At 41.9% G+C, this 237,517-nt stretch overlaps 19 protein-coding genes across 34 annotated transcripts; 9 read left to right on the forward strand and 10 right to left on the reverse strand.

The window, feature by feature from the left end:
• The first annotated feature begins 5,854 nt into the window (after positions 1 to 5,854).
• On the forward strand, positions 5,855 to 14,216 carry zfand5a (zinc finger, AN1-type domain 5a). Of its 2 annotated transcripts, none has more exons than XM_051422146.1 (6): positions 5,855 to 6,242; positions 9,849 to 10,010; positions 10,672 to 10,774; positions 10,903 to 10,988; positions 11,516 to 11,644; positions 12,102 to 14,216. In XM_051422146.1, the coding sequence occupies exons 1-6, from the start codon at positions 6,212 to 6,214 to the stop codon at positions 12,248 to 12,250; spliced, it is 660 nt and encodes a 219-aa protein (XP_051278106.1). In that variant the 5' UTR covers positions 5,855 to 6,211; the 3' UTR covers positions 12,251 to 14,216. The 2 variants fall into 2 exon arrangements, with proteins under 2 accessions (XP_051278106.1, XP_051278107.1); XM_051422147.1 differs by having other exon boundaries at positions 5,855 to 6,170.
• A 3,906-nt stretch (positions 14,217 to 18,122) lies between these two features.
• snrnp200 (small nuclear ribonucleoprotein 200 (U5)) lies at positions 18,123 to 31,958 on the forward strand. The gene is made up of 44 exons (XM_051421892.1): positions 18,123 to 18,392; positions 18,568 to 18,731; positions 19,584 to 19,755; positions 19,837 to 20,029; positions 20,156 to 20,211; positions 20,321 to 20,419; positions 20,534 to 20,686; positions 20,783 to 20,882; positions 20,968 to 21,104; positions 21,205 to 21,282; positions 21,410 to 21,583; positions 21,701 to 21,838; positions 21,928 to 22,083; positions 22,214 to 22,384; positions 22,484 to 22,677; positions 22,774 to 22,897; positions 23,008 to 23,157; positions 23,262 to 23,504; positions 23,600 to 23,788; positions 23,881 to 24,078; positions 24,303 to 24,455; positions 24,547 to 24,627; positions 24,770 to 24,853; positions 25,152 to 25,258; positions 25,353 to 25,471; positions 25,554 to 25,708; positions 26,073 to 26,262; positions 26,353 to 26,526; positions 26,687 to 26,847; positions 26,933 to 27,160; positions 27,323 to 27,514; positions 27,631 to 27,809; positions 27,908 to 28,059; positions 28,143 to 28,251; positions 28,348 to 28,456; positions 28,575 to 28,764; positions 28,875 to 29,039; positions 29,164 to 29,285; positions 29,543 to 29,686; positions 29,776 to 29,952; positions 30,060 to 30,220; positions 30,874 to 30,955; positions 31,056 to 31,148; positions 31,256 to 31,958. The coding sequence occupies exons 1-44, from the start codon at positions 18,348 to 18,350 to the stop codon at positions 31,403 to 31,405; spliced, it is 6,411 nt and encodes a 2,136-aa protein (XP_051277852.1). The 5' UTR covers positions 18,123 to 18,347; the 3' UTR covers positions 31,406 to 31,958.
• On the reverse strand, positions 31,959 to 35,938 carry ciao1 (cytosolic iron-sulfur assembly component 1). Its single transcript, XM_051421893.1, has 7 exons — positions 35,508 to 35,938; positions 33,863 to 34,011; positions 33,657 to 33,768; positions 33,458 to 33,546; positions 33,170 to 33,371; positions 32,897 to 32,966; positions 31,959 to 32,459 (listed from the first exon to the last, which is right to left on the reverse strand). The coding sequence occupies exons 1-7, from the start codon at positions 35,644 to 35,646 to the stop codon at positions 32,225 to 32,227; spliced, it is 996 nt and encodes a 331-aa protein (XP_051277853.1). The 5' UTR covers positions 35,647 to 35,938; the 3' UTR covers positions 31,959 to 32,224.
• A 1,283-nt stretch (positions 35,939 to 37,221) lies between these two features.
• Positions 37,222 to 42,095, reverse strand: LOC127376280 (uncharacterized). Its single transcript, XM_051423005.1, has 6 exons — positions 42,020 to 42,095; positions 40,893 to 41,170; positions 38,706 to 40,661; positions 38,520 to 38,621; positions 37,798 to 37,860; positions 37,222 to 37,331 (listed from the first exon to the last, which is right to left on the reverse strand). The coding sequence occupies exons 2-6, from the start codon at positions 41,161 to 41,163 to the stop codon at positions 37,303 to 37,305; spliced, it is 2,421 nt and encodes an 806-aa protein (XP_051278965.1). The 5' UTR covers positions 41,164 to 41,170; positions 42,020 to 42,095; the 3' UTR covers positions 37,222 to 37,302.
• A 1,408-nt stretch (positions 42,096 to 43,503) lies between these two features.
• On the forward strand, positions 43,504 to 46,580 carry tmem127 (transmembrane protein 127). The gene is made up of 3 exons (XM_051423007.1): positions 43,504 to 44,262; positions 44,356 to 44,520; positions 45,063 to 46,580. The coding sequence occupies exons 1-3, from the start codon at positions 44,025 to 44,027 to the stop codon at positions 45,371 to 45,373; spliced, it is 714 nt and encodes a 237-aa protein (XP_051278967.1). The 5' UTR covers positions 43,504 to 44,024; the 3' UTR covers positions 45,374 to 46,580.
• A 670-nt stretch (positions 46,581 to 47,250) lies between these two features.
• gatd3l (glutamine amidotransferase class 1 domain containing 3, like) lies at positions 47,251 to 53,652 on the forward strand. Its single transcript, XM_051423370.1, has 7 exons — positions 47,251 to 47,448; positions 47,540 to 47,592; positions 47,698 to 47,811; positions 47,968 to 48,099; positions 48,221 to 48,313; positions 52,614 to 52,779; positions 52,898 to 53,652. The coding sequence occupies exons 1-7, from the start codon at positions 47,332 to 47,334 to the stop codon at positions 53,030 to 53,032; spliced, it is 810 nt and encodes a 269-aa protein (XP_051279330.1). The 5' UTR covers positions 47,251 to 47,331; the 3' UTR covers positions 53,033 to 53,652.
• Positions 53,653 to 53,793: 141 nt separating this feature from the next.
• On the reverse strand, positions 53,794 to 57,318 carry LOC127376454 (E3 ubiquitin-protein ligase NEURL3-like). Of its 3 annotated transcripts, XM_051423369.1 has the most exons (5): positions 57,250 to 57,314; positions 56,333 to 56,792; positions 55,597 to 56,106; positions 55,303 to 55,449; positions 53,794 to 55,151 (listed from the first exon to the last, which is right to left on the reverse strand). In XM_051423369.1, the coding sequence occupies exons 2-5, from the start codon at positions 56,337 to 56,339 to the stop codon at positions 54,958 to 54,960; spliced, it is 858 nt and encodes a 285-aa protein (XP_051279329.1). In that variant the 5' UTR covers positions 56,340 to 56,792; positions 57,250 to 57,314; the 3' UTR covers positions 53,794 to 54,957. The 3 variants fall into 3 exon arrangements, with proteins under 3 accessions (XP_051279329.1, XP_051279327.1, XP_051279328.1); XM_051423367.1 differs by lacking the exon at positions 56,333 to 56,792 and having other exon boundaries at positions 57,250 to 57,318; XM_051423368.1 differs by lacking the exon at positions 57,250 to 57,314 and having other exon boundaries at positions 56,333 to 57,231.
• A 719-nt stretch (positions 57,319 to 58,037) lies between these two features.
• Positions 58,038 to 86,834, reverse strand: igsf9b (immunoglobulin superfamily, member 9b). Of its 4 annotated transcripts, XM_051423055.1 has the most exons (23): positions 86,594 to 86,834; positions 86,247 to 86,364; positions 79,197 to 79,292; positions 76,980 to 77,186; positions 70,075 to 70,221; positions 68,502 to 68,653; positions 68,207 to 68,324; positions 67,655 to 67,796; positions 67,106 to 67,251; positions 66,855 to 66,997; positions 66,616 to 66,756; positions 66,404 to 66,520; positions 66,153 to 66,303; positions 65,950 to 66,061; positions 65,675 to 65,850; positions 65,337 to 65,575; positions 65,036 to 65,120; positions 64,713 to 64,883; positions 64,589 to 64,625; positions 60,928 to 64,311; positions 60,596 to 60,765; positions 60,224 to 60,435; positions 58,038 to 59,600 (listed from the first exon to the last, which is right to left on the reverse strand). In XM_051423055.1, the coding sequence occupies exons 3-22, from the start codon at positions 79,255 to 79,257 to the stop codon at positions 60,236 to 60,238; spliced, it is 6,099 nt and encodes a 2,032-aa protein (XP_051279015.1). In that variant the 5' UTR covers positions 79,258 to 79,292; positions 86,247 to 86,364; positions 86,594 to 86,834; the 3' UTR covers positions 58,038 to 59,600; positions 60,224 to 60,235. The 4 variants fall into 4 exon arrangements, with proteins under 4 accessions (XP_051279015.1, XP_051279016.1, XP_051279014.1 ...); XM_051423056.1 differs by having other exon boundaries at positions 60,596 to 60,762; positions 86,247 to 86,834; XM_051423054.1 differs by having other exon boundaries at positions 86,247 to 86,834.
• Positions 86,835 to 90,325: 3,491 nt separating this feature from the next.
• tmem230b (transmembrane protein 230b) lies at positions 90,326 to 92,541 on the reverse strand. The gene is made up of 3 exons (XM_051423293.1): positions 92,309 to 92,541; positions 90,826 to 90,948; positions 90,326 to 90,736 (listed from the first exon to the last, which is right to left on the reverse strand). Exons 1-3 carry the CDS (start codon positions 92,402 to 92,404, stop codon positions 90,596 to 90,598), a joined length of 360 nt encoding a protein of 119 aa, XP_051279253.1. The 5' UTR covers positions 92,405 to 92,541; the 3' UTR covers positions 90,326 to 90,595.
• Positions 92,542 to 99,160: 6,619 nt separating this feature from the next.
• Positions 99,161 to 113,623, forward strand: adra1aa (adrenoceptor alpha 1Aa). Its single transcript, XM_051423292.1, has 3 exons — positions 99,161 to 99,378; positions 103,442 to 104,908; positions 112,174 to 113,623. Exons 2-3 carry the CDS (start codon positions 104,011 to 104,013, stop codon positions 112,725 to 112,727), a joined length of 1,452 nt encoding a protein of 483 aa, XP_051279252.1. The 5' UTR covers positions 99,161 to 99,378; positions 103,442 to 104,010; the 3' UTR covers positions 112,728 to 113,623.
• Positions 113,624 to 116,962: 3,339 nt separating this feature from the next.
• dpysl2a (dihydropyrimidinase like 2a) lies at positions 116,963 to 128,552 on the reverse strand. The gene is made up of 14 exons (XM_051422011.1): positions 128,200 to 128,552; positions 125,038 to 125,126; positions 124,665 to 124,849; positions 124,328 to 124,492; positions 123,614 to 123,675; positions 123,406 to 123,486; positions 122,653 to 122,721; positions 122,424 to 122,544; positions 122,173 to 122,329; positions 121,793 to 121,934; positions 121,509 to 121,679; positions 119,920 to 120,099; positions 119,619 to 119,811; positions 116,963 to 118,939 (listed from the first exon to the last, which is right to left on the reverse strand). The coding sequence occupies exons 1-14, from the start codon at positions 128,239 to 128,241 to the stop codon at positions 118,848 to 118,850; spliced, it is 1,749 nt and encodes a 582-aa protein (XP_051277971.1). The 5' UTR covers positions 128,242 to 128,552; the 3' UTR covers positions 116,963 to 118,847.
• Positions 128,553 to 129,632: 1,080 nt separating this feature from the next.
• Positions 129,633 to 136,215, reverse strand: bnip3la (BCL2 interacting protein 3 like a). The gene is made up of 6 exons (XM_051422012.1): positions 136,063 to 136,215; positions 134,620 to 134,902; positions 134,452 to 134,533; positions 134,238 to 134,344; positions 133,997 to 134,146; positions 129,633 to 132,219 (listed from the first exon to the last, which is right to left on the reverse strand). Exons 1-6 carry the CDS (start codon positions 136,112 to 136,114, stop codon positions 132,171 to 132,173), a joined length of 723 nt encoding a protein of 240 aa, XP_051277972.1. The 5' UTR covers positions 136,115 to 136,215; the 3' UTR covers positions 129,633 to 132,170.
• Positions 136,216 to 137,685: 1,470 nt separating this feature from the next.
• On the reverse strand, positions 137,686 to 150,373 carry ppp2r2aa (protein phosphatase 2, regulatory subunit B, alpha a). The gene is made up of 10 exons (XM_051421808.1): positions 150,002 to 150,373; positions 149,560 to 149,637; positions 147,394 to 147,491; positions 146,679 to 146,844; positions 146,392 to 146,504; positions 145,223 to 145,400; positions 144,109 to 144,273; positions 143,577 to 143,746; positions 143,302 to 143,393; positions 137,686 to 142,850 (listed from the first exon to the last, which is right to left on the reverse strand). Exons 1-10 carry the CDS (start codon positions 150,006 to 150,008, stop codon positions 142,571 to 142,573), a joined length of 1,347 nt encoding a protein of 448 aa, XP_051277768.1. The 5' UTR covers positions 150,009 to 150,373; the 3' UTR covers positions 137,686 to 142,570.
• Positions 150,374 to 151,945: 1,572 nt separating this feature from the next.
• vps33a (VPS33A core subunit of CORVET and HOPS complexes) lies at positions 151,946 to 162,284 on the reverse strand. Of its 4 annotated transcripts, none has more exons than XM_051421805.1 (15): positions 162,123 to 162,284; positions 161,911 to 161,976; positions 161,321 to 161,448; positions 161,025 to 161,211; positions 160,650 to 160,766; positions 160,357 to 160,531; positions 160,032 to 160,225; positions 158,718 to 158,844; positions 158,320 to 158,387; positions 157,966 to 158,103; positions 157,351 to 157,488; positions 157,090 to 157,258; positions 154,119 to 155,830; positions 153,765 to 153,960; positions 151,946 to 152,563 (listed from the first exon to the last, which is right to left on the reverse strand). In XM_051421805.1, the coding sequence occupies exons 1-13, from the start codon at positions 162,222 to 162,224 to the stop codon at positions 155,637 to 155,639; spliced, it is 1,803 nt and encodes a 600-aa protein (XP_051277765.1). In that variant the 5' UTR covers positions 162,225 to 162,284; the 3' UTR covers positions 151,946 to 152,563; positions 153,765 to 153,960; positions 154,119 to 155,636. The 4 variants fall into 4 exon arrangements, with proteins under 4 accessions (XP_051277765.1, XP_051277767.1, XP_051277764.1 ...); XM_051421807.1 differs by having other exon boundaries at positions 153,765 to 153,963; XM_051421804.1 differs by having other exon boundaries at positions 154,105 to 155,830.
• A 1,173-nt stretch (positions 162,285 to 163,457) lies between these two features.
• LOC127376332 (rabphilin-3A-like) lies at positions 163,458 to 183,540 on the forward strand. Of its 2 annotated transcripts, XM_051423100.1 has the most exons (18): positions 163,458 to 163,740; positions 173,262 to 173,351; positions 173,459 to 173,470; positions 174,157 to 174,282; positions 174,418 to 174,547; positions 174,697 to 174,780; positions 174,876 to 175,044; positions 176,205 to 176,384; positions 176,499 to 176,681; positions 178,645 to 178,724; positions 178,871 to 178,945; positions 179,401 to 179,510; positions 179,655 to 179,781; positions 179,872 to 179,928; positions 180,042 to 180,196; positions 180,279 to 180,360; positions 181,268 to 181,364; positions 181,462 to 183,540. In XM_051423100.1, the coding sequence occupies exons 2-18, from the start codon at positions 173,278 to 173,280 to the stop codon at positions 181,590 to 181,592; spliced, it is 1,872 nt and encodes a 623-aa protein (XP_051279060.1). In that variant the 5' UTR covers positions 163,458 to 163,740; positions 173,262 to 173,277; the 3' UTR covers positions 181,593 to 183,540. The 2 variants fall into 2 exon arrangements, with proteins under 2 accessions (XP_051279060.1, XP_051279061.1); XM_051423101.1 differs by lacking the exon at positions 173,459 to 173,470.
• An 849-nt stretch (positions 183,541 to 184,389) lies between these two features.
• On the forward strand, positions 184,390 to 188,470 carry LOC127376517 (group 3 secretory phospholipase A2-like). Its single transcript, XM_051423467.1, has 4 exons — positions 184,390 to 185,048; positions 185,855 to 185,987; positions 186,665 to 186,799; positions 187,325 to 188,470. Exons 1-4 carry the CDS (start codon positions 184,562 to 184,564, stop codon positions 188,304 to 188,306), a joined length of 1,737 nt encoding a protein of 578 aa, XP_051279427.1. The 5' UTR covers positions 184,390 to 184,561; the 3' UTR covers positions 188,307 to 188,470.
• Positions 188,471 to 188,752: 282 nt separating this feature from the next.
• LOC127375990 (group 3 secretory phospholipase A2-like) lies at positions 188,753 to 191,388 on the forward strand. The gene is made up of 3 exons (XM_051422452.1): positions 188,753 to 188,904; positions 190,681 to 190,800; positions 190,956 to 191,388. Exons 1-3 carry the CDS (start codon positions 188,864 to 188,866, stop codon positions 191,140 to 191,142), a joined length of 348 nt encoding a protein of 115 aa, XP_051278412.1. The 5' UTR covers positions 188,753 to 188,863; the 3' UTR covers positions 191,143 to 191,388.
• Positions 191,389 to 192,863: 1,475 nt separating this feature from the next.
• LOC127375726 (probable E3 ubiquitin-protein ligase HECTD4) lies at positions 192,864 to 231,632 on the forward strand. Of its 6 annotated transcripts, none has more exons than XM_051421906.1 (76): positions 192,864 to 193,559; positions 196,725 to 197,278; positions 199,553 to 199,642; positions 199,725 to 199,852; positions 200,554 to 200,662; positions 201,543 to 201,681; positions 202,117 to 202,287; positions 202,393 to 202,585; positions 202,687 to 202,848; positions 203,225 to 203,338; positions 203,445 to 203,585; positions 203,677 to 203,912; positions 204,005 to 204,147; positions 204,251 to 204,321; positions 204,413 to 204,518; positions 204,664 to 204,784; positions 204,892 to 205,020; positions 205,435 to 205,559; positions 205,950 to 206,127; positions 206,215 to 206,318; positions 206,462 to 206,660; positions 206,764 to 206,883; positions 206,976 to 207,080; positions 207,195 to 207,358; positions 207,530 to 207,775; positions 208,309 to 208,501; positions 208,952 to 209,056; positions 209,159 to 209,251; positions 209,351 to 209,519; positions 209,659 to 209,794; positions 209,885 to 210,029; positions 210,156 to 210,322; positions 210,539 to 210,685; positions 210,799 to 210,983; positions 211,106 to 211,259; positions 211,360 to 211,640; positions 211,767 to 211,953; positions 212,054 to 212,135; positions 212,280 to 212,482; positions 212,629 to 212,764; positions 212,947 to 213,129; positions 213,294 to 213,458; positions 213,565 to 213,734; positions 213,965 to 214,080; positions 214,195 to 214,316; positions 214,904 to 215,065; positions 215,198 to 215,346; positions 215,491 to 215,570; positions 215,828 to 215,991; positions 216,182 to 216,419; positions 216,605 to 216,741; positions 216,832 to 216,958; positions 217,505 to 217,642; positions 217,827 to 217,963; positions 219,242 to 219,402; positions 219,487 to 219,668; positions 219,764 to 219,969; positions 220,067 to 220,197; positions 220,310 to 220,515; positions 220,617 to 220,796; positions 221,239 to 222,632; positions 222,725 to 222,932; positions 223,023 to 223,246; positions 223,401 to 223,546; positions 224,659 to 224,762; positions 225,187 to 225,310; positions 226,120 to 226,310; positions 226,480 to 226,626; positions 226,761 to 226,880; positions 226,988 to 227,143; positions 227,260 to 227,363; positions 227,526 to 227,747; positions 227,834 to 228,000; positions 228,106 to 228,301; positions 228,612 to 228,834; positions 229,339 to 231,632. In XM_051421906.1, the coding sequence occupies exons 1-76, from the start codon at positions 193,413 to 193,415 to the stop codon at positions 229,473 to 229,475; spliced, it is 13,395 nt and encodes a 4,464-aa protein (XP_051277866.1). In that variant the 5' UTR covers positions 192,864 to 193,412; the 3' UTR covers positions 229,476 to 231,632. The 6 variants fall into 6 exon arrangements, with proteins under 6 accessions (XP_051277866.1, XP_051277868.1, XP_051277869.1 ...); XM_051421908.1 differs by having other exon boundaries at positions 214,213 to 214,316; XM_051421909.1 differs by having other exon boundaries at positions 205,950 to 206,103.
• Positions 231,633 to 233,835: 2,203 nt separating this feature from the next.
• On the reverse strand, positions 233,836 to 236,508 carry LOC127376115 (L-serine dehydratase/L-threonine deaminase-like). The gene is made up of 8 exons (XM_051422712.1): positions 236,404 to 236,508; positions 236,144 to 236,300; positions 235,969 to 236,008; positions 235,730 to 235,869; positions 235,370 to 235,461; positions 234,684 to 234,911; positions 234,467 to 234,591; positions 233,836 to 234,368 (listed from the first exon to the last, which is right to left on the reverse strand). The coding sequence occupies exons 2-8, from the start codon at positions 236,294 to 236,296 to the stop codon at positions 234,172 to 234,174; spliced, it is 975 nt and encodes a 324-aa protein (XP_051278672.1). The 5' UTR covers positions 236,297 to 236,300; positions 236,404 to 236,508; the 3' UTR covers positions 233,836 to 234,171.
• Positions 236,509 to 237,517: the final 1,009 nt, after the last annotated feature.

Consider the following 237,517-nt stretch of genomic DNA (forward strand, 5'->3'; position numbering starts at 1 on the left):
AATCTCATCCTAGTTAAATACCATTCAGTTATTAAAACAGCCATAGAAGGAACATTATTTCATCATAAACCCACAAGTCTTTTCTTCGAAACTCAACCCTTGCCAAGCTGGATCTCTCCCTCCCTTGTTTTCCTCGTCACTACATTCCTTCTTCTTGTTTCTGGGTGTTTCTGCGGAGGAGAACTGACTATTGTCCCAGTATGGAAGTAGAGGAAGAAGACTTTTCCGGAAGGAAATTGCAGCCCTCAGCATGTCAAGAGCAAGAGAGAAAATGAGAGAACGAGATGGTTTTTACATAGATAGAAGAGGAGGAAGTGTGTTGCTCAATTTTGTAGACTGTGTTCATGGCACAGCTGCAGATAGACAGAGGAGGTGTGAGTGAGAGAGGAAAAAGGGAGCATGGTAAGTATGCGTGAGTAAAACAGCGTCATCAAGCAAGGAGGCGGACTCTGCCAAACTGTGGGTGTTTTTAGGGGCTGGACTTGGTCGCTGCAATTGACAGATTAAAGCGTCGGAGGCGTGGCTTGTCCTTGCAGACAGAGAAGCACGTGGCCAGGCCCGTCTGCACGAGGGAGCAGCAACAAAGACCAGCCAGTCTGGGGAACAGAACAGAACACAGGACATCTGCTGCACACACGTACACACACACACACTCTCACTTTCACACATGCACTCACATGCAGGGGTTCACATTTGTTCAACGCACACAGGCATGTGGTTGTACAGAGTCTCATATATCAGCTGCAAAGGACAAACCCACATAGAGCAGCATGTAAATGTGAATGGCAGTTGTTTTTTTCTGCAGCAACATGAATACATTGTTATTTGCATAATGCACTACTTCTTCACAACTTTCCACAAGAACCACACTTGCACAGACACACACATTTACACACACACACACACACACACACACACACACCATGTTATTCCAACAATCTTCCAGATACCCATTTACGGTGAGGTTTGTGTGTGCGAAGAAGGGAGGAGAAAGGAAGAACGAGAGAGTTTAGACAGTGTGTGTGCTGGGAAAGTTTTTTTTGGGGGGGGGACTCCTTCCTGGTCAGAAATAACAAGAAACACATTCATGAGAGTTGCAGAGGAGTTGTGTAGCAGAACAAGTGAGGGACTGAATGGTCAGCGTAGTGCTGAATCAGCACATCACATTCATTTGATCTGGTTTTTGTTGTTCTTTTTCTCTCTCTCCCTCTTTGCATCTTTTAAGTTTCTTTCAGAATATCTTTTGTTCATATTTTGACCGCAAAGTATTCGACTTCACCTCAACAATTACAGCAACAACTGAAAGTATGAAGGATTTACAACAAAGCTGTCCCTGATCTCCCCCCAGAATCATACAGACACCCTCTGTTCTTGAACTGCTTCTCTCCCTCGTCATGAGGGGCTGCACATGAAGTTGTATGTGGACAGAGCAGTGTGGGGGATCAAGTTTTGAAGCAATGGGTTTTAGTCAGCCTCAGTGCAGAGCTTATCAAGCCCCGCACACAGCTTATGTAAATGGATAAGCTGCCATTTCCACCACGAGCCCCTTTATCAACAGCGTCTCACCACACCGACGCCAGACACAGGCAAGCTGTGCCTCTGTGTGTGTGTGTGTGTGTGTGTGTGTGTGTGTGTGTGTGTGTGTGTGTGTGTGTGTGTGTCGTGTCGGGTGTGGGCCAATATCTGCCTAGTAACTACAGACAGGCTGTTCCAGATCCACATAAGTAATCCTCACACCCTCTCACACCCACACAGAGACTCAAACACAACAATAAGGCATAGCTGTAAAAAAAAAATTGTGTGCATCTGTTGTCATGGCAACATTGTCACTTCTCAGCTGCTCACGTGTGCACATCATGGCGGCGGAAAAATTATTATTAAGGCCCCCTTTTCAGTACAACCACCAGCACCATTATACCTAACCACCCACGCACACTCAGTGGTACCGAAACCTACAAACACACACATAAATATAGAAGCCCAGCTATGACAGCGAGGGGGATGGGTAATGATACTCGACACCTCCCACTCTCCTCAGCTGCCCCCTCCCCTCGCTGAAACCCATGAACCTTCACATACGGAACAGACATACATTTCACACACACACACACACACTCCTTCTTTTCTGCTTCTCCATACAGGGCTGTGTTAACACTCACACACAAAGACCTCAGTGTAAAACACAGATTTCTTCTTGCCCCCCCACCCCCCAACCTCCCTGTGCTCTCTTTTACTCACGTATGAAAAGCTTATGTCTGTACAATCAGGGGAGCGTACTACTACTACTTTGTCGACTACATGGAGGACGATTAGCATAAAAAAACGCCACATGATGATGAGTTTTCACAAGCACTGTTCACAGTTGACTAACCATTCTGCGAGCGTGACTTTAAAGCTAAACTGCGTTACAGTAGTCGTCAATAATTAACCCGTTTGCCACTATTTGATTACATTATTTGATTACATTGTCACTTTAATCAGCAAATAATGCCTCCTGGTTTTTAAAGAGCCTCCCCTGACACACTGGTTGTAAATTGTATGCAAATGAACCCACTGTCATCAAAGCGGGTCTTTTGTGAAAAGCCTAGAAAACGGGAGCAGAAGACATCATTAACATCATGTGATATTGAATAAATTACTGAAAATTATAAGTGTGAATGAATGTGCTGCTTCAAGCCCTCGTAATAATAATAATGACTCTTCTTTCTTTTCTCTGTTACTCACTCCGCATGGTAACAAAGAACCACAGTAGGGCTTACTCAGATAACCACTGGTCATCCTGCACAGTGACTCAGATAATCACCAGCTGGCTTCTTCTATTTATCAGAGATTAACAATCTGTGGTAATAAATTGCCAGGTCTCCTTTATTTCAACCTTTAGTTTGTTCTTATGAATACATTAAGGGGTGAACCCTCCTTTTAAATGATGCCAAGATTACATCAGGCAGCAAAAACAGAGGTACAATATAAACAAAAAGGATTTTCCTTTGGTATATTGGTGCATAACATATTTATTTACAGATATAAATAAAGATGAAAGCAAGTACAGTAATCAAGAAGTTAAGAAGACAATAAAAGGATACTAAAAAGAGACAATTTGTATAATATAAAAAGACAATATGACTGTTATTTAAATGAAGAGCTGTGCAGTAACACACTGATTCAGGTGAGTATTAATGTGGGAATGCAGGTCACATTGTTGAGTCTTTCTTAACAAAGAATGAAATAAAACATTGTGAGACTCAGTTAATCCAGCACAGTGTGCTAGAGCTAATAGAATAAAAGGTTTGCCAGCATTACCCAAACAAATGAGACGGTAAAACAATATGTGAATAAATATATGAAGTTAGAGTTACAGATACTTAAATAAATATGTTTCATTCAATACACAAATTGTATTGAAGGAGAAAAAAAGACATAAACGATATGTCTGTCAAGTAATTCTGAAACCACTGGTATCTGTTGTGTGTGTGTGTGTGTGTGTGTGTGTGTGTGTGTGTATTCCCGTTAAGAAAGCTAGGGGAAGATCCGCAGCAGCGTCTAGTTTTACTTTCACTTACTTACACCTTTTTCCAGTTTCCACATCAGCTCTGGTTTGAACAGGAGCAAACAGAGAGTACAAAGCCTTCTAGGTTTCCACGAATTCACTCGCTGATATATGACAGCATGTTCCCTTAAAACTCACACAAACACCACACAGCCCTACCCCCTACCCCCCCCCGCTAAGTGTCTGTTTTCTACCCAGTGTGGCCTGTAGCGCCTGGGGATGTGTGTGACGTTACGCTGACAAGGTAGTTGGTGGGGGGATACGTTGGGACTCGTTAGACTGCAGGGCAAACTATACAGCGCACATGACACACTGCAAGGGAGTGGAAAGGAACGTGATTTCATACTACACAAAAAACATTCCCAGTAGATGATATCTGGCGTAAAAAACACAGCAGGCTAAAGTAAAAACTCGACAGAACAAAAAGGAGCCCACATGGTGACTGTATGTCTTCAGAATCATGATCTGGCTTTACCACCGGGGGCCATAGCCAAGATTTTTAAGAAATACTGAGGCCAAGAGTCCAGAGTCCACCCCCAGTTTGATCCAGTTTTGATTTGACTGGCCACCAAAAAACTGTATTAACGTGTTTTTGTCCTAAAATACGGACAAGAATTTGGATTCAGCCTTAAGAGCTCACCCTGTTTTTTTGTGTGTGTATTGTAAAACTGTAACTGTAAACTCCCTCTCAGACTGTTTTAAACCCCCAAAATCCCCTGAATCAATGCCTAAGGGGTCTTCTGGGGGGGGGAGTACAACCCTGTTTATCAACTGAAACTGGAGACGACCTAAACGAATTTCACAAGCATTTTCTAACAGATGTACATCCTGAGAGGATCTCTTGGTGCTGTTCAGGCCCCTTATCTTTTGTAACCTCCCACAGGACATGTTTACACTCTCAATGTCAACACAATGTGTGTGTGTGTGTGTGTGTGTGTGTGTGTGTGTGTGTGTGTGTGTGTGTGTGTGTACATATATCTCTGCGAGGACCACTGTGAGGTTATAGACTTTCAGACTGAGGACATTGTTCCAATGTGAAGATATTTCAGCCGGTTTCACCTGGGCTGGATCTTCAAACAGCTGTTAGAGAGTTAACATTTTGTTTCGGGTTTAAAGGGCTGAACAATGTAAATGAGGGTCCTCACCGAGTGGGAGTGAATTAAAGTATCAATGCTACCAATTTAAGGCCTTTTTTGACTATCAATACTGAGGTCAATGAGAGCGATACTGAAAAAATAATTGGTCTTATAGATCACTTGCAGGACACATAAACATAATTTGAGATGACTTGATTAAATACAGGTTATATATATATACATTTATATAGTATATAGTAATAGTAGTAAAAAAGAAATGCCTCATATTTATGGATGTATGGCAAATCACAAAATAGTATTCAGAAGCAGGGGTGGATCTAGAGATCATGGGGTGGCATAGGGCCTTCAAAGGTCGGCAGAAGCTGATTTTATCACAGCTAGAAATCAATACATTGTTTGACTTCCAAATCTACAGACATTTTTCCAAATGAAATGAACTTAAGCCTATCACTTTGTGTAATTAATGTAAAATAGTGTGTTAAATTTGACAGAATTTGACACCAAACTGGGGTGACAAGGCATTTTTTTATGCCACCCTTGTAGATATGATATTCCTTTAACCACCTTTTATTATAACAAATATTAGTCACTGCGATCCTAGCCCTGGTATAACTTGATCGTGGTATCACCCATCCCTACTGCTTGACTGTTGTTACCTCCCAGAAAACATGTTTACACTCTCAATGTCAACACAAGTGTTTGTTTGTGTGTGTGTGTGTGTGTGTGTGTGTGTGTGTGTGTGTGCTCTCCCATAACAAACAGGCTAGCATGTATTTCAAGTTATAAATCTGCACTTGTTTTTGTTCCTCCTTGACAGATATCATCTGTCTAGTCGGCAGGAGGGGCGAGGTTGTTTTTACCAACAAAATAGTCCCCAGATGAGAAAATCTTGCACAAATAAGAGACTTCCCCACGTGATTAACCTCTTAATCATACATTTATTGATTTAAAAAAAAAAAATAATTGTGTCATGTCATGTCAGCACTACTCATTTGTCCATTCATTTAGGTGGATTACTCAATACAAAGATTCGTGGCCTTGTAGGAGGATGACGAATGGATGTGTAATAACGCCACACCGGCAACGCGCATGCGCCGCCTCGCAGACTGTACACAGCGCCCGACGGGGGCTCCGCGCCGCAGCCAATAGCAGCACGTTGTTCTGCCCGTGACATCACCCGCCACTCCTCTTACTAAAGAAGGAAACAAACATCCATCCAGAAGGAACGGGAGACGGAGAGAGAGAGAGAGAGAGAGAGAGTGAAAGAGAGGTAGGAGGGCGAGGAAGGGAAGAATTTAAACACACCTAAAAGACAAAAAAAAAAAAAAAAAGGCTGTCTGACACCGAAGGGACACAGCAAACTACTAAAAGACACACACAAAAGGACGTTACCGTTGGGGAGGACCTGAAGACACAAACGACCTTTTTTCGTTACACACACACACACACACACACACACACACACACACAGAAACGGCCACTTTTCCTGTCGTCTCTCGCGAGAAAACCTCATCGATTTTCAGCAGGTGATGATCTTGGATTATTGCTCTTTTTTTTCTTAACAAGGATGCCTTTTGAAGTGAGCTCACCTGACCGAGGTAAACAACGAAAAAGAAGGAGGGGGGTGTTTGTTAACTTAAACAGCTGATGGTCGGTCATGGCGACCTTTAACGGTGGATTGAAAGGTCAGGTGCTGTTTGTTTTGTGTGTGTGTGTGTGTTGTGTGTGTGTGTGTGTGTGATGGTATTGTGTGGTAAACAAGAACTCCCCCACCTTCCTCCTCCTCCTCTTCTTCTTCTTCCTCCCTCACCACCATTTTTCTTTAGCCCATTTGCTCGTTTAACTTGTCAACACCACTCTGTCTCCTTCCCTTCACAAGCTCCCCTTTTTTTTAAAAAAAAAAGAAAAACGTGACTCCGTCTGGTTTCAGGAGGAAAAACAAGGGAGGGAGCTAGCTGCTGCCATGGGTGCTGTTTTTCTATTTGCCCCGAGCTGGGGGATGGGGGGGAAGCAAAGCCAGCTAATTCCTGTCTAGAAATAGAAAATTCATAAGCCGAATAGGCAAGTAAGGTTAGAGCGAGAGAAATCAATTCAATTTACTACAAAGCTTTTGTTTTTTTGGTGGTTAAATGTTAAAATAAACTTAAAAATGCATTAAAATTGCTGTAGTTTCTGCATTAGGTAGAAAACAAAGATGTTAGGGAGTCGGTGTTAGGAAGCTATGTGGCACCAAGTCGTTTTCTTAAAGTACTTAAGAGTGATTGTATAATCGAGGTTTGTGTGCACATTGCCAACAAAAAAAAAAAAAAAAATGCGTAGATAAAATGTTAAGTGAAAACGAAGGCGAGGAAGAAGAGCTACAAAACAGGAAGCAGAGAGATTGTAGACAAAGGAAGAAACAAAGGGAGCAGAGACCACACTGTCTAGACTGGGTTACTTCCCTTCCTGCTTACCTCCTGTGATTATGTGCATGCATTGTGTCCCCCCCTTTTTTTTTAATCTCCAAAGAGAGAATAATTTTGCTGCTTGTAACAAAACCAAACACTGGGCTTTTTCCTGTTCTGTCCCTCAGTGTGACTCAGTAGTTTTCAGCCCCAGCAGGGCCCTGAAATATGAGCTAAGCCTGCGACTGATAGAAGAGCTTTCTTCCCCCTCTTGTTTTTTTGTTTTGCTACAGATTTTAACACATATGATCTTCAGATGACCGACTTTAAGTTGTTCCAATCGCTTAGAAACCACCCCAAACAACACAGTTTAGAGGTCAGCCCAGGTTTTTTTTTAATTTGTTGCTGTGAGAGTGTTATTGGGCTTTTTGTGAAAGGAAGTTGGTGGTGAATGACTGACTGGTGATCTGCCCTGTGCTGGAAACCCCCTGACTTGCCCTGTCGGATGTGTAGTGTTTTACAGCACACCGTAAACATATTTTAAGAACATTTCAGCTGCTAATTGGAACAAGACAAGGCACAGGTATTTGTTTTTCCCCTCATACAAGTAGTAATGTAGTTAATTAATTAATTAATCGAGGTGTATGCATGATTATACACCGCCATTAATACTAGTATTTATTGAATAGTTGTGTGCTTTTTCTCTCCGAATGACCTCCTTTTTGATCATTAAACATTTAAAAGTATGAATTTGTGTCCGCTTGAAAGCCGGTGCAGATTTTAAAGAGTACATTCATTCATTTTATTAACCTCCAATCTCACTCCGGTTTCGTGGTAGGTCTCGGTAAAGGTTAGGTTAACATGCCCTGCTGTTTGTCTGACAGCTGGTGCCCAAATGTGACAGCTGAGCCACATTGTCCATTGTTCCTTTGTGTCAGAAAGTCAACAGTCACGGTTAATCTGTAAGCTGCTATGGGCCTCTCTTCAAGGCCTTTTGTTTGTATCTTTATATGTTGTTCTTGTTGGCAGATGTGACGTGGTTTTTTGTTTTAATATTCCTACTGATGAGCTGCTCAAAGACCTTCACCAAGAGCATACGTAGCAGTCTGCGTAAATAAACTGGTGTTTCTGGGTTTAAAGAGAAAGATACTGACTATCACGTGTAAAGAAAAATTCCTCTGGAGCCACATGGGAGTTACCAACCTCTAGCTCAGTCCTCCTGGCTGGTATTTCTCAGCAGTCAGCAGTTGAACACGTGACGCGTGAAGAGGAGAGAAGGTCTTTGTGGGCTTTTCCAAGGAAACCCTTTGTTGACACGACAGTGATAACACGCGGGGTTAGAGAGAGAGGGGGGAGGGGGAGGGAAGGGTTCAGAGGTGGGTGGGTGGCTCTAAATTTAATAGCACTCGTTAGTCTGTTGTTGAGGTCAGGCCACCTCGAGTGAACTGACAGGACGATCTGAAACAACTGCCAGCCTCTCCTGGAACATTAAGCTCGCCCAGGCCTGTTTGTGTCCGTGACCAGAATATGTACGAGCTTCACGCCGACGTGAGCGAGCGAGCAGCTGCCGTGTTACAGCACAAAAGGTCCAAAGGTTGTTTACAGGAGAAATATGGTGCTGTTGCCATGTTGGCTGAGGGGAGAGGTGTGATGATTTTGTGAATCAGTCAGGACAGGAACGAGCAGGCAGGATGCTTCTTACCCAACTAATCTAAGACTTCCTGCGTGTCTTTGTTTGTTCATTCATCAAGGTGTTTTTTTTCCTATCTGTTGCGTCAAAAGGCAGCGCCTCCGTTACGCCAATTCCTGTTGTATTGCATTGCAGCAGAGCGTGGGGGTGACGACGTCATAGGGCTGCACGTTTGGCCAAGTTGCGCACATACATGCTTGTTTATGGGCGTGTGCGTGTAGCGAAATGACTCGGGGAGTTTTGAAATGCCTTGCGAGGCAAGAAGCAATGGGGGAAGGGAGGGGGTGACGCTGTCTGACACCGACGGCCTACTTTGTTCTCCTTCTTTCATTATCTCGTCCTTTTTAGTAAGAACAGGATATTATTTTACCGTCTGTGTTTTTTTGTTCCTCTTTGTGGCCGAGATACGGGCTGGTGAGTCAGAACTTCGTCTTCTCTCTGTTAGGAGGAAGTAAATGGGCTGATGAGGTAGCGTTAGTTGTTCAGAATAGTCATTTTCTAGTCACATGATAATCATGACACACAATAATGGTGCATTAGTTGCCTCGAGGCACAGTTTGTGAAGTTTCTTTGAGGGCGTTTTCTCTCTCTGAAGCAGGTATGAAAATGAGAGATCGTGGGTCAAATGTTCGGGAGAACGAAACCAACTGTTCTCAGAAGCTGTGAAAAGAGGGGGTTTGTAGGGGGGAGGAGGTAGAGGGAGGAAAAAAGGGGGGATAACAACAGTGAATAAAGCTGTGGGGACAGAACAGAGTCCAGCTTCTGCCAAGGTGCTGAACAGAACAGTGAGTTGTTGTTTGTTCTCTGGACTTCCTGTGGAGAAACGGTCATTACTGTAATTCAGGCTAAAGGTCGAGTCTAAACAGACAGGGGCATGTTATTCTCAAAACATTTTCATAATATGACTCCTGTTATCTGTCCGCCCTGATAATTTAATTTGGACAGCGGCATCTTTTTTTTTTTTTTTTTTTACAGGGAAATGTGTCCTGTGATGGGAAAACACTTTTTAAAGCTCTGTATTTCACACTAAGGGGTGTTCATGCAGAAGCTTTCTCTCTCTTTCTCTGGTGCTGTCTGCGAGTCTAATAACCAAACCTCTCTCTCTCTCTCTCTCTCTTTCATTCTGTTAGCAATGGCCCAAGAGACGAACCAGAGCCCGGTGCCCATGCTTTGTGCCACAGGCTGCGGTTTCTATGGCAACCCGAGAACCAATGGGATGTGCTCCGTATGCTATAAGGAACACCTGACACGGCAGCAGAGCAGCGACCGCATGAGCCCCCTCAGCCCTATGGGTAAGTCGGTTCACACACACACACACACACACACACACACACACAAAAGAAATGAACAACAGATTCTGTCTTTTTTTTAGAAAAAGTGGAAACAACATTTCAGTCCAAATTGATTTCAGACGTTCATAATGTAAACATATGGATGTGCCTCACCCTATACATTTACAGCTAGAGATAAGGAGTGACTACAGGAAGTGTAGACATTGTTTTGAAATACAACCAGTTGTAAGCCACTCGGTGTGTTTTCCCAGCTCTCTTTCTTTCCCTCCCTGTCCCCCCCCGTCTCTGTTTTTCCACTCTGTGTAATGAAAGACAGCTGTTTTCTTCATTACAGTCTTCAAGGTTATGTGGGTGTTTTTACTCCTTCAGACATTTCTAAGGTCAAACATTGAAGTTTCTCCCACAATGTGACACCGGTGGCCTTTTTTTTCCTTTCTTGAAGCTGTTTCAAACAAGACCAAACACATTAGAAAAAAGCAAAGAAAGATGTTGTTGAATACAGCTTTGTGAAGGAAAAATAACTTCTATCAAGTCTGAAGAGCTTTTAAATTAATAATTAGTTAGTAATGCAGTGTTTAGAGTGTTTTTCACTGAATTCACCTATGATTGTATTGATAATGTTTGAGTTTTGTCTAATTAAATTCACTCTGCTCTCATCCAGGCTCAGCTGCTAGTCCTACCTCAGAGGCCTCGGCCATCCAGAGACTAGAAGCAAGTCTAGCTAAGGTTGATGCCTCCCCTGCCTCCTCGCCAGACATGTCTAGGTCAGTATTGGTCGTGTTTGACAGTTGACGAGATAGTTGGTGGGCTTTCTTTTTAAAATTGGAGAATGTGTGTGAACTTGCTGGCTGACTGCTCCCTTTTTAATTTTTTTTTTATATTTAACCTTCAGAAATATTCAAGGATCTCTTCCTGTGACTCAACAAATGACAGAGATGAGCATCTCGAGAGAGGACAAACCAGAACCCCTAGAGCCTGGTAAAAAAAAAAAAAAAAACACAGACGCCACATAAACACACTTGTAGTAACAGACATAAGCACAAGCATTGGGAACATGCAGGTGACCGCACATACATGCAGACTTTCTTTTAAGGCAAACATCGCCTTATAGGACCCACCGTAGCCACAGTTTATTTTTGATGCTTCGCTGCGTACCCCTAAACCCAACTGTTGGTTTTACTTACAGCCTCCGAGAAAGAGAGAGGAGGTCTAAAAATAAACCTGTTTTAAAAATACCTCTACACCGGAGGGCATTCTCAGACTCGGTGCTGCCTGCCAGAGGCTTTCTCAGAGTAGAGCGCTATTTTCTGCCAAAAACAACAGGAGCAATTTAGAGATAAGGAACATACTAATTACTATCATTTGGGACAAAAGTACACAATTTCAGTTGTTGTTTGCGTGTTTTATGGAACTATGAACAGAACTCATTAATCCAAATGCTCTTGTAAATCAGATAATGGCTAATTAAACCTAGCATGACTAATGTGTTTCTGTTTTCTTTCCAGTTGTAAACCAGCCTGCTGCTTCTAGCCCTACTCCTGTAGCTTCTTCCAGCAGTGAGGATAGCAAGGGTGACACCCCCAAACCCAAGAAGAATAGGTGCTTCATGTGCCGCAAAAGGGTGGGCCTTACAGGTGAGCAGGGCGGCATCAGTGATTCAGGTTGTGATCCTTCCTAAGTCCTGCCCCCTTTTTGCTCTGCGCTCCGATAACAGTGGAGCAAGCCTCGGTCAGAAACCTTTAAACCTTCGCTGTGCTTAGATATGCTACGTGCTAGGCTATGTTCAAACGACAGTCAGAGCGACATATACACACATCTTAAGTTAGTTGGTTAGCGTTTGGTAACTTAAGATGTGACTATGTGTCGCTTTTATCTTTTTAACCATCTTCAGAATTTGGTTGTCTTTTCAACATAGCACATATAAGTACAGTTGACCGAGGTTTGCTCAACAGTTATCAGAGCACAGAGCACAAAGGGGCGACACTGTGGAAGGGTAAGTTGTTTTACTGGTCCTCCATGGAAAGACAAAGGGTTCTTTCTTTCCACCTCTTGTGTTCTAGCTCTGACCTCTGACCTTTTTTATGCTCCCAGGGTTTGACTGTCGCTGTGGCAACCTGTTCTGTGGCATCCACCGATATTCCGACAAGCACAACTGTCCCTATGATTACAAAGCCGAGGCTGCCGCCAAGATCCGTAAGGAGAACCCCGTGGTGGTGGCCGACAAGATCCAGAGAATATAGATGTGACAAAAATAACAACAACAACAACAACAACAATAGCAGCGGCGGCAACGATGACAACACCTTTTGACAAAGACTGGAGTATGAGTGTGAACCTTTTGAAATGAGCACTGGCATGAGTGGCTAAGTGAGGATTGAAAGGACTTGATTTACAAAATAACAACCTCAAGAAAATGATGGAGGGAAAAAAAAGAAGAAAAAACGAAAAGATCCTGTCTGAGGGAGATGCATGAATGATCACTTTTCTCCTTTTTTTTTTTTGATTAATTCATTAGTTTGTTTTATCCTATTATCTGTGGTGTGACTTTGCCGCTGTTCAGTCCTTTTTTTTTTTTTTTTCTAAGAATATGTATTGTCTTATTAAAAGCAGCCCAGGCTAACTGTCCAGGATACGCTGTGCTCCTCTCACCCTAAAACCAGGCGCCATTTTGTGCCAAACCATAGACAACCATTTTACTCAGACTCTGTCCAGTGTCAGACACCGGCGGGTCTTTTTAAAACATTCAGACTACACAGTGTAACAGTCCACACGAGTTGTGTCCCTTAACCTTTTTGAACTTCTTGTTCTGTGCTCCATTGGTACTGGAGTCAGTCAGCGTTTGGAGAACCGTACAACTGTCCCCCACCGTGCACAAGGGGCTTTGTTACCTTGTCTCTGTCTTTCCTAGCTTTACCTACCTCACAGCTGCTGTGTTAAGCTTTGTTGTCTTCCCTTTTTACTTTTTTTGTTTTCATCAGCTTTGACCCCAGCAGAACAATGGATCATCTTGATAGTCAGCCTCAGTGACCCTCTGATCAGCATGTCTGTGTTGACTTTGATCGGTTTGATTGTGATAAGGCTGTTCCATTATGGCTGGAGGTATCACGCTAGACAGGGACAAACGAATAACTCCGCGTTTCACTGAATCTAAACATTTTCAATGGACATAATGGGTAAAGGAGTCCCCCCCCCCCCCCAACCCCACCCCACCCCCAAACTGGTCTGTGCTCATATTGTAATCACAGACGCCTGGTGTAGGGCTGTGTGTACCGATGTGTGGCCTGAGAGGAAGGACGGCACCCTTTCCCTGGCAGGCCTGGTAGGTGAATCTAAGCAACAATATTGTAGGGGCATGAATGAATGAATGGGATAAATGCACGAGTTACTCTTCATCTGCATTTTTTTTTTTAGTGTTTCAGAAATCTTTGGCATCACTCAACTTAGGGTTTCATTTTATTTTGCTGAGAGACAATTATCTGTTATATTTTATTAGCTTTTTTTTTCTCTCTCTCTCTCTTCCATCGATGTCGTACTGATGTTAGCGCATGTATTCAGTGCATTTGTGGAATTAGGGGTATGTGAACCATGATTTTGTTTTTGTTTTTAAATGCGCTAACAGAACGTTCATGTGAGCAGTGTGAATGTGAATCAGTGTGTTTGTGTGTGTGTGTGTTGTCCCCCCCCCCAACACCTTTTTGTCTGTGGAGCTACCCGGTTTATCAGCACATGTTTACAGAACTACAGGAGCATGCCAGAGCTAGATTTATGAAAAATAATAGATACCAAGATTAGATGTAACTTCTCATCTGTCTAACAGCTATTGGTCTGTGTGTCTGCTTTAGAGCACCGTAGAGAAGTGTGTGTGGGTGAGTGTGTGTGTGGGTGTGTGTGTGTGTATTTGTGCGGGTGCATGTGTGTGTTTTCATGGCTGCCTGACACATTGAAACCATGTATGTTTGTGACTTGTGTTAACCCCCCTCTCCCTATTTTTTCTCCCCCTGTAAGGATGTGTTTTTCATTTAAAAGCCAGCTGTATGTATCCGTTTGAGTTTTTCCTTTCTGATTCTTAGTTATATGCAAATTTGTACAAAAAATGAAAAAACAACAAACTGTGTTGATATTTATGTATTACATATAATCTTGCTATCCAGCATTACGACAGAATAGTATCATGTAAATAAAACTGTACAGAGAGACATTACCAAAGCTTTGTTGTGTGTTGACTTTCACAGCTCGCCATTTTCTCTCACTTCTTCGATATCGTGTGAGTGTTGTTTGCCTATTTCAAAGTGTTATTTCAACTAGTATTACACATTTTTATAGCCTTTCTTGTGCAGTTAATCCTGTCAGACCAGGAGGGGAACATTAAATGGGGTCAGTAGGTTTATTATACCGTAGCACAGTGGTTCTTGTGGTGTCAAGCACCCCTCGACAAACCGATACACATCAGGCTCTGACCTGCATTTGATAAGATGCAGTCTCAGGCATCCGTGTCTGAGAAGATCTAGTTTTTCTATATCTTATAATATATATAGATTAACACAGATGAGTGTATGAACAGAATAGCCATACTTACACATTCTCTCATTGGACTAACTTTTAGCCAATTAAATAATAGTGAAACTAAAACATTCCCCATTTTTAAGGTATATAAAGTAAGTGATGAATCAGCACAAGACAGTTATGAGTGAATTAATTTCAGTCAGGACAGGAATAGTGTATGAGCTACATGCCAGGGTACACATTACCCTCTAACACCTTACCCTGGCTAACCCGGCCTCTTTAGCATCCTCATGTTAATACGGAGCGCTGGCAGCACAGGCTGTAAACCTCGCTCCAGAGAATCTTGTCCAAACCTCGTCTGGGTCACACAGGAAGTATTAATCCCCCGCACCCTGGAAGAAAGCGATCCTGTTCCACTCCTATCTAGGCCAAGGGCGCCCAACCTTTTTCCTTAAAGACCTGTTTTCTATCAATGAGTAAACTGATTAAGTGACATATTTTATGGATATTTACAATGAACCCAAATAGTGAACACAAAAACTGCAGGAAGTTTGTGTAAAATGAGCAGTTTGAATTCATTTTGAGACGATTATTTCCTGTGAATTTTGCACCAGAGATGAGTTTTCCTGATTTTTTTAATGAACTTTTTATACAATTCTCTGTCTGTATAACATATACTTCATTGGCTTTTTTGACATTCAGTTTTTCTTCACATTGTTCTATTAACTTGACAGAGTGAAAGCTCTGTGAATATAGCTTGTGCTCCGTTCTTCACTGTGCTCTCATTCTGTTAATATCTTAAATAATAATCTTTAAAAATAACCATTTCTGATACATAGGCCTTCTGAATATAAAATCAAGTAGTCCTTGCGGCCCCCCGAGAAGGTTGGGAATCGTTGTACATCCAGCACTCACACTGTGTGTGTGTTTCAGAAACAATGTGTTTTCTCACAATCCTGTTGGGGGTTCCTGGGCAGAGTGAGTACACAGATGTCGTCACAGCAACAGCTGCTCAGACAGCTGAGGTGGGCTCATGTGGTGTTCCTCTGACAGAGATCACATTGTCTGGACACAAGTCTGAAGTACAATGGAGGAATTACGCAAAAGGCATACTGGGTGAGAGAAAAACATCGGATCCTTTAAGTGTTCAAACTCAAAGTTTCTACCGAGCCGTCTAAATCCAGCCAGTGAACCAGAGAGGACTTCATAACCAATGCAGTGACAGATGAGAGGAGGATCAACACACTCCAAATATGACCTGGAACAACTGCAGACATCCTGAATCACATGTTTTATGTGTGTGTGTGTGTGTGTGTGTGTGTGTGTGTGTGTGTGTGTGTGTGTGTGTGTGAGAGAGTGTCAGTAATCTGTCGCCCCCCATGCGAACGTCACCCTATAATTTGTTTCACTGATGTGTGCAGCCCATTTATCTGTCACCCTCTCTCTCTCTCTCTCTCTCTCTCTCTCTCTCTCTCTCTCTCTCTCTCTCTCTCTCTCTCTCTTTGTCATTGGGTGTGACTGAGGTTAAAAAAAGCTGGCACAGTAGACGTGAAAAAGAAATTCTGACCGACTGGTGAGAAATGACAGATGTTGTTGCCAGATGTGCAGAAAGGGTTGGAAGTTATATGAGGCTGCAGACAGTAAATACAAACATCTCTCTCAAGAAAACAGTCACACCCACGTTAACGGCCTCTTCCTCCTCTGCTCTTCAGCGCTTACACAGATACACACACAGTGCACACACTTATTTAATCACTTTCACATCCAAGCATAATGAACACTCACATACACAAGAGGCATTTGTACAGTTATGGGGGCGGCTGTGACCCAGGAGACGGAGTGGGTCACCGGCTCCTCCTGTACTAAAGTACCCTTGAGCAGGACACTGGACTCCAAATTGCTCTCTTTGCTGCCATCTGTGTGTGAATGCTATAAGTGCAGTCCAGTTACCATACATGTACAAAGCACCCATGCACATCCAAGCAAAACAACTCTGTTTACATACTGAGACACATACTTACATATACAGTGTGTGTACACACAAATGGAGAATTTGTCCTTCACTTTTGGACAGTGTTGGACTAGTTACAACAACAGTAATTAGTTACACTTATAGTTATATGTTTTTTCAGAATGAATGAATGGGAAGTATATTTAAATTTATATTGGTTCCTTTAAAAACAATTTATGTGTGGGATGACATTGCACACAGAAGGATTTGTGAATCAAACCTTTATAACAACGTCATACCTAAATAGAAAATGAATTTGTCTCACTTTTTCAATAGATTGAATTTGGGATGTGGTATCACAGAGACTGTAACTGTGACAACCAACCATCACATCCACAATGTAGTTGTCCTGAGAGGGTTCATTATTTGGGGTTTGATAAGCCTTATCTTACAGAGGCAGATCTAGGGAGGTGGCTAAAAAAGGCCTGACCACCCCAGTTTGGTGTCGAATGCTGTGAAACTTACCACATTTCAGACTAACTTCAATGAAATAAGACTTGTATTTGGAAAAATGTCTGAAGATAAAACACTGTATTGATAATGCCACCTTTAAATATTTCTATTATATGCTTTATTAATGTGCCACTATATGTTTATACTATTACTACTATTATGTGTTTGTTTGCAATTGAATCAGCATATATTTCTGCCTCCCCCTTAAAGTCTCCATGCACCAATTATATTTCTTTAGATCCGCCCCTGCTAATTATAAAAAGCTGGATTTAGCCAAGAATCAAAAGCCAATTGAGGTTTTTTTTTTTTTATATTTGCACTTAATAGTTGCTTTCATTGTATATATATATATATATTCAAATACAAGAAATGTTCCTTGGTAAGTTGATGTATAACAATTAAACATAGAACACTATAAATAAAGATAGAAAAAGAGACCATAAAAGAGACAATATGTACAATATGGCTGAATACTTGAATAAATGAAGAGTTGTACAGGAATGTGCAAATGTGCAAAGTATAAAATTTAGAGGAAAGTGAATTAATTAATCAATCCTGGTGGAGCCTCCTGCCATGGTCCTGCTAGATTTCCATGCCAATGCTGTTGTTGCTGTGCACCTGTCTGTCTGTCTGTCTGTCTCTCTCTCTCTCTCTGTCTCTCTCTCTCTCACCCCAACTGGTCGAGACAGACGACCACCCACCTAGAGCCGGAGGATCTGTCCTAGGTTTCTGCCTTTTAACAGGCAGTTTTTCCTTGCCCTTGTCTCCAAGTGCTCATGGTGGTACTGTTGGGTCTCTGTAAATAATGTTATAAAGAATTCGGTCTAGCTCTATTTGAAAAGTGTCCTGAGATAACTTCTGTTATGAATTGGCGCTGTACAAATAAAATTGAATTGAATTGAATAAAAAAAAAAAAAAAGACATTTCCTAATACTAAAGTTTAAACATTCAATTTCACAACAAACAATAAAACATAAAATACACAATAATATAAAGATACAATACTTATGGTAAAAGTATAAATTATTAGTAGTATTAAAGTCTGTCTTCCCCTCCTGCAACCCACAGGGGGCGCTGCTTGTTTTCCCGCTCTGTGTACCGGGTGTAACATTTGACCCACCGGAAACGGAAACCAGCGGCTTGTTGTGCGCTCGTCGTGTTAGCGCTGCCTTTGTAACGTACGGCGGACGAGAAACAACCTCATGCTACCGACCTAAACACTCTGCACCGATGTCCCCGCTGTCTCTGTAGATAAAGGACGGAGTGAAGTGAACTCTGCGGATGTTGTGAGTCTGCGGGAGTCGGTTCACGTTGAGTAAAAGTGCGGTAAAAAGCTAAAAAAAACCAAAAAAAGAGACTAAACCCGCACCATGGCGGATGTTACTGCCCGTAGCCTGCAGTACGAGTACAAAGCGGTGAGTATGTGTGTAGAGAAACTTATGAAACACCAACACATTCAAAGTTATACATCTATATCAGCTTTTAATACTTATATTTATATTAAACCAACCAGCTGTGTTTTTCCTTGTTGAGTGTTGCGCACACTGTTTTGTGCTGACTGTGTGTTTTTTTTTTTTTTTTGGTTTGTAGAACTCCAACTTGGTGTTACAAGCTGATCGATCTCTGATCGACCGCACACGGAGAGATGAGCCCACCGGAGAGGTGCTGTCCCTGGTGGGGAAGCTGGAGGGGACCAAGATGGGTGACAAGTCTCAGAGGACCAAACCTCAGAAGCTGGAGGAGAGACGAGACAAGTCAGTGTTGTTTTATCAAGTGGAAGCAACATGTTTGTGTTTAGCTTTATTTCATTTAGACAGGGTTCCCCACGCGTCCTGGAACATCTGGAAATTTAGAGACTAGTTTTCCAGTTGTGGAAAGACCTGGAAGTGGATTAAAATAAGCAGATATTCTGGGAATAATCTTAGTTGTCCTGAAAAAAAAAGCCCCTCTCTCATGTCTCCTACGTAAACCTAGATGCGTGGTTTGTTTTAAAGGGCCCAATGTTTACGGCAGGATGCATTAAAGTTATTGTACAGGGCTTGAAACTAACTTTTTCTCCGCCTTCCCAAAACTCAAAAGAACACTAACATTGTTCCACAGCATTTATCAGCCCTGTGAGCACAGATATTGGCCACTGCAGATAATTTTTAAATGCCAAATAATCCGGTCTATCACTAAACTGGACAGACGGTAGCTGTGTGGTATGACACTTCAAAGTGGATTAACCAGATATAAAGCGGAACGGGGAAATGATCTGGTCTTCTGGATTTCTTAAAATGAGTGGGAACCTTGTTAAACTTTGAAAGGAATGAAATCCATTAGGGGGATTTGCTTTGCACGAAGATCATATGAATGTAAACATCATAAAGACATCATCATAAAAAGCATAATTTACTAAGTACATGTTTATTGGTCTTACGGTATCCACTTTAACAAGTACGCTACCTGCAAGAAGTGCTCATAGCTTTAATATTAATTAATTAACTTGGGAAAATGGCTTAAGCATTTATTATGTGATCCATTTTATACACTTCAGTCATGTTATTTCAGTGTTCTGTAAGTGACCATACAATTAATCCCTTTCATCTCTTGTTCTGTCTATACAGGAGGCGAAAAAGAGACGAGGACAGGCACGATATCAACAAAATGAAGGGTTTTACTCTTCTGTCTGAAGGCATTGATGAAATGGTGGGCATCGTGTACAAGCCTAAAACCAAAGAAACCAGAGAGACCTATGAAGTGTTGCTTAGCTTCATCCACGCGGCTTTGGGAGATCAGGTCAGAAAACTTTAACTGTTTTTCCATCAATAACCAACACGTGAAGCTTTTTATTGACCTGGTTATTACATGTCTTTGCAGCCGCGTGATATTCTGTGTGGAGCAGCAGACGAAGTATTAGCTGTGTTGAAGAATGATAAAATGAGGGATAAGGAAAGGCGGCGTGAAGTAGAGCAGCTTCTTGGACCCGCTGATGACACACGCTACCACGTGTTGGTTAATTTGGGCAAGAAGATCACCGATTACGGAGGAGACAAGGATTTACAGAATATGGGTACGTAATAACTATGTAGTATTGTTTACTATTTGTAATAAATAAGTACAGTCTCACATCAACTGTCAGGTTTAAATGAAGATATTCTTTTGATTGCGGACTACATCTACTATGTTTACTTTACAGATGACAACATCGATGAAACGTATGGTGTGAATGTCCAGTTTGAATCTGATGAGGAGGTGAGGCCCTTTTTGCTGCTTCCTACTCTTAAATTATCCCTGATTTGTAGCTCCATACTTCAATTTTAAGCCGAATTTGTCCCATATTTTCTCTTTCCTTGTTATTTAGGAGGGGGATGAAGACCAGTTTGGAGAGGTACGAGACGAACACTCGGATGAAGACAGCGAAGGAGAGGAGGCGGTCGTGAGCGGCATTCTTTCAGCCAATGTAAGTGCAACATCTGAATTACTATTTGTGCTGAATTAAGCCATTATGTTAATATATTTTGTAATTATTGCAAACAACACTACACTTAAGGTTAATAAATTACTCTTCGTTTAGCTTGGTGCCACTGGGGATGTGATGACAGTGAAGAAAAAGGATCTACACCCCCGAGACATCGACGCCTTCTGGCTCCAGCGTCAGCTCAGCCGTTTCTATGACGATGCCATTGTCTCCCAAAAGAAAGCTGATGAAGTCTTAGAAATTCTCAAGGTATGTTTGACATTTCGTCTGCCGGGAGCTTTTTGTTTTGTGCATATGCTTCTGTGTTTGTCAGACTAGCTCATCCATTGTCTCTCTGTATTTCAGACTGCCAGCGATGACAGAGAATGTGAGAACCAGCTGGTGTTGCTGCTTGGCTTCAACACCTTTGACTTCATCAAAATCCTCCGTCAGCACCGTCGCATGAGTAAGTCAGTGGTGTGGAATCATGAAGTTTCAGATTATTGGATCTTTTTGAAGTTTTTAATCACTTTCTTTCCGTTGATATACAGTTCAGTATTGTACCATGCTGGCAAGCGCTCAGAGTGAGGCAGAAAAGGAACGAATCATAGGAAAGATGGAGTCTGATCAGGAACTGTCGAAGATTCTTTACCAGCTGCAGGAGACTGAGAAGGAGGATATTATTCGGGTAAGCCCTCTTGTTTATAAAAGTTTTTTTAAGAAATTGTTGGAAAAAGATTGATTGGTTTTGTCTGTCACGTGTCATTCACGGGTTGTTGTGTTCTTAGGAGGAGCGATCTCGCAGGGAGAGGGTGAGGAAGTCTCGTGTTGATGACATGGAAGCAATGGACATTGACCATGGAGAGGTAAATAATATAACTGTGTTTATATATCAACTGCACATCATACAAGCATCAGTGACGCTGCCACCTGTACTGTATATACACTGAAGTTGACGTGTGGTTTATATTATCCATTCTTCTTCTGCCACAGTCAATGGCCCCTCGACAGTTGCTAGACCTCGAGGACCTGACCTTCACACAGGGAAGCCATTTCATGGCCAACAAGCGTTGCCAGCTGCCAGACGGCTCATTCCGCAAACAGCGCAAAGGTTATGAAGAAGTCCACGTGCCGGCACTCAAACCCAAAGCCTTCTCTGATGATGAGGTTTGTTGGTTCTCTGTCTCATTTTGAAAAGCTTGTCAACGTATACAAAAGTTTCAGTGATGAGCCGTGTTCGAGGTGTGTTCATGTCCATCATTCGTCATATTACTCTGTCAACAGGTGCTTGTTGCCATTGAGAAGTTGCCCAAGTATGCACAGGCTGGGTTTGAAGGGTTCAAAACACTGAACCGCATCCAGAGCAAGCTGTTCAAGACGGCCATGGACACAGATGAGAACCTGTTAGTGTGTGCACCTACGGTAAGCCAAGTTTAAGGCCAAAAGCATTGGGACAGTTTATCTTGAGTGTATTCCCCCTGTATAACTGTGTTCTTCGTTACGGCACACAGGGAGCTGGTAAGACCAATGTTGCTTTGATGGCCATGCTGAGAGAAATTGGAAAACACATAAACCTGGATGGAACCATCAATGTGGACGACTTTAAAATCATCTACATTGCCCCCATGCGCTCACTAGTACAGGAGATGGTGGGAAGCTTTAGTAAGGTGAGCCTCACCTCTGTCCTGCAGAGATTTGTGTATATACAGCTCTACATATAACAGTTCATTTGAAATAAACCAGTTCATTTCAGTCTGTGTGATTTTAGTGATTTACTTACTTTCTCTCTTTTGCCAGCGCTTGGCAAGTTACGGCATCACAGTGTCCGAGCTGACAGGAGACCACCAGCTCTGTAAAGAGGAGATCAACGCCACTCAGATCATCGTCTGCACCCCTGAGAAATGGGACATCATCACCCGTAAAGGTGGAGAGCGTACCTATACCCAGCTTGTGCGGCTCATTATCATTGTAAGTGCTATTAAACACACAGTACAGTACGTGTCTAATTTCATGTGCAGATAATTTGACATAAAACGGTCATGATAACAAGGTGAATGTGTTTTTCAGGATGAAATCCACCTGCTGCATGACGACCGTGGACCCGTGTTGGAATCTCTGGTGGCAAGGACCATCCGCAACGTGGAGCTGACCCAGGAGGATGTTCGTCTGCTGGGCCTCAGTGCCACACTGCCCAACTACGAGGATGTGGCTACCTGCCTGCGAGTGGATCCTGCAAAGGGGCTCTTCTACTTTGACAACAGGTATGCCGTTTGGAGAAAGAGGGTAACACATAAGCAATCATGTTTGTATCTGTTTGGAGGAGGACACTTTCCATAACTGTTTCTTTATGTCTGTAGTTTCCGCCCTGTGCCCCTGGAGCAGACTTATGTTGGCATCACAGAGAAGAAAGCCATCAAGCGTTTCCAGATCATGAACGAGATTGTCTATGAAAAGATAATGGAGCATGCTGGAAAGAACCAGGTGAGTCCCATCTGACTCAAGTGACCTAATTCAGTTTCCTATAAGGAAGAAACGTTGGTCCGTGTGTAACCAGATTTGAGAGACATCTGACGTTCACTTTTCTCCATCAGGTGCTCGTGTTTGTCCACTCCAGGAAGGAGACGGGAAAAACCGCCAGGGCCATAAGAGACATGTGTTTGGAGAAGGACACACTGGGTCTGTTCCTCAGAGAGGGTTCAGCCTCCACTGAAGTGTTGAGAACTGAGGCAGAGCAGTGCAAGGTGAGCGAAGCACTAGCAACAAAATAAGACATGACAGTATTCAAAGTTCTTTTAGTGCTTGATCGTTATCCTGTTAGACTTACACCTGAACCTTCCTCATCTAGAACCTTGAGCTGAAGGATTTGCTGCCTTACGGCTTCGCAATCCACCACGCCGGTATGACCAGAGTGGACCGTACGCTGGTGGAGGATCTGTTTGCTGATCGACACATCCAGGTTCTGGTGTCCACAGCTACTCTGGCTTGGGGTGTCAATCTGCCGGCACACACTGTCATCATCAAAGGTACCCAGGTGTACAGCCCAGAGAAAGGCAGATGGACTGAACTGGGAGCCCTGGACATTTTACAGGTCAGTCTGTGGTGGCTGGATACTAGAGTGCAGGAAAGAGTGATTCATACCTTTTTACTAACAGTAATAACTCTTTTAATTATGTCTTATTTCAGATGCTTGGTCGAGCTGGCCGTCCTCAGTACGACACCAAGGGAGAGGGAATCCTGATCACGTCCCACGGGGAGCTGCAGTACTATCTGTCCCTGCTCAACCAGCAGCTGCCCATAGAGAGTCAGATGGTGGGCAAGCTGCCTGACATGCTCAATGCTGAGATAGTACTGGGCAATGTGCAGAACGTAAAGGTTAGTGGAAAGACACATCAGATGTTTAAGAAGCTGAGCAAGTATTCTCGTTCTTCTACAGCTTCTGTAATTTCATATACTTGTTGTGTCAGGACGCTGTGAACTGGCTCGGCTACACCTACCTGTATGTGCGCATGCTCCGCAACCCCACCTTGTATGGAGTCTCCCACGATGACCGGAGTTCAGACCCCCTACTAGAGAGACGCAGAACGGACCTGGTGCACACAGCGGCCAACGTCCTGGACAAGAACAGCCTCGTCAAATATGACAAGAGGACTGGCAGCTTCCAGGTATGCATATTTATTAGTGATTTTGACCAACCATTAACCATGAACCAACAATTTCCCCTTTTTTGCCAGTTTGGATGTAAAGTATGTCTTAAGTTTTATTCATCATGGTGTTAAAAAGTCTTATTAAACCTGCAGAGACCCTGGTTATCTCTTGATTGTCTTTCAGTGCTGTTGGTGATGAATTGAACTTTTAACACTTTACTTTTTTGCCTCTTTACCTGAAGGTTACAGACCTGGGACGCATTGCCAGTCACTTCTACATCACTCATGACTCCATTCAAACATACAACCAGCTGCTGAAGCCCACGCTCAGTGAGATTGAGCTCTTCAGAGTCTTTTCACTCTCCTCAGAGTTCAGGAACATCACTGTGAGAGAGGTATGGTTGGTCTTCAGTTGTAACCCTCAACAAAACATTCCCATAACATACTAAATCCAATCAAATACTGACATATGGTTATGTCTTTTAGGAGGAGAAGCTGGAGCTGCAGAAGTTGTTGGAAAGAGTTCCTATTCCAGTGAAGGAAAGCATTGAGGAGCCCAGTGCTAAGGTAGCATTCATACCCAGTGATCAGTTTATAAAGATTAACTAAAAAAAGAAGCATTCCTAGTTTTATTCATGACACACACAGTTTATATAATCAGCATTAAATATGTGTCCTGTATTTTTTTTGTTGCGTCTTATCATTTCAGATCAATGTGCTGCTCCAGGCGTTCATCTCTCAACTCAAACTGGAAGGCTTTGCTCTCATGGCTGACATGGTTTACGTTACACAGGTACATGAGGACCGCCTTTCTTTATTGTTTTGGTCAACTTTTAGGTTTTCATTTTTCTCTTTAGAACTGCAGTTTCACACATTTTCCCAACAGCATTTTTTCCTTCAGTTTAGGAATTTTGTGCACATTATATACCCTGATATGATTGAAAGAAATTTAATATGGGTTTTCTGCCAAACATAACTTTCCATAATTACTGTTTAATTCATATTAATAATGAAATAAACTTTGAGAAAACATCAAGTTTTTGTTCTTAAAATGAAGCTGTCGTGAGATTGATTTTCTTTCTTTCTTTCAGAGTGCTGGAAGATTAATGCGAGCCATATTTGAGATTGTACTCAACAGAGGCTGGGCTCAACTGACAGACAAGACCATGAATCTTTGCAAGATGATTGACAAGAGAATGTAAGGCTGCAATTATTTCCTCTCCAAGCCAGGCTATGCTGTGTTTTGTTGGCCATGACAGGCAGCTGATAATCTGTATTCCGGTTCTCCACAGGTGGCAGTCGATGTCTCCACTGAGACAGTTCAAGAAGCTGCCAGAGGAGGTGATCAAGAAGATCGAGAAGAAAAACTTCCCCTTTGAGCGCCTCTATGACCTCAACCACAATGAGATCGGTGAGTTCTCTTCCTCCACAACATGCTCGCTGAATCCCTCCCTCAGCCTGGAGAGTAATTAAAAGTGTGTTTTATTTGTCAGGTGAGCTCATCCGAATGCCCAAAATGGGGAAGACCATCCACAAATACGTCCACCAGTTCCCCAAGCTGGACCTGGCAGTCCATCTGCAGCCTATCACCCGCTCTACACTGAAAGTGGAGCTCACCATCACGCCCGACTTCCAGTGGGATGATAAGGTCAGTAGTTAGACCCATGATGCTCTGCACCTACACTATCTATAGCTGTTTTCCGTAGTCTGACGGAAAAAGAGTTGTCCATAAGACTTTTCTATGAGTTAATGCACTTAATGGGAGATGAAAACGCATATCAAACATTTAACTCCTCATCACTCCAATGGCTCTAAATACAACCATGATTGTTCCAAACAGATCTGATGTAACCTTCCTCACAATTAATACATGAAACAAATAGAAATGTCATATTTTCATCCTGTTTTCTGCATTATGTTACACAGTTTGAGGTTCTGTTAGAATTAGTGATACATTTGGATTGGCACACAGCTTCTGTTTTTTTCCTGACAAACATAATTTTCACCATTAGATTCACGGATCATCTGAGGCTTTCTGGATCCTGGTTGAGGATGTGGACAGTGAGGTCATCCTCCACCACGAGTACTTCCTGCTCAAAGCCAAGTACGCCCAGGACGAACACCTTGTGACTTTCTTCGTCCCAGTGTTCGAGCCTCTGCCACCACAGTACTTCATCCGTGTCGTCTCAGACCGATGGCTCTGTAAGTAACCTGATTGAATTGTGTATTATAGAAGGTATGTATATGAAGGCATATGGACTAAGTGCTTTACTTTTTCTGTTTCTTTCTCAGCCTGTGAGACTCAGCTCCCAGTATCCTTCCGTCACCTGATCCTACCAGAGAAATACCCCCCACCTACTGAGCTGCTGGACCTGCAGCCGCTGCCTGTCACCGCTCTCAGGAACTCTGCCTTTGAGGCTCTCTACCAGAACAAGTTCCCCTTCTTCAACCCCATTCAGACACAAGGTAAAGAACGAGATAAAGCCGAGTGTGCTACTCTGTACTCCATCATGTATTTCCATCATCATTTAATCAAAAGACTTCGCCCTGCATGTTTCCATTGTCTCAGTTCACCATTCATTTCGTATCATTTCTTGACTGAGTTGCATTGTTTCTGTGCCTCCAGTGTTCAACGCGGTGTACAACAGTGATGATAATGTGTTTGTTGGAGCTCCCACTGGCAGTGGAAAGACCATCTGTGCTGAGTTTGCTATTCTGAGGATGCTGCTGCACAACGCAGAAGGTCGCTGTGTGTACATCACCCCGATGGAAGCACTGGCTGAACAGGTACGAAGCCATTTAGAAGTTGGAAGCGTGATTATATCAACACTTTTCCCATCCAACATAATTAATAATTCTGTTCATCTTTTAGGTGTTTATCGATTGGCATCAGAAGTTCCAGGACATCCTGAACAAAAAGGTGGTGCTGCTGACGGGAGAAACGAGCACAGATCTGAAGCTCTTGGGGAAAGGTGACATCATTGTCAGTACCCCCGACAAATGGGACATCCTGTCTCGTCGCTGGAAACAAAGGAAGAACGTCCAAAACGTCAGCCTTTTCGTCGTGGATGAAACACACCTGATCGGAGGAGAAAATGGAGTAAGTGCTGCTTTATTTCAGTGATTTTATGTCATATACATTAGGTGTGTACTGCAATAGTAATATTTGTTTCTTAATTAACAGTAAGGTTAAGTAACTTCAGTAGGTTTAGTGCCATTAATGGTTCACAGGATAATCATGTCCTTTGTTTCTTTTCATTAGCCCGTGTTAGAGGTCATCTGCTCCAGGATGAGGTACATCTCCTCTCAGATTGAGCGTCCCATCCGCATCGTCGCCCTCAGCTCCTCCTTGTCCAACGCCAAAGACGTGGCCCACTGGCTGGGCTGCAGCACCACAGCCACGTTCAACTTCCACCCCAACGTCAGGCCTGTGCCTCTGGAGCTGCACATCCAGGTCTGTTAACAGTGTGCTAGTCAACAATTTCAAACAAAGCAAATGTGTACACAAACATAGAGACATAAATTCATATCCAGCTTCTGATTTGCTGTTAACTCTTCTGGTCTGTTTAGGGCTTCAATGTGAGTCACACTCAGACTCGCCTGCTGTCCATGGCTAAGCCGGTATATCACGCCATCATGAAGCACTCTCCCTCCAAGCCGGCCGTGGTGTTCGTCCCGTCCCGCAGACAGACTCGCCTCACAGCCATCGACATCCTGACTTTCTGCGCTGCCGATGTGGTTCCTCAGAGGTCAGTCGCTACAGTGATATCATAGGTGGTGATAGTGCTGGTTTTTGCCATTACATATTGATGCTGTGGCTGCAGAATAACAGTTTGTCTCTCTGTAGGTTCTTGCACTGCACTGAGAAAGACCTGGCTCCATTCCTGGACAAAATAAATGACCCAACTCTGAAAGAGACCGTGGCCAACGGCGTGGGCTACCTGCACGAGGGCCTCTCTGCGACTGAGCGCAAAATAGTGGAGCAGCTCTTCAACTCAGGTTTGACTCACTCCTGCTCTGCACTTTCAGCTTGGTCTATGAAAGTTTTTAGGTTTATAATTATCTTCCTCTCCTTTTTACAGGCGCTGTTCAGGTGGTGGTGTCCTCTCGTTCACTCTGCTGGGGCATCAACATCTCTGCACACCTTGTCATTGTCATGGACACTCAGTACTACAACGGCAAAATCCACGCGTAAGTTCTCCCACTAGCTTGCTTCTCTCATTATACCGTAACTAATACGTATTGTGTCGGTGACATTCTCCTCCTGTTTCCGCTCTTTCTCTCAAGATATGTGGACTATCCCATATATGACGTCCTCCAGATGGTGGGCAAGGCGAACAGACCCATGCTGGATGACGAGGGCCGCTGTGTCATTATGTGCCAGGGCTCCAAGAAGGTAAAAAGACCTCTGTTATTTCTGTCTTGTTCCCTTTTGAAGACAGACAGTGACTTGTGCTAAAGCAATGACTGTGTGACAGTAAGAACAAACCAGTTTCTTTTTCTTTTCTTGATAGGACTTCTTCAAGAAGTTCCTCTACGAGCCGCTGCCAGTGGAGTCTCACTTGGACCACTGCCTCCACGACCACTTCAATGCTGAGATTGTCACCAAGACTGTGGAGAACAAGCAGGACGCCGTGGACTACCTGACGTGGACATTCCTCTACCGCCGTATGACCCAGAACCCCAACTACTACAACCTGCAAGGTGAGTCTGAAAGAACAGTTTTAAGGGGGAGAATAAATATGGTTTTACTTGTACCCCATCAGATGTTGGGAACAACCTATAAATATCCTGTTTTGTGTTTACATTGGCAGGCATGTCCCATCGTCACCTGTCAGACCACCTGTCTGAGCTGGTGGAGCACACGTTACATGACCTGGAGCAGTCCAAGTGCATCAGCATAGAGGACGAGATGGATGTAGCACCGCTCAATTTGGGCATGATCGCTGCCTACTACTACATCAACTACACCACCATCGGTTTGTGCCAGAACAACTGTCCTATCGCACTAAAAATAATAAAAAGTCATGGATACTTTTATGTAATGAAAAATGTAATGAACTCCTCACACATAACTGACTTGGTGTCTCTTGTGTTTTGCAGAGTTGTTCAGCATGTCCCTGAATGCCAAGACAAAGATCCGTGGGTTGATTGAGATCATCTCCAATGCTGCCGAGTACAAGAACATTCCCATAAGACATCACGAGGATGCACTTCTCCGACAGGTAAACAAACAACACTGACAGAACTCAAACATGACTGACCTCATAACATAGTAACATTAACACTTTCCTACAAAGTTGGTACGTTGAAACTAGAACTGTAGTTTGATTAAAACATTTGACCAATTCATCACACTTTAACCTTTAGTGAAACTTTCCACATAAAACATCTGTCTCCATCCTTGAGCTAGAAAAACATTTTAAATGAATCGCACCAGTTGAAACTGATTGTGTTGGAACAATTTATTTTTGTGTTTCAGTTGGCACAGAAGGTGCCTCACAAGCTGAACAACCCGAAGTTCAACGATCCCCACGTAAAGACCAACCTGCTGCTGCAAGCCCACCTCTCCAGGATGCAGCTGAGTGCCGAGCTGCAGTCGGACACAGAGGAGATCCTGAGCAAGGTACACATTTATGGTGATTTTGGAGGGTGAATAAACTCGAATTTCTTGTTTCCTGCTGCATATTTAACCCGCGTGTTGTGTGTTTGTAGGCGGTTCGTCTGATCCAGGCCTGCGTCGACGTGCTGTCCAGTAACGGCTGGCTGAGTCCCGCACTTGCCGCTATGGAGCTGGCTCAGATGGTCACCCAGGCCATGTGGTCCAAGGACTCGTACCTCAAACAGCTGCCCTTCTTCACCGGAGAGCACATCAAGCGCTGCACGGACAAGGTACATCAGTGTTTGCTCTTTCTACATAATGTGCTTCATAAAATCTAGATCTCGCTTCAACACTAATGGACACAACCCGTTCTATAAATCCCTGCTCTTTTCACTAGGGTGTGGAGAGTATCTTTGACATCATGGAAATGGAGGATGAAGACAGAACTGCGTTGCTGCAGCTCTCAGACATCCAGATGGCAGATGTGGCTCGCTTCTGTAACCGCTACCCCAACATCGAGCTGTCCTACGAAGTGGCAGAAAAGGACAACATCAAGAGGTATGTGTGGGTTCTGTCAGCAGACTGAATGACTACATACAGTCCAGGGCTGTACCCGGTTCGTTAAATTAAATTGGATTTAGCTGATCAATATAAAGACAGAAACATGAGGCTACATTATTGTCACGTTTTAGCCTAAATTTCTTCATCATGTGAAAAGATTTCCAGTCAGAGAAAGTTAAAGTGTGCATACTGCTCATATTTTAGTTATAAAATCTCAGTAAATGTCTCTTGGCTCTGGCTGCTGACCGTGCTGTCAATCACTTCTGTCACTTAGAAGTTTTACCGCCGTCTGGTTCAAAAGTTTTACTTTACTGACAGTCAGCACCGGAGCAGAGAGCATCCACTGTCCCGCTGCCCTCCAGTCTTCTCTGCTTTCATCGCAGAATGTTTTGTGGTTTGTGGCCATTTTGAACCTCTGTAAAGTTTACAGCCCGCCATGCTGTTGCTCTGCTGATTTTTGCCCCCGGGTCTGACTGATGAATCAAATCAGCGTCTTTTAGGGGGCAGCACTAATTCATAATGTTGCAAAGGAAGAAATACAGAAGTTTAACAGCTGCTTGTCGAGGATAATGGTGTCTATTTTTCATAATTTTCCTCCCACATTGTTACTTTTGCCACATGCTGATGTATATTTCCATGTTTCCTCACAGTGGCAGTCCAGTTCTGGTTCAGGTTCAGCTGGAGAGAGAGGAGGAGGTGACTGGGCCTGTCATCGCACCTCTCTTCCCTCAGGTAAATGCACTGTGTTCTTGCATTTCCAAGAGTCTCTATGATCATTTCTTTCCCCATTTACACATAATGACCGTTCTGTAAATGTTTCCCATTGTTGCAGAAACGCGAGGAGGGCTGGTGGGTGGTGATCGGAGACCCCAAGAGTAACAGCCTTATCTCTATCAAGAGGCTGACTCTCCAGCAGAAAGCAAAGGTCAGTGAGAGCCGCCCACTGCAATGATATCTCACCACCAAAAATAAACACTTTAAACCAACAGAGAATCCTCACGTTGTGTATCGCTCATCTTCCCCCCTCCGCAGGTCAAGTTGGACTTCGTTGCACCAGCGATGGGCGTTCATAACTACACCCTGTACTTCATGAGTGACGCATACATGGGTTGCGACCAGGAGTACAAGTTCAGCGCGGATGTGAAGGAGGCTGACAGCGAGGGAGACAGTGATTCAGACTAATCAGTAACTTGCAGTCTCCTGCGTTTTGTTTTATATTGAAGAGGGATGGGTAGGTGTTTTTTTTTTTTTTACTGTAGATATTCAGCCTGATTCATGTCCCTTCTCTTTGTCATTATCACCTCTACTCTTGTGAAAAACGTCATTTTATTCAATACGTTTGTGTCAGTTTAAATCACCTGAATGATGTACACCAGTCCAGAATTATAGTGTACAGGATCGGTTTACAGTTAATATAATCAGACATGTATTACAGGTACATGGCAAACTGCGCTCACTGTTGTAATGAAGCCCCAATCTGGTTCTGAGTGTATTAAGTACATAAAAATTTGTGCTTACTGATTGCTTACTTTTTAGGTCTGACAGGAATTTTGATGATTTATAAAAAAACAAAAACAAATACAAATCCAGATTGGGTCTTTAAATACTTTAAACTGTCCATGTTGTATTTTTGGACTTTGTTTTTGTTGTGAAATCAAATTCTTGGACTGGTGGAGATGTTTTTAGTATGATGTGCTGTCTGGAATATTTTTTGCAATAAAGAGAAGCCACATAATTGTTTTTTTATATTCTCTTTATTTATATAAACATTAATTGTCAATAAAATCTTAATTAAGCTGTTATAAAGAAATATGTAGACTCACAGAAAGCACAAGATGCACTGAAAGCGTTATTGTCAGTTTAGAATTGTAACATGATGTGTTTATAAACTGTTATTAAGCTGAATCCTTGCGGAGCTATGAGAAGCTGTAAAAGCTGAATGAAGAATATGCGTGGTGACCACAGTTCCCAGTGTAACTCAGTGAGGGGCCAGTTGAGCGCTCAGTCTTCCTCGTGGAACCTCCAGATGGAGATGTCTCCTTCATCGCTGCAGGAGGCCAGGAGTCCCGCCTCCTTTGGGTTCCAGGCGACGCAGTTGACGTCCTGGCTGTGAGCTTTGGTCGCCTGAGCGGCCAGCGAGAACACCGGCTGGTCTGGATCGGACGCCTCGTCCTCCTTAAACACTCGCACTGCGTCATCACCGCAGGCGGTAGCCAGGGCGCCGGTCAGCCGACACCTGAACGAGGGATAAAAGTTCTCAGTTTGAGCTTATAAGAGGACAGATTCAGGCGCATGCAGACATAAATGGGGAGAGGTTTCACTATTCGACTCAACCGCAACAAATTAAAGTATACAATTCAACCTTTCTTAATTGTGGTGAAAACTGGGGACATTGTAGTGTTTTCCAGATATTTGTAGTTGTGTTTTGTGTTTTCTACATTATGTCAATTTACCACCAATAATAAGGAAGGGTGAGTGTCTTTACAATTAAATGCCACATTTTTAAACAGGTTATGCCAATAATATGTAATGGATAACGCCCGACGAGGTGTTCATCATCAGAATTAATGTACAACGTGGAGCGTACAGACAGTTGACACTGATGAGATAACCTTAATGGATGAGCAGACTGATCCACAGAGTATACAGACAATATATAAAGATGAGTCTTACCAGGCGACATCGTACACCGTTCGTTTGTGGTACCCAGACAGAGTGCACACACACTTCCACGACAAGTCTCCTGTTTAACAAGCAGAGCAGGAACAAAAGGTTGAGATAAAATAATCCACCAATATCATCCAGTAGCGCTGAATATCATATCAATAACATTTAAAATTATATCTAGTCCTGTCACTGATTGGATATTATGTTTTGTTAAAGAGTTTTCTGATTATTAGACTTTATTTATCAGAAGAATAATCCTGCCCACCACTAACAACTCACCCTGTCCACTTTCATTTGGATACTCCTTCCAGATCTTCACGGTGCGGTCGTCGCTGCACGAGGCCAACCTCTGTCCACTTCCATCAAAAGCCAAACTCCAGACTGTGGACGTGTGTCCTTGCAAGGTGGCTCGGCACTCCCAGTCGTCATCCTCTTCCTTGTAAATACAAACGTTGTTGTCGTAGCTCGCTGAAGCCAGGAGCTGTACGAACACATGGAGAACAACGTAGTAAGATTACGGTGCGACAAAGCGAGGAATGACTGTGAGCGGAGAAGAGTGGGACCTACCTCCTGGGTCGGGTGCCACACAACATGCTTGACATCTTGTGTGTGGGAGTTTACGACGGTCACACACTCGTACTCGTCTTCTTCGTCCACTGTGGAACACAAAAGGGAGAGACACACACACACACACACATCAGTCGGTTTGTTGATTTCCCTGCCGTGCATCTGAGGCGGTGACACACTGTATAAGTTTAACACAAACCTTCCCAGACCCAGACGCTCTTGTCTCGGCTACACGTTGCCAGCAGGTTCCCTGAAGGGGCCCACGCCACACACTTGACCTCATTTTCATGTCCTTCCAGCACGGTCAAACTCTAGAAGACAAGGAAAAGGAACTGTGGGTAAAATCCACATACGGCGCAGCATATTTCTAAGAGAAGATAAAAAAAAAATAAAATAAAATCTAACCTCAAAATCCTCGTTGTTCTTTTTCCAGATGCACGTGGTTGCGTCAAAGCTGGCAGAGGCCAGATATTTCCCGCAGGGAGACCACGCCACTTTCCTCACGGTGCGCTGGTGTCCGTCCTGAAGCACACTCTTACAGATCCAAGAGTCACCTAAAAGAGGCCATCAGAGATATATGGATGTACCGTTTATACTGGAGCTGCAATGAACAGTCGGTTAATCGATTACTAACTATTTGGATAATCTTTTGAGTACTTTTTTTTTAAAAAGAAAAATGTCAAATTTCTCTGGTTTCAGCTTCTCAAGTGTGATTTTTTTCTGGTTTCTTTACTTCTCTGTGACAGTAAACTGAATATCTTTGAGTTGTGGACAAAACAAGACATTAGAAGACGTCACCTCGGGCTTTGGGAAACAGTGATTATTCATTATTCTGCATTTTATAGACCAAACTACAAATAGATGAATCAATTCAATAATGAAAATACTTGTTAGTTGCAGCTCTAGTTTATACAAGGGTGGCCGTCCCTTTAATTTCTCTTAATAAACATTGAGGGCAATTTTAAATATTAATGTGTTGCTTTATGGCAAAATAGATTTACACGATTGTTGCATTGATGTAACGTGTTGTTTGTTTTTTTAGGTAGTTAATGAATAAAATTTGCCAAAAACAGATATTTCTGTATTATTATTTTATCTAAGCAGTGTTTTCTCTGTTGAATTACCAAAAAATAATAAATTAATATTAAAATGTTGTTATTTTACTGTATTTGTATTATATTTTTAAATTATTATCTCGTTATTTCTCTCTATTATGATCCACACTCGCTCTGTGACGCACTTTGAACTGAACTAACCTATACATAACCAATCTATATAAATAAAGTTTAACTGATTTATATAATTGTATATATTACACCATGATAAAGGATTTTATCCATAGCAGCCACATATAACCTGGAGTACCAATAAATCAAATAATTTAACATTTTAACTCACAGAACCAGAAATTAAGATGAACTTTGGTTATAAACCCTCTAAATATCCACTGTCTAATAACACAATGCCATATACAGTCCAATATATTTATCTTTATTTATCCTCTATACAGTTATCTACATTTATCTTATTTGATTTTACTTTTATTCTTATCTCTACTTTCTATATTTATCTAAGAGTTTATTGTCTATCTTATACTGTACTTTGTTATACCTCTTTTATTCTCTATATAAATGTTTTGTAAGCTGCTGGAAATCCAATTTCCTTGAGGGAGTCATCCCAAAGGGATCAATAAATCGAAGTCTAAGTCTAAATAACAAATAAATCTGCTGTTTTGTTTCACTCATTATCACATTTTAACTACTCCCATACCAGATATTATACATAGAAATGGAAGTGAAGTTCATATACAATGATTTAAAGTGTTTTCACTGTTTTTATTGAGAAAAAAAGGATAAAAAATAATATAAAAACCATCTAAATTTTTTTTAAAACAGTCACACGAGAGAGAACTGAAGCATTAAATACCATTATATTATTAATCTATATTATAAGAGCTGTAATAAGCGATGAGAAGACATCCTAAGAGTCATAATAAAGTTATTTAATCTGGAAGTAAACAGTCTCTCGCTCCATGTTGTTGACGGCTCACCTTCTCGTCCCCATATCCGGATGGCCTTGTCACCGCCGCACGAAGCCAGCAGCGTCCCGGACGGGCTCCAGCTGACGAACCAGCACCGGGAGTCCGGGTGTGCGCTCAGCTTCTGGACCAGGGTCAAAGCCTCCTTCATCTCCGAGCCTGGTGGGGGTTTTGTTTTTCTTTTTTCTGAGCCGCTGTGGCTTCCGTCCGCCAGGCGGTTAACTGACGCGGAGATTAATCCGCCGTCACAAACGAACACGACGCGCTGTAACGGTCCGCGCAAACAAGCAGTGCGTTACTAAACTACGGCGCAGCGTGTCGGCTGCACTTGGACTCGGAAGGGAATTAATATATTTGCGCCCGAGAACAAAGTGCAAAAGTTCACACACACAACCATGTCGGAAATGCCGCCATCTTGGCTCGTTAGGTGCTTTGCTTCTTCTTCGTTGGGCTTTAATGGTGTAGACTAGCTTGTAAGGCGCATTACCGCCACCTACCGGACTGTTGAGGCGCAGTGGTTTACAGTACAGTATATTTATAGCAGTGCACTTTTCCCTCCCTTTTCTATGTTTATATATATATATACTGTTTGTATTATATATTATAATTTAGTAAACTGACTGACATATTTAACAATATATTTCATTTTATATTACAAACTGTACAATGGACCCAAATAGTGAACTCATTCGCATGACCATTGCCAACAACCACCTATTCTTAACCAAAAATAACCTGATGCAACTTGATTTTAAGTAATTGAATCTCAGTTTCAAAAGCTACAGACTGCAGCTTGGGAACAGGGTAGCCCAGGCACGCTCTGCCCAAGTGAGAATGATTTAGTGGTGAAGTATATGCTGTCTGTCCACATGTGGAAGGGAATGTGCTACTCCAGAACAGTACAGCTGTGCCTGGTTTGATGAGATGTGGCCCTGTGGTACAGAAGGCTGCTGCAGATCAAGGACCATATAAACACTGCGTTGGCTGTCCTACGCACAATCTGAAAAATGGCACACCTCCATTTGTTGTTTGGGTTGTGTAGTTAGATACAATCATACAAACCAGAAACTCAAAACCTGCTTCTTTGTCTCCTGCCTGCTCTCCTTTTATTTTGTCTTTAATGTTTCAAATCTTCCCTCCTCATCTACTTTAACAGTAGCCATATACATAATGATAGTGAATGATAGGGACTTTTGATTCAGTAACCAATATGCAAGACAAAATAAACATGTTCACCCATTTTTGGCTTGTGTATTTTTGTATGGATGTGTGTATGTTTTACAGATGGAGGCAGGGCTGGACTTCCAACTTGGCAAAGTGGGTCCCAAAAGCTGCAGGGTCACTGGCAGTCAGATGGCAATTTAAAGCTGCAGTAGGTAACTTAGAAAAATTATTGAAGACACCTCCTCAAAGCATCAGTATTGGACAATACTCTTTAGATAGAGGCAGGGCTTTAGATCACCTTGGGAATAGGTTTTTTGGAAAAGGTCTTCACTGCATCATCTCCTGTGCCTTACAAATCAGACATCAGCAGCTGTCACTCAATAAGTTGTCTGTAGGCTCTACAGGTACAATGATATACCCGAGTGAGTTCATGAGTTCTTGAAAATCAGGCAGGGAGGGAACCTAGAAGCCCAAATGTTTCTTCTGTGCATTAAGTGAAAAGGTTAATACCCACAATGTGTTGTCAAGATCTTCAAAAAAAGTGACAAACATTTATTGAAAATTAAGTTTTAATTTGAAATTCATTTTAATATTAAATAGATTATATAAAACCAAGCGTTGTCCTGTTGAGTGCAGCAAGTGCTCAGAACCGTGGGTTCCTTCCATTTCCACCTGGAAGACGCAAGAAACAGTCTGGTTAAATATTATAATGCAGCTTAGGGTGTACAAACATTTATACAACGGAATGAAATCTAGAGCACTTTCCTTAATAAAAGCCATCTGAAAAAGTGTATAATGTAATCTGTTGCAGACCGCAGTGCACACCTACTACTTTAAAATACATTCAGGTTACTGACTTGTTAAGGCATAATGTGTTCTTTGTGCTGAAAAGTTCTGGTATGTGACCATCAGAAATTATGTGCTTAATAGGTAGAAAAGATTAAGTTTTTAAATATTTAGCAATTTAGTGATCATTTGAAGTATGGGGATTTTTGGTTTGTACCAAAATGTTCCCGCCAACCTGCACAAAATGAACTACAGAGTCTGGTTAGAATGAACCAACATCTCAATTTCATAATCAATCTGCACCACGATTATCCACACCATCCTGAGGAGTGAGGATGAAGCAGATTCTCACCTTTCGGTTTGCTAGGTTTTCCACAGAAGCCGCTGTAGGCTTCTTGCTGGTTGCTCTGCTTTTCTGTGAGAGAGATTCTGTTAAAGTTTCTGAACATGTGTTCTCTCAAGCAGCTAGTTCAGACACTGCATCAGTTTGTAGGGTTTTTTTTAAAGTTTATATACATATAAATACACATTTTTTGGTAAATTACGAGAATAAAGTCATAATATTGCGAGAATAAAGTAGTAATTTTGTGAGAACTGTCAGCCTGTTGGCTCAGCCAGCAAAACTGTTTAACGATGAAATCAATATGTTAGTTTACCTGTTGACTGTACGGTACGACTGAGACAAACAGCGGCTGCTGGGCTCAGGCTGCTGTTTGAGCTGGTCACGTCAGATCTTGATAACTCTATCGAAGCTCCCCCCCCCATTAAAACGACTCTCGTATTACTACATTATTCTGGTATTATTAAGACTTCATTCTCGTAACATGATGATTTTATTCCAGTAATATTACAACTTTATTCTTGTAATTTCCAAAAAATGAAAAAATATTTTCCTACTCTGGCCCTAATGCTTTATTTTAAGCACCGTTATCCAAAATCAAAATCACTGATTTAAAAAAAAAAAATGGTATTTTCAAAGTGTGGTCTTGCAGGTATTTGGTCCTAAACCAGATTGGAGTTGTGACCTGATGGCGTGCTGTGTTGCCTGCATCCATTCCACATTACATGCATTACCTTGACTTCGGTTCCTCCACAGACTGTGTCTCTTTTGGGTATTTTGCCTGTGTCCATTCGTGTACAATCCGTCAGCCTTGCAACCATTTGTTTTCTTGTTATCTAGAAAATATGCAACAGTTAAACCACACATTTTTTTCCTTGAAGGGGCAATTGGCACATCTGTTGAATTAAGAAGCAGATCACCTGAATATTTGTAAGGGTGCCTTCTGCTTGGTCCCATGCTGCTCTTCAATTCCTCACATAAACAATCCTGTAATTCTGAACACTGGATGCCACAGTCCACTAAATGGCCCTTTGGAGACACTTTGGCCATCATTTGGTCAGCCATTGGGACACACAGTTGCCCGTTACTCAGCTGACTGAGTTCTTCGTTCCCACATTTTTCATCCTCCGCCTCCCTGTCAGCTTTTTGGAGAATCGGACGGTCTGTACATGAGACCTCCTCCCCTGCCACATAATTCAATAGGAGTGCCTCTTCCTGTTCAGGGGAGCAGGGGCTTTTCTCTTGTTGCTTATTTACAATGACAGACTCCTGGTTTGGGCTTTGAATAGCCACCGGTTCAGCAGATCCATTTTCGTCCAAGTGCTTGTCAGTGGGGGTAAATAAAATTCTTTTACTCGACAGGTGGGTTGGGGAAGCTAAGGGATCCCTTTCTAAAGGGGCTGTGCTCTGGCATTGCTTTGGTTCCCCACCTTCTGAAGCATCCGTTCCAATCTCCATTTCTCGATTCTTTGAGGGACTTGCCTTCCCAGGTGGGGTACTGTAAATGAGCCAACTGTCTGACATCGGAACAGAGTCAGAAGAGGAAACCCTGCGAGACTGCCTCCTTTCTTTACTAGATTTGACAAATAGGTTGTCACTTTTGGTCAGCAGCCTACCATCTTCAGCTTCCTCCGTCATCTCAATGATTACTTCAGGTTCAAACATGCCTTTCTGCAGACTCGACTCCTTAGTGGGGATAAAGGGGGCTAGAGACTCCACAGACCACACAGACTCATTCATTTTTCCCCTCGTCGAACAGCTACTTAAAAACATTGAACAGGGAATGATCTCTGTAGTGTCTTCATGTGGATTTGTCTCATTGCAATTTTCTTGCTCGTCATCAGGAGGAGTATGGGATTTGTTTAGGGAATGCAACGGTTCATCAGTGTGGGGTAGGCCTCGTCTTACAGGTCCATTTTCTCTTCTAGAGTCTGACAAAAGTTCACGAAGAACAAAAGGCAGTTTGAGGATCTGGCAGCGGGTTTTCCAGTCTTTCACTGAACTTAAGATATTTTCAGCATCATCATTAGCCTCAACACCATCAGCCACTACTGGACCATTCTTGGGCTCAGTTGGACTCTGGTAAACTGACTTTCCATGCTCTACTTCAGTTTCGTAAGACGGCAGCTGGTGTTCATTGTGAGGCAGCACCTTGTCTGTCATTTTCAGGATAATTTCCTCTGGTGAGCAGCCTCCCCAACTCATCAGAATGTCAGGAACAGAGACGCGTCTCTCTTTGACAACCTCATCCTCCTGTTGAGAAGAGCTACACACAGGAACCATATTTTCTGGAGTACTCTCTGACCACATATTACAGTGACCATTTCTCAAAGGGATAACGTTCTCCTGATCAACACTGTCTTTACGGCACTTGTGCGTTTCTACAGTTGCTCTGATATGTGATTGGACAGTCTTTGTCCCTGTAGGATGTGGGGTATTAAACCTGTGTTTGACTGTGCCATTTTTGCAGGTGCTGTGAACCTGCAAGTCTTTTGCATTACTGCTGGGTAAGGTATGGTTCTCAACCTCAGTAGAACCTTGTTTTTGTTTAGGATTTGAGGATGACTGAGAGTTTGAAGAGGTTTCATGTCCAGAATCTGATCTGCTGGGTGGGCTCCCAACACCGTAACCACCCGTGCCTCTCTGTGTTGGTTCAGTTTGAACTGCAGAGTTCACAGTTTCTCTAACAGGGACAGTGTGAGGTGGACGAGTTCTGCAGGTCTGGTGAGGATTCTGGTAGGGTGCATAGGGAGCATAGACCTGGGGGTGGAGCAAGCGTCTGTAATCCACTGGTTGGATGTGCGGGTGGGGCAAAGTATAGGCTGGAGCCTCCATGTATAGGGGAGGAGGGAATGGGGGCATGACCATACCATAGCCTGAGAAAAAAAAGAATTAGATGAACTAAGCTTATGGTTAAAGTTTAACAATGTTATAATGTAATAAAGTCCAATAGGGATTAATGCCAGAGTTTATAGACCAAATTTCACATGTTATACATTTCAATATTATATTGGATGACAAAAGGTTTCTACAAGTTCTTGTTATTGTGGCCACCCCTTGTATCTTACCCTAAGAGCAAACTGAAGAGAAAAACCCACTAGACTCACCCATGCCTGAGAAGCCAGCAAGGGGATTATAGGAGAAGGGCATGGGCCACTGGTACTGGAGGAAAGGGGGTGGAGGCAGAGCAGGTTTGTAGAAGATGGGCCGGGCAGAGACATTGTGTTGGGGATAGGATGAATGTCCTGGGTCCTGGCTGATGCCATGCATTCCTGGATCCTGCTGTCCAGAATTTGGTACATAGCTGTTGGGGCGGGAGTGTAGGTTCCCACCTTCTGGTCCTGGATGACCTGGTGGAGGTTGGTTTACGGCTGCCATAGTCAACCTATGCAGAGGTTGAGGAAGAAGGACTGTTAGTGCATTCAAACTGTGCTGATAAACCTTTAGAACTTTAGTGGTGCAGATATTCAGGGAATGTTTTTTGTTATTAAAGTGAGACTTTAAACACCCAGCTTCCTGTTGTGTTCACACTTTACCACAGTAAGGAATACTGAAGTCACAAAACTTACTGCACAGCGACGTTACTATTCCATATTAAACATACTAAAGGAAACACATTAGACACCATATACATTGTGACTGCAGGTTACAAGCGTTTATTAGAAATCTTGCACCCTCCATGGTCCAACAAATGTGGGAAATTGCATTTTACAAATATGTTTAAGGTCAGTATTAGTTTTAAGAGTTCAGAGGATTAAGAAATAATTTAAAGAAATTCACACTTGAGATTTTCAGAAATACTGAGGTCAAAAGCCCTCAACAGAACTAACCTAACTAATAAAAGACCACCAAGGACAAACCACTGGTCTTTATAAAAATAAAAAATAAAATGTACCTAACTTTACTCAAACAAGAGAAAATGGTAAGTTACTTTGGCAAATTGGCCATTTACAGTGGTGGATGAAGTCACACTTCTGCTCTACTCAGTATTTCTGGTAGTAGGTCAGTGTGAGGGACTGAGCCAAAAGTACCTCTCATTACAGCCTCTACATGCTTTTCACAGCAAACATGTTGTGGCAGGAAAACTACAGATGGACTTAATGCATTTGAATGTGAAAAGATCGAAAAGATCAGAGTCCATGTGATTTTTGCTGTTCATGCAGTCACGAAAAAAAAAAAAAAAACACATCTGAGTAACATATGAGCAAACAAGAAATAATCAGAGTTAGTTTACCTTGTAGAAAACTTGGATATTGCAAACTCAGAGCAACACACACAGTGATAAAACTGAGCAGCAGACACACCTGAGTTTAAGTAGCTGCTGATCAGACAAGCCTGAGTGCCATCAACTAATATGAAGCAACCCTGAGGCCTCCTGCAGGACCGAATGTCAGTGTACAACACTAGATGGAGCCAAACTGCAGTCAGACAGACTGTCAGTTTTTCTAAAATCTTCTTTCAGACATTGTCTGGAGTTTTTCCACCTATTCAGTAATCCCACCTCCAAAACTCTCCAGCCTCTTTCTGTTAAACCATGCACAGAGCTTTTTATTAGAATAGCATGACATTATTATTATTATTATTATTATTATTATTATTACATGAAATTAGATAATATATTTTCTGTTAACTGCAGTCATGATTTAATCAATTATAAAAAATGTCATCAACAAAAAATCTTGCCACGCCAGTCCAACTTTCAAGTCCCTATTTAATGATGTGAAGAGACAATGCGATATCAAGTGGCATTTATTGATAACTGATATCAGATTATAACATTGATTTACTTTGTCTTACTGAGACCTGGTTGTCCCAATCATATTAATACTAACCGAAAATTATAATTCATTTGAAAGCCTTGTTCTTAGTCTTTCTCACCCAAACTGGAAAACACTTACTGAACAAAGAGGGATCTCTCTAGAAATCCTTTGTATTTAAAATACAAAAAAATTAACACCATGCTGTTTGTTTGAGATGTAAAGGAGCAGGCCATGACCAGCGACCAACTACCAGTACGTGCAGAAGTAGTGATTTAGATTAATTTTTAAATTTTCTAGCACACCTTAAAATCAAGAAAGCCTTGTGAGCCCCCCCATGAAGCTTTGGTGACCCTCAGTTCGTGTCCCGACCCCCAGGTTGCGATGCATTTGGGGATTTTGAGATTTTTTATTATTATTATGTAAATATATCATATACAAACTATACACTTTATGGACAAGCACAGCTTACAGAGCCAAAACATTTACAAAATCTATTATTGTTACAATTGTTTTTATTTATAATATTTATACCTGCATAATTACCTATTTTGTCTCAGTATGTAATATATATCTTTCGTAGCTTGTTCTCAGCCCACACATCTGTAAATAATGTGCACACAACAGTGTCATACCTTTAATTATGTGACTTATAACATATAAAATACAGCCATTGTATAATGCTATCAACACTGTGATCTTTTGTACAAACTGTGCAGCTTCCATTCAAAATAGCAGTCATATTGTACATATAGTCTATCACTGGCTTTATATATTTTCATATATTATTGTTTTTCTATTTAGGCTTCCTATAATAACATAAAGTCCTTTTCTATAACAAATAAACTCTCTCTGACACTGCTGCTGTTTAATCTGTGTCTTTGGAGGCGTCGCCAGTCGGTGGCAGCACTGACCGCCACTCGCCTTCAGACTGCAACCAATTGAAGCCACGAAGAAGAATGTTGTGAACAAGGAAGTGTGTATTTACAGGAAGCCAGCGTAAGCTGCCTTTTGTTTTGTTTTGACTTTGTTTTTCTCTACCAACTTAAATGGTCGTTTTTTTCCGCCAGGAAAGGTAGCTGGATTACTTAATAGGCTGTTGTTTATCTAATTTGTTTCTGTTGAGTTTATTTTCTCATGACACTTTAACGTTTAACTGCGAGCTAGCTTTAGACGCTAACAACAGAGCTAACAGGCCCGAAGGCCGTCTGTCCATTGTCTGTCCGACAGTCACACTCCTCTCCTGTGGACATACAGCGGTGAGCTCTGAACTCCGACGTCGTTTGGAAACATTAGAGTCGACATTGAACAAGAGACCAGCACCGCTGTCATCCGCTCTCCGCCCAGGTAACGTCAGCGGTACCGGCTAACAGAACCGGCTAACAGAACCGACCGTACTCCCGGGTCGTTCAGTGTTATTCCCCCGCTGACAGTAACGGGACCAACCGACACCACAGCAGAGGATACGGAGATTGGATCACCATGTATGCCCCGCCGGGTTCTGCTGCCACTGGAGGCCGGAGGAGGAGAGGGGGTACCTCCCTGCCCAAGCAGCCGGAGCGGAGCCTGGTGTCGGCCCTGCCCGGAGCTCTGTCCATCACAGCGCTGTGTACGGCTCTGGCGGAACCGGCCTGGCTCAGGGTTCACGGAGGCACCTGTCCGAGGCAAGAGCTGGGGGTGGCAGATGTCCTGGGCTACATTGACCCCAAGCTTCTGGACGGTGAGGACCAAACACAAGCCCGTTCAAACCTACAGCAGAGATTAATCCCGCAGCTCACTCGTGATGCTTTGTGTTGTCTCTGTGCTCTTCCAGATTACTGTGTGAACCCGCAGACCATCCTGCTGCTGAGGGTGATCGCTGCCTTCTGCTTCCTGGGCATCCTCTGCAGTCTGACTGCTTTCCTCCTGGATGTGTTTGGCCCCAAGCACCCAGCGCTAAAGATCACCCGCAGATATGCGTTTGCACACATTCTCACAGGTATTGATCAGGGAAACGCTGATTATCAGATCTGATGTTCAGTGTTTTTATTATTGTCTGTCGTGTGTCTGATAGCCGATAAAATAAATGATGTTCTGATACCATTTTCTCTTTCCCAATACCTGCACTTTGAGGATATGTTATTATTATTATTTAACATACCACCAACTCTGTACGATTGTGTTGAATGTTCTGGTAAAGGTGGAGGCAAATTTTTGATTACTTTACACTGCTGGGTAGCTTTATCTATAACAATACGTCATCATTTATTAGTTTATTTATACTCTTTATTAATAATATGAATCTGTAAAGTCATTAAAGTCATTAAATACAAGTAGAGGAGTAGAAAAAGTTCAATATTTGCCTCTTAAACGTAGTTTGAGTGGGAGTTTTAAAGTAGCATAGAATGGAAATACTCATATACTTGAGTAAATGTTTACGCCGGCACTCGTTATTCTACATTTCGACACTAAGATAGTAATATCAAACACATGCTGGAGTTCTTTTCAGGAGTACCTAATTGTTTTCTCCTCCTCTTTCAGTGCTGCAGTGTGCCACAGTCATAGGCTTCTGCTACTGGGCCTCGGAGCTCATCCTGTCACTACAGCAGCAACACAAAAAGTACCACGGCTCTCTCATATACGTCACTTTCGCCATCAGCTTCTACCTGGTGGCGGGGGCCGGCGGAGCCTCTATCCTCGCCACAGCTGCGAACCTCCTGCGCCACTACCCCACCGAGGAGGAGGAGCAGGCTTTAGAGCTCCTCTCGGAGATGGAGGACAGCAGTGAAACTTTTCCTGCTGATTATGACATTGCCAATCAGTTTCAGCCGCCGCCTGCCTACACGCCCTAATGCCGCCAGACTGGCCTTGTTAACACACGCTTCTCTCTCAGCACGGCTATTGGCTTGATGAGCAAAAACCCCCCCCCCACTCTTTATCAAACGGATATCTTTGCAAATACTCTCCATAATGAACACGGCGACGTGCACAGTTAGTGCGCAAAACTCCTTTAAGGACAGTGCTTGGGTGCATGAAAAGCTTTCTTTAGTGGTGGCAGAAATTTAGGAGATGGTTCTTACATTCACCACTGAGGTTGTTAGTGATTTGCATGTAAATGGCTTTTAGGATTTGGTTCTTACATGTGAAGCAAACTAAACTGCAAGGAGTGCTCAACATGTCTCATCACAAGTAATTGATGAAAACGGCCGCAGCCTGATGAGTGCCAATTATTGAAGCCGGGCTGTCGGCAGATTGTCGGCGAGTGTATTGGTCTTTGGTTGGACGTGGATCGAGCTTTGTGAAGCATCATTTTGATGTAATTTTTGATAAGCTTGCCATGTGTATGATTTTATTTTACGGAGACATCGGAAATGGCGAAATACACTGAGAAGTTTTAGACATTTCTTTTATATAAAATATCAAATTGACCTTATTATTTATTATTTAGCCGTCTGTGCTGTGTCTTACTTTCTTTCTTTCTTTCTTTTGCTTTGTAGACATCTGTCACTGGTTTAGTCTTATTTAATCACATTTGTACTTGAAAATAACATGAGAACATTTTAAAATGTGAAACCGTTCTTTGTGGTGTTTTTAAAGAGGATCATGGCGGTGTGTTATGTGTGGAGAGCTAGCAGCCACGGAGAAATTGAGAATGTACGTTTCACAATAACTGACTCTTAGTAACGGGAACCTCGTCGCATAAGTTGGTTGTGTCATGTTTCTTGTATTTGATTTAAAAAAAAAAAAGAGAAAGAAACCTTTTTATTTGTATTTTGTGATTACCATATGTGACAGTTTGAGTATGTGTTTTCTATGCATGAGTTCTTTTCGTGTGCAAATTTTAAACCATCAGGCAGAATCTTTAAGAGAGCATCTATTAAGGTTCCGGCTGAGGCTTAAAGTTGTGATTGATGTGGTGACTCTAGTTGATTGTGTATTGTTCTGTTTCCTCCATTTCTGCATTTTGTTTCCTTAAAATTGTCACTATACTTTCATCACCAGTATGTAAATATTGATTGTTTATACATAAAAAGTGGACATAATAAAACAAATGCCATATTTTGCCTCACGTTTTGTCATCTGTAACTTTACAAATGTCTTCCACAAGAAAGCAGCCTATAGGGCAGAGCTGCAAGTTTTAATTTAACAGTGTATTGACATTGACATTTGAGTCTGACCGAGATATTTCTGGGTTTACTGTCTAGACGCAACACGGCATTACATGGGGTAAGAGCCTTACAACCTAATGGACTTTAAAGGGCATACAGTATGCCTCGTACTGTATAAAGGCATTGCATCCACTGCCACCTCACAGAAATACAGGAAGCATTTTCAGAAACTGCACTCGGATGCAGACTGATGTATAAAAGTAAAGTCACCTCCCTTCACATGAAAAGAATACATACGTTAAAAGACATGTTGGGTTATTTCTGCAGGTTTCTCCATCTCGATGCCTTCCTAAAAGTTAACTCATAATGGGGTCGAGATATTTCACGGGTTAAATCGCTACATGTTTAGATTACTCTCCAAAGCTGAAGTTTCACAGGGTGGCCAAATGACTTAAGTTAATCAGATGAATAAACAAGGTATTAATAGGGTACGGTGTTCAGGAGGGGAATAGGTCATACAAGGCAAGGAACCGATTGCTCTTCTCAGAAGAGAAGATGGAGCTTAGGTGGTAACGTCACATGGCCAAACTCCGAGCGGTATATATACAGAAGGCGAGTTCAACGTTACAACCAAAAGTCTTTGCAGTGGCAAACTGTTGAGTCATATTTCCCTCCTTAAACAGTGAGACTAAAGCTAAATCATGCTGGCAACAAGGACTTTGCTGTCTAAACAAACACTGGCTGTGCTTTCTCGCCAGCCTGCCTGCTTTGTTCACCACGGTGACTATGGCAACTGGGGAAACACCAATATTGCAGTGGTAAGTGAAACAATCTGGGGTCAGTGAAAACAAACAGACAAAGTAATTAGTGTGGGTGTTATTGTGATCAGTGAATTACAATGTATTCCAGGTTTTCTCAGGCTGTGGCTGGTGGGATGGGACTGATGTCCATGAGGGTGTATAGTGAGTATCACTCCTGCAGAGCTCAGGACAGGAATCTTCACACCATTGCATGAACATGTGTCACTGTGCAGAGATAGAGGTAGTAACTGACCACTCTGTCTGCAGCACCATGTACCACCTGAGCCGCAACGGCGCTCGCTTCCAGATGTTTGCTCCAAATCAGCAGCAGATGCATGTGATGGACCACATGAGGAAGCAGCCTTCCTCTGGCGAGAACCGGTAGGCTTGTTTGGAAACACTGATGCACTTTTAAGGTGGATCGAGATCAGGGTTTCACTTTGTATGTGTATATATACACACAGTATATATACTATATACCTGACTTGACTAATTCCATAAAGGTAGTATTTATGATTATTTCTGGCCATTACATAGGAACATGATGATGGAGGCGGCTCGCTTCAGTCATGGTCAAGGACAGATGCAAATGCAAGACCTGGCCAAGCTGGATGCTAACAGCTTTGATGCTGTCATCTTTCCTGGAGGCCACGGCGTCACTAAGAACCTGTAAGGGATAATGAAATATGGTGTATACACTTTGAGACTGTGTAGTAAAATGAGGTACAATACAAAGCTGGCATGGCTAAGATGGAGCACTGATGTTGTTATATAACTCTCACCTCTTTAGATCCTCTTTTGTGAAGGATGGCAAAGACTGCAAGCTGCACAGCGATGTGGAGAGGGTGCTTAAGGACTTCCACCGTTCACGCAAGCCTATTGGGTATGTATTCATAACTTCAGATGTTCAAGTATGAGGCAGCAGTGTGTGACATTGTGGCTTTTGTTCAGGTATTTTGTGGGCTGTTCAATCACTTAAATTTAACATTTTAAATCCAAACGTGTTTGCAGGCAAAATTGCAGACTGACACTGATTCGTACCACTTTAAATCAGATTACATTAGATTACATTCCACTAGATAAATATACCAGATTTAAAAGATCCCTGTAATGGAATTGGGACATTGGAGCCGCTTTCGAAAGGAAAATAGTCAGACAATGAAGACTGAGCTGTTTATAGTTAGTAGATAAATAGAAATAAAGTATTTATTGACAGATCTTGCATAGACATGTTGCAGACTTTGTCATGAAGTTTGGAAAAATATATCCTATTACTGACATATGTTAATATTACCTTTAGTAGCAGTAGTAGTAGTAATGGACATTTTATTTATACAGCACATTTAATTACATGTAAACTCAATGTGCTTTACATTAGGAGACAAAATACAAACAAAGGCATAAACATGAGAAACTAGGCAACATAAATTCATATCATCTGAAATTTATTTGCATTTCCTAGAAGATAATTTGTACTTTTACCACATATACTACCACAAAAACATAATATGCTTCAAGTTCAACTGAAAATTAAATGAAAACCTGCTTAGCATAAGTAATGATGAGGGGAAATGTGCTTTTAACATCACTTTCTCATGCAAGTTGATGCACAGTTTAAGCTGATTTATCTAGTCTCAACTTTGGCTGTGACTGACCACAGCAGACGCAGCAGGAGGAGCAGGTGTGGCATAAACAGTCTTTACTCTCTAAAGGGGAAAAGCTTGATGAAGGCAGTCGGACCGGGGCAAATCCTTTAAAGCAGACCGGACAGAATGAAGGCTCAGCTGATCTGGTAGCCAGTGATCCTTTGGCTACTACGATGGCACACGTGGACGAATGCGTTGGCGGTTGGGCAAACTGTGCAGACAGGCGACAGGGTCAGGTGAGGGAGGTAGCGGAACATTACAGGAATTAAAAGAGTGGAGTTGGAGGCAGAGGAGGAAGAGGATGAAGCAGCTGATACCATGAAACCACAGAGTTAAAAGGGTATGTCAAGTTTTCACCTTTAAAAAGGATAAGGTGTAATCCTTCCCCATTGACATTGAGGGCTATAAAGAGTTTGATCCATTAAAGATAATTCCATGACAAAGGCCATAAAAAGATATGCAGAGTGGGTATTGTGGGTCTTGTAGGACTCTGTATCACACGGTGATTCACATGTTGCTGGAGCCTCACTGCTTCCAGATACACCCCCTCTCCATTGTTCTGGTTCATCAGAGTTGTAATTGGTGTCCTGATCTTTCGACAAAACGAGTGTAAATTTAGAATTAGACCATCATTTAGCCCCCCCGGTGGCAAACTTTAAGACTTATCTGCAGCTCCTCCGCAGTATAAACCCTCCAGCTGCAGCTGTGCCCTCAGGGATTTAAGTAGTGTTTCACTCTTGTTTGATTTAATAGTATAAAAGAAATCAATTCCATGTACCCTTACCTCAAAATCAACCTGAAATAGGTTGGATTTTGTTGAGCTATAATTCGCTTTATAAGCAGACAGTGAGACATGTTGACTTACAGGGTTAGAAGAGAGATATCACTCTGTATCTGTGTGGCTTTGGAAAGGTGCAGTTGAGTTGGAGGTGATGTTCAGTGTCTGTGAAGTGCCTCAGGCAGACGATTGCTCTTTATTATCACAGACTGTGCTGAATTCAACCCCCAGTAGACCTTTTGCAAATTTCCATTTGAGAGTCTATCAGAAATTGCTCGTTCTGATTAAAAAAGCAGGATGCATTTCTCATGAGAAATACATGAACTTAGCTGTATGTTGAGGTCATCGACATATATGCATTAGCTTTAATAACGGTGTCAGTGGCCTATTTACTGTAAAGTATCAGTGAGGAATTGAGAGTGTATACTGGGTTAGTGAGTGTCTTTTAATGAGCAGCCTTTATTAACCACATATGTAGTTATATCAGTGATTATTTGAATATGTGGAAGACACAAATGACTAACTGATATTATGTCCAGTTCTGTTGCTGTAACAGGCCAAAAAGTTAATCATTCTTCCTGTGTACTGGTATTGTATCACTTTAGCCGCGTTGTTCCCGCTATACTGCACGAATCATCCAGAGCTTCACTGAAGCAACGCTGCAGATCACGAGTCACAGTTGCACTGTAAGAAGTGGACTGTGGTTTTAGACTGGCTCTTAAACAGTGCCTTTAATGTCGGGGGTTAAATTCCACTAACAAGCATTATGTGAGCCTGATTACTCACTGATGTACTGAGAATCTTGAAACGGGAATTCCAGCTATTCCTTATAATTAGAAAGGGCACACTTACAGCTGTACTGACCCTTTTCAGAGAGGACATTTTGACATGTCACAGCAGAAAAAGCACCAGTGTCAATAATTACATTAATGACGGCTGAATTCCATTTAGCTGCTTCAGTTTCAGGGTCCTGGTATTGTGCATGCTGCCTCACTGTTACAGCAGTCGTTCTTAACCGTTTTCCCTTTCTATTATTTAGTAAACTGACCAAGTGACATATTTTATGGATATTTTATATTATATTCAAAACTCTACAATGAACCCAAATAGTGAAGTCAGTAACTGCAAGAAGTTCTTCCTAGGCTTCTTAACTGACACTTGGCAATTGTTCTATTTGACAATTCACATTTACTTTTCTTCACAGGAGTGAACCAAATGCAGAGATATGAGCCTACTGTGTATATTTTAATTTAGTTTTGTAGCACGGCTTAAAATCAAGAAGGCCTCGCAACCCCTCCATGTAGCTTTGGCGAACCCTAGTGGGGGCCCTGACCCCCAGGTTGGGAACCACTGATTTACAGGGACAGCTGAACAAAACAGAGCCTTCATTAAAGTTAAGTTACAACTGTCAAAATGTTGCTGGGTAGCTCACCTGGTAGAGCACTCGTCCCATGCTTTAAGGCTGAGTCCTTACTGCCGGCTCTCTCTGTCCCCCTTTCCTGTCTGTCTTCAGTTCCACTATCAAATAAAAAAGGCAACAAAAAAATGGCCACAAAACTAGAAAAAAGGCCTGTTGTTGACATGCAAACATGCACAGCAAAATCTACACAATTCCCTCATGTAGACTACAAGTTCTGACCAGACTGTTGTTGGCACGATATCTTCAATAAATAGTAAGAAGTATAAGCAGAAACTAGCGCCTGCATTTCTGTGAAGCCACAGCACTCCCACACAGGTGTTTCCACTTTGGCTGATTGGACCTGTGCTCAGGTTCAAGTTGGTAGGAGCTATGCAGGGAATAATAGCCAACCAAGTACACGTCTTTATAAGGACGACAAATGGGTTTTCTCTCAGCCCTGCTACAACTCTGGAGCCTGTATCTCCTCTCCCTCCATGTTTCCAGCAGCAGAATCAGAGATATCAGTCAGGTCTTAAGATAAGACAATTTCAGCAATTGCATGGCTTATTTCGGTGAACTCTAATATGAGAGAACTTTTCCAAAAGAGCCGCCCTGTTGGTCCAGTTTGAAACCCCCGGAGCAGGAAGTGTTTTCATGGTTGTAAGGAAGGTGTAGCCTTTTGTTGGGTAATATGACCACAAGCGTCCAAAGCTGGAAAACCGTGCAACATCGTACAAACACCCCCCCCTGTGGACACATACCATCATGGTACCACAGTTGCTACCATGCACATGCAGTTGCTGAATCTGTCGTTATTTTTGATTAATAATGGTTAGTTTAAACGTTAAACAGGAGTTTCCAGAGGCAGCGGGTCTCAGTAGCCTAGACTTCTACTTTATGCAAATGAGGATGCATTGCATGGCTGCTGACGTGACAATGAATGGCAAACGTAAAAATGACTGATCCTGTGGGCACATAAGGTTGTGTAGTAGTAGCAGCAGGTACAATTATTGGCATGACTTAAAGTAAAAACTAAGTGTAAGACTGTAGGAAAACTTCATGAAATGCCTTCTACAGGTATGTTACCTGAATTAACCATGGTTTTTATTTATGGGGCCAATGGTGATAATAAACAGCTGACAGTCTGTAATATTGCCTCATACTCATCTTCTGGTCAGTGAAAGTAGTTTTATAAGTACACACTGGGCTTCACACTGCACTCCCAGTGCTGTATGTTGGGAGATTCTTTCTCTATCTTTACATCTCACCTATCTGACACTGGTAAGGCAATTGTTCTCACACCCCGATCAGTCTCTTAATCTTGATTTAATAAAAAAACCTCAGCTGACTCCCGTTTCAGATTGGCCAGCATGGCTCCTGTGCTGGCCTGCCGTGTGCTGCCCAACATCGAGGTGACCATGGGCTACGAGCGGGACGAGAACACTCGCTGGGGCAACTGGCCTCACACGAACATGGTGCAGGCCGTGAAGAGCATGGGCGCCCGCCACAATGGCCGCGAGCCATATATATCCTTTCAGAGGTCTATTTTTTACTATCAGTGTTAGTTAACTTAATCAATAACAGATTTATGCTCATTCATTTATTGTTTTTTGCTCCCGCTTTGACCTTAACCCTCTCTTTCACGAAGCCTATGTTGATGAGAAGAACAAGGTGGTCAGCACTCCTACCTTCATGTGGGAAACCGAGTATCACTATCACTATATATTCGATGGCATTGGAAATATGGTCAAACATGTCATGCGTATGTCGTCCAAGTAATGTGACAAGCCTGGAAAGAGAAATAGAGGAAGTTGGTGTTTCATGTGCAGCATATACTGTACACCTCTCTGTACTGCGATGAATTCTTACCTGAAAAAATATAAATGCTTTAGTTAAAGAGCAAACAGCTTGTCGTGTGTAATTGATGGTATTGGTTTATATAGGCAAACATGTATAGTAGTGCAGATAACGTATACAGAGCTGCACATCTGAGGGGCATATAGGTCACTATGTGTTTGTCTTGACCCATGTTTTAAACTGGAGACATAATTTTTTTGTCATGACAGGCAGGGAGGAAGCCAGTGTCCTCACAGTCAACCAAAACCTCTGTATTCAATCAGAGTTAACACTGACCGTGTAAACTGTAGGGTCAGTGGTTTATAGTTTACAGTTCTGGAGTCATGATAAAAACACAAAAACAGTACACTGCACCACATAATCTACAAACAAGATTCACAAAATGATTGTTTCTTTGGTCTCATTTAGGCTAAACCAATGAGGATCTACACCTTGTATGTTCTCTCCTTATCTTCTCAAATTCACTGACTGAAACAGAAAATCATAAGATTTCCGATCTCTCCCCAGAATCTTTGAAATAAACGGAAATGTATGGACAATTACTGGCGATGTTGTGCAATGTTTGTTGCTGCTGCCTGCCAAGGTGAACCACCTGTGACTCACCCCCCTACAGACGGATGACTCAGTATTTACAGTATGTTGAAATATTGGGAAATTTTCAACTCTGAGAAAGAAGAGGAAAATCTCTTACAGTGTTTTCACACTTTTATTAACACTTTGAGAATGGTACACAAGACAAAGATTGGTTGCAGATGAGAAGCTGTTCTCACCTCTTTTTTTTTTACCTTGGAGTGGTCATATATCACTATTTTTTTCTGTTTGTGCCACCCCCCACATCCTTGTCTGGTTTCATTCTCATCTACCCTCCTCCAAATGTATCTGCTCTAGCCTTTCTGGCTGTTACAGATTAGCAACCCTCTGCTAATTCTCCCACAGGTCCAGTTTGTTGTTTCCATAAAAATCCCCACGGGATGATCCGCTTCTCTCAGAAGCTCCTTTGTTTTCTAGTTTTACTACCAACAAAAATGTTATATTTTCCTGCACTGAACAGACTATTTTTGTGACATAAACTCCATAAACACTTGTTTATATGTTACATTTCTAACACCCTGGGGAGCAATCAAGCTATAGTGTTCACAGAGAGGTCAAAACATTGAAACTAAACACGATTACATGTGCAGAGACTCAGTGGATGGCCCGATTGGTCCGTCAGACAGTTGGTCAACCACTTCGGTCCAGATTGAAAAATCTCAGCAACAATTAGATGGATTGGTTGGATGGATGGATGACAATAAACACTGATGGTCCCCAGAGGATAAAACATACTGACTGGTGATTTTTCCAATAGTACCACCATGACATACTTGCCAAACACTTCCATTTTTCCTGGGTTCATTCCCTATTTCAGGTTCTTTGGGGAATAAGTTGATCTCCTCTTGCATTTTTGAAATCTCTAAAATAAGAAAACTGGCCAACACGCAGAATATGAAGAACATGAAAATCTTTGGGAGTCAGCTGTCCACAACAGGCCTAAAGCACAGACATTTAGGAATCACACATGCACACACACACACGAAAGAAGAATTATAGAAAAGAGAATATCATATCACACACGCTCAATATCTTCACATTAACATCTCAGTACATCGTATTTTACACAAGCTGTACAACATTTACATATTAAGGAAGAGACAGTTTAATAAGTTTCCTGGCTGGGCTTCAATCGGTGACACTGTGACCATACGGTAAACCTCTCCAACCACTGGTCCACCAGGGTTTAGTGTTCTCTTTGTTACAGTCACTCGCTTTTATCTGGTGATTCCTGAATGGATTCTTCTAAACTTAGCTTAGACAACCCCAGAGACAGACATCCCCATCCCCGCTAATGGAGCTATGATCTTGTGTCGGCACAATGGGCAGCTGCCAAACTCAAGGATGACTCTGGAGATGCAGTGGATACACAGACACCGGTGACCACAAGGCAGAGTGTTTCTGGCCTTTCTTCCCATGCACACCACACAGACCTTAACACTGTCTTCATCTATGATCAAAACAGAGGAATCACAATTACAAAACTGAGATCAGAGCGAGCCATACAAACACTACTACACCTGATCTCACTGATTATTACATTGTCATCCTCTCTGGCTCAAAATGAAATCAGATAATAAGTTGGAGGAACTCGTTCTCACCTGCTGGGTCCACGTCAAGACAGGACATGCTGTCGTCACTGTATCCATCAGAAATCCAACTGTAGTGGTTGTCAACGTTGGTTGAGAGGAGGTCATCAGGTGCAGGACAGGACCGTCTAGTTTGAAGCTGTCCTCGTATCTCTGAGCCTGAAGCAAAGAGTAAAGGCATTTAATAATTTCATCTATTTCTAACAGTGATTCCAACAATTACTTGGAATTATCGGTGCATGTGAAATGTCCTGCCCTCAAATTACTGTAAGAACACACATCATTGTTATTTACAAGTGAACTGACCCAGGAGTAAAACGGAGCACGTCTGTCCGTAGATGTCTACCATCGCCCACAGCGGTTTGCTGAGATCCACTCCTGTAAATATCTTGCGCCACCCTAAGCTTTCGTTAGCAATGTATATGTTGCCTCCTTCAGAAACCCAGAACTCCAGCTCTGAACCTGCACGGCAGTAGGATTCAGGCACAGGAGCAGCCCAGTGTCCAGGTGTGTCAGTGAGGTTGGGGATGGCCATGGTGGGCAGAGGCTGAGATCTTTCTGAAGGTGGGATGTTGGTGAAGCCCAAACGCAGAGCTCCGTGCCAGTTAGACAAATCTTTCTGCACCCTCAGACGAATCCTCTCCTGGATCTTCACTGGGCGGCTGCTGAACACCAGACCGTTCTTGAAAGTGGACTCCCTCCTCTCTGCGAGCCGACGCCCATGACTCAGGCAGACCTGAACTCCCACAGCCTGACCGTGGAAGGTCAGAGGGCCGAGGCAGGACAGACCGCACCGGTGTGTCCTCTCTGAATCAACTGCAAAAGAACAAAAACACAGTTAGCCATGTTTGCATACAGTGAACAGGAAAGTATTACCCCTCTAATACCATGCCTTCTAGCTTCGTCATATAAATGATCAACACTTTTTTAAGATCTATAAATACTTCCACTGCAGTCTTTATTGTCAATTGCAGTTAAAAATCCTTTTATTTATGCAGTTTGGTTAGGTTTAGAAAAAGATTATACTCTATTAAGCGCATACCTGACATTGACTTGTGGTTTCACACAGGACTCAAACAGCCATCTCCCAGGTGAAAGTCCTGTGTTTCTTCCACCTCCTCCAAACACGGACTTTGTCACTCTTACACAGTCTTATATTACTGCTGGTACTTCACCTACATACACACGTGTAGGTCTAGGCGAGGCACAACGTGACTTGATACAGTATCTTTTTGTAGATCGGTGGGGAACTTTCACTTTCTTCCAGCTTTAGTCCTGCACAGATTCAGTGTGTGGTTTCTGATTTGCTGACGATCAAGTTGTTTATATGAATATTGTTCCATATTGTCAGTTCGCCGTTCCAGGTCTTTGAGCTTCCTGTCTTTCTCCTTGATTAGGATTTTCAGCTTACGCGCCTTTTCCATTAGATGAAGGTAAATTGTTTGTTGTTTAGCCACTTTGCTGTTAGCACTTTTGATCTCAAATCATATCCTCTTCTTGCACTGCAGATGCCGATTTAGTTGGAAAGGTTGTGAAAATGTGTAAAATTACCTTTAAAGTTTATCTCCTGCTGCTCTGTTCTTTCATAAATCATTATTTCCACCTACATTTCAAGTCTTCATTTGCAATCATTTATTTTACAGCACTTACGAGTGATAAGACCTAATTTCTCCTCAACAAACAAAAATATGGATGTTTTCATGATGTACAAATACATAAAAAACTGAACTATAAAAGCTATTTTCCTACCAAATTAATATACCTTTGGCATGAAATGAAATCATCTGTTTTGTCAACATTAAAAACTAAAAAAGATAATTTGTCAGTCTTTACTTATTCTTAGTATTTAGTTGAGTAATAACATAAAAACTTGTGAAAAATTGTGGTTGTCAGAGGACCTTATTGACATTAAAAGCAGTACTGTAAATAAGCTAAAAAGTCCAAGAATAAATATCTCACCAGAGTTCTCGTTGTCACTCTTCATCTTGAAGAGGCAGACAGTTTTCTTCGTGTCTTGAGGGTTGAGTTGAGTGTTGGCTGCCTTAAATCTTTAAATCTTTAACTTTTTTATCAGTGACCTTTGGAGTAACAAAAAAAACCTGGGGGCCTGGGCTATGTGAAAATATACTACTATATAGCAATTTGAGACAATGATATAAAGGAATCCACTGATGTAATGTAATGTAATTGTAATATAAGTTGTAGTTTCTGTATGCAACCTTTTAAAGTGAATGTCACTTGCTTGTTTACTGTAAAATAGGATGCATCTTTTTCCTCACACAGCTAGCAGACTTTGTTCCTCTAAGCTGAATCTAATATTTGAATGTCTTGACCCTGATATTGCAGATCAGATGTATTTCTGTAACTACTACAGAGTAAGTGCAAAGCTTCTGTTAAGCTCCCCAAGAGGGTTATCTGTCTGTTGCCACTCCCATGTTTCCATGTCCTGAGATATGAGTCTGCAGACGGCTGCTGGATTCCCGCACTCCGACTCCAGAAGCGGCTCTCAGCTTTGCCATCTTATCCAAAATAAATATTAAGCCGGTTGGCTGCGAGATCAGCGACCAAAGGTCACAGATCTCCGTTTCTCTGGAGTCCATCTTCTGGTTGGACCCAGGAGACAACCCACAGTGACACCTGGAGTTCAGTGGAATCACAGTCCAGCTAACTTCATTAAGTTAAAGAGCAACTGTCTTCACCGTTTTCCCTCAGAGGACAAAAAAAGCAAACAACACACTCGCTCAGACTCCATTCAGAATAAAACAATTTATTTATTACAAACATATAAAAATGACAAAAACAACCAGGTGGCAAGATATAAAAATTTCCATTTTGTACAAAACTTTCCAAAACCATCATCAGAAATGCATACTCACTCCATATGAAGCTTGTCATCTGGGTTATTTAAGTAAATATAGTACAAATCTTGAAACTTGTCGTGCAGCTACAAAGATATTCTTTAAATCTGTTTGTCTGGTGATGTAAAAAAAACCCAAAAAACGGCTTTTGTCATTTTTCTGTAAAAAACAAAACAAAACAAAAGTAGGCTAATGGGCACAAAATTCATAACAGACTTCAAATACAGAACCAGAAGTCAGTGAAATATTCACAGTGTTGCCTTCACATCAGTGATGTGAATTGTAAACATCGTTGCATATAATAACTCGCCTTAATAAATATACAGAAATACTCTTTTTTTAAACGTCTGATCAGTTTAGTTTGATTATAGCTCAAACCGTCCGTGGTCAATCAACTAGTGCGAGCTTCTGACATCAACAAAAATAAGGCAAAAATCACTTCCCTGTGTTTCTTATCAAGTTTGAATATATCATTTAATCACAGAGGCGAGGTTAGACCGATTCAGGTGGAGTAAAGTAGCATCTGATGACGTGGAATATACAATAAAACAGCAGGGTTCATTCACATTAAGGTACATATAAACATTTGTACAACTTGGACAAATATGGGGGAGGCTATTTGAAGTCGTTTAATTTATAAAGTCTCAACAGGGGAGCATTACTGTGACACCTAAAATGTATAAAACAGGAAACGAGTTCAGGGAACCAACAGGGGAATCACAGTGGCAAATAACAAATAAATTCTTCTCTTTAATACAGTTAATTATTGTTTAGAGTTTGAGAGTTGCCTAATTATTTGATCTTTAAGTACCATTATTACTATTTTAAGTACTTTGACAGATGTAGGAGATGATGGTGAAAATGCTTTGAGCACTGTTTGATTGGCAACATAGCGGCTACAGACATTTCCACCAACAGATGTTATCTTGGACACAGACCTACATAATTGTCATTAGCATCCCTTAATTATTAAAGGGAAGTCTTTGCAATGGACATGAACTTGAAATACTACCTTCATTGTGTAGCATGCTGCTGCTTTTATAAAGCAACTCTCAACTGTAAACTTCTTCGTCAAGGGGGAGCATTTCATTTCTCGAAGCAGCCCTGTGTGCCTGATTGTCAAGGTTGAAGAAAATAATCCCAAAATACAGTTACACGAGTTTCTTAGAAAAATAAATAATCCCTTCTCAGCTTCACCGTGCAAAGCACAATGTAACAAACACAAGAAAAAGAGTATGTGTCATCTGATAACAACTGAGGTGTTGCAGTCTATCGCATTTGACGGCGTATCTTTAAATTGTTTAACTTTAGTCTGCTGTAATAGAGGATAAAAACCTTAAACAATAGGTTCTTTCATATGAAAAAGCTCCAGTGAGGTTGTGACAGTGTCCGGGACCACAGTGCTGTCGTCTGTTCATTAAAACTGCTATTTGGTGTCGGTCTTAGATATACCTGTGAAAGACAAAGAGTAGTGCAGCGTTGGAAAACAAGTCTTTAAAGGGTAAAAACTGTACACTTAAGGAGCAGAGGTTTTGGCATGCACAACATCACTTCACATGGATGATACAGTGGCAGGCAAGGAAAAACACGCAGGTGGACGAGCAGTGAGAGGCAGAGATGTTCTGATACCACCTTGATACTGATTCCAATACCTGAACTTTACGTATTGGTGATTCTGAGTACTGATCTGATACAAGTGAATTTAAAAGATATATATATAGCCTATATTATTGTTTTTTAACAGCTATATACTACCACCCCTGCATGATTGATATCTCAAAGAATGAAAGCCATAGAACTTGATTTTATTATCTAGTTTGACACTCTAGCTAGCTCTGGCTTACGCTACACTACCAGAAATAAACTCTTCTTCGTCACTCTTAAACAGTAGTTGCCAGTGCCCAGTGAGAATATGGGTATATAGGGTAAACCAGTCAGAGTCAGAGTGGGCCAATCTGCCTAAAATATGCAGTATCAGAGGAATTTCTTATACTATAAGTAAAGGTATCGGAACATCTCTAATGCAAGGTGGAAAAAAAGAGGAGAGAGGTGAGAGGGCAGGCAGAGTAACGGACCGAGTTAAGCTGCTAGAGCAGTGCTGAGTTGGAGTCAGAGTCTGAATCGTGGCCAGGGGTGAGGCAGGGCTCACGGGAACAGATGGATTCCTGAGCCCGCCTGTACTCTTGGTACTCCTGGCGGAGAGCGTTGAAACGCGCCTCGCTTAGGGAGCGGCTGTACTGGCAGCGAGGTTGGTTGGAAACTGGCGGGCTGACTGAGGGAGACGGGCCTGGGGAGGGCATGAGGGAGAGGAAATGCATGGATGGGCACGTCATGGGACAAGCTCACAACAACAGCACAAGGGCATGGGATGAACACATGCAGCATCACATCAAGCATTACACTCACAAAGACATGCAACATCAAAAACAAAGAGAAAAAATGATCACCTTTCCATCGCTGGTCCTGGAGGCCACCAGCTTGATCATATCTGAGCTCCCCCCTGCCTCTCCGAAAACCCGTCTTTGACTGATCAAACCTCATGGCCTCCAGGACCTCCGAGTCCACACAGGCATCAGCAGAGTCCCACTCATAACTCTCATCTACTGATGTGTTCCTTCTAACGAGATACACAGAAATAGTGGTCAGATAACAGTTATCACAGGCAACAAAGAAAAACAACAAACAAAATCAGTTATTTTGGGAACATAAATAAATCCCTCTGCCAAGGAGACACTCCAGTGTGTTGATTGTTACTGGCCAGGTGTGGGTGGCGTTTCACCTTTTCGCTCTCCTCTCAGGCAGCTCCATCTCAGCTCTGTGCCGCTCGCTTTCCTCTGTGGTTTCGGGGGAGCTGAGCAGTGTGGGAGTGATGGACAGGGACTGACGGAAGAGACCGGCGCTACCTCTCCCACTGCTCTGACTGGCATAACTGGTCCTCCCTCCCTCCCTGATGTCTCTGCCCTCCCGCATCTCTGTCTCCCCTCTCCTCGCCATCATCCTTTCTGGCTGTCTGTAACACTCTACCTCCCTGGGTGGGAAAGGGGCGTAGTAAGGCGAGGGCCAACTGGTGCCCCTGGGCAGGTAGGACCTCGGAGGGCCCTTCCTGGGGTCCACGGGTCTCATGCTTTCCCCTTGGGATCCTGGCCAGTGTTGGTACTGGGGGACAGGGATGGAGGAAGGCATGGGGACATATTTACGCTGGGCAGATCTCAGGGTTTCTTGATAAGAAGGAGACCACCTGGAGGACTCTGGGAAAACAGCGGCTTGCCGTCGTGGATCAGAGGGTTCCAGCATCGGGGAGAGTGAGGTTTGTCTGGGTGGGTACATCGAAGGAGTGAGGTAGGAAGGACTAGCTAAAGGTCTTTGTGCATGGTGAGGTCTCTCTAAGCTCCCCATGCTGGGGCGTCTGAATGGGACATACTCCCTCCAGGAGGGGCCGGGCCTGGGAAGGGAAGACGGACTGTGACCCAAACTATAAGACTTCATCCTGACATCTGGGTTTGGGTACTCGTCCCAGTAACATTTCTCAGAGATATACGTCCTCGGGCTCTCGAAGTGCTCCCACCTATGGGAGCCTAAACTGATGGATTTCTTTAGGAAAGGACGAGGCTGTCCCAAACCTGAGAGGGTCCTACAAGGGCCCATGCTTAAGGATTTCTTTAGAAATGGCACAGGGGCTTGACATATACGTGATGCAATGTTATTAGTCCTGCTGCCCTGAGATGTTTGTCTTTGGGATTGCTCTGATAAAGACTCACTACTGTCAACAAAACTGTGTGAGTGCTTTGAAACTATATCTGCCATGCCTTTAGCTGCACTGAACAAGGTGTGAGCAGACCTGGATGCAAGTCTGGATTCAGGTCTGTCTGTGTTTTTATTCCCAAGTCGAATTTGTGTTTTCTCATCGTAAAGTTGCTTGCTAGTTTTTTCTGGACCAGGTGACAATGGTCTCTCATCTGGGAATCTTACTCTGTGTGAAGAATCTCTACCTTCCCCGTGGAGGGAGTGTTTATGGCCTTGTTTGTTGCTAGCATGAAAGCTGGACTCTGCAGCACCTGCTGAATGAGCTTGTTTAAAGCAAACCTTTTGGCTTGAGTCTGTTTCTACGGTTTCCTGAACATGAACCTCCCAGTTTTTAGGAACCACATCAGGCTTAGCCTCTGGGGATTTGTCTGGTTTTAGTTCTGAACTTTGTCCAGCACCATCTGTGGCTTCAGCGTCTTCCACAGGCTCATCCACGCTCATTTCAATGAAACCTGGAAGGCTCAGGTATTCAAGAATTGCACTTGTCTCCAGTGGGGACATTTTGGGAGATGGAGCTGCAGGTTTGGCCTTGAAGGACCCTGACATTCCAGGGACAGAAAACTGGGACTGGTCGCTTTCGACCTCTTCTACAAGAGTCAATGTTGAAATAGGGCTTGGACTATCAGAGAAGAGACATTTGTCACTCCTCCTGGAGCGTGTTCGCACACCCTCTCTCTCTAACTCAGAGTAAAACCCTGAACTCCGTCGGTCATCCCGGGCCTGAGACTCTTTCTCTTTGGCCTTTACCCGTGCTTCAAGATGTTCATAGGGCAAGGTAGAATAACTTGATGGACTGGGATCCCTTGTGGCTGTGCTCTCGGGATGATTATATGGAGCAGAGGGAGAACTTTCAGGCCTCTTACTGCCAACCGAAGGCCCTCTGGCAGCTGAATCCCAGGGCTGAGTGCCTGCATAAGCATATGAGTGTCTGGACCTTGAAGTAACACCTCTGTCTTGTGTCTTTTCCCTTAAACCCTGCTCAGTCATGGACTTCCTGCATATATCTGTCTCTGTCTGAGGACTCAATGACCTGGCTCTTTCTGGTGTTTGTAGACACAGGACAGGGGGGCTTTCGGAGGTGACATCAGGGGACAGCATGGGGAGGGATGTGTTCTGGGTGACTGGAGAGCGTGATGAATCAACACCAAAAGAGTCCTCTGTGGTCTCCCTACATGTGCGAGGAAGCTGTGACCTGGGCGTTGTGGTCCCCCGGGGGGTCTGTACAGGAATGAGGCTGGTGATGGACGTAACAGGGCTAATGTCCCACTGTATGCGAGACGTAGGGAGCCGGTCCATGGGACTGCTGGTGTTCCCAAAGTAGCACGCCTTCCGATAGTCAGAAACTCGACTTGTCTGACCCGAGGGCCTGTGTTTCTGTCTGATGTTAACATCTTGTGGCTTCCACACAGGCTCTTCCTCTGACTTGGGTTTGTCCCTTTGAGGGCTTTCTGTCTTATTAGACTGTCGCTCATCTCTTCCACGACCACGACTTCTCTGATCGGCTGTGTAACTCTCCAGCTCCCTCTCCATTTTTTCCCTCTCTTTTGCCAATTGGACACACTTGTTAATACTATCTCTCTCCAGCTCACTGTCAAGTTGTGAGACCAGGGTGCTGTCATTAGTCAACTGACTCTCCATAGGCTGGTAGCCTGTATGTGGTTGTCTGTCTCCATCCAGAAGCCTAGTTTTCCTGCCCAAAGTGGGGAACAGATCTTCAGTGTTGCGATATCTCCTGAGAGAATCACTGGGTTTTTTCTCACTGTTGTCTGAATAAAAGCTGGCTCTTTCCAGCAGGGCCTCTGAGCCTTGTTCGTCGTCAGAGTAAAAGCAGCCGTGACGGGAGAAGTTTCTGGCCATGGCCCGTACTCTTCCAGGGGAGGAAGGAGGTCTGCTCAGCTCTGGGACGTCCACAGTGAGAGGAGAATTCTTCCTCTCGTCCTTCTCTGAGCTCAAAACGCTCGACTTTGGAGAGTCCCTGAATGATGTCCTGTTGCTCCCTGAGCCACTTGCCCCACCATTAATTTGCAGGATGTCGTCCTTCAGGTTTTTCCTATTGGAGGGACTTGAACCCACTTGCAGAGGTTGGACAATGAAGCGTCCATCTGGGCCCCTGGAGATGGACTCCAGAGCAGTTGGTGAGGGGGCCTGAGACCCCAAGTGACTCTCAAAGAGTGTGTAATGTGGTGGAGGAGACGAGTTGGAGAGGAGTTGTTTCCGCTGGTCGTGGTATTCCCCGCGGCTGCCTTTATCGAAGGACGCCCGATCGGACTGTGAGGAGGAGGAGTTGGGGAAGAAGGGAAGTGCTGGACACAACTTCAGCTTTAGGACGCTGTCTGGGCTGCGAGGAGGCGAGCGAGCGCTGAGGAAGACATGGATAAGAAAAAAACAGCTTAAAACAACTTAATAATGCAGATTTTAACAAAAAAATATTAAAGGTGCAAAGTAGATAACGTATTTAATTTACTAAAGTTATGTAGTATAAAGAAAGATTGGTTTTAGTGTTTAACCACATTCTACCAATGGCTATATTAATGATGAATTGATTACAAAAACATTAAAGCTTTACAAAAGAGCCACAAATAAGTAATAGATACATTACATGGGCTGTTAAAATCTCAGGGGCTGAGGGCACTTACTCTGGAGATGAGTTCTTCTGGAAGGCAGATGGGATATCTAAGGAAAGATGAAAGGAAGGATTAAAATTTCAAACAGCACAGTTGAAATTGTGTTGAAATTGTGTCCTTAAATCTGATGTTTTACCTTGTCTTCTCTTTCTGCGCCGACGCTGTCTCCTCTGACTCATAAAGCACGCTGTCACCAACGAGAGGACGATGGCCACAAACAAGAAGCACACTCCAGCCAACACACCAGCCAACAGGGGCTCAGGGATGACCTCCAAGAAACTTGGACGCAGGGGGTAAATTTCCATCCCTGTAATCAGACCGGAGTCAATAATGGTGGTTGCAATTTCCATTGCCATAAAAAACAATGCTAATTTAGTTAATATCCAGTATTATACCAATGCTGCAACCTTGACTCAATATGCAAGTAATACTTATGGTAATCTATACAAAGCCACTTACCAATGGTGGAGACACTGACAGACTCACTCGGTTCACTGAGTACTTTGTTGCTACGAGACATCAGCCTCAGATCATAACTGGAGTCCTGAGAGAACAACAGATCAAGTGATTAGATATAAACTAGTATGCTTGTGATAAAGGTTTTTTCATTATAAATCATAACATCAGTTAGATTTAATATATTTCTTTGGCAAAATAGCTTTTTAATCTACATGCAGTCAGGTTGTGAAAGCAAGAAACACAGAGGCCACACTGACTGATCCTTGTCCATAAGCTGAATAAGAAATAAACTACTCATTACCCTTAGAAGTCCTTGTACAAGTAGTTCACTCTGATTGGCACTGATGTTGCTGCTGAGAATGACCCACTGGGCCTGATCCCTGCGGGCCTGCAGCACATAGCCCGTCAGTGGCGAGGATGGATCCTCAGGAGGCGACCACTGCAGGAGAACACCTTGCTCGGTGCAGTTGGCTGACAGGAATATGGGAGGATCCAGGATTGGGAGAGTGGTGACGGCTGTAGGTGTTTCTGTTGGCACAGCTGAGAAGAGGAACAAAATATAAGCTGATACAGCTAAACAGAATTAGAGAGAGAGAGTGAGGGAAACTCTAAACAGAACACAAATGTACTTGCACAAACCTTGTGTTCGCACAGAAACAATTTCACTGAAAGGTCCAGAGCCGAGTTTATTCTGAGGTAGGACACTGAACTGATACCAGGTGCCAGCAAGCAGCCCGGTCACTAGCAGGTAGTTTTTGGATGTCGGCACAGGCAAAGACGCCCATTCGTGTTTCCCTCTGGATGCCTGCTTGACCCTGGAAATAAGAAATTAAAAAACAGCCAGAATAAACACAGAGTATAAAGGACTGACAGCTGAGATCTGTGTCATACTGTTTGTATTATATGTTACTGACCATACAGTGAACTTCTGGGTGTATCCACCATCAAAGCCTGGCACCCAGGACACGTTGGCCTGGTTCATCTCCATGGTGACAGATACTGATGACACAACATGAGGACTGGTGCCTGAGAACAGAAAAAACACTTCTGTAAGTTTGAACTATCGACAATACATTCAAATGAAGTTGGTTTGTAGAAATAAGGTGGGCCCACTCACCCAGCACCATGACCACAGTGCCTGCACTGACAGTCGCTACACGATTAGTGGCCAAGCACTCCCAGCCGCCATGGTGATCTTTACTGAGAGGCTGCAGCAGGAGGGAGCCGTTAGCCAACACAGTGTACAGGGAGCGAGGAGTAGGGCCAATCTGTGAGGAAGGACAGCAACAGGTTCAAACAAAGGATTAATAATAACACTTGAGTGTTCGTACAGCACCTCTGTCTATCAAGGTGAAAAATCTCCTGTACCTTGCTCCATGTTATGTTTGGAGTGGGGTCCCCAATGGCTTCACAGGGGATGATCAACTCTCTTCCCACCTCCTGGAGATACTCAGGCCGAGGTGGCACTCGGAAAGATGGCGGGTCCTGGAGGAGGGAGGGGGCATTTTTATGTCTTTATAACTGTGTACACTCATAGGAAAGGGTTTTTCTCTGTAGTCTAGACTCAACACCAGCCTTACCTGCAAAATGACCTGGGTGGGTTCAGACTGGCCCATGGTGCCGTAACTGTTATAGGCCGTACATGTGTACATTCCCACAGCATTGTCATTGGCTGTTGTTATGAAAACTGAGCCCTCAGAGTTCACTATCCAACCTGGTAACTGGACAGGTCAAAGGAGGGAAAAATTAGGGAACTGTAAAATACGAGGCATGTGTGCAGTTTGTGACAATTTCCTCTGTGTGACACATTGCTTTCTACCTTGTCAAGGTTCAAATCGTTCCCGTCTTTGGTCCAGTTTACATACAGCACAGGGGGATCAGCCTGGACAGGGCAGATAATGACCCCCTCCATGCCCGCAGGCAAGTATGTTTCCCGGGACATTCGACCCACACGTGCAGGGTCTGAGGTGGAGGAAGAGGAATTAATCACAAAAAAAGAAACTAAAGATTTCCCTCAGTGTTAGGGTTATAAACACAGAGGCTGCCTCTCGTAAGAGATTAATCCCTTACGTTTCACTTTCAGGTGTGCGGAGGCTGAGGGCGGGGTCAGTATCCCATTAGTTGGGATACAGGTGTAGTTGCCAGCATCTTCCGGGATGAGATTAGGGATAAGAAGTGTTCCATCCACCAAAACCTTCACTCTGGACTTTAAGGACCTAAAGCCAAAACATACAAGACATGGGGGAAATTAAGAAGTGATAAAGGTGACATGAAAACTAACTTTACTGCATTGTGAATTGATTGATTGAGAGGGTTATTTATAATCTCCTTTGTCTACGGTTTATAGCACGCTCATGACCACATGATAAAATAGTCTTGTAAATAATCTAATTAGAACTGATTGTATTAGCGGCATGCTTTGGAAAAACACCTAACAGATCCATTGTGTGTATTTAAAGGCTTCCTTTAAATATTCTTCCCAGTATTCCACTGTACATTCGGATATAGTGGGTGATTATGTCTGGGATCAGGAAGTCATATTAACCTTATTTTATATTTGACAGAAAAAAAACCTACATACTATTAAAATATCTTTGGTTGGTGAAGACCTGTACTCACTCAATATGGTAAACATTCTGCCCTTGTTTCCACCACTCATAGGTGAGGTTAGAGGGGTAGGCGTCAGCCTGACACTGCAGAACTGCATCCTGGGACATGTTGAGAGTGGTGTCCTCTGGGGAGATGATGATGAGCGGAGGTCCTTTTGACAGAAAGAAAACACAACACACTAATATTAATGCTGTGTTTATATAGTCGTGCAGTAAATCAAGACTTTAGAGGATTACAGAGATCAGTGTTGAATGTTGGCAGGCCATGATTTAATGCAACAACAGGGGGCAGACTGTAGGTGGCAGTATAGACTCTGTATTCATGATTGTTAAAGTGCTCACTGGGTTTGTAGTAGCACAGCAAGAACATAAAGCCTTTGAGGAGAACAGAAGACAATTTAATCTAATAGAATAGACCTTTTATCCTAGACAAACAAAAGGTAGATGTTATTTTCCAAAACACACATTCTATGGCTTGTTCACCTGCACACCACACTATTTGCTTATCGTGAGATCAGCAGTGATTCGGTCTCTCCCTGATGATTGACAGTTTAACACTGACCTTTGACCTGCAGCTGCGTATAGTGGGTCAGGTTCCCCTCTGTGTTGGACACGTGACATTTGTACACTCCTGAAATATTTCTTGTGACGGAGGCCAGAGACAAGGTACCATTGAGCACCTAAAAGGAGGCGAAGGTGAAGAGTAAGAGGATCAAAGAGAAAAGTCGGAGGAAGATCGTGAGGCTGTTGTGGAGAGTACAACAAAGGAACATAAAAGCTACAACTCCTACAGAACATGCTAATTATAAAGTATTTAATTAAAATACTGCAAATGCCATCTGTTAATCTCAACTCACTTTTATTTTTTCATGTTTCTCGATTTGGCTCTCATCTTTATGCCAGACAACAGTTGGTCGAGGGTTGCCATGGGCTCCACAGCTGAGAGTCAGCGAGTCACCGAGCAGAACCTCAACGAAAGTTGGTGGTGTCTTGATAAACACAGGTGGAGCTAGAGCAAAGACGGCACAGATGAAATGTTTAGTTTTATTTACATATTCAAATGGGACATAGAAGACAATCAGAGCACTACCTTGACTTGGAGTACTAAATGCAGAAGTCAGTAGTCAACCATAGCATCTTTAAGGTCGAAAATTTCTCAATAAATGCTTAAAAAAGGGATATTTAATCCTCAATAACAACCAAACTTGAGTAGTTTTGGTGTAATGTGCTTAGAGGTACCCCCTGTAGCTCACCCCAGTACAGTAGAGCTCAGTGGCAACTGGTTTGATGCGCTCAATGCTTGGTTTATCTAGATGATCCTAAGACCTTGTGAGCGGTTTTATTTCTCCTGTGAGGAGATGGGCCGTTGCTGGGTATACTTGAAAGTAGCATTCTCATTTTAACTGTTTACAAGAATATTTATGGGTTTTCATGGTTAACTGTGTCAATATATACAGAAAAAGACACTGTTAATGCTTTCAAATGTGGCGGCAGCTGTCTTTGATGTTTACGAAAACGCCTCAACGACCAATAAGGCACTCCTCTGTACAGCCACATTATAAAACCTACTCCATATAAGATTTAAAGTTGTGATTGGCTCGACCAAATCCAGGAGTGGTGGAAATCTGTGTGAGTGGGACGGTGGACAGGACGCATCTGCTAGTTCCCAGGCTAGGGATACCACCAAACCTCAAAAAATGCCTGAACTGAACTGACTTTTATGTTTTGTATTAATTGTTTTGTTTGTGTTATTGAGAGGAGAATAGGGACCTAACACTGCCACATTTGTGTTTTTCTTCCCCTTCAATCCCTCCAGATTTGGATAAAATTTGTCATCATTGTCCCTGTGTACAAGGTTCTGTGTCAAGTTTGGTTGGGATTACTAAACATATTCTTAGGTAACATGTATTCATATGATATTCAATGCATGCACTGATGTAATACTATTATGTACAAGAATAGTGTCCAGGCTTCATTTGCAACCTGATGCACCACATGTAGGTCTTTCATTCAGCGTAGTATAATCATACCAAATCCCTACTTCACACTCTCAATGGAACTCTTAATTCCACTGTGGCATAACCAGTGTGGGAAGTAGGTGGGTTAAAAAGACTCAGATTTAAGCATTTAACCTTAATTCTTTAGCCCACAAAAGCCATCCATACACTGTCTTGCTGCTGATATTCTTAAAATCAAACTCCTATGGTGGCACCACTACCAGGACAGGAATAGACAAAGACAAGATGAGATCACTGTGTACACAGAACGTCACACGCAAACGCCCTGATACGCAGCTATAACACTCAGGAAAATTCAGCATGCCAGGACCTTCAGAGTCCCAGCCAAGATTCATGCTGTGGCTGTTCTAAACAAGGACAGTGCCAGCGAAAGGAGCTGCACCAGAGTCCCAAAAACCCTGCAGTGCTGCACCTGTGATGGAGAGGAAGGTCCATGTGCCGTTCTGAAAGTTGTCTTTTTTGCTGTCCAGGAGCAGGATGCGGCATTCGAACCAGCCCTCATCCTCCAGGGTCAGACGTTCCACCAGCAGAGAGGCACCTCGGGTCAGAGACACACGGCCTGTGGGAGGAGGGGTGAGGGTGGGAGGGCAAAGAGGAAGAGGTGAAAGACAGAGAGAGAGTTAGAGAGAACTAACACACACACACACACACAGCCAGACAGGCAGAGTCAGCACATGCAGGAAGAGGGCTTACCATCCAGAGGACACAGGCATTCAGTGTCACAAAGGGCCACAGTCAAAGTCATGGACTTTATGCTGGCAGACAAATCCACACACAGCAACTGTAGCTCCACATTACAACAACCACATAACTAAAGATTTATGAAAATAGGCAAGGTGGCAGACAGAACAGCAGCACAGACGCTGAGAAGTCAGTGGCCCTAAGTTGCAGTGCAAACACATGAATCACTCGGTTGATGATTGTAATGCTATGTGAGATTACAGATACAGATGGTGTCCTGTCATTAAGGGTTTGGGTGGTGGTGGAGTGGAGAGCGAGGATGAGCATGCCAGGAATACTTGAAGGCAGCTTCATTAAATCACTAAAACCGTATGAGTCTGTTTTCGTCTTTTCATTTTTGTAGTTTTAAAAGATTTCTACAACAGATGCACAATGAAATGAGTCACCTGTTTTTGTTTACCACTTACGGACACTCGGCAGAGACAAACAATGCAGAGCATGGCAGATGCATGCTCTGAACTTGCGTGTGTGTGAACACCCTCAACGACACAGATGGATCCATGCATGGACACACACATACACAACTCCCTATCACACACACACACCCATACCCTGCTCCCTCTCCTCCTCCCTGTACTTCTTACAACTCCTTGTCAGGCTTTGAAACTTGATCTGTTGGTTGCCTGGTGACTGCAGCCTGGTTTTCAGGGTACTGAAGTTACCCTTTCCCACCCACCCCCCTTCCTTTTATTCTGTCTCTCAATGAACTCTTTTTCCCCCTTCAATCTCAGGGCTTTAAACGACAGGAGGATGCATGCAGGGGGGAAACACACACGTTGCTCATACCAGGCCCCAGTCCAAAGAAGTTTGAAAGTAAACGGAAATGTGGAGAAGTTTCCGGAATCACGCTATACTTGTTTGCACCTACTACAAAATATAAACAACATACAGTAGACATACTCTATATAACAGCACCAAATTCTTGAATGTCCTGCAACCCCGAAGCAACAATATCACAAGAAATACAATATCCTCACTATTCATGCAGGTTTCCCTCCAGACGGCAGTGTCGGGAAAGCTATGAAATTCATTAACTCTATACGTGGCCTTAAGACAGGGTGAGACGCACACAGAGAGTAAAGACAGACTACAATGGCTAACAATTAACCCTGCATTCCTGACTGGGGCTGTTGCTGTGCTTAATAGTTAGGTTTAATGTTTGACTGACCTCCTAAAAGACAGACCAGCGTTTGATGGGCGGTGCTCACTTAGTGGCACCATAAAATGAATGCCTCTCATTTCAGTCAGCATCTTTCAAACAACTGGGCAGGGCCAGGAGAGAGGAAATGTGCAGGCAGATGATAACAGGTATGTGGATAACTTTAGGCATTTTCCTTTTATCTCTCCATGAGGGATCCTCCCAGAGCTGGTCATTTCCTATGCAACCTTTTTCCCCAATCAGACATGGAATTAACTGAGGCTAAGAGGAAAAACACTTTCACGTGCAAAATCACACAAACCCTCTTTAACGTACCCCTAATCCTCATGTGGCTGAATATAATGGAATACTTAAAGATCTCCGTGGCTCAAATAGCACCTCTTATTCTGTAAGATGACTAAAACGCAGCCTACGACTGACCATGTGCACTGATCTCGTGGGTTCAGAAAGCACGTGGGTGTGTATACATGTTGATTTTCAAAATTTGGTCAGTGCCCTGCCCCCTGAGTCTCCGCTGGGGAATTCTGGTTTCGCTGTCGAACACTTAACCCTTTCCCGTAGCCTCCCTCTTGTCTATCACTACAAAGAGACGGCAGCCCCCCACTCCTCATTCTCTCCGGTTACCATAGTGATGGGAGCGAGAAAAGCCCGGGCTGTAGGTTTAGATTTGAATTCAGTTGCTGTAGAAACCTGGCGGGGTAAAAACATGGACAGGGGAGGGTCGATCACGCTGAGGGGTGGGTTTCTACTGTCAGAGATTTTGAGAAATTACAAGTGGGAGAAAAACACATTTTGATTTTTTAAGAAACGGCCTTGTGTCACATCCAGCGGCACAAGAGGCGGAAAAGGAAGATTGAGAGAAAATGAATGAGAGGCCGAAAAAGAAAGGAGTGTTTTCTTTTCAGCCTGTGGACAGACAAAAGGCTGACGCTGTGTGACAAATGTTGCTTTATTTAAATTTGAATGTTGCATCTTTGGACTTGAACTGAAATCTCAAATGGGCGCTCAGCAGGTGCTCTGACCCGTGGGTGCTTTTACTTTCTGATGGCGGCAGATACAATGCAAATATCCTGCAATCATTTAACACAAGAGATGAAAAATGATTAACCATATCAGTAAAAAAAAAACACCCTGTTTTTCAATCCAAGAGGGATTGAGCGAGAGGTTATGGAGAGGTTACTCGAATTGTGTGCATCGATAATCCACTGACAACCAATGAGAGGTTGACCTTTCTGACCTCGGTGCTCTGTAACTCCCCAGCAGACACATTCATCACTCCCCCTGGTTCTACATTAGCACAATGTCCACAAGTCCTCCTCAAGAGACAAACATCATTAGCCCCTACGGAGGACAGGAAGAATAGCTGAAACAATAGCTGCTGCTCCTTTCTTGTGTCCACCCTCCTCCTCCTCCTCCTCCTCACTGTTTTTCCTCCAGCAGCTATCACATGACAGCTCCAGTCCACCTTAAAATGAGCCCTTGTTTCCAACAGGTCGAGCAGCAGTGCAGCCAAGGGTAGAAAATGGAAACGCTAATCCACCGATGTTGTGTGAACCTCTAAGACGCACACCCTCTTCATACGAGTGAGAGTCAGGTTCTCGCCCAGTGGGTGGCGGGTTAGGAATAACTCAGATTTCAGAGCAGTGCCGCTGGCCAGGAGCTGGCCTTGTCTCATGGTTTCTGATCTCCTATTTTTTTTTCCTAAGACAAGACTGATGAGTCTTTCTCTGTATGTGAAACCAATGAAATGCAACCGAGCAAGAACAGTTTAAACCACAAACATTTTCTCAGCATAATTCCTCGTTTAAGACACTTTCTTTCCATACAGTGCTGTTACATTGTATGTTTACATAGTTTTCCGTCTACTACAGCTCTAGGATGAGGTTTTTATTGCTCCACAGGAATGGAATCAACATGTGATTTTTGCATTAGGGGTTCCCACTGGTACTCACTGCCATAATAATACTTGGGGTATAGTGAATTAGATGCGATACAATAGCAGGGGGTAACTATGGAGGAAGACAGATTATTCTGTTTGCAGAAGCATCCGCACTGCTTTTCTTTGTCCATCCGTATGTGCATAAGAGAGTCGGGCAGAGGTGCATTGTGGGATGTGTTTTGATTTGAATACAATCATAAGTCTGGGACCGGCCCCCTGCCTCTGACAGCTCACCCCTCCCACTCCCCCAAATTTCTCTCTTCAATCCTCCTGTCTCCCTAATCAGTTTAACCCTCTTATGAATAGCTCTTTGTCGTGAGATAGATTACAGTTAACTCTGTCCCTCTCGCTCTGTCCGGCTCCGTTAACCCCTGAACCAGAAAGCACACACAGCTCACGTGCCAAAATTTCACTACAGCCGCCGGCCACTCAACGTACCGCGGGCATTAGCCCTCATGCATGATCACGGAGCAAAGTATTTTAAAATATGGAATTCAGTCCGGCGAGATTACGAGAGGTGTTTGAACCGTTCAAGTACTGAACTTGAGCTTTGTTTTCTGGTCAGGAAAAGATAACGCCGATGTTAATAATTGCTAGTTGCCTAAAATGTGTTTTAGTTACTCAACTGGAGTGACCATCAGGAAAACGCTTAGTGCCTCAGGGAGTAATCCTCATCATGCTTGTTATACTGTTATTCTGTTCTGTGCTGTTATTATTAAGAAGTCTTGCAGCAGTAGATATATGCATTGAGAGAAGAGACACTTGGACAACATTTCCACAGTAGAACAGGATTTGATATGATTGCCCAGCTCAGCACTGACTCTGATCTAATGCTCTTCTTATGAATCTGGACACCTAAGGCATGAGGTAACAGAGCTTTTGTAAAGGCCTGCTGCTCTAAGCCGGCAAACATGAAATTCCCCAGTTGCAGCCGTGTATTCTACTTCCATTGTGTCATTGTTTGCCACACATACTGGTCTAGTTATGGCAGAAAAACTGGTTGGTGATGGATAAAGGTGATCAGTTTCACCTTTCAGCAGGGCTATTTTTGCCATTGTCAAATAGACAAAGTTTTCCAAAGCTCACTTGTTCAACATTAAAGTCCACTTAAGTCTACAAGGTGACGGGTTATAGAGTTCACGGTTTGTGTAGATTCAAGTGTGTGTGTACGTGACTTGTGCATGTGTGTGACAAATGCAGGCTTTAACCTATCCAGTGTTCAGAGGTCACACTGAGAGCGTGATGAAGGCCTGCTGAGATCTGGGGGTTTGCCCATTGTCGTTCTAACCTCAGGTCGGAGTCCCCTGCTCACAGTCTCTACTGATTTACTTCAGCGCACAGGAGACATTTGATCTTGCCCTGTAACAGTAAACCATCCTGACACTGCAAGACTTGAACATATTGTCTCAACAAATACAACTCAAACAGGCTACAATAGTGTGTCAGTCAGAGTTTATTCGGCTGTTTCCTCTTTGTTGTGAGTTGACTAATGTTCGGCCCCGCAGGGCATGCTGGGTGTGAAACAGAGAGGAAGAGGGACGAGGGGTACTAATACCATCCTGATTCACATTAAGCAGACAAGAGAAGCTCTCTGAGACCTAGACAGCCTGGTGTCTATAAGGGGGTTGACAAAAAGAACGGTGCTTTGTAGCTGTGACACTCCTCAAATACAGAGTGCAATCTCAAATACACCTGATATCGTATCAAAACATTTTGTTTTAATGGATGACTGAAATAGTCATCCAAGATATCGCTTGCTTTGATTCTTTCATCTCAGTTTCTAAAAATGGCCAATAGCATCAGTGAGCTTGAAACTAAACAGCAGACCAAGGACAGACAGCGTTTGGGAATGCTTTTTATGTTTTATTTTAGCCTACTTAAATGTGCATCATTTGCAATTCAATGAGTCCACCAAAGGAAGGACAAGCGCACTTAAATTTAGTAATACATATCGATCCATTATGCTGTAAATCCACCCTCAGCTCTGAACAGTTAGTACAGGTCTCATCCCTGCTCTCTTGTTCCAGATCTCAGACAAGCTAAGACACAGATCAGGAAGTGGTCGCCTACTTGACTGTCTTGTGGGTAAATCTGAAATCCCCCAACATTTTAATTTGAGAGTAGAATACATTAGACCCACAGCGCTGACACGCTTCACATGCCGCCATCTGCTTCCAGTGGGAGGGGAGATATCAGGATCTGAGGCAGACAGGGGTAAAGCCCACAGCAGACAAGTACTCACGAGGGATAGATATGGCAAAATATTGGGACATCCCAAACAGTCTTCTACTCTGAGCTTCATCTCTGCAATGTTGTTTACTTCATTATGGCTGCTTCTGCATCAGATGACTGCCCCGAAACAATGACATAGTTAACGGCCTACAAGAGGGTTTACATGCCAAACACATGTAGCCCAATTGCCCGTTGTAGGTGGGCTGCTTGTGGTTCAGCCCCTGTAGACCTTAAATGTGGTTCTAGAGTTGCTAAAAAACATATTTCTGAATCGCAGGATTCAGGACCTCCTGGTAAAATAAGTTCTAATACGGGAAACGTGAAGGAGTTTTTATCGAGGTTCCCTGTACATTTCAGTGACCTAGTTGGGACAGTATGGGATTTGGGGTGCCCTAGTGATCCTGTTGGCTTTGGCAAAGCAAAGGGGAGGTTGTGATACCCCTCTTTGTCTTTTGTCCTCTGGTAGACAATGACAGGATTATAGGGCTCCAGCAAGAAAACTCCCATTATTCCCAATGCTTCATCCATCCTCCTTCCAGCACAACAATCTCCCCTTACTGGGTCACCCTTCAGCATACTAATAAAACACTGTCATCAGACCACCAAGCCCCCACCTACACTCCTAATCCCCCAATGGACAGCGTTACTGGTACCCCCTTCTTCTTGCTCAGCTACCCCACCCCCTCTAACTGCCTCCATTAAAACATGACCATTCTCGCCCTTCCCCTTCTCTCTGCGCTACAACTGCAGTCTCGAACCACACAGACTGAACACCAGCAGTAATTACAGGGCTTGCGGTTTGGAGGGATTACCTATTTGGGATATTGTTCCATTCAAACTTCCCCTCCCCAAGTCTTCATAAATACCAGTGTAAACTCCTGATGCCTACCTTTGCTCACACAGGATAGAGGCATGTAACTCAAGGTAAAAAAAAGAAACAGTGCCACATGGACACCTCCCCTCCCTTCCCTAAAGTCTACTGAACCGTAATTAGAGAAATCTGTCAATTGGTGGTCAGTCTCTCAAACTGCTATAACAGTAGCTACTGAGAAATGTTTTCAAAGCCCACGTTAAGCTCTGTATGCACTCAAATAGCTAAAGCAAGCAATAGCAAAAAAACATTCAATCAAAGCAAGGTCTTAGAGGTCTACTTCAAGGGAATGGAACTGCAGTAACACATTTTGTTAGAGAGTCTTTCAGGTGTCTGAAAGGAGTGTGTATTTGAACACATCTGAATAACTCTTACCCTTGTAGTTTGGATGTACACGAGGAGCATACACTCCAAATTTGATGAGGATGGGAACGTTGAAACCGAGGCGCACCCACTCCACCACATGCAGAGGAAAAAGGTTTGGGGTGGTGGATTCTTTGGACGTAGGAGTGAGATTGCAGTCCAGCTCTGCAGAGCCGCCCTCTCTGGCATGAACCAATGTTGCCTCACCTTGAGACACACCTGTAAAGACAACAACATATGACCAGGATGAAGCATGGGATTCATTGTGGACATTTGCTGATAGCACAGAATGCAATAAAACAGTCAAATGTGAGTAAACACATAAATCTTGCGCTATAAGGGCCACAGAAATATAGGCCCTTTAAGGAGAGTTATGGGCTGGATTAACCTCTCTGGAATTTTTTTGGTCATTTATTCCTGTGAAAATTGTTTGCCTTGCTGAGAACAGTTCATAAAACATTAGTAGTATATAAGAGAGAGAGAAGAGAGAGAGAGAGAGAGGGAGAGAGAGAGAGAGAGAGAGAGAGAGAGAGAGAGAGAGAGAGAGGACCACACAGGCAAGAAGAGGTCTAGACACAGAAAAGTAGTTGGGAAATAGACTGAAAAACGGATCCATAAATGCTCGTGTTGAATTGGATCAGCCGGTGACTACACTATGACATCCCCAGAGTGTACGCTGTTAATAGCTGGGCCATCAGAGGGCATGTAAAACAATCACGTGCCATTTGGTGACAAGATCGTATAGCCACAAAGCCTGCAAACACACAGCAATCCCATTAGTGACACCTGGAGCAGTCTTTTCTCGCTCTATCTCCCTCGCTGCCATGTGCTCACGTGGGTGTGTGCGCAACTGGGTGCCAGTGTTTGCTGTACTACTCATCTGGCCTGGTGATTACTTTAATCTCAAAAGGGGTGGGGGGTGGTGGTGATACTCTGATGCAGGGCAGCAGGACCCTCTGTCCTCTCTCCAGCCGACCTCCCACCACCCCCTGGGGTACACACATGGTCTGCGGACCAGCAAAATCAATCCCACCACCCCCCCTTACGAACACATGCACGCACACAGAGAAGCGTGCCTGGGTTGGGGGTAGTATAAATCCCAGATTGATCTAAATCCACACCAACAGATATTATTTAAGTTGGATTTTGGCCTCATTCTCTCTTTTCGTCCTCTCATGTCTGTGCTGTAACCCCTCCTCTTTACTTTCTCCAATGTAAGGCAATGGGAGCTGTGCCAATTTCATCATGGTGTCCCTCAAACTGCATGTAGGCAGCTAAAAGGCAACATATGCCAACTGCTTTGCGATGCTTTGTCACAACAAAGGACATACTGTAGGTCTTGTTGACGTTGGTAAACAATGAACTTTTGGTGAAGTCATGCAAACAAATGGCAGAGACAAATGGAGGAAAACAACTGGTTGTCTTAAAAATTAAAAAAGCCCAGAGTCTTATGAAAAAGCCAATATATTGGAATATACAACATGACTGGACACAGCATTTTATGCAGTTAGTACAACAGCCTGCTTTGTGAACCAGCTGTGAACAATTTTCTGTTGATTTTAAAAAGAAATGAGCTAAATGTGCACAAATTCAATCAATTATTTTACTAAATTCAATCTAGATCCATTTTTCACTCATCATCACCCACCACTTAAACTGTCTGCAGCACAATTTACCAAACAAAACCTGATATACTAAGTTTAAAAGTGACAGTGGCTGTATACAGACTGTAATAATGTTACATAACGTGGTGAAAGTGATTCTTCAAAAACAAACCGTGACATAATGTACAGCAGTACCATCGTCATGATCATGTAAATGTGATCCAACAAAGCAGATTTCACCAGTTAATCTGTGCTCTGCATGTGCAAGTCCTATTTACACAAGTTGAGTGAATTTTCTATGTCAGTGTTACATAATTGTTTTTTGTTTTTTTTGTTTTTGTGTGTTTAAACAAGTTAGCACAATAGGATCTACAACCATTTTTTCTTGTCGTCTGTCAGCTCAAAAAATGACAGCTCCAGCTGCTTCGGATGACTAATTCAATTTCGGGAAAAGGTCTTTGATGATATGAATTGAGATTTAACAGTTTGTTAACAAGATAACTCAGGACCGAGGAATGCCAGTAATCATTTGAGAAAAACTCTAAAAGTTCACCAAGAAGACATTAATTATGGAGATGCAGTGCAAATGTATGCAATGAATCCATATTTGCATTAGCATACTTACTTAGCAGACAGATGGCTACAACAGTGGTGACAGCCTGAAGCCACCGTCTCTCCAGTCCCATGGCCGTCCGTCACACTCCTTCACACATCTCCCAACCTGAAAGAGAAGACCACACATCTCGTTTTCTCTTCAACAGAACGCTACTGTACCATTCACAGGTTCACCGCTGCACAAGGACATCCCTCACATCCCCCCTGTTCAGACAAATGTAATCCCTCAAGTTAACATCACCTCCTAATCCAACAACTACACTACATTCCAGATGCTTCTTGGTAAATATATAACTGTATTCTTTGAAAACACTTAATCCTTTTGGAAAATTGCATGTCTGTGCTGTGGCTGGATTAAGGCAAATAAGCTATTCCAACAAGTGCTACAAATAGACAGTATGGCATGAGATTGCTTAGAGTATGCACCCTGTGGAGGTTTCCCTGTAGAGGCCAAAGTGTGTGTGTGTGTGTGTGTGTGTGTGTGTGTGTGTGTGTGTGTGTGTGTGTGTGTGTGTGTATGTGTGTGTGTGTGTGTGTGCGTGTGTGTCAGTGAGTGTGCATATCTATATGTGTGTTTGTGTGTGTCCACAGAGAAGACCTCTACAAGGCTCTAAGTGTACGTACAGATTAACCTGATGCTTGTGATTGGTCCAGCTCATCCAGAAGGTCTCGTCTTATGCTAAATAGGGCAACAGCAATTGACAGGTGACACGAGCAATACTGAAAGGTGTGTCTCCCCGACTCCAGATGTTATCCTATTACCAGTGCTTAAAAAAGGAATGTGACTGGAATAAATAGACTGCCATTTGGCAACGCTCTCTCCTTAAACTGAATTCAAGACTCCATCCGGTGCAGTATATGTTCAAGCAGCCAGTGGCGGTGAGTGCGGTTCACCTCACAGATTTGAATTTCTCATTCATTCAAGCAAGTTGTAAACATTTTGGCACAAGTTTTTTTTTTACAATAACTACTTGCACATGGCTTGCTGATCAAAATTGATGAGTTGATTCTCAGTAAAAATGTCAAACTCTTCATAACCTCTAAAACATTAATTGTTTGAGCCATCACATTCAAAATGCAATCCATTCAATTATCAAAATCTGTCACATATATATGTTTATTCCAGAAATATCTATGACATGAAATCTTTGAGATGTCTGCTAAATGGGCAAATTACCTGCCAGGTGACAGTAATGAACTAGGAATCACAATCAGCATACTGTGAGGAGGTACAATTTGTTGGCCTCTTACTGAGCTACCACAGGTTTCTTTCATTGTGTGGTGTTTTTTTTGGCATGGGTGTCATTTTGTGGCAGATGTTCTGTTCACTGTAGGCTATGTGACTTTACAATAAAGATTTACAGTACATGTAACACATTGCTACACAAATGAATTTACAAATGTGCACATCCTTTTTCTTTGCACTACAGTATTGACTTAAATCTGACCTACTGTTGAAATCTGACTCTAAAAAGCTCAATACACAATAGCATTCAGCTAGACAAACATAGACATTCTTGTATCATACAGTAAGCAAGTATGACTCACACGATGACAAAATAACTCTTCATTTTGGTGGTATTGGCCAATTTACTGACACAATAACTAGGTGAGTTATTACCATGTAGTTGTGATGTCCCATGAAACAGTTGTGACACTTAAAGTTTAGAGAATATCAAGACTGAAAGCCAAAGCGAGTGAGGAAAACTGTAAATGCACATGCAAGACCACCAGTACAACCCACTGAGTCCTAATGAGCCCCACAAACAAGACTCCACTTACACAAATTGTGGGCCTACTTCACAGACTGAACGATGAGAACAGCTGAAGCAACTTGTGAGACCCTCCACCTCAAATTGGATTGGAGGCACAAGTTTAAGTTGTTGCCCTTCAAACATAATGGAAGACCTCTCCCCCTCCTCTTAAGTCACTCCATTCAGTACCCCTAATACCAGCTTATTACTTTAAGTTCATTTAAGTAATACAAGAAGGAGGCTATTCTTAGAAAGCATGTGGGTCTTGGATATTAGCTGTGGATATAGCCACAGATGCACTGCAGTAACGCATGATAACTGAATACATGGCTGACCCGTTTAGTCTTAGCAGTCGTGTTTGCACTTGAGAAGACAAACAGCCCAGAACAGAGCAGCAGAAAGATGCATTTATCTCCTTGCATTTGACCGACACAGGGTTGAGACTGTTGCTGCCGGAGCCGCCCTTGATGTCCTGTGATAACTTTTGTTTAGCACCTTTCCAAAACAAGCAGAAAAGCTAGACCAATGCCACACAAGAACTGCTAGTTTTTTGCATGACAGAATAATTCCAGTGCAGTGTTTGTGATGAGGAAGGGATTGCTCCTACTGTGCAAACATTATTCGCTCAGTAGGGTGTCGGAAACAAACGGGACTCTTACAGTGGATTCAAAAAATAAAAGAGACAAATCTTTTAATCATTTGTGTTTCACATCCAGCTGTCAAAAAATGATGGACGTGAATGATTGCACATCACTGCATCATCCTGGCTGTCATCTTCACATGTCATTTTAATGACACGACAGCAAAAGAAATGAGCGGATCCTATCATATATCTGAAATTCTAGCTCATATCTATACCTCCAGTCACCTTTGACAACCTCGAGACGTAACAAATCTCGCTGTCGCTTCTGCAGGCTCTGCTGTGCTCCCGCACCAGAATATATGACTGGCTTGCGAGAACAGACAGACAGATACACTGAGCCGACATATTACAGAGGAAGCCTGGAGGGGGGCTTTGTCTGCAGGTGCAGGAGTAGACGGGAAGACAACCAGGTTATTTCCTCAGGCAGCAGAGCGGCGCAAGGGGCCATTTAATTGGCATGTAAACAGAGAGGACCTCAAGAAGAGCCCAGCTGTCCGAACACGGACTCTGTGACAAGTTAAAAACAATGAAGCAGCAGTAATTCTTGCAGTTTATCTGACTGCGATCTGACAACAGCACTTACAGACCTGTGAGCAATCCAATAATTTAGCTTCAAACCAAAAAAATAACTGTGGATTGCAGCTCTTATTCAACATTAAGGACCTGCACTTTAAATACCGTGTGTGAGAGGTGAGAGGGGTTTACTCCTACACACTAATCTACTCACAAGGGTATCTGAGGGAAAGTCGACATACTTAACAACTGTCTGCAAGTCACACTCAACCATACTGAGAGACAATGACATAACAGAATATATCATAGTACATCCGTCCTTCAGTTGAATTTAGGGATGCAAGATATGGATTATTTTCCAGCCTTGACAATAAGCGATAATTACCTGCTTCTCATGGCCAAAAACAATAAGATAACTGATCATTTATGTATTCTACAACCAAGAAATAAGTTTTATGCACACCTGAGGGTAAGAAGGGCAAAGATGTAGTGAGAAAAGACGGATGATTTAATTTTCCATAGCTTTAACCAAATCTATACAAATAAATAATACATAATAATATAAATTTCCCATTAGGGGCCGATCATTCACCAGCCCTGATATCTACCGTGCGTTACTGGGATGCGATTTTTAAAGGTAGGAAGTTACATTAGTATAAAAAAAGGTTTACACAAGTTAGAAGAAATAAAAACCAGTAAATCTGTGCGTCAGACATTTAGCTCGACACCGTGTCCTGACACAACTGACTGGTCCGATGTTTCACTGGATTTCAATGACACAAATTGCTTTAGATCTAGTCGTGACTTAGCCTTCTGGACTGTACATTTGTAACACCCGGACTAATCCTTACCTTCTGCTCCAAGTGTTAATAGTCTAATCAAATTAGAGATCAAATTGGTGAGACAAATCACATGCTGTCATCTAGCTGTGCAGTGATCAATCACTGGGAAATCCAGTCACTTCAGATTATATACTATACTGCTATTGTTGCTGGAGGTCCAATCCCCGGACGCCGGTTTATTTGCTGTAAGGCGCGCTTTACAGAAAATTTAGAGACCTACTTGACTCAGTAAAATGCAGCTAGTGTATCAGTGATCCTCTACAACTGATCACCGATACATCTCCGCTGCAATAACTTTACAAACACAGACAACTTTGGTACCAATTTTATCAGAATATAAGAGACTCAAGCCATCATTTGCTGAATGTGGAAATCTGTGCTCCCCTCCAGAGAATTTAATTTGGTTGGCTAATTAGCACAGAGGTTTCCAGAATCAGCAATCAGACGGATGGATGGATGAGTTCTCGTGTTGAATGCAAGCAAGACGCTGATTCCAAGCTGTCAGCTGCAACAGCTGGTGAGCCTGACCTGTCCATATGCATCTCCTCTGAATCGCACCAGAATGAACTGATCGGGAGGCATAACTGAATAATGCAAACTTTAAAAGGTGCATGATGTAATGAGCTAACAAGAGCAGCACTGTAGTCAATTAAACTGTCAGTGTCTCTTTCCAGTCTTCTGACTTCTCACAGAAACAGAAATAATTTACTTTTGACCTAATGTTTGTCAGCAGGGTACAAAAATAGCTCCAGCCAAATGCTTTCGGTGCACTTACAATTTGGCTGGTGGACAAAAAAGTAAAATTTGCACCCTGTGTGTGAGGGTGTGTGTTACCTCTCAGTGCCTAAGCAGAGCCATCAGTGATGTTAGCAACAGATACAGGCTGATAAGAAGTAGCATTACTCTCTTAGTAATCCTTGTTAATCTTGACAGAGGCCACAGCCTCTGTGCAAACCCCGCCTGTAGCTTGAAGTGTTACTTGAGCAAAGTCTTTCACAGGCGATAAACAACAACAATCTCATACAGTTGCAGACATATCCCACACCCTAAGCTCAACAAAAGGCCCCGGATCTGCACACAAAGTACATGTGAACCACAATTATTAACACAAGACTGGGTTGTAAAACCTCGACTGGTTGAACCAGCCTACATAACACAGAAATCAATTCATGGATGTTGTCTCTGGCATCGCAACCCAATTCAGTATCTGTATTGACATTTAGCCTAACTAAAGGAAATGAGCTGGGCACACACTGGGCACGGGAGTCAAGCCCCAGTCTCGTGACTGGAAAAGCCCACTGTATATGGATTAACATAGTGTTGGTTGGTAATCTTACACATGGTGCTACTGAGTGTAACAATATTGACTGATGGTTGAATGTTTTTGAATTTACTCACACAGAGAAACATGGACAGTGCTGCCTTTACTACACAGTGCAAGTTTACAGTAATTAAACAATGCTGCAAATTACATACACACACACACACACACACACGGGTGGACTGATTCATGTATTTCCGCCTCCCCCTAGGATGATTTCATAGAGCTCAGAAGTCTCAGGGGAGTAGAAAATGACATAAGTCTAGTGAAAGCAAAGCAGCTAACATCCTCCTGAGTCTTTGTCCTCCCCTGCCTCCGACTCCCGGGAACATTTCAGTCCCATAGAGCTTCTTTCAAGACCCAACAGTAAGAGGAACTGAGGGGTCAGAAGCCAAAGGTAGCGAACTCAAGGGCTAAAGTCCACAACTGAGGCATGGCACTGGATTTATTTTAAAACTTAAAGATCAATGAGTGATGTTATTCTAACTAGAAACAACACAAACCCTAAATATTTAACCTAAAAATGTTCATTAGTATAGTTCTCATTCCTTCATTTAGGGACCAGCTGTTACTGCCCAGATGTAAAAGGCAGTAAAAGACAAGTCAGTAATGACACGTTAACATACAATAGTGACTTTTTATGGCCCTTAAACTTTATTAGCCCCCTTCTCTAGTCTCCCTTAGCTTTTAGTTTACTACATTTAAATACCTATATGTGGTTTTTCCTGTGAGCTTCAGTACAGTGTCACCGATATGCATTCACTGCGGAGGTGAAGAGACTCTATCTTAACCACTAATAACACAGCAATTTGGAGTAAACCACTTTCTACTCATGAATAATTTGTTTCCCAGTACAATCAATTTCCTCCAGCATGACAATCTGCCTACAGGGCAGAGTTGGCCAAATGGTGCCCCTGAATGGTGCAATATACTAGTGAAATGTCAGGGCCTTGCCAAATGTTGAAATATGCGGGATATAAGTGTGTAAAATGACACCTGCGCTGGTATCTGACACGCACAGACTTTGTTAACCCGGAGGGCCTGGGTGATATATTCAACATTTCCTTCTGATAGAAAAAAATGCAAAACTGCTCCTCGCACATAGCTGTCACCCTGTAAATAATTCAATCCCAAAACTGATTTATAATGTGGTGTTTGCCAAAAGGACCAGACTGGAAGTATATTTCCATTTTGTTATTTTTTTTTTTTTATGTCAAAAGCGAGTAAAACCTTTGACAACCTACACAAGCTGATTAACGAAGGAAGCTTATATTTATGAAAGTAAACAGTGTGCCTATAGAGTCAAATGGCCCAAAAAAACCAAGGGATTACAGGCATCCAGAGTGATGTGTGCCTCTGTGTGCCTCATTTCTCACCAATCAGCACTGAGAAGCACAACAAAAACAAAGGAGAGGAGGCACTAGAGTATATACATCAAGACGACTGCACTCCTCTGTACAAAAAAAAAAAAACCCAGCTCAAATTAGGTTCTGTCCAGCACATTGCACCATGTGGAGCAGCAGGCAAATACACCGTCTGGTCCACATAAAACAGACACCAAAGCCACAACCTCCTTTTATTTCTGCACCCTTACAGTGAATTGTGATGCTCGGTCCTCCGTGTCACCACACAGACCTCCTGTAAAACCCAAACAGGTGCATCTTTTGTCTGAGTCAGTGTGTCTGATACCAGCTGAGAGGAGGGAGGGAGGGAGGACAATAAAATTAATACAGAAAAACACTATTTTTTTTTTTTGACTGACTATTGTTCACCACTATTTTAATCAAGGGGACAGGGTTCAGTTTTGGGTCATTGCAGCATGTTAGACCTATTCAGTGTGGTATGGGGGGGGATTACAAGTGGTGCATGGGATACACTAAACATAAACAAAGGCGCGACACCGCAGTGTATCTCAGTATTACTACAGTGCATTAAGCAGGGAAACTGAATTTAAAGCAGAATACAGGGTCCTTTAGAGGATGCTTACCTTTGCTTGAGGCACTTTTTCACTTGAAGCTGAAAGTATAATCTTTCAATCCATTGGTTCTTCTTTTTAAGACTCGTCTTGCACTCAAATTTGAACTGTTCTTTCCTTCTTTTTTTGTCTACAAGGGGAGATTAAAAGAAAAAAGACTTTTAAAAATTAAAAAAAAAAAAAAAAAAGAAGAGAGTTGAATAAATCGCAGGTGGTCACATTTTTTGTTCTCAGTCCAAAGGATCAAAAGAAAATAACAATTATTCCTCGACATCCATGGTTATCAGACTTCCTTTAAAAAAAAAAATTATAATAAAAATACTTTACTGGTTCAATAAAATCCATTAACCCAAAACCACCTCCATGAGACCGACATCAGCCCATTTAAAGTCCATTTAAACTTCCCACGCCTTTAGCTTTTTAAGTCCCGCAGTCGTCTTTGTCCAAAACTTGCTGAAAAGTACTTTTAATCATGAGTTTTTATAATTAACATTTAAGAAACGTGTATAAAACGACCCTGGATTTATCATCAAACAGGCGCAAGTTTCCCCAGAAAGGGAGCAAACACTGCACGTTGAGTTGTAGCCCTGCTGTTGATACTCCGTGTCTCTCCCCTCCCATTATTATCGATCCCTCCTCCTACTACAGGAGCTGCCAGAGCCGCTGTCAAGTCACACAGGATGCAACCACAACACTTCCCGTTACACCTTTCACCATAAAAGAAAACACGAGGAGGAAAGCTCTATTGTTAAAGGTGTAAATCAGTCATTTATCAAGGATGGAAATGTGAGAATTTGCAGTTTTTTTTCTCTTTTTTTCTCTGTTTTATATTCTTTTAATAGTCACTGAACATATTTACATTTTTGGACTGTTTTGTCGGACAATAATTCAATTCATAGATATCACCTTGGGCTCCCGGATAGGCATTTTCAGACATATTCATAATTTTATACACTACAAAAATCATAAATCAAACGTATCAATAGTGTAAATACTAAAATAAATGATCAGTTCAGGGTCCTGGTATTGTGCATGCTGGCTCACTGTCACACAGACCAATCACTATTAGTAACTATAATATCATTATAATAATTCAAAATGACTGCTGTAAAAAAGGCCAACAGACCTTTCTCACAGCAGCCATATTGACATGAAACAGTAGGATAAACCCTAGTGCTGCGATCTGCGAAACGAAATGGAACAACACCTTCATTCGTATAATTGGTAACACCTGTGTTTACCCTACTATTTCCTGTCAAAAAAGCTGCTGTGAAAAAGGTCTTCGGAGTCAAGCTGTGTCTTTATAATAAACAAAATACTAAATGCTAAATCCACGACATATACAGTTTAAAGATTACTTTAAATGACCGGGATAAATTACTGTCTCTTTTATAGTTACAAACAATATTTTACACCAATTTTATAACTTTTTACTGGATTAAATGTAAAAAAATAATAAAAATAAGCGTGTAAGAGCATGTTTGGTAAAATAAAAAAATAAAAGCTTTTATGTTGAAAGTTAAATACTCGACTTCCGGTAACCTGCCGTCTGTCTCTGTGTAACTTTATTCTGAAGCTTCAGACAAAAGCGCTTTTTCGAGGGAAAGACAGACAAAAAGGGCAAAAACAGACAGTTTAAAGACACATTTCACCCTCTGCCGTTTGGTACAGCGTCCAGCAAATAAGCAACTAAATATTTAAAACATACCGTGAAGATAAAGGTTTGAAAACGGGTGTAAAATATTAAAAATGTTAATGAGTTTTATCACCCACACACACACCACCTTCCCATAAATCCATTATATAACACAAATAGATATTTTTTAATTTTTTTTCTAATAGCACTAGTGAACATAATCAATATAACTTATCTTCCTGTAAGTTAATTATAATTTAATATTAGCTACAAGCCAACAGGCACAAACCTAAACTAGCTAACGTTAGCTGGTAAAGTGAGGGAAATAAAACGCCTTTTTAAAATCTTTTCCTTTAAAATATTAAGACAAATATTCCAAAAACCGAAACGCCTAATGTCTCTTAGACCAGAAACTAAGATCAAATTTAATATTTATACATTTGCTTTTTAAATAAACCCGCCTTTACGTCCCACAATTCACTGCCACTGAAAAGGGAGCTTTTATTCTCTCCATAAATTATTAATTATTATTAATTATGCATTAATATTACCTATTACCATAGACCAAAACCATGCTGTTATGTTAGCTATATTATTTTTTTTAAATTAAGATGTTTTTTCCTGATTTTTTCCTATTTATTTGTCATATTTTAAGGCAGTTATGTCACTTTACTGTCAAATATTTTGCTTATCTTACCTCAGGAGCAGTTCTTTTGAAGTCCTAATGATCTAAAAGTTAAATCTACTATCACAGATGAGCTGATAGGGGATGTGGTCGGTTACAAGACAAGTTTAAAATGAGCCAATCCAGTAACAGACGGTCTGTATCACCACAGGAGGGCGACAGTAAACAGGCTGTGAGTTGGTTCATTTAATAGAAATATAAAATAGAGTTCAGTCCAAGGTTATTATAGTTAACTTAAACCTAAAAACTAGGTGTGAAAAGTCATTTTATGTAACTGAAATGTTGTTGTGTGCTTACAAACTAGGTTAAATTAAATAAATTATTTAATTATTTTTAGTCTTTTGGTCAAATTTGTCAGCAGAAGCATGAGGAAGCATTGTCTACTATCACTGTGAGTCTATATTAGACTTCTTAAATCATGCTCCTGATAAATACCACCCCATATTATCATAAAAACACTAAAACTAACGCACACTAAACTAAAACTAAACATTTTTACACAATAAATGTACAAAACTGGACCAAGAAAACCAACTCTGGAAACGATATAAAACTATAATAACTCTGCTTTGCATATAATTTCGTACTTATTACTAGTTTAAAGTGATTTTGTACCATCATAATGTTAGAAATTAATTTGATTTCTGTGAACATACACTGTTAAATTACTGTAATATCCTTTGAATATTACTATGCACTCATTATGTGTCTGCTCATCTCATACGTTCTTTCTGCCTGTGTAGTAATAATCAATATAATTCAAATCACATATTACCGAGCTATGGTTAAAGGTAAATTACTGAGGCTATAGAGGAACAGTGCATTCACTCTCTGTCCAATGTGAGCGATCCTTTACGTGCGTCTCCTGAAAAAGTAGGCAGTCTTAAAAAGAAGTTTTCTGAGCTGACGTGAAGCGTTTGACGTGATCTGCCAAATATAGTTTGTGGGTTGGCGGCCGATTGTCGACACATTTGGTTAGCGAGAGAAACACAAAGAGAAGCAACTGTCCTTGAATATATCCGCCGAGACAGCCGGTTGCCAAGCATCTGCAACCTTTGCTGGCAAGTCTTTACAATTTACATATGGCATTATCCTGCAGCACAAAGTCACACTGAAACCTGACTGATGAGTTGATGGCGGAGAGGGAATGTGATTTTAACAGAATGCCAGCTCTTAATTGCGTGTGTGTACGACTATGTTTACTCTCACAGGCCAGGTGCACCATATGGAGATCAAAGGATTGGAATTAATCACATGAAATCCTCCAAGAAAGAACAACTCAGTGAGCAAAGAATTAACTGGAGAGCAGGACCAACCGCGGTGAACAGGATATTGATCACACGGTGGACAACCCCAGTAATAAACCTCTTATTAAATCTGTTTTACACAGTTTAGCCTCTACAGCCTGAAATTTGTGCACATTTTGGTCTTAATAGACCTTTTTCACAGCAGCCATTATGACATGAAATAGTAGGGTAAAAACAGGGGCTAACAATGATATTAACACCTGTATTTACCCTACTATTTCATGTCAAAATGGCTGCTGTGAAAAAGGTCCTTTGTACTGTGAATTAAATTATAATTCAAGTTAAAGTGATTTGATTTTGAAAACTATAATTAGCTACACATATACTGTATTGTAGGGTAAAATGTGTCCTATTGTAGACCGACTCAGTGTGAAGTTATTAACAGTTATTAAATTAATGCCACTTTCTCTCTGGTTCTACATAATCTGACTTAATAAAAATAACATTATACAAGTAAAAGAGACTCGTTAAATTACAGATTTATTATTTATCAAGCTAACAAAACAAATATACAAATTAAACAACGACTTATTTGGCTTCATAACAGCAGGCTGGCATCAACTACCATAGGTATAAAACTAATCACAATAACATCAAAAGATGAAGATAATTTACAGAATCTATTAACTTTAATGTCTTCAAAAAGGTATCAGTGCATTTAAATTAGCACAAGCAGAGTACTATGAGTATGTGTGAGGACGGGAAGACTGTGGCTGGAGCTGTGTGGAGTCCGTCAGTCATCAAAGTCTGGGATATCATCATAGGAGTAGCCACGGTAGCCCTTTGAAGCATAGTACGCTATTCGTAGGTGGTAAATTCCAGGCAGGAAGACAAGGATCCCGATGATAAGGACGGGCACGGTTCGGTCTGAGTGCTGAAAGCGGGAAAACATTTCATATTCATTAAATATGTTGTTCACACTGTAAAAAAAAAAACACACAAAATACAAGTACAAGTACTCACGGTGACTCCAAAGTATCCAGCCAGGAGAAGGGCGCCAATGATGATTAACAGAGAGCCGATTAGGAAGAGGACTGTGGCCAGTGCTATGGCTTTGTATGGGACTTTGGGTGGGCTCTTTTTGAACTGCAGAGAAAAGGAGAAATATTTAATTAAAAACACTTTTCTCTGACACAGCAGGTTTTTTCTGCGGCGATGCCTGTTTGTACTGAACCAGGCAGGCAAAATTAAGTCTGGCTCACAATGTGCTGTAACTTCTGGGACAAGTGAAGGTCTGTGCCGGGCTCAGAGATACTTTATATCAAACGGAAGCTGACTGTATGAGCCATAAAACTGTCCTGTTACATTATGGTCCACTTACTTAGTCATGCAGTATTAGTCACAAGTATTATTCAGCACTTGAAAACACTTGTATAATGTCTTCAGTGACTCAGGAGGAGCTTTTTCTAGTATGAGAAAATACCCCAGATGGTGTCATTAGGGTTATCTCAGTTTGGGATTGGGGCTGACAAATATTAGGGATGCACAAGTAATTAGAGTATTATCTAAATCTAAACTGATAAAGGGGAATAAATGCAGTACTGTAGTGCTGCAGAGACGCCCTGGCCTACAAATCTGGTTTTCCAGACCCCAACAAATGTCACATCATCATGATTTGACTTGTTTTTTTACAGTGGAAATAAAAATTGTGACGCAAAACTGATCATTCCCACAGTAATTGTGAATCATAAGAGTTTAAAAAAGGTGGGAATCTACCAAAAAAGTTGCGTTGTGGGAAATGTAGTGGGGTTTTTTTTGGAGTTTGATCCATACTATACTCTAAAAGTTGATTTTGATTATTCTTTTAAAAACAATGTTATGAAAGTGCACTAATAAAACCACTGGAATTCCTCTTTAAGTTCATTATATTGTGATTTACTCCAGAACCACATCTGCTGTGATAACTTCAGCATATAAATCACAACACAGAAAGAACTGATCATTACTGTCTAGGGAATGCACCGATTGGCAATTTATGGGCCGATACCGATGTGTAAAAGAACAATATGTCCTGATATCGGACTGTTTTGTTGTTATTTAGCAATAAAGATAAACATCTCTGCTCCTCTTCTCATCCCAGATGTGAGACGCAGCGCTGGTTGTGTATTAGTATTGATGTGACAACCTGTGACATGCATCCTCTGTTTTTCTCCAACATCGATCGTCATTTTCTCGATTAATCGATTAGTTGTTTGCTCATAGAGGGCGATAGAAACCAGACAACAGTCACATTTAAGAAGCTGAAATCAGAAAATCTGATGAACAGATATTATTATTATTATTATTATTATTATTATTGACTAAACTTGAGGACATAAATTACACAACTCCCCCCTAAACAATGCATCCAATACAGGGAAGTTTGAACCTTTATATATATATATATATATATATATATACTGTCAGGGGGCTTTACTGAGGCTTTAGTGGGTCTTCCTCCTCTTACCTGTAAGTCAATGTAGCCGTCATCATCAGTGGCTAACCTGGAGTACTTCACCTTGCTGTCAGAGAGCCCGCTGGACACAAGGTTGCGGGCGGGCATCTTCCTCTACCTCTATTCACGGTGTTTTTTTTGGAAAGCGTTTGTATTTCTTAAAAGAAGCTCTGAGGGGAGATCACAGCGAGGTCTTCTCTGTTTTCTTTCCTCTAACACGGAACTTCCGTGTTCTCGCCTCAGTCTTGTAACGCGCCTGCGCAACGCCGGAGCTTCATTATTATTATTATCGGAACCTGGAAGATGAAACGTCATTTTAAGCGTCATGAGTGTGACACGAGCCCCAAAGTTGCTTTAAATTAATTATATTAAATTTAAAAGTTGTCAAATCTACTTTTTGTGATTATTTGTTTTTTTTCGGCTTATAGTGATTTGCACTGCTTTGTGTCGACCACCAGAGGGCGCTGTCGGGTCTTATTGAAGTGACCAGGTCAGACTGACATTTCTTTGTGTGGATGCTCGTTTCCTCTCTCAGGCCAGCTTTATTGTCACACTGTGTTCTCAGAAGATAAAGTTTCTGTCTAGGCTGCACATTTTTTTTTTTTTTTCTGTCATAGTGTGCAACAGAAGATGAGACAGACAGTCTTCCTCCGAAAGTCTGTTTTTATCCACAGGTACAATATCACACACAATATTTATTTCACATCCTTGCATGGTTCATTTTTTTACAAAAACATAAAATGTGAGCTCACTGGATGAAAATCACATGCAATTACTTGTAAACTAGCTGCTTTTCTCACTGTAATAACCCTCTTTGATTGCCATTATCCATCAAATCCACCTTCAGTTGTTTGTGTAGAAGCCGTGTTATCTCTGCCAGATATTGTCATCTCTCTGTTCACGCACAGCAATAACCTGGCCCATGAATGACTGACCGTGAAATAGACAAAAAACCAACATTTGCTGACAATTCCCCTCAAATGAATAATTAAAGCTGCTGTGCTAGGTATACTGTCTCACCTTCCACCCCCCCCTTTTTTCTTTTCAGATTGTGTTTTTCACATTCCCCTGCTGGTCCGTGGAAAATTGGATTGTCACATAGACAAATATAGATTCTCCTGTAGGCAGAACTCAGATAGCTGCCTGAGCCTGAAGCTACACAACAGTGGATCATTGTGACTGCAGCTTTCTGGCAGAGCCGCGAACGGTGCAGTCGAGCATGAACGTCCACAGGTTGTAAATAATCCAGAAAAAAAAACAAAAAAACGCAGCTCTTTTCAAGAGCAGTAATAATACAGTAATTGCATATTCTTATTAGATGTGCTCGCAGCATCGATGCTTTGTTCTTGTTGCTTTTAAAGTACATGCTGGCAGAGAATGAGTCTCAAGTGATCATTAGAGCGCTCAGTGACCTTGGCTGCAAGTCACATTGTTGTAGTTTAAGGCCATACTGTTGCTCTCTTGGGGGATTACAAGCCCTAAAATCATTTGTGTTTCATGTTTCCTGTTGTTTTTCACTGCGTGTAATATGAATCACTGTGCATAATGCTCCACTTTGTGTTCTCTCTTTTTCCTTGTTCAATTTTCTGATGCATATTCACAAATATATCCAAGCCTCTGCTAGACATAATCTCTGTAAATCTACCCTGGATACAAGATTTCAGCCTTGTTTCAGGGGGATTAAACAAAGGTATTTTTTTATTTTACTGGGCCAGTTTAAAATGCAGCAGTATTGGAGACTGCAGTGCACACAGTGGAGTCCATTTAGCTCCCAAGAAAACCACCACATAACCCGCCTGAAATAACTGATTGTGCAGACATTTTGCGTGCACATGCTGCCGTCTTCACTGTTTGAGCCACCGAGGTAAACTTTGCCCTCCGCTTTATTACTGATGCCAGTTTCCTTACTCATATCTCACTGCGCTGTGTGACCGCATGTTGGCTGCACTCATTAGCCGGCACCAACACTGCGTCACTGGTGCGAATACTTCCCTCTTATCTGTCCCGTCTCCTCACTTGGATGTTCAATACCTATAATCAAGGTCACTGCACAAGCCGCTTACCCTTCCTCAGTCTGAATTTAGAAACATGGTTTTTAATTTATCTGCGCCTCAGCCTTGAATCTACAACAGCGGATAAATCAGCAATTATTCTGCATTCATAAATTCAAAATGAACGGGGGCCCAGAATGAGACCACTGATGGAGTAATCCATCTGTAAGTAACCCTGCTGCCCCTTTTGTTCTTTGTCAGACATTACTTCATGTATAGCTAGTCTCGTCTGGCTGTTTTTTTGCTCTAATACATGTGGGTTTTAGTACTTGAATGGGATTTTTCCTGTACAATATTAGTGGAATTTACTTCACAATACAAGTGACATTCCTGCTCATGTGACATCTGGAGTTGTGATTAATTAATCAGATGATAGGAAAGGCTGTCACCGGTCAGAGGGGGGCAGAGTGTGTCATGTTAGATAATCCTTGCCACCAGACCATCATGTCAGCACAGAGGAGCATCAGAACAGCTGGGCACACTGAGCCCTCAGTGTGTGTGTGTGTGTGTGTTTGTAAGTTTGCGTGGTAAGAAGACAGCAGCAGTCCCCCCCACCCCCATCTCTCTCTTATAACCCCTGGGTATGGCACTGAACAGTAAGAGAGCAGCATTTAGGCCATAATTAGAGTCCTGTTCAGAGTGGAGTTCTGTCTGCTGAGATAATTAGGTCTGTCTTCATTACAGTAATTGCAGATAGCACCACGACTGGAGCCCAATAAAAAGGCTGAACCATTACACCACTTGAACACCATGCAATCTCCCTGTGGCTCAGTCTTTTTTACTTTTAAACCCACCAGGTTTCAGAAATGATCTGATGCAGCATGTGGGTGGTGCACAGGTGCTGCTGAGCAACAAGCTTTTCAGAATTTGAAATACGCTCGCACAAATGAAATTATCATTTTATTTTTAGACACGTGGGGGAAATTAATGATCGCGTTTGATTTGTAGTTTTGAGCTTTGCTTGTGTTTGTTCTCATATATAGAATATATGACGAACAGTAATATGTGTGCAGGTGGAATGTGGGTATGGAAACAGCAAGAAGTTTCTCTCTCTCTCTCTCTTTCTTTTTATTAATAGCCACGGCTCAGTGCATGTCAGACAGTTCACCATTTCGGTCCAGACTGAAATATCTCAACAATTATTGGATGGATTGGTAGAAAGTTTTCCATGGTTCTCAGAGGATTAATCCCACTGGCTTTGGGTTATCCTGTTTTTCCGCTAATGCCTCTAGCAGGTCAAAACTTTGTGAAATATCTCAACGTCTTTGGAATGGATTGGCACAAATCTTGGTACAGACATTCATAGTTCCCAGATGATGAATCCTAAAGACTTTGATCATCCTGTTTACTTCTCCTCTAGCGCCACTATGATGTTGACATTTGTGGTTTTAAGTGAAATTTATCAAAAATTTCATTAGGTTCGGGTTGCTTTATTTGTACCCATAGGTAGATTTTGTTTGCAGTGAAAGACAACATGATACAACATCTAAAAATTATGACTTACAAAGAAAGAAATAACAATAAAAAAACACTATAGTCACTAGAATAAATAAGGTAAAAATGCAGTAAAAAAATTGCTCTTCTGAGTATTCGCTGCTGGAATTAATCTAATTTTATAGCACTTTCTTCTGGTTTGTTGCTGCTAGTTGGATTCTGATAGAGGATTGCAGCAAGTTACAGTAAAATGTGTTGTAATGCTGTCTGTTTCTACTGATCAGTCAAGTGGGGATTTTTTTATTTTTCCATTTTATTTGCATTTCAGGTGCAAGGCTCAGGTTAGCTGCGTTTGTGAGTGGGTGGACAGCTCACGGCTGCTGGACACTCCACAAGAGGAGCTTCATCAATGATGACGAAGTCTGTCACCTTTATTTCACAATGTCAACTCAGTTTTTTCCTTCAGTTTAAAAAAAAAAAAAGCCCAACCACAGGGCTTCAGTGGCTTTGAAAATATGATTACGACATGACACATACTGCAGGGTAGTTGTCTCCATATGAATTTGCCTGTGTAATGGAAAGCATTTTATATTACTTTTCCATTTTTGCAGTTACACAAACAAAGCAGTGCCCTGCAGCATAATGTTAGTCTGCATTTACCTGCTGTGATGATTGAAATCTGTGACTCTCTCTCTTTTTTTTTTTTTTTTGAGGATTTTTGTCAAATTCAGAGCGAGGAAAGAGAGCGGATCTCTTGATATGCAATTAAAGTGAATGTCACTGTAAATGCCAACATTAGTGTGCATGCTCGGCTCAGGTTTGTTGCCTCCGTGACAGGAAATGTTTCTTCCAGTGCAGAGATATTGATTTCAGTATCTTTCAAACTCAGCAGCCCGCCTCACTGCATGGGCGGCTCAGACTGGTAATTGCTTTCCCAACAGGTCTAAGACAGCACAAGATGCAAATACACAGCAAAGTAGCACAGACAAAAGAATATGAGCATCATTTCACTGCCTCATTATTTTTGTAATTTTTCTGAGCAGGGGATCGTTTTACTGGTTTGGTTTTTAATGTAAACATAATTGCACAGTAATTGGCAAAGTAAATACTCAGTTAGAAAGCAGTCTGTCTGTGTCAGGGCAAGACAGTCATGCATGCACAATAATGAGACATAATCTCTGTAAATATTATGATAATTGTAATCTTAATTGCTGTTGTCTCAATTTTAAAGACGCTCCATTTGTGACATGATCAATTTATTGTGCACACAAAACAGAAATGTTATTTTAATGCGCTGCCTTGTAAAGGATGTGGTTGTACTTTAAGAGAGTTCAGAAGTGTGCTTGTGATTTTGCGTTTTGACACGACTAAGTAGATTTGTCTCCAGGATATAACAGCAGGTAGAAAGACACAGAGTGCGATGAAAGTCTCGCCATTGATTGAGCAGAGAAGCTGTACTTTAAATGCTCAAATGTTCACTTTACAGATGAGCTTAACATCTCTCACTGTGAGCCGGCAGCAACCCCAGCTGAAGCATTCATATCTGGATCCAACCAGAACACAAAGAACACACCAACTGGATAAACAGAGGATTTGTTCACAGTGAGAAAAAAAAAAACGGGATCGGTCCAAAAAAAAAAACCGGGATCAATGTGCTGTTTCTATTCATGTGTTCTTGTGGGTGTGTTTGTTCGCTTGTTTCTGCTTCATCTCCTCATCATAGCTTAATTGAGAAAAAAAAAGAGACAGAAAAAGTGGAGGCACAGGCGTTGAATAACAAAGTCCCTGGTGAAATTGCAATGCTGTATAAACTGCAATTGACTGTTACGCCTCAGGCATTAACAAACATATATCGACTGAGTTGTGCAACAGATGTAGGCTATATATAAATATATATGTATAAATATATGTATATATTTATATATATACTGTTGTGGTAGGGTACCATTGTAGGATCAATTTTAAAATCATCTTTTTTTTTTCTTTTAGCATTTGTTTATTGATTTTTGAAAAGTGGTACAGAAATACTGCAGAACAAACACAAAAGCACACAAAACAAAACATAATACAAAAAAACACTGGCGGAAATCACACATAATTTATCACATAAGGAACAAGGTACAGACATGTGACACAGTTCACTTCATATTCATCAAAGCACTTATATTAATATATATAATTAGGTTTATTTGTAATTAGGTTTAAATGTATAGTATATAAAGTAGGGGTATGAATAAGATACTTACTGGGTACCACTACTTATACCAGCACAAAGAAGACAAGACGTTAGAGAGAATAAGGGTGTTCTTTGTAGAAATAAATCTAACTGTAAGTACTATTTAAATCAGCAGTTCCCAACCTGGGGGTCGGGGGCCCCCACTAGGGGTCGCCAAAGCTTTGTGAGGGTTTGCCAGACCTTCTTGTTTTTTTAAGGGATGTAAGAAAACACATTCTAATTTAAGCTCTAAACTTTGAAAACCGGAAGAAACCACTAAATTTGTCCAAAAAAGAAGCCTTTTAAGTGTGTATAAAAAAATACATAATACAGACAAAGCATTGTTTAAAAAGATCCTTTAAAAATATCAATTGGGTTCACTATTTGTGCTCATTGTACAGCTTATTAGTAGTTCTGTACCGTTATTGGGTGAGAACCATTGAGTTAGATGACCTATAATTACAGTGTAATATTAGAGTTATATTGTTACTGAAATGGAGAAAAGGGAGGGAATTACATTGTTTAAAGTTTACGAATAGGGATTTAATATAATATAGTTATTATTGTTCCTGCTGGGGAACAACATACAATAGCTGCTGCCTGTATGTTTTTTTTTTTTACATAAATGTAATAAAATAGTGGAAGTGGAATATCATCAGATCATAACAAACTCAAACTTTATTGACAGCATAAAGTAAAGTGAAGCCAGCTATTCATCAATTCAGTTGACATGATAATTTTTTTTAATGAGGTTTTGTTTTTCCAACTGTGGAGACGGCTATTATTTTTGAGTGACAATATTGAATATGTGTTAGAAAGCTCCTTTATTATAATAAAATGAAGCTGGTTTTCTAGTTTCCAGGTGATATTTTATTGGCATTTTACTGTAATTGTAGGATACTGACATTAAAAATAACAAAAACTTTCCCAGTCGTGCTTTTCCTCTCCTGCTGTTTGACAGCTGTGCCAGGTGAGTGACGCTCCTTAATGAAACATTTGTGAATGAAAAGTGGGTAGACGGTGACTGGTTGTGATGACGCACAGGGAGTGATGCTGACGGTGAGGGTGAGGAAGAGGATGGTTGGGTGGTGGTGGGGATGAACGGGGAGGAGGGAGGAGGGTTGATGGGGGGGGTGGTGGTGGTGGAAGTTGTTCGAGGAGAGAAAGCAGTGAGTCATTTGGTAGACTCACCATCATCTGAAGAGACTCGGAGCACCTGAAGGTCGGGTGTTTTTAAACCGGCAGCCGTGAGAGCTCCTCCGCGTTGAGCGCACTTGACTTTCCCCTTTCACCGTCTCCTGGCGCGGCTCTGCGCAATCACAGCCGTCTCCAAATGTGGCTCAGGGAAGCGTCGGGACGCGAGAAATCCAACTCAAAGTTAGGTGAGTGCCGGAACATTTTTTTGGATTTCAAGCATTTAATTGAAGGCATTTTGAGAGGATTGTTCATTTCTGTCTCTAATTATTTCTCATTCAGTGGACGCTTTCATGCTGCTGATGCTGGATCATTGTTTATGACCACATGAGCGGACTTTTGTTTTAAAAAAAAAAAGGGAAAGATTTCTGAGAAATTAAGTATCATTTAATCATAAATTGTGCCGAAGTAGTGAAAAATAATGTTGATTTAATTTATTTTTTAATTTAATTTATAGATTAATACATCTCATTTTTTAAAGTATGATTTATCTCGCCAAATAGGCTCTGTCTGATGTCTTCAATAGTCTTTCCAAGTCTAAAATAACATGCCTGTGTCACCACTCCTTAAATATTAAGGATGTTGAGATTTGGACCCCCATGTGGTTTTAACAGTCCATCAGAGAGATGCACTATGAGGTCTCTGCTGACTCTTGACCGCCTCAGTCATTTTGTTACTGTATGGATATCACTTTCTGTCAGGTATCACCTAAAGTGGTCTCTTTTTATAGAGCTGGGAATTACCCGGCACAGCGCTGCAGATATTGAGATTAAATCTGAGTGAGACTGGGTGTTTACTCCTCAACCAATTAAAACAACTGCAGACAGAAAGAGAGGCTGCACGACCCCGGCTCAGGGTTCCTGTGTGACCCTCAGCAGCAGCTGTACATCAACACATTATTGTGTGTCTGCCTGGAAAACAGCCAAGAACACACAGAGCTTGTATTTGTAGACTATTCAGTGGTGGAGAAACATGCTTGTAACAGGAAACACCTGCATTGTTTTATAAAGAAAGTAAACACGTAACCGCTACATGCCGTTGAGCAAGGCATCTAACCTCTATAGCTACTTCATTATGAGGTTGCTCACTGGTTTAGGGGCCGCTGCGTACGCCTGCTCTCCACTGAACACCCACTGATGTGTGTGTTACTCTATATGAATATTAAATAGATCAGGGGTGGAAAATAACCAGTGTGCATTAGTTCACTGCACCTGGATCCATATGCATCCCAAATAAAATCCCATTCTCTCCAAACTCTATCGGCAATTCAGAGGAATCAACAGATCTTTTATCGTGAGCCTGATGTTACATAAGCTTGTCAGTTTTTAATTTATCTCAAAAGCAGTAGTTTTTATCATGAGTTTAAGTCTTGTGATTATAACGTGCCAGTTGAATGAATTGATCAAATTAGGTTTGTTAGGCTCATTGGACATTTTAATTGGCTCAGCTTTTTAAGAAATGGGTCTTTCTTCCAGTTTGAACACATCGTTTCTGGTAAAAATGAAAACAAAAAATGGTAAACATGATGATTATTAACCACATCAACCCCTAGTCCCATACTCCTTTTCATTCTAATGAATATGAATGAATAATTTTGAATGTAATAAAGTCAACAAGCAGCCACAAATGTCATATCTCTCTTATTACAGGCAGTGACATTAACGTCTGCTGCCTTCATGCTTTAGCGCCGAACATGAAACTCATTTACTACTGAGAAAATAAACAGAGCACATAAGAAAATCCTGACTGAACGTATCCCCTCCATATGACATGAACTTGTCTTACAGTAAATCCATCAGGCTTATTTCCTCCTGTTCATTGTAACACAGTATGTTTAATATTTTAATACAGCAGGGACACTTAATATTTTAAGCTGAGGTAACTTAATCTTTCCTACAGTGCAAAATGATGATGGTGTAATGAGCTCCTGCAATTTTCTATGTGGATAAACTTTTATAATTACCTTAGAGGCACCAGCACCCACCCCAATCCCCCACCTCCTTCCTCTTGAGTGGGTGGGAGAAGCGCTCAGGTGATGCGTTATGATGGCTGTTGAATGCAGGCTTTTTAATTTATTTTTTGGTCTTTTTTGCCGCACCGTGCCACCACAGGAGCTAACGGGAGACAAAATAGTCTATAAAACATGTCAAACAGCTGTACATCCAGCGTGGAGCAGAGGTTGAGGCGCAGAGGAAAAGGTCAGCCGGTGGTTAATAGTGTGGCAAAGAGCAATGGAGAAGGGAGAGGAGGGGGCTAAAGACTTGAGGGGACTGCATAATGCCTTCTCCATCCCCGTTGTCTGTGTAGAGTCTGATGTGTGATAGATAGATAGATAGATAGATAGATAGATAGATAGATAGATAGATAGATAGATAGATAGATAGATAGATAGATAGATAGATAGATAAGGAACACACTCACTAGAAAAGAGGGCAACTCAGATGAACTTTTAATTTAGTCTCAAATAAAGCAGCTTAACAAAATCCTCAAATCGTCAACATGGCTGCACTACTTTTACTAGTCCCATCTAATCTACGTTTAGTTAAGGAACATCCACATCACAAATGTCCGTAATCTGCATGGACAAGATTAATCTCACATCTGTGGGGGAGTTTGCGTGGTACGAAGACATTGTTTTCCAGTCAAAGGACAGAACATTCAAAATGAAATTAATTCGATGCATCAAAGTCAGAGGGAGCGATTCAGGCCAAAATCAGCACTGCTGGAGGAGCAGTGAACAATAACGTCACTCTGAAATCCATCTGAACAACGGGATTTCTCATTTTGCTTATCTTATATGGCTATAAAGCCACGACGCACAGAGCCTTAAAAACAAAAGCAGCTGCAGGGGGGAAACTCACAAATGTTGAGGGAATAGTAGACATTTTAGGAAATCTGCTTATTCACTTTTCCTGTGAGAGTTAGATAAGAGCATCAGTTCCACTCACACATCTGTGCATTATAGAACTAGCAGGTAATTAGCTTTACTTAGCATGACGACAGATGGAAACAGCTAGCCTGACTAATATGCACCAAAGCTGTGCATTAAAGGTCCAGTGTGTAACATTTAAGAGGATCTATTGTCAAAAATGGAATATAATATTCATAGATATGTTGTATAATCACCTGAATATAGGAATTGTTGTGTTTTTGTTACCTTAGAATGAGCTGTTTTTTCAGTAGCCCAGAAAGCACAAACCAATAGATTTCTTCTACACACTTCACAACTCGTTCTAATTCCCAGGTTGTGAAATACAGATGCTAGAGGTGTAGCCGCAGTCTGCAACTTCATTGCTGGATGCCACTAGACAAAGAAGAGCCAGCAGACAATTATCTGTGCTTAGCTAAATACAGAAAGCCGGGGGAAACAAAGGTTTAAAAACAACAACCTGCCCACCATCACCTTTTAATGCTCCCTAATTAACATGTTCTATCTTGTTTGTTTAATATGTATGAAAAAAAACCAAAGTGTAAAAATGTGTGGTTGTATGGGGAGTTCTCCAGTTATCAGCATATAACTGATGCTAGAAGCAGCCTCTATGCACCTGCCAGAACTTCCTCAAAGGACGCTGATTTATCCGGTAGCATGAAGTTTGGCCACAAACGCATAAATTAAAGCTTGGCGAGATGGATTCTTGAGCAACATCACAAGTCCGGCTACCTTGCAAGATTAGGTTACATTAGATTTACCTGCAGGAGCTATTTCTTGGCTGAAATAGCTGTTTCCCCCTGTTTCCAGTCTTTTTTATTTATTTTTTTACTTTTTTTATTTATTTATTTATTTATGTACAAAGAACATGATATTGATTTTTTTAGGGGGGGATGAAGAGCAAGATAAGGCTTGTGGAGGTCAGTTGAAGATCATATTTGCATCACAAAATGGCAATAAAATACACACTAGGCCAAACTATTCTGCTCCAGATTTTAATTGTGTGATGCTTTTCCCAGACCATTCAGTGAAACAGACAGCTGATCAGTCCTGATATCAGTTTCTTTATTCCTCACCCTCACATTGTGTTTAGTCAATAAGCGTGAGATGGTCACATTGATCTGACAGCAACGGTGGCTCAGACATTGTCTCTCGCCCACTCGACTTGATAGATCAGAGCCGCGGCAACATGGAAAAAAAAAAAAAAAAAACCCAACCCTGAAACAACAGAGAAAACAAGGATGAATGTTTTTGTGTTTTACTGTATGTGATGGATGTGCCACTTCTCTCAAAGCAGACTCTCATGTCTTTCTTTTTAATAGGGGGCCTGGATACTGTTGCAGAATCCTGTTGCTGTGTTGAAGCTGAATCAGCCCCTGCACTCAACAGGAAGAGCATGGACTAGTACTCGCCCACTGTCTTACCCAGAAAAGTGTCTTCTCAAACTGCATTTTTTGGTTGAGAGAACATGCAAAGATTCTTCTCTCGATGTGTGCACCCACCTTTCTGCCCCATCTATAATGCATTTCTGACAGTGTTTTTGTACCAGCTGCATAATAACAGTCAGTTTTAACATCGGTAACATTTTCAAGATGGATTACCTGATCTCAGCGCAGTAGGTTTTGTCTGCATACATTACACTTCTCTCTCTGTGTTTCTGCATGCATCCTGTAGTTTTTCTTGATGCTTTGCCAACGTAATGGCTCATTTGCTCGAGGCATCATCATTCAAATTATGTTTTGACAAGACAGACTTAATGTGATCATTACTCTAATGGCTTTTATGAGAATGCCCTGATGTCCCTTTTCTCCTGTAAGGAACTTAAATAGTGTGTTTCAGTCTACCTTTGCTGCACAGGACAGTGTCGGGCATCAGCTAAGTGTTGGAACAGATGGTTCCTGTGTTGGACAATATGACCCCAGCTCCTCTGACACAGAACTGCTCCAACTGCAGCCAGGTGCTAGTCCCTGAACTCAACGTAGTCAAGGCTGTGGTGTTGGGCCTGGTGCTTGGTATCTTAATTGTGTTTGGAATTGTGGGAAACATCCTGGTAATCCTCTCAGTGGTTTGCCATCGACATCTGCGGACAGTCACACATTATTTTATAGTTAATCTGGCGGTGGCAGACTTGCTGCTGAGCTCCACTGTACTACCCTTCTCTGCCATTTTTGAGATTGTGGATCGTTGGGTGTTTGGGCGGGTTTTTTGCAATGTTTGGGCAGCTGTGGATGTGCTCTGCTGCACTGCCTCCATCATGAGCCTCTGTGTGATCTCTGTTGACCGCTACATTGGAGTCAGTTACCCTCTGCGTTACCCAACTATAATGACAAAACGCAGGGCGCTGCTGGCAGTGATGCTGCTGTGGGTGCTGTCCATCATCATATCTATTGGACCTCTGTTTGGCTGGAAAGAGCCACCACCTGAGGACGAGTCCATCTGCAAGATCACAGAGGAGCCTGGCTACGCTATCTTCTCTGCTGTGGGCTCCTTCTACCTCCCTCTGGCCATCATACTGGTCATGTACTGCCGGGTTTATGTGGTCGCACACAGAGAGAGCCAGGGCTTGAGGGAGGGCCACAAGACCGAGAAGTCAGATTCAGAGAGGGTGATACTCAGGATACACAGAGGCAATACAACTGTATCAGAGGACGAGGCCCTTCGCAGCCGCACGCATTTCGCTCTGCGACTGCTCAAGTTCTCACGTGAGAAGAAGGCCGCCAAGACCTTGGGCATCGTGGTCGGCTGCTTCGTGTTGTGCTGGCTGCCCTTTTTCCTGGTGCTACCTATTGGTGAGTATTATCATGTTTATCTTGTATGTGATTATTCATTTTGCAGCCAGATGATGTCCAAGACCTCTGTAGCGTTTGTCTGAGCAAATCAATAATTGTGAATGAAATCAACTCAGTGCTATGTAAACCAGGGCTGCCCAAAGTGAAGCCTGTGCCCACCATAAGATACAATTTGGCCGGCCAGATGTTTAGCTAAAAAAATATTAAAAATCAAATTAAAAAAGTTATAATATCATTAACTGTTTAAATATATGGGTCCCTTATCAATTATTTTTCATATGAGCACAATGGGATGAGTGACACTACGCAGGAAATCAGTCAATTGACTCTTCCTAAGCCACGCCCCTTTTTGCTCTATGCTCCAATAACAGTTAAACAAGCAAACCTCGGTCGACTTTCTAACTTCCTGTACTTACGTATGCTAAGTGCCGTGTGAGTCGCCTGTTATATAATATATACGGAAAACTAAATTTTGAAAAAGTAAAAGCGACTTATGTAGAGTGACATCTTAATTTGGTATCTAATGTTATCAAAACACTAGTTAACTAGCTAGCTAAATTGCATAAATCATAAATTAGATAGTTTTGCTAACATTGGCAAACTTAAGAAATTATAATTTGTTGCTTTTATCTTCTAAACATCTTCAAAATTTAGTTGTTTTTTCAATATACGAGCCTCGGGTAAAGTTGGCCGAAGCTTGCTCAACTGATAGCTCAAATAGTGGCATCGGCAGCTCGCAGTGGCATTTCCAGTTGCAGGTTGAGATGCCAACGATTTTTCCTGAAATGCCACGGCATCTTTCACCATTTATGTGTGTTTATCTGCCGCTGTTTGTGTGGGTTGCCACCGGTTCACCGTAAGATGCCACGGCATCTTTTGCCGTTTATGGGGTATAACGGTTGCAAACAAGGGCTGTGTCCAAAATCACCCACTACTCATATAGGCCTACTAGCAAACCATACACAACCAAACCAGTAGCCTGTCGTACTGTAGAGAAAAGAGGATATCCGATATCTGCTAGTGAGATACCGACATTTATAGTTTATAAATGTTAACACAATTATACAATATTAGACTTGTTAGCATTTTCATGACCCTATTTGTGCATTTTTTTTTTGATTTTTCTTTGATTATTACAATATTTGATTTATATTACAGTCTGTTATGTTGCAGTGCTGAGGAAAGAAATCGGTGGTAGCCTATGTTTTTTTTCATTTAAAATTCAATGTAAAACAGGCACCTGGTTAGCTCAGTGGGTAGAGCTGGTGACCCATGTACGCAGCGGCCCAGGTTTGAGTCTGACCTGCAGTCCCTTGCTGCATGTCATCCCCTCTCTCTGCCCCCCCTGTCAAATAAAAGGCCAAAAAAATAATACTTTAAACTGCAGCCTTTTAATTGAGTGCAAAGTATTTTGTCATTTTACATTGCTTTTTTTTTTTTTTTTTAAGTATTTTTTGGGGCTTTTACTGCCTTTATGATAGAGACAGCTGAAGATAGACAGGAAAGGGGGACAGAGAGAGGGGATGACACGCAGCAAAGGGCCACAAGTCAGATTTGAACCCTGGGCCACTGCAGCAAAGACTCAGCCTCAGTACATGGGTCACCAGCTCTACCCACTGAGCTAACCAGGCACCCATTTTACATTGCATTTTAAAGAAAAAAAAACATAGGCTACCACCGATTTCTTTCCTCAGCACTGCAACATAACAGACTGTAATATAAATCAAAAATTGTAATAATCAAAGAAACCTTGAAAAAAATGCACAAATAGGGTCATGAAAATGCTACCAAGTCTAATATTGTATAATTGTGTTAACATTTATAAACTATAAATGTCGGTATCTCACTAGCAGATATCGGATATCCTCTTTTCTCTACAGTACGACAGGCTACTGGTTTGGTTGTGTATGGTTTGCTAGTAGGCCTATATGAGTAGTGGGTGATTTCGGACACAGCCCTTGTTTGCAACTGTTATACCCCATAAACGGCGAGAGATGCCGTGGCATCTTACGGTGAACCGGTGGCAACCCACACAAACAGCGGCAGGTGCCGCGGCATCCTAGATTGCCACCGGAAATACCATATAAACGGCGAAAGATGCCGTGGCATTTCAGGAAAAATCGTTGGCATCTCAACCTGCAACTGGAAATGCCACTGCGAGCTGTCGATGCCACTATTTGAGCTAGCCCCTGCTGGAGAAAAGGGGGGAACTTGGGTCGGGGCAATTAAGGAAACTTAGTACCAATACAATAGATGTTTGCTTTTGGCCCATGGCCCACCATTAAGTGCATTAAATTCCACCAATGGAAAAGGTTTTAGTGATGCACAGGATGGTTAATGACCTGCCTTTTAACTTTTTAATCAACAAGCTTTCACAACTTAAAAACGGGTCCATATATTTGATCACCTACATTCACACATGTTAGTCAGACCACTTTTAGAAAGCCATTTAACTTCTGCATAAATTCATCTGAACGATCCATTCATCGATTGCCAGGTTTTTAAGTGCTTCGATAGTTTGATCATGTTAATTGAATTGCTCCTCAGTGGCAGGACACTGAAGTTACTATCATTCAGACGAGCCTAGTGGCCTCTCGAGCAGCGTAGTAAATGCTTTGACTCGGCCAGGTAGACGCTCTATAAATAGGCTCTATAAATCTTTTAGATCTCCGACAGCCTTTGGTGCTCCCCCGTCTACAAACAAAAGCACAGACTTTCAGACCAACGTATATTCCAAACACACATCCTTTAATGAAGTGTAAAGCCATTTCTCCCTCTGCTCCTTTCTCTCTCCCTTGTGTCCATGACTCATTTAATCACAATGCCAGTCGAGGAATGACAGACAAAGCCATCACATCGGTGTCAGACCTCATATTATGTTCCCTTAGAGAAACACCCAGCCTCATGATGACAAGCTTGAAGGGAAATCACACGACTTGCCGACCATGCATGCACTACTGTACACGTGCTGGTGTCAATGTGAGAAGGAAATCTGAACCAAGTAGATATGAGATATGGCAAAGCCCTCACAAATCCCCTCAGGGTTTTTTTTATTTATTCCATGCTCTCATGCTTGTAAATATAGCTGTTACCATTCGGCTGAAGGCCCTTCCTGACTGGGAAATGAGGAAAAGCCTCAGCTTACCAACGCTCCCTTACTAATGCTGGCGTCAGGCTGCATACCGCTGCCACATAAGTCTGTGGACAATGATAAATTTATCAGTGAATCACCAAGCAATGGTCTCATTTTGACATGTAGATCTGGATAACTTGTGATTGTTTGATTGTATTTATTGGCGTGAACATTATTTTGCCACCAGGGAAAAATAAATTGTGGGAATTTGATCATGTCAAAAATCTGCTCATTGTTTCAGCTCTATTTATTTGGGGGATTTTTCTCTCTCCTTGACATTACGGAAGTTCTTCTGAGGGACTGTAAGGAAGTGTAAAGCAAGCCATTGTTGATTTAAAGGATAACTTCATTAACTGTGGCCTATAGTGGTTAACCATGAGGTCCAATGTCCCCGTTTTTGGTCCCCCTGGCGCTGTTTCTTCCACTTTCCCCTCAAATTTCTGCTTTAGGAGGACATTTAGAAGGCTCAATTGGCAGAAATTCAATATAATATTCAAATGTTTTCATTAGAGTATAATCACCTGAATAGAATACAATCCTTGAGTTTTCGTTACCTTAAATTAAAATGTTTTATTCGCAGACACCTGGATTCAGCCATGTTGAACTGCCATGTTTAATAGCTCAGAAAAGACCAACACTGGCTGTAGATGGGGCCTTTTTTCGTTTCTGCGAGTTTCGCAGGTCGTCAAATACAGACGCCAGTGGTGTTCTTTTAAGTGTTGTAAGCTTCTCTTTAGAGCTCACTGATGAACATTTTTACATGGACAACTGATCAAATTACTTTGGTATAATGTGAAAGGGGTCAGTTGTGCAGACGAATCCACAGATAACCAATCACCCAACTCTGCAATTCTCCCTCAGCTCTATAATCTTTTTAGCATCTATCAGATTATTGTTTTGGTTTTGATTCACACTCACCAATCTCATAAAGACTGTTTTCAGCAAAAAGCTTTAAAAACCCACAGTAGGCTACATGTACATCTAGCACTTAACAGCCGACAGACAAAGTTAACTGGCGATCATATTGGAGCATTTAACTGCTAAATGATCTGAAATTTTTCTCAAGAAGTCTGCTTACATTTATCAGGGGGACAGAAATACTCCATATTAATGCTAATGTTGCTCTGTGGCTGAAGGACGTGTAAATAGGCAACTGTTTGCTGATATGTCCTCCACAACAACTTTATTAGGTGAAATATGCTATCTCCATGTAGTAATAATAATAATAATAATAATAATAATAATAATAATAATAATAATAAGACTGAGTTAGTTACAAAGTGCTTCAAAGAATACATAAAACAAAACAGATAAAGAATTAAAACTTTGAAACCTATAAACAGAATAAAAAACAGATTTAGACAAAATCAGGGAAGACAATGAAAGTACATTTTCAGTTTCGATTTGAAAGAAGTTGCTGACTCAGTCGGCTGTGTTTTCTCGGGGCAGGATGTTCCAGAGCTTCTGGGCTCTTATTTCAAAAGCTTTGTCCTCCTCAGTCTTCAACCGAGAGTCTGGAACAGATAAAAGGCCCCTGCCAGAGGATCTCAAAGTCCAAGCAGGGTCGTACGGGGTTAAAAGATATAGCGCAATAGACTGAGGAGTCAGATCATAGTGTTTTCAGCTTTATCTGCCTCCCCCAAGTGGCCAAAAATGATTTAATTCTGCTTTAAAATAAATTTGCCTGAACTAGGTTCAAGGACATCTGTTGCAGTGAAAGTCATATTTCACTCATTGGTAGCTTTTGTATTGGTACAATGCTTTCTATTAATGTGGACGATAAATAACCCCCTTCTCCCCCTCATCCCCTTTCTTCCTTTCTTTCTTTCTTTTTATATCTCCCAACAAACGGCAACAGTTTGTCTCAAAAACGTATCTTATTTTCAGTCCGACTGCATAGCTTTTTGCAGGTCATGCAACACTTTTTGAAAGAGTTCATCATAAGCCAACAGCCAGTGATGCTTCATTGATTTTGGACAACAATACGTTTTTCAAACAGCTGCAGTACCCCTCTTTTTTCATTCAAAACATGACTCTATCAAGGGTACCGGCAATAATAGAATTGTTCTTTTTGGCACAGCTGGGGATAAAATGTATGAGCTGCAGAGCCAGACACAAATAATTTGCTCTCAAACCCTCTCCATCTCTTTTTTTTCTATCCCCCCTCTTTATCACGAGCTCATTTTTCGAAAGCCCACGTTTAACTGTCTGCAAGAGCTCGCCCAATAAAGCATTTCACAAGACAGCTTCTCCCCCTGAAGATAGGTGATAGATAGATATATTGCAGCCACCGGAGAAAGTCAGCCATTTAATTTTTTTAATGTTTCACTGGCAGTCACTGGATATGTGAAGAGTCACCTGCATTTAGAGTGACAAGCGGACCTGCATGTAATGTGCCTCTTAGGCCATTTTCTCTGCTTCTTCATTAAGGATCCCACTCACGCTCTCTGCTGCGAATGCTTCCTCTAATCAAAAGCAGCACTATTTATGACAGCAATTATAATAAAATCCTTGACCTTGATGGCGAACAGTGAGCTTTTTTATTAGTGGAAAGTGGATAAAACAATTAAAAATATATTGTCTCAAGTGGATGTAAATAAGAGCAATCATACGTTTCTCTCAGTAGATGCAGATCAGAGTCATTTTCAGATAAACACAACCTTTGCAACAGATGGAACAAGTAATGGAGTAATGGATGCTGCTCTAAACATGTATGCTAAAGGACTTTAACAATGCTGGCAGTTTGGATTGCCATGAGGATGTTTTCTAAGGACTTATTTTCTAACACCAGCAGGCTGTCACTTATTCTGTGAAACAAATTGACAGTTACTGGGTGGATTGACACAACATTTTGTACAGACATTCATGTTCCCCAGAAGTTGAATCCCAGTGACTTTGGCGATCCCTTGACTTTTACTCCATCACCACCATTAGATTGACATTGGAGGTTTAGGGTTAAACATCTTGACAACTCTTGATTAGATTGCTGTTAAATTTGCTGCAGATTAGCTAGAGGATACCAAACACATAAAACAGTCACATCCAGACACCTGTACTGTACTTTTGTTTCACCAATTAACAAGCGCTGGCATGTTAACGTGCTAAACTAAAAGGAACCTGGAAAATACTACCTGCTGAACCATCAGCATGTTTGCATTCTCAGCCTTGTTTCTTTATAATTGGATGACTATTTTCTTGAATAATGCTGCTCCCCAGTTTCCTTCCAAACCTTGCCCTTTTGAGGATATCCTTATATAAAGGGTTCTGTGTATCATATAAGATGTTCATTTTCAACCTCATAAATTAGTCCCTTGCCATTTCTGGGAGAAAACAAACTTCTCTAATGTGCCCTTATGACTCACTAGTCTTGAATAGCCAGATCTATATCCACCCCACGTTTTAGCAGGTTTGAGGTGAAACAAGTTTGCAAAAATATAACCAGGGTGGCACGGAGCAGGTTAGGACATCTTGATTAGGAAAAATTAAACAAGTTAGGATTTGCATGCAGAGGTGAGAAGTAATGAATTACTTAGTTACCGTACTAAAGTAGTCTTTTCAGGTATCTGGACATTACTTTAGCACAACTTTTTACTTTTACCACCAACATTTTTACACACATATCTGCACTTTCTTGTCCTTGCATTTTAAAACCAGGCTTGTTACTTTAGTTTTAATGCATTTGAAGGGAATTATTGATTTTTATTGCAGGTTTTTGCATCATTTCACGCCTTCCCAGCATCAAGACCAGTGCACAACAGACGCAGCATTACAAAAACTATGTAACAAGACAAAGCAGACAAACAAGGAAGACACGACCCAAAGTTTTAGTTAACTTTGCACAGAAACAGCTCAAACCGAGACTTTATACTTTGAGCACATTTCAGAGCTTGTACTTTTTCCCTGTTGTTTGAGCAAAGAAGCTGAATCAGTAATTTTACTTTTACTGGAGTATTGTTTTACACACGTATCTGTATTTCCACTTGAGTAAAGAATGTGTATACTTTTGCTACCTCTGCTAGTGTGGCAGTAGACTGTTTTCTAATAAATCAAGCTCCTTTCAGACAAGAAATCAAGAACGTTTTGTCGTTCTTTGTGCTGTAATGTTAATCTTGTGTGTCTAATGTCCCTACAGGCTCCATATTCCCTGCTTACAGACCTTCAGACACTGTCTTCAAGATCACCTTCTGGCTCGGTTACTTCAACAGCTGCATCAACCCCATCATCTACCCTTGCTCCAACCAGGAGTTTAAAAAAGCTTTCCAGAGTTTACTCGGAGTTCACTGTCTAAGAATGACTCCAAGATCAAACCACCACCATCTGAATGCAGTTCAGAGTCAAACTCAGGGTCACAGCCAGCCCCTTAATCTGGGCCTGGACAGCAGGGGGGCTCCCTGTCGGCTCAGCCCTTCCTCCTCTATGGCCCTGTCCAGAACCCCTTCCTCCAGGGACAGCAGGGAGTGGAGAGTCTTTTCTGGAGACCCCACAGGCGGTTCTGGACCTGCCGAGACAAGCAGGGCTAAAGTGGCCAAACTCTGCAGTAAACGCTTCCACCAAACCTGCTGCTGCTTCCTCAGCAGTGGGACTCCCCCACAGGAGTCAAACTGCGCCCAGCCGCCTTCTGTCGGAAACCTTCCCACCATTAAAATCCACCAACTGTCCCTGTCGGAAAAAGGAGAGCCTGTATAGCAAATATAATCCTTCATCCATTAGTCATGACTCCCCTTTCAAGGTCACAGACGAGAATATATATTTCCATTTGCTCTGTTAACTTCAGGATGAACTGTGCTGGAATGGTGGCTGCTTTGAAATTCAAAATGTAAAAGTCTCTGCTTTCGTATGATTTTTCCTGGATGTAAGATTGAAAGAGGTATCACAGCCATTATATTTGATCCCTTTAAAGGTCCAGGAGGATCTATTGGCAGAAGTGGAATATAATATCTGTAGGTTTTGTATAATCACCTGAAAATAAGAATTGTCGTGTTTTTGCTTCCTTCCTTGCCGTTTATATATCTATGGGCACCATGGTCCTCCAATGTTTAACACCATGTTTCTACGGTAGCCTTGATGGGATGAATCAAACACTGGCTTCAGCTTGGGGCTATCACATTTTCCATGCTTTCGGAAGGAAAGGGAGGGTGAAGATGCCACTAAATCCTACACACTGGTCCTCTAAGAAGATTAGCTTTCTAAATACTACTACTAACTGCAGTCCATCCAATGTTTGGAAAAGTGTAGAAAGAAGATCCTGTAAAGTCTGTGGACCAAAAGAAAAAAAATCCATATAGTAAAGAGACTAAAAGATCTCTAAATGTTTACATATTTTATATTACAGAAGAGCAGTTCAAATGTATAAAAATGTAAATAGGAAAGTTTTATATATTGCATGATTTCACCAAATGTTTCAAAAATGCTGGTCAGTGGTGCTCCTGTTGTTTCCAAAGTTTGCCTAATGCTGTTCCTGTTGTCAAAATGTTGTTAGTGTACTGCTCCGTCTGTACACAGTAAATACCAAGGGACCTTGTGTACTTCCATGTCACATTACAATAAATTTGTATGACATATTCCTAACAAGGGATTCATGAGGACATTTTTGGACTCTTGTTGTTGTTTCTTTTGATTGATTCACTGGATATATAGCCCCTCAAAACCTCTAGCTCATCTATCCACATTCCCACAATTTCTTGTACCTCCGAGTGGTGCCAGATGGATGTCTTAATATACTTCTGTGGAATTTAAACTGACCTTGTGGTTGCTGACCTCAATCCTGACCGGCCCCCAAGCTTCTTAAAAAATCCACCAGATTTAGAGATGTCAAGTTAAGTCATACACAGTCTCAGACATTCTTCTCTCAGGCTGTACTCTTTGTTTGAGTCTTTTTTAGCCGCCGTCCTCATACAGAGCACACAGTGGCTTTATCTGGGCCCTCTGTGTGGGTGGTGTTTACCAGTGCAAGGGTGCAAAATTGAGTGTGTTTTAGTGTGACTTCAAGACTGCAAAGTGTCTCTCTGTTTACGCAGAGGCATCAAAGGGCAAGAGGACAACCTCTGCCAACCGCATCGATTTATTTCCCCTGGCTATCCTTTCTGTAGTAGCAAGATGTACTCCCTCTGTGAGTGTGAGAGGGAGGAGATGCAGTCGGCATCGTTAAGCCAATCTACCCCTCTGCGTGTTAAGTTCAGTCGCAGAAGTAGACTCGACAGCTTTCCCACAGGGGAGGGATCCGGCAAGGCAGTGAGAGTGCTTGTCTGTGTCCGCGTTGTCATTGACTGGCATGTCTGTGAACCTGTAAATCACACCATCTTTGCGCGGATGCCATTAGGCGAGCAGCATCCAGTCGCAGCAATAAACTATAGATGGTACAGATGACCTAATTCACCCCTCCCACTTATTGTCTCTGTCTGTACAGAGTGGTGGGATTATGAGCAAAACCTCAGCCAGCAAATACCTGTGTACCAGCCTTATAAAGATATATCATCTTCCAAATGCAATAGCTGTAATGAATACCATAATTAGATCCGCAGCCTCGCAGAAGTCAGATATAGACTGGAACAGAGCATCAGCACTACCTGATCTCCTCCAGCAGCCTAATTTTATGTATGCATGGTGAAATTATCAAGAAATGTATAATCTACATTCCCTCAGTATTGTTTTAATATTCTGATACATTACTGAGAGCACGATCATTGATTCTTAAAGGGAATAAATGTTATCATTAACGCTAAATCAGTTTTAATGATGATATTGTAGTGATAACAAATCAATTCTGGGGGAGGACTGTGGATTTATAATAGTGTCTGTGTTTCAGTGAACTGAAAGCACAGCTGGTGAGTCATGTTTGCACACTTTTCCCAAGAAGGCATAGCTTTGTAAAGTCTTCCTGATGCTTCTTGTGTTCTTCCTGAAGGCCTCATCAGTGGCTGAAGATGCTGACATTATAGGATTCCCCTCTCCGGTTTAATCAGTGCACTCATCGTGCAAAGTTCTAATTGGACGACTGTCAAACAGCCTCGGGGGGGGCTTCACTAATCACAAGACTGCTGTTGATGTGTGCATTGACTGTGACACTGTCTTGCTCAGTTCATTTTACTGGGAGTGTCCCTGTGGGTGAAGTGTTGAAGGAGCTGGAACAACAAGATGCTGCTGTGAAGCGGTGTGTTACGACTCTGTGTCTCCACCTAGTGTCTCGCTACCGCTCCGCATTCACTCCATCCACTGCTGTGATGTGAGTGAACAAAAACAGTTGATTTCCACATTTTAAATTGATAACAATTTATTTTCCTATGTCAAATAGTTTACTAAACTTTCCTGGAAATTATTTTTATGTCTTCTGAAGGTTCCTGGAAAGGGATGTGTAATTGGGTACAACTGGAGACATTGCTGCAGTTAGTACACTCCTAATGAAATTATTCCAATTCATTGCTTATTTGACCAAGGCAATCTTTTTTATCAGCAGTAGAAGAGCTTTTTACTTTACGTAAAAGTAGCATAACCACAATGTCAAAATCCCCTTTCACAAGTAAAAGTCCTGAAAATGTTTTAAGACAAGCCTTTATTGATCCCCAGAGGTAAAATTCAGGAATTCATTATGCAGAAAAATGGCCACTATGAGCATTATATTATTAGAACCCTAAAAAAATGTATTAATATACAGTATATCTATTTGTGTCTGATATGTTTTTTTTAGAGGAAAATGACATTTACTCCCTAATTTAATTAATTCATTTATTTTCAAAATGTATGACTGAATGAAGGTGTATTCTCAGTGTATGTGCACTGGAAGTTTAAAGTGTCCACATCACACGTGTGTTAGTTGCATATTGGACCACGATTGACCTCCAAATTTGTTAAGATGTCGCAAAATCATACTCATACGTGTATGTCTTAAACTCAGATTTTAAGTGAGCGCAGAGAAACTGGAAATGTGAAAACAGCTTCCTAGAGTCAGACTCTGCACAAGAAATCCAAGTGAAGTAACAATAAGCATGATACATTTTTGAGAGTAGAGGGACTTTAAAGATCCCCTCCAGACATGTATTAAGACAGATATACAAATAGTCAGCTTGGAACAATAATGTTTTTTTTAAAAAGTATAATTTCCACATTAAAAAGGCATCTACTCCTTTTACCTCATTACATTTCCAGAATCTATCTATATGCAAATTTGATTTCTCTTTTTATGTTTTCTTGCTGGACATGTCTCCTACTTCACTGCAAAGTCCATTCTCAGTGTCTGTGCACTGGTGGCTTCCGGTTTCTACACCTCACTTGTATAAGTTGCATACTGGACCAAGATTGACTTCCAAACTATGTATAATGTCACAAATAATGCTCTTTGGCCCCGCCCCTTAAAATCTGACTTTTAGGAGAAGATTGTGAGAACATCCTTCTAGTGTCAAACTCTGCACATACAACATTCTGCACAGTGAAGCTCAAATATCCATGTGAATTATCAATAACCAACATATATTTCTGAATGATAGTGGACTTTAAATATTGTAGTATTGGAGCGTTAATGCTGATACAAAATTGTACAGTAGCATTTTATTCTGATAGCTCATTGTAGTGGAGCTAATAATAACTACTGTAACAATGCATATCATATTTTATAAGGTCATGCACCTGCAAAGAAGCTAGTAACAACTGTCAGATAATTGTACGAGTTAAAAATTATATTTCTCTCTGAAATGTGAGTAGAAGTAGTAGAAAAGGAGAATTACGTAAGAACAAGTACCTCCAAAGTCCAATATAAGATAATTTTTCCAGTCTTTCAGATTCTAGTAGATCTTGCATTGCTTATAAACTCAACAAAAGGGACTACACCTTCCCTAAATTCGATATATTACCAAATTATAGTTCTTTCCAGGAAAACTTTCAATGAAACGTATTCATGTATATATATAAAAAAAAAGAGTCAGTACGAGTTTAATTTTTATTATTTTAATCCACTGAAGTCAACACAGATAGGGTCAAATGCTGACAGGACTGATGATTCCCCCCCAAAAACCCTGGTGTCCTACAAAACATACATGACCAAGAGAGTATCACACTTGCTGGGAGAGGGGCAACAACAGTGCTCAACATCACAACTCAATAACCATTACCAAGAAACTTCCCCGAATGCAAATCACTTCACATTATAGCTTGGCATACAAAATCTACACTTGACAAGGCAATGAGGAGGAGATAATCCAGTGTTTTACAGTATGGCCCTACAGTGCCGTGACAACTGACAACCCATTGTGGTTCGGTTAATACAGTTACTACCTCGAGTGAATTGACAATGTTGGGGCAGGTGGAGGGAGTGTAAGAGGAAGAAAAACTGTAATTCATTCACAACACTAACACCGAGAACAGTGGACACATCATCAGCACGCTGTGAGGGATTTCATATACAAACTGAAGCATTTTTCATCAGGTCTCAAAGATCATCGCTCCGCTTCTTTAAAGAGCCTTCATAGATACAGTGTGCTATCAATATCTTACAGAACAGGCAGGCAAGTATCAACAAATATCCTAAAACGTACAGACATATCCAATACAAATAAAAAGTTGCAAGCTCACATACATTTGGATTGTTACAGGTGCAAAACGAAATTGTTTCAACAAAAAAAAAATAAAGTGGGTAAATGGTGACTGTGGCTGCTGTTCTTACAGAGCTTACACGACTGCAGTGTGGACATCATCTGCACATATACAGCAAAGGTCATATAGCACCAGGTGAGGAGAGGTTGTCGGCAAATCTCCCGTCTAGCTTTTTCGTGGTGTCCGAACAACGTACACCGGATTGATTATTGGAAGCTTGTTGCCCTGACGACCTCTTAACAAACGTGAGGAAGAGAAAAGTAATTATGAAATGAAGGAATAGGTTCTCGGACAAAAAAGTAATGTGCCATCCGTTTCTCCCCTCCCCCTCCAACATTCAGGGTGAAGCTGAATGGGAGGTTTTAACCGTAACATACCCTTTCTTTTCCTTCTCAGTGCAGTCAGCGCTTCCCAAAACAACTTAACGTGATAAAATTTTCAAAAAGTGCAACTATAAAACACAAAAGGAAGACCAAGATGAATTGTTCAGCCGCACACAGTTTCTACACTTAAAATACTGCAAACGGTGTTATGAGATGCAGGAACTGTATTCTACGGTCTAATCTTTTCATGGTTAGTTTTTTTTGTGGCAGCAATGTAACAACATTTTTGTACTAAAAACAGCAATCTTACAGTGTAACAGTGTTACAGCACAAACAACGGAGGCTTTGCTTTCAACAGAAGGTGGCGCTGTGTGTGACGACCACCAGCATATTCTAACTTATATCTGGGAAATAAACAGCGCATGAAGAAAAAACTGTAAACAACTGTTTCTAAAAATGCCCGCTCACGAAAGTGACCGCTTTATCGGGACGGGTTTTCTGTCAACTTTCTGAGCCAACTAAACAACAACATGTACAGCACAAAATTATACAAAAAATGTAAACAAATTAATTTCATTAGTCATCAAACTGGGGTTAAAAACAGCACACAAAAAAAGCTGCTTCAATTCACTTGATCCTTCCTTTGACAATGGTAGATGGCAGGAAAGATGAAATGGAATAGTGCCTTCTTTTCTTTTTTTGTTGCATGAGGTTACAGAGTGGTGGTGCGTGAATAAGAATGGATGGAGTGTGTTTTGGGTGGGGTGCAGGGGGAGTCAGAGGTGACCAGATGTGACGACGGTGAGAGTAACGTCGTCAGAGGTGACCAGATGTGATGACGGTGAGAGTGACGTCTGGTCCCTTGGTGCCCCGCAACCCCCGGCTCGGTTGAGTAAAGAGCTTAGCCGAGGCTGGTGATGTTGGCTTTCCCGCCAGGGGGAGCCACGATGCGTTGAGTGGTGCGGCGGGGGATGTTGTCGTCAATTTGGGCACCTAAAAAGTGAAGGTAGAAAACAATGTAACTTAAAGCCATAATATGTAACACTTCGGCATTAAAATGTCTAAAAACGCTGTTGTGTGTTATATTCTCTTTAGTTAGTGTACTTACAGTGTTCAAACCCAGAGAAATCTGTCTATTGCAATGCCGTTCTCTCTCTTTTGTGCATGCTTCAGTGTTTTACAATAAACTTTTTACATTTTGGTTGTTTTTATTAATATATTTCAACCTGATGTGTGATTTTAGTCATCGGGCGTCTGGATCTTAACTTATCAGAGAAACAAGCTGAGCTAATATTAACAGCAGCTCGGCTCGCAGCCCCTCCGGGACGTCGGAGAAACACTGGCTTTCAATGTACAACTGCTTTATTCAGGTTTTTTTTCCCAGTTTTAATCACTTGGTCTATTTGTTTTGGAGAGGAGAAGACCTCTGCGATAATTTGGCTCCCTTTCGAAACCTCCTGACCGAGGAATCCTAACCCGGAGAAACTGACTGCAATTCAAAAACTCCCACGATCCCATGATACTTCACAACATCAGCAACCTATCAAACTTAATGTTTTGTTATTTTTTGATGCGAGAAACCCCCTAGAGACAGAAATTTCATATTGTGCGTTTAAGTCCCTTTTTATGAGCGAAGCCAACTGCCAGGGATGAAATGTGTGCTTTCACTCACCAGAGAGACTGAAGCCAGACTGGTGAAGGTTGCGCACTGGCTGCTGGTGGGCAATCTGCTGCTGCTGCTGCTGCTGTTGCTTGGCGGGGGAAGTCTTCACCGAGGAGACAGTGGACATCACCTTGGGAGTCACAGTCACCTCACACACCGGCCCGTCGTACTGGCCCCTGGGGACTCCTCGCAACTCTGTGAGCTAAACATACAGGCACAGTTCATCAGAGCCACAGCTGTGTAAGCTCACCAGCTGTATTTTCAGAATTATGTTTCTCAAGAGGTGCGAGTACCTGCAATCAGAACTCACCCTGCTGCGAGCCTTTATCCTCTTGTACACGTGGTCGGAGAAGGGTTTGCGGCTGATGTAGCGCCCGCAGCCCTCCATGGTGTGAAGGTTGCCCTCCTCCAGCACAATCTTGCCCTGGCTGATCACCACCACAGGACCTCCACGCACTTCTGTGCCCTCAAAGATGTTGTACTCCACAGCCTGGGAGGAGAAAAGACAACAAGAATAACACCGCTCAGAGTCCAGGGAATGCATACTGTGCCCAGGCATTACTTGATTAGAATAAATAATGTTTTATTACACAACACTTTTTTTCTCATTTCTTTTTTCTTAATAAATATGATGAATAACGAAACAAATTGCTTTAAACTGACTTTCACTTGGATATCATGTAATATATCTGAAAGTTGTTGTTTTGCCTGCAGGACACGGTTCACTGTAATTTACATTAATGGTCTACATTACATTACATTAAATAAGTAATGTGATGACTTGCAGTCCCTCTGAGTACGTTTAATGTTTTTAATGATTACTATTAGTGTTTGCACTGTAAATTCTATTTTTTATTCCTTCTCAGAGCGCCTTGGTAGCTGATACAACCCCGAGGTCGTACGTGAACATTTTCTCTGTATCTGCGTATGTGCTTTAATCTCCCCTGTGCGTGTGTTGTGGACCCCCTCTCTCTGCTGTGGTACCTGAGTGTGATGGGCTGCAGGTGAGTTTGGCTGATTTAATGATTGACTGTGTGAGTGTGTAGGTTGTTCCAGCCTCCATGCTTGTGGTTTAAAAGGCCGGCCCTCACAAACTGCTGCAGGTTTTCCTCTCTCTAATTCTAATTCAACCTGTTTGTGTTGGAAATCTGCTGCCTGATGTAACAGCCTAGGTTCAGTAGGGGTGGGTAGCATTTGTTTTTCTCCTGTTTTTGATTAGTTAGGTTAGTGACTTGTCTTTTTGTTTCTTTTATTTAAATTGGTAGGTTAAGCTTGCTCACCTTTGGTTTTGTTTTTGCTGTTAGCCCTCCCTGAAACTTAACGATTTTAAATTAACCATTCAAAGGACTGCAAACTCTTTGTTGTTGGTGCTTCTTGGGAGCTGGGAAGAAGAAGAGTCTCATTTTTCCCCCATGCTGTGCCAGGGATTCCCCTAGGCCAGGTTGTAACAGTAGCCCAATGGTGTTTGTTGTGTGCCCTACCCTTCTCTCTCCCTATTTCCTGTCTCTCCCCAAAACAACATCATCTGGATTCTGTGTCATTCTGTATAAATAAATCTACTGTTGCACCTGTAGACCAGTAGTACTCTCTTCTTAAAAGTCTGGTGTGTAGGATTCAGTGGCATCTAGGGGCCTAGCTGCAAATTGCAACTACTTCGCTCCACCCTCCCCTTCCAAGTGCAAAGGAGTGACTACTGTGACCACGAAAAAAAGGCAAACAGCTCCATCTATAGTTTGGTTTGTCTGTTCTGGGCTACTGTAGAAACATGGTGGTTCAACATGCTGAACTCCGTGCAAAGAGGCTCCCCGACTAGATAAAAACAGCTCATTCGAATGTGCATTGCAGGCCCTCACATACAATCTGTTATCTTTTAAGAGTCAGGCAGAGTAATCATCTGACCAGGTTGTGGTTCTTGGCTGAGATGATCTTAGTGACATCCGGGTCCCACAGCACGAGGTCAGCATCAGACCCCACAGCGATGCGGCCCTTGCGGGGGAACAAGTTGAAGGTCTTTGCTGCGTTGGTGCTGGTCACTGCCACAAACTGGTTCTCATCCATCTTGCCAGTCACCTTTAGGGAAAGAACAACAAATCACATACTAGCACCTAAAAACACACAAAAGGTGATTTGCTTCATGATTGGCATTTTTGGACTGTGTGGAAAGTGGATTGTATCAAGCTCACCACACATTTGTCCCAGATTAGAGACATCCTCTCCTCAGTGCCATTGGTGCCCTCTGGGATTAAGGTAAAGTTATCTTTGCCTATCGCACGCTGAGAAGTCTGGAAAGTGCAGTGAGCACTACCAGTCACCTGCAAGTCCCCACTAGATAAGAAAGAAAGCAAGAAAACTAAGGATACACTTCATATGTGGAATTATTTGTGACAAAACTGTGACATTAATTATTCTATCTTTGTATTAAACGCAGGTAAATGTTACAAAGGACATTTCATAAAGAAACAAAAAAAAAGGTACAGCTGAATAAAAATAAAATGCAGCACACAGCAGTAACACACGTCAACTGTGTTCCAGCTATCTTTAGGTCCAGACACGGAGCACCTACCATGACAACAGAGAGTTGAGGTAGTCGGGGGTGGTGGGATCGGGACTGAGCGGTGGAGAAGTGACATAGGCTGCAGCCTTGGCCCAGTTCTTGCTCCAGTAATGGGTACCGTCTGTGCCCAGGCTGGCAGATATGGGCTCTCCGTAAACCACAGCACCTACAGGAGTAGACGGGGTGATGTCAGCTCAAATAAAGTGGAAGACAGACACACAGATTAAAAAAAAGGTGCAGTTCAAAATATCTCTTCATACCTTTTTTCCTGGCCAGGGCAATGACATCAGCAGCACTCTTGCTCATCACCTTGGTGATGTAGAGAGGACAGTTGGTCTGATTGGCTATGGTGACAGAGCGATTGACTGCCTCGGCCTCCACCTGCGGACAAACAACGTCAGATTCATCAGCAGGCTGGTTTCCAAAACCCGGCTTTCTCTTTAAAGTGCTTCTGGCTACAGCTACTGAGAAACCAGTCCTCCGTCTTACCTCCTCTGGACGGCTGAGCACATGACCTTCGGGGCCAGTGATCCCCAGCTCTAGAATACGTCTCTGCTCCTAAAGAATACACACAAAAACATCATGATCTAAAATGGCATTAACTGCTTTCAGCTGAAACTTGAACAACTATATTAGCTGCGACCAGAAGCTCTATAGCTCGTTCTGTTGGTTGGTCGGGTTTCCCCACCCTTTGGCGCTCACAGTTTTTGCCCTAGAAGACTGAAATCTGGCATGGAGGTCAAGTATATGTGTGTTTATGCCAATAAGAAAAAGGGGTTGTGACCTATAACAAAAAGGTGCATAACTTGTAAACAGATTAATGTAACATGAACTTTGTGGAAAGACACACATCACTTCATTGGTCCACAAAGCTGTGCCTAGCCTATAGAAACCACAACTTTCTATCTATGAGGCTGAACTTTGCCTTAAACTGGAAAAAAACAGATTCATCTGAAGAATTACCATTGAGAAATTCCATAAAACCTGGGATCTCTTAATGGTTTGGTAATAAAAATCCTCTACTACAATAACTAGGCTATTATGTGAGATATGTGAAGCAGCTTTGTACGTTGATTAATGTTTATTCTGTATATGTACTGCATGGGTTCTATTGCTTTGTACTGTTTTTTGTATATTTTATATAATTTGTATACACTGTTTGTTAACTAAAATACCAATAAACAGATGTGTTTGTAAGGTTGTGTGTGTGTGAATGCATGAACATGTGGAAGGTCCTGTTACCTCTGCAATGATGTCTCCATTCTCAGCATGCACCTGGGCAATGGCTCCAAGGTCCCTGATGACACTGAACACCTCATAGATCTAAAAGAATATGACACTGGTCAGATCGTAGGGCAGGCCATCAACGCCAAAGACATCCAACAGCCTCAAAAACATATGCTGCGACGGACAGACAGCTCAGTCGAGCGTGCAGAGCCACAGAGCATACCTGATAGTCAGAAAGTTGGAAAACATCCTTATAAGCCAAATAGACCAGGAAAGAGTTGACACCTGAAGATAGAAAACTTATGAGAGAAAACAGCCAAAAGGTGGAATAAAGAGAGCAAAAGAGAGAAAACGCAGAGCGAAGGAGAAAAGTAAAATCAAAAGAATAAAAATTACAAAGCAGAAACATTTAGTTACTGTTTTATGGTCTGTGTACAGTGGTTGACTTTTTTCCGCCATGCAATGTCTGAGAAACACTTTTTATTGAATCATAATGACACTTCAGTTAGAGCCCGACCGATATTGGATTTGAAGTGTCGTGAAGCTTACCCTACCAACAGTCGAGTTTCAAACCAAATACACAGCTATGTTTATGTAGATGATTTGAGTGAGGGGCTAAAATACAATATTTTCAAGGACAACTTCAATCATTTCCAGGATATTTGGTCATTTTAATGAATTTCCAGTTGTTTCCATGTACATTTTCAGGTTTTCCAGGATGCGTGGGAACCCTGATTAAAGAATATTTAAGTTCAATATTCTTTAACATGTTAAATAATTTAACATATACATTGTAGATCAATTCTAGTAGCCCAATATCGGCTGACCAATATATCAGTCGGGCTCTAGTTTCTGTACCAGTAAAAGTTGTAAGTAAGTCAGTGATTTTCAGATTTGATGTATGTGAAGACAAAATGTGAATACGTTGACTGCATACCATGATCCTTCACTAGGGTCTCCATCTCTTCCTGAGTGCCTTTGTTCCAGTCGGTGATGTCCACATGCAGAGAATAGTCACAGCAGGACTTGCTATCGGCCCACTCCCTCCACTGTTTGAAAGCTGCCACCAGGCTGGCGCCAGGCTCCGGCACCACGTGGTCAACTATAAAACACAGACAGGCAGGTTGCATTTTATATGCACAAGCCAACTCCGTAATTAAATCACACGCATGACGGCACGCACATCTGCGGTGTTACAACCCCTGCAACAGGATGACTTTGCTTTTAAACGGGTCGAGAAACGCGTGTGGAAATCTGTCTAATGTAACACATACTGATCATAGTCGTCCCCCCAGCCAGGGCCGCCCTGGTGCCCTGGTAGAAGTCATCTGCTGCCACCATGCCTCGGTCAGGCATCTGGAATCGGGTATGCACGTCAATACCCCCAGGCATCACCATTCTCCCATGAGCCTCTATGATCTTAACTCCCCCGGGAACAATGAGGTTGTCTCCTAATTGCCTGAAGGAGACAAATGAAAGAAAGAAAACACAATGAATGAAAGAAAAAAATATTAAACTTAGATTCCAGTAATCAAGGTAAAGTTGTGCCTTCTTGTAGATATAATTCAATATTTTGGCCCCTGCGGGAGTTAGGAGCCCACCTGGAACAAAAACCTGTAGCCCTGTTAATCTTCAAATTAAACTTACTTGATGACTCCATCCTCCATGTAGATATCAGCCAAGAATGACTGATCATCGTTCACTATCTTTGCTCCTTTGACGAGGAGACGGTCACTCTGAAAGGAGGAGACAGAGTTTTACATTACTTATAAACCAGAGTGAAATTCGAGCCACCTGCTGAGCAAAGTAAAAGAGCAAGAAATCATCTCTGTTAATCCCTTGTAGCTAATAGTCAGATCCATAATTCAACAGTAAATTTGACCAATTTCAAAGAAAAATTACGTTTTTAGAGCAGAAAAAAAAACCTTGGGCCAACTTTAGTGATTCATTTAGCTCAACGCATTTCCCAGTTTGCTCAGAGAACTCAACAAGACTTTTATTAAGGCAGAAAGAGTGGTTACATCAATCCATACCAACTTTCAACCTGTGGAAACAATGCTTAGGGTTATCCTACATAATTTATTCACGCACAGCAGAGATTGTCACTTGAAAGGAGGGAGCTACTTTTGATTGAAGCCCTCGAGTAAAAGCACTTGAGTGGCACAATTAACCTGTAAAAGATGAAAGGAGAGCGCACTAGGCTGCCCTATTTCTCCTACAGGCTTCCCGGGGTCTCTGAGGACAGCGAGGAGAGCTAATTAAGACAGAAGCGGTTTACTGCAAACCCCACAGCAGGAAATACTCGTATATAAATATATACGTTTCTTAATGTGCAGAGTGGGTGGACACGGAACAGTGGGAATGCATTAGATATACAAGCTGTGGCAGTATTGACATGATCTGCCCGACCATTACTACTCTCCTATAAGTGGGTCATATAACCTACGTACTCTGCGTGGCCGAGTGGTCAGCAACGAGCGCACTGTGACTGTCATATACCTCAGCTCAAAATGGCTTTCATTGTGCACTGCTGTAGTCCATGTATCAGGACGTATATACTGTATATATGCACTTCTCTGCAGTAAAAATGGCCCCTTGTGATTTATCCTGTAATCTACAGTCATAAAACTGAATTGATTACTGAGAACTGAATGTACTCAGTAAAGGGCTCAGAGTCAAGCAGCGTAGGCTATACTGTAAATAGAAGTAGGAGTGCGTTACATACACAGATCTACACTCAGTTGCCAGTTTATTAGGTACACCTAGCTAATGCAGTCTAATGCAGAAAGGTGTTTCCAACCCTCAGATTAATAGAAACACCTGTCAGTATAACACGATACAATTCAACAGCAACATAAACGGCAGTTAGGGCAGCACAATATGGAAAATAACATCATATTACGATTATTCTGACAGATACTGCGATTGCAATATGATTCACAATAAGTGTGGGAATTACGCTGAAAAATACTGTTAAAGTCGGGATGATGTGACATTTTCTGGGGCCTGTACCAAACAAACATGTTTTTCTTAAATCTGGAGAACAAGATTTTTGGGCCAGAGCATCTTCTCAGAGCTACAGTACTTCATTACAATGCTGTTTTGTCAGACATTTTAATTTCTGCTCCTGCGATTTGCATATTGCTCTTGGCCATATTGCGATTTCAATAATATTTTGATAATTGTGCAGCCCCAACTGCAGCCTCCGAAAAGAACTTTAATTTTAATCAACACCTCTGAAACCAAAAAAGAAACCTAAACAATATAATTATACATGAAGGCAGGATTAATTGGCTTCTCTCTTACTTTTCTAATACCACATTAATATCATCAAGGTGTAGCTAATAAACAGCCAACTGAGTGTGTGCACAACTGAAGTGGGCTGACCCAAAAATCTGCATGAATAAAACATTATTTCCGAATAATGTAATCATATAATTATTGCCTTCGGTTATTTAACGTGACCCAACAAAAGATTAACAGGCAAGCAGCTACTAAACACGAGACCACACTTATTATCACGGTTAATAGAATATGTTGCTTTTCCATCGTTATCTTCATTATTGCATCAATATAAGGTCAGATAATGTATTTTTTTACTATTCTGTTTAGGTGTTCAATAAAACATCGCTTGTCAATGAACAACGTAGTGTTGTCTTAAAAAATAATTATTAAATTGAAGAGAAGTTTGCTCATTAGCACTGTTGTTTTAACTGACTAAACAAATTAAGCTTCTGTCATTCGCCCAATGGATAAATGGACTGTGTCTGGATATGGTGGTACTAGATATGATACAAGATGAAGGAGGACCACCCTGCCGATGACACTGTGCAGCCATGACGAACATGTTGTGTGTGTGTGTTATTTACAGACAAAGCCTGACCTTTTGTGTTTTGTTAACAGCTCTACAAAAGTGAAACTACCAGCCTGTTTCCAAACTAACAAGTGCTGTCTGACTGCGAGTGCCTGAGGGTGGGGAGGCTGCAGAGTTACTGCTGTCTGCATGTTGTGTCTGGGATGTCTGGGCGGTATGTTTATGACCCTACCTTGACCTCTGACAACCACCTAGAAAAACTGACTGCACAAAAAACAGAGCCCTGACCCTGAGTCAGCGCATTGCATAAAGCAGTTTAGTGCTCTTAAATGATCAAACTTAAAGCAGTTGCTGCCTATATGCTTCAGTGCTCTGGCTTTAACTGCTACATGATGAAAGCTTAGGGGGGGAAGGTTTGGATGGGTGCTGTCCAATGACCTACTTTACTAAAAGAGGTTTTACTTCTTTTAACTATCACGGCATCCCTACTGTAGGCCAACACAAGACATTATAATGTAAAAATCCCCCAATTTCTAACCAGCATAATACAAATTGAAGGGGCTTGTCCTAGCGTGCAAGCATTGGAAGATTTTGCACAAAAAGACCACTTAAAGAGAGGCAGTGGATTTCAGATGATGGAGGATGAAAGATGAAGCCAGTGGAGGAAAAACCTGTGCTCAAACCTGTTAACTACACCCTGCAAGGATGAGGATGCAGCCAGGGTAGAGCTCCATTAAACCTAACACAGAAACAATACTACATGGTGCAAAGAGCTTGCTGCAAACCCAATGTCTCTGCTTATCATTATTCACACCCAGGCTCTCAGGTATGTGCAGCTGAAAGCAGGGCTGCTGCTGCTGCTGCTGCTGACAGTAAATGAATGGACACGACAGCTAGCGTTGGCTAGGTCTAATCCTAGAGACTCACCGCGCGTCAAAAATCACCTCCACTGAAGGATAACTGGAATATTTCCGAAGCGCACAAACAATACTCACTGTAATTCGTGGGATGTTCTTCTTTCCTTGGTAACCCGACATTTTTGCAAGTATTGCCTCAGACACAGCTGCCCTCTTGGCTAACGCTAGCTAGCTCGACTGGAAAACCCTTCAGCTGCCAATGAAAGGATGAATGGATGCTCTTGCTTGTTGGCCAGTCGACGCCCTGGGTGAGCTGAGACCTGTCTCACAGTATTCCTGTCGATGAGTGGGTGAGGTTTGCACACTTGCAGCCGAGGCAAACGATCTTAAGTGAGTGGTTACAGCGTTGCCCGACAGTCCTACCCCTTGGATTTACTGCTAGAATTAGGTCTCAGAAGACCAGACAAGCACCAAGAAGAGATAGGGCCACAAAGAGATACCGCGCATGCGCACTGCCCCGCCCTGCTCCAGCTCCAGCTCCATGTTTCTTTGATGTGTTATTATCATCTTTAGGGAGGGGGGGGTTAAGCATCACCTGTTTAATTGACTGTCAGATCATCACAGTTACTCTTTGCACTACTTGTCCTCTACAGTTTGCATATATTTATATTTATATAATCCCCCCCCACACACACACACATTAATAGTATTAGACCTATATATTGTTGTATAACCATAGCACCTGTCTGTAGCTTCTTTTTTTCCACTAATCTATACTGCTGTTTATACATTTTTCTGTCCTGTGCAATTATTTATTTGTACACCATGCCACTACCTCCTGCTGTAACCTGTGTATTATTCCCTATCACTCACATCTCTGTATAAAAAGCTGTATATAGTGACCCTTATTCTCTTATTCTGCTTTCATTTTATCTTGTATTTTTCTATTCTGTTTTTATTTCATGTGTATTTTCTTCCCTGTTGTGTCTGGAGCTGCTGTAGCAAGTGGATTTCCCCAGTGTGGGATCAATAAAGTTGATCTTATCTTATTGTGGAATAAAATAGTTACAACTATGAACAGTTACTGAATGTAAAAACATAAATATTACAAAGTTTATTTAGGTATGGTCCCCTTTTTATTACCTGCTTTAGCTTACTGCTACCATAACCCACAGCTAATGTCTATATATTGAATCTTTATCTTTTCTTAATTTATGTGTAAGGTGCATTACATTTATATTTCTGTTTTATGGTATTATTTTTTATGGTCATTTGCATTTGTTTTTTGTTGTTGGTCCCCGGAGAGGTAGGGAGGGTTACAGGGTAGATACAATGTGCGGTAATGCTTGTGTAAGTTCAATATTTGTGTAGCTGTGAGTGTATGTATGTCTCTGTTTTAAAATCAAAATATTTCTGTAAATAAGATAGCAAGTTGTCGTATCAGGAGAACCTTTTACAGGGAGCGGTTATATAAGATGACCCTTTGTCCTGAACACACAATGTGTCTTATAACAGCTGTTTCTGACATTTAATTTACTGTATGTGTAGTTAGAAAGAATTAAAACACTATATTCCACTGTGAGCAATGTTACACTTTAATGTCATGTTTCCAATACGATAACAATCATACTCCTAGGTCCTAGCTACTTTGCACTGATGGGATAAATTTGGACACTAAGCAGGGCCCTGCCCCGAACAAGCAATGTTTGGTCTGTCAGGTTGAAGACAACAGTTCTGTACATGCATTTAAAAGGTAAGATTTGACCCCTCTGATGCAACACAACGAATTAGACTAGACTGTGCCAGTCAAAGGCATGCAAGTAGGCAAATAATTAGAATTAGAAGCAACTAAACATTGCTTTAAAGTTAACCTCTCATATCGACTGCATTGCTCGACCATGTACAAATAGCAAAAAGAAAAGATTTCTTTGTAAAGGCACGATTTGGGATAACCGTGGCCTAAAAATGGTTAGACAGGTGGGCCGGTGACCAAAAGGTTGCAGATTTGATTCCTAAACTATCAGGACGAATACAGGTAGAGAAAGTTAAAGAGTAACACTTGCCCCCCTGTCATTACCACCACCGCAGAGCCCTTGAGCAAGAGCTTTAACCCCAGCTGCGCACTGTGGATGTACTGGGCAGCTTCCAGGTGTGTTTGTTCATAACTGAGAGTGTGAACAAATCCATCTTTCCTGGATTAAAGAACAAAACAAATGCCTGTAGATGTTTTGAACCTTGCTTCAAAAGAATCAACTACTCACACGAATAAGTTTACTTTGGACTGATTATGTTAACATAGCTAGGTGACCACAGGAGTTAAAAGATCCTTATTTTAACGAGTCCTCTTCTAAAATGAGTCTAGAAAATCAACTTTTAAAGACTGTTTGTCTCAGCCTCTTTGTACTGTATTCAGTATACAGTCCATTCAGATTTGAAAATGCTCACTGCTGCTCACTTATCAGCTGTGCAGAAGCCTATAATGATATGTGCATTAGTTATTATAACTTAAATAATGCATTAAGTTATGTGGAGCTCTATCCACTCCCTTAGTATTTATATCTCAGCCACTGTATACAGTACAAACTTTATTCAAATTCCAAAATGCTCTGTATTGCAAACTGAACTGTACATAAGCCTGTTATGATGACAGTTTATGAGTTAGGATGAGTTATATAAAGCCTGAAAGCAGGTCGAGTGCTTTCAAACCAATACAGCCAACACTGTGCATTAGGGTCTATGATTTCTTTTCATATGTCATCCATTACAAACGCTGACCGAAGAATCCTCCGGTCATCCAATCACCAGCATCAATATACAGAAACATGCATTTTCTTCAGGAAATGCTCCTCAAGTTTCTCTGGAAGTTCTACACACACTGTACACTGTTTATTGTATCATGTTATGTGAAATGATTGCACAGTGTATTCTAGATAAAGATCAGTTAGATAACACTCTTAAATGAAATGAGGCCCCTGGAAATACCTTCCACTGTGATGGTTTCTGCCACCGACGCTTCGGCTATTAAAACGACAGCAAAAACACATTACGTACACTGCCACAAATGCTATATAATAACAATGATATAATATGCATTAATATCAATTTATAAACAAATTATACAATGTCAAAATGTGTACATGGGGCGGATCACAGCTTAAATTATTTTTCACATCTATATCTTTAAATACCTAAACATATCAGAAAATAAAAAAACAAACAGTCTAAGATAAATCACCAATGTGCGGTGGTGAAAGATAGAAATTTGGCACTTTGCCATTGCTGCTATGTTTTGTTAAAGAAGACGATATGTAGGCAAAAAGAACTAAAAATAGCATATGGCCTGGTAAATTGCCATCCAGCCTAGGTTCCGCTATCATAGCTACTCAAACAACCCCACTGTAAAATGTTGCAGCTACATACTAGAAGCTTTCCAACCTTCAGAAAAACAAAGCTTTTAATAAGAAACCCCCGGGAGTCAACATGATACGACTTCTATTCTCAAAAAATGTGTGGAATTTAAAAACAAATCCCACTGTGCAGCATCATTTGTCCCCCCCACCCCCCAATAACTGCACCTTGAATGTTTAGCTAAAAAAATTAAGGCGATAAAAAGTCCTTTCTGTTTCCAGAGCCAATTCAATTTGTTTTGTATTGCAGACATATTTTTGGTTCATACACTCTTCCTACTGAGACACCAGTGGAGAGATGCAGCTTGGGAGAAAAGGCCAGATTTCTCAGGACATAACATCTAAAACAAGTAGAGAAACGTCAACCCTGAAGCCACCGGACAGCAAATCCTTGTCATATATTTTAGAGCTGAAGAGGATGACTAATATTTTCCAGCTCTAACAGGGTCAGTTTTCTACTGGATTCAAGTTGGTGGCAGCTGCTGGGTGCACAATGTTGCCCTGTGTTAATGTGTGATGGAGTGCAACCACATTACGTCATGTGTATAACTCTATAACTACATCTACAATGTGACAGAATTTAATGCTGATTGGAGGAGAAATGTGGGCGTTACAATAGATGCAGAGAGACAGCTTGACTACAGGAGGATGGTTGAGAGACTTGGAGACAGGAGAACATCCAGGCACTGCTTTATCTTCTATTCAGTAGGAGCTGGTGGAGGCTGTGGCAATTCTCTTCCCAATGTACACCCTAAGAAAAGAAAAACATCAAATCAAAGCAGTCCAGTTGAAAAACAAAATGGGGTAATGCAATGTGGAAGCAGTGAAATAGAACCATTAATCCATACACATTATCATTAACATCCAGGCCAGCTCTCTAATACAGGGGTTTCAAAGTGAGAGGGAGGTTCAAGTTAGTGAATGCAGGTGGAAATACTATTTATTTATTTATTAGTTATCAGAAGGATATCACACAGAATAGCCTAAATGTGTGTGATTTTGTTAATGAGATACTTTAGTTTTGGGGGAAAGTTACAGTTTTTCCTACTTTTAGTAACTAATAAATGCCTTTTTTTTATGTATTGGTGTAGTGTGAAGTTATGTCAAACAGCAATATTAGGCTACCTTGGCTCTGTTGTTTTGAGCGTCTATGGGATCAAATGACATAATCATGATCTCATAGGTATCCAGAAATAGAGTGCTGCAGGAATGAGTCCTCAAACACGGAAATGAGTTAACATTTTGCACCCCCAGTTCTCTGTCCATGAGTCCATGGGTTTTCTGTTAGACGCCTGAACTTAAACCTACTCCAAGGAGTTTTTTTAACTGGTTATCAAACAGTCTAAATTTAATACTGATGCCATACTGTTGCTAAAAAGATAGCCTGCTAAATGAGGCTTGTTGCCTTAGACGTCATCACGCTGAACACTTAAAAGTTTAGTGGTGGTGACGGCGAGTGGGTGTAGCTGGTTTATACCCTGTTAGCTGGCTTTTTGTTAAGGGAACCAGGGCGATGCTAACTTCCGGGTTGCACGAGAAAAAGATTGACTCATTCAGCTGCTGTGAGCCACAGAGCCGCTGAAATGAACCATTTTCACCACTCACACTGTTTTATAATTTGGCCCACATCTGAGCAGACAGCCATCAGATACATAAATTGGAGACATCTTGGACCCCCAAATAGCAGAGCACTGATAAATTGACAATGACACAGCCTTTACTGACCCTCTCCTACAGCACAGGGTGACTCACTAAAGTGTCAAGTAAAAGACATCAGTGCAGATCCAGTAAAGGCAACTTTTTATAATGGCCCTGCAAGGATTTTCCCGTATTACATTTATGAGTCATGGAATATAAATAATTTTAATTGTTAGGTGTTCAAATTTGAAAAATGTGAGGTGGCACCTGTGCAAGCTCCTACGCTACGAGAGGATCCTGCCTTGCCTCTTGTGCAGGAAGTCAGTAGGTGTGGTGTTTGGGGCACTTTTGACTTTCTCTATCACTCTTTCTGGACGGATCTCTGGATTAGGGTGTTCCTATAGCTGGTAAATATGTAAATAGTCCATTTGACCTTCTCCCTCCTTGTAGATTTGTATTAAACGTTTTACTTCAAATATACGATGTGCCTGTAGTGAGTTTGTGATCATTATTTATTTCTATTGCTGTATACCAAACTGGGTTACATTTGCTCTGCAGTTTGCAGTAATGCATTTATTGAACAAACAGAAATAAACAAGAAACAAAGACTTATGAAAACTGATAGTGGCCAAACACCTAGTTTAAAATTTTATATTCAGATTTAAGTGCAGAGGAAAAACTAACAAAACTTCCATGGTGAACCAGAGTGAGTCAATAAGTCATGAGAGTTACTAAAACAAAGTTATTAAACTATATTAATTATACAGAATGAAAATAAACTTCTATTTGGGACAATGTTTGTTATTGGGACAGTTGAAAGAAGAATTCGGTACACTGAGGAAAACCATTTAATGTGAAGCCCCGATAGAACTGCGTGAGTTCAGACTTACCCGAGGCCAAGAGCGAGGATGTGTGAGATGAGTAAGGAAGGGATGAAGACTTTGAGGAATTCAGCAGAGAAGATGCCACCTTTCTTCATGACGCCACTCTTTCTCATACTGAGAGATACCGAACGTCGGGGGTGCCTGAAGTGGAACTCCCTGAGAGGAATTATCAATCAACCAGTTAATGCTAAAATGATTTAAATATCCTGAAACCGTTATTAGTGAGTGATTCTGGAAGTTTGGTTACTTTGGTGGAATGTTTTCTGGTCTGCTGGACCAATCAGAGACCCAGTCTACTTCTTTATTGAGCAGGATGTCTTCCTCTCTGTCGTGCTCTGGACCTTCTTCATCCGACTGCAAACGTGGAGGTAAAAGAATTCAGGTTTTAGGGTGAAAGGAAAAGACTTGAAAAGGGGGGGTTTTTGAACTTTTAAGGTTTACTGTTTTTTGTTTTTTTTTACCTGACTACCTCTTGAGCTGGGCATCTCCACATCAAACGTTATCTGACCCTCATCCTGATCTGGACTCGGTGGCCTGTGAGGACTGAGTTAACATAATGGGATGACAATCTTGTAACATCAAACACTTTGAAGAGCTTTGAAGAGCTTTACGGCGGCCTTTGTTCCTACCTATCACAGGAGGAGCTACTCGGGCTGGACTCATGCTGCGCGTCCAGGAGGATCTTCTCCATGTCCCCGTTGTGGATCGAAGAGGATGACGGCACATGCTCCAGCCCCCCAATCAGGGTCTCATCGCTCTCAGACACCACTTCCAAGGTCTGCAAAGTTTCACTCATGCCAGCATTCGCGTTTATTTCGTCTGCAGCGGGTGTCATTTGCGGGTCCATTTGCGGGTCCGTCTGCGCGCCCTGGGCCCCTTGGTTTCCATTCAGCTCCAGCTCTACCCAAGAGCCTTTGCAACATAAAGGTCAAGAGGAGGGAGGGGAGGAAGGAAGGAAGGAAGGAAGGAAGGAAGGAAGGGAAATTGTGTTTAAGGGCAAAACCAAACAGCAGCTTGTGTACCACACAGAAAACACACCCCTGTCTGTCTTTTAAATGGAAACAGCTGACCTACATTAGCTGCACCACTGACACTGCATTCAAATGAACTGACTGTGCACTGCATCCACGATACATTTCTTTGTGCCACTGCCCCACAAACAAGCTTGCACATTTTTTTTTTTTTCCAGACAGGCGGGGGTTATGTAATCTCTCACGGCCAGCGGGCATCGGTGAGCACACAATGTAAAGCTTGTGATAGCATGAGATGCATGCCCCCCCTTCCCCTCCCCCTCCAATAACCCTTCGTTTTGGAGGATAATAAAGAGATTTTGTGTTTCGACGACGCACAAATGCATGACCGAGCGCACATTTCGAGCTTGTCATCTGCTGCTCTCATGAGAGGGCTTGCATAACTGCGGTGTGCAGTGTGAGAGACAGTTTGCCCAGACATGTCGCTGTTCCAGCTGTGATGTTGCCTACATATAAAGCACACGTCCCCGTTATTTCTCATGTTTTAATCCCTTAATAAACTGGGTTTTTTTTCTATTCTTTTTTTTTTTTGTTGCCAGTTTTGTGTTTTAAATGTGTTTTAATGTGTATGCAGTTGAGCTATTATCCTGCCATTGTCTCCTTTTTTACATTTAAATTTATTTAAAAAGACTAAAGCATGTTGGATTTTTTTAAAAAAGGCAACTCGACCACAAAAAAAATGCGTGTGAGATAGTTTTAGAAAAAAAAAAAAAAATCGCCAATAAAAACAACATTTATTTCGTCTTTTGTTAAAACTTGTTTTCATTTTGTCTAGAGCCCGCCCAACGCCGACCTGCGTACGTGATTGGCTGCCGTCCCATCAATCAAACCTTTACCGCGACGCCATTGGCTGCCTCGGCGGTGACGTCAAACAACATCAGCCTCCGCCCCTCGCAGAAGAAGAGGAAATACCGTACCAGATGTAACTTTTACAATAAAAATCCCCATTACGCGAATATCCTCACGAACCCGCGCTCTCGTAGATTAAAGCTAAAGTCGCCGTTGTACCGTAAACGCGGAGAAACGGTCGTCGGTACGTACCGTGAAGCCCGGGCTCCTCGTTATTGTTCCGTTGAGCAGCAGCGGTGGACATGTTGACTACCCAGTTTTAGCATTCATCAACATGACACGCAGACAAACTGCGATGTGCGCATGCGCTGTGGCTAGTCCAAGACCACTGACCAACAGATAAAAATGCTCTAGATCAGGGATGGGCTCATGTTTGTTTGTTTTTTTATTTCACTTTCATTTAGTGCAAGGCTGTGGTGTTGAGTTACAGCAGTGCTAAGTGTAATTAATGCATGTATGTAATAAAATATGTGATAAAGAAATACGTTTGATTGAATTTCTGAATGACACAAGGCACCGTTAGTGAAGGATCATGTTGGACTCTCTTTCTATCTGAGCCATCTGAGTCCTTGCAGGGTTTCTGATGATAGAAAGGCTGGTCTCTATCACTCACTCTGCACATAAGTGCTGCGTTGGCCGGACTTAACCATTAATGTGGGGAGGCAGGCGTATCCATTAGTGCTGTTTCCTGTTTGTAGAGGATGGGTCTACAGCAGGGGTCCTAAACTGCCGGCCCTCTCTGACTCTGACAGCAAGATTTTTGTTTCCTATCAATTTAAGCAATTAAAATAAACACACAATTCTATTTTATGAAGCTGTTTGTGGTTGAAGGTCTGCCCCAAAAAACCTCCAAATGGTTGATAAGAAAATGTTTCAGGGCTTTTAATGACATATAAATGTATAGAAACTGCTCTTTGAATTTCTCTTGTATGTACAGTGTACATAAGTGTTTCTCAAATTAGGGGTCTGGGGACCTACGGGGGTCCTTTAGTGGTTCATGAGGGGTCCCTGGGATACAATAACATCTGTAACAACTTTATATATACTTTACAAATGTTATAGTGGTCCTAATTTGATCATTGACTATGAAGACTTTTAGGTTTTTAGCTTCTTATTTATCAGGACTATACTATTATTTTATCCAGGAATATAACATTTTAACTTTTATCCCATTTGTTGGAAGTTGGAACAATACTAGTTATATCATATTGTTTATGAATTATTTTATATCTTCTTATAAATAAATAAAAAAGAACTCAGTAAGGATCCATTAAACTCAAACTGGGGGTCTTTGGTCTAATGTGCATCTATTGTGGGGGTCCTTGAACTGAAACATTTTGTGAACTTCTGCAGTTCCTCAGAAGGGTCTTATGGCAGAAAATGAATTGTTTTTATAATCTCCCAGTAGGGTTGAGGTGGTGGGAGAGCCAGAAAACAGAATACAACGTTGGAAAACTACTTGTTAAAGGGTCAGATGGACTTATCAGTGGTATCTCTGCTCCTGAGATCTGGAGTGATTTACATAAATGCCTTTTGTAGACAGCCATTTGAGTCGGAGCAGCGGGGTCTGGCACCACTGCGGGGATGTGGAAATGTTTTGAGAGCGCTGCAGTAACTGCGCCTCGCTGGTGAAACATGCCTAAAATAAGCCTGACCATGTTTTGAAATGCCTTTGTGATTTATGAACAGTATTTTGACTTACAGCAACATAAATCACATCTTGATAAACTTTTTGTTTATGTGATAATTTCACATTTACAGCACATTATATTTTCCAGACACACAATAAATCAGATTAGTCATTTCCAGTCATAATTCAGGTTTGAAATTCTTTATTACTTTTCATCTAAATTGTACTTTATTCCATTTGACAAAGATAAACATAGCTGTACAATGAACCATTTGTAGTTTTCTCCCCCAAACAGATCACCAAAACTCTCCTACAATCTTTATTCAAGAGCCCCTTAAAAGAAATAAACAAAAAGAAAACAAACATACAAATCAATGACATTCACAAAAATAAAAAGTGCATTTTTGTTTTAACTCCTGTGATACATTAGACATAATGCTGCTTCAAGTGGAAAAACCTCATAACTCCAATTTAGACAGTTTCCTTGAGAGTTCATGATCCTTTTTATGTAGAGCGAGTTACCCCCTAAGGTTCATGTTCAAAAAACAATTATAGCAACTTGAATTTCAAAAAGTGTATGATCTACCTGTGAATAAGGCAGTTTTTTTAATAAAGTCCTGAAAAGCTGCTTTTCTTTTTATTTTTATTTTTTTTTGAAGGTACAAGGTTTTGATCACAGAGCAGCGGTAAATTCCCCTGAGCAGTCTCCCGTCTGGCACGCCAGAAAGTTCAAGAAACATACTTGATTATCTTATTTCTTCTTAATGCTATAAGAAAGGCATTAGGGTTCGTCTGAACGTCTTTGTGGTTTACACCATAGCCTTGAACAATAGCTATGAAGACAATATGAGGGGAACGTGGAAAACGATAAATCGGTTAGTTGTTTATCTTTTTAAATGAATGTCAGTGACCGTTTTCCAATAATGCTCCGACACTCGTACAGTCTGCGATGACCGTCTCTGCTGTGTCCATTACAACATTTCTTTCTGATCTAGTACTATTTTTGAAAAACACATCTTCAAACCAGTTGTTAGAACAGCAGTTATTGAACAGTGAGTGAGAACATTGGTGGCTAATTGATTGACTCATCCATGACTGTGGAATGGATATACAGGTTTACACATAAATGACACGAGGCAAATAACTTGAATGACCCTCACACACACACACAGACACAATCTTGCATTACACAATGAAGAAACGTTGTTCAGAAAGGTTGCAAAATAAAAACAGATTAGCAAAGTGTCTCATGTTACCCAGAGCCCTGAGAGAGTGACACTCAGCAGTAGCTTACCGCTGCCGTATGGAGATGGGTGGTAGTTCTGGTAGCGTCCTAGTGATCAGGGCCCTGTTCTTCAAATGTAGCTTAACTAATTCAGTCTAATGTGTTTGCTATCAGGCTAAAATAATCCTGTTTGTTCTCATCCAGATGATTTGGTTCTTTGAAAAGCAGTTAGAGGATCTATTTGTTAATCCCGGATGAACAATACCGCTCTTTTTATTTAGAAATAAAGACAAATGAGTAGAGAGTTGGAATCATGATCGGCTTCCCTAAGATTGGTGTTGATCGCACGGTTGCAGGTACACGAGGTAGGTGTGTTAGGAACCCTCCCGGCACGCACTGGGACAACAGATTCATGGACTCATTTTGTTCTCCATGTTTCCACACTTTGATCATTGTTAAGATATACGTGAACATACTGCGAGTGATGTTGGTGCATAATCAGCGGAGGTTCACCCAGACGTACAAGACTTTTAAGTAAGAATCATAAACCTGCTATCAAGATGATACTTCACTAAAATCTCTAAGAAAGAAAAAAAAAAGAAGCAGCTGCAACTTTTAGTATAATTCAAATGATAAATTCACATTTTAATGTCAAATTAAATGCCACATCTTCTGGTTTCATTGGTGTTTTAATCAACCAGAATCTTCTAGTTGAGTTTATTTCTTTGCCCATAGCATCTCTAACTAAATTCAGTTCATTTTGTTTACAGATTTATCTTGTTTAAGTATCAATAACACTTTATAATGAAAACTGAGTTGTGGTCACTACGCCAACAGATCATGGTGATCTTTACAATAACCTGCATGTTTTCATCTAAAATGATATATTTGTATAAGAACACTATCATAAATCTAAGAAAGTGAGCCATTTATATCTTTGATTAGTTCATGTATGGGGTTCACCCTAAAACCTCTTGGTCATGATCCAGTTAACTGTCACAAAGCTGCTCTTTTAAACAGGTTTGGGCTTAAGGACTTGTTGCTCTGACAACAGCTCCAGATTCATTTTTAACCAGCTTCCACGTACGAAGAACGGGGCCCAGTTCTCTACAGCAGGAGTGACACATTAACTTACATAACTATGATCCAGTGGACCAATAAGCTTCATGCTCTGATTCAATGGCTTAATCTGTCATCAACACGTAATGAAGGGGAAAACTGTGCCATAAATCAACCTGTTTGCTCCCAAAGAGAACTGGCAGCATGCGACTGAAGCATAGTGTAGCAGAGAAACAGCAGAGTTAATTTCTGGAAGTATTCTTCCCATGTTCGATACAGTCGTCGGCAAACCAAGTGCTTCACAAAATCTCCTTTTTAAATAAACAATCTGTGTTCTCCTGCACCACAGGAGAGAGACGACATTTCATACAATAAATCAAAATCTGTAACTCTGCCTAGTCAACCGACTTGACTAGCTTTAGAGAACTTGATTTAACATTACATGTTCATTAAAATGTCTCTCCCTGTTTAGACCCACAAGGGTCTATTCTTTCACAGCGAGCACAATTATTCATAAACAAAACCATGGCACAAAAACAGAACTTGAAGATCCAAATTGACTCTGAAGCCTCTAAATAAGTTTTACATAAACATCAGTTACAGTCAGCCAAATTAAAAAAATAAACTGTTATAGTGCTTATGACTACAGAGGTACTGACACCTGAAAATACTTTTCTTTGGACATCCCACAAGAGAAACGACACACTTCCTTGATGTCACAAAAAGTCTCTAGCTTAAAGAAATACCTGCCAGAAAATGTCCCAAAGTCCTGACAAGGTTACCCCATCAGGCGACCTTCCATCTACAATCAGTCTGAGATAGACAGCTAAAGAAACTACAGTGATCAGACTGTAATCCTATTGCCTTAATTTATACAAAAATAAATCAGCTATAGTGATTATTCTTCTTTTATCGGGTACAGTACAAAACATCATTTAAAAAAAAAAAAAAAAAAAACCTCTACAAACAGAAACTAGATCCAGAGGGTAAAGCGGTCGATCAATCTGCAACAACACAACAGGCTTTGGGGTGGGGGGTGGGGGGGGGGGGGGAGCTGGCAGCGGCACACCTTTTGATGCCGCTGACCACGGGAGAATTAGGCTACATCACGCCATCACGCCGCTTCCAATGTATATAAGCTTTTGTCCTGAGCTTCATATATGGTGGGCTGGGTGCACCTTCTCTGCTAGACAGCTGGACATGAATATAACTCAGCACAGGAGTGGTAACTTTGGCATGATCAGCCCCGATTCAACTCCCAAAACCACAACACCCGACGAATGCGTGCTGTTATGTTAAAAAGGACGACACTTTCATGTTTCAGGCCATTATCTAGAAATCACATACATTACTGCTGACTATTTCCCTACATGTAGCCATTTCAGTACACAATGACCATCAACTTACAGACTTGAATCTTGCCTGAGGTAACTAATCCATCGCAGTGAGCATTTAAATGCAGAGAGACTAGAGATTGTTGTGACTGATGCTGAACATGTATCAGGATCTCTAATGCAGAAGAAAAACATTAAGAATAGATGTTGTTCTAAAGACAAACTTACTTTTAGTGTCAGATGTTACGTTACGCTTAAGTTTTCCTAAGGGCTGCACCATAAATTGGATTATTACGGAAACTGCAGTATGGCGAGGTGCAATATCCAAATTGCCAGCAGCAAATTTTTTGATAAAAAGGTAAAATGTGTGAGTATAATAATGAAGTGCTATAGTTCTGTAGAGACAATCTCATTCACCAGAGGTAAGAAAACATGTTTGTCTGGTACAGATCCTAGCAAATGACATGTAATCATGATTTTAATAGTTTGTTTTCAGTGAAAATTGTGATACAAAATGATCCTTTCCACTAATTGTGAATCATATAGCAAAATAAAGTCAATATGATTTTTTTTAACTGTATCGTGCAGCCCTAGTTTTCCTGCTTAACTTAGACCTAAACAACAACAAGTTCACTGTGATGGAATACATGTCAAGTCAGTTCAAAGTAAGTTGACTTTCTTTCTGTAGAGAAATGAATGTAAACCAGTGGCTGCCTTCAAGTTTGATATTTGATCTTACAAACATTGTGGACAAAGGTTAGCAGTAATGTAAGTCATACACTATTTAACAGCATAATCAAACTGTACATTAGGAAACAAGTGGTGAGTGAACTTGGCAACTTGACGAAAACTTGAAGGGGGGGGCAAATATGGAGTGTTGACAGCTTGTATTAGCAGTGTCTCAGGCCAGTACCAAAAAGGAACTTGGTGACAGAAAGACATAAACAGGAGAAAGAATTTCCTATTCAAACTAATAAAACATGGTCGCTACAAAAACTTAACAAATTGGAAGCTATGACATACAAATGAATCATGTCACAATGGCACAAAAGAATAATTAAACAAACTAGCCAAATATGTGCATTTAACACATTTTCCCTTTGGTTTGGGATGTAGTGGAGTTGCAAACGGTAGCTCAGTGAATGGAGTGTTCGAATGGAGAAAACCCATGACACTAAATCCCAAATTCTGGACTCAGATCTACAAATCCTGCATGTTTGTATTTAAAATACACATGGAAGTGTGCTTGTGATGGCTGCTTGGATGTACTGTGTTAATGCCACGGTTTGTTGTTGACAGAGTTAGCCTCGTCACATTCAATACTAAAATCACCAAGGACAGATCAAATCAAGACTTGGGGATTTAGCCAAAGACAGACAGATATTGTTTGTATGTGTGTATCAGAGCAATGGGGCTCAAGCAGAAACTGGGATCTGAGCGGTTCAACAAATTCTAGTTCAGTTTTTCCTGGAATATGTACAGATTGTTGGTGGTGGCCACAGCAATGATGTTGTCCATGGGATGCCAGGCAGTGTGGAGGATCTTCTTGTTAAAGTCCAAACTGTCTACGCTGATCTCATCCTTTTTGCGCTTCCCACCCGTGCTTACTTTGCGAGGTTTCAGGACCGATCGCGGCTTGCTGTTCTCCCGCGACGCCTCTAGAGTTACGTCCTGCCGGTAGCCTCTGTCAAACATCCTGAAGAAGTTGTTGTAGGAGCCGGTCATCACAACGCTGCACACAGAGAGCGAGACAGAGAGAGAGACAGAGACAAAGACAGAGAGAGAGAGAGAGAGAACGCATGAGTGAGTGTAAACCACATCAGAATAATAAAGAGTAATTAATCAAAAAAGCCACAAGTGCATGGTTCTGTCATGAACCACTACTAGGAGCACATGCAGAATAGCCCCCCCGACACAAAAAACAAATCATGTGCAGCCTTACGCTCTGCACTGAGCAGATAACCACAGTTATTGATAACAGCAGTGTTGCTGGGTTCACTTGCGTCAAATAAAAAGGTCAACCCCAAACACTTGCATGCGTAATGCATGAATGTGTGGGGCACTCCAAAGGCATGATGAAAGACCATATACAAGATATAGTAGAAGTATAGTATATATAGTAACAACACTTGTCCAGAAGGAAGTCTTTGTGCCCTGATAGTGCATTTAATATATTCACTCACCTGTCGTTACCATTCCAGCAGCACTCAAACTTGTCGAAGATGCAATCATTCTCATAGAGTGAACACAACTTACTCCTGAGATATTCATGCACCTGTTAAAAGAAAGTGACAGAGCGGTGTTGTAATCAACTGTTGTGCAAGAGTGAAAACAACATTTTGTTTTGATTTTTGTAAAATACCTCCCTCTAGTGGTGAGACAGTAGAATTACTTCAGGGCTTAAAATACACACAAACTGATGTATTACTTTTGTCTTAGCACAGCAACGGTTACACACCTGGTATGTCTCTACTGGCCGGGACTCCATGTTGAGATCCCAGATTTTGACAGACAGGTAGTCACGGGTCATCATGTAGCGTCCACTGTGGCTGAACTTTACATCAGAGATGGATGAGATGATTTCAGAAAAGAATGAACGATTGTTTGGATCCTCTGGCTCTTCAAACACTAAAAAGAAAAGAGGATGCATGCCATTAGTATAGCCATTAATGCTGCAACATCTACAACTCTTAATAGTGCAGGAATGCACTTTTATCTGTCTGTCCCACAATTTTGGCAAACACACTTCCTAAACTATAAATATATATTTCCTAAAGCCCTCTTCCTCTAAAACTGAAAAATCTAAAAAGAGAAGTGCCAGTTTTGGAGCTCTAACCCATAAATAATGGAAGCGCAAAGGGAAACTGCAAGGAAGGCCATGGTCTTTCTTCACTTTCTCACTCATTGTTCTTCTAGTCATACCACAGGCAACCCCCTCAGAATTCAAAAGGTCCCCTGCAGGCACACAGCAGAAGATAAATTGTGCTTACATTTAGAGTGCTTATCGCACAGTGCTGATGCCCTCATGTCACACAGGCGGATGGTGCCCTTGCTGCTGCTGTAGACAAAAGTGTTGCATTGGTTGGGATGGAACTCCGCTGCTGTGATCACCTCCGTCAACTCCTCCATATTAGCTGGCTTAATGTCAACAATATCTTAAGAAGTGAGGTTAAGGCATGGCTCTGTGTGAATTTTTAGAAGTTATAAAAATGCTATAATGGAATAATTCTCTAGAAAGAAACTCCGTCCCTGTTTGTGATCAATTCAGGATCCTATCTGATATGTTGTAAACTAGTTAGTGTCAATATAAACACTGCTTTATTTTATGAAAGCACTTACAGTGGCAAGCAGCATTTGGCTGGCACATAATTCACTGCTCCCTTAGAGAGGGAGGACGCTCCCTTTCAGCTTTCTCAGCAAAAAGTCAGCTCAATTCAGGATTAAAACATTTCTTTACACTGATGATTCACTGGGGTCAAACTTTTACCATTTAACTTTTTTTTTTAAACTTCTAACTCTGTTAGAGCCATTATCCATCTGGTGGCAGTATCGAATAAGTCAGCAAAACATGTCTACATTAAGATAATTTTAAAAAATACACCAGCATAAAGCCACAAAATGTATGTACCTACATAATCAACAGGATTGATTAACTGACTTTACATGGATCAAAAAAGGTGTCCTGGTATGCAGTGGGTTTCAGTGTTGTTGCAGGGACCGAGTAATGCACTCTGACTGCTGTGTGGTGTACAAGTGAACAGGAAGCATGTGGGGGATCATAATCTGACAAGTGGGCCAGAGATATCATGAATAAAATAACTAAACTAACCACAACATAACATTCATGATAAAAATCACAAAAATGTATGTTAACTTAAAATGAACACTCAAACTGAACACCAACAGCAAATAAACATTTCAAAGTAACAAGAACAGTCACTGCTTAGAATCATAAAAGTAAATGGGAGGTTGCATTTCCCAATATAGTCAGTATTCTTGCTGTAAGGACAGGAGACATAATTAAAGTCTATGGGAATAACTATGAGTAATTACATGAAGAACTATGACGATGGCTGCAATGGAATAAAAAAACAAAAAGGATACTAAAGCTGCGATCAGTGATCTCCAGATTCCAGAGGTTAATGCGCAGGTCATCTGCAGACAGGTAGGTCTCACAATCACTGTTGACTGAGATGGAGTTGATATGGTAGGTGTGAGCATTCGCAAACACCCGTCTAGGGCTGGCTTCAACCATCAAGTCCATGGGCCTGAATACTGGTACCTGAGGAGAGGAGCTGCGTTAGTATCAATGATGTAGGTAACACATAAAATATACTCTCTCAGTTCCAATTTTTGAGATGTTGCAGGTAGTTATAGGGGGAAACAAAAGGTTTCACTAATACTGATGCAAACAGGAAGAGTTAACTGTCTTTTAAACAAAGAGCCTCTGTGTAACATACTCTGTTGAACCGAGTCTATATTTGGAAAGTATTCAATAAATATAGATCAGTGTTTCCTAAAGCAGAGGATGCATGTGACTGAGGGAGAAAAATGTGCAGTGAAACTAAAGTTAAACAGAGCGTATTCAGAGCTGACACTTGGTGTAACTAATAACATGAATTGCTGCACTGCAGGAATGGCTTAATAGTGTTATTAGTTACACCTGTGCTTTTGCTGGTGAGACATTGAGTCGATATGTCTGCATGAATCAAAAACAACTGACTGCAGAATAGACGTGAGAAGTGGTCATACAATGTGTTTTTGTTTTGACTAATTAAAATTTAACTTAATAAGCATTAATGAGTGCAATACAATTGGTCTGAATTAAATAAACACAAACGTTCATTTTGTGTTATGATTCTGTGGAAAAAAGCAGTGTTTCCACCGCTCTGTTCAATTTATTTCAAGAGGTATCCGACCTGGCAGGCATTAAGAATCTTCTCACTGATGGTCTTTCTTGTTTATGTAGGTCATATAGAGGCAAACCGAGTACAGTCAACTGTGTACTTTTGTCCTTGTGGGGTAATGGGAAGCTGTACACACCAATAGAGCATTGGGATTTCAAGTAATTTGCAAACAAGCAAAATATATTTCAACTTTAATTCATTACATTGATTTATTCATGTTAGAAATGAATGGAAAGTAAGTGCAGAACCCCGACTGCAGCTTACAATTACAAATCTAGTGGATAATATTGGTATATATATATATATATATACACACACGCACATGTTCAGTATCACTGGGACAGCGATAAAGCATTTTATACACACCCGTAGTGTTGTGACAGTATTGAAATCTCTGTATCTCCCATCTTCTTCCTTCAAATTGTAGCCCTCTGGTCTCTTGTCACGCTCACTAATTTTCCACAGCTTTATGGTTTTGTCTACCAATGAGAAAGAGCAGAGATCATTAGAAACATCAACTGTAGAATCAGAAGAAACTTTTTAAGTTAGATTACTTGTTTGACAGATGGAAAGGTTTCAGGTTAAAATATTTAAATATCACCGACATGCACAACAGAGAGTGAATTTCATTAGAATACATTTGGTTAACTAACCATTTGTAGACAAAAGAAACTGCGCTGCATTCTGCTGAGGCAACCATCGAATCTTGTTGATCTTCTCCTCGATCTCAAGGCTTTTCAGGTAGTCAAACTCGGGCTCGTGGCTCTGGAAGGTGCTGTAAACATTGTACTCTCCTCGACACTGTGGCTGACTCTTACACTGAATAATGACAGCAGATCAGAGTCAGTTCAGGTGGAAACCGAAAAAGGCTTAGAGCAACAGTCTGGGTATTAGCTCACGTATGATCATTTGATTGATGATGATTCATTTCAAAATGGTATGTTCGGTGTAAATACTGAATTCAGTAAAATGTACAAGCTTGACCAAACTATATATTTATCAAATGTGAAAAACAATTCATGTAGAAGCAGCGACAGGGAGCTCCTGCAAACCTACGTTATTGCTTCAATCTGTATATTTTTCATGTTTTATTGCCGAAACATCTTTGAATAATCTGGGTTTGAGCCAAAAGTATTCAAATTGACTGGATCAGGAGGTTTTGACTACGGCAACGGCTAAGGTAACGGCAAAGGTGTACACGTGTCTGTATATAAATAACTATCGATTGATTTTACAAATTGTATTTGTTATTCTATATATTCAATTATCTTTTTTCCCCCATTTGTGTAGCATGAAGGAAGTGCAAATTAATTTATCATAACTAGATTTCCTTAATTTAATTTAGTCAGATGAGTCAACAAAACTTACCTCAGGCTCCTGCTGAAAGATGACAACACGACCCCCCTTGTCCCCAGTGGCTAGCAGCTCCCCAGAGTGGTTGAACTCAACAGTAGATATGATGTCAGCTGTAAATAAGGTAGTGCAATAAGAATATAATCCAACTGTGTGCCTTCTTTTTTTTGTCTAATGTAGCAGTGGGCCTGTTGTGTAAATGTGAGGTGTGTTCAATGTCTAAATATTTTGCACTCGTTTGCAACTGGCTGAATGATTAATTTCCTCCCAGTGATGCACAAAATTCTTCCAGTTAAAAAAAGATATTGTACGCTTGCTCCTGTTTTGTCCACCTACTGTATGAACCATGGTGAAAACACAACAGAGCGGTGACGTAAATGTATATATAAACACAATACAATGCACTAGTCCAATGGAACTTAAAGTCTACACTCTTAGGAGGGGGGGGGAAGAAAACATGCCATGTGCAGCTATTCAGCACTTTTCAAAGACAAGCATTCTCATCAAATCCTACAACACAACAATCAATCCCTGTTTACAGGCTGGCACTATTCTGAGCTAGTGCAATCCTTAATATAGACTATGGTGTTGTTCCTCTGTTACCACAGAGCACACAAAGTGCCTGATACGACCTGACTCCATACAAACTCATTTAAAGCAAAAGAGGGCAGAGTGGAGGAGAGCATTTCTGCAGGGGTCAAATAAAACTACTTCACTGATGTGTAGTGTTTAGTTTTCAGCCTATGCACCGCTATGTATCGGGTATTGACACAAGGAGAGGCTCACATTTATACTTGTTCTGAGGCAAAGCTTACTGTAAACAACAGTGTAGTCCTATACACACAAATAAGTTCTTCATGTACTGTAAACATATGTGATTTGGGCACATCATTGGGCAATGGGAAAAGGGGCAGTTACGACCACCACGGGTCTTGTTGTTCATATGGAGGTGAAAACTTAAAAGATTGTAATGATACTAGTTTGATTATTGATTGAAGACTTTATTATCATCAACCCTAAAGTTAAAAACTACTCAGAGTGGATTCCTTAAGACAAAATTAGGGGGTCCTTGGCCTAAAGTGCATCTACTGTAGGGGTCCTTGACATGAAAATGTTTGGGAACCCCTGTCCTACATAGCTAACACAGTGTTTCTGGAAAGACACGTTGCTGTCAAGGTTTTCATTTCATGACATTTTGTAATGTTTTGAGCATCACAAAGGAAATTCCCCTCCCCTCACCTCCCTTATATGGAGTTTGTAGTACAAGTCTGAGAATATATGACCATCCGTACAGCTCGATACCGATAGAGTTAAGTGGTAAAAGTTTCTATTTTGACTTTGAGGGTCCGATCAGAACCTTTGAAAGTTGGAACTTAAAAAAAGGGACCAGTGTGCAGGATTTAGTGGCACCTAGTGGGGATGCTGCAGATTGCAATACCTGCACTTCACCGCCCCCTTCCAAGCACAAAAGGATAAACTATGATGGACATTGAACATGCAAAGACCCAGAGTTTGGTTTGTCTGTTCTGGGCCAGCGTAGAAATACGGCGGTTCAACATGGTGACCACCGTAGAAGAGGCCTGTCCTATCTCATCTTAGATAAAAACGGCTCGTTCTAGGGTAACGAAAACCCAGCAATTCTTCATTCCAGGTGATTACACACAGATAAAAACATGCCTATGAATATCATATTTCATTTGAGCCCAATAGATCACCCTAAATGTCACACACTGGATCTTTAACGCACGCTGTGACACACATTGCTCAATCAAAAATCAACTCACTTCTTCAATAACTTCCTACTTGTGTGCAAAAAAAAATACCTGCAACTATTCAATTCTATAATGCATTTTCACTCTCAGGCATACAACCATTAAATTACACACACTAGACAAATACACTGGGAGGAATTGTAATAGTTACTGCCTGCTGAGATGTTTTGCAAAGAACAGATGAATGTTGTCAGCTGTCTAGTTCTACCTGTCTGTAAAAGGCCTACTGGACTATCAAGCAAGCATGTGCCAAAACCTAAACCTTTGACTTTTGTGCAAACAGGTAAAAATAAAAAAAAATAAAAAAATCTGCACAGACAACCCTCAAACAGACAGCGTAGCAGTTAGCATCAAAGCTAACTTCAAAAAAAACAAGCATTGCAGAGGATGCCAAAAATATGCAACTTACCTTCAGCGACATCATCGTCAATCGCTCCTTTGACTTGGGAGAAGCACCACTGCACATCACTGTTCCCACCACCGGCCCCTGCAACGGACACAGACACAGACAACCCCCCCAAGTTGTAACGCACCACCATCACAGACAACTTTACACGCGTTAGCCCTTGCTGCTAACTTAGCTTTTAAAACAACAACAACAGCCATTTTAAGAACAAAAGCCAGCCCGTGGTTTCACATTAACTCCACATTTTTTTTAAAAACAAACAACCAGGTGTGTGTGTGGGGGTTTTAAAAGCAGCTTTTAATCTCGTTTTGCTGCCACTTTCACACTGTCAGTCACATTGTATCCTAGCATGCTACCTAGCTTTGCTCAGGCTTTCGGTTAAAGGCAAAAAAAAGGAAAACTCAAATCACACCCGTCCACAAAAAAACACTCTCTCACTCTTTACCTGCCATGGTGAGCGACTCGGAGGGCGGGTGTCTCTGTAGCAAGGGGCCCTGGGCTGGAGCAGTGCTGACCCGGGTCGGCTGGGTGGTTCTGACCGAGGAGCAGTGGAGGTATTAAAAAAAAAAAAAAAAAACCTCTCCTCGGGGGAGTTTCCTGCTTAGCTCCGCACAAGTCCTCGGTTCCCTCACCCTCCCCGCCCGGTTGATGTTGGACAACGAGAGGAGTTTTTCAAGCAGAGAGAAAGTGAACTGTAAATCTTCTGTAGTGATTATTTGTTTGTTTTTTGTTTTTAGACTTTGCACTCTACTTTGAGATCTCTCTCTCTCTCTCTCTCTCTGCCTCTCCCCAGCGTTGCACTTTTCAAAATGGCGCAGCGCGGGCGGTGTTCACAGGACGCGTCGGACGGAGAGCGGCGAGGGCGCAGCGGGTCATTTTAATCCGGCTGGCACTCACGGGCCGTCAGCGACGCGGGTGTCCTTCCGCCGCTGTGCCCGGAGGCCACACGATTAATTGATTTATAGCTCGTTTAATTTTCAGTGAAAAGTAATAAAGACTTTATTTTTTTTTTTTTAGAAAACCCTGTAATGGCTTAAACCCCGCCCGCGTGGATTGTTGCCGTGGTTGAAATCGAACTAACCTTCGCACGCAGGGGTGTTTTTTTTTTTTTTTTTTGGTTTAATTTAGGAAATGTGATTTACTTTTTTATTTTATTTTATTTTATTGAAGTGGAAACTTAAGAGAATTCACGTATGATTCATATGTAGTAGTTGCAATAACAATAACTTTATTTATTCTTGAGGTGCAAACCTCTCCAAGGAGGGCAACTACCTCTGAGCTTCACTGGGATCTGTGGTTTCCTGCACCTGCTGGACATCAGTTTTAATGACTTTTTAAAGACACATTTAAAGACAGTGCTGCACCCATGAACACAACTTGCCCCCCAAAAAAAAAACCAAAGACTTCCGGTGGCACCTGCTACTGTCTCTAAGCTTTAGTGGGATCTGTAGTTTCTTGCACCTGCCGGACATCAGTTTTGGAGGGTGACGCTCTGAACAGGCCAGCCTCGGTGCCCTGAGGTAAAAAACTAACTGCTCCCATGCAAACTGCGGTTCAGGGTTAACACCAGGACCAGATTCACCTGCCCCAGGGCAACATATAGTGGTGGACCCCTGCAGGCCTTTGTCAAAACACAACAGACATTTTGACTTTTGTCATTTGTGCCAGTCAAGTTTCAAGGGACAGTCCTTAAACTGAATAATTCAACCATATTTTACTTTATTATATATATGTACCTGTGTGTTTTGCCCCATTGTAACATGTCAAAATGTCTTCTGTGTCCATGAAAAAGGCCTATTGACTTATGTATCCCTCTTCCAATCCCACTCTCTGTCACCCTATGTGTGTATTATTTGTTTTTTGGTTAAAAAAGGTTTATTTTTGGGGGGCGAGAGACAACGAAGGTCACAAGCAAGTCTCGTAGTGGGGACATTGTTTTTCATGGTCGGCATCTTAACCCCTAAACCACAGGTTCACCCTAGTTTTTAGGTAATTTGACTAATCACAAATTGAAGCACAATTTAAACTGAAATAATAAAGGTCTTAAAACATTTTTCTTAACCTTTAACTCAAGATGAGGTAATGAGGAAATGCCGGTGTTACCTTAAGGCCCAAATCATTTATCTATATCAATATAGTGCTTTGATGGTGCATACAGTATCCCCAACCAAATTTACAATTCTTGAATTTACCTATTAATTGCCATAAAGCAGAGCATTCAGGCCCTCAGAGAGCCCGAGGACTCCGGGGCATCAGAGGAGACAGCTTTGTATAATTCATCCACAACATATTAGCACTATCACAGAGAAACAGCCCCCCATTGACATTGCCACTGCCTTATTTACACAAACATTTAAACTTTATATGTGATTCCTCAAAGAAAGAAAACCAGCTTTAAAGCTTTTATCAATCAAGAATACACTATACACACATTTTATAGCTTCATTGTGGTCATTTTGCAGCTCAGCAGATATCACAGTTTCTAGATTGCACATTTAAGCAACTGTCAACAAACACATCGGATGCAAGCTGGCTTGTTTAAGTGAGTAGAGTCGCTCTACATGCCTGCAACGTCCTGTTGATTATTCAAAAATAAACTGCACAAAAAGCCGTGAGCTCTACTGCAGACTGTGAGTCAAATAAGGAAACAAACATGATCGCTCCAGCTGTTATTGTTGTGTGAGGAGACATTAATGATTTTGCATAGACCACAAATCCCATGGAGGTCTGCCTGATCAGCTTCATTAATGAGCTCCGAGTCAGAGAGAACAGGCTCAATCTTCGACCGTCGTTGCTTTTTTACTTTCCCACCATAAAATAGGTGGTCCACCTGGCGAGGAGCAAAGCACCAAACAGCACCGTGTAGCTGAAGAGAACAAATTTGAGGATTTCCCTGAATGTCCGGAGGAAGCGGATTGACAAGGGCTCCACATCCAGAGGCTCCTGCTGGGTCTTCTGACTGCGACCGGCCTGAGTCAGGTGTCCCATGTTCTCACCTCGACCCATTCTGCAAACACACACATTTGTCAGATTTCAGAATAGAATACAAGAGAATACAAAAAGACTTTAATTTAAGCAGCAAATGCATTTTCTTCTTTGCTTTATGTGTTTATAAATGTGCTCAAATTTATTTGTATCCAAGGTCCAAATTGATTTGTTCCCAGCCTTGTAGAAGCTGTGGAGGCGGCGCAGTCACAAGACCACTGTTAATAATTTATGTGTAAATTGCACTAAATGGGTTCAGTATCGATCTGCTTTGTTTGTGCATAGTCGCAAACAATATAGACTTCTGAACATCTTCAGCATCATCGTGGCGTCTTAAACTGTTGATATTTTTAGGAAGACATACTGAATACATTCATGTGTTTTCTTTGAAGCAGTTATTTGTCGGGCAGCAGAAGTTACAGTCAAGCTCACAGATGAACCAATGATGCTGATAAATACACAGTTGTGTTCTTTTGTATTTTTTTTTTTAGTTCAAACTTTACATTTAACAAATCTGCACATAAACTCACCCAAAGATGGATCCCCCTCCCTGTCCCACCCACATATAGATAGTAGTCAATTTAAATAGAAAAAGAGAGAAATTAAACATTAAATTAATATATTAATAAATACATCATAAAATCAAAAGAGGCAGTGAAACGATCCTGGCTTATTGAGATGACTCATGGTGTTTCAATTCTGATAAAATGTTTATATCAAGTCTGATATATGCATTGGCAAAGTAGAAAAGGGTTCGCCAAATATTAGAAAAGTTGTAATAATATATGAGTATCTGCGGTCTTTCACTGGAAATGAATATCTCATTTCCAGAAAACATCTAGCTATGAGATGGGAATCAGACTTCCATGTCATTGCTTATGCACTTCCTGCAAAGCACAAAGATGTTAATAAATCCTTCTTTTTAAAAAGTTTTGTAAATGTGCACTAATGTTTGATACCCCGTTAAGCAAATCTACAGATCGAAACGGAAGTTAAATCCTGTAAGTTTTCTCATAATGTGACAGAAGTTTTGTACACCATCAGGTGCAATGCAAATGTTAAAAAGAAATGTCAGTACAATGTAGTCAGTAGTCTTATATAATAATATAACAATGTTTGTCTGGTGAAGGTTTAACAGACAAAACTAAAGGAAAACAGAGAAAATTCCAATGTGCATGAAACACAGACGGGCTCAAGGTGTAAAAAACTTAATCCAATCATACCTTGGTGTTGTTGGAGGAGGACAGGAGCTGATGAGCAAGTGGGCTCCTGTGCTTCCAGCCCTGAAGTCCAAGTTGGTGTGTGCTGCCTTGAGCGTTTCAAGCCCTTAAGGCAGAGGAGGAGCCAAAAGCAATAACTGATCACAAGGATCTGAATCCCCTGGGGTTGATCTAATGGGAGTTTAAGTCTTCAGTGCACCTGCTCCTCAAACAAAGAAATTGCAGTTTAGGATTTTAGCCATCAAGCACAATTCACAGAATTAAATATTTTAAAATTAATTCAATCAAAGCAGTTTCCAAGTCTTCTAGCCAATCAAAATGGAGGAAATTAACATATATTTACCCAAGCTAGCTCACCAAAATATCAGAGTGCTGTCAGCAGGTCTCCCTGTGTTCATAGTGTAAGGCACGGAGAAGGTATTGACTGAAACAGAGATCAAACACCCTCCCGCAGCACAGTTATCCTCTACCGGAACATGGAGCAAATGGCCTCCTAATTCAATCAGTGTCCTGTGCTGTCACATCATGGGCTGCCGTGGGCTGAGCTCTCCAGACAGCACAGGGTCATTACCGGCTGATCGGGAGGCCTGTTACGGCGCTAATTGCTTCTTCAGAGAGCTGGACCACTGCTGACGGATACACTCCCATCCCTGCCTCTCATCTGCTCTCCCTGATCACAATCTACTTGTCTGCCTGAAAATAATCTCCCAAACAATACACAAAATGGCTTCCCACATGGCAGAGTAATTTCAGTTGCAGAGTTTTATTTGCTTATTTATCTCCCAGCAAACACTGCCTACAAAAGCCTTCAAAAAATGGTATAAGTGCATCTTTAATCATCTTATACATGACATCGCAAACATCCCAAAGATTTTAATCATACATACATATATATACAGCAGAGCCTCAGTGATGGAAATAGAGCCAGAGGACAAAAGGATGCAGGATAAACAGAAGCATTAAACCAGTTTTATATTATATTGTCTGGGTGCAAAATCAAGGACTCAAATAAAATGAAAGGTACCCTGTGGAGTTTCTGACCACTAGAAGCACTACGGAGCAATGTTTTGTTTGTATCATGCACACACGAGGCCGCAGATGATGCATAGTCGGCGGTTGTAGTGTTTCTTTATTTTTTTTAAAGCTATCTTTGGGTTTTTTATGCCTTTATTTGATAGACAGGATAGGGTAGAGAGAGGTGGACAACATGCAGCAAAGGGCAACAGGTTGGAATCGAACCCAGGCTGCTGCAGCAAGATCTTAACCTACATGGGGCGCACACTCTACCAGGTGAGCTACCGTGCAGCACCTGTAGGAATGTTTCTCATTTGAACTGATTTGTTTTTGTATTACAATTGCATATAGCTTTTTTTATTTAAATAGTTTTAACTCATATTTCTCCGTTTCTCAACATCACTGTAAATGAGGAAAACCTCAATGATTCTCGAGACTTAAATAAAGGTTTTGAATTTTAATTGAATGTATGTATATGTACATATGTGTTATGTCTGTTGTAAATTGTAGTTGTGTAGGAAAGCAAAACCAAAGGCAAGTAAGAAAACATGGATATACTAATGCACAATTCAAATTATATATAAAAAAAAACAAGGTTTCGCAAATGTTATGAAGAAGGAAATTCATTCATATCAGGCATCAGGGATTCACACAACGCATTTTGGTCAGTAACACTGAATGGAAACATGACTTTGTTTACAAGACAACTCCACTGGGCACCTTTAAATAGCCTGTTGCTGTTTAAACCAGCACAAACATCAATGAAACACCTGCAGTACACTGACACGGACATAAAACAGCAGCTGAGGTTTTTTCTGATGGATGGGGTGTTTGATGTGGCCAGGTGTGCATGCAGGTGACTCAGGGGGTCTGGGATTCAGGCCGGTCCATGAGGGATTTGATCCATGTTGTACCGTTTATGAGTTTCGTGGTGGCTATAATATACTCCATCCCGCTGTCTTCCATTTGAGAGAGGAACCGGAGAGCGGCTATCTCCGCATACGACACTCCACCGAGAAAGAACACCAGCGTTGTCCGGTTCTCCCCCTGTTGGCCTGTACGACAGTAAAAAGAGATTCCTGTCACTCAAACCAAATATAAAAGCTAAATTAAAGCAGCGAGCAACTTTCATTTTGTGTCGATTCTGTCGGCCCCCTGTGGACAAAAGTGCTTTGTTTCATTGATTTCAAGGGGAATCCGACTGAGCGCATTTCACCCTGACATAGGAAATCCATCAAATGTCTGCCATTGCTCACTTTTATATTGTACTTATACAATTACATTAACAGCAGAATCCCAATCTCCCTCCCTCCGCCCCACCCACATCTTTACAGAGACCTGCTCCATCAACATCCTGCATCCTCGACGGAGGATGAGGGGAGGCGGATGCTTGGTGCAGTGAAAGTAGATGGACACTGTATCTCAAATGTCAGACATTTTATAGAAAGATGAAACCATATTATCCTCACTCTGCTGTTGCTGCTGTTTACACCTAGACACAGAATCAAAAACTGCACTGCAGAATTATTTCCATGTATGTATATAAATAACTGTACATACTGTTTTAATTGATTTATTTTATGTTATTCCACTATGAATTCAATTATCTTTCTCTATGTATGTAGCATGAAGGGACTGCAAACCTTCATTTCGTTGTACAACCTTGTAAATACATTTCTCTGATCCTTGTCAAATCTAAAATAATATATTAAAGATGAGAAAAATAAAGAAATACATACGTAGGCTACTTGTTTGCATACATGGACACATCATCGTGCCATTGCTTTTTAACAAAATACAACTGAATGTAAAAGACGGCCAAGTCCCATCTGCTAAAGCCCCATATTTTGAAATGTGAAAACACTAATTTAGCCATCACCCTCCCCCTAGATTAGAGTCCTCTATTATCACCTTTTAAAATCCAGTGTAAGGCAGGCATGTAGAAACAAGTCAACTGTCTGATGCCCAAACTCATAGTTCTAATTAGCACGTTTCAAATTGAGTGTATAATCAAATTCATTATTCACATCAGTGTAACACCTCCCGCTGCCAGTACGAAAAGACGCAGGAAAACTGAAGGTGGTCACAGTGTGTCCTTATCTAGCCTCCTCTTCAACACAGACGCATAGAAAAGCCACAAACCCTGACAGTGCTTCTGTGGTATTGTCTGCTTTGTGTCATCAATCTGCTGCCGTTCAGCATTCGACTTGACAGAAACAAAAGCCTGTGTCTTATCTACACGAAGCAGGCAGGAGGTCGTTTACTTTTATTCTGTTTAGTGAGCGGCAGGGCAAACAGCAGTGTTGGTCCTTACGTTTCTTATGAAGCCCAGAAGGCAGCTGCTGTCTCTCCTCGAAGTGTGGACCTGGTAGCATCTTCAGCACCTCTTCGATGCTACGCCACCCGGGCCTGGCCAAGACCTGGGTCAGCCGGATGCTGAGAGGAGCATAGCCGCTGTAAACGTAGGAGATGTCGTTGGGGTTCTGCAGAAATCAAAACACAGAGTCAAAGAGGTCTTCCTCAAATCCTCCAACATGCATGGGGTTTAAGTCTCTCCTTTTCATAAATCCTTTACCTGTTCATTGGCGTCCTCCATCCACAGTTTAAGGGTCTTCCTAATAGTGGGGTAGTTGTTTCTTGAGCTTGTCTGTGGCTTCAACAGACCCGCCTTCTCTAGGTTGTTCAATGTTAGCATGTGTTCATAACCATAGGTCTTCACAAAAAGACAAAAAAAGGCGTTATTAACCACTCAGTTTCAATTAATTTAAAAAAAGGTCCAGTGTGCAACATTTAGGAACTATTGGAAGAAATGGAATATAATATTCATAGATATGTTTTCATTAGTTTTAGTAATGTTTTTGTTACCTCAGAATGAGCCATGTTTCAACAGTAGCACAGAACTGACAAACATTGATCTGGCTCTAGATAGGTCCTTGTGCTTTTCACAAGTTACACGACCACCACAGTTTTTTATTTTGCGCTTGGAAGGAGCGATAGAAGCGAGGGAAAAGCAATGTGCAACTACACCGCTAGATGCCACTAAGTCCTACACACTGGACCTTTAATGCAATTGGTTCCACTTTATTTGGATAGCCTGCCTACAGATAGTATTTGTCACATGTCCACAGCAATTCACCACTAACACACAGAAAAGACGCCGCCACCAAAAAAACAATCTTTATGTCTCTACCTGGAGAATCTCCCTCTTGTAGTAGTCGAACACCTTCTGCTTGAGGCCGTTGTTGCAGACCGACTGCATACACACCAGACGCAGGATCTTGATCAGTGGATCCTTTTGAGCGATGGAGTCTTCTATATATGTGTTCACCTGGATAGTAACATAACGTTCACTATAAGTATATAAATCACACTGTATGAATTCTCATTTAAATCCAATAATAACAAATGCAATGACACATTTCCAATTATTGTGAGGATTTCAGTATATTTCAGTAAAATCATATGAAACCAAATTACTATTTATGTGAGATTTATGTGTTTTTAATGAAAGATTAGCTTTAAAAAAACAGGTAATGAAGAATACCTTGTCTGTGTCGACTCCGGTCATAAACTCCTGCTCCACTGTTAGATTATCAAAGAAGGCTTCAGATGCTGAAACAAGAGATATTGGTTAGATTTGATCATAAATAATAATAATAATAGTAATAACAATAAACATAGATGACATCCTAAACATAAAATACTGTAAGAAAAAAATAGAAATATGGGACTCCACAGTACTTAAAAACAGGAGAAATAAACAATTAAGGTAAGTTTTATGATGCTATTGGGTGATTTATATTATCACCACTGGTTACTACTGGTAGGATTGTGTGTAGATTTATACAAACCACAATGCTTTATTTTGTAGTTATTTAAATACAGACTGAGAAGTGGTTCAAAATGCAGGTTTAGGGGGAAAAGAGGGATTTATTTACGCACTGGTGATGTCCTTGATCAGCTCGGCTATAGACGTGTGGTTAGCCAGCGAGCTTCGTGCTGCCTGCATGTGAGGCAACTGAGACACAAACTGCTTTATTTCTCCCACTGTTTTGGCATTGTGGCGTTCCTGAAAGACAAAAGATACCTCTTTACTTGCTGAGCTGTTAATATTTTGATAGAAAAGCAGCATTAAAATGATGGAATCCAATTAAATTACTTCAAAAAGTAAATCATACAGCACATTAGCAAATTAAATCAGATGTAAAAAAGGTTTGGACATGGAAGAAAATGCACCAAACACAAGGGTAGGAGGCTGCTGCGCCTTCGTCTAATTATATTTGTAGACAAACAGTCTAACCCATCTTCAACAAACTGTTTTAGCTTGGTGTCTATACAAATTCCCCTCAGGCTACACACTGACAATACACAAACAATCAATCCCTGAAAATCTTTCTAATGGAAAGCATCTTTCCCTACATTAGTAGCCTGCTCACACTCACTGCTTTCCATAGTGAGAACACCTCTGATGGTGCATATTTTTGCTTATTTACAATCTCTACTAATGTAGTTTGTCTTACAATCAATGCACCCGAGCTGATGATAGAATGGTAATATGTTTGGCCTTGTTAAGCATTCTACTTGAACAATTAGCACTTTATCTTATCTCCAGGTGATTGTCATCACTTCCCCAACCTTTATGGATTTCTGTTATGACCTTTGTGTTAAAATGCCACAGGGATTACAAACAGATCAGATCAGCTGGGATGTCTGGAAGTGATCTAATATAGCTCCCTGGAAGTACCAGACATTGCAAAGACATTTTTTAACATGGCCTGTCACAATAATTTTGTTATTGTAGGATATATATACACAATATGTAATTATCCCCACTGACAGTATCGACTTATTGTTTAAGAAGAACATAAAATAAAGCCAGAATAAACTGCAGGGTTTTCTCTACCATTACTATAATGCTCATAAAGGACTAAATGACTCTATACCCTCCCCCTGTGCCAAATGTTGAACATTTATTTAAGTTATTTATTGTTTTGATTGTGTGGTTTTTATTTTATTTACATTTTTATTTATTTGGGATATTTTAATATTATATACAATTCTAATATTTTCACATCCCAACTTCAATGTCTGAATATTCTTTAGAATTAAAAGTTAATTGCTCTTTGAAATGGTGTACTTTACATGATTACCGTATGTTTATCTGTGGCATAAACTGGTCTTAAAATGACAATAACATTGTTTATCGCACTCATTTCTGGGACAATATGAGAGCAACAAAGGTGAGGCGAGACCAACCTCAAAGGCAGCTGAAATGATTTTGGCCTTCTTGCTGAGCGCTGCTCCAACTGCGTTGAAGTTTTTGTCCCGTATTTCTGCATACAGTTCCTCTGCTGAGTTGAGCTGTAACTTCTTGGCCTCTGTGGGTAGATCTTTACTCGCCTCACCTTGTTTCTTCTGTGCAAACTTCTCAGGAGGCAACTTTACATAACCTGTGAGTCAGCGGGAGCAAAAACAACGACTGGATATAAAAAAACAGAAGTAGACATTCAAGAGTCACACAAATACAGGCAGACTATAATTATTTGAGTTACATTTACAAATAAAAAAGGTTTATTCTGACCGTTATTGATTCCATAGATCTCGTCAATGAGACCCTCATAGGTGAGCTGTGTGGCCAGCGGGGTGAGCAGGTCAACATTACGGTCCAGGAGGAGCAGAGTATCGAACACGGGCAGGATCTGATTCTGACTTCCGGCAAACTCCCTCTTCATCCTCAGCATCATGTTGGCAACATGCTGAGAACAAGCAGAACATTTCTTTCTCAAACAAATTCATTCACCTGGCTGCTGCTGAGCCTCCGTCGATGTGCAATCATCGGTACAGTTAATAGTGTATTATTCGCAGCACACTCACCCGTGCACATTCTCCTTTCCCATATATCTGTGGAATGGTGCCATACAGTGCCTGTAAGGTCATGAGGCCTTTGGCTGTGTGGTAAAGGCTTGTTTGGTCATTTTCTAAGTAGCACTCCTGTAAGAGACAAAGGGGTGTAAAAACACATAACGACAGTTAGAAAAACACCACAGCTTTTCTTTTTTTCTTCCTTACAATTATCTTTATGTTATTGTGTTAAAATATTTGTTATATTGCCTTCTGTTGAAATCTAATCCTCACTTTGTAACAACACACATATATATATATATATATATATATATATATATATATATATATATATATATATAGAGAGAGAGAGAGAGAGAGCAGCTGGTTGATACATGTTGCACACACCCTGAAAGCACTTTCATACTCCATGGAGAGCAGGTCACCATCATAGGGAATCAGGTCCAGGATATACTCGTCAATGTTGATGAAAGAGCCCAGCACGCCCTGCTCCTTCAGCCGCTGTTCACACAGCATGCTCCGCCGAGGCACAAACAAAATGTGGAAGTCTCGTGACGAATGCAACTTGTCCTCACTAAAATAAAAAGGGGCACAATCCAGGACGAAAGTGTTAACTGCTGGGGTAGAGAGAACAATCCCTCTTTTACATAGTGCGGATTGAAAAATGGGACACATCAACAGACCTGAATACATTCTCAGCAATGATGTCCATGAGCTCCAGCCTGGGACGAACAAAGAAGATGATATTTTTGACGTCAGCAGAGGGGAGCCTGCCGCTCTTGAGGGTGAACATCTTTTCCACTTCATGTTCCTTAAAAACAGTAATAAACATTTAACATGTGTCTGATTCAAGGTTATTTTATTGTCAGAGTTGAGCAATGAAAAAAAAAGAGAAGTCATATAGTTTCCTCTATGCTGTTGTTGTTTTGTACGTAGTTTGTGAACATGAACAAGATTTAGTTCTTCGTGGCTCCTGCAACTTGATTAGATGCTATCAGATTAAAAAAAGGATTAGAGTTAACGTTAATTAATTCAGGAAATTAACTTATTTGTGGCACATTTTTTTTAAAATAACATACTGTCTAAACTTTGGGTTTGGGGGAACATATCAAGTATTTTCCAGTTTTTAAAAGCCTCAAGTCCAAATGAAGTCACAAGTCCAAGATTTTATTCACGTTCACACATCTGTATGATACATTACTGTAGCTTTGCCCTCATCTGGGCCCAGTCTACTGACATTACAACACACAAACTGTGCACAAGCAGCACTTACCTTCAGCAGAGAGTACTGAGCTATCATCCCAAACGGTCCCGTCAGGTATTCATCCCAAACTATGGCCTGAACAGCAAATGCACATACAGTTATACATGAAAACTGATCTGAATGTGCACATATTCACTGTCAGTGTCACCTATTTAGCTATTAGCTAATGGTTGCGATAATAAACAGTCGCTGTGTCGGCCAGTGTTTTTTCCCTGTCTTACCTTGCTCCCCGCACATTTATCCAAAAACTCCCGAAGCTCCTTTCGTGCTGCTTCTCTCAAAATGTTTAAATTAACTCTTCCGTACGACAGGTGGGCAGCCATCTTTTTTTTTCTCTTTAACAGCAACACAACAAATCAGGTGACCCACGGCGGTAAACCTCAATCACGTGATCAAAGAAGATACACCGTCAAGATAGTTCACGTCGCAACACAACCCTAAACCCAGTTCCCTCGGGTGTATTAAAACTTTATGTCTGTTAGTCTGAACGTCTTTAAATGTGAAATCGTCCTAAATAACGGTTAGCGAGCAAGCTAACAGGCTAGCTATCGTCTTTGGCTCACAACGGTCGCTAATTCAAGCTGCGCATGCGTATAATGTGTTCGTTAAAAAACTTAATTAAAGCCAGTTTTCGGGAAGTATCTGCGTCTTTCATGCATGACAACCAGTAGTTTGAACATATGTTAAACATTTATGTGTATATCATTTATGTCAGAGTAACTGTTTTTCCAATTTAATGGAAAAATGTGGGATGTGAATGCGGAAGTACGCGGGGATTAACCTCTTGGTTCACCTGCAGTCTTTCCCTGTGTGTGTGTGTAGGTGTGGCAAACATACACTAATCACTAAAAACAGAGCCTGTAACACTGTAAATACAAATTAATTTCACAGTGAGAGTGCTTTTAGGTGTTTTTTTGTGCAGATTCCACTGAAATACATTTATTAATAAACGAAAAGGGGGTTCAGTTCCTCCTTTCTTTGGTGCAATGAATACTAAATCCATTAGATGGCGCAATGTCTCCACACTATAAGAATCAACGTGGAGGCACGCTATTATGATTGAGACGTCGATGTTAGAATTTCAGTGGGTTATTTTTTTGGGGGGGGAGATTAAATTGTTGCTGGAAAAACAATATAGTAACGCAACTCATGGGACTGTAAAGAAAGTGCCAGCAAATAATATAGCAGGCCGATATTTGCTTGCTGTTAAAACGGGATATTTTTGATATTTCTCCATAGTTGTGGAGGATGGAAAATAAACACAAAATAAAAAAAAGCAACATAGATAAGTAAAGAATAGTAACCCAACTCTATTAAAATCACTGTAATGGGAATACAACTTTCCACAAATATGATCCTGTTGTAATGTGAATGTTAAAGCGCAGTTATAAATATTATTATTATTATTATTAAAACGACTCCTGAATAGGACTGCATGGATGATGAGACAGATGTAGCGACTATGCGCCTTTATGGAGACAATCCGATCAGGTGATGACAGTCCAATTAAGCATCAGTGTTATCACTTCAGATCCAGGGGTTTCCTTCCCAGGGTACCAAGGGCTTTCCATCCTCCACGCAGGATAGAAGACTGAGTTCCCACGCATTGTGGAGGTCCGCTGTGCCTCTAGCAACAGACTACTCCTCCAAGGAGAAAAAAAAAAGAGAGAGAGAGGGAGGGGGAGAGAGAGAGAGAGAGAGAAGAACACGGGTTTTGGTGACAGGCACCATGCGCAATGACTGACTCTGTGGTGGGATCCAAGCGCCGCGCAGAAATTTAGTCCGCATCATTCCCTGACAGCTCCCTGAGAGAGGAGGAGAGCAGGGCTGGATTCTCAGGTAGGCTATATCATCTCCTTCGAAGGATTTTCAAACATTGCATCCTCCAACCTAAAAACCACTGTGAGCTTTTACTGCGTTTGGCCAGTGACTCAGTGCTTTAGAATTTCTCAATTACAAGTTGAATGAATGCAGCATTTCATTCACAAGAGAGAGAGAGAGATGGGATGATCTCTTATGAGGGGATTTCATTGCCTGTATTTATTAATTTGATGGAGCACATTTTTGCTTTTATGAGCCAGCTACTTACTGAGTCATTGGAATGAAAGGGGGGGACATTTGTGTAGATGTGTGCGGTGGAAGTGTGCATGGAGCTGCTGCTAATTAACCTATGTGAGGTACAAATTATGTAAATGACGTTTGATTGATTCCTTTGTTTTATGGAAAACATGTCTCACTGAAACACTGCTCTGCAGCAGAATGTTTGTGTCATTCACGCAGAGGTGTTCATTGAGCTGATTACCTTCTTTGAATTGTTGCATTGATTTTACTACAGCATGCTTTGGTGTTGTGATTATGTACTCATGAATGGCTGATAAATGTAACTCTTGGTGTAGCTAGATGGGCTGTTGTTAAATCCCCCCTTTCAGATGAATGGTGGCTGGCTGCACTCCTGCAACACGGGTGCTTCCTTGTTGCAGATCTCATATAAGAAAGCAGAACCTGGTAAGTCATGTGGGAGATTGTGGTTGCGGTCCCTGGGCGTTGCTGCAGGATTTTTAGGAGCGCACGGTGGTGCTTCATGTGCCTGCAGACTAGGAGGAAAACATCAGTGATGCCTCCAAATGCTGATGTGGGCAGGGCAGCCCTCAACTCCAGCTGTGCCACAGGACAGGTGATCCCGTCGCCTACTTGTTGTGATATTACCTCATCCTGCACCCCTGGGGTATTACACTTTGTGGGTCAGAGCAGGGCGCGTTGTAAATAGACTTATTGGACCAAACCGGTTCATTGCTTCTGGTGTTAATATGGAAGGAGAACAGAGGAAAAAAAAGAATCCGCCTCTCGGTTCCTCCATCTCCAACTCCTCCTACAGACCTGAAGCATGGGGATTAAATGGGGGAGGGGAGAAAAGACTGAATGAACAGTGTGAGAGATATCTGCAGCTGCCTCCTCTCACATGAGCAACCACAGTAGTGATTGGACGACACCCTTATGCTGGTACCTCTCTCTCTCTCTGTATTTCTCTGTCTCTTTGTCAGCCCACTGTTCTCTGTCCAGTGAAAGACTGGAATTAGGCAAGAGGGAAAAGGGGAAAATTGTTTCTGTGGACATAAAACAAGAGAAAACGAGAGATGGAGAGCACTAGGAAACATGGGTGTTTAGGGAAAAGGTGGAAAAAGATGGAGCAAGTGCTCTGCAACACTAACTGCATTATTTAAAGCAGAAGCATACGAGGCGACTGTACCCATAATCCCACGTCTTCAGCTCGTCTTCCTCTCTAACCATGCTGTCTTTTTCAACTATGTCTGTTAAGAACCACCCTAGCTAGATGCATAATTCCTGACAAACTGCAACCAAGTTTATCGATGTGAGAGATGATCCGCTGACACTATCATTGCAACAGTGACCCGTTCTGCATGGGCTTTGAAATCTGGCACAGGTACAAGTCTTACTACAAAACACACAGATGCACAGGACACAAAAACACACACACACACACACACACACACACACACACACACACACAGCTTTTAATCATTCTGATTCTCGTCTTCTGATCTTGCTGTTACCATGGCCACAGTTGGTAAAGGTGCATGACTCTATGTTCCTCTGTGCTCTTCACAATCCATATATGGAGCTTAGAAACCAAATCATATGTTCTGCTGGAAATATCCGTCGGTTTCTGTGCCCTGCGTTTGAGCATATTTCTTGAATTTGTTGTACGAGAGACATTTCTTTCTGCCATTTGTGGCCGAGCTTCAGAAGGGAGTGGCTTCATCTTCAAAATCTCATCAGAGCGGTGGATGAGAATCGATTCACCAGCCTCTCTGAAGCTGGTGATTAGATCTCCCTAAACACTGTGGCATATTGGAAAAGACAGAATGTAATTAATGTGGCCTTTAAACAAAGTTCCCCCAAGAGAGCATGGAGTTAAAACAGAATCGGGCTATGGTCGAATCCATAAACACCAGCCCATCTGTAAGCGACATTTCTGTCCACTACAATTTCTAAGCTCCCACACTTATATTCAGCTGATTATAATCACCTCTGTGCGTATGTTGTAGCTGCGGTCGTGCTCTTGCCCCCAGAAGCTCCGAGTGACGTCTAAATAAACAAACTTTGCATTTCAAGTCACATAGCCAAGCTTCCCAACAGCGGTTTTTGTCTCAGAAGTTGGGCCAAAGCTTATTTTTAGTGTCGCAGTGTTTCCAGAGAGGAACAGGCTCTTGTTTGCCAACAGAGATCCGCTAAAAACACCCAGGGGTATTGTACCTGCTAGTTTGCTGGTGGGACAAGAGGGAGGGTCAGATATCCAGCAGCTGAACCGTGCCAGATCTTCAAAGCAAAGCAAGAAAGAGACAGAATCACGGCCGACACACTGAGGGGATCGATAGGAGATCTGATTCCTTTCTTTTATATGTAGTTTATCTCAACGGACCACCGGCTGTAGGTCACTTCTGGTTAGTGGGGAATAAATGCGTAGTATCTTTACAGCAGACCTTTACTGCACTGATTTAATGTCGCTGTCTGGTTGTACTTGTTTCCCTGAGATAAGATGGGAGGAAATTGAAGGAGCATGACTGGTCAATGCATCAGCAGCCAGTTCTCAAAGTCCCACCTCTTACCTCGGGGGCATACAGGGATGAATCACCATCAGCCAAGCAAATTTGAGACTTACTGCAGGCTCTGGCCGGAGTGCAATTAATTGAGTGCTCGATAGCCATTTACTTCCATAGTTCTAAAATAAGGCCTGGATGAAAGAAGCCTCTGAATTACAGCCTCTGAATTACATCAAAATGTGATTCAGCGGATATTTGTCTGCTGTACTTGAGGGTGATTGCTAAATATGAGACCTATAGGATGTGGGCTGCTAATCCAGTGTGCATTGTGTTGATTTAAGAATGAAATTCACAGCACCCAACCCCGTTTAGGTCTGTTGCAGAGGGCCAACAGTGATAGAAGGATAACAGCACGGTAGCTTGTTGGTCAGTGGATGGTCTTTCCTGTTTGTTCTCCAGCAATGCGGGACCTGGAGCCATGCCTGACGAGAGGCTGTAGTTGTGTGTGTTTGAATCGGCACAACACTCTGAGAGAGGTGAAGAGTCCTCACAGATGGTTCCACAGATGGTCCCTGTCAACGCCGTTGTCTGACTGAAAACATGGATAATTTGTTGAAGCCACGGACCTAAAAGGCCAACTAACATCCTTACTGTTTCCCAAAATAGAGTTCAGTAATTTCTCAATCTGTCTGACCCTCTGTGGTCTTTTTCTCCCCAAAATCCACTGTTCTGTATGTAATGTCTGATAGAGATCAGAGTAAAGAAAGCATGCACTAATGCCTTAAAGAGGGGACTTACACAGAGTGAAAGGCAATGGGGGTGGGAGTTGTAAATAATTAAAAAATGCTGAGTGATGTTTTCCTCCTGCAGTGGAGGGCTTCTTGGTGCAGTGCTTTACAATCTATGCCCAGGTCCAGACCTCAGTGTGCTGCTATATTGGCATATCAAAGTCCCTTTATGGGGGATGGATGGAGTTGTTTCAATGCAACTGGGAGTGGGTGGCTACCTCGTGTTTTTTTTTTTTTTGGTCCTTCCCACCCCGTCTCCCCACTGTCAGCATTAGACATCTGAATACTGTGAGGAGACCAAAGGATCTGCTTTTTGACCATCTATTCAGTAGATAGATTGGCACTCATAACCCATTAAAGGTCCAGTGTGTAACATTTAGGAGGATCTTTTGGTAGAAATGTAATATAATGTTCATAAGTGTGTTTTAATTAATGCATAATCAACTGAATATAGGAATTGTTGTGTTTTTGTTACCTTAGATTGAGTCCACCATGTTGAACCACCATGTCTCTACAGTATCTGCCACTACACCACTAGATGCCATTAAATCCTTCACACTGGACCTTTTGAGTTGGGTGTACTCCAATAATCCATAGTGTACTACTTGTGTTTATGGTCCAATCAGCTGTGTGGCGGTACCAGTTATAAGACTGGACATTTATTGTCTATAAAAACTGTCTACACAGAACTTAAATATCTTCTTGACATTAGAACCACCAACCACCAGCCCACACGTGTCACCACAGAATGTGAAGAGGCAGCTGGTTGCACTTTCTGCTGACATGTAACTAACGTGTGAGTCAAGGTATTGTCAACTAGTTCATGTTTTAGTGAAGGTCTGTAGATGACTCATAAGTCAAACTCTAAATTGGTAAATTTCACTTCTGATTGGCTCTCATATAAGTCTGTATTTATAGTGTGAGTGAAGAAGAGATTTAAAAGAAGAGAAAAAAAGGAAGAGTTTTCCGTGCTCAGGCATAATGTTCCAGATCACCACGGGACTTGAGTCGAAACTGTAGACCGGCCAAGACTCTCCTGTCTGAGGATCTCAGGCTGTTTCATAATACATAAAACAATCTGAGTAACCGCCAGGCCAGATGGTAGAGGAAGAAAGATTTGTAAAAATAAAATGTTAGGCTATTTTCTTTCTCCTCTTTAACCCAGCTTTAGATTTCTTTTTGCAGTTTCAACATTTAAGCTGAAAATGTATGCAAATGTATTTTGTATTTCACATTCTTTTCATTACCATACCAAACATCCATGCTTTACAATATCTGTTTCATAGATGAATCCTTTTAATGTTGCTTGATGTTGCTCACAGTTTTACAGCATTATAAATTATGAATAGAAAGTCACACAAGGCCGTATAAGCCCGCTAATGGTCTAGAGTTTAAAAAATGTTTACAGCTAAGCTAGTTTCTTGCAGCATTGTGAAAGATTGGGTCTTTTTAATAGAAAAAAACCCACAGTGTGTTATTGCTGGTGAAACATTACTGGTCACAGCAACCTGAAAAAAGCCAAGATTTATCCAATCATTGGTAGCTCAGCATCAGCACCACAACATGTTTTGGAAGAAAGTGCTGATTTGATCCCACTGGGACGCCGGCCAATGAGAAGGGTTGTTGAGGGTGGGCGATTGCGTGGTGGCTACAGCAGAGCTTTGAGCCAACGTTATACATAAGTTAGTTTTACCCCGAGGCGTTAAAAGACAAATGGAGGCCGAATGAAAGATAAATTAAAATGAAGCCAATTGTGGGACTTTACATTGATCTCTGATTCTCATTAACCCATTTTAGAAATGTCCTTCTTGGATGATGGCGAGGGAATTGTTGACCTGGAATTCAAGCACAGTACTATGTAGTGTTTCAATGTCATTATTAAACAATATGAAAAATAGGACACATAGCAGGGGGTAAAAAAAATCTGATCAATATATTGTTTCCTGTCAATTTACTAATTATTTTATTGTTACAGGACAAATTTATGTAAAACATTGGAGTAAAATCGATGCTTTTACCCAGCTTTCTTCTTTTTTTTTGCTGATCTCAGTACAAGAGAGATGTCTCTCTCTCCTCTATCCCCACCCCCCTTAAGCTCTCAGTGCTGTCTTCCATAACGATCCATGTGGGATCAATCCACCAATGCCCCGCTGCCTTGTTGTCACTCTTTCTGCTTTCTTCAGTACTTCATTCCACAAGCAAACCAAAAGAAATGACGGGCTGTTGGCCTGAACAAGGTGCTCTTATTCTTGTCTACTCCTTTTTTTTCTGTCATATGTTCTGCAGTAATGACTCATACACCTGCTATTGAAAGTCACATAACATTGTTAATTTGTGCAAGTGCTTAATGAGACTTAAAGCTTGTTTCTCATGCTGAGCGTTCACTTCAAGTATCCAAGGAGAATGCGTGCCTGTGTTTCTAAAAATGGATGGAAAATGTGTAGGGTGTGCTCTGGGAGTTGTGTATGCATACATCCCCGAAGGGGTCTAGATGCAGATTTGTATTGACTATCTTCTCGGGCCCTGAGGAGGAGACACAGGTTTCTAAACTGGTCCTCTCCACCCCCATATGAAATTGTATACAGGAGAGATCCTGCTGGGAGGATGACTTATGATGATCAGGCAGATGACTAGCTTGAGTCGATGCTCTCCCTCTGGTCTTTCCTGTTGTCATCTCGCACATGGTCTGTTACTATTCATGCCTGGTGTATTTGTAGACGCTGTCGTGTGGTTGCTTGCACAGTTCTGGGCACCACTTTGGAGACCGCCACGTCTGAAAGCGTAGTCACCGAGGCTTCGTGACATTTTGGAAAAGAGAAAAACACCACAGGAAAATATCTGCTGCTCCCCAGAGAAGAATCCACCACCTGACTGAGTCATCTCATATGGGAGGGAAACACGTACAGGAGGCTTGATGCACCGAGTCAGATGACGCAGATTAGTTGCATTTATAACCTCAGTACCACAGAGGATGACAGTCTGAGGGTCACAGTGATGTCATAACTGCAGAATAACAAGGCTCAATATGACATTTTGGTCAAGACAGTCCATTATAATTGGGCTCAGATACATTTATGATTATGTACTTTTGAAACCGTCAGATGTAAACCCTTTCTGACTGCACAGTAGATGAAAACAAGCTGTACTTTTCTTTGTTTGAAGCTGCAAAGCCCATACTGACAGCTCTTTATGAGAAAAGTGCGCGTATACGATCCTTCAGATGATCTCCTGAATGCTAATTGGCTTGTCACCTCAGCAAAGAAACCACTTCTGTGATGCAGTAACATCCATCCCCAGCACCAGAGAGCTCTGATTTGTCTGAGTCAGTGATTACCCAGCCAAAGTCTGAATGCCCCCCCTCCCATCTGTCTCTCTCCATCCAACCTCTCCAGGACAAGCGTGTTAAACAAAAGTGGGATTATTCATTGTGGCAAGTGACACTTGAGAGCCTGGGTGTGTGTATATGATATATGTATTGTACAGTGAGAGTAATGTCTGAACCGTCAGACTGCTGAAAAGTGGAAAAAGACAAACGCTCCCCGGGGACTGTGTTGCCACTGTTGACTGGATGCAGCAGCATCAGAGGGAAAAGCCCACACCCAGAGCGTCTATTGATAGCACAGCGAATTTGTTGTTATTCTGTGAATCCCGCAGGCAGTGCAGCAACAGATTAGAGCTCAAAAGGTATGTAGCCTGGCGTTACGCAGCATAATACGAGCAGCTGAATGAGGGAGACGGCGGCGCACCCCTCCCTTTCTCTCCCTTTTTCACTTTCTCCAAGGTTGTTCAGCACCGGATTTTACTGCTGTGAAAAGCTGAACACAAGTGAAACTTATTGATTTGCCTTTTAGCCTTTATCATTATGCATTCCTTACTGTATCTCTCCCACTCCCTCCAGCACGATACCTGCACTCTCTATCCTGCACCATCACAATTCTTGATATTTGAGGCTTCGGAGAGGCTTTTACTTGCTCTTGTTGCTCCTCTTAAGGGCCCGCTGGTCCTCTCTGGCTGCTGGTACTTCCCCTCAGGACGTACACTGCTGTATCTTCCGGCCTGTGGCTGCTGCAGCACCACTCTTTCCGTATTGTCTGGCAGACACTTGAAGTCAATTGCACCAGGGAACCCCCCCCCCCCCACACACACACACTGAGCAGACTTGCCCATGGGCACTCGCCTCAGTGATTCCTGTTGACATCTTTGTATCGTCTTTACCATGTCACTCTGAGATTAAATTACACTGCTGGCGTATCATATATAAACACAGTTGACAACTCACTGTTTCCCACCGTCATCATTAGCACTTGGCTCTGTTCGCAGCCTGTTTTTTTTTTGCACCATGTACACAACGACTGCAAAAGCTTATCTCTTGTCATCGTGTACTTTAAATACTCTGATGACACAGCCGTACTTAGACTGCTCAGCAACAGTGACTGTCTCCTGGACTACAAACAGTCGAGTCCTGTTTTCTGACAGTAACTTCCTACAGATCTTGCTCAGCAGCACCCGATCACACTCCCAGTCCCATCAGCATCCCCGGAGAAAAACAGTTCTAACAGTGTTATAAACAGTGACATGGAAGACTACTCTTGCATCTTTAACTCACCCAAAATCGGGCCAGTATTTGCACATTGTCACGTAACTTCTGCTGCTTGACTTCAGGGTGCAAGGATCATAATGAAATAAGCCACAGGAGAGGTGCAGATTTTGCATCAATACTGGCCTACAGACCAGTGAGACAACTGTATAACGATGCATATTGAGTGAAGTGTCCATCCACTCATGAAGATTAGATAGCTATGTCGTGCCTTTGCCTTCCAAGGAAGCAAAATTCAGCTCACAGAACCCTGAATGATATGCATCAAAGAGGATTTAGAAGACCCAGTGCAGACTGAAAAACAAGTACGTAGTAGAAGTGGTTGAGAACTGTTAAGACATCACTTTGGATAAAAGCCATGAAGCTACCATGAACAATCAGAAACGCTGGAAACAAAGACTCTTAGTCATCCCTGTCAGTGCAAACTCACCTCCTCCTCCTCCTGTATCGAAGCATAATTCAGCCACTCCTACTATATGGAACCATCTGTTTCTTTGATATGTGTAGAGTAACAAACTGGAAGACATTCCTTACAGTTTCCCCTTACAGTTACTAAAATAATTGGTCTTCCCACCCCCAATTTGGAAAGCACATATAAATTTAAATGCCCCACGCCACCCACTTCGGCATCATTTCATCCTGGTCTCTACTGTACAGGAGGGCTCACTTTGTCACAAGCTTTGTTCCCTTTGTAGTACTCACACTAAGCAGCTCTACCCTTATTACAACCGCTGTATGTCAGCATAGCTTGTATCTCACAGATCCATTACGTTTGTGTTGTGCCTTTGCAATGTGTTCCTGTGTCCATTTAGCACTTGAATATGTCCGTGGAAAGAATTTGATAAAACAGCCTTGGCAAGAAGAGACGGTACAGACTAGGCTGTAAATTTGGCACCAGGAAATGTGCTTACATTGCTATTGGTGGCTGATATTTTGTTGCTATTTCGGACCTGATATGTAAATTTATAGGAAGCAAGTAGATGAAGAGAAGAAAAGTGATTATTACTTTTCCGGAAACTATAATTGATTTTTATTTATTGTAGTGGTTATTTGGCTTACGGTCAGTAGCCACTAATGAGGTCATCATTGGCTACCTTTTATTCTGCCCTACATCAGTGTGTGGCAATTAAAGGAAGTGTATCTGGTGACTTGACAAATTCAAGATCAGCAATGTCCTGGCTCACAAATTTGTACGGAAATGTCCTTTTTGATGAGAGAGCAGCCCGCGGCGGCAGTTAAGTCAGTGCTGCATGAGACAAAACTTGGATGTAAGTCAGGATCTGGTCATGTATTTGATGATTTCCAACCATTAATTCCCACCCAAATTAAGTGCTCTTTTCAGGACATTAGTTTAAGATTGTTTGACTATTTCATGCTGAATTCATCTCCGTCTTTCTCTCTGTCCGCCTGCAGACTCTGATAGCGCGGCATGACGGACACGGTGATGAGCAGCAGCTCGGATCGCTGGGTGTCCAACGACAGGCAGAGGAGCATGCATGCTGGGTAAGCGTGGCTGTCAGAGCATTTTTCATATTGTTAATCTTCTCTGTAAGTCTACCAACCCTGTACTCTCCTTTGTTTGCCCTGCGTCCGTCTGATGTGTGACACAGTGATAAAGAGCAGTAAGTAGATACACTCCTACTCCACCTCTCTTATCTGCTTCATGCGTATCTGCTGTGTAACTGCTCAGAAAGCAGCATAATGTGTGTATGCCATTCATTCATTGTGTTTGCGTCTGTTCGTCCAAACATTATTCAGTAACAAAGACCACGCCAGTGAGGATATGAGGAATTAGAATGGTTTATTGCATAATGGATGAAGGTGAACCAAGATAATGTATTGTGGAATGGATGAGGGTCGAGGGATGAAGAATGATGGATGAAGGGTAAGGGTTGGGGATTGAAGGGATAAGAAGAGGCAGGGTGACGGATGAGGGGATAAATCAGGGTCATTGGCAGATGGATGGAGGAGTTTGGAGATGGACTGTGTCGGCTGGCGGTGAGAAGATGGGAGGGAACCATAAGGGACTAGAGACTCTGAGTCTCTTCGCCCTCTAAAAAAGGTTAGACCCGCATTGGTTCTGTATTTGAACAAGAGAGAGGTTTGGGGGAGAAGGATGTGAAAACTGAGTTAAAGAGGGGGTGAACAGATGAGGTGTGTTGAAGTTAGGAAGGCATGGTCTTTGTTCCCAAACCTAGTTATAAAACTTCATAATGTGAAGCATGTATGCAAATGTGTGATTGGATTTAATTTAGTCAAACTCATAGAAGCAGTGTAACCTCAACTGGAGATTATGTTTGGCTCACAGGGGTAACTGGACCATGCAGCCAGGCCCTGGTCCTGGTCCAGACCTGACAGATGAAGAGAAAGAGATTATAAACAGTGTGATCGCCCGTGCCGAGAAAATGGAGGCCATGGAGCAGGAGAGAATTGGGTGAGGGGTTTGCAAAAACATGCAATGGCTTCTCCGATATACACAAAAGCACCTGTTGATACTGATACATAGATTTGGACCTGGGATAATTAACGGTGACATTTTAAGAAAGACTTCCCCCCTGTGCTGCTGCAGGCGCTTGATAAACCGCCTGGACGATATGAAGAAGACTGTGTGCGGGGATGGAATGTCCCGCTGTTTGCTGTGCGGGGAACAGCTGGGCTCACCTGGGGTCAGCTCAGTGGTGTGTGAGGACTGCAAAAAGGTAGGTAATGAGTCAGACACACTCCTCTGCTGCAATTCACAAAAAAAAGGTGAGAAAAACAAAATAGGTCATGCTCTTCGAGCCGTGCGCTTGTAATAACACCGTAAATGGCAATCAGCTGGAAATCTCTATTTTCTCCCGTCGCGTAGAACATGTGTACCAAGTGTGGTACGCAGTGTAGCAGTCGGCCCCGCGCTGTGTGGCTATGCAAGATCTGCAGAGAACAGCGAGAGGTGAGCGCTTTACACCTGTGAGCAAATAAAAGAATTCAATATTCTGTTGTCTGTTGGAAATCATATAACACATAATATTTCTTCTGTTTTCTCAGGTGTGGAAGAGGTCTGGTGCCTGGTTCTTTAAAGGTTTTCCGAAGCATTTCCTGCCGTCGCCCATGCCATTAGCTAAAACAAAAGAGACAGGTGCCCAGGAGGCAGCGGAGCCCCAGGGGCCACCAGCCTCTGGGCCCAGGGAGGCAGTAACCCAGCCACAACCACCAGGTACACACAGCCAAGATCTGCTGCTTCAGCTTCCGTCTGCATTCTGTTTCAGTCGTCATGAATTTTGACTTGCAGGCCCTCATCATCATTTTTGATTGATCTGTTAGTTTGTTGTCCCAACAGCTGGTTTACATCAGATGGATGTAATTACAAATTCAGTTAGACCAGATTTTAATACCAGGATGAAATGTAGATGGGCCAGACATTTGCAGCAGCCTGTTTAAAATCTTTTCTTAGATTTTAGTAATGACAAATCACCTCATCCACAACGGCCAGCATGCATACTTTCACAGTTTACCAGTCTGTGAATGCCCTTTTGTTCAATGCAACATTTACGTTTTTACAAAGCTAGCAACGCAGGTTAACTAGTAAGTTAGCTAGCCTAGCTTGATGTTCATTGTTATTTCAATACTGAGTCACTGGCAGTTAATTCCCACATTATACAGGAAGGGGGTCTACTTAGCGTTACCTCAATACTACACAAATAGAAAAACAACAATAATACTCTCAGCTAATAATTCACACCCACTGCAGAACACCGATACAATGTGCGTTATCCCTGCAGAAACATAAATAAGCTGTTTCATTTTCTTCTCTTTATAATTTTGACCAGATAAGTAGAAGACTTTAAACAATTTTCCAAAGTGCCATCTCTACAGTCTCATTAGCTCATTGCTCTTTTCCAAACCATCAACCTTTTATCTGCTTCCCAAATTTGGCAGCACCGCCCACTGTTGCAGAGGAGGGGGATGAAGAGCTCAATTAAGCTGTCGGAAGGTGCATGCTGTGACATGAGATGAGCCTCCAGGTGGTGCTGGCATGATGGGTCACATTTTACCATTTCACACTTTCAGCACAATTACCTGAGCAATGTGATTTCCCCCATAAAAGAGAGGGGTAGCTCGAGCAGACATATAGCTGCTGCATGTACAGTAGTTGGCTGCCACGGCTTGTTGTACTGTATGTAGGTCAATGCCTTTGCAACGAAAAAGCTGCAACATCAAAAGTATCCAGAGAGACTAGGGAGTATTACAGATTCCACTGCAGCAGGAGCCTGGAGTGGAATCCCTATGCCTGTGCGTGTCTCCCTTATGTATAGTGTATCTTTATGTTTACTGTATTATGCTATATTGTATCATCCCTCTTGCTTTTATGACCAGAGCCACATGGCCGTGCTGGTTACCCACCTGTGGCCCCGAAACCATCAGTTGGGCGCATGGCCACGGGTGGGGCTGGCCCTGAAGAGGCGGGGCAGGGCAGCCCAGTGGTGATGAAGAAGATGGTGCCCGTCCAGAGCTCCAGACCACAGCCTGCTGCCTCAGCCACACTGGCCCATCAGGGTGAGAGAGAGCTAGGGCACAATCCTTTGCTCAAAAAGATATAAAAAATATTGCATCCCCAGTGGTGTTATTAGACTTCAAGTACTAGTCTCAGATGATTGAATGTGGTTGTAGGTCCAGCAGCAGGAGATGGAGGGGCTTACTCCTCTGGTGCAGTTCCTTCAGAGCAGAGAGCGCCTCCCGCAGCAAGAGAAGACAGGAGGCAGCCCGCTGCCTACAGTGCTCCTCCCGCCCGACAGCAACCTCCCCCAGCTGAGGAGGAGGAGGAAACCAACGACTATGACTCTGATGAAGCCAGTGAGTACACCATCTGTGGCTGATGTGTCTAGTTTAATTTCACGCCGTGTACGGTTTGACTGATTTCTTTTCACTCATTTCAGGTAAATGGCACCAGATGGAGAGTATTTTTTTTTTTTTTCATAATAAAGCAAAACATATTGTCATGCAGCATACAGTATTGAGCGGTGATTACCTTAATTTGGCAACATCTCTGTTGCCCTTAGGAATTCTGAGTCATACCATGCTGATGCTTGATTTCTGCCTTTTAGTCTGCTGGTAATAATTCATATCTATACATTGCTCAATAGTCCCAGCAAACAGCATCATTCTGCCAGCATCTATTGAGCGGGGTAGAAAATGATAAATGATAAGCACCATTTCTTATCGAAGCATGATAATCAATATCCGAGGAGCTAGAGCAGAAGATGTGAATCAGGTTGTTAATCACTAAATCAATAGTGATACATAAGCTTTGTAATCGTACAGATTTTTTTCCTCTCCCATACCCCATTTCAACGACGAGAATGGTGCCATGCCATTCATATTCTGCGCCTGCAGCGTCACCCGGCCTTTATTCTGTCTCAGGGGGATTGGGTGTTAATTTGTTTTATTGAGGTCCGCGAATATGGAGCTGTGCAAATAATTTGAGATACAACAGGGCTAACAGAATATAGATTCCCCTTGTGTTTGACCCAATCCCCTGTGTTGGGAGTGAAAATGGCAGAAATAGCAATGGTTACATGTGCCTGTTCTCTATAGAGATGTGAGAACAGCTTGGTCCTGTGGAGCTGACTGATTTCAGTGATTATAACTTCTTCAGTGTTGTTGCAAGACTTTGATATGGTTTGGTATGGTTTAAAAGTACATTATGCTGTTCTGAATACGACATAGTTTGATAATTAGGGCTGCCTCCGACTTAAGATTTTCCTGGTCGTCTAGTAGACGTTAGTTAAAGCCATAGGCAACTAGTCATTGCACCTTTATGATATTAATTTATGATGTGAACCCTGTTCTGTTGCACGTTCCCCTGGCTCCGGTTCTCTCCCGATCAGAGTTTGACATTATTTCTTTTCTGCGACTATCCGACTAAGTCAATTCAGACTCTCAGTCGACTGATAGTCATTATTTAAAATCTGATCTCATCTCTACGAGTGTCTTTTTTTGATAAATCACCAATCAAATCTATAAATATCTGATCATAAAATAAAGGTGGATGAGTTTGAGCTGCGTATTTTAAGCGGTGCAAGTGGCATTGCTATATATCACTGTCAGCCTGTTGTGTCAGTCACTTGGTCCAGACTAAACTAACACTATTGGATGGATTGCCATGAAATTTTGCATAGACATCTGTGGACTCCTGGGATGATTTTTAAAATTATTTAGCTCCAAAATTTCCCTTTGTTTAATACTTTTTGTCTAAATCCCTGCAAAACGAATGAAATTCACATCAGCTGTACACTAAATGACGAACATGGTAGACATTATACCATCAGCAAGTTAGCATGGTCTTTGTGAGCATGTTAGCATCATGCTGATGTTTAGCACATTTAGCTCAGGCACAGCTGTGTAGCGTTGCAGTTATAGCAGCTATATAAGAATATGCTGTGTGTGGGCAGCATATCAGTCTTTCTTTCTTACCCAGAACCTTATTTTCTGAATGTCTTCCTTTGAGACTTGAGTGTTTATTTGATTTCTTTTATATTATATGCCCCTGCTTTGTAATGAGATTTTTTACTCACGGTAAAAAAGAAGACTGTGAATGTTTCATGAGTGAAGGTCAAGACTTATTCATAGATTGTTTTGGGTTTTTTTTTTTACCATCCTTTTTGTCCATTCTGGTACTTACTCTCACTTCTATTCACAAGTTGAGTGTTGTTTAATTAGAAAGTATTTTCCCCTGTATTTATACTCTTAAATTTTCAAAAGCAGACTTGCTGTCTCTGTGTAGTCTAATGTTATGACTGGTCTGGGTCTCTTTCAGCCACTCTGGGTTCTCTAGAGTTCAGTCTCCTTTATGAACAGGAAAGCAACAGCCTCCACTGTAGCATCCTCAAAGCAAAGGTACCACTATCCTCCTCATTCTCTCACACAAAGGGACAATTACAATCAAGTGGTTTATGTTAAAATGCTCCTGAATGGCACTTATGCTTAATTGCTCTCTGCTGTGCACGATGATGTGATGGACACGGTGCTCCGTTTCTCCACAGGGACTGAAGCCCATGGACTCAAATGGACTGGCAGATCCTTATGTCAAGCTTCATCTGCTGCCAGGGGCTAGTAAGGTAAAAGACGCTCCTTTCCTACATTAAGCTTTTAATTCTTTTTAAAGATTTATTACCTTAATATCCTGCTAAGCACAAAAGGAAGGGTGGCGATTGTAGATCTCATTGGTTTGATGAGAGGCCTTTCTGCTAGCTCAAGCCTGACACCTTGTGGTTTGAACTGACAAAATCATAAAAGTGGCACAGAGAGGATGTCCTAAAATAGATATTGATAGATTCTAAATAAAATAAGTGGTTTAGGTAAGTTGCAGTGAAGGTATGTTGTTAGCGTAGTGTAATTGTACTGCATTTTTGCGGAGAATGAAGCAGGTCTCAGCTGAAAAAACACCTTTTGATGGGAATCAGCATCCTGTAGACACATGCTTTGATAAAAGCACAAACCACAGAGATCTTGTGTAGTGGTAACTTGCCATGGGATATTTACATTTCCCTTGTCCTGATCTACCCCCTCACAGTCTAACAAACTGCGCACAAAGACCCTGAGAAACACCCGCAACCCTGCGTGGACTGAGACACTCACCTACCACGGCCTGACAGATGAGGACATGCAGCGTAAGACCCTCAGGTGGATACTGTACCTCAGACACTAAATCACTCACTTGGCTGCAACGGCCCTGTACTCATGTTTCAAACTTAATCCTCCCGTAGTTGACTGTATTAAAAGGTACAACAGGTCTGTATGATTAAGATTCACTTTTGATTTCCACAGGCTGTCTGTCTGTGATGAAGACAAGTTCGGGCATAATGAGTTTATTGGGGAAACCCGAGTGGCGCTGAAGAAACTGAAGATGAACCAGAAGAAAAACTTCAACGTGTGCCTCGAGAGGGTTGTCCCTGTGAGTGAAACTCAATTACATTCAAACAATGCTTTGTTCTCCTTGTCTGAATTTCTTATTGACCCGCTGTAATCTCGTTCGCCCTCGCAGACGAAGAGAACTGCAACAGCTGGTGGAGCCAGGGGCATCGCTCTCTACGAAGATGAGGCAATGCTTTTATTTCCAAGCACGTCTAAACATGACAGATATCCCCAGAAGTTCCCACAAATCTTATCATGGATAACACTGAGCTATTTTTTCTACCCCTTTTGCTCTCTTAGCCGGGGAAAGAAGGCGGGGAGGTGGAGGAGCGCGGCCGCATTCTGATGTCGCTCATGTACAACACCCAGACAAACCGTCTCGTCGTGGGCGTCGTGCGCTGCGTTCACCTGGCTGCCATGGATGCTAATGGCTACTCTGACCCATATGTCAAAATGTAGGTAGAGCAGGATGACAAGCACATTTAGACTGCAAATGCATGACCCTGGAAAATAAACTAACTTCTATACAATTCACAGATGTCTGAAACCTGACATGGGGAAGAAGGCCAAGTGCAAAACACAAATCAAGAAGAGGACTTTAAACCCAGAGTTTAATGAGGTTTGTAAGAGAGTTCAAGGTGAACATTACATTAAATACACCAGTAATTTTTGTTGCAACTATTTCAGAAATGTTTCAATTACATAGTCTTATCTTATCATTACTCTCTCATATGTTTCTGTAAATACATGCGCATAAGCTATAAGTAAAAAAGGAAAACAGTACAAAACAAAATAATACTTACATAAAGAAAGAAAAATCCAAACAATCAAAAAACAACAACGCAGAGATAGACTGGAATAAAGACTTCATCACATTCATTGATCTCCTTTAGATAAAAGTGGTGGGGAGGCTATTTAGTCCATTATTTACACCCTTAAAGGTCCAGTGTGTAACATTTAGGGCTAAGTGTTACATTGAATATATTCATAACTATGTTTTCATTAGCACTTGAAAATATGAATCGTGACGTTTTTGGTTCCTTAGAACGAAACGTTTTATCTACACTGCAGGTCGCCTTCCATGGAGGCCGCCTTGTTGAACCGCCGTGTTTCTACAGTAACCCAGAATGGCCAAACCAAACACTGTCTCTAGATACAGACAATTCTCTTGTGTTTTGTGGCCACCGTAGTTTCTTCTCTGTGCTTGGAGGGGAAGAGTTAAGCGAGGGAGATGCAATCTGCAGCGACACAATAACTACCACAACTAAACAATTCATAAAATGAAATAGTTTGATTCGATGGCACTAAGATATTGTATCCATTTAGCCCAATATGAAATATGAATATGAAATGTGCTCACTTGTAGGCTTAGAGAAAAGGTTAATTTTCTTCCCAATTAATTTTACATTTATTTTATAGTTTTCTTACTTGCTGCCAGGATTATCTTAAACAATTATTTATGTCTTAGTAAGTAAAAATGAACTCATCCCAAAATTTGCTTATCTAATGTCTCAATCAAATTTCAGGAATTCAGCTATGACATCAAACACAGTGAACTGGCCAAGAAGACCTTAGATATCTCCGTGTGGGATTACGATATCGGGAAGTCCAACGACTACATCGGTAAATATTTAATTAAGCATCGCCGCTTTTAGGAGATAAAACTGAAATTCTCACCTGCTCACCACCTGCCTTTCACACCTCACTTCCTTCCTGACAGGTGGGTGTCAGCTGGGTATCACTGCCAAAGGAGAGCGGCTGAAGCACTGGTATGAGTGTTTGAAGAACAAGGACAAGAAGATTGAGCGCTGGCACACCTTGTATAACGAGAATCACGTTGCTAGTGATTAACCACTCCCCCGTGCAGCATGAGTTAAAACCTCCCCTTCAGACTTGGTTTGCATTCACATCCTAATGCACTTTTTAAAAGAAACCCATTTTATTGTTTTATCTATACTTTATCACACAGACTTACTCACCTCCTTTTCCCTGATGTAGTATCTGTAGTATATCTCTTCTTTCCTGTCCTCTTATTAACAATTTCTCTGCCTGTGCTGACACTTAATCTGCCTCTGGGACAAATCATGGCCTAAACGAATTAGAGATTTCACTAGACATCTGTCAACAAACAGATGCACAAGGACCATCATGCCTGTCAGTGGTGTTATGTAGTGTGCTTAACATTCTTTGCTAGAGAAAATGAAGTTTGAATTGCACTGGCACAGGACGAGAAAAGCAATATGTTAAGGCATCTGAGGTCAAAACTATCATTAAAATCCTCGACGGAGCTCATGCCTGAAATTCATTAGACTGTCAGGGTATTTTAGTTTTATTTTCTTGTGTGATTACATCATGCTGTAGTGTAACACTTGAACTGTATAAGCATGCCAAGCCACAGACAGAAGAAAACATGCAGCTGCGCCTTCAAATATTTCAACTGTGCCCACTGTCCTGAACATAATGTATATTTCCATGAAGAAATGTTTACATACTGATACATTGCTCAGGTTAGGATAGACATCTGATGTGCAGATGATTCATAAGTCAGTGGAACATGAGCTAGATGAATCTTTCAACAGTTGCTGTTAATTTGTGATTTAAAATTATAGCACACCTAGTTAAACATTAGGAGTTTTTATGTATGGATAGTCAAGCTGTGAATTTTGATTTGTGGGAAGTATTAACTGTGATTAGAGAAACTGAACAGGTTTTTTTTTTGTTAGTTACGGTGAGAATTGGCAGGAAAAAAAGATTTTCCTCCTGCTACCTCGACTCTTCTGAAGCTTGTGGTTCACTCTGACACCTCAGAGGTTTTCTAGTGTTTACACTGAATGCACACGGCCAGGTCTCTTGCAGGTCCCCCGAATAAAATGTGGCTGCTCCACTTAAGCAGAGACAAGGTGGAACAGCTTATGTCATAAGTATGTGCAGCTTTACCTGCATGCACTGTGCTCGTGACTCTGGTGTGCCTGGGGCAGTTGTGGCCCGCTTTTACCCCAACGCACCCTTTGCACAAAGCAGGGCTCTTTCCCCTCTGCCACGCCCCAATCATTCAAGGCTTTAGTGTGTGTTTGTTCACTAATCACAGCAAACCAAGGAAAGCACACCTTACAAAGTGGAATGACCTCAATTTATACAGCTGTTTGCAAGTTATTCCAATGTCAAAACAAAGACGAAAACAAAAAATCCTATGCATGAAATGTCTTGTGGTTCAAGATATATATACTTTGTAAGAAATTAATGCTATTGTAATTCCATTAATGTTTACACTTCTTCCCCATAACATTCCTGTTAATACTTTATATACAAGAGGCCATATTCTGCATGACTATGGTGGCTATGGTGTAATCTGAATAAACTGGTCTGATAGCATCCACAGGATAGACTGATAATCAACTGAGCACATCAACAAAAAACTATTCAACTCTATCAGTAGCAGATATTGAGATGAATCTGTACATACGCAATCAAATCAGTGATTCAGACACCCACCTGTAGCATCACACACTATCCTATGTTGTGGTATTTCAGCTACAGCGATCACCAGATGATGATCAACATGAATTATAATCAATAGGGTTCTTTTTTTTTTTTTTTTCCAAAACAGGCTTCTCTAAGCTAAACCCATAGCTGTCTTCTACTTGATTCTGCCAGTTCAGTGGAATGTTTCTTGGTTTATCTCTGTATTTGTACATAGATAGTGCATGCTCTGGAAATATGTATGTTTGCAAATAACTTTGCATGTAAAGATTTTGCAGAGAGTTTACACAGATCAATAAAATCTAATGAAAACTGACAAGCTCCGTGTGTGTGAGGACTTGTTAGAGTCGAGGTATGATCATCACAGAAGATGAAATCAGTGCCAGCATAAGCATTGACTATTCTCCCTGGCTATACAATCATACACACTATAAACACACAAAACAGCTTGTCTCATTAAATCAAGTACATCATTTTCAACAAACCTTAAACCACACAGACAATTACAAATCAATCACAATCCCTCAGGAATTCATGGAAACCTTTATTTCTTCATTGATACAAGTAAATAGTAGTTCTTATGAAACACAAATCATTGTATGAAGGAGCTTCTTAAATCATCAATTCATCTAATTCCAAGAAATAGGATATTAAAATACCTTTCACAATCTCTGCTGAGGAGGTCTTCTTTAACCCAGGTTTTATTAACTGAGCAAAAACAGCAATCTAATAAAACTAGTAATATGTTTGATGTTATTATAATGTTGATTGCGCTTTTTAAAATTGCATAGCCACTGTAAGTCTGAATCTATAGATCTATAATATCTAGAACTTTTAGTTTATTTAGCCACACCTTTTTGCCCATGGTTGTCCCATCTCTCAACACCAGCCGGAAACTCCAACAGGTTGAGACAGGTCTGCAGCTTTATTACCAAATCCTGGGGGAGATGCAGGTAATTTAAAATTACAGGTTGATAAAATGCACAGAATCAGATACACACACTCTGAGATGGGCTGGGCACTGATTAGTTTGTTTTAACTGTTTCTGACTTTCAAAATCTTAGACAATGCCGGTCAGGCCACACACCCACACACCCATACAAACCGGCAAAACTAAGGAGTGTCGTATTTCTGACGAGCCTCCATAAAGGCAGACCAATAAGAAAACCGTTCACCCGAGAGGCACACATGCCATCCTCAAGCAGAGACAGACACATTTAAACCAGCTGGTGCAGAAACACACAGATGCTTCAATGAATCAGGAGTAAATTCGCCCATTCAGACACTAATTTAACCCTTCAACTTTAACTGGCTTGATTATACATCCGCTCCACAGTGAGATGCAAAGCAGATACTTTCTACAACTTCTTTTCGCCTTATCATGGCTCATTGTATCAATGGCACGAGATGTGATCGGATCAGGTCACTCCTGTCTCACATCGAGTCCTGCAGACGACGGACTGACCCGCGTCACGTTTCTGCGAGAGGACGCACCCGGCGCGCACTCCCTGTACCTCAGCCTGTGGTCCGAAGACATGCGCCCGGTAACCTGCGAAGTGAATACCGACCCACTGGTCACGGAAAGATACCTTGGCCTTTGCGGCAGAAGCGGCACGCAGGGTGGAGAAATCCCCCAGAGGTTTAATATCAGCATGCTGTTGGCTCCGGATGCGCCCTGCGCGCTCGTTTCCTCCAGCGCGCCAGAGTTGACCAGGCGCAGAAGAAGTGATGGGACAGAGGCAAAATCTCGGAGGAAACGGTCTTGGATATTTCCTGGGACGCTGTGGTGCGGCACTGGAAGCAAAGCAGTCGGATACGACCAGTTAGGTGAGATTGATTAACTAAAATATTATTTTGTTGTGCTTTTTTGCATCTTTTCTAACCGCTATAGGACGCTTTAACACCCTTTCATGCATAGCCATTGTAGATGGCACTATAGGAAGTCTGGGCCCTCTGAAAGAATGTAAAATACAGACCTAAGGGGGGGTTTTAGGGGCCCTCTCCAGCTGCAACGTTACATCCCTAGACATACTGTAGATCAATAGGAGATACAATTATTAGAAGGTTTTTATTGCACATTTATCATACAGTAACTATGCACTCCACTGCAGTGAGTACAATACTGCAGACCCCATAAGCACATTAGAAAAATATCACTCACATTTTACATGAGATAAAACCAGTAATCCATGTGACATTATATAGTAGATAGAAATTTATAGAGAGAACCTTTATTAAAATGTTTTATTGAATTTAATTCAATTGAACTGGACTGTGTTGATATAAAATATAACATCAGACATTTTGGGGATATTATTGCAATAATGTTAAATTAAGTGGAGCTTATGGCTACAGTCAGTTATTGGACACAATTCAAGAGGAATGAGAATGAAGTTAAATTTATAGCATGAGAAAGTTTGTTGGACATTTATTCGGTAGTCACATCAGAAAGATGTGCCTCAGTAGGTTCTTTGAATTAAAGATCTTGGTTTTACAACCCATACATTTAAAACTGTCTTTGAAGCTTTTTTATTTTAAATTAGAGTAATTTCTGCATAAAGACTTGCTTTCATGCAAACTGCCCTTTGATCCTTTGATATGTGACTGAATTCAAACCTTGTCGTCCTGCACAGGCATGTTTGAGAGTACGGATAGATGCTGCCGAGAGCACGACCACTGCCTTCATGTCATCCCAGCTTTCACTAGGAATTATGGAGTCTTCAACTCCAAATTCTTCACCGTCTCACACTGTGACTGTGACCAAAGGTGAGCCTCAGCATTCGCACCCTGGGGATCCAACACTGAGTCGGGATTCCAAGTATTTACCGACTCTAGGGAAACTCTTGCAACCAGTAACGCACCCCCCCCCTTGATCTGTCCCCGTAATGCTCTGGCTGTAGCACGGACGATCAAGTAAGGACAGACCTGCTCCAAAGGGTGAATGTGTGTGTGTGTGAGTGTTGAAGGAAGTTTAAACCTTACACCTCCTGTTAATGAAAGCATGCTCCTCTCTGGAATGCTATAAATGTATTATTACGCCAATAAAAAAGTGATTTAAGTAGAAGAACTTGGGGCCAAATCATATGATAGAACTATTCATCCAGGAGAAATAAATACGCAACTGCAATCAGCTCTCCAGATACATTTAATGTCAAGAGCGAACACGCTGCTCTCTATTTTGGTGTCTGCAGGGCATTCCATTGCCACTGCATTATCTAGTGCTGACGGGTGCATGTGTAATATGTTCGCCCTTTAAACTCTTGGTGACTGAAAAACATTTTAAGAATTCACCTCTGAGCTAAAACTTTATCTGTCCTTATAAACTGTTTGGACTGCCCAAAATGTTTAGACAAAACCAGGCAGCATTCAACCCACCACGTATGTGATTGTTTTGACTGGACTGTCGCTTGGCCTTGGCTTGTTCTTTTCCTGCCTCTCACCAGGTTTCGGCAGTGCCTCATTGGTGCGAATGATACCATCGCCAGTATGGTGGGTTACAGCTTCTTCAGCATCCTGCAGGTTCCCTGCTTTGAGCTCAAAGAGCAGAGGCGATGCACTGAGATGTACTGGTGGGGAATGTGAGTAATGTAATAAGTAAACAGTATAAGTGCAGACCATAAAACGAGACTTTAGTTCAGTGGAAAGTGCAGATATGGATACATGGGAAGCTAGATCAGCAGGTGTGACACTGCGGCTTGTAATAACATGCCTGTAACTCTGCCAAACCGCGTAAAATCATGGAAGGCACCGCGCCACTTCTACAACTCCATTCTGTTTCCACAACTTTATCTATTAAGTTACTAACAAATGCATACAAACAAGAAGTGATTAATGGTTAACCTTTACACTGATAGTATTGTGATGACAACTTATACTGTAATAACTATAATTTAAGAGGTGCGTTTCTTCATTTCTAACTGTGCTCCTGTAATTATCTTGCAAGAAAAGTACAAACCACAAGTGCTTGAAATATTTGCAATACAGTACCTCTTTAAAGTTAAATAAATATGCAAGGAATGTTGAAAATAGAGCATAAACAGTTTTTGAAAGAGGCTCTCTTTTTCCATGACTTGGTTTTTAACATGCACGTTTACTCTCTGTAGGTGTAAAGTAGCCAATAACGCGCCATATGCCGTCTTCAAAAGCCCTCTCCCTTTCAACACCACTGATGTTACAAGCCAATCTGGGGACAACGCTAATAACAACAAGTTAAAAAGTAGTATGGGGCAGCGTGTAACCGAAAGCCCCGTGATGAGCACAGAGTCACCCAAACATGAACACAGATGTAGTTACAAAGACTCGCCCAGAGGAGACATTTTCTACCGCAGAAGGACAAAGGGGAAAGGATGTAAAAGACACTGGAAACTGTATACAGCAGCCACCCAGATTCCCCCAACGTCAAGGGCTCACGCCACTACTCCTTCAAATGAGACCAGTCTTGTACATGCTTCTAAAAGTAGTGCATCGATGTCAAATAAAAAGAGAGCTGGAAGAAAGAAGAACAACAGAAAGGGCCTGTCAGCTCGACCCACACAGAGAAGCCACGTTCCACCACGGGTGAGCACAAGCTCTATTCCACAAAATCTGACAACAGAGGAGCCAACACTTCAACTACACCTACCAACAGCCATCACCGCCGTGACCAAAACCACCAAAAGGCGTAAAAACGTTCCCAAAAAAGGTCACTGTTGTGGATTCAGGATGCCTCTGAGGGGCGACACTTTTCAGCCTCATTGTAAAAGTTGTCTAGAGCGAAACATGACAACTGTTACCCCCTCAATAACCACATCTGGATTACCGATCAAAGTGACATCACTTGATACGCTCAAGCTAAAAAAGACCAAAAAAAAACCATCCAAACAAGACACGCTGAAACCACTCTGGAGTACAACTACTTCTGCAGCGCCGGCCACAAGACGACTAAAGACAGCAGCCGCCATTCAGAAGGTCGGCAAGCCACAAAAGCAGTCCCATCTACTACGGAATAACACAAGCCAGGAGCCCATGGGTAGAACCAAAGCCACAAACACACACACAGACCGAGGCCTGAAACCAAATGTTGCACTGCATAAAGGTGACAGGTGAGTGTATGCGGCTGCTGACCACATCACCTCTGGCGGGGCCCTTTGCAACCTAAAAGGTCCCTCTTCAGTATCTAAATGTAATGTTGACGTCCCATTAAGCACTTAGTACCATTTGAGATGAAACTGTTTAAATCCATCGAAATGAGATTTATAATTTGAATTCCGCATTTAATTATAAATGAAAAATGTAAAACACTATGTATTCATGAATTACAAACATTTTATAAATGACAAAAAGAGTAAAATATCACAATTAAAACTACTTATTTATTATTATTAATAGTATTATCAAGTGAGCAATGCTGCCACTGTGGAAAGGTGACGATAAGGGCTCTAGTTATGCCCCCTACAGGTGATCATAGTGTTATGTGTAACATCAGTAGGCGACTAAATTCCTCAGTTACCTAAAGAAATGTGGATGCACTAAGATTATTTGCGACATAACCTGTGTTTATTTTTGCTACTGCAGACAGCCGGCTCTTGTGTGGAAGCCTCAAACATCTGGACGAATGTAAATACAAAATCCCTCCTTTGGAGAAGAAGTACGATCTGCAGAACATGGAGTCAAAGACTGCCTACCACTGTGACTGCACCAGCCGGTAACAGCATTACTGTCCCCATTTCCCCTCATATTTGTATATTTGCATATGCACCTATGCAAGACTATTTTCTTTTCAGAATTTATAATCATTCAAATACATGCCAGGGGCCTGTTTCACAAACAATGACACCTGCAGAACTGCACTGAGTAGCAGCCTGGAACATTATCTAGTATCTATCTATTAGGCTCTGTGTTTTACTCAGACAAATTGTTCTTATAACTTATTAGACAGCCCTCTGTTCTTCTGCTCCACTGCTGTAAAACCAGGGTAGATATAGAACATTTATTTAATATTTTGACAGTTTCAGAACATTTAAATAAAATTCCAACTTCAACTTCCCTGTGTTTTGGCCACAATACCAGTAGCTCAACATAGCATTATTCTCACAAACATAGTCCACTGAGACCTTGCACAGTTTTTGAAGCGGTCCAGACTAAAAGCTATTTCCCCAGTAATCCATAATGACTGCGTTTTGCATTCCTGAGCTACTTCAAGATTCGACCCGCAGGTTGCAGTGAGATGAAGTAACCACAGCAACTTTGAGCGAAATGAGAAGTCATGTAGAAGGTCTAAGTGGAGCACAGGATGTTTTTTTCTTTCTTTTGTTAAGGATCTTAGTGTGGTGGCGCCATTGGAATTAGTTATAAAGCTGTTTCCAGCAGTGTCCAGTTTCTACATCGATACAGGGAGTACAGAGTAATAATAAACTGCAGGTATAGTTGCCAAAAATAAATAAATAGGACCAGGGTCATAAAATAACTGAAATTTCATATATAACTTTAACATTAACGATGACTTTGTTCAATCAAGTGTCCAAGTAAGCTGTGACAGTGAACCAGTATGCCCAGTAAGCCTTTTCTCACACCCAATATTTTGACATGTCACAGCAGCAAGAGCTGCAGTTCAATGGCATGACTTATGGGAACCGTTGAAGGGTGGGTTCATCATTTTGTTGGTTTGTATTATAATCTGGTGCCCACACGAACAGTAAAACAGGTTTAGCTTGCTGTAATCATTCCTCTTGTTCGTACTGGCCACTAAGACATCTCTTCCCAATGTGCTTTCAATGTAAGTGATGGTGCGAGGAATGATTACAGCAAGCAAGACCTGTTTTATTGTTCATATTGGGACCTACCTACTAGTGTGTAAACTGTTTAAATGGAACTGAGTCATGAAACAAGTAACACTTCTCTGCTGCCCAATGACAGTTTTAATTTAGATGGTGAAACAGCTTAGTCAGGATTATGATTAGCGTGCTAGAGTGCACTTCATTACGTTTTCTCCACTGAAACGGCAAAGGGCAATTTATCATGTTTTGTCCACTGCTGCTACAGTATGACAGGTCAGAATGGGTGGTTAAAATAGGGCAATATGTGCCACGTAATGCCAAAAAAAGAGAGAATAACATCAACAAACTGAAGCTACCAATTCATCCATCATTGATATTATTAATTACATCTGTGTTTTTCCTTTTATAAGATGTCTGCTGTGAAAAACGCATTATACGATTTTTCTGATTACGGATTGTGACTGACTGTATGCAACACTCACACTTACAGCAGCACATGTATGGTGAGATTACAGCACGTTATAAGAAAGGATGAAGGCCTGCCCCCACAGGCAGCTTTCTCTTTCTTTGTCTTCGTCTCTCTGAGTCACTCACAAATGCGTGTACATCACACTCTATTGTTTTATTCCTGCTGTGTTTCCCACTTGATTTTCTGTACGTGAGAATGTAAATGGCCTCTGCTTGTCTGTCTGTCAATTTTACAGCTTGGCTGTTCAGATCGAAAGCTTCAAGCAACCCAGTACTCTCCCCACGCTACTGATGGATTTCGTCTCTCAGTACTGCTTCAAACTGCCAGAGGAGAAAAAGTGCCACAGCAGAAAAAGGTTTTAAGCTCTGATATGCTCATTCATGTTAATCTCCAGACAACTTTTAGTTACAGAAGTGCCAGACTCCTAATGTGTTAACTCAGTTTGCTTGTGTAACAGCTTATTCAGTTGGGTTTCTGTTTCTGATATGTTTTTATATGTTTCTTTTCTAGCTGTTCTAGAGGCTTCAGTAAAGCTTCTGACCTACTTCGAGCCCTTAAGAAGATAGAGGAAAAAGACACTGCTTGGGTGCGAAATTCAGTCAATGACAGAAAAAGAGGGATTCCTGTTCGTCTTTATAAGCGATGCCTAAGGCTGGAAAGAGGAGCTGATATTATGGCACAACTCACACGATTATAGACTAAGCTTCTATGAGCAGCAACAATGAATTTCATGAGCTTTACATTTCATGCAGCGTTTTCTGTTTCGCTCTGAGGCTGTAAAATGGCAGCAAATTGAAAATATTCAAGTACTCAAACCCTCGAACGTTGTAATATATTAGTAAGTAGGCCAAAGATAAAAACATATTCATAAAGAACTGTAATAGAAAACTGCAAACCATTAGACTGTGCATTGGAAATTTAATAAAATCATTTATTTTTTGTTTCTGTTTGTATCTAGTAATTGATTTAAAATCATGTTTCATTAATGAACACAAGGTGGCATTCTACTATCTGCACTGAATATTGATTAAGAAAGGAAAATAATTAGATCTACTCCACGCTGCTTTCCAAAACAACTCACACAGCCTGCCAGTTATCATAATGAATAATTAAAGTTTACAAATATAGGGATGATTATTCATTATTGGAAACAAACATTTGCTTGTTATAGCTTTTATTGTAGTGTGATCTTTACCTACCTCTTATTTTGTAATACACAGATGAATCCGGTTCAATGTGCCTGCCCTGTGCCACTTTATGTCATAAACTTACAGTGTGTTGACCCAAAGATCCATTTTCATTTAACTATACACTGATTATATCTTTTCCTTCCCCAAAAATGCGACCAGGGTCAGATTTTAGGAAATAGGGGAACCTATTCATTCACTTGTTTTGTTTTTCTTTTACCTCCTAATTCATTTTTATAAAATTATAATAGCCGCATAGGCTAGAAAACCTCTGGATTTTCATGCTCCTCATTGCACCTTACAATTTAGTCTGGCATTAAAAAAAGGCTACATTAAATCTTACAAAAATATATGTCAAGGATGAGGTGCAAGACTTATCTCCACTGTGGTCTCATGTACAGTAAATATGGTGACTCCTAACATCCACCTGACCTTGAATTTGTTGTATAAAATAACCTCTAAATCTGTCTGCGGTTCCCAACCTTTTTGGTGTCAAGGACCCGCAAACTGACTCACTGATGGGCCGCAGACCTGCATTTGATAAGATGAACTCTCAAGGCTCTCTACCTGATAAGATCTACTTATTCTATAACTGTCTGCACTGTGGCACATTAACAGTGAAGAAGAGTGTGAAACGTGGGGGTCGGGACTCCCACTAGGTGTTGCCAAAGCTTCATGAGGGGTCATATCTCAGCATTTGTTTGACTTCTGTGAAGTAAAGTAAATTGTCTAATAGAACAATGGCCAAGCAACAGGGACAAGAAAACACAGAATTTGTCTTTTAAGTCTGTATGATTGTTAAAATGATTAAATAATACTGACAGGGTACTCTGCTCAAAATGAATCCAAATCACTTCTTGCGTTCACTGAGTTCAATATTTGGGTTCATTGTACAGTTCTGAATGTAAATATCCATAAAATATGTCACTTAATAAGCGTTTGTCATATTTTTTGTTTACTAAATGACAGAAAAGAGGTCCCTTTAGGGCAAAAGGTTGGGAACCACTGTTTACTCAATTAAATAATAGGCAAGTGAAATGAAAATAAATTTAAATATTTTTCTGGGGACCCCCTCAAGGACCCATAGGGCTCCCCGGACCCCTCTAAACCAAACAAAAACCGCCCCTTGTCTTATCATCCCAGTAATAAAACTGTTGTTGTTAAAGACACCAACATCATGAATCCTTGACAGCTCTCTCATCCTGGGCCGCGGTGCATGCTGGGAGCGGCTCGTTGGCCTTGGAAACATGGCGTCTCTCTGACAGCTGCGAGACTCTCATTATCTCCTACCAGCCGCTGACACACCGGGCCGGGCCGCAAAGCGGGCGGACTCTAACTGTGAACCGACCGCAGCACGGATGCAGCCCGTCGTCCTGAACAGCCTGTCGTTGTAACGGCGCGGGTGCAATAGCGGGTTTTTTTAGCACGGGTGTGCACGCCCACTCTGCTCGGTGGACGTTATAACGATTTAACCCGCACGGTGAGTTAGCCCCGCGTCCAGCTAACCGAGCCAGACAGAAAGCGGGCTACTGTTAGCACGGCACGACCACCCATGTTACGTGAAGAGGGAGCTGCCACTACGGTCTGTCGCACACGTTAGGGAGGGCACTAAAGAGCCCGCGGAGGGAGACACCATCGTCGGATAAAAAACGGCGACAGCAAAACGGCTTGGTTGTGTTATTGTAGCTCGCTTAGCAGGCTGGCTAGGGCGTTTCTGTTCACTCTGTCACTGAATTTTTAATGTTCGACCCCTTTGGCATCACTGTCGGAGGAGAGAGCGATGGGCTCCGGGGCTGTAGATTCGTCCCAGTGGCTTTCGGTGAAGGAGGAGACCATTTTCCTCCACGACGGACTCATTCGGGTCACAGATCTGGCCGAACTGCCCAGTGAAATTGGAGTATCGGAGCAAGGGGACACCGAGCAAGAGGTGGGTGAAACACACACACACAGAGACACACACAGGCGTAAATAAAGGTTTATATACATATAAATCCATATAAATGTAGAAACACAGTCTATTTGTTTGTTTTAATGTTTAATTGTGGTGTCACTGTGAGCTGTAACGCCGCCCTCCGCTGATAACGGTTGCGCTAACGTTTGCAAGTTTCCTGCCCCTGTACGTGTTATTGACCCGCTGTCAAGGAAGCAGCCGTTGGTAGCTCACTTCCTGTCAGTTCCTTCAAAATAAAGCTCACGTAACCCCCGGGGTTAACTGCAATGTGTGTAATTTAGGTTACTAGGTTGTTGTTGTTGTTGTTTTTTTTTTTTGCTATGTATGTAATTCAAATAATACATCATGAGATACTTTAAGTTACCACTGCGCCTCAGGGTATCAAGTTGCACAGCTTCAATTTTATTAGAAGCTTTTCCTGTGCAGGAACCTTCTCATATTGCACCAACTGTAAACATTTATTTTTAGGGGCTAAGAATGGCAGTGTTTTCTGTGACAGCCTAGGTTTTTATGTAACTTAATAATCCACTTACTTTTTATTTTTTTAAAAGATGGTAGCACACGTGGTGGAGCAGCTACACCACTTAATATATATATATATATATATAGTGTTTTATAATCACTGTCAGGAGTAGCATACTTAACAGTGACTCTCAACACAAACAAGCAATGTTGTCTCAGATGCTTGATGTAAAAACAGTATGTTTTTTACGTAGCGTTTAGGTTTAATGTGCCATAACAATGAGTGCGGCAAATGTTTTTAATCTAGAAGGTAGGCTTTTATTTTGAAGGTTACATCTGGAAACCGGATGTGTGTGTGTTATTAGGCTGCGGAGACTTTACAGTGATGCAGATGGAAACTTCGACCTCACAACAATGTTATATCCTCGATATTTCGGTACTCTACCATGTAATAAAGGTAGAAATACTTGTATTCAGCAGTCTGTAGAGTACATTTGCCCCAGTATTCATGTCACATGTTCCCGGGCTTGCCTCTAATATCTGGTTGGTCGTACAAAAGGATAAATATTAGACAATGATAGACAGTGACTGGAATTAATGACACCTTATCTCACTATTGTCATTTAGGTTAGCATTAATATTTTAACCAATTCTTATTAAATAACATGTAGTTCGTCCAACACATCCATGAAAGTCATGTATCTAACTTTACCTTTACAAGACTTCAGGTCAGTTATCCACTTGGTTACACTTTATAGAAAAAACATAGAAATATATGAAAACATGTCTAATGTTTTGTGTCTGTTGAATATTAAAGATAAAGGTATGTTTGCAAATTTGCGGCTTAGACACACAAAGGTCTTTTTGAAATAATAATTTAGGAAATATATATATATATCATATGCATATGCCAACAGATGGATTTGTAGTCAAGCTTATAGCAATGTGATGGGAGAAATTGCATTTTGTCACAGTTCCACACTTCATAGTGGGAAATGTGTTTGACACAGGGAGTATGCTGAGATTGGTGCAAGGCTTTTGTGCTCCTCAACAGACACTGCCTGCTTGATTAAACTTTTACAATGTACAGTGTGGTGCATTCAGCTTGTTGTATTACCACAGCATAACCTATTGACCAAGTTTGTAACCGGCGCTATAAATGACCAGTTTATTATTTGTCTTTCTCCAGTCCAGTACCACATTATATGCAGTACTGCTATTAGTACCTTAATCAGGAATTTATTATGTCATTAGCGTTAGTAGTTCTAGTGATAGAAACACAACAGCTGCAGAATCCTCCTTAACCATTCAGCAATCAGCCACATGGCGTTTATTTTGCCTGATAAAAGTATTCAAGCATATGTTCAATCAGCAGCTCAGCAGATGACAAACCACTGGTTAATTAATGAATGTGAACGGACAGCTTTCAATTTGACCACTCACCCTTTTTTGTTTTTTCATTTTGTTAAGCTCAACAACAGACATGTGGAGACACACTGACTTTTTGTTTAAGCCGCTCTCTCGAACAAGAACAAACAATGTGGTCATACTGGTAAAGGCATGTTAACTGACAGCTGGACTTTTCACTTGGGGAAACACACAAGATGTTGTTGTATTAATTAAAGGCTGTTGCATACTTTTAACATTGGTGCAAACTTTGGCAGGCAATATTTTAACAGTGTCTATCATGGTGACCTAAAATAAGGTGCATGACATTGTTATCACATTGGACGTATGGACATTTAATGTAATCAAAGTTAAAACTTCCACATGCATTTGACACATAGTATTAAATATAAACTATGGTTACATTATCCTCAGGATAATTTAACCTGAGACTCATTAAGCTGACATGTTAATTAAAGCTTTTTGGAAATGAGATGGTGTAGGTACAAATATAGAATATCTTGTACAAAACAAATTATGTTTAATATTATCTTAAATGTATATTGTACATTTAAAGCAAAGCTGTAATAGAGCAGCCATGTTTGTTTGTGTCAGCCTCCTGTTTATGATAGTAGCTCATACCAACACAGACCCATCTTCTTATTCTAGGTTATATTCTGATTCTTTACATTTCTGGTCCACCTCGGCGACTGACTGGGTCATTCGGTGCTGTTTTCGTAGGCGTTGTGATGCTGACTATTTTTATCCGCTTACAGCAGTGTTTTGCAGAGCAAGGTGGAGAAGGCCCAGCATCCAGTTAAGGAGTGTTACTGTAACATTAGTAGCATTTCTGAAATTCAATCAATACAAATTGTGCCTGCTAAATGGTATAATGGATTTTTTTTTTCTTGTCCATGATTCGTGGGCCAGAGTGTAATCAATATCTGAAATGCTGCCTAAGTGCACATGAAGCACATTGTTTCACTTGTGATAGGCTATCCCAAATGTGCCTTGCTACGTCTGACCATTATTTTATAGACCGAGGAACTGTAGACACCAGGGTTTATTCTGTGGAAGTGATCCGTCGTAGTACCGTGGATATGCTCTAGGTTCTACCAATAAATCATAGGCATGATCGAAATAATTAGCTCAGTTTTAAACTAAAGTGTTGGCTTCATATGAGCCTACAAGATATGGAAACCGCTGTCTTCTCTCACTAAAGTGTATTCTTCTCTAAAAGCTGCTTTGAATGTAAACTTAAATTCTTTCCTGCTTTTCTGTCTTGGCCCACAGATTCTAACATTTGAGACGAAGAACCCGGTAGAGCTTGCTGAGCGTCTACGTGCTGTCTGTGGGAATCAAAGCAATGCTTATGCACGACTGCTGGAGTACCGTCTCAATGCTCTGCGTGGCCTATGGGGGGCCCAGCGGCAGCTGGCCCTGGAGGAGCAGCAGGAGCGAGAGGGAACTGGAGGGGCTGATGAGGAGACCTTGGCCTTGCTCAAAAGACAAGGTCTGCTCCAGCAACCCGAGCAGGCGCCCTTCACCTCCCGTGTCGGTCTGCTGCTGGTCTTCCCCCTTTTACAGTCCCAGACTCGCAGTGACCCGGCGCTCTGCGGTGTCACAGCAGAGGTACTGCTAGCCTGCCTCCGGGACTGCCAGCCGCTCAGCCTCAGCAAAGAGCCCGCTGACTGCCTCAATGGCCTGGAGGGGCTTCTCTGCTCCTGGCTGGAAGATGGTGCCCAGGAGTCAGGCCAACAGCAGGGGCAGGCTCAGCCGCAGATCCTCCACACACACAGACAGAGGGAAAACGCTGCTGCCGCTCTTGTGGCACTTGCCTGTGCCAGGTGAGGCCATACATTCTCTCCCTGCTGTCCCACCTTCGCAATTCTTAGGATCCCTCTGTCGGCTCTTGTAGACAAACCACCACTATTCAGCAAAAGGTTGTTAGAGTTGTAAACACTTTACAGATGGCATATTGTTACTTTATAAGTTTTAACTTCTTAAGATACTTTGTAAGTAACATTACGAGTAAAAAACTTATTGAGAAGTAAGCGCTGTCAAAATACTGTGATTAAACAAGTATCTAGTGAAAGCACTACTGAGTTATGGCTTTAGTAACTCCACTCACAAGCAGGTCAGTTATTCCTGGCAGCCAAAGCTAAAATAAGCACATAACTGACCAACTGATTAGTTTCTCTGCTCTCTCTCAGTGTACATGCTACATGAATAATCATGCCTGATTCAGTGCTCAAAACCTCCCAGCACACTCTATAGCAGTCTCGCTTCAACGTTTGCGCTTCTAGATAAAGAAGTAGCTGAACATTGTGCTGACATTTGTGTATATCCTTAAACAGACTTCCTGCTCTCTGTCAGCTCACTGTCAGCGCAGTGCTCTGATGTTCTGATCTCGAGCTAGTGTTCACAACCAGAGCTTGCTGTGGTCTGAACTGAGCTCTGTTAGCATGAGCTACTGGCGCTGTTTGAAAGTGACACTTGAACAGAAGAAAAGTAAATTGTTTTTGCATCCTGCTGTAGCTTCCTTGGGGGATAGGCAGGGTCCTATGCACAGTATGATGTATGTGTAAAGGAAGGGGTGGTGCTAATTCTTTTCATAACAACTTGTCCTTTGCTCATATGCAAACCCTCCAACAACAGTAACAAAATAAGTTAAACTGTGATCGAATGTAATTGATGTACATTTATGTTTGTCACCTATCCCGCAGAAGAGCAGAATGTGCTCTTTTTTGTTGCATTTGTGGCTGAACTCCGGCTTCTGCTGGTGACAACTGATCTTGACTTGTCAAAACCAGAACTCTCCACTCTTTGTTCAGCCTCTGTTGAGGCTGAGAGCTCTTTGTTGTGGGGAACCATCCAGCCCCGGTGCCTTTTCACCGACAGTGGAAGCTAATTAAAGAGCTATCAGCTTCGCTCCCCCTCACCAATGATGGGGTCGGTTAGTAAATTCCACTGTGTGAGAGGGGTAAGTAAACAAAAAGACTGCGATGTTTACATAGTGAGGTGGAGAAGGGGACAGACACGTGACTCATCTGTCTGTCGCCTGTGGAACATGTAAACACTGAATCAGACATACATTCCTGTACAACACATGGCAGGATTTCCCAGGATACCAGTCTCCCAGTAACACTGTAACACGCTGGTGATACACAGGACCAAGTGTTTTCATCTTTTTAGCTCCCTTGCTGCCATATAGATTTGGCGCCACGTGAGGTGGTTGACCGTAAAATGATGTCATTACTATAAACATCAATAGTATCGATCAATAGTAATCATAATCATCATATTGTTTAGAGTTGCAACGGTTGCTGAAGTAGATTAGTTGTCAATTTTTAAAGGAATTTAATAATTAATTGATTCATTGTTTTTGAGTAATTAAAAAATAATTTTCTCCAAATTCTGTGATTTCTCTGAATATTTCCAGGTTTCTTTAGTCCTCTGTGACAGTAAACTGAATATTTTTTGGGTTGTGGACAAACCAAGACATTTGAGGACGTCAGTTTGGTCTTTGGGAAATAGTAATCAACCCTTTTCACAATTTTCTGACCAAACTAGTGATCAATTAATCGTGAAATGGTCGACAGATTAATAGATAATGCAAATAATCGTGAGTTGCCGCTCTAATATTGTTATATCTGTCCTTTCATTTTCCTTTTTAGCCCAGTTGAAGACATTTTCCAAAGCAGCAGTTAAAAACCTCGCTTCTTTTGAATCAAAGACTGCCAGAACAGCACTTCAGGAGACCTAGCATAGCTCTTCTCCCTGAATATAGAATTAGTTGAACGTATTCAGTTAATAGCTCAGTCTTGGATGAGGCAAAGCTGTAAATGAACACTGCACAAACTTAAGCAGGTTGCTCATTAGACAGTGCAGAGAGAGTCACAGAGAAAAATAAGCTCTCTGCGGCACACTAAAGGAAAAGATTATTTTATTCACATTAAAAAAAGATCGCATTTTAATTCCCAACACATTACATCGGATCCCCTCCATAATTCAAGCCCGTATTATTCCACTTGGAGCTCCAGTTGAACTGTGTAATAATGAACTTTTACTTGTGTTTCATGCTGAGGCCTCTTGACTTATCTGCCAAACTAATTCTCCAGGGGATCTCTGAAGACCTTCATCCACACAGTCCACCTGCTGCAGAAACAAACCGATCTGGGCCAGCTCCCTGTGTCAGATGTCCTGTACAGGTAAGGATAGTACTTCAGTTCAACTGAACAACAGTTATTAGTGACTTTCCCTGTGTGTAACCTCCTCTGTATCCTGCGTCAGACTCCTGCTCCTGGAAGGAGGCCCAGGCTCTCCATCCTGCCTCCTGGGGGGCAAACACAGTGTGTCCTGGGGTTTTGAGGACATGCTGCCCACACCTGATAATTCTGCTGGAGGAGCAGAGAGTAAAGGTAAAAAAACATTTCTATAAACCTTTGTTGTGATCAATTTTACGTTACAATTCTGAATAATAGGTCACAGTAGATGCAGTTCCCTCATGTGGTTGTGATAGATTATATCTTGTACACATCAATGTCGAGTTTTCTGGCTGGCAGGTTGTGAAGAGAGCTGTGCTTGCCATATTTCCCATCATAATACTGCCCCTTTTTTATTTATTTATTCATCTTTAGATTATTTATAATGCCCTTTGCGTGAAATGCATGAATTGTGTGAAATCCAAACCAAAATGGGAGGGGTTGGGTGTCAGTGCCTGGTACAAGGCTCATTTGGCCTCATTTTACTGTACAGTGTAACTTAGGGGAAGAGCTGTGACTGAGACGTTCAGGCGTAAAGCAGATGAGGGGAGAGTGTATTCAGTCTCCAGCAATCCATCTCCTGACCTTGTAGAGTGATCTGGGCATATAGCCATAGAGCAGGTTCGCATATTTACATTTTAATCTGACACTAGATCAGTTTCTCAGATCTCTGGAGGCATCACAATCCTCCAAATGAAAAATTAAGCAAAGCAAACAGATCCCTTGACCTTGTTCAGCATCATTACTCTCTGCTCCCACTCTCCACTTCGTCCACTATCTACTTTCCCATTCCTATAATCTGTCATCGGTCTGTCATTAACCTTATATTGAATTATTTTTGTCCCTGTGTCTTGCAGACACTGACCTAGGGCGATGTCTCGCCACAGACGGACTCTATCTGTATACCACTAACTCCTCTGGGAGAGGACTCAGCAAGCTGGGCTCTGGTTTACACGGCACACTGAGGTAATATGACACTCCTTCCCACCTGCCTTTCTTTATCCACAGCATTCAGAGAATAGCGAACACTAAAAATATCTCTTATCACGTACCCATCCCAATGCAACAATGGTGCTATTTCCTGGAGAACTTTAAACCAATATCTGCAGTACACAGTCACATCCTCCCGTCTTTGATTGATTTGGTTGATTCCTAAAAGGGACCAAAGTGCGTGTGCCCTGCATCTTAATTCCATGCTGTGGTAGCAAATTACTCATTTTGTAAGCAGAAGGCAGCTTCCTTCCATGTGCTAGATGAACAAGTATACTGTTTTTAATTTCCTCCAGTATTGTTTTTGCCATGAAGAGCAATCTGGTTGGGCCAAGCCGTGTAGCGTGTATTGAGAGGGGAGCCCTATTAACTGTGTACACCTCTTACCAACAGTAATATCTTTATAACACAACAATTAATAACCCACAACTAACTCTCATTAACAAGGCAAAAGACCATAGCACACAACCATTTATGAGAATTTGTTTCTTTAGTGCAACTCTTGCAATGACAACTAGATCTGTACACCCATAACAGCTTTATACTAGCACAAAAACTCCTTTCTTGCAGGATACTCTCAATTAATTGTCATTGTCAGCACTGAATATAGTAAACAAGATGCTTAATTTTGTGGAAAGGGATTGGGATTTTAATGTCTGCAGAGAACACTATCAATTTGTAGATGACGTATACATGTGATGTGATCCTCTGTTGGTACTCCAATAATTTTGCATCAGATCCAAGTGTCTCAGCCGGGTCTTCGACAAACAGGTCTACCTTAAAGCAGAAAAACAAACTATTAAAATAGAACACAATACAGAGCACAGAAATAGATGCACTGCTTGTGTTTGTGCAGGGGTTTTGTGTACTGTCGAAATGAAGAGTTGGAGCCTGGCTGGGTGGTGTTCAGCAGCGGTCGTCTCCTCCACCGTCCCTCCTCCTTTGATGCCAAGCCTCATCAGCTGTGCCAGGTCATTGACCCCTTCACCCTGCAGGTATTGTATACTTTCGTTCGACTGTATTTCAGTTTGATAATGAATCGTTCAGTTAATTTGACATTGTAACTCTTGTTGCATTTCATTTTCAGCGTGATTCTCGCATAAATTCTTATTTGTCATTTAAACGCTGTTTTATTATCCCATTAGGCAACATTAAAATGATTTCATCATACAAACAAGGCATGAAGGCTCACAATGGGGCAGCATTTCTCTCTATTCAGGATGCAATAAAGCCACAACGCAAATATAAGAGATGAAGAGGCAGGATAGGGAATAGCCATAAACATACATGACTTCGAAGAAAGACGAGGGCTATGTAAAAGCTATTTTCAGTCTAATTGTGGCCATTAAAATCCAACCAGCGCTTAAAAATTCAGTTGAAATGACAAGCATAGCCATAGCCAAGGCTAATGTTCGTTGTGCCATTTTCAGGTGTGCCAGATTGTGCCCATGCCAGCCCATCACTTCCCCGTGGGCAGCAGCATGACCACGCTGCACCTCTGTTCAGATGGCACCTATCTGTACTGGGTCTGGTCCCCAGCCAGTCTCAATGAGAAGACGCAGAAAGGCCATTCTGTCTTCATGGATGTCTTTCACCTGTCTGTGAGTACTATATGGCCTGGAATATTCAGTAGGTTCAGCTGTATGCAGTTTGTTTATGCCTGTGTTCTGTGTTTGATGTCTTCTCGCCCCCTGTCCATGGTGCAGACACAGACAGGGTTGTGTGTTGCAGACATCTTGCAGGAGAGGGTTATTCTTACTCGCAAGGAAGGCGAGTCTTCAAAGTGCTTGAATGAGCTTCTCTTGAGTCGAATGTCACGCTTCCGGGCCTCCCATTCTGCCACATTGGCTGCTCTAACAGGCTCTGCGATCACCAACACTGTCAAAGAAGAACAGTCTGGTAATTTATCAGCAAGACTCATAAACTTATAGCCATCTAAAAATGATATATGGTGATTAAAATATTTTCTGGTGACATTTCTCCGTTTAACTCTTTTATAGCTGTCAACACTAGCTGTGGGCTCCCTCTGAAGACCCTGAGAAAGACGCCTATGTATGTTTGCGGGACTTATCTAGTGATGCTGGTCTCACCTCCTGGTGTATCTGGGAGCTCTGCCACACGCTCCCTATTTGGGGGTACCAGCAGCCTGTCCTCTCTCAAAAGTAAGAGCACATGGAGACACTGTTGATTTTTTTTTTTCATCATTAGTCCTAAGAGTTTTGCTGTGATTTTGTTTTTTTTTTCAAAAAGTTAAAAGATAATGTGATTAAATGTGAGACACTACAAGCAAAAACATCTATCAGTTAAAACCTTATTCACCTGTTGTGTCTCCCCTTAATACGGCTTGAAGTCCTTTGTAAAGATTGATGATAGTTAGAGTTACATTCTTTGAACACACATAACATTTGAATAGAGACATTTACAAGTTCCGGTAAAAAAAATTGCATTATTTGTGATTGAATCATCAATGAAAGTTTAGTATATGGTCTTATCAGTGATGTGTTTATTCACTAAACCTAACTTTTCATCTTGTGTCAGTTTTAGCCTCCAGCCTGGTTTTTAACCTGGCTGACGGTCAGTTCAGCAGCCGTGCAGACCTCATTGATGCTCCTGGCAGTTCTTTAGGAAGGGGAGCACAGGTGGCAGGACTTGGTAAGCTCAACTTTCTTCCCATTATGCTATTATGTGTTGAACTCACAGTCACACAATGCATTTGCAATTTAAGTGACATTTATTTCTGTAATCTCTGGCTTCATAGGAGCATGTTATGATGCACTGAACAACTTGATCTGGACGTGCTCCAGTGATTACATAGATCAATGGTGCAATCCTGGGAACCAAGCCTTTCATCATGTGTGCCATAGGCTCGGTGTTAGCCATGTCATCAAAGAACCCAAAGGTAGATAAAAAACATATACCGAAACCACCGGATGCTGTTTGTGTGAGGTCAAGTCAGAAATTTGAACATCTGTAAAACTTTCATTTCACAGAGGAAACTGTGGCCACTGGTGAGGTGATCAACCAGCTACTTCATCATGTAGGTGCTATGTGTATCCACCAGCTCAACCTGCTGGCAGCCAGCAGTAACAGCCTGCCCCTGGGGGCCCTACTCGGTAAACAACATCCCATCGAGGCCCGTCACTTTAGCAGCATCTGTGACATTATGGAGAAGGCCATGGTCAATGGAGACACCTGCATCATCCGCTGCATTTTGGTGGTGTTCCAGGTCAGTTTGAGTTGCAGCTGGGGGCAGTTTGGCACAAAATGACCTAGCCATTCTCTGTGTTTTGGAGTAATTTCTTTGTCTGCCCTCTCCAGGTGGTATTTAGGTTTTTTAATCCTCAGTCGGAGCAGAATAGGGAGAGTGTGCGTCGTTCAGGTCTACTCCTGTGGCAGCTACTCATGGCTCCAGTGGATCAGATAGGATCAGAGATTCAGAAAGAGGTGTGCCTGGCCATCAGGTACGTCATAAAACAGAAACAACTTCAAATGCTTTCGTAAAATCAGTGGTCATAATGATATTTAAATGGGCCTTCTTTTTTTACCTACTCTCTGTCTCTGTAGCTCAGGCCTGAATACTTTGTACCAGGGGGAGGCTGAACTTAACAAACTGCTGAAACTGGTTTTAACTGAAGGTGATTAAGACACTACTTTTAATATAACTGGCACTTTAACTGTTTTGTGGTGAATATATATAATATTCTGTGTATTTGTGTGTGATACTAGGTGAAAGAAACAGTGGCCTGTCTCAACTTCGTGATGTCATCCTTACCAACTTGGCAGACCAACTGCAGAAGAATAGATTTGGGAGTGAAGAAGATGACCACTACAGGTAAGTGGCCAGCCTTCAACTATGGGGTAGCATCTGTTCCCAGAGCCTTTGATAAGCAACATAGAACAATGTCAGAGCTTAGCTTAAAAAATTAAGTTAGCTTCCTGTAGTTGTTTACAGTGATAGAAATCCATCTCTTTTACAGATTGAGTGATGAACTGCTGCACTGTATCCTCAAGACTGTAGTCCGGGAATCCTGCCTCCTCATTACCAAATGTCAGACTGTCGCCCGAGATGATTTCCAGAAGCTGCTCTCCACTGTGCCAGTACGAATTTCAGTTCAGCAGAACAAAATGCCATCTGTGGTGACTAAGATAACACGTTTTGTGAAATTCCACTTTTACAAACTTGAGATGGTTTTCCCTGTCTGTAGGTGGTCTCACCTAGTCTGCGCTACCTCATGGCTGTTCAGAACCACCTCCTCAGTAACACCATTCTTATCCGTCCGGATGATAACGACGACAGTGACAGCTCCCTACAAGGGGAAACAATGAAGGTACAGGTAAACATCCCCTTTAAATACCCCTACCTCTGTGCACGTGGAGTCTTTTGTCGTGTCAGTCAATGAGAGACCAATCCACCAAACGGAGCCACGGGAGATGAATGTTATGTTATGGCACTGCATATTAATTTATGGCCTTAATGCAGTTTTGATTATACCTGTTAAGAGTGTTATATTAACTAAGGATGTGTTGTTTTTAAATATCACCAATCATGGTTACTAATTAAAGAATGAAAATGGATCAGTCTCATCTGTAAACCAACAGCTTAGATTGTGCTAATATATGGATCTTATCTGTTTACATAAAGGTAAAGAAATGTTGTGTGTACACTTTACATATTGCATGAAAGAGATATGATCTTCTTGGAAGCAGTGGTTACGTAAGTGTGGGCCTGTGCTGTGTGTGATCCTCAGGAGCTGCAAAGTAGTATCCTGTCCCTAGCCACTAAGATCCTGGTGGGATGTGATGAAGTGCTGGAGACCCTGCAGCAGGTGACCACGGCTCTAATTAACAGCGACATCCCTGACAGAGAAACCAGGTGAACCTTTAACTGCATCTTTTCAGGCTGGAAAAATAACCCTTTGTTCAGCCAGCCACAGTGGCTGCAGGATACTTTTAAAATCAACTAGCCACTTATTTTATTACATTGCATGGGCAGACTTTTGAAGTCAATGTGTATTACCATAAAACCATAATGTAACTGACAAAAATAAAACCAGACATGATGTTCTCTTGGTTGACTCTAATGCACTATTCTACCGTGAAACAGGATTTAGCTAAACCTGAGTAATGCTTCAGCCTCCTTTTAAAAAGAATAAAAGAGTCCATGAGAAATCATTTATGGACGCAGGTTTCTTACCTCAGTGTTCTGCCTAAGATCCATCACGTTAACATTTATGTTTTTTCGTTCTCTGTTCTTGTTGTTCAGGTTGAAAGGCTTGGAGCAGGTAACTAAGGCCACCATGCTTGGGCACCTGCTGCCAGTGTTGCTCACCACTTTGATGCACCCCAACCTGCAGACCCTCACCCTCGCTGATGCCCTCATGCCTCAGTTGGTGCAGCTGGTCCTCTACACCAGCCAGGTTGGAGTCTTGCCAATCCAAAAGGCAATTCTTGCATTAAATGAATTTATTTTTTCCTTGGGTAGAAAAAACAGTCATCTTTAAAGTACTTATTTTCACTTTGTTTTCCAGACTGCCCTGTTACTAAAGACACAGTCTCCACTTTTCACTGAAGAGCCTCCACTTATGGGTGGCTCTCTAGGACAGGGGGCGAAGGCATGTGCTGCTGATGACAAGTACGTTTTCTGGAGGTCCACCGTCAGTATGTTCGCAATAGATTTCACAGGTGTACCTAATAAAGTGGCAACTGAATGTAATTGCTAGCTGTTTTGTCTGTCATAAGCTTTGTTTTCTAATTTGTCTGTATCCTTGATATAAGAATTCTTGACGAACGCGAAGAGCCAGGTTTCCTGACTGGACTGAAGATCCCTGCCCCATGGGCTGCTGGGAAGACTGTAGAGACAGTGCACCCTGTGAGGGACAATTACAAGTTCAAGGAGACGGTACACATCCCAGGAGCCCGCTGCCTGTACCTTCGCTTTGATTCTCGCTGCTCCTCACAGTATGACTATGACAAGGTATTGACTCCCTTCGCTCTTACATACACTGTGTGCAATTTGTCAAGCACTGCAAAGCACTGGTTGGGGATATTTTACATTCTTATATTCTCTGATATTTTAGTTGGTGATCTATGCTGGTCCCAACACCAACAGTCGTAAAGTGACAGAGTATGGAGGGAACACTCTGGGATATGGGAGTCGCAGTGTTCTGGGGACAGGATGGCCCAAAGACCTTGTCAAGGTAAAAGAAGTTGTTTAGCACACATGAACAGTGAATAGGTAGTGCACATACATTCTTGAAAAGCAATTTTTTTTTTCTGTGTCCTGTTTTAGGTTGAAGGAGACACTGTGACGTTTTCTTTTGAGATGAGGAGTGGCAGAGAACACAACACCCCCGATAAAGCCATGTGGGGGTTCTCCTGCACTGTTAGAGCTCAGGTAATCACTGGCATGTCCCAAACATCTGTATTTAAGGTTGTTTAATCATACTGGCAGCGTGAAACACGAGGAATGCCTGCTAATTCTGAGGATGCTATTTGTTTTTGTTTTCAGGAGTCATCCGAGGACGTCTCTGGAGGCCTCCCCTTCCTGGCAGACCTGGCACTGGGTCTGTCAGTGCTGGCCTGCTCGATGCTCCGCATTCTGTATAACGGGCCAGAGGTGACAAGAGAGGAGGAAGCCTGCCACGATTTGCTCTGCTCAAAGCTGCTGCAAAGGTGACGCAGCTAAATAAAAATACCACAAAATGTCCCCCAGTGATATTGATTGTCTGTGTGATAAATATAGCGCAGTGCAATAATTGGTACACATTCTTCAGTGGTATGTAGTTGAACACAGAAAAACTATGGTAGCTAAGGTAACAGGCTTTGTTTTGTTTTTGTTTTTAGGTGTCAGTGGCAGGTGGAAGCAAATGGTGCAATCTCCCCTGCCCTCACGCCCAGCCCTTCACCTCTGCCACTCACTATCGAGGAGGACCGGGAGTTCACCTACCCCTCTGATGTGCTGATCCCACCCCCAGGCCTCATGCCAGGGACCTACTTTGACTTGCCTCGTATCCGCCTCCCTCCGGGCATCATGGGTAGGCTACGAGAGGTGTCCGGAAGGGCTCGACCACAGTTCCGTCCTAGCATCAAGTAAGAGGGTCACACTATCACAGCACAGAGAACATGAAAACAGTGCTAAAATTATAAAGTACTGAACACTAGCAAGGTTAGGCAGCACAAACAAACTCTTCCTGAGACCGTAATTGTGAACAAAGTCCACAGTTTTCTAAAGGAATTATGTAATAAAATCTGAATTTTCTTTTTAGACTGTTCCTCAAATGATCAGAATATCCCTCCAAGTCCTTGTGATTCTGATTAGGCTGACACATTCTTCTTTAAAATTGAATATCTAGGCTTTTGTATGCCTTCTAGCTTGGTTCATAGAGTGAAATTTTTGATTTAGTTCTGATGGTTGTTTTTAAGATATTGGTTTTCCTCTCGGCATTGCAGCTCTCCCTATCCATAGTTGATTAGTTTCTGAATGTAAATTGGATAAAGGAGGTGATATTGCTTTAAAATGGTGACGATAGATACCCAGTACATATATATATGTGTGTGTGTGTGTGTGTGTGTGTGTGTGTGTGTGTGTTTATAAATGTTTTTACCATTTTGTTTTCTGTAAGGGAGGTGATCAGGCCAGATGTTATGGAGGAGGTAATAGTATCTTGCGTCATAAAACATCTAAGCCTGGTGGATGCCCTTCAGTCACTTGTCAACTACCAGTACCGTGAGGATCACGCAGAGGAGTATGACCTGGTCTGTAAGATCATGGCCGAGACTTTCAAGAAGATCAATGCTATGGAGCGTCAGCTGCAGGTGAGTTTTTTTTTTTTTTTTTAAACAAATATACTTTACACAATGCACACTGTTTGTTTGCTGTATTGTCAGTTATTCAAGGAAGTTCTACATTAGATAAAGATTAATAAAGCACTTTCTTTTTGCTGCAGGGACCAGAATTTTTTTTTTCAAAGCTATATTTATTTTCAGCCAGAAAGTTGCTATATTGGGCATAGTTACACTACCTTATTATATCTCTAATCACTGGAATGCTGCTGATATAACAACAAATTGGAGAGATATTCCCCCCACGGGCAGTATATTAAAATGCGACCTGGAGATATGAGAGTAATATTGAAAAACAGCAGAATATTTCAAATTAAAATTAGGTTGAGGCTCACCAAAAGAAGAGTTTAGCTAAGAAAAGTAAATCAGGTTACCAACCTTAAGTCTTACCCTGAGTCTAATTATCTCCTGCGTTGCTTTCAGAGTGTCGCAGAACTGGAGCAGAAGTGGCAGAATGAGGTAGAGGAGGCCCATCAGGGAAAGCTGGAGAACAACGCTCCTTTCTTTCACGACTACCACTTCTTTGAGGTACCCCACTCCACACACACAGTTTACAACTTTTGCTCTAGAGATTACACCATTACTATTACCATTTGCTTTGATATTCATAATGTATTGTGTTTTTTTTAGAACAAAATTAAGGAGCTGGAACTACTTTGCTCCCTGAAGGAGGTCCCACTCGATTTTAGTGATTTGGAAAATGTTGTCCTTGCACTAAGGCAAGTAATTAGAAATGATCCCAACACTTGGAGCAGATGACTTTGCCTCAGTTGTCATGGGTCAGTTTGTACAGTAACATTGTGTATCTGCACCAACAGGGAGAAGTTCTTTCAGGAGGTAAACACCATGCACCTCAGAAGTAGCACCTCACTGGCCAAAACTAAGGCACTGGTGAAGAGTCTGATGAACCGCACTGAGCTGCTGCTCCATGTTACCATTGCTCCACACTGCAGAAGCCTAACCACTACACCTGCTGGCACTCCTGGTCCAGGTGCATATCATCTTTTTATGTGTATTCTTATGTTGCTGGTTAGTTGCTGAGTGAAACTTTGTAGAGCAGCAGGGTTGAGATTAGAGATTTGTTCCATCAAACAGATTCTCACGTAATTCTTCTGATTGTTTTGTGCTAGCCTCTAAGTCAGTGTCAGATGCCAAGACAGTGATGCCCTTGGTGAAGCAGCCAGTCTTCCTACGCAGCATGTCTGCACCCTCTGACTTAGAGATGATTGCTAACCAGGACTTGGAGTTTACACATGCGCCCCAAAGGTATTTGTCTATTTTTGTTTGATAGCTTTAATGTTCGAGACACATATAAATGACTTGGGGATGAATTTGTGCTTGTTGCTTTACCTTTAGGAGGCGACACCACCCTACTAGTCACCGTAGCAGCTCATTCACCCTGCTGCAGTCTCTGGCCATAGAGGACAGCCGTGACAAACCAACATACAGCGTGCTGCTGGGACAGCTCTTCGCTTTTATCGGAACAACACCTGATCAGGCTGTAAGTCTCTTTCTCATCACTCACTCCATTTTTGTATTATCTTGTTTGTTGCCATAGCTGCGTGAGAATCAGTTGGTGAATTCTGGTCTGACATTGAGATCTGTTATACCGTCATCATTTCTGTAGGTGTCAAGCAGCAGTTTCCTGTCTGCCGCGCAGACACGTTGGAGACGTGGCAGCACGCGGAAGCAGGCTCTTGTTCATATGAGGGAGTTGCTCACTGCTGCTGTCAGAGTTGGGGGTGTCACCCACCTGGTGGGGCCTGTAACTATGGTACTGCAAGGTGGCCCAAGGTAAGAGAAGAAGCCTATAAACACTACTAACAATCCCACCCTACTCTACACACATATTTAGGTACAGTCACTAACCTACTCTTTATTTAAAATATACTCAATAAGATGTGATGTAGTCATCATTACAATATCTAAAACATTTTAATGGCACAGTAAAACTATGCTTGATGGTGCCTGGTTCTTCTATGTATCTGTGTTTGTGTGCCATGTGTGCAGGATTGAGGAGCTCACCTGTGGTGGAATGGTAGAGCAGGTGCAGGAGGCCTTTGGGGAGACCATGACGTCCGTAGTGTCACTATGTGCTTGCTACCCCATTGCTTGTGCCAACAGTATTGGCTTGCTTTGCACAATACCGTACACCAGGCAAGATCATTTATCTTATGAGTAAAATTAAAAGAGAGATATAATTTAATATAATTTACTCGTATCACTGAACCCTCAAATTCCTTACCCTAATTTTTTATGTGTTTTCATAGGAGTGAGGAGCAGTGCCTAGTTCGGAGCGGTCTGGTCCAGCTCATGGACAGCCTGTGTAGTTTAAGCGGTCAGAGGGAATGCAGCTCAAACGAAAAGCAGACCAAAAAACAGAAGGTGGCCACCATGGCCTGGGCTGCTTTCCAGGTGCTGGCTAACCGCTGCATCGAGTGGGAGAAGGTGGAAGGTATGTTATGTTTGTAGGTCCTTCCTCTGATCATCTGTGAACAGCTATCAAACTCAGTATATTTGTGTTGATCCAGAAAAAGTAGTAATTAAGCAAGTAATCTTTCTTTGTTCTCTTTAAAGGTGGGTCTACAGATGCAGTGCACTCTGGTCTGGCACGGCAGGTGTCAAGCCTGTTGACCAATCATCTTGCCAGAGCCACAGAGTGCTGTGGGAATCAGGCAGCTGGCAATGATGCATTACAAGATGTGCTCAGTCTGCTCAATGACCTTTCAAGGTAATTCTCTTTACACCGTGTGTGTATATTATCGTGTATTTGTATATATGTGAGTGTATTTGTAAAATGATTGTACATGATCCTTTGTTTTGTATTCCAGGAGTCACATAGGGAAAGCTATCCTGAGCCAGCCAGCTTGCGTTTCTAAGCTCCTGTCTTTGCTGCTTGATCAGAGACCTTCTCCAAAGCTGGTACTCATCATCCTGCAGCTATGCCGAGCTGCCCTGCCTCTCATGAGTGTGGAGGACTGTGGTAACGTGGCCCTGCCCTCGTGGAGCTACTCTATTAACACACTAGATGCTGAACAACAAGATGCTAATGACCCTGCCTCACGTATTGCTGCCCTGCTGCTAGCCAAGCTGGCAGACTATGTAGTACCAGGTTGGTCTCTCTTACCTAGGAGTACTAAATAAATGTGTGTGTAGTAGCAGGTAAATGCCAAAAACAGTCATGAATTATACATTCTCCTGCTAATTAAAAATATTTACAATCTTCCCTCTTCACCAGGCTGTCAGACCCTGCTCTCCCCCAGCTCTTCTGAGCCAGACACAAGTCTTTCCCGTGCCAGTTCCAAAGGAGCTCTGAAGTCTGATGATGTTGGGGAAGAGGGAGAGGCGGTTGATGGCAAGCTATCAATCTTCATCCACAAGAGAGAGGACCAGTCCTCTCATGAGGTTCTACAACCACTTCTCAGGTGAGGTTGTCCCTAATATCTTTGTTTTTATTTCACATTAGCATGCTTAGTCTGGGTTTTTTTATGACATAAGTGTGCTTCCATTAACTCCAAAATGCAGCAGCTCAGAAGGACGTCCCTTTCGGCTTGGCACTGGAGCAAACATGGAAAAGGTGGTAAAGATGGACAGAGACATGACAAAGGTACAGGTTGTTTTTTTTAAACCCAAAAACCCACATTTACCCAGAATTTAAAAGTATATACTCACAATACAAGAACTTGTTTTTCTGTAGCTTTATTCTAAGTGCCATTCTTACCTCTGCTGTCCCATTTCCAACCCTCCCTAGAGCGGCAGCTGTGAGGTGATCACAGAAGAGGCATCTGCTGCCCTGAGGAAGGCTAACAAGTGGGCCCAGTCTGGTCTGATAGTGAGCATTGGTCCACCTGTGGAGACTCTAGCCCAGGAGACTGCTGGAGGCATCACCACTGGTGACAAGAAGAAAACTGCTCAGACTGCTGTTTGTAGAGACAGGAATGCTGAGCTGGCTAGGTAAAATATATGACTGCAGTAGTGTGATTACCAAATTTGTTCACTCCCACTTTCCTGTATATATGATTTTTCATCATGTCTGTGTTTGTCTGGTCAAACCGTATTTGTGATGGACTTGTCTTGACTTTTAAATGTGCCTCCAACAGGTCAGACCCTGTCAGGCCGTTCATCAGCGGCCATGTTGCCAACAGTATGGCTGCTGAGGTTATCGCTCTGCTGCATAGCCTTCTCACTGCCCCCGAGTCGAACACCGCTCAGATCTGGACCAGCACTGCTGAAAAAGTAACTATTATGTGTCTGACTTTATCACAATGTTTGTTCTTATTTAATGGTACCCCATGACTTATTGCTTACTATATGATTATTGGCCATTAAAAACATTAATAGTGAGAATTTCAATCAAGAGACATATTTGGTGATGTTTCTATTAAAGCTAATGCTTTCTCTTGTGGGGTTTGTGGTAGGTTCTCTCCCGGGCCCTGATGTTTATCCCTCAGCTGGGGAAGTATGCGGAGAGTATTCTGGAGAATGGGAGCAGCAGTGGCAGGAAACTGGCTAAGCTTCAGGCCATTGGCAGACAAGCTGTTGCTGCACTCTGTGCCCTTGGGGGCTTCAAAGAAACTATTAAGATCGGCTCTGAGGTCCAGGTTAGTTAAAGGAGACGAATCAGTGAAAATGCTATGCGTTCGCACCAACTCCTGCCGTAATTAGCATCCTATATAAAAACATTTTAACATGTCATCACCTATTTCCCTGTAACCTTTAAAATGTTAAATGTTGGCATATTTCCTGTGATTCCTCTGCTCTTCAGGTGGTAGGTAAAGGAGTGCTGGGTAGTGTGGGCATAGTTATGTCCATCAATGAGCAGGAGGGCATTGCTACAGTCAAGTTCCCATCTTGCGAGTACAGGAAAGCTTGCAAAGCCTCAGACATCCTGACAGTACCTATATCACGCCTCTGCACGCCCAGATCTGAGGTACACGTTTAAGTATCAAACACAACACAGTCCTTTGGTTTTAGTTCTGGAAAATATCAGCTTGAATCTCACTGTCTCCCTTTCGCTCTGTACCCACCCCCAACAGGCTCTCCCCCTCTATAAGCTCTCGATCACCGAGAAGGTGGTACAAGCAGTGCAGTCCATGCTTCTGCCACAGGAGGGCAGCCTCTCCATTCACACTTCTCTACCGGCTACAGGAGATGGCTCCAGCCCGGTAATGGCTGCAGTACGCTTGCTGGCTGAAATCAGAACCAGGTTAGTAAACATCCATGTAAATGCAGGCTTCCACTTCCAAAAGCGTTTTTCTTTAAACCATTTCCAAGTTTTCATCAGCTTTAACATGTTTTCATTGGTGGTCTTAGGTTGAGTTGTTTTTAACATGGTGTATTTATGTGGGTACCTGAAACCCCGTAAAACTCTCATATGTATTGTTATTATTATATGAAATGTGACATCAAAAATCACAGGGTTTTACTTTTTTTCAGGGCATGCCTGGTGATGGCCCAGCTCCTGGAGGATAGCTCCTTCTGTGAAGAGTTCATTCAGCAGTGTCCCGCTGCTGTTGAAGTTCTCAACCTGGTTGCTCAGGAATGCAGCCCTGGTGAGCATACATACACTGACATGTCAAGACATTTAAGCACTCAAAACCTTCTATTTACAGTATACTGTATTTGGTGTGTAATACATAATTCACTGTTGTGAATCATGTCACAAGTCTTGTCATCCCTTGCAGGTGAGCGTCTCGGCATGGTTGAGGCTCAGTGTGAAAGAGTGAGAATGCTGTACCGGGACTGCGCTCGGCCTCCTCCTCCACCACTGCAGACTGACAGACGGCAGGTAAGAGTTACCAAATTTATACTTCCAATTTTTGCAATAACCAGCGACAAACGCAAGAAAGATTCCCTCTCTTGTAACATACATGTGGACTGGAGGCAGCTTAAAATACACATTTATCATTGAAGAAGGTGGCAATATCTTCCACCAGTGGTTTTCCCTTATCAGGAAGACCTTAACTTTAGTCTTTGAAAAGTGTTAATGGAAAAGAACCTCAATTTGAACGTGTTTTAATTGAATGACAGCTAAAGGCCAGGTAATTATTTTCCCTTATCAGGAAGACCTTAACTTTAGTCTTTGAAAAGTGTTAATGGAAAACCACCTCAATTTGAACGTGTTTTAATTGAATGACAGCTAAAGGCCAGGTAATTATAGTAGGAAATTCTTATATTTATGCCAGCCTCAAAGCATAACGCACTATAAAATCAAAGACATTTTGATCATGCCAGATCATGTTTTGGGGCATTTGTGTGTGACAGGTAAAGAGACAGACAGGAAGAGAGAGGGGTATAACATGTGCACTTGTACTGTTACCATTCAGCTGATAAGGCGCTCGCTCCTTATCCCTTTTGATGTGCTTGTCTCATCAGCCCAAGGAGATCACTTGGTGTCCATCCAGAGTTTTCCCTCCGGTCCGAGCCTGCATGTTCTCATCCCGTCTGACCTCTGTCACCTTCCTGGCTGATCCAAGTGCTGGAGGAGGGCTGCCCAGAGGCACCTTCATCTACGCCACCTGTCCTGTACCAATTCAGGTGGGTACATCACAGTGGAATGTTAATATTTGACATCCCAGTTTGTTTGAACATGTATCAGATAATAGATAAAATCATGCATTGATATTGCAGCCGGGCCGCAGTTTTCATTTACTTCTCTTTTCCCTGCAGGCCCCGTCCTTTTACTGGGAGATAGAAATTGTCTCCTATGGAGACTCTGAGGAGGACAGTGGCCCGATTGTGTCCTTTGGTTTTGCCACCGAGGCAGAGAAGAGAGACGGAGCGTGGACCAACCCTGTCGGCACATGTCTGTTTCATAAGTATGTTCATCTGCATATTAGCTCTGAATGACTCCATCCTTTCCACACTGCTCTGTCTCTGACTTGAGTGCTGACTGCTATCCTTCTCTTTTGTGTCGTTCCGTCTCTGTGTGTCTGTCTCCTGTCTGTCTGTCTGTGTGTCAGTAATGGTAGGGCAGTGCACTATAATGGCTCCAGTCTGCTGCAGTGGAAGAGTGTCAGGCTGGATGTGGCTCTACTTCCTGGTGAGACAGGAGACAAAATATGTCTAACTTCATAGACAATGAATTTCCTCAGCTTAGAAATCCATACATCATCAACATGTATGTTATGGATTTGAACTAAACTCCTTAAAATCATTGTATCTTATCTGGCTGCTCTTTAAAAAAAGCTTTTTGCAAGCATATCTTGTTTCTTTAACTCAAACTATATCTATAGCTAGTGTGTTTAAAATATGTTATTACCTGTTAACCTGAGTCACCTTACATTTGTATAAATACAGGCGATGTGGCTGGAATAGGCTGGGAGCGTTCTGAGGGCACGCCTCCACCCCCTGGTCAGGCCCCAAAAGGCAGGGTCTACTTCACCTACTGCGGCCAGCGGCTCAGCCCTATTCTTGAGGATGTAGCTGGTGGAATGTGGCCCCTGGTACACATTCAAAAAAAGGTAGGTTTATGCTGACTAAAGTGACCTTGAAAGCTTTTATATTTGAACTGTTTCTAAGCTATAATTTGGTCCATTACCAATATTTAATATGTATAATACTGTATCCTTTTTCCTTGCTGCTTCAGGGACACTATTTTCCTTCAGGATTAATGTAGTTAATCTTCTTTTTTTTCTTCCATTTTTTTTGTAGAACTCAAAGATCCGTGCCAACTTTGGAAGTCGGCCATTTGCATACGCAGAAGGCCAAGCACACAGAAATGCGGCTGACCTGTGTGTAGACCTTGCAGAGGAAATAAGTGCAAATTTTGAAGCACTGCCCTTTGCAATGGCCTCAGACAGTGACAACGATGCAGGTGCAAGTGTTACCTCTGACTCTGGCTCCCATGGACCCCCTTGTCGGAATGCAGCTGTGGCAGTCGCCCAACAACGTATGTTTATCACCTTCATTTCAACCTTATCCTCATCAAATGTGCAAGCTTTTGCTTAACCTCTTGGCTTTTGCATAAATATCCCCCAAAGACAGGCAGTGAGTGCACTACACTGATACAGTGATTCATTTTGTCTCAATTTAACATTAGTTAAACTTTCTGTTTGTCCTTCTCTGTTGCTACAGAGTACAACAGTGACCTGTCGTGCCATTACAAAGTTGAGCTGAGCTACGAGAACCTGGTCACTTCAGGGCCTGACCCACATCCCCCTCCTATTGCAGATGATGAGAGTGATGATGAGGATGATGACGATGTCCCAAGAGTGAGTTAGACCTCCACTCCCCTCTTCTAATAATGACTTCCACATAAAGTTTGAGTTCACTGTATTTTGATTTGTGTTTGACTGTGTTAGGAGGACCACTATGCCTTGCTGGTTAAGGCCTGGGAGACCAAAGTGTTCCCTACCATTCGTAGGCGGTTCCGTAACGAGGCTGAGAGGAAATCTGGCCTGGACCAAATCAAAGGAGCTCTGCAGCTAGGTAATGAGTGAAAGAATATCAGTGAGACCAACATCATTTGACTGATCAATAGAGGTCAGTAAAAAGCTGCTTAGTTTAAAATACAAACATAAATCATTAAATCAGTTATCTAGCTGAACAATCCTCTCCACTAGTAAACATGAGAAGAAGCTCAAACTTTGGGTCAAGCTAGGATATAATACTGAGAATGAATGCAACACAAATAGTTTTAAGGTGGGTAGCTTGCACATTATTTGTTTTCTGTCAGAAAGTGTGCCACGATGTCACCCTGAGTTAGAACATTGATGGAATGTCAAAAATACAGAAGTCTGTATTCAAACAATGCACCTCCTCTGCATGTGCACTATACAAAGAGGGCACTGTCATAGATATAATTTTAGATTAATTATCCTTTAAAAAAATCTGAACAATGTGGTTAATTAGAGTGCTATAGTTACATTTTAAATTAAATTAATTGACAAATGTTAATAACCTGGCCAAACCAAACCTGTTCATATTTTATGTTAATGATAAGCTCTGAACTTTGGTGTGTTTTGTTGACAACAGGCATGGTCGACATTGCAAGACAGACAGTGGAGTTCCTGTATGAAGAGAATGGCGGCATTCCTCGTGACCTCTACCTCCCTACCATTGAGGATATCAAGGATGAGGCCAACAAGTTCACCATTGACAAAGTTCGGAAAGGTACCATTCACCTAAATCCCAATGCACTTCATGTTAGAATGAGGTCAGGCTGGGGGCTTCTCGGTGGCTCACCTGGTGGAACCCCCAGCACCGTATCAAAACTGTTAATTTAACGCCTCATACCCTGCACATCAAAAAAAAAGAAAAAAATTGACCTGTATGATAATCTGCTTACTTAACGCAGGCTTGACTGTGGTCATCCGCAGTCCGGACAGCAACAACACGAACAGCACTACAGGAGGGACAGCCCTTCCAAAGTTTGCTATCCGGGGCATGTTGAAGACCTTTGGCTTGCACGGAGTAGTGCTGGATGTGGACTCCGTAAGTACAAAACATGATGCTTCAGTGTTTTGAGCTATTAGTGGAAATGTATCGATAAACTGGTTTGTGTGTGGATGAATATCTTCAAGCAGGCTGGTCACATATTTTTCAAATGATGATTCCAAAAAAATAGATGAATGAATCATCATAATTATCGTCATCATCATCACCATGACCCACTCATCACTGGTTCTCTTCCTGAGCTCCCATTCATTTCTTAAATAAGATGCCAATTTAAATGTCACCTTTCCAAACAACCATTTTAGTCATTGTAAATTATTCATATCCATCATCTTAGTCACATCCTTAATATCATTAAACAAAAGATGAGAAAGGTTTCCAGTGCATAGTGTGGGAGATGGAGGTTTTAGATGGGGTAATCAGTGTATTAAGTTTGATAGCGCAAAGAAGAATCTGTTAATAAGTCACACTGTTAGAACAAAGGACCACTGTATTGAGGAAGGTTGAAGGCCTTCACATGTGATTTACAAGTGGTTTGGTTAGGAGGTAACCAGGTGATCTTGGAGATACTGGATTTGTATATAAGATAGATAAATCCGAAAGTCTGGAGAGAACATCCATGCTGAGGTCTTCTCTCCATGCTGCATGTAATAAAGTGACTTGATTTATCACACCGACCTGTCATTCTTCAGAGAACTAGCAACTCTCAATCTTTGGAATAATTTCTCCTACTATTGGACAGTAAAAAATAAAATGATATTCATTTTTAATTTCCCCTAAATCAGACAGTAGACAAATTTGACATCCTTTTTCTAAAGCAGCACACCTACCTGTGTTAGTAAGAAGAGGCAGTATATTAACTCTCATTTGGGCACAATTAGACTGTTTTTTCTTTAAATATATTAAATGAACATAAGTTTGAGTTAAATAATCATATTTCATGTCACAATAGAGAGATGTTATATTTCTTTTGGCTTGCCTGGTATCAACCATATCAGTTAACCTTTTCCATAGTCGGGCAATACCAACTTTCCACCGAACTTCACAGGGTTCCCACCCCAAATTGCTCTTTGGCTGCTTCATTGGCCCACATCCCAGCCATGTAATCATGATAATAAGGACTGGACAAACACTAGCTTGAAAGATTTTAGTACATATAAAGAAACTATTACCTCTAATTTATTTAATTTTGCCAACAACGGTCTCTGGTGCCCTGCCTGCAGACAACTGAGAGTGCAGATGCCATATACAAAATCAATATGCTTATCAACTTAAAAACCTTATTTTTATGCCATTTGTCACCTTCAACCTATCCAGGTGAATGAGTTGGTGCAGGTGGAAACCTACCTGCGCAGTGAGGGGGTGCTGGTGAGGTACTGGTACCCAATTGAGATGCTGGAGCGCCCGCCTGCTGGATCTCGACGCACTGCGGCTAATGGCTTAGTCTCACTAGACAGTAGCAACATTCAGATTCATAGGTAATGTATGAACCTAATGGGGATAATGTAAATGCGTCATGCACCAGTGCTTAAAATAAAATGTGTTTTACCGGTTTACTGTAGGGAACTGCTTCGCTGTGAGAGTGCGCTGGCTCGGTTATACTGCCGCATGGCCTTGCTCAACATCTTCGCCCCCAAGAATCCCCACACCTTCACTCGTCTCTTCCACATACCTGCTATCCGTGACATCACCTTAGAACACCTGCAGCTGCTGTCCAACCAGCTGCTGGCTCCTCCCCTCCCCGGTGAGTATTAGTCTTTTTGTGAATAACAGGATCCCTCAGTGTGATGACCTTTTTGTGTTTCTGTGCTGACTGCTGTGATGTTGTTCTTCCTGCAGATGGCACTATTAGTTCAAGTTCTATCCTACTGGCCCAGTCTGTGCTTCACAACCTCCAGGGCCAAAGCTGTTCTCCCTCAGAACTATTCTACCAGGGCAACGCTCAGCCCATCCGGGAGTGGCTGACAGTGGCCATCACCCGTGCCTTGCATCAAGGAGAGGAAAGCCTGCTGGAGCTCACAAAGCAGATCTGCTGCTTCCTGCAGGTCAGATTTGCCAATCAGTGCTTAATAGATTTGTCTTTGTATACCTACCCAGTCTGTAAAGTTGCTAATCCTCTTATAAATCTGTTGACTTTGACAGAATGCACCAGAGCAGTTTACATCTGAGGAGTTTCCTGTGACGGAGTCAAAGGTTAGCATGGATGTCAGCTTTCCAGGTGCTGCATTTGTGATTGTATCCTGCAAGGAGAGCCAGCTGGGGTGCCGCAAAGAGTGAGTTCCTCATAAGTGTTCAACTTCAGCAATTTGTGATGAACTCTGACTTCCTGCCATCCAGTTCTTTTTAACTTTGTATAATTCTCTCCTGTCTTTTCTTCTTTATTAGCTCCAGCCTTTACAAGGCTCCCTGGGCTCGAGTCATGGTGTATGGTCTGGGTCACAAAGTGCGTAGAAATGGACAGCTAAATCTGATGGAGGCTGTGTGCTATCCACTGGATGCCTCACCTACCAACACAGGCCTTACTCCCCCTCCCACAACCAACCAATACCCCTCTGTTATTATACCCACTGATAAGGTGCACATCAAGCTGGGTGAGTATCTAACTCCGAAAAGGAAATGCATACAGGCTGCTTTAACATTCTGTAAAAAACAGGATAAAATGGTATTAAATATCTCATTGTCTTTATTATAGGGGTGTCGCCCCCTCCTGGTGCTGTACTGGTGCTGCACTCCTTGCCACTGGAGTTTCCTTTAGCCATGGCATTTGCTGAACAGCTGTTGACATGGAAGCTGGGAGAGAGCACTGAGCGATCAGAGGATGAGCTGGACACAGTGCCCTCGTCTGTGCTGCTGCAGGTGGTAGAACTACTAGGTAGGTATAACAGCAGTTAAAAGGACACTTTGATGAGCCTAATTTATTCACCCATTTGTATTTGCTGTCCACATTATTTAAATTCAGCCCTAGTAAAATCCTTCTGCACAGTCACCCACAAGCACAAAAGTGGATTTTACCTGTTACACTTTAAGTTGTTTAACTCCTGTTCGCTGTTTTTTTCTAATTTTGCTTTATGACATTATGATATTATTTAATGCTTAGTTGGTGTGTGATATAGTATCTCTTTCACTGTGGGATTTCAAGTTTTTAAAACTACATTCCACTCTAAAAGAACCATATACTTACAAGGAGTTTACAAGCTAGTTAAACCCACATGTACAGTACTCTTCTCTACTAGCTCCATAAATCCTAGAAGAAATATGAAAGCTTGCAAGATAAATCATACCAAACATGACTATGGATTTTCTTAATGTTTTAGGTGGTTTGCTTTGGACCACTGATCTGGCTCCCTCCATCAAAGAGCTCATCTTTCACTTGCTGGCTGAGCTTTTGCGGAAGATCCACCACTTGGAGCAGCGCAAGAGCCCTGCTGGTCTCTCCAGCTCCATTGCTCTGCTGCTTAACCCCTGCCTCGCAGTGCTCATGGCCCTGCAGACAGAACTCCGAAAGCTTTACGACAGGGAGACTCAGGGATGGACTGCTGGAGGGGCTGGAGCAGGGGGGTCTTCATCCGGAGGCATCGCATTGGCTCTGGGGGCAGAGCAGAGCCGGTTCTCTACCTACTTCCACGCTCTGATGGAGGTGTGTCTGGCTGTGGCAGAGGTGACACTTCCCCTCAATGTAAGCGGCTCCTCAGTGGGAGCCCTGTCCTCCACCAGCGCCCCTAACCTTAGTGACTCTTCTTCATCGTCGTCATCGTCCCCAGGCCAGACACCACAGAGCCCCAGCCTGCTATCCAAACGTAAGAAGGTGAAGATGAAGCGTGAGAGAGCAGCAGCTGCAGTGGCAGCAGCAGTCTCAGGCAAACGGGGAAGTGGAGGTGCGCGGTTGTCAGAGAGTGACAGTGCCCTGCTGAACATGGCGGGTAGTAAACCTGAGGACATGCTGTGGTTCCACCGCTGCCTCACTCTCCTGATGATCCTACGACATTTAGCCAATAAGGACCCGCAGGGCTTAAGTGTGACCAGCGATGCAGTGACAGATGCCTGCCAGGCTTTGGTGGGTCCCACTGCCCACAGTCGCCTGCTGGTGCTCTCAGGTATCCCCACGCACCTGGAGGAGGCTGCGGTCCGAAAGGCTATTCGCAGGGCTTGCAACGCACATGGAGGGCTCTTCAAAGATGAAGTCTTCATCCCTCTGCAGGAAGAGGACCCCAAGAAGCCCAAAGCTGGGATTTCTAGCCCTCAGGATGGTAAAGCAGGCCCTGAACCTGAGCGCCCCTTCCCCAACAGCGGAGGCCCTGAGAGTCCTGACAGCTCCAGCAGCGTGACTCCAGCTATGAGTGTGAGCGCTTCAGCTTCTACCAGCCAGACATCGATCGGTAGCTCCTCTCAGGGAGTCTCCCGCACTGCCAGTGAACTTTCTGTTGATCAGGAGCTGTTGGCTGTTCCACCTCTCACCCCTGCTGCTGCAGCTTCAGCTGTTACATACCCCCAGCAGGGCCCCCAAGACCCCCAGACTGTTTCTAGCCAGGAGAGTTTAGATACCTCCCTGTGCAGTACAGGAAGCCTGGGGAGTCTCGGCAGCTTGGGGGAGCCTCTCGACGGAGCAGAAACACCGTCGGTGTCAGATGGCGGCTCTATGCACACAGTCACCTCGCTGGAGAGCAATGCAGTCATGGCCAGGCCCATCAAGGGTTACGCTGTCATTGAGGTGGGTTTATTAAGCGTACCATAATGGATCCACGCGGTTTGATTTTGTTTTGTTCTGAGGAAATACACTTGTTTCTCTGTTGTTGATTATAGGTTCGTTCTCGGGCCAAAGTGGAAAAAATCCGAGCCAGTCTTTTCAACAGCAGTGACCTGATTGGTTTGTCTAGTCTGGAAGGTGAAGAGGAGCTAATGGAGTTGACCAATGAGGAGATCCTCACAGCTTCCAGTGTTAATCAAAGCCTGTTTGACACACAGGGAAGCTCTGCTCTTGAAGACTACTTCCTGGACAAGTCAGTCAGAGGTTAGTGTTTGACTCTGGTTTGATGTTTTCTGCTCTTACACAGTGACATTAGCTCTGCCAGTACCAAATCTTATCTCTCCGTGTTTAAAGGTGACAAGCTTGTACCCGGAGCACGAGATGTCCTCACAGATATTTTTAAGAGTTGTGTGCACTCGGAGCAGATGCTCAGCCTCACACCGGCCAAGCCAGTTAAAGTGTCAGACATTTACCTCAGCAAGGAGCAGATCAACGCTCAGACTCCTGGCAACCTACTGCATACTTTCTTCACCAATGTTAGGCCTCCAAAGAAAGTACTTGAAGACCAGCTTACTCAGGTAAATAATACATTACCAGGGAATGTCCAGTGATCCTGTTGTTACAGGTTGAAACTCCCCCTGCTTCCCTCTGAGGCCAACCACCATAAGTAAATTGTTAACACTTTATTCTGTATGTACACTGACATGTGTGAAAATGATTTGTTTGTATCAGATTCTAAGAAAGTATGGCACTCCCAAGCCCAATAAGAACAAATACAGCAAAGCAGGAAAAGAACAGCACCAAGGCAAGGTTGTGAGCACAAAGAGGCCCATCACCAAACCTCCCACCAAGGAAAAGTCTGTCCTCAACAGTGTCAGGTGAGTAACTTCCCACACAACTTTACACGCCTTTTTCACACATAGTAAATTACTGAGATAATCTTTCAGGCACTGCTAGTGCTTTTCAGTTTTCACACACTCACAGCTTCTTCAGGAACATTTCAATCTAGCACCATTTCACACATGCCATGGCAGTGCTGAGGAAAGGGGACGATCCAGCAGATGGCGGCAATCTAACACTTCTGGATGACAACCACCATAAAACTCAACAGAAGAAGAAGATGGGGGCTAGGCCTGTCACTTTTTCCAAAAATAAAGTTCTAACTAATTTTAAATTACCCCCAGCTAGTTTGAATGACATCGAACAAAATATAACACATAGTACAAATGTGACACTACACAGGAACATGGAATGTAAAGACTACACAAAGGATTAGACAGTCATTCTTACCACGCTAATGGGCCACATAGCTGCATATAAATCTTATCAGTAATGTCATTCTTAGGAGCTTCTGGCAAGAGCCCTGCTGAAGCTGAGTATGCCAAATAGTAGCAGTCAGACGAGGTTGTACACTTGACCTTGCCCCACTCGTTTGTGGTGCCTCCTCTCCGTTGCCTCACTTGGGTGACAAGCTAACGTTAGCGAGTGAGTCTCTAGATTTGTTGTGGTTGTAGAGTTAGACAGCTGCTTTGTTCAAAGTCAACAGAAGCACACGGCTTCTCAGATGCTTTGGTGTGGCAATTGTCCACTCAGGACAACGTTGCTCCATGCTTTGTTCACTAGTGTCCTCCATTTTTGTAGTAAACAACATAACTTTACTAGCTTTGTTTACACAGGTCATTAGTGCATGTCATAGGTCAAACTACTTCAAACTGTAAACCGGTGGAACTTCGTCTCATTATTTTCAGAAATATGGCGGACGGGGAGCTGTTTTTTGCAGTGTATTTAATATTCAACAAGTTCCACAAAAAAAGAACTTAGCTTCATTGCAAACAAAATAACTTGTAGTGCTTGTTTATCAAATCACTCGTGAAAACATTGGCAAGGAAGGTAAATGTAAACATTAAGGCACAGACTGCATGTGTAAAAGGTTTTTTTTTTTTTTTTTACACTAATTGAATGAAATTTGGTGGTTTCTTTCCTCTACCAGGACTGCACTGAGTGAGAAGAAGACAGTCCTGAAGCCTAAATCTCCTGAGAAATCCAGACCTGATGAGAAAGATGTGGAAAAATCTCCTGCAAAGAAAACTGAAGGTTGGCAATAATCACACATCTTTGACGACATACGTTCATCAATGGTCAATCAGTGGTCAAAAGTTACAGACAGTGGGGTTAACAAATGTTTCCAACACATCAGTTTAATTTTTTTGCTAAATACCATTATATGTATCTAGAAATGACTGCGCTCTACTCCCCTTCCCTGAATATGAAACAGTAAATTAACTGATCAATCCACTGGCAGAAAAGTGAGGATTTTCCGTTCTTGTCTTTGTGTTATACAAGTACAAACTAAATGTGTCTTGTTATGTCGTTAACATTGGTCAGACAAAGTGGAGATACCACTTTGGTAACTTGTGTCCCTACTGTGATGCTCTACCAACCCCACAAGAGTACATTTGAGTTGTGTTTTGAAAGCAGGAGCTGTGAGCTGTCTCACATACCACTCTGTTTTCTTTAGTCCCAGAGGAGAAATACCTGACACTGGAGGGCTTCCATAAATTTGCTGTCGACCGGGCCAAGCAAGACATCCGTAGCGTCTGGAGGGCAATTTTGGCTTGTGGTTATGATCTCCACTTTGAAAGGTGAGACTTGGGAGGCATACCCTAATAACCAGCACTCAGACTGCTGCAGCTCAAATACTGTCACATACACTAGCTCTGCGAGAACAGAACAGTGTGTCCAAACATTCTTGAAATACTAGATAGTGTAGATCAGTGGACGTTCCCCCACAGCTGAGTCCGATGAACTCGAGAACGCCTTCATTAACACCACCATTCATGTTCCAAATGTATTCTTTTTAATTCATTTCAAACTAGATGTTATTTAACTATTAATCATAAAAAGGTCAATATTATAGTGGATTTCACAATATTTTATATCATATCATGCAGTTAAACTGTCAATGTTGAGTTTGGTTTGATACATGGAATCCTTTTTGATTTCTAAGGTAGGGTATAAACCTAAAACCTTTGCGCCTTGATATTTATATGATATTTATTTTATGATATTACAATTCATGTCACAATTAATTTTTCTCACTGATTGAACTGTCTCGTGGTATATCTTTACATTGCTACCACCTGGGGTGGCAAAAGCTGGATGTTCCAACCGTTTGTTAGCCATTACTTTTATCTAACTATTTCATGCTCACTTGCTAAATAATTTTCATGCACTCTTAATTGTAATATCCCCTAAATGTATTGTTCTACCTCAGACCATATGTGGATGTATTTTAATCAAATCTTTAATTTTGTTTCCTCCCAATTTGCAAAATAAACTACTCTGTACCCCCTGAGGTACAAATACTCCTGGTCACTGATGTTTCATATTATTATAAGTGACTAAACATTATGGGAGGTCTGTATTTAACAGCAGTTGTCTTCTGTACTAGGTGCACGTGTATAGACACACGTCACGCCCAGAAGGCCTGTAGGAAGTGGGGCTTGGAAATGGACGTGGCATTGGTCCAGTACATCAACAGACTCTGCCGTCACCTGGCTATCACACCAGCCAGACTACACCCCCATGAAGTCTACCTGGACCCCAGTGATACTGCTGATCCTCGTGTGGCCTGCCTGCTCAGTAAGTAAACCACTTGTTTGTTACTGTCTGCGCAACAGGATGGTCAAAAAGGCCCAAACCCTGTTGTTCTCTTCCTCCTCTTTCAATAATAATGTTTGTATCCAATGCACATATTGTCATCTATGATTTAACATGCAGTTTATTAAAAAAATGATGTGTGTGTTTTCAGATGTCCCTGTGGAGAGCCTGCGCTTGCGCTTTGCTCTGTTGCAGTCCCTCAACAACACCCTGGAGAGTTTCTTCCTGCCGCTAGTAGAGCTGAGACAGACACAAACCTATGAGAACAGCATCGCAGCACTGTTATGTGAGGCCAAAGGTGAGCAGGATCTCAGAGCAGATGTAGCAAGTCAAGAAGACAAGTCTGTTTATTGACCTATTTAGGGAAATCTCTGAATTGGACTAAAACAAAGTGAATCTGCTCAGCTCATCTCCTGTCTCCACTGATTACAGGTCTAATCTTCTACGACACTAAGGTCACAGTAATGAACAGAGTCCTGAATGCCACAGTGCAGCGGACTGCTGATCATGCTGCCCCAGAGATTACACTGGACCCTCTAGAGATTGTGGGAGGTATGCATTCCTTTTGCTTGTTCTCATATTTATTGTTTCCCATTTTATGTAACTTGTACTGAATCTTTGCACATATCCTTTCTTTGTCTCTGGCATTTGTCCTTCAGGTGAGATCAGATCATCAGAGAACACATATTTCTGCCAGGCAGCGCGGCAGCTGTCTTGCGTGCCGTCTTCCCAGCTTTGTGTGAAATTGGCCAGTGGAGGAGACCCAACCTATGCTTTCAACATCCGCTTCACTGGAGAGGAAGTTCATGGCACAAGTCAGAATTTCTCCTTCACATCTTTTCCTGTACTGCCGGGCAGTCCTTGTACTTGTTCTTCTTTTCTTTTCTTTTTTTTTCAAACCTAACTCTAGCTTTGTTGAATCTGTCTCCAGGTGGCTCCTTCAGACATTTTCTATGGCAGGTGTGTAAGGAGTTACAGAGTTCTGCTCTCTCCCTGCTGCTCCCCTGCCCCAGTGCTGCAGCCAACCGTAACAAGGTAAGGTTTCTCGCAATCTGACAAGTTTTCAGTATGTCTTGTTTTTGACACTTTTGTTCTTCCCAACAAAGCATATATATCCTAAGAATCATATCTGGCTGGTTTCTGGTTAGTCACAGAGGCTGATGTATTAATCATTGTTGTTTCTTTTGCTTTCCTCAGGGGAAGTACATCCTGACACCCTGCCCTATCAGCTATGCAGAGGAACAGTTGTTGCATTTCTTTGGTCAGCTTCTGGGCATAGCCATCCGGGCAGATGTGCCACTTCCTCTGGACCTACTGGGCTCCTTTTGGAAGGGTCTGGTGGGCGAGTCCCTCGACACAGAGCAGGACCTGCAGGAAGCTGATGTGCTCACTTACAACTATGTAAAGAAGTTTGAAAATGTAAGGGACCTTTAGTATATACATCATGTCTTCCCCTGCTAATACCATTGTCCAAATTACTGTAACATGACCTCTGTTCTCTGCAGGTGAGTGATGAGACGGAGCTGGAGGCCCTGTGTGCTGAGATCTCCTCCCAGCACCATTCGGGAGAAAGCCCCGACTCTCCCAGCAGACCCTGCTGCACGTTCACCTACGTCACAATGACGGGCGAGGAGGTGGAGCTTTGTCAGGGAGGTCGCAGCCTCACTGTCAGGTAAACTGATGATTGTCTTCATTATCAATCCTTTCAAACTGCAGTTATCTACATACAAGATGACTTCCTCTTTTATATATTGTGTGCTTGTTTGTGTGTGTTAAGCTGGGAGAACAAGGATGTGTATGCGCGGGCCGTGCGGAGCCTTCGTCTGAGGGAGCTGCAGAACGTGGAGTGTATGACAGCAGTGCGCGCGGGGCTCGGCTCAATCATTCCCCTGCAGCTGCTCACCATGCTCATCCCCCTCGAGATGGAGCTGCGCACCTGCGGCCTGCCTTACATCAACCTGGAGTTCCTTAAGGTAATGAATTTATTTGAGTGTAATAAAGTGCCTGTTGAAATCTGTTTTATACTACATTACAAAGCAAGTGTAAACATTTCCCACCCCCACATATTATACGAACCTGTTCTAGACCAGTAAACTATAAATATTTCAGTGACAGCTGTAATTGTAGTGTGTAGTTTTTACACTTTCTGTTGATGTGGGAATAGGAGAGATACATTATAAAGTTGTTTCAACATTACAGTCAGTTTAAATGACAAACACCTTATTTTCGTACTGCTATGAATCAAATCTATTCAAACTATTGCCCCGCTCTGTCCCTCTGTAGGCTCACACCATGTACCAGGTGGGCCTGATGGAGACCGACCAGCACATCGAGTTCTTCTGGACCGCCCTGGAAATGTTCACTCAAGAGGAGCTCTGCAAGTTCATCAAGTTCGCCTGCAACCAGGAGCGCATACCATTCACCTGCCCCTGCAAGGACGGGGGTCCCGACACCGCCCATGTCCCCCCCTACCCCATGAAGATCGCTCCTCCTGATGGAGCTGCAGGTAATGGCTTACGAGGTTTCAACAGAGCCGTGATTGGACACAACGGCTGCTATCTCTGCGTGACGTTCTCCTCCGTGCTGTATGTGCACAAACTGCTGATAGTGATGGTCAAAGCAGCTCGTACTGTCTTACAACCTCAGGGAGACTTTGAACATGATGACATGATAGCTTGTGTTGGTAAAATAATAGGTTTGTATAACAGACATGTCAGGCAGTTTCATGTAGGTAGACACACTGTTAACATGTTTCTCATATCTTTCACACAAATGGGTTCTTTCCTAGATTCCTGAGTCACTGTTTAATATCACAGGCTAAAACAAACTACTAGGGTTCACCACAGATAAGATTAACACTACATTTTATCACCTACACAAGCTTATTATCACACACTTACTGCGCAGTTCCATGAAAAGCTCTAGTGGTAAACCTACGTAATAAGACTCTTTATCTATAAGAAGTACTAGGCGATTTTGTTATAATTCTTCCTGTTTTTCCTCCCTCCAGGTCAGCCAGATTCGCGCTACATTCGCGTGGAGACCTGTATGTTCATGGTGAAACTGCCCCAGTACACCTCTTTGGACGTGATGCTGGAGAAGCTGCGATACGCCATCCACTACCGCGAGGACCCTCTTAGCGGCTAAGAAGACTTGACAACCCAATGTTCCCAAGCGTGTATACCTTTCCCACCCACCCATCTTACTTTTGACCCCTGCCTCCCTTTCTTTCCCCGGACCCTCCTATGAGACAGACCACAGTCCTCGATGCTCTGATGCTCCAATTCAATTTTATTTCATTTTATTTGATATGAGTGGCTATTAATGCTTTGCATGTTCATCCCTGCTTTTTTTTTTTTTTTTTTTTTTTTTTTTTTTTTTTAGCATTTTACACAATACTACATGATTATTTTTGACACATATTTTTTGTGAAGAATTCAGGGAAGATAATCTGAACCAGCACTGACAGCGTTAACGAGTGTCTGTTCTGGTTGCACTGAGTTTGAGGATGGCATTGAAGTGAAACAACTGTGACACTGTTTTATTTATTCACCTTTTCCCCTCCCCCTATCTTTGACAGAGGGTTTAACAAGCTTCAGTCGAGTTCTGTGAATTTAACAACTTACTGGGATGGCTTCAGATCAGCACTTTACAGTTGCGAGTTCAATTCCTGATTTCCAAACCTTTCAGTATTTGAAAGTGTGGTCTCAGCTAAACCGGCTCTACTCTGAGATGCTGAACTTTTGCGTATCTGTGAAGGAAACAGACAAACTGTTACTCTCCTAATGCTTAACCTAGCTGCCTCCCTCTGTCTCTCCCTCCGTGGGGGTGATGTTCTGAAACATGCCTTTGCTGTAGGAGCCTCTCTCTAGAGGTTGATGCTGGTTCTGTGTGGAAAAAGAAAAAAGCCCAAATGATTTTCATAGAATTATCTGACTTTTGAGTCGGAGGTACGACTACTACTAGAAAAAGGAAACGTGTGACGCTGCCTATTTTTGACCGCGTCAGCTATGAGCAGGCAGAAGATGTGAACAAGTGCTGTACAGGATATTATGTAGTTTACTGCCTGTTTTAAGAAATATGAACTGCTAATGGACAAACTAACTTATGCCTATATAAACTGAATACATTTTATCCGAGTCTCCAAAAGAGAGGGTATTTAAGTCATGTAAAAAGTCATATTAATCTATTAGTTTATGAAATTGCTTTTTGGATTTATTTTTTTTGAATATCCGAGTAGCTTTGGCGGCATGGTAGGTCGGGTAGACTGGAGAGGCCTGCTGGTTCTGATAATACTGCATTTCAGGTCTGTGCAACCTGTGTTGTTTTGTGAAAATGGGAAGGAGATGATGTTCTCATGAGCTGCTCTCCCACATTGTTTGTGTGCTACTGCTACTGAATGTGCAACCCCCCCCTGCTCCCAAACATACACAATCTACACACACACACGCACACATATACAAACACACACACACACACACTGGGGGAGGGGTGGCGGATTATCTTGAGTTCTGCCTTTTCATAGTTTTCTTTAATGAGAGATCAGGATTCTGCTGTTTCTTTTGTCTTTTGTTCATTTTACCATAACCAAATGTTTAGCTGTGTAAAAATTAAATAGGAAAAAAATGTAAATAGACTGAAGTTATGTTTGATGGCAGTTTTTATTAATTGCTATTTCACTTCACCTTTTATTATTTTTGCTTTTGGTTTGCACTACTCTTCCAAGAAAAGATTCTAAAAATGAGCAAACTAGGTGATGTCTGTTGGATATCCGGTTTGTTGTGTTGTTATTTTTTATGAATTTTGGAAATACCAGTAATCTTATCACCTTTGTCTTGTACTCAGATGGATTCAATTTCTTCTACTCATGGTGAAACATGTTTTCTTGTGTGAGTAAAATCGCCATTTTACTTGGATAGAACTGAAAAACACAACAGAATTGATATTTGACGCATATTGGATTGTTGAATTGCTTGCGAGTTTCGGTTTTGGTTCAGTTCTTTTGAAGGGTGATTATACCGCTGCTAACAGGGACGCTCTCTCTTCTACTCCCTCCTCCTCCGGGGGAGATGATAAGGTTATAAAAAGGACATATCCATACAAAGAGGTGTTGCGATAAAAATGTGTGCTGTACATTTACTTGATATTTATTACAATTATTTATGGTTGCATTAACTTAACTTTTACTGTCTTACCTCTGCACATCAGAAACTTAACATATCTAAAAAGGATTATACAGATGTAAAGAATCAGATGGCATTTGAGATTTCTGTGTCACAATAAAGAAATGTCTTCATGTACAAACACTGTTTCATTGTCCTGCTTTTTGGCTTTTATATATACATATTCTACAGAAGCTCCGAGAGGCAAATAAGAAAAAACTAATCTGGTGATCCGTTTAAGTCTGATCTAAATAAAATCTCCTTAAGAACAGCTGAATAAAGTTCCTTAAGTTTCTTTTCGTCTGTGAGAACATACATTTTGTGTTTGTTTGTTGTTACATAACTTGCTAACAGACTTTATATATGCGTACCTTGTGTTTAGAGCAGAGGTTTTAAATAGCCTTGGGGCCACTGTCATAGGGGGGCCACTTGAATGTTCAAGTATTACAAGAAAGAATACAAATAGTGTTATTATTTTGATTATACATGAAAGGGTAGTTCTATGAGAAACTAGACTAGAAAAAAAAATCTTGCAGGACAGATTATATCATAGTTTCGGCATCATGTCGCAGGCTGAAGGGAATGGGATGAAGCGCCGTCTTGACAAAAAAAGAAAATCACGTCGAAACTTGTTTTCCACCTGTTTCACAGATGATGCACAAGACATTAAGGGACTTAATATATAAAATATAAATATTATCCACCAAAAACATGTTTTCTCTTAAATTGTATACACAGGAGAGAAAATCATTTATAGATATTGCTCATGTAAATGGTCAGTGTGGTTGGGAAAACAAGTTTACCGCACAAAAAAACACATTTGCATACTGACTGAACAGTTTACATGGTGAAGCGGACATGCCTGTTTCCATGCCTATTGATAAATGATGCCTGTGAAGTGTGTTTTGTCTCCTTTAGGACATGCATTTTATGTAAGGCCCCCAGTTACGATCTTGTTACGTCACCACCACTGCCTGTAAACCAGACACCAGTGAGTGCTGGGCCAGGCCAGTTCCAGCTGGATCTCCAGTCGTCCTCCTCACTGACTCACACTGTCCCCTCTGCTCCATTGTATGCTCCATTCAAAGGGAACCATCAACAATGATGGAAGGAAAAAAATCTGTTACATCAGCAAAAAAAATTGTCAGATATTTCTTTGTTACACTGCAAACTCAGTTGAGTTGGAGCACTTATGTTCTATGTATATACAGTACAGCTCCCCCAGCTGAGGTATGTCTCACTCTACTGCACAATAGTCAGAAAATTATTAAACATAAAAAACAAGTGACATCTTTATCGGTTGACTTTTCCTCATATTTTTAAGTAAAATTTCCCACTTTTAATACCAAAACTACATGGTTACCCTGGAGGAATTCTAGGAATGTCTCCAGCATGTTCACTTGTTGGTTTTAAAGGAGTCAATCAAATGTCCCTTCCACGCAGCTGTCACCCCTCTTTCTGACATAAGGGCCCTCCACCCCTGTTTTAATGACCCCTCCAACCAATGAGCAGCAAGGAAAAGTGCCACATCCCTAACAATCCAGCCAATTGGACGCTGGGAAGCTCAGTGTATTCAAAAGGCGTGGAGAGGTCTGCTGTGTTCATGCAACATGCAACTGACCCATAAACCGCTTCTGTAACAACCTAAAGGTCGATAAGGTAGTGGGACCACTTGACCCGGCTGGAATACACTGCAGTGTGATAAAATCTTCACACACTATATTAGGATATTTTATGCCACAGCAATCCCCCCCCCCAAAAAAAATTAAAAAAGCTGTGAGTTTCTGAAGGGACTGAATGTGGTCTTAATGTTATTGATGATGAAAATGGTTTGCCATGAATTTAGTGAGTGTGTTTTAACCAAAACTGGTTTGCACTGGTCAGGGGGTACATTATTAAAAAAAGTTTCAAAGAATTACTGGTACAAACTATAGGCCGACTAATACTGGATTTTTGAAGCTAATATCAATATTTGTGTGTATAAAAAATATATAAATAAATCAGCCAATAGTACCTTCTACATACATAACATTAACACACGATGTAAGCAAACAACTTTGATACAGATCTCTTGTCTATGGGGCAGGACATTTTACAATGTAAAACTCAGCATGGCAATGCTCTCTGGTTGACAAACTACTACAATTTAATGCCATTTATTCTGTATTTCTTCATTCTTGATTATATAATGATATATCTGCAAGAAGCTAATATCAGCTTGAGCTATTCCATTCACATATTGCATGACTGTTGGTTAAAGCTTATGTTGTGAGGAAGTGGTCCGATCTGTATACTTTATATAACATCTGCAGTAAAGGCAGTGAAATGATTCTTTAGACAGAATATTCAGAAATATAATTTATTATTTTTTAAATACATTCCAAAGTACAAAAGCAGAAGAACAACATACACATGCTTTTACAAAGCAAGTATGCTAAATACAAATGCAAGCCAAATGTCTAAGTGTACTTTTTATACATTTTTGTTTTCCTGAAAGAGGTCTCTCTAGACAAAAACTACCTCTGCCAGAGCAGCATCACAATTATAACATTTTCACAAGATAAAAAAAGAATTACACAGTCGGGAATGATTCGATCTATGGAGTATATGAATAATGGGGTTTATGGATTGAGACCAGCTGATAGAGGAACAGAAGAAAGGATCCGAGATGGTTGGCCACACTAGGAAATACCAAGCTGCTTTTTCAGCCTGCTTAGCTGCTCCATGCTGATGTTGTTTCCGCCGCACACCACAATGACCACCGGGCCCATGAGACGCTCTGCCAGCCTGCCCTCTTCCTGCAGCCTTTTGATAATGTCACTGTACACAGCTGCCAGGGCAGCGCCGCAGGCCGGCTCCACCAGGACCTTCTCGTCATCTGCAGAAAGAGGAGACACCAGGGGAGATCAGTCTCACAGCTGACTTTGTGGCATTTTAGATCAGTTGTGCATCTGTTCAGGCGCGTGTCGTACTCACCTACAAAGCGCTCCACAGCTTTCACAGCCTCCTGGTCTGTGACTACTTCTGAGAACACTGTGTGCTCGTTGACCAGTTTAAGCGTCTGAGCAGACACCCTCGTCAGGCCCAGTGTGGTTGCAACACTAGAGAGCAAAGAGACAGGTCAGCCTTTACCAGGGAAACATGTGGGATAATGTTATTATTTGGGTATAGTACTGTATCTAGGTCTTTGTACCTGGTAATTTCAGGTAGCGTGACCAGCTTCCCAGCTTTCATTGCTGCATTGAGGCTATGTGCTCCCAAGGTTTCCATGGCTACAATGGGCACGTCAGCCCAGCCGGCACGACGCAGTCCCTCCACCACTCCGTTCAGCAGGCCTCCGCCTCCCACCGACAGCACGATCGCTCCCGGCTTCTCCTTCAGGTCGTGCTCCAGCTCCTGCACCAGAGACGTGTGGCCTTCCCTGAACACACAAACACAAACGAAACCCGGTCAGCTTCCGTGAAATTCAACATTGATTTCAGCACTATGCAAAGAAGGAAACTCAGATTTGTTTTCTTTCTCCTTTCAGGCAATAAATCGTCCTTAAAATTTACTCTATAATACTGATCATAACACAGTGGGGAACTGTGACGTTCAATGTGTAAATGAATCATCTGACAACCACTCAAAGTTAGCACTGTGATAAGATTCTCAGTATCTGACATTACACCTCACCCAGCCCCTGAGACTGTTCTGTACAAATGACACTGCGTGATAAGACAGGTGTCGCTATCAGTCACTTGCACATTTTAAAACAATTCAATTTCCTTTAGAGAGGAGACTAATCACTTCTCCCTCTCTATCACCCGATGACAGATAGATCACCATGTACAGCACATACTAATGTAAGTGCTGTCAGACTGACTGAGACAGTCTTACCAGATGAGGGGATCGTCAAAGGGTGAGACGAAGATCCAGCCGGGGTTGTTTGCCACAAGCTGCTGTCCGTATTCAATGCTTTCATTCAGAGCCTAAAAAAAAGACACAGCTTTATTTAATCTGATGAATTAAAAAACAATTCTAATATCATTCGATTTCTGCATTTGTCCATGAATCTATAAAACCATTTTAATTGTTACTTTCAGTTGTAATTCTTATGCCAATTGTCTGCTTGTCTCTTCTCATCATTTCGCATTCTCAGTCATTTGGGTGAAGAAAACTATGAAAATAATAAAGATCATGCACAAAATTGAACCAGAATATGATGGATGTAGGAAACAATACATCAGATTAACTTACCTTGCCATGAATAACCACAGTGGCGCCCTCATCTTTCAGCCTCTCCACTGTTGGGTTTGGTGTAACACTTGGAACTACTATGGTCGCAGGTACCCCGAGCTGACGGGCAGAATAAGCTGCTGCCATGCCGGCGTTTCCTCCTGTTGGGGCCAAAAGCGACAAAGATTACACACTCAAACACACCAACAGAGGGCCGAGACAATGCTTCAATTGATTTTCTTTGTTGTTTCAGTGCTCACCTGAACAGCAGACAAACCGCTCACATCCTCGCTCGGCCCACTGCAGGGAAAAAGAGACATTAAACACATGTTAGCAGATCTCCCATCAGCCACACTGGAGCTGGTCCAAACTCAGACACACCTTCGCCATCACAAAGCTCCTTCAAACTGAACAGAACAGGAGAGCATTACTCACAGTTTTGCAGAGGTGTCCGATGCCCCTGATCTTAAAGGATCCTGTGGGCTGAGATGAATCCAGCTTGAGGTAAACAGAGGTCCCCGCTACTTTAGTCAGGGCCAGACTCTGCCTCACTGGAGTGGCCACATGAAGAGGCTGCTGGGTCTTCATCTCGCTGTGGAACAGACAAGCAGAGAAAAGTGTCAAATAATTCAAAACATCACTTTCCCCCACCTAAGAATGCTCTCTTTCCTGAAATATCACAGATTTCAACTCACCAGTCTCTGATGGATGGCAGGATAACGAGCTGTTCTGGATTACTGATGATCCCAAACCTCCTTATTCCTTTCACTCATGCATCTCAAGTGCATATATACCTACTTGTGCTGTGGGCTTGGCAAAGGAGGCCCACTTGCAGACCAATCAGGGTCAAGCACTCACTCATCAGACCCTCCCAGTGAGTGTGAGGAAGAGGAGCGCCGAGGATGGATGAAAAATCGCTTCCATTGAATATAATCCCATTTTCTTTGACAACAAACTCTTTTCCAGGATGAGTCATTGTCTGGTGTAAACTGAGATATCCAAAACAGGCAGCACTGGTGTGACTGGGAGCACTAAATGAGAAAAACCTATTTCCAACCTCCTGCTGTTATAATTAAGAGGGAATATTTTAATCCGTCCGCACCATTAAAAGCGTAGAAAAACACGTTTCCCATAACCACCATTACATAATTCCGCCCTCCTCTCGCCTCCTTTGTGACCCCCCCCCACGACATTTTCACCCGCCGTCCTTGGCATGTTCCTCTCCCCTCTAAAGGAATTGCGCACACCGCCGGCATTACCAAAAGAGTCGCTACTATTTTGGCTCCGATGCCCAACTACCAAAAGCGGCCTCAATGAAGAGCCTCCGGGCGGACGGCTCAAACCTGAATAATCCGGTGTTCCGACAGTGTGAGCTGCTGTCTCAGGGAAAGTGCTTTAAAATGAGGTAACTCAGTCTGCCAGTGGTTAATAGAATGTTTATAATGGGCGAGAAATAAAAATATAAGTGGCGGAATGTAACTAAGTACATTATTTACTCAAGTGAAAGTAACAGCTGCAGTTTTCAGGTACTTGAGTATTTCCATTTTCTGCTACGATTTTACATTTAAAAGAACATATTATATTATAACATATAATGACTTGTGCAGTATATATAAAGTGACCATCTACAACAATAAAATGCTGCATGTTTATGCATCAGCTATAATAATCCAATAATATATTACTACTTACTTTTACTACTTTCAAACTTTGTTGATAATGCATGTAGTTTTACCTGAGTACCAGTTTGTATTCAGTACTTTTACTTACTTGTAAGAGAGTACACTGATACTTAAATACTAATTTCTC

This window comes from Dicentrarchus labrax, unplaced genomic scaffold (genome assembly GCF_905237075.1).
Source record: "Dicentrarchus labrax unplaced genomic scaffold, dlabrax2021, whole genome shotgun sequence".
Classification (NCBI taxonomy): domain Eukaryota; kingdom Metazoa; phylum Chordata; class Actinopteri; family Moronidae; genus Dicentrarchus; species Dicentrarchus labrax.

Coding starts and splice junctions, on each gene's coding strand:
- snrnp200 (XM_051421892.1), top strand. CDS start 18,348: ATGGCGGATGTTACTGCCCGTAGCCTGCAGTACGAGTACAAAGCG. Junction 19,756..19,836: donor ACGCGGCTTTGGGAGATCAG/GTCAGAAAACTT, acceptor ATGTCTTTGCAG/CCGCGTGATATTCTGTGTGG. Junction 31,149..31,255: donor CTCTCCAGCAGAAAGCAAAG/GTCAGTGAGAGC, acceptor CCCCCTCCGCAG/GTCAAGTTGGACTTCGTTGC.
- adra1aa (XM_051423292.1), top strand. CDS start 104,011: ATGGTTCCTGTGTTGGACAATATGACCCCAGCTCCTCTGACACAGAAC. Junction 104,909..112,173: donor TTTCCTGGTGCTACCTATTG/GTGAGTATTATC, acceptor ATGTCCCTACAG/GCTCCATATTCCCTGCTTAC.
- LOC127376517 (XM_051423467.1), top strand. CDS start 184,562: ATGCAAAGCAGATACTTTCTACAACTTCTTTTCGCCTTATCATGGCTC. Junction 185,988..186,664: donor CACTGTGACTGTGACCAAAG/GTGAGCCTCAGC, acceptor GCCTCTCACCAG/GTTTCGGCAGTGCCTCATTG. Junction 186,800..187,324: donor GAGATGTACTGGTGGGGAAT/GTGAGTAATGTA, acceptor TACTCTCTGTAG/GTGTAAAGTAGCCAATAACG.
- LOC127375990 (XM_051422452.1), top strand. CDS start 188,864: ATGGAGTCAAAGACTGCCTACCACTGTGACTGCACCAGCCG. Junction 188,905..190,680: donor CACTGTGACTGCACCAGCCG/GTAACAGCATTA, acceptor TCAATTTTACAG/CTTGGCTGTTCAGATCGAAA. Junction 190,801..190,955: donor AAGTGCCACAGCAGAAAAAG/GTTTTAAGCTCT, acceptor TTTCTTTTCTAG/CTGTTCTAGAGGCTTCAGTA.
- zfand5a (XM_051422146.1), top strand. CDS start 6,212: ATGCCTTTTGAAGTGAGCTCACCTGACCGAG. Junction 10,775..10,902: donor TCCTCGCCAGACATGTCTAG/GTCAGTATTGGT, acceptor TTTAACCTTCAG/AAATATTCAAGGATCTCTTC. Junction 11,645..12,101: donor CAAAAGGGTGGGCCTTACAG/GTGAGCAGGGCG, acceptor TTATGCTCCCAG/GGTTTGACTGTCGCTGTGGC.
- LOC127376454 (XM_051423367.1), bottom strand. CDS start 57,274: ATGAAGAGTGACAACGAGAACTCTG. Junction 56,107..57,249: donor GAGTGACAACGAGAACTCTG/GTGAGATATTTA, acceptor GTTCTTTTGCAG/TTGATTCAGAGAGGACACAC. Junction 55,152..55,302: donor TCTTGACGTGGACCCAGCAG/GTGAGAACGAGT, acceptor TTTTGATCATAG/ATGAAGACAGTGTTAAGGTC.
- vps33a (XM_051421805.1), bottom strand. CDS start 162,224: ATGGCTGCCCACCTGTCGTACGGAAGAGTTAATTTAAACATTTTGAGA. Junction 157,489..157,965: donor ACAAGAGGGAGATTCTCCAG/GTAGAGACATAA, acceptor CTTTTTGTGAAG/ACCTATGGTTATGAACACAT. Junction 157,259..157,350: donor TGGAGGACGCCAATGAACAG/GTAAAGGATTTA, acceptor TGATTTCTGCAG/AACCCCAACGACATCTCCTA.
- igsf9b (XM_051423055.1), bottom strand. CDS start 79,257: ATGGGACTGGAGAGACGGTGGCTTCAGGCTGTCACCACTGTTGTAGCC. Junction 68,654..70,074: donor GACCTTCCTCTCCATCACAG/GTGCAGCACTGC, acceptor TCTTTGCTCTAG/CTCCACCTGTGTTTATCAAG. Junction 67,252..67,654: donor CAGAATGTTTACCATATTGA/GTGAGTACAGGT, acceptor TTTTGGCTTTAG/GTCCTTAAAGTCCAGAGTGA.
- LOC127376280 (XM_051423005.1), bottom strand. CDS start 41,163: ATGGCAGCCGTAAACCAACCTCCACCAGGTCATCCAGGACCAGAAGGT. Junction 40,662..40,892: donor TGCTGGCTTCTCAGGCATGG/GTGAGTCTAGTG, acceptor TTTTTTTCTCAG/GCTATGGTATGGTCATGCCC. Junction 37,861..38,519: donor GTGGAGGAACCGAAGTCAAG/GTAATGCATGTA, acceptor TCTCTCTCACAG/AAAAGCAGAGCAACCAGCAA.
- tmem127 (XM_051423007.1), top strand. CDS start 44,025: ATGTATGCCCCGCCGGGTTCTGCTGCCACTGGAGGCCGGAGGAGGAGA. Junction 44,263..44,355: donor TGACCCCAAGCTTCTGGACG/GTGAGGACCAAA, acceptor GTGCTCTTCCAG/ATTACTGTGTGAACCCGCAG. Junction 44,521..45,062: donor GTTTGCACACATTCTCACAG/GTATTGATCAGG, acceptor CTCCTCTTTCAG/TGCTGCAGTGTGCCACAGTC.
- LOC127375726 (XM_051421906.1), top strand. CDS start 193,413: ATGGGCTCCGGGGCTGTAGATTCGTCCCAGTGGCTTTCGGTGAAGGAG. Junction 202,288..202,392: donor TGGATGTCTTTCACCTGTCT/GTGAGTACTATA, acceptor TCCATGGTGCAG/ACACAGACAGGGTTGTGTGT. Junction 202,849..203,224: donor CAGCCTGTCCTCTCTCAAAA/GTAAGAGCACAT, acceptor ATCTTGTGTCAG/TTTTAGCCTCCAGCCTGGTT.
- ppp2r2aa (XM_051421808.1), bottom strand. Junction 146,505..146,678: donor GTTTCTTTTGTCTACAAATG/GTTAGTTAACCA, acceptor TCTCATTGGTAG/ACAAAACCATAAAGCTGTGG. Junction 143,747..144,108: donor GTGCGATAAGCACTCTAAAT/GTAAGCACAATT, acceptor TTTTCTTTTTAG/TGTTTGAAGAGCCAGAGGAT.
- LOC127376115 (XM_051422712.1), bottom strand. CDS start 236,296: ATGAAGACCCAGCAGCCTCTTCATGTGGCCACTCCAGTGAGGCAGAGT. Junction 236,009..236,143: donor TCGGACACCTCTGCAAAACT/GTGAGTAATGCT, acceptor TTTTCCCTGCAG/TGGGCCGAGCGAGGATGTGA. Junction 235,462..235,729: donor CTGTGGTTATTCATGGCAAG/GTAAGTTAATCT, acceptor TCTTTTTTTTAG/GCTCTGAATGAAAGCATTGA.
- tmem230b (XM_051423293.1), bottom strand. CDS start 92,404: ATGCCCGCCCGCAACCTTGTGTCCAGCGGGCTCTCTGACAGCAAGGTG. Junction 90,949..92,308: donor ACGGCTACATTGACTTACAG/GTAAGAGGAGGA, acceptor TTTTCTCTGCAG/TTCAAAAAGAGCCCACCCAA. Junction 90,737..90,825: donor CTGGATACTTTGGAGTCACC/GTGAGTACTTGT, acceptor TCCCGCTTTCAG/CACTCAGACCGAACCGTGCC.
- LOC127376332 (XM_051423100.1), top strand. CDS start 173,278: ATGACGGACACGGTGATGAGCAGCAGCTCGGATCGCTGGGTGTCCAAC. Junction 179,782..179,871: donor GCCTCGAGAGGGTTGTCCCT/GTGAGTGAAACT, acceptor TCGCCCTCGCAG/ACGAAGAGAACTGCAACAGC. Junction 179,929..180,041: donor TCGCTCTCTACGAAGATGAG/GCAATGCTTTTA, acceptor TTGCTCTCTTAG/CCGGGGAAAGAAGGCGGGGA.
- bnip3la (XM_051422012.1), bottom strand. CDS start 136,114: ATGTCCACCGCTGCTGCTCAACGGAACAATAACGAGGAGCCCGGGCTT. Junction 134,534..134,619: donor AGTAGCTCCTCCTGTGATAG/GTAGGAACAAAG, acceptor ATGTTAACTCAG/TCCTCACAGGCCACCGAGTC. Junction 134,345..134,451: donor CCAGCTCAAGAGGTAGTCAG/GTAAAAAAAAAC, acceptor CCACGTTTGCAG/TCGGATGAAGAAGGTCCAGA.
- dpysl2a (XM_051422011.1), bottom strand. CDS start 128,241: ATGTCGGGTTACCAAGGAAAGAAGAACATCCCACGAATTACA. Junction 124,850..125,037: donor ATGGAGGATGGAGTCATCAA/GTAAGTTTAATT, acceptor TGTCTCCTTCAG/GCAATTAGGAGACAACCTCA. Junction 124,493..124,664: donor TGGGGGGACGACTATGATCA/GTATGTGTTACA, acceptor TGTGTTTTATAG/TTGACCACGTGGTGCCGGAG.
- gatd3l (XM_051423370.1), top strand. CDS start 47,332: ATGCTGGCAACAAGGACTTTGCTGTCTAAACAAACACTGGCTGTGCTT. Junction 48,314..52,613: donor CGTTCACGCAAGCCTATTGG/GTATGTATTCAT, acceptor CTCCCGTTTCAG/ATTGGCCAGCATGGCTCCTG. Junction 52,780..52,897: donor ACAATGGCCGCGAGCCATAT/ATATCCTTTCAG, acceptor CCTCTCTTTCAC/GAAGCCTATGTTGATGAGAA.
- ciao1 (XM_051421893.1), bottom strand. CDS start 35,646: ATGAAGGAGGCTTTGACCCTGGTCCAGAAGCTGAGCGCACACCCGGAC. Junction 34,012..35,507: donor CCGGATATGGGGACGAGAAG/GTGAGCCGTCAA, acceptor GGCCTCTTTTAG/GTGACTCTTGGATCTGTAAG. Junction 32,460..32,896: donor ACGGTGTACGATGTCGCCTG/GTAAGACTCATC, acceptor TCCCTCGTTCAG/GTGTCGGCTGACCGGCGCCC.